General features: G+C 43.8%; 1 protein-coding gene across 1 annotated transcript; it reads right to left on the minus strand.

Annotated features, from left to right (window-relative positions):
• Positions 1-7,809: 7,809 nt before the first annotated feature.
• LOC133378790 (uncharacterized) lies at positions 7,810-150,372 on the minus strand. The gene is made up of 6 exons (XM_061613413.1): positions 149,769-150,372; positions 82,647-82,934; positions 82,235-82,497; positions 13,657-13,782; positions 9,126-11,057; positions 7,810-7,983 (listed from the first exon to the last, which is right to left on the minus strand). Exons 1-6 carry the CDS (start codon positions 150,370-150,372, stop codon positions 7,810-7,812), a joined length of 3,387 nt encoding a protein of 1,128 aa, XP_061469397.1.
• Between the last annotated feature and the right edge of the window lie 65,323 nt (positions 150,373-215,695).

Raw genomic sequence — 215,695 nt, forward strand, 5'->3', positions numbered from 1 at the left:
ACAATCCAATCTATATCTACTCAGAAGTATGTCCTGTTGAGTTCTATGGGGCTTAGTCCCTTAGTAAGTGTGTTTAGAATTGCAGCCTTCAGGGGCATCCATCTTTACTCCTGAGTGCTCCTAAGATCTCCACAAGATCTAAGATCTCCACAACACCAGGCTCCATTCTTCCTACAACGGCCTTCTGGTGACTGGCTTGGCCTGAGGGCACTTAAACCCTCTTCCCAAAAGCAAGTAGGCTAGATTAAATGTTCCCTACCCAGGTTGCATCTTTTAGCTAAGATTTCTATCTTAATTTCCATTTAGATAATTTTTTTTAATTGTATCTTCCGAGCAACTGTGATTGATGCTTAATGTATCATGCTTAATGACATCACTCGGGCCCGCCCCATGACATCACTCAGACCCACCCCCTGACATCACTAGGGCCTGCCCCTGAAATCTCAGGTTTTGGGATGCTTCTGACCTGGCAACCCTAACTGGAGATGTAAAAATACATACATCCCATATAATAGTTTATTGTCAAAACCAGTTGGCCATTGCAGAACATATTTTAAAAAAATAAGTATTAGTTTCCTGCCAAATAAAAGCAGTGACATCTAAGTAAGCCCTGCATAACTGGTCAAAAAAAAAAAAAAGGATCAGAGAGGGAGAGAAAGATTTACAACACAATCCTTTTCTTTGTTCGCTCAAAAGTCCCATTGATTTTCAGCACAATCCTAACCATGTCTACTCAAAATTAAGTGCTACAGAATTCAGTGTGGTTAACTCTCAGACATGTAGAATTAGCACTGCAGCTTTACTCCCAGAAAAGCTTCATACTGGGAAAGTTTTCAAAAGCGGTTATGAATAAGACAAATAAACTGCCCTCTTCAACAGTCCAGTAAAATATGAACTTGTTCGACTCCTTAATTAGAAAAGTATAACACTGCAGCATGTACACTTTTTAAAATTTCTGTTCAAAAGTTATTTGAAAGATAAAATGTATAATATGCCATTTTTGCAAGTAATTAAAAAAACCCTGCATGTACACTTTTATCATAATTATAACTAAAATTGTTTACTGTGTATGCCCACCAAGATGCTGCTGTGATCTTGTTGTAGTGCAATCCTATGTGTTTACTCAGAAGCAAATCCCAATCCTGTACAGAGAAAGTACTCTTTATGCTGCTGAACACTACATATTTACTGAACTCCTAATGGGAGACAAGCAGCAAAAGGAAACTGTTCTCTGAACTTGAAATGGGCTTTAGATATTGCCTGGGGGTCAACGAATTTTGTCAATCACAACCCTGACTTCACTTATTGGCTAAAACCCTGAATGGGCAGGGATTAGAGCAGCCAATACTAACAAAGGTTGAGGGGAGGGCAGCTGAGATTTTGGTTTATATCTTTTGAACCAGACCACCTAGAAACGTAAGTTTTTTTTAAAAAAAATGAAAGCAAAGAGTCCGGAGATTAAGGTGATTCAACTGGACCCGGAGAAGACTGCAAAAACCAGTCTCCAGGCAAAAACCGGAAACCTGACAACCCTAAGCAGTGTATACATTTGAAGAAATAATTAAAATTAAAATTAAAATTGTGAGTGCTGACAAGAGAATAGCCAAAACTGGGCCACTGAGAGACAAGTGGTGTTGAAAGTACAACAGCAGGGATCATTCAGTCAGTAATTTTAAGGATTAATTCTGTTATTAGTGTGGCTGACAGTAGACATTGATTGGGTGGAGATTCTAGTCATTTGGGAGTTAGCTATTAAGGAAGAAGACAGTTGAGATTTGACAGTTGGTGTAGTTCGAGAGAAAGTGGTTCTGAAGGAGTTTTTCCTCTGTGTAGGTCTGACCTAAGAAAGATAAACCCTCTCTTTTTATTTCTCCTTATATCATATACTCTGTTCTTGTTCAGTTTACCCTCAGTAAAATATTATCAGTTTCTTTTCTCTTTGGGCTCCATCTGCTTTGTTATAGCCACTCTGCTAAGAAGAGGGGGGGTATCAACATGTTTGTGGGAAACCTGGCATTTGCAGAATTACAAACATCTTTTTTTAAAAAATCTAAAAACTAAGGGAGCAACTCCTTTAAAATAACGCGACTCAGTGAGGACTGAGCATGCTCAGTAGCCACACAATGTAGTGAGAGTTGGAAAACAAAATTGCTGAACACATCCAGTATCTTCCTTAATTGGAAGTCAGTAGCATTAATGTTGGAACTTTTCAGCTATGCAGTTGCCTCATTTCATATGCTACTAGAGCTGTGTGGGTTCAGCCACAGGGAAGCAACACTCCTGCTTCTTAGACAGCACATGAATGGGGCCATGATTTGAATGCCTAGTCCATGCGTTCCCCTGGCATCCTAGGAATTTTGCCATTGCATGAGTGGATTTGTAGGCTGAAGGGCAAAGTCCTAATCCATATATATCTTCTTTGAGTTCCCTGCCATCCAAGGTGAGGTGAGTGGTAACCCCAGAGATAGGGGTTTGTTCATGGTGGACTGCTGGGCACTAAAGATGGAAGGATCTGTCAGTTTCTATTCTCAGATTCTTATTTTTCCAATCTTAAATCCAGTTCTCCGCATCCCTGCAACAATTTGCATTTTTTAAAAGAAAAAATCCTCATGAAAATTCTTTAGCATTTTAGTGCAAATTTCTCCTAATAAACACATTTTTGTATGCAGTTTGACTAATGTACACATTTTTGCAAGCAATTTCTTCTATTTAAATGCATTTTTGTACTGTATGTTATCTTCACCAATACATTAATTTTTATGCACATTTCCTCCTAACATACACTTTGTTGTAAACATTGATTGGCTGGAGAACTGCATCACAAATTCAGAGAAGTGTGAATTTTGGATGGCTGTGATTTGCTTCTCATATCATTTCAGAAAATGAGGATTTGATCGATTCGGCTTCCAATACGAAGCTAATCAAATTTCTCCTCCATTCCTTCTGGGTACCAACTTTGTTCTGTTTTGTAGTACCAGGTGAAGACTCTTAAATCTAGGGAACAATCAAACAAACAAACAAAAAGCAAAGTGGTGCGATAATAAAGCCCACAGAGGGCTAGTGCTGTCTCCTCTCCTCCCACCCCCACCAATCCAAATTATTCAGGAGCTCAGTGACAAAAGAAATGGCTCCTACAGCTGTCCCTAGCCCAATTATGGGATTATGAGAAGGTGGATTGCTGTCCTGCTGGGCAGGAGATATAGGAAAGGGATGCCAAGTGAGCAGGGCAGGAGGACTCAGCAGGGAGGGTGCTGTCTGCAAAGAGAATAGAGGGGAAGACTCTGGTGATGGTGGAGTGACCTGAAGTTTATATGAAAGAAATTGGAGGCATTTGCAGTGTGTGTGTGTACAAAGCAACAGTGGGGGGGGAATATATTTTAGGGGTCTGTCTGTATGCATAGGGCTTAAGGATGAGGACGTGATCTCCCTCCACCCTTCCACCTCCTCTCACACACACAGAGAGAGGCTCAGAGCGCTTCTTCCTGTAGCACTTGGGGAGTTGGGAAAAGGACATGGAGATAAGGTTGGTGAGGAGTCTCCCCCACAAACAAATGTTGGTGCATTTGTGTATGGGAACAACCACTAATTTCTGTCATGCACTTTCTCTGTCCTTGCAAAGATGGCTATCTCTCCATTTGTCTGCCAGGCATATAGCCCTCATTGCAGTAACCTGACCACCCTGTTCCCATTTCTCCAGCAAATAATGCTCAGTACGTAGGTTGTTTGGAGGAAGCCTATGTCATTTAACAATATTTGTAGCGTGACAAACCAACAGCAATATTTGCAATAATCAGTTGGCATCCAGTTAACACACTGACTTGACTCAGACATCTCATGCTCCTGGGCTCTCATGGGAAACTACTATCAAACACCTTGGGGCAGTCTCTCTCTCTCTCCCCAACCCCCAGCTTAACCTACCTCACAGAGTTATTGTTGTAACATTATGTTGTGGTGAGTGGGCAGAAGCTATATACATTGCCTTGAACTCCTTAGAGCAAGTGTGGTATAAAAATGTAATGCGTAAGTTCTAAGTAGCCACCACTTTATGTTTTCTTCTGTCTCTTAACATAATATTTCTCAAAGTTGCTTCGAGCTTTTGCTTTTCTTTGAAGATCTCCAGGAATAAACATGAGCCTCACTTTGAGGCAGAGAAGCCCATCTGATAGTTGAGAAAAGAATTGGCTGTTGACCAACACACCAGAGGCTGATTTCATGACTCTTTACAGTACACAGAAAAAGATACGACAGGCCTTTGAATTCCAGGGCATGGATCCTTCCCCCCGCCCCCAACCTGCCTCCTCCCTACCCTGTCAGTGAACCATAGAAGAATCTCTCCTCCTGTCTCTTCTCTTCCTCCTCCATTATCTCTGTCTTTTCCCTCAGTCACTCACTGAAGGCCAAAGAAGACATAATGTTAAATCCACCTTTGCACTTCATGTGCAGGTTTATGAAAATGCAAGCAGGATCAGCTGTGTGTGTGTGTGTGGTTATTATGGGGGTTGCAGCAGACAATGGGGGGATTTAACCTTTTGATTCCGAGGAAAGTCCCTCCTCTGAAGCTGATACTTGCATTGGGAGGGAATTTCCTGCATTTAAAGAGACCTGCACATTAAATGCAAGGATGCATTGAATGTCATGTCTAGTTTGGCCCTAACCCATCTCTCCTCTCTTTCTCCAGCCCATTCCTGCCTTCTTAGCCATCTCTCTCTGCCCATCTGCATCCTTACACATGCATTCTTTGTGGTGAGGCTTGACCTCCGCAAGTACAATTCCATAGAGCTATAGCTCAGCGGGAGAGCATCTGCTTTGCATGCAGTTGGTCCAGGTTCAGTTCCCAACATCTCCAGATTAAGGCTGGGAAAGACACCCTGTCAGAAACTCTGGAGAGCCACTGCCAGTCAGTGTAGACAATACTGGGCTAGGCAGACCAATGCTTTGACTCAGTGTAAGGCAGCTTCCAGTGTTGTTTCGAACAAGGATGGGGAACCTGTGGCCATCTGGATGTTGCTAGACTCCAACTCCCATCAGCCCCAGCCAGGTAAAGGTTACGGGCGTTTCAGTCCAACAACCTCTGGAGAGCCACAGGGTAGCCACCCCTGCTATAGAAGTTGATGCCTCCAAATACTGAGCCCTCGTTTGCTTAAAGAAGCGGCTGAAGGCTTTTCTGCATAATCCTCCTTGCATTAAAAAATGTGTAAAAGGTGGGAGGGGGTCTCTCTAGAATTCACCCATTTGTTGCTGTTCTGTGCCTTCAAGTCGATTACGACTTATGACAACCCAATGAATCAGCGACCTCCAATAGCATCTGTCATGAACCACCCTGTTCAGATCAGAATTCACTCACAACACTTTTTTGAATGGATATATCATATCCCTAAATTCTTTTATCTCTGAGCAGCAGAATTCAACATATTATCATTGAAAATCTGCCGGCTTGTTTGAATTCTGGTCAGTTCCATTTGCACTGCAACTTTTCAACAACTTGCTTTATGTAAAGGTGCATGAGTATGTTATCCTCCGAAACATTACAGCAACACTTTACACCAAGGAAAGGCTCTGGGGATAAGTCACTCACGCTTGTGCAGCATTTCACCTCTTTTGTTGTGTTATGGTTGTCTTAGTGATAAGGGATGTCCTTGAGAATAAGCATTACTAGATCAAGGTAGGTATAACAAAGTTTTATTGCTGCAGCAAGGCGCTAGGGAGTCAAGCTCAGCCAACAGCGTGCCAAAATGCAAAGAACAGAGAATACTTATACACTTTGCCTGGGCTCTGTCTCTGCATCCCATAATTTCAGTCACAAACTGTTACAAAAGAACATTGCCTTATAAGGCCAAGAATACAGCAAAACAAGTGCATACGTGTCAAGATGGCGGTAATATTTACGTGACTGCAATGAAAGTAACATTTGGAAGGTACAACATACTAAGGGGGTTATTTATCCTTATCATTCCCCCCTTTAATACTTTAACTTCTTATTTTTAATAATTAAAGTATTACACAATACTGTACTACAAATGATTTTTTTCTTCTTCTTCTTGAGGTACTGGCTGATATCGGTTGGCTTGTAACACCATCTGTCGGGCTACCTGGTTTTCCACTGTACCTAAAATTATACTTTTAAAGCGATTTACGATTACTGACAAAACACATGGCAACAACAAACATAATAATAATACAGTGACAATACCTATTAACCCTTTCAATCCTCCAAACCAATTGAACCACGAACTCCAATCACCTAAATCTATTCCCTTCCAGGTTTGTATGGGTACATGGGCGAGTTTCTTCATCTTATTTGTAAGATCTTTTACAGCCTGCCCATTGTTGTCAATCTTTAAGCAACATTCTGTCAGATTTAACAATTTGCAAACTCCACCCTCTTTAGCCAATAAATAATCCAGGGCTAAACGATTCTGCAAAATACCTTCCCTCATTTGAGTGGATTGGTCTGCTAGGAGATCCAGCGCTCCAGCAGTCTGATTTGTGATTATTTCCACTACCGCCTGCAACCCGATGAGACGGTTCAATATATAAATAGGAGTCCTATAGCCCCACATACCATCCTGTGCCCAGGACGCAGGATCATAAGTGGCAATGATTCTTTCGGGTGGCCATTCGTCCTCCCAATCATTTCCCTGACCTTTGGCTATACTTGTATCTATGGTCTGCTTTCTCCGAGCATCTTTGTCATCAGCAAACACTGGAACTAAGGGATTTAGATTTCCCCCTTTTAAGGTGTACATGGGTTGAATGATTCCTACATAACAGGTACCTGTCCAATTTACTGGCAGGATGGCATATCTTTATGACCGCATATCCAGTAGTGTCCTTTTAGGGCATATCGGATTGAGTCAGGTAATTGTGGAGCTCGATGTTCATATGAGAAATATTTTGTATCCTTATTCCCCAATGGCCCTGTCAGCAATGCCGCCTTTGTCCCCTGAAGTGTACATTTCCATATTCCTGTGGAGTTATTAAATTTACAACTTCTACCAGTCCTGGTATCATTTACTATACTCCAGTATTGACTGAACCCCATTACTACGGTTCCATTTGGATGGCGCCATTGCCAGGCCCAATCCTCAAGTATTTGATCTAAGGTACAGTTATGCAACTGACATAACAAAGTGGTGGAATTTGCTGCATCACATACCACATCACAGTTTATAAGTGGATTATCACTACCAGGAGTACAGACACACCAAGTACCATTTTTCAATTGAATATGGGTTTGATTCCACCTATGCACTTCTTTGCTACAATCCGTAATGGGACAGTAGACAATAACACAAAATTGTTCCCATTGCATAGTCCAATTGCAATATGATTTTCCGACCAAGACCCCCTCCGACAAATTCTGTTGTATGCAATAATGACCTCCAGGATTCCAGCGGACTTCCCAATTGTGATTAGTAGTCCAAAGGTCACTTCCATTATGAACATCACTCTTGTTGCTTAACAACCATTTAGGGTTTAAGGGGATTGCCATCCACGGCCATTGAGGAAACCCCTGAGGATTTCCACAAATCCAGCAATTTGACAAATTAAATTCTTTTGCCACTTGATTTACCAATGTTAGAAAGGTATTTTCTTGGCAATTTTGACACATGCCTGGGGGTTCAAATGCTTGACAGTAAGGGGGAAACAATATCAGAATCAAAAGAACTAAGAACTGAAACAAAATGATCACATAAGACAATTTACAACAGGACATAATTGCTATTTCTGGACAGATCTGGATCTTTGGGCGGTGTCCCACTACTTCTTCCGGGTAAGTAGGGGATGCAGCACCCTCTGTGGTTTCGCTCACTCGGTTGCCGGTCCCGAGGAGGCTTCTCCCGTCATGTCCCTGCTTCCAGTAGTGGCACGCTTCCGGATCCTCATCCGCAACGCCCCTGGTGTGTTGGTTACTACTTCCCATTCTGGATTCGCTGCTGATTTCACTCTGGTCCAGTGAATCCATGGAGTCTGCCCTTCAACCTTCAAGGACGTGGGAGTAACCATTATTACTGCAAATGGACCTTTCCACTTAGGCTGCAATGGTTTATCATCCCATACCTTGACCCACACTAAATCCCCTGGCTCAAAGGCGTGCATGTTAGTTGTAACTTGTAATGGACTGGGATCAGTATACTGTTGTAATTGTCCAACAATCCTATTCAGAGCCTGCAGCTGTTTCTGAAGGCGTACTTGTCCATGGTCTTCCAATACCTCAACTCCAGTTGGCAGAGGTGGTGGTCTGCCATACATTAATTCATACGGAGTGTAGCCTGAGCTTCGTGGGGTGCATCTGGCGTGTAATAAGGCTAATGGTAACAGCTGAGGCCATTTTTCTTTAGTCTCTATGCATAACTTAGTGAGATGAGCCTTGATGGTCTGATTTGCCCTCTCAACCATTCCACTACTCTGTGGTCGCCATGCACAGTGTAACTTCCAAGTCAACCCTAATGCCGTTGATAGACTATTCACTAGAGTATTTACAAACGCTGGTCCGTTATCAGAATTGATTTGTATTGGTAGACCATATCGAGGAATAATTTCTTCCAAAATAAATTTTGACACTACAGCTGCTGCCTCTCCTGTTGCTGGTTTAGCCTCTATCCATCCAGTGTAGGTACAAACAGCAACGAGCAATACCTTTAGTCCACAAGCGGCTGGCATATGGCTGTAGTCAACCTGAATCACTTGAAAGGGCCTAGTGCCCTTCAGTATGGCTCCTGGGGTCAGATTTGGTCCGCGGCGAGGATTCACTTGTGCACAGGTAAGGCATTCTTTGGTGATTATATCACACCATTTAGATATATGGTCAATATAATACCATTTCTTTAACAACGTTTCCAGAGCTATCTTTCCCAGGTGGCATTGTTGGTGAACCTTGGAAACTATAGGATGAGCCAAATTTTGAGGTATCCAGACACAACCGTCAGGCAAGACTTTCCATCCACTCACATCCCGGTAACTATAATCTTGAGCTTCTCTTTTTTCCTCTGGAGTGTAGACAGGACTTCCCACATCCGTGGGAACTTCTACATAATACAGGTGAGCAAAACTCCTGGCAACAGGGGGGCTTTAAGAGCTGCAGACTTAGCTGCTTTATCGGCCTGAGCATTTCCTTGATGGACCGGACCATCCTGTCTTTTATGAGCCCTACAATGTACCACAGCCACTTTCCTAGGCTTCCACACTGCATCTAAGAGTGCCCTGATTTCATGTGCGTACGCTATAGGCCTTCCTTCAGAGGTGAGGAATCCTCTTTCCTTATACAGGGCTCCATGCACTTGCAAGGTGAGGAAAGCGTTTTTACTATCTGTATAGATTGTCACTTCCTGTCCTGCTCCTTCACGTAGGGCTTCAGTAAGTGCTATAATTTCAGCTTTATGAGCCGAAGTTCCTGGGGGCAGCTTGCCATGCCGGACTATATGTCCTCCTTGTTCCACTACTGCGTATCCTGCTACTTTAGTCCCTTGCTGTAAGTAACTACTTCCGTCGCAGAATAGGGATCGTCCCTTCCTTAATGGCTGATCTTTTAGGTCCGGTCTACTGGAGAACACTTTAGTCATTATTTCTTCACAATCGTGTACTGGCTCTTGCTCTGGCACTGGCATTAATGTAGCTGGATTCAATGTTGCCCTATCCTGTACAATCACGTTTGGATTTTCACACAACTGGGCAGTATATTTAATTAAACGGGAACTCGTCATCCATTTTGGCCCTTGTTTTTCCAGCAGATTTCGAATGGAGTTTGATGCAGTCACTTGAATGGTTTGCCCGAAGGTGAGTTTCAATGCTTCAGTTAACAACAAGGATGTAGCCGCAATGCTCCTCAAGCAGCTTGGCCAGCCTTGGCTTACGGGGTCCAATTTCTTACTTAGATACGCCACGGGGCGTTCCCAGGAGCCCAAGGCTTGGGTCAGCATTCCCACCGCAACTCCTCTTCTATCATCCACAAATAGTTTGAATGGTCTTGTCGTATCGGGTATCCCTAATGCTGGTGGGTTTAGCAGGGCATTGTTCAGTTTTTCCAGGCTCGCAACGTGGGAGGGCTCCCAATCTAAAGGGGCAGTTTCTGGCCTCCATTCTTGTAACATGGAATATAATGGTTTTGTAATGGTGGCATAGTCCAGAATCCATATCCTGCAATACCCGGCCATTCCTAACAATGTACGGAGCTCTTTCTTAGTTTCAGGTCTCGGTAGTGAACGTATTGCAGCAGTACGAGCTGGACTAAGGTACCTTTGGTCCTTCTGGATTATAAATCCTAAATATTCTACTTCCAGCTGACAGATCTGGGCCTTCTTCTGACTTGCCCGGTAACCCAGGGCCTCCAAGGTTTGCAACAAAGATTTGGAATATTTCCAACAAGTATCAAAGTCTGGACTGGGGAGCAAAATATCATCCACATAAATTAACAAGGGCCCATTTTCCTCCTGCCAGCTGATCAAGTCTTTATTCAACTGCTGGCTAAAAATAGATGGGGAGTGGCAGAACCCTTGGGGCAGCTGGGTCCAAGAGTACTGGCTAGTAACTCCTGTTTGGACATCTTCCCAAGTAAAGGCAAACAAAGGTATTGCTTCTTCAGCCAACGGTATACTGAAGAACGCGTCTTTCAGATCAATTACTGTGTAGATAGTACTCCCTCCAGGTATTCTTCCCAACAAAGTGTAGGGGTTAGGTACTATAGGGGTCATGGATATAACGGATTCATTTACTGCCCTCAAGTCCTGTACTGGACGATAATCGCCTTCTGTCCCTGGCTTCTTAACAGGCAGCAAAGGTGTGTTCCATGCAGAAGTAATACTTGTCAGCACCCCTAACTCCATCAGCCTGTTAAGGTGATGTTGAATTGGTTCTCTGGCCTCACTTGGAATTGGGTACTGCTTAAGTTGTATAGGGCTGGCTTGAGGTTTCAGGGTAATTCGGACTGGTTCTGCACGTACTGCTAAACTTGATGGGTTGTTCTCAGCCCACACCCCAGGTACAGATTGTATCAGTTCCCACTCTTCAGACGTCCTTTCCCTCACGACACACACTGATGTATAACATCTCCAGGCCTCCTGTATTGGACATAACAGTACGGGTAATTCTGTGGCGGGGGTACTCATCTTCACCTGGCCCGAAGGGCTGAATTCCAGGGTAGCTTGCATTTTACACAGAAGATCCCTTCCAATAAGAGGGACAGGACACTCGGGCATATACAAAAATTCATGGAAAAGTACTTGAGATCCAATTGCCACTGGTTGCCCCTTTAAATTAATTGCCAAGACAGACTTCCCTGATGCTCCGATGATGGGAGTTGTATGTTTGCTACAACTCCCAAGGGGTTGATTTAAAACTGACCGTTGGGCCCCTGAATCTACTAGTCCTGCGACTGTTACTCCCCCAATCTCCATTTCCAATACGGGCTCAGGGGGGTTTGCCCGTAGGCCTCCCTAAGGTTGGACAGGGTATAATCCGTCCTCTTCTCCTCTCTGAATTCCTTCGCCTCTGCCTCTCCCTCTGTGTCCTATTCCCTGTTGCCTTCCTTGTTCCCGGAGCATCCCTCTGATCTCCGTCATGGTTCCTTCAGCTTCCATTCGCCGTTGACTATTCTGATTTCTTTCTGGGCATTCATTTTTCCAATGATTAAATCCCTTACAGTATGCACACTGGTTCCGATCCAAAACTGGACGGTCCATGTTCCTCTTTCCTCTTCCTCTATCCATGCCCCTGCCTCTTCCTCTAATTGGCCCAGCTGTCCCTTGCAATGCTGCAGCCAGTAAACATGCTTTGTCCTTCATTCTCCTATCTTTTTCCTTAGCTTCCTCGGCGTCCCGGTTGGTATATACCCTGTCCGCTATAGCCTTTAATTGTGATAGGGTCATTCCCTCAAACCCCTCGGTCTTTTGCAATTTCTTCCGGATATCAGGAGCTGACTGTGCCACAAAACTCATTACTATGATAGACCTATTCCCTTCCTCTTCAGGGTCTAGGGGACTGTATTTTCGGTATGCTTCCTGCAATTTCCAAGAAATCGCCGGGTGTTTCTTCCCTCTTCTGGACCACATCATGAATTTTCTGCATATTCATCAACTTCTTCTTCCCTTTCTTCACTGCTTCTAGGAAGAGCGCTTGATAGTCTGCCTGGGCAGCCTGTCCTGCGGCTGTATTTAGACCCCAATTCGGATTGGTGAGTGGGGCTCTTTCCCTTACCCAGATTGACGGATCAGCTTGATTTGCGGCTGTAGCTGCCTGTCGTACGGCACTCTCCATGTTGTCCTGGATAGTGCGACGCTGCTCACTTGTAAACAAATATGCCTCTAATTGCTGAATATCTGTCCATGTTGGGTTTTGAGCCTGAATTATGCCTTCCAGCATGTCAATGAATTTCTTTGTATCTGCTTCATAAGAGGGACCATGATTTTTCCAGTTTAATAAATCTGCAGTTGAAAAGGGCACGTAAGACCGAGTTTCCACTACTATTCCTTGTACTTGTCCATTGTCATCAGTCTGGGGTACTATTCCCGCCGTAACTCGAACTGGCGCTGTCAGTATTCCTTCTACGGCTTTGGTTTCTAGTCTGCACGGGGGTAAGTCTTTGAACTTCAGGCGGGGCAGATGGCACGATAGGCCGTATGTCAACAGACAGCTGCGAGAGTTCTGGATATAGACAGAGTGGAGAATCACTGGAATTATCATTCGGCTGGGTTGAATCTGGTTCTTGATCTCTGTCAGAATTCTCGGGGGGCTGGGGCCTCGCAGTATTTGCCACATATGGTGGTAGTAATTCAGGGGGCCGGGAATCTTCCAACACCAGTGGTCTTGACTTTCTTTTTTTCTGGTTGGTTTTTACACTGCGCTATCATCAATCTGGCAGGTCCATCACCTTCTTTCTTCTGGATGGCCTTAACTGTTCTGGGCGGGTGTTTACTCAGTTCCAACCAGCCTAGAGCGTAGCCGGCATCATCAGGCAGTATTCCCGGATTTGTATCAACTATCACATAGTTAAACAGTCTTGCGACGGCCAGTACATAAAAGGTTCCTTCCGGTGGCCACCAAATGAAACTAGGGGCCATGTTAGGCCATGTTTCCTCACATTTGGTCTTCATTGTATTCAGGTTACATTTTGTCTGGTCAAAGTAATTTTTAAACTGGGCAGTGGCCACATCTAAGGGAGTACTCTGCCCTTTTCCCATCCTGCCTATTCCTAATATCTATTAGGATAGTAAACACAAAAGCGGGTGTAAGGCGCCGTAGAGTAAGGGGTCTCTACGGGGAGGTCAACAAGAGGCTTTTCTTTTCTCAGTGAATTCCGCTGTATTTGTGGTCGCCACCAGCGCTTACTAGTCCTCGGTGATACTTGGCCTGGAGCCAGAGGCACTAGGAGCGGGAAACACTAGTGCTTAGCCAGGTCCAGAGGTACCTTTACTCCGGACTTTCGTCACTGGGCAACACACTTTCGAACGTTTCACTCCACTCATTCACCATTCATGCCAACAGGAAACCCACCAACCCGTTTCCTATGACTCCAGGTGAGGGACTGGCCTTGTCCCCCCTTCAGTCCTTAAGGACTGGCCAGAACTGTCTAAGGGACCCACTATACTCGCCTGTTCCTGTGTGTTGGTGGATCAGTCCCTTCCCGTGTCGGCCGGTCTTTTACTGGAAAGTTTGTTTTACCCCCTTAGTCTCTAGCGGAGGTGCTGGAGAAGGAGCCAGCCGTTCGTGCCGCAGGGCGAACAGTAAATCTTCGTTCGGCGCGCTCCCGTTGGTGACGTTCGGCTGGGCCCTTGCCCCGCCAGTCCACTTGCAAAGAGAGGTGGAATACCACAATCTACAATAATGCACTATTCTCGTGTCCCATCTGGGGTGCCAAATGATAAGGGATGTCCTTGACAATAAGCATTACTAGATCAAGGTAGGTATAACAAAGTTTTATTGCTGCAGCAAGGCGCTAGGGAGTCAAGCTCAGCCAACAGCGCGCCAAAATGCAAAAAACAGAGAATACTTATACACTTTGCCTGGGCTCTGTCTCTGCATCCCATAATTTCAGTCACAAACTGTTACAAAAGAACATTGCCTTATAAGGCCAAGAATACAGCAAAACAACAAGTGCATATGTGTCAAGATGGCGGTAATATTTACGTGACTGCAATGAAAGTAACATTTGGAAGGTACAACATACTAAGGGGGTTATTTATCCTTATCATTAGCTGACATTTGGCATGGATGGGTTAAAATCTCATGAGGATCAAGACATGAGGATCAAGTGGGAAAGCATCGGTTTTGCATGCAAAAGGTCCTAAATTCAATCCCCACCATCTCCAGGTAGGTCTGGGAATATACCCAATCTGAAACTATGGAGAGTCATGACCAGTCACTATAGATATAATACTGAGCTTGATAACCAATGGCTTGACTTATTATATAGGCTTGACTACGTATGTTCCTATGGGAATGCTTGTTCCTATAACATGGGGGGAGGCAGAGGTCATTGAAGAACCTGGGTAAAGTACAATGGATTTGATGGGAAATTGCAGTGTTCATTATGACCTGGTTTGCACATAACAGTTAGCCAAACTCTGGCTTAGCACGAGCAAGCAAATGTGTGGGTTGCCAGAGCAAAGACTGCAGCCACTGCACTCCTCCCGCAGTCCGTTTGCTGCTGCGCTCCTCAGGACTAAGCCATGGCTTGGCTTAGCATTTTCTCCTAACCTGGGTCATGGTATGTCTCACTCTAGACAAACCATGAGCTGTATGCAGAGTTTGTCCTTGGTTTACCGCTTGGGGTTTCTCTGGAAGGGACAAAGTATGAGCCTGGGTTTGGACCTAACAGTAAGCCAAACCATGACAGCCCTGGGTAGCGCTGCAGCAGCAAGACAAGGGGAGGAGTGCAGCAACCTCAGTCTTCACTCCAGCAACCCACATGTATACATGATTGCACTAATCCATGGTTTGGCTTACCGTGACAGGTGAACCGAACCTATGCCTACCAGCTGTTTTGGAACACTATTTTAGTTTAATAGAATTGCAAAGTTCAAGCCAGATTTTGGTTTACCAGGTGAAAACCCCACTCTGATAATGATACAGATGATAATGACATTGGATTCTGTGACCTATTCAGAGGCCTGGACACAAGTCTAAGGGACAAAACAGTGCAGAAAAAGACTGGATATAATCCAACCTCCATGGAAGCTTTGTGCAAGCAAACCAGGATGAACGTTCAAAGAACAGGTTGTTTGGAGTAGCCCTATTACCGTACAAAATCCTCTGTTGAGAAGTGTTATAATTTATTAATTAAAATCCTTCATTTTCTTGGTGGTTTCTCCTTAGAAAATGTTTGGGAACCTCATAGGGTGAGTCCCTTCCTTGATGTAAAACCCTTTTAGGATCACCCAGTTGGCGTGTGCTTTGAGAAAGCATGATTACAGTTGGTTTAAATGAATTAAGTGACTAGAATGCCAAAGTCAGAGGGTAACAGTGGGATGAGGAGGTACAACATATAGATTGACACACACTTGTGGGATAAAGAAGCACTTTCCTGTAACAATCCTTCAGTACTAAAGAGCAACGAGGTCTCCCTGTGTGAGAGATACCGAGGTGGGTGCTTTTCAAAGGCAGGCAGCTGGCTTTTGTCATTTGTACAGCTCTTTGTGTTATGTCTTGTTCGTGAGCTGTTCCCTTTGTTTGCATGCATGCTGCATGCTGCTGAGAATGCATACGGTATTAATAAGGCACAGAGACAAATGACTTAAGCTGTGATATAATGAAGACCAGAGGATCGGACTCAGCTCTGACATACAGAGCGGGACCGGGATGGAGGCTGTAATCTTGAATTCTTTTGTGAAGAGTGAGGCATTGTGCATATAAATTCATTTGGGATGTTTATCCTGGCTACTTTGGATATCATTTTCAACAATGGGGCTCTGGGGGAGAGAAGGTCTTGGCTCTGTCTCTCCACGCAGAAAGAGAATCCGAGACACATTTATTCAGAATTCCTGTTTGTGGCACAAGAGGGCAGTGTTTGCTCACAGGTAAAGCCCCAAAAAGCAGGGATCTGGCAGGAGATTAATATAAGTGACTTTACATGTCTGTGAGGATGATGCTTCCTCGTGCCCCCTGATGGCTGTAACATTAAAAAATTTCTGATTATGGGAAACTAACAGCCAGCTTCACCCTCTTCAGGAGACGGGGGTGGGGAGTGGATCACAATAGTGGGCCCCACCACTGACCTCCACATGCACACTAGCTTTCTTCATGCAATCAGATCCTACAAAAAGCTGTGAGTTGTATTGAGCGCTGCATGTGCCTAGTTCTACTCACACAACAGGATGTTCCCTTCCTCTCTTCTCCCCATGCACCCCCAAAATCTGCTCCAGAGGATCCACCAGACCTCTAGAGCAGATTTTGAGGATGGGGGGGCTGCAGGGAAGAGGAGGGGGACATTCTGTCACACAAGTGGAAGTCTGTTGTGTGAGTCGAATGGCAGCACTGGAAACAGTGAGGAATGCAAGGAGGCATCGCTTTCCGTTCAGTCCTGTATTGGTCACATGCGGCACTGTTTCTGTTCCATTGCAGTTTGTCTTCCGCTAAGTACTACATTATTCATCTCGCTGTCTGCTGTGGTGAAATTACATAATTTATGTAATTAATTCCATAAATTACGTACGTTATCTTGTCATTACATTTTTCAGTGCAAAGGAAATGCAATGCCAGTGGGGGTGCGGGACGTAATCAATTACATATTATTTGCAGTCTGAAACCAATAGCAACAACAGTGAATACAGATCGCATTTGCTGGATTGATTTCCGTTTTGGACACAGGACAAATAAGCAAACATCAGTAATTTCTGCTCCCATTTCTGTCGGAATTCTCCAACATTCCTTGATACAACCCTGTGAAACCCACTCTACAACCCACTCTTTTCAAGAGTGAAAAGAAAACCTAAGTGCGTATAGCTGATGCATATGTAGTCTCTGTACAGAAGAGCCAACGCATGGGGGGACGTTAGGGGGGCTACTGCCATGGTCTGCTCCACAGAAGGGCCCTGCAATTGCTTTAGATCTGAAATGAATTAGAGGTGCTTCATAGCCATTTTAAAACAACGCAGGAAACATACTCAGCAAAGAGGAGGCATCTGCAACCGAAGTGCTTGCAAAACAAAGCTGTATTTGCCTTTTAGAAGCAATTTCCAATTTCCAGCCAAGTCTAGTACCTTTTTCTTATAAGGAAGTTGCCAGGTAGTTCGGGGTGGGTGGGGCTGAGGCCAAAGGATAATGCCTGACAGTGTTTGCTCCCTTGCCAGGGCTGGCCCAACAAATGTTGCTGCCTGAGTCACAGGGCAAGATGGTGCCCCCTCTCCATCCCACATACAACTGGACCGAGCAGCTCAATTTTACTTCAGCACCAGTGAGGGGATAGCATCCTGAGGCAGAAGGCCAGATTAGGGGCCCCGCAGTGGTTGCACGGCAAGAGAGGGCAATGGCTGGGGGCTCAGGAGGAATACCTGGGGACTGCTGCTGCGGCTGACCCCCATCGGTCTCTACTCTGCCTAATGGTACGACTTATCCTGATGACTGCAGTTCTAGAGTCCTAATTAGTTCACTTCTTCTCATGTCCTCTTCCTCTTTCAAAGAAGTGATTTTGGAGGGGCTTTGAGTGCCCTTTAAGCCTTACGTTCTCAAGAGAGCAGCTCTTCTCTCCCGTCTTAGGAAAGGAAGGGGGTTGTTTTGTCTTGCCTTCTTCTTCTGTGTGAACTCCTGCAGTTTTCAGAATCATTCCCAAAATTTGCAAAGCACTTTCCTATGGTCCATTTGAATCTGCATCCTCTGTGACTTTATGCCAGTTGTGCATAAATATAATTGGTTTGCATCCAGAATTAGTTGTGCTGAGAGTAGATGCATTGAAATCAATGGGATGACTAACCACAGAATTTTTGATGGGTACTGGATAACCCCCCAAACCCTGCACATATTAATATACAATTCTGCAGTGATCTTACCAAAGGATATCTCTACATTCCATGTTAGTTTCATGCAATACTTGGTTCCAAAGCCCAGGTGGAAAGATGTTAGATACTTTTTTAAATGCTCCAAATATAAATGTGCCTAGCTCAGAAAATATTTTCTGTAATTTGGCAGGCTTCAGCCTCTCCTGCAGATTTAATCCAATCCTGTTAGAAAATGTAAACATTATGAGCAGGGCTGGGACCAGGCATTACTGGGCCCTTAGGCACCAGCCTTCCCAGGCGTGCAGTTCCTGCCTGTTCCACCTACCTCTCTCCGGTCTCTTATTGCTATGTGCATTGCACACGCAGGGCTACCATCAACCAAGATGGCGGCAGACTATGGCCTGGGAGACCAGGGTTTGAATCCCCACATAGCCATGAAGCTCACTGGGTGACCTTGGGCCAGTCACTATTCATAGGGTCGCCATAAGTCGGAATCGACATGAAGGCAGTACATTTACAATGCCCCCACCACCATCTTGCTTAATGGCACGCATGCGCTGTACGCTATGTGCGTGCGCACATGTCTGCCACCAAGATGGAGGTAGGGGCATCAGCCCCTTAAAGAAACCTCCACCGTCATCTTGGTTGATGGCAGTCCTGCGCGTGCAGCGCACGCAACAGCAGAAGACAGAAGAGAGAGGTAGGTGGAGCGAGTGAATGGGCGGACAGCCTAGAAGCTCCCTCCCTGCGATCCACGGCAGGGGAGTGCTACTCTTCCACTCTAACAAGGGGCCCTTCAGCAGCCCCTCTGGGTCGCAGGGACCCTCAGCCAGGGCCCTACCTGGTCACCTTTTGGTGCCAGCCCTGATTATGGGCACATTATGTTGTTTCCACTTAAAAACAATGGGAAATGCAAACGAAATGCAAACCCTATGAAGCAGAAATGAAATAAGCAATATATGCCCATGAAGCAACAAAACAATTACTTGCATCCATTCCAATCTGAATTAAGGCCTGGTTATGGGACAGAACCAGCTACAGTCACCCTTGTGGATGATTTATGCTGGAGGATGGAGTGGGGAGTGTTACCCTGTTGGTCCTCCTGGACCTCTCAGCAGCTTCCAGTACCACCCAGCACAGTTTCCTTCTGGGACAACTGTCAGGGTTGGGCTCTGGAGGCACTGTATGATAGTGGTTCAGGGCCATCTTAGAGGGATGCACCCAAAAGGTATTGTGAGGGGACTTTTGCTCCTTCCCATGGCCATTGGATTGTGGCGTTCCACAGGGGTCTATTTTGTTCCCCGTGCTGTTTAACATCTATATGAAATGGGAGAAGTCCCCCAAACGTTTAGGCTGCAGTGTCATATGTATGCTGTATTACATAACTATTTTTTAAGCCCTGGAATTAAAATTTTCACTAGGGGAGTTCCCCCCCATGCATTTAAATAATGTGTAACATGGGGGATTAGTCCTATCTCAACCATTGCCACCATCAGCGGCCATCCAAGCATTTGGCTAGCACACAGAGGGGATCTACATGCATACCGATCTATGCGCAAACATCTTCTCCATGAGAAGGGGGATCCTGACCTAATCAGGGTCCCTTGCCTGGGGGAACTCCTACACGTGTATCAGTATGTGTGTAGAGCCCCTTCACGTGCCAGCCAAGAGTGTGGATGGAACAGGGGTCAGTGATGCATGCATTGGTGGTAGGGGGTGGGGTTAACCCACACAGTCCTATGCAGACCCTCCCACGTTCTTTCAACATGTGTGGGTCAGTTGTCTCAGTTTATATTTGTGTTATTTGTTTTGATTTTAACTGTTTTGTTATTCAGCTTAATGTTGTTGCTTTGTTTATATAAATATGTAAATGTCTTAAGTGAATAAATAAAATTCTTGGCTTCGTTTCCAAGTCAAAGGCAAGGGTACTCTAGCAAGCCCTACTCGGAAGTACAGCTTTCTGCCATGGAAGCCTTTTCCTCTCCTCCTAGATCAGGGATGGGGAACCTATGGCCTCTAGATATTGATGGATCACAACTCCCATCATGTCTGACTATGGCCATGCTGGGACTGAGGGAAGCTGCAGTCAAACAGCATCTAGGTAGGACAGGGATGATATGTCATCAAATCCGACATATTGTACCTGTTTGCATAGATGCATGTGAATTCGTCTGTGGTTACTCCATATTGGGAAAATGCCTTTTGCACATGCTCAGAGGCACTCGTCTTATCACATATTCAGAGGCTGCCCTTCAGCTATCCTAAATAGTTTTGGACCTGGATATCTATAAGACCACCTCAGCCAATATGAACTTGCCTGCTTATTTTGTCTGCAGAGGAAGCCTTGTTCTGTACTCCAGTGCCATTTGAGTTGGGACATGACATTCTGGTAGTGGCACCCAGGCTGTGGAACTCTCTGCCACATGAGATCTAGCTGGCTCCTTTCTTTGTGCCTCTAGGTTTCAGTTAAAAAAAAGCTACTAGGTCTGCCTTTCAGTTGGACACTTTTAAATCATTTAATATCTCTCTTATTTATGATTGTTGTTGTTTTTTCTCTTTTTTGTGGCGGCTGCTGTTGTCCTATTGCTTATTTGTTTTTATTATGATTGCACATAGCTGCTTTAAGGGTTCTAGTCTAGGATGGAAAAGTGGGATATAAATATTTTAATACCTACATACACATGCCTTTCTGATTTTGAGCTCTGGCACTGAAAATGCCAGTCTATCAATCAAGAATCCCAGTGAGCCAAGGGGGCATGGCAAGCCCTGACACATGGATCATTATCTCTGTGAGGTTTTTTAGTATATCGTGTGTGAGCACAGCTGTTTGTGGGAAAATGGCAAATACATTAAAATCTAATCCCATATTGGGCAGGGCCACTACTAGGTCAAAAGTGTAGGGGGAAAGTTTCTTTGAGTTTGACTTTGCAAGACGAAATGTGATGCCAGATGATCACCTTCTTCTGCAAACTGGGTTATTTATTGTTTTCCTTTAAGTATTTTGACCCTGCTTTTCCAGCTAAAAGCTGCTTGATGGGGCTGGCAAAGAGACATCTAGTCACTGTGCCTTTAAACCAGGCATGGGAAACCTTTTTTAGCCTTCTGAACAAATGTCCAAGGCACATTCCCTTCTGAGTAAATGTCCAAGGGCCACATGCCAGTAATGGGCGGGGCCAGAGGCAGAAGTGGGCAGGGCAAGGAATGTGTTTTTTGACCTTTGTACAGTGGGCTACTTTTACATAGACTCACACACCCCTCTCTGTCCTCCAGCCAGGCAAGCAAGAGGCATTCTCAGAGTTCAGGGGCTCATTCCAGCCAGGCAAAAACAGTCAAGGAGGGTTCATAGCAGGGCTGGGGCCCGGGGTGAGTCCCAAGGGCCCGATTAGAGAAGTCTGGGGTCTACGTTTGGCCTCCATGCCGGAGGTTCCCCACAGATTATGGCAAAGCTATTTCACCTTGATCTTCCTGCCAGGAAAAGCTACATATATTGCGGTGTAGTTGTTAGAGGCACAGCCCTGCCAGGAGAGTGGGGCAGGGTGGGAGGCAACCCTAGAAGAACCAGCCCCCAATGACATACAGCATGTCTACAGCCCAGTCTCCTGAGAAGAGATGGGTGAATCCATCCCTTTCAGGTTCTCTCCATTTCACATTTTTCCAGCCTGACCTTCACTTCTCCACATTTCCATTTCAGTTTGTGATTTATTTAGTTTTTAAAAGACCCCATGAAAATTCATCAGCGTTTTAGTACCATTGTCTTCGAAAGCTTGCATGCAATTTTGCCTCATATACATATTTCCCTCCTATAATGCACTTTTGCATCTTGTTTTCATTAATATATACATTTTATGCATACTTTACCCTAGTCCAGGGGTTCCAAACCGAGGTCCAAGGGCCAGCAGTGGTCCATGACCTTCATTCAGGTGGTCTGCGGCAGAGCTTGGAAAAGTTACTTTTTTGAACTACAACTCCCATCAGCCCAATCCAGTGGCCATGCTGGCTGGGGCTGATGGGAGTTGTAGTTCAAAAAAGTAACTTTTCCAAGCTCTGGTCTGCGGCATGTCTATGGATTGGTGGTTAAAGACGGAAGCGGACATATCCATTGCACTGAATCTTCAGACGTATTTTTAATTGTAGTTCTATTGCTTCTTTTATTTCTTATGTTGACTTTATTGTATTAGAGCTTGGATTCTATGGAATTACAATTGCTACAACAGGCAGAAAAACCACCAAGTGGTCCACCAAGACCCTCAGCCATTTTCAAGTGGTCCAGTGGATGGGGTGTGAACCACTGCCCTGTTGTATGCCTTTTTTGTATACGTTGCTTGGCTGGAGAACCTTACAGAAAAATTCAGAGATGTGCAAAAGTCAGTTTCATTTCACATATTGTTTCGGAAAGTGCGAATTAGGTAGGTTCACCCTTACATGCAAACTGAATCAAATTTCACTCCCATTCCACACTCCTGCGTCAAAATTGCCAGCAGGGCTTTTTATTGTTTATGTTCGCTTTGTTATTGTGGATTGTACAAGGGTTTTTTTGAATTTGACTCTTGAATTTTGGAAAGTAATTTTCTTTAAACCCCTACCTGTATGTGACATACTTTATGGGAGCGTTCTGAGATTGTTTGGAATTCCTCTGATTCCGTCATGTATCTTCTTTTGAAAAATAATAATAATAATGATTTACAAATAAAAAATGGCAAGTGGGTCCTTTCTTCTTGATCGCTGTGGTGGATGATTTGAGGAGGGCGTTGGACAGAGGTGAACACACATTCCTCGTCCTCCTGGACCTCTCAGTGGCTTTTGATACCATTGACCACGGTATCCTCCTGGATCGCCTGAGGGGAATGGGAATAGGAGGCACTGTTTTACAGTGGTTCCGTTCCTATCTCTTTGACAGGCACCAGCGGGTGGCATTGGGAGATGAGGCTTCAGACCCTTGGCCTCTCAATTGTGGTGTGCCACAGGGTTCTATCCTCTCTCCCATGCTATTCAACATCTATATAAAGCCGCTGGGGGGCATCATCAGGAGATTTGGGCTGCAGTGCCACCAATATGCAGATGACACTCAGCTCTATCTCTCATTTAAGTCCTCACCAGAGATGGCTGTGGTTACCATTTCCAAGTGCCTGGAGGCCGTAAGTGAATGGATGGGAGGAAACAGGCTGAAGCTGAACCCCGACAAGACCGAGGTACTGCTTGTGGGAGATAGGAGGAAGTTGGGTGATTTTGACCTGGTGTTGAATGGGGTAAGATTGCCCCTGAAGGACCAGGTTCGCAGCCTCGGTGTTGTTCTTGATTCCCAGCTGTCCATGGAGGCTCAGGTTGTGGCGGTGAGCCAGGCAGCTTGGTATCAATTACATTTGATACAAAGGCTGCGACCCTACCTCCCTGTCCATCTGCTCCCACGGGTGGTACATGCCCTGGTCTCCTCTCGCTTAGACTATTGTAATGCGCTCCACGTGGGGCTACCCTTGAAGACGGTCCGGAAATTACAGCTGGTACAGAATGCGGCGGCACGTCTGATCAAGAACAGCCGCCGCCGAGACCTTATCACTCCAGTACTTAAAGATCTGCACTGGCTACCAGTTGTTTACCGGGCCCAATTCAAGGTGTTGGTTTTAACCTTTAAAGCCCTACACGGTTTTGGTCCAGTTTATCTAAAGGAATGCCTTCAGCATCACCAGATAGGCCGCCAAACGAGATCAGCCTCCCAAGACCTTCTCTCGGTCCCACCAGTCAAAACAGCTAAGCTGGTGCGGACCAGAGAGAGGGCATTTTCAATTGTGGCCCCCGCCCTCTGGAACTCTCTGCCTTATGATCTCCGCCATGCCCCCTCCCTGACAGGCTTCTGCCGAGAATTGAAAACATGGTTTTTTAGGCAGGCATTCGAGATCTCTGTCTAATTTAGTTTAAATTTTTGTATGATGGGGGTAGGTTTGGATTGAGTATACTTATTGTTGTTTTGTATTATATGTTATATTTTACTCTATGTTATATTTTAGTCTATGTACGCCGCCTAGAGTGGCCATTAATTCGGCCAGATAGGCGGCCTAGAAATAAAATTTTATTTATTATTATTATTATTATTATTATTCTCTGTATTTTCACAGTGCCCCTTCCATGCTCCCTTTCTGTTTGCTTCTTCTCGACCCTCTACATGCTGCCTCATGATCCATTTTTGGTACCACTTGTAGACTGTTGTTTATCCTGATTAGCTCCACATGACTGCCTGTTTAAAGAGAAAACCCTAATGAGACATTGGCTTCCTTTGCTTTGGAAAACCCAGTTGGTGGGGAAGAGGAAGAAAAGAGCAGTGTTTAGCCCTGAAGTGATGCAAGCCCATCTTGATTTCAAAGCAAAATGGTGAGGAATGCGGCTTTTAATCAGGGCTGTCTTGGTACACAGATGTAGGGATGGCCCCTTTGCCCTGAAGAACTGGGTGCTAGGAAATAATGAACATTAGTCAGACCCCAGTTAGGAAGGGACTCGGGGGCGGGGAGAGGAGATGAGAAGAAAGCTGGACTAGTTTGGACCTTCCTTAGAAAAGCACAGTCAGATCCGTATCTCAAGAGGGCTCCTGTACCTTTAAGAGCAGCATAAGAACCTCTGCCTAGCGGAATAACCCATTCTGTGCAACACTTAAAGGCACAGAAACCTTTTCAGCCTCTGGAACTAGCACCCCTGTTTCAGAAGCCACAGACATTGTTGTAGATGCATTCAGTTATTTTGTCCTAGAACTCTGTCCTATATCTTAAGCACCCTTCATCAAAAGATTCCAGGGTCATGTACAAAAGTGTGCATAAAATTAATTCATACAACATATAAATGCGACTTAAAAACCAGCAGGTCAGTATAACAAATTGCGAGACAAAACAAAATATAACAAAGCTAAAAACAGAATAGATCACAATTTCAAAAGCTATCTACAATCTAAAATGTCTGAGCTTTGTGCACGTTTTTGAACTCTGCAAAACCTGTTTGACTAGAGACAAGAATGGAATGGTGTGTGTATATGAAAACAGAGAAATCAATAAAGTTTTTATTTACTAGGGGTGTGCAGCAACCACAAGATTTGACTTGGATCTGTAGTGTTTGGAAGCAGCCCAGTCTGTTTCAGATCTGCTCTGTATTGTTCCATTTTGATTTGTTATTCAGGTCCGTATCTGATCTGGTAAATTAGAAGTTTTGTTTCACCTCCATTGTCTATAATGGAAGATCTAAAAATGACTATAACATTTTTTTCTTTTCACATAAGTGGTTAAAATTTTCAGGCAAAGAAGATCCTCCATAGTGGATTAAACTTGCCAAATTTCAGGCAGGGTTTTTGCAGGGAACCTTTACATTTGATTTTTTTTTAAAAGAAAATCACTTTTTATTTTCTGCCAGTATGAGATGCAAATTGCAGGCATGGTCACCCTTTCTGAGGGCATGAAGCCTGCTAAATTTCACAAAGACAGGTACAGTGGTTTTCCTGCAAGGGCAGACTCAACCATTTTGTGGAGGGAAAATAGAAATCAAATTCTCTCTCCTTTGTGGGGAGGATCAGTTTGAAAACTGAGGCCATAAATGAGTGAGGTAATAAACCTGCCAAAGTTCAGACAAATAGATTTAGGAGGTAGATGATTTTACTGTTATAAAAAATGGGGAAAGTTGCTGTTTTTTCTAACCACCTCTCCTTACTTGGAAGTACCCTATGTGAAGAAAAAGAGAGAGCATTTTTTTGCAGGGAAAAAGAATGATAGGGAAAGAAGTAGTCAACCCCAGTAGTCTGACCCCACTACTTGCTCTCTGCTTTCACAGCTATAGTTCAGAGGAGAATGAAGAAGAATTCTGTTTACTTCAGCATCCCTCCCCCAAATAAATGTGGCTATCAGGACTAGGATATATGCAGGGCCACCTTCTCCCATATAGGCCACCCAGGTCATTATGGTCTGAGGATGGGGCCCTCCTTACTGCGCCGCAGTTGATAGAAGTTGGATTGGTAGGAATCCAGAGGAAGGCCTTTTCCGTTGTGGCACTCACTATGTAGAATGCTCTCTCTACTGACATTAGGCAGGCACCTAATTTGGGGTGCTTTTATTGACAGTTAAAGACATCTCGGTTTACTCTGGCTTTCCCTGACCACTAATACCAGTCCCGGATGCTTTCATTATTGTGACTTTTTTTTTAGTGATAATTGATTATTGAACTTTATATAGTTTTATATTGTGAACCAATCTATTATGGTTGCAAAAGAACAGCTGCATAGAAATATTTTAAATAAATGAAAAGGAAAACTTTGCTCAAACTTTACTATACTATTTTGAAGTTGGCTTATTTCCCTAAACCAAATTTAAGCTAACCACAGTTTGTCTAGGTTCAGATTCAACAAGCAACCATCAGGCCCAGTGCCAGCAGGCGACCAAGTCAGGCACTTGCCGAGGGTCCCTGCCACTAGTCTAGGGCTCCTGAGGCTGGGAGGGTGAAGTTCCTGTCCTATAATCCCCACCAGCATTGGGCCACGGACTGCTCTGCTCTCCCAGCCAACATGACCCCTGCACACATGTGCAGCTGGCAGGCACTTAAAGTCTTGGGTGATTGCAGGCATGCGTCTTGATGTGCGAGGTAGCACAACCAGGCATATTTAAGTATGGGGGGAGGAAAAGCCCCCCAGCAGGCTCATGCAGGACCTGGCAACGAGTTAAGTCACTTTCACACCATACATTTATTCCACTATTATTCCACTTTAAAGAGTCAACGCTTTCTGCAAAGAATCTTGTGAAGGGTAGTTTGTGAAGGGTGTTGAGAGTTGTTAGGAGACCCCTTATTCCCCTCACAAAGCTACAATTGCCAGAGTGGTTTAACAGTCAATCCCTCTTCCCAGGGAGCTCTGGGAACTGTAGATCTGTGAAGGGAATATGGGTCCCCTAACAGCTCTCAGCACCCTTCACAAACTCCCCTTCCCAAGATTCTTTGGGGGAAGCCATGACTGTTTAAAGTGGAATAAATGTATGGTGTGAATCTGGTCTTAGCTGAAAACAGAAACAAAAGCTTAGGATCTCTTCACAGCTGAACTAGGAGAAGAGAGGGGAGGACAGCACCTCACAAGCCCAAGGCTCATTCACAAAATAATGCTGAAGTATAGCTTAGCTGTGTTCAGATATTAACACTACTCAGAGCACATGCACTGCAACAGAGGAAAGAAAAGAGGTAAGATTATATATAAGGGGCAACAGTAACTTTTTAATAGCACTTTCAACTCTGAAAAAGTATCCTCCATCTTTAGCTCGGCCTCATTTCTATGATGATTCTCCATCTACAACGCCTCTTGCTGCTTTGGAGCTTTTAAAATGACACTCAGGACCTCTAGATTGATAGCTGGCTGAAATCCTTGGGGAGTACTTTACCTTGCTTGATTCTTCCTGGCTCTCCACCTGGGACAAATCCCCCGGTGGTGCCATTTGGCTCATTGTGAGGTGTTTCCTTTGAAGAGCTGGGCAAAGCAAATGCTCCCTGGATGAAACTCAAGGACCATACCATAATGTTTAAAATTTGATTCCAGATCACTTGAATAATAAAGTAATGCCATGTGGAATAATAATTATCTATATCTAGGGTTCTGCTAATACCATTATGGGCACAAACCAGATTCAACACTTGGATGCGTTCCTCGAGCAGATTATTTACCCTTTTGCATACTTTAACTGCCTTTTCAAAGACCAAATCTGGCTGCTAAAAGGGAGGATGTTTCCCCCAAAATTTCTTGGTTTTTTTAAAATGCTCACAATTCTTAGGTCAGCAACCAGCCTTTCAAGCATGAAATTGGGATGTTTCAAAGGGGTATATGATTCCCACATATCTCCAGTGCCTGTTTCTAAGAGTGTTCTTATAATCTTGGGTTGAGCTCTTATTTATTCCAGATTATAATTAAGATGAGAGCCAGTGTGGTGTAGTGGTTAGAGTGTTGGACTACGACCTGGGAGACCAGGGTTCAAATCCCCACACAGCCATGAAACTCACTGGGTGACCTTGGGCCAGTCACTGCCTCTCAGCCTCAGAGAAAGGCAATGGTAAAACCCCCTCTGAATACCACTTACCATGAAAACCCTATTCATAGGGCCCCCATGTCAGAATTGACTTGAAGGCAGTCCATTTCCATTTTTCATAATTAAACTACAGTGTTCACACAATCACAGGCCATTATCATCATTTGTAAATGCAATAAAATTGGAAGTGCAATGAAATAAAATAAAAATCCTTAATCCCACTGATTGGGCAAACAAATGTGCACATAATTACTGATCAGTATTGACACGGTCTTTGAAAATCAAAGAAGGTCCAGGGAGTAAAAACTACATTCCTGAACTCATCCTAGCATATGTGCTGCAGAAAGTGGGGGGTGGGGAGCCAAAGCAGTGGGAGGTGGGAAAGGGACAGTCGTGATTTAAACCTTTTCTTTCCCCTCAAATAAAAGGCAAGTAATCCCTTATTCCTAAGTGGAAGCAGGTGGGCACGGATGCAGCATTCTTTGTAGTTTCTTCCAGATGTTGCAGGGACAAATTCCAGCCAAGGAACCGGGGAAAAGGAAGCCAGGAGGAGCAGCTATAGACAGTGTAAGCTAAGCAGAGGCTCCAAATGTGATTGTTCTTCAGGCCAAATATGGAGATGGAGGGCTGTGATCAATTCACGCAGGAGGTGTCAATTTTCCCTTAATTTCTTTGCACAGTATGAATCTCTTCTTCCCTCGTCGTTGTGCTTCTTGTGCAGACATCATATTTTCACAGTGCTCCAACTGCAATGTTTGTTTGTTTTCCATTTGGGGAAAATGAAAAATTTCCCCAAATAATGCATTCATCACTCTTGTGATTACTATATGGCAAATGTTCCTGGCAACTATTGGATATACACAATTCTTTAGAGGCAGCGCTTTCCACCTTTCCTGCTCTGTAGTGCATATCTGTCCATGGGGTCAATTATCAGGATATGAACAACTTTCAACATTTCAAGTCTTCAGAACATTTTCTCATACATGGTTAACTTCATCTTTAAAACAATCCTGTAAGGTAGGCCTGTACCATTATCCCCATCTTGCAGATGTGGAGCTGAAAGAATGGTGTCCCTAGGGCCACCTATTGGAATCATGGCAGTTGTTATTAGGGATGGAGGAGAAATTTGATTCAGTTCGCATTTAAAGCCAAATTTATCAAGTTAGCACTTTCTGAAATAATATAAGAATCAAAATACAGCCATCCTTCAAAATTCACACTTATCCAAATGTTACGATGCAGTTGTCCAACCAAGCAATGTTTACAAAAATGCAAATATTAGGGGAAAGTGTGCACAAAACGATCAGATTGGTGAAAATAATATACAAAAATGCATTATGGGATAAATTGCTTGCACAAATGTGTGCATTTGTCAAAACTGCATACAAAAATGTGTTTATTAGGAAAAATCTGCACTAAAATACTGCAGAACTTGCAGAAGATTTTTTTAAAAAAACCATAAATTGCTGCAGAAATGTGGAGAACTGAATTTAAGATTAGAAAAATGTGAAACTGAGAGAGATGAAGTTGACAGGACGTTCCATCCCTAGCTGTGATCACTAGAAAATGATTGGTTGCAGTATGAGAGGAGAGCTGAATTGTGACTGGGACTTGCATTTGGCTGATCATGCAGAAAAGCTCTGGGACTGGAAAATGCAAGACAGGAATGCCGCTGGTGCTCACTGCAGTATATGGAAGAAAAGAATTAGCCAGGACAGGTCTTTATCCATCCTACCCCCTCAGCTGCCCAGGTTGATTTTGGCTGGTGTTCATGACCTGTAAATAGCTTTGTGCAGAGAGATGATGTTTTCTTGAGCCATTGGCAGGACTAAGGGCCTGGAACAGAACCTCTCTAAACAGTGGAGAGCTTTAGGTGCAGGGAAGGGCTCTCAGTGGTTTCCATTTGGGGACCCACAGCATCCAAAATGCCACTTTATTTTTATTCTGGCCACTTGCCCTTTGGGAGAAATGTTGGGTCACAGGAAGGACATACTTCTCTCCGCTTGGCAGTATGCCCTTCTACACTGGTCTGTAAACTCTTGCGGGTTCGCGTGATTCCTCCTTCAGGGGAAGAGAAATTCCTGCGGATGGATTGTAACTTCCTCCTGGGGCACACAGCATCATCCAAAAGGCTGGAATGGCCTTTCTCTCATCATGCCTGCAGACCTTTCCCAACAGAGAAGAGGCCTCCAGGGTATGGCAATCCCCCTAAAGATGCAGCCTTTGGAAATCCACCCCTGCTAATCTCTCCGAGGCTGTGTGTTTGGCACCCATCGCCTTAATCCCAGGTGAGATAGTTCAAGTGTGTTCTGGGGAAAGTTTCAAAAAATATTTAGGAACAGAATTTGAACTTCAGGAGCATTGTCTCTGAGAGAGAGGTAAGAATGGGCGATGTGTCAAAACAGAAAGAAACTGTTTGCAAGCAGTTTTTCTATTGAGCTATTAGCCATGGTAACTATCTGAAAACTCCTCATCCTTTCATTTGGCAGTGATTCTTGGTTGCTAGTGAACATTATGGGAACTTAATCCGAACAAGGCAGAATTGCTGCTGTTTGGTGATTTTTCTGCCTTGGAATGAGGTGTGCAGCCTCCTTTGGGGTGGGGTTACACTCTTCCCAGCAGATCGGGTTCATAGCTCCTTGATCTGGTACTGCTTTTAGAGGCTCAGGTGGAACCAGTGACCAAACGGCAGTGCCTTTTGGCTGATACACCAGTGATGCCCTTTGCTGGAAAAGTCAGCTGTTGCTACATCAGGAAAGCCCTTCTGGATGCCAAGGGCCCATCTAGTCCAGCATCCTATTCTCACAACCAGATAGGAAGCAGGATATGAGTGCAACAGTATTCTCCCTACTTTTGATTCCCAGCAGCTGGCATACTGGCTCCAATACTGGAGGTAGTACACAGCCAGCCAGTATGTTTAGTAGCTATTTCATAGCCTTATCCTCCATGCATTTGTCTACTCTTTTAAGGGTATCCAAGTTGCTGGTCATCACTACATCTTGCAGGAGTAAGTTCCACAGTTCAGCTGTGTGTGGTGTGAAGAAGCTTATTTTGTCTGTCCTGAATCTTCCAGCATCCAGTTTCTTTGAATGTCTACACGTCCTAGCATTGAGAGGGAGAAAAACTTCTCCCTATCCCCTTTCTCCAAACCACTGAAAACTGTACATTTATTTCTACTCTCTGCTTCCTGTTCTTTAGCCAGATACTGATCCATAAGAGGAGCTGTCTTTTATCCCATGACATGCTTACTCAGAGAATCAGAGGATCATGGAATCGTAGAGTTGGAAGGGGCCTATAAGGCCATTGAGTCCAACCTACTGCTCAATGCAGGAGTCCAACTCAAAGTACAACCGGCAGGTGACTGTTCTAACAGTTAGGAAGTTTTTCCAGATGTTCAGCTGAAATCTGACTTCCTGTAACTTAAGCCTATGATTCCGTGTCCTGCAGTCTGGGATGATCGAAAAGAGATCCTGGCTCTCCTTTGTGTGACAATCTTTCAAGTTCTTGAAGAGTGCTATCATATCTCCCCTCAGTCTTCTCTTCTCAAGGATAAACATGCCCAGCTCTTTCAGACTCCCCTCACAGGGCTTTATTTCCAGTCCCCTGATCATCCACATTGCCCTCCTTTGGACCTGTTCCAGTTTGTCTGCAACCTTCTTAAAGTGCGGTGTCCAGAACTGGATGCAGAACTCTAATGAGGCCTAACCAGAGCTGAATAGAGGGGAACCAATACTTCATGTGATCTGGAAATTACACTTCTGTTAATGCAGCCTAAAATAATATTTTCCTTTTTTGCAGCCACATGGCATTGTTGGCTCGGATTCAGCTTGTGATCAGCAAGCTCAGTCTTTGCTGAGGGATTAAGAAACTTCCTAAGAAAGTTAGTTCAGACCAATGGAGCTGCCCTACAACTTGCTCAGCGAAAGCAGATGCAATCAATTCATCCAGCTTCTCTAGATATTTCTTTATCCCCCTTGAGCACACCTTTGACTCCCTTGCCACCATCCAAAGGTGGGCCCAACTACCCCCTACCTGGTTTCCTGCTTCTAATGTATTTAAAGAATTTTTAATTCTTGGTCTTAATGTTTTTAGTGATATGTTCCTTGATTTTGATTTTTTTTGCATCCCTTATTGCCTGCTTGCATTTCTTTCTGCCAAAGTATGTGTTCCTTTTTGTTGTCTTCATTTGAGCAAAACTTCCCTTTTCTGAAGGAAGCCTTCTTGCTTCTAATACCTTTCTCAATCCTGCTTGTTAACAAATAATAATAATAATAATAATAATAATAATAATAATAATAATAATAATAATAATAAATTTAATTTTTGTGTCGCCTATCTGGCTGAAGCCACTCTAGGCAACGTACATATTAAAATTCAATAAAATACAATATAATTACAGAATAAAATACAATGCAGTCAACACTAATGCAGGCGTAAAACTATGTAGGGCAATCAGAAACAATAAACAATCACAGAAAAATTAGCCCACCTCGGAGATCCCAAAGGCCTGTCCAAAGAGCCAAGTTTTTAAGGCTCGGCAAAATGTATCCAGGGAAGGGGCATGGCGAAGATCAAACGGGAGGGAGTTCCAGAGAGTGGGGGCCGCCACTGAAAATGCCCTCTCTCTAGTCCCCACCAACCTAGCTGTTTTTGTTGGTGGGACTGAGAGAAGGCCCTGCGTGGCTGATCTAGTCGGGCGGCTTAATTTGTGGTACTGGAGGTGCTCCTTCAGGTAAACTGGGCCGAGACCGTATAGGGATTTAAAGGTTAACACCAACACCTTGAATTGGGCCCGGAAAACAACTGGAAGCCAATGTAGATGAAATAACACTGGTGTGATGTGATCGCGGCGGCGGCTGTTTGTAAGCAACCGAGCCGCCGCATTCTGCACCAGTTGTAGTTTCCGGACCGTTTTCAAGGGTAACCCCACGTAGAGCGCATTGCAGTAGTCTAATCGAGAGGTGACCAGGGCATGTACTACCAGTGGGAGCTGATGAATAGGGAGGTAGGGTTGCAGCCTCCGTATGAGGTGTAGTTGATACCAAGCTGCCCGGCTCACTGCCAAAATCTGCGCCTCCATGGACAGCTTGGAATCAAGAACAACCCCGAGGCTGCGGACCTGATCCTTCAGGGGTAAACTCACCCCATTAAGCCTCAGGTCAACAACACCCAACCTTCCCCTGTCACCCACAAGCAGCATCTCGGTCTTATCAGGATTAAGCTTCAGCCTGTTCCTTCCCATCCACCCACTCACGGATTCCAGGCACTTGGACAAGGTCTCCACAGCCAACTCCGGTGAGGATTTAAAAGAGAGGTAGAGCTGCGTGTCATCAGCATATTGGTGACACCGCAGCCCAAAACTCCTGATGATAGCTCCCAGCGGTTTTATATAGATGTTAAATAGCATGGGAGAGAGGATAGAACCCTGTGGCACTCCACAAGTGAGGGGCCAATGCTGGCATCTTCCTGGCTGTTGTGGTACATTTTCTAATCTGCAGCATTCATTCAAGCTGAGAGTCTATTAATGTACTTTTTAATAACTCCCAAGCATTCTGGAGAAATCTGACCCTCTTGGTTTTCCTTTTCAACTTCCTTCTTTCCAATCCCCTCATTTTTGAGAACATTCTCTACTGAAGTTGCACGTGACTCTGTTGGATTTTCTTGGCAAGTGTCCACTTCCATATGTGTCAAATTTGATAGTGCTGTAGTTACTGTACCCAATCAGTTCAGCAACACTTACATCTTGCACCAGGTCCTGGGTGCCCCTAAGTTTGCCTTCCCTCTGGTCAGTATGATGTTCTAGGGCACCATCACAGAGGTAGGGTTGCCAGGTTCCTGGCCTGAGACTGATCCTGTATCTTTAGGAGAAGAGAAAATCAGCCAAGTGCAGGTGTTCTTGCAACACTGTAATGAGAAAAACCACAAGGCGGGATTCTCCCATCCCCCTGCACAACTTTTAAAGATACAGATGGCCTCTTGGTTGCCAGGCCTGGATCAGTCTCAGGCCAAGAACCTGGCAACCCTACCCTACACAGAGGGTATCTAGAAACTACCTTTTTGTGACTGGAACACACATTTACCATCTACCTGTGTGAGTTTCTGCAAGACCTGCTCCCTGCATTTCTGGCTGATTTCCACCTGGCCTGGAAGGGTGGGGCCCTGTCTCTCTCCAGCTACAAAAGCAGCAACTGCTGAAGGGGCCAGAGACCGTGTGTGTGTATGTGTGCGTGAACCTGCTGCTCGGGATGTCTATAGACTACTGGGGTTAGTTGTTTTTTAGTTGTTTTGGGGGTCAAGATTTAATTTTGGAGATTCATTTTTGCTGTTATTTGGACTATAGCATATTTTTGTTAAACACTGTTGTGAAGTGTGTGGGGATTGTTTAATTGTATATTTATTGAGATGTTCTCATTAGTTTGTTGTTTATTATTATTGTTTGGCTACTTATATACTGTGTATATTTACATGTTAAAATAAAAATGCTACTTATTTGCTGGGAAATTGAAGATTTTTATCTAGGCCTTTTTATAAAGTGTTTGGTTCTCTTATTGTGACACATTTAAATGTTTTTTCTTTTCTTTTAATGTTATTTGTTATTTAATTTTGAGAATTGCATTATTGTATTTATGCTTTATGATGTGTTATATTCGTGTTTTTGTAAGCCGCCTTGAGGGCCTTTTGGCCATAAGGTGGGATATAAATTTAATAAATAATAATAAATAATTTACCCAAACTATGTGGGGGTAATTAGAATCACTTCCAATTACTACCTTTCCTCCTTTATGTCACAGTAATGTTTGCTTCACTGTTCAAACTTATGTCTACTCAGAAGTAAGTGTCTTTATTTTCAGTGGAGCTTGCTTCAGGTAAATGTGTGTAGCAGAGGTGGGGACCTCAGCCCAGGGGCCACATGTGACCCTCAAGACCGCTTTACCTGGCCCTCAGCACTCTCCCCAGGCTCAGACCACACTCATTCCACACTCATTTGTATTCTCTTGTGAGCCAATATCATATGGTAATTTCCCCATCCCTCCATTTTGGAAGCCAGTGAGGTGCACTTAATAGACTGACTTCTGGATGAGAGACCCATGGTGCTGCTTCTAGATGACCTATTTATTGAGCATTCATCCTGATTTGTTTGGAGAGAGGTTAGATGATGTTGCATCAAAGCAAGTGTTACCCTACACTTTCTAGGGCATTTTTCCATCACTTTCCTTACCACAAAAATCCAACCTTTTGCACAAGCTGAAAACAGTGACAGTCTAGAAGTGCCCCCCTCCCAATTCAGATTGCTGCTCTGTTATGAAGTTTACTGGCTGGCCTTGGACAAGTCACTCTTCCCCTGCCTAAATTACCTCACAGGGATTTGTTGTGAGGCTGATTATTGTTGTTTATATATAAACTGGTGTGCTCATAGCCCATGGGCTATGAATTTGGCCTAGCGGGGATTAGACAGTGTGCTTTGATCTCACCGTGGGCCTTGGCAGGCAGAGGTGTCACAACCCCTCTGGCTGCCACTAGCATAGCAGCTCTGATTTGATGTTCATGTGACATTCACTGTTCCCACTGTAAATCACCTTGCGTATGAGATAGTATGTTTATAAGAAAACAAGTTTTCTATTTATATGGGCTGAGTGCTCCCAACATATGAATGGGTGGCAATCTTAGGCCTTTAGCAGAGAGTGAGAAATCAATCTAAGTAATATAATGGATTTCCTTTTTAGAGCAAAAACGGGCACTACGTAGTTTGCCTTCAGATAATTCCCGTCTTCAGAGAAGGTAGAAAGCCATGGGTTTGTGCTGGAGCTTACAAGTAAGCCCAACTTTCTACTTGTATGGCAGGTGGTCAGCCAGGTAGCACCTTTGCAGCTCCACATTCGTGCTGCTCCCGTTGCCCCAAAGGCACAGTCTTGAGAAAAGTCAACAACACCCCACCCCACCCGTGTCAAGGTTCCTTCTGGGATGAAGGACTGCATCTCACGTGCCCCTTTGCAAAATCCAGCTGCAAATACCAAAGTATCTTCTGTTTCTTTTGGCCCTCTAACTTGCACAGGCTTCACACAATGACTCCCGCATCTGGAACTGAATGGCTGCCCCTCTTTCTGGCCTCAAGGAACACTCATGTCAACACGGCTGTTTCTTCATGTTTCATAAACTCCCTCACAGTCTGATATGGTTTCCAATCCAGATTGCTCTCTACTAAGAGTAACAAGAGGAGCCCAAGCCCATGCAGGAACCTAGGAATGTGCTTCACCCAAAATCAGACTGTTGGGCCATCTGGCTCAGTGCTGTCTGTGCTGACGGGCAGCGGCTCTCCAAACTTTCAGGGTAGAAACACACTCACTGTTCTGTCAGTTCCAGTGCCTCTCCACCTTTCTCTTCTGAAAATGGGGGCACACGATGCTAGTCAAATCCCGCCCCTTTTTACGAGAGCAGCTTGGCTGTGGGTTGTTTTTTAAAATTCCACTTCAAAGAGATTTTGCAACTGATCAGCAGATCAGCCCGTTCCTTCTCCAGGTGTGGCTAATGGAAATACGTTGGGGTAGGTGACTAGTGTGTTCACAGCCTCAGACAGGGGTCTTTCCCAGCCCTACCTGAGAAGCCAGGGATTCAGCCTGAGAACTCCTGCATGCAAGGCAGATGCTCTGTCACTGAACAGCAGCTCTTTTCACCACTGTGTGAATTATACTGTTCCCAACATATTCATATGTATGTTTTCCCAATCTTTCAGTCATTCAAAAGAGTCAAAAGGGCCTATAGCATTGGCTTGTGTTGCCCACCGTGTATGGAGAAAGAAGGGTCAGGCTTCCACATGTATTCAGTCTATGGTCTGGGGCCTAGTAAGATTTTCAAGCAATGAACTCTCATTAGATCTATTCGTACATCCCCTTCATGCCCTGCAATAACGAAGACTGAGAGATGAACCAAGAGAGAAAACAGAACACACTCTAGACAAGAAAATATGGGGAAGCCCAGCTGGAAAACGTAGAGTTTTGCTTTGAGGGATCCCGCACCTCTCTTATGCATCTGGCTGGCGCCCAAGAGGCGGGAGCAGTTCTGAACAGAGAGACCACTCTTTGCTGCTGCTCTGTGTGTGGCAGGGATTTCCCTCACATGACAGTCTGGCCTGCATCCCAACCCCAAGAAGCAAGGGGTCAAGCAAACACAAACAGGGTGTGTTTTCTCAAGAGAGGTAGGGGTCCTGCTGCCAAAACTCCTACAGAGCTCCGGCTATGGAGAGGTAGGAGGGAATGGGAAGCTATCCAAGAGGAGATATGCATCCCAGGGAAGCCAAAAGACCTGTCCTCCCTAGACTGGTTCTCTTCCTTCAGATGCTGTAGCCAGTCAGACAAAGGTGCTGGAATTTTCTCTTCTTTACTACTGGCAACATATATCATGTTCCACACAGGGCCGGCTATCCTATTAGGCAAAGGGCACATTTACACCATACATTTAGTCCACTATTAATCCACTTTAAACAGTCATGACTTCCCCCAAAGAATCCTGGGAACAGTAGTTTGTGAAGGGGCACTGAGAGTTGTTAGAAGACCCTTTATTCCCCTCAAAGAGCTAAAATTCCCAGAGTTCTCTGAGAAGAGGGACTGACTTAAGATTTGTAGCTCTGTGAGGGGAATAGGGGTCTCCTAACAACTCTCAGCACCCTTCACAAACTGTGGGAAAATCCTGAAGGGGCAAATATGTCTGTATTTGTACTTTTGATAAACCAGTTGCCCCCACCACCCCAGTCTTACATAGATACAGTAAAACAAATCCATGGGTAACAGAAGAATAAGCCATGCTAATTGGCAACAGTGGGTTCCTCACTGGCCTCTGCTGGATGGAAGTGGACCTGGTCTACTCTGTGTGTCATAGAAGACACATATTGTGTATGGCAGATATTCTCCTTCAGTTCATGAAACAGGAATCTGGGATTCCCCCTCAAGTTCCGTTCCTGACCATGCTGGTTAGATGTGCAGCACAGTGGCACTGAAGTCCACAGAGCAGGCTGGGCTGCCATATGGGAATAGGCATAAACAGCCCAAACAGTATCAAGACCCTTTTTAGCGTTAGTGTGTTAGAATCCTGTTCCCCGCTTGGGTCTCTATACTACTGCCTATAATGCAGAAACAGGGAACCTGTGGCTGTCAGCTCCCATCAGCCCCAGCCAGCATGGCCAGTGGTCAGAGATGTTGTGAAGCAGAGTCCAACAACATCTGAACAGCTACAGCTTCCGTTCCCTGCTGCAGTGGCACAAACCAACAGACCGCATACACACCCAAGCACTGTGATTTGCCCACATGTTCTGCATCTATCAGCACTGGAGGCAGCTTTGAGTGCAGGATCAGTGTAAGCTTCTTACATGCCACAGTGGTTCTGTTTAAACAGGTATAGCTCCTCCTGCTTTAGCTGACATGACTCAGTGACAAATGGCACACTGCTAGCCCGGGGCCATCGGCGTCTTAGCGCTTCTGAGGGAAGCATTTAGTCCTTCAGTGGGGCCAGCCAGGATATGGGCAGGAAATTGCAGAACTTGTCTCCAGTGTGCACAGGCGGAATCCCCAGAGCAGCAATAACTGGCTCATAAATTGCTACTTCACTGGGAAGTTTGCTTTGAACATAACAACGTTTCTGTACTAGAAGCAGAGATTTAAGGGTGACCAGGCTCCTTTCTGACCCTCCTATCATTACAGCACCAAGCACATGGTGCAGGCTTCCCATAGGCATCTGGCTGGCCACTGTGAGAACAGGATGCTGGACTAGGTAGGCCTTTGATCTGGTCCAGCAGGATTCTCCTTAAGTTCCTGTGTTCACAGCCAATTGCCTCCTGGTGTACTTGTTTCCATGCATATAATTGACTGCAATATCTATATTTCCTTAAATTGTAGCACATTATTTTACTAAGGCAGGGAACTAGAATTGCTTGTTGACTGTTGCCATGAAGCCTTAATTGGGACTGTGTGTGGACTAAAAATCACTACTAGAGGGAAAGGTGAAGCTGCAAGTAAGGCAAGAGATCCTTTCACAAACTCTCTCTCTCTGTGTGTGCAATGTAGAAGACAGATCTAAAGCAAAACAGCCCCATGTCCCCTTTCCCCAAATCCTGCTGTCTTAGAGGCTGCCCTTGCAACCACATGTATATATCTGTACCAGTCTTAGATGCCAGCAGAGGGCCCAGTGCAGTGTTTTGGAGGCAGTGATGCTCAGCTGCTGTGCAAGAGCCCATCCTGCTCCCATATACTCAATGACAGCAGGAAGAGTCCCCGATAGACTTCTTCATAGGCAGATCAAACAGATGGAGTGAGCTTCTCAGAGCCTGGGAGCTAGAGCTTCAGCTGATCATTTCTGGCTGCTGGTCCTCCTTTATCTAGATGCCTCTACGAGAGAAAAAGGAGGAAAGAATTTCTCTCAGGCCAGGCCACTGCATTACCCCTTTGGCCCTTCCCAATCCAAAGCAATTCTTTTTCATTGCATCTTTGTAGCTCCCCAATAGGATGTAACTTGTGGCAAGGATTACCATCAAATTGAAGCAGGTGGCTCTGAATGTAGACCAGCATTGCAACCATTGCTGAAATCCTTGCTTTTCACAGCCTCTGCAGCTGCACAGCCCCTGGGGCATACGTCTGGCTGATTGGGACAGCGAGATCCCCTCTGGCACTGTGCACATACAGTTTTACTTGGCTTTCCAACTTGTGGCTTTATGGCACAATAATGATTGTTTATTTATTGCAATTGCCTTTTAATTGTCTTTGCTGGGACCCTACAGGGACACACGATATATCCCACTGCTCTGGCTATTAATATCAGCTATAAATCAAGTTCAAGAATGCAGGCACAGGGCCTTATGAAGCCTCAGTGGTGTTCTGCTGCTCTTTAGGATTTGGGTTTTAGAGGATGGCCACGCTCAGTGTGACCCCATAAGCAAGGCTATATAACTTCATAAGGGAGATACATGTGTTTGTTTTGAGCTAGTCCATTGGCTTTTGATGGGAGAAAAGCAAGGTCGCCATCTCTCAAAACTCTGGTTCTTGTCACTGAACTGAGACTGCACTGGCTTACCTGAAGTTACAGAGGCTGATGTCACAATGGCTGCAATCAGTGGAAGTGAGACAGGATGGAGATGGCAGGGAGGAGAGAGAGATGCAATTCTCACACACTTTTCCTGTAAGCACTGTCTTCTAACCCTCCATGGTTCATTCTCTTCCTCCATAGTTGGAAGCCTATGTAGACTTGATTGTTATTCTGAGTCCACCAGTCTCTTTTTAATTATACAAGGCAAACAGACCTTGAGCCTAGGGCTGCCAGCTTTTCAAAAGGCCGCTGTAACTGTGCTTTTAGACAACACCTTGATGTGGAGGCATTAGCAGGTGAGGAAAAACCCCTTCAGCAGTTATTTCTCCACCACCCTGGCTTGGAGGCTTGCACATTGAGTGGAAGGTCTGAAGGGGAAGCCTACGTGCATTCAGCTAAAGGTGAGAAGGTTCCTCCTTCAGACCTTCTGCCCAACGTGTAAAGGTCAGGGGTGGAGCCAGGCAGGAGGGATAGGGATGTTGGGGGGTGAGGCCAGGACATGTAGCCTCAAGAGCAGGCCAGGTCATTTTCCCAGCCAGTTGGCAGCCCTGCTTGAGCCAGAGTCTCAATATAGGCCGCTCTGAGAGCTTAAAACAAGCTTTGTTGGGGCCTGAAATGCCCCTAACTGTCACCTAGCCCATTCTAAGTTCTCCCTGTCTGGCCCATTTCAGTAAGGCACCTTCTTATAATAAGATGAATTAAACGGCCTCTCATTTGTTTTCTGTGTGCTTTGATGGTGCTGCTTGTGGCTGGAAAATGTACAGGTTCCAATGCCATGCTATAGACCAGGCAGGGATGGTGGAACCTCTGTCCTTCCAGATGTGGCTGAACGACAACTCCCGTTACTTCTGAACATTGTCCATGTTGCCTACTTGAGCTTCCATGTGGGACAGTCCCAATAGTAGCAGACTTCAGACCCGTGTTATCCTCATACAGCACATGGTGGGGCTGAGGCTCAGAGGGTAGTGGCTTACTCAACACCTCCTAGTGAGTTTGTGGCAGAGGTGATTGTTGAATTGGAGGCCTCCTGGCTCACACAGGTCACGCTCTTAGGCTGCGTTCACACCAAACATTGAAAATATTTCTCCCCAAAGATTCCTGGAAACTAGTTTACTCCTAACAGAGCTACAGTTCCCAGCACCCTTAACAAACCATAGTTCCCAGGATTAAGGGGAGGGGTGATTTCAAACATACGGTGTGTATGTAGTCTTACAGCACTCTCCTAGACAATTATATTCAGAAGGAATCTCCACTAAGTTAAATTACACTTAGTAAGTGTGCATAGTTTTTACCAGCCTTAGCCACCATGCTGTGCCAGTTATCACTGACATGCGATTTTATGATTAAAAATAATAACTGTTCCTCCAGATCTTTAGTTCTCTTCCCCCCACCACATACACACACTTGCTGATCCCCACAGCACAGTGATAGAAGGCTGCTGCTGCTGCTTGTGACCTGCAAAATGAAAGGTGAATGCTTCGACTAGGAAGGCAGCAGAGGCAGAAGGCCACCCTGTTTTCACAGAATGCTGATTTACAGGGAAGGATCAAAAAGCTGTTAGAAGAAGTCACCATCCAAGTTTCTGCAGTGACTTAGCTCATTGGCCTCAAGGCAACTTGTCTCAGGAGATTTGGCTTCAGTTGTGCCTTGAACTTTGTTTATTTTACTCCATGCAAAGTTTCCTCCCTACCCACTGGGATGCAATGGCAGAACTGTACATGGCTGTGCATGTGTTTCTGGAGAGAGAGAAACAGTGTGAGAGTATGGATAGAAAATCAGTGCTGAAATAGCAAGAGCACATGATGGAGCTACATCAGTGTAGAAGACAGATCTCACAAGGGGCACAACAGAAAGGGCACGTGATTTTCCTCTTTTTAAGGTGTCCCAGCAGATGTACAACGCATGAGAGTACAGCTGAAGACTTGCTTTTCTGTGGCATCTTCCCTACCCAGTGAGCTCTTTCATGTGTACCAGCTCGCCACATCATTCGGGATCTCACTGCATGATTGGTCTTTACAGGGGCATCACTACTGGGGTGCGGAGGGTGCGGCCCGCACCCGGGTGTCACCATGAGGGGGGTGAGACCCAGAGCCGCCCAGCCCCGCGCCGTTGGCCGGCAAGGCTGCTCCAACTCCTCCTCAGAGGTGGGCGGGCTGGCGAGACCGGGAGCAGCGTCGGTGGGGTGAGGGAGGCGCATCGGCATTCCCAGGCCTTCTCTGGCTGGGTGCCCCTTCGGTGCGCGCCCTCCCAGGGGCATGGACGGGGTGGCTGGCCTCGAGTGTGCACATGCAAGCCCAGCCACCTCGTCCATGCCCCTGGGAGGGCGCGTGCCGGAGGTCCGCACCCCCCCCGCACTCCCGCTAGTGACGCCGCTGGGTCTTTATGCTACCTCCAAATTTGTGGCAATAGTTGACCATGATGTGGAGACAAAACTTGTGGTGAGAAGGTGAAAGCAGAGCAGTATAGTGTGCCAGTATGCAGAAAATGCCTTTCCATGTGGGGCAACTGCCTTGTGGAGGCCTTTTGAAGCTGACCTCCCTATTGCAGCTGTGTAAAACAGCCCTATCTACCATATTTAACTTATTATCCAGCTAGGAAAGATACCTCTGTTCCTATGTCTGGGTGCGTGTGGGCATGTGCAAAGGTTGATGTTACGTGCCAAAAGCTCATAGACTTGGAAATCTGCCATCACTTTTTAGCAGGGAACAAAGGAATCAGATAGAACCTCTCCAGGGGAGAGGTAAGATGATTAAATCCATTCTGTAAGAAACTTAGATTGGGATCCCTCATAACAGAAGCAGATTTTTTCAGATGATATTGACACTATGAAAGAAGCTCCTTTAAGATAAACATCTCTTGGCATACTGAGACAGGAAACATAACTGCAGGATTAAGTCTTCAGTGTAAATTTACTATCGAGACAATTTGGTGTTTTATTTCTGTATGAATCTTTCTCCTCCTCCTTATCATCATCTTTCTTCTTCCAAGGTTATGTTTGTACTGCTGCCACCCTTTCTGAAATGATTTAGAGTTAAGATGTCCTTTGGTTTAAGAGTTCCTAAACTGAGGTGAAGCTTAGCCTGAGCACACTGAATCTACAGAGGTCCCCTCCAGACTGCCACTATTTTGTAGGAGGGATTCAAATGTATAGCAGCAAACTTAGGTCTGCATATGTAAAGTGGGTTAAAGTGTAACAAATGTGCTTTTTTAAAAAAAAAAAAAGGACTTTTCACGGTAAGAAAAGTGACAAGAAAGTGCACTAGGAAGTGTGAGATAATGGGAAATTGATTGATGGGATGGGAAGTTGCATCATCTATGTGCAAACAAATAGGATGAATTCTCGATAAACAGAAAGTATGTATAACTTCCATGTGAGCTTTGTGTAAACAAATAGGGATGAATAGTCAATAAACAGGTTGTCTGGAGGTGCCCAGAGACTATGCATCTGAAATACTTATGTGAGGGCATGGTGGTGACCCTCACAGCTAATAGGCATCCCTAGTGGAAGGAGGCTGGGTAGGGTGTTCTTCCTGACAGTCCCATGCAAATGAGATGGTGGGGGAAAGAGACAGAGAGAGAGACAGAAGACATACTGAGTTGTTGGGTCAGAGTCCTGATCTCGAGTGAACTCTACTACAGCACAGTCCATTCTCTCCTAATGAGCTCCTGTCCTCCTCACATACCCTAAAGCACTTGAGTAAGTGTCAAGCTCTCGCTCTTCAGGTTCTTGTGTTCATCTCCTCAAGAAGCTGTTTTCCTGGATCTCTGAGACAGTGACTTTGAGTGACTCTTCATTAGTAAAGGCAATCTTGATCCCTTCGGGCAAGAGATACCTTATCTGTCTGTGCTGGAGTCAGTCCCTAATTGTTCCCCAAAACAGAGGCCAAAAACCCCTGTTCTTACTGACACTGTAAAAACAATATGACGCTGCTGTTATGTCTCATGTGAGGGGGGTTACACTCATCTATAACACTAGCTTGGAGTTCAGAAGAACAGGCCCCTGTAATCTGAGGGCTAGTCTCAGGGCTCATCCAGATGACTGCAAAATGTGTGACACGCCCACTATGTGTGTTCATTATTTTTCGGTCGTCCAAATGACTAGTCTCGCGCTGTTATGCATTTTCGCGGGTTAAATCCGCTCCTTGCAATACCGGCAAAAATGCGATTTGCTGTTTAAAATCGGGAATCATCCGCTGTGCCTTCAGGAGTTAGGATGCAATACCGCGGACTTTACAGCTGATGGGCAGTTCTTGGGCGTTTCCCCTTGCCCCTTCTCCTCATTCCAGTCAATCACGTATCTGCACTTTTGTGCATGTGCGAGAATAAGCCCGGGAAAATTGAACCAATCATCACAATGGTGGGGTGTTGGGGGGGGGTCTGCAACTACTGTGCAGATGCATTTTATTTTTTGCCCGCCTGCAAACTGGGCGGCTGCTCTGGGTGAGATCTGCAATGCACAGCAAGTGAGAAAGGGGGGGTGGTCGGTTTCAGCCTGCCTCTGAAAGCCTTGTTAATTTCATTCTACTTGCTGGGGTTTTTGCTTCAAATCAGAAAAGCATACATTAGTTTAAGTGTAAATCGCAAATGCAAACAAGAAAAGGGCTTCTGGTCGGTTTCAAGCCTGCTCCCAAAAGCTTTGTCAATTTCATTCTCTGTGGGAAGGAAAGGGAGAAGGAGGGGGGGTGACACTTTCTTGCTTTTTTGGAGAAATAAGTGCATTGCCAGCATGTGTATCTCCTTAAATATCAATAAAGGCAGAAAAGCATACATTCCTTTAAGTGTAATATCGCAAATGCAAACAAGAAAAGGGCTTCTGGTCGGTTTCAAGCCTGCTCCCAAAAGCTTTGTCAATTTCATTCTCTGTGGGAAGGAAAGGGAGAAGGAGGGGGGGTGACACTTTCTTGCTTTTTTGGAGAAATAAGTGCATTGCCAGCATGTGTATCTCCTTAAATATCAATAAAGGCAGAAAAGCATACATTCCTTTAAGTGTAATATCGCAAATGCAAACAAGAAAAGAGCTTCTGGTCGGTTTCAAGCCTGCTCGGAAAGCTTTGTCAATTTCATTTTCCCTGGGAAGGCAGGCTGAAACCCACCAGCAGCCTTTCTTTCCAAGGCGAGAACTCCTTTACAGCCATATTGTGCTTCGTTGCAAAGGGGGAGAGGAGCATACGTAATTTTTTTGCTGACCAATTGGTTGATAGGGGGAGGTTTTAGAGGCGGAGCTTGGAAAAAGCGAAAAGAATGTAGGGGTCTTACCGCTGCGTGTGCAGGTGCAAAAAAGCGGTTTTTTTTAAATTGGAAAAGAGCAAGGCAAAGTGAGGACTATCAGATGACAAACTGAATATGGAAACCATGGATTATCCCACTCCATTTGGATAAGCCCTCAGAGGTCTTGTATTCACATATTGTGGCATGTATGTATTTGTTGAATTAATTTACACCCTCAGCCCAGATTGCTGCCCCCAGCAGCTTCCAATGAAAACTGAGCACAAAGAAGATCCACACCATTGCTCAGCCATGCCTCCTCCCCTCACAGAATGTTCCTTCAAATGGCCCAACCAGCTTTCACCTAATAGCCTCATCTAACCACCACCACCCCACATACTCACTCACTCGAGTTAGCACATATAATCAACTGAAAACCCTGACACGAGACTTCAGAAATACATACTTGAAAAGATCTTGTTCTCTTGGTGTTACCCCATTGGCCCAATGTAAATAGGTCCTGCCCCCAGCCATGGGAAATAATTGCTAAGTGCACAACAATTTTCTCTGCCACCAAGCTGTGGTTCTAATCATGGCCCTGTGCTTATATTGCTGTAGGCCAGAGAAGCCCAGCTCTCCTTTTGTGCTCCCCCCCCCCAGCTACTGCTTTCAGAAGGCTGCAAGGAAGGCAGTGATTTGGTCAAATTTGGTGGAGCTTCTGGATTTCATTGTTAATTGATGCAGTGTTCTTCAGCCTTGGGCCTCCAGATGTTGCTCGACAGCAACTCCCAGAATCCTTGATCATTGACTAAGATGACTGGGGATGATGGGAGGTGGGATCCAAGGCTGAAGAACCCTGCATTTCCCCCTTATAAATTGTGCCTTGTCACTGCTCCGCCTGCTGTCTCTCCCTCCACTGTGGCCTCAAACAGCAGAAAGGCTGAAGGGGCAAGATGGCAACAGTTCTCATCCTGATCCGGGGACCTACCCATATATAAAATGTGCACCCATCATAGTCTGCAGATAGCATCTGAGAGTCAGTGTAGCATAGTGTTATAGTGCTAAAGCTGGTATCACTGTGATTTTCCTATAAATCATTTCCCTATAAATCAGAGTGACTGCATGATGGCTAAGGGGAGGAACCTGTCATTTCCTCCTTAAGCTTCTTGTCACTGTTCCTCGGTTCACATCCTGGATCTATGAGGGTTCATTGTTGATCTGGTATAGTGTATTGGCAAAGAATGAGCAGGGAAATCTCTAAGTAATATTATACCAACATCACCTAATTAAAAAAAAGAGCAACCAAGAGTGCTTTTAATTCTAGCCCGAGTGATGATAGTTTGCCCTCCCACAATCCAAGTTATTCAACTAAAATTGCTGCTAAAAGCTTGACAACACAACCCTATGTATATTTTATCAGAAGTATGTTCAGTGGGGCTTACTGTCAGGTTAAGTGTGCACAGGATTGCATTGCAGCCTGTCAATTAAATCTTGTATCCCCAATTTATAGGCTTACAATCTTGGGAATTAACATAAGTGAAATGGCCAGGATAGTTTTCCTTCCCACATGGAACTATAACAACTCTAGAAAGGTAACTGGAAAGTTACCAGTAGGAAAATGGGGCATCCATTGCCACTTCTGGAGTAATTTTGGCTAACTCTAGAATGGCTGTACACATAAAATCTGTTTTTCTGGCTCTACAGTGTTTAGATTTCTGGGCAATGAAAGGCAGGTACTGAATGTGGTTTTAATTGACAGGAAAAAATGCTATGCGTTTTAAGTTCATTTCCCCAAGACTCTGAATATCCTGTTTATCTTAAAGGCGAAAGAAACTGATCCAATATGTGTCTATTAGGTGGGATGTGATCATCATACACATCTTCCAGGACTGTTTTAGCAGAACAGTGCCATCCTGCCATTCTTTCATTCCCTTTCCACCCCCTTCATGCTCCACCCCCACAAAACTTAAACATTGCATAGCAATTTCTCCTTTTCCTTAAGGCTACTTTGACATGGCCTACTGGGCATTGCTTGCTACTTTGTGTAGAAATCTGGAGCCTCTGAATGTTGGGAAATTATTCTGAGAATATACTTTGATGTTTCCTTTTGGGGCTTGTGTGAACCATGCATTGGGAAGGGCTGAACATAGAAAAAAGAAGTGCTTGGCTCTCTGCCATCTACCTCTGGGGACAGGGAGGGTCCTGGCAGGCTGGAAAGAAAAGGAAAACCCTGGCTCAGGAATTGATCAGGTAGACAAAAATAGAAACTGGCAAGGCTTGTGCTGGGGTGGAGTGTCCAGGTTCTTTGAAAGCTCTAAGTTTCCCATGCACTGAGGATTTGGCTTTCCACAGCCTCTCTACCATAGAGGTTTTAGTTCACAGGCACATTCTTTTTTTGCAACCTTTCAGTCTAGATCTACCCAGAGGGATCTAATAGAGGGTGATCACCAGTTTTTTCTCCCCATTTCCAAGCTGCCATCTCCTTCCCATTGACACTCTCAGTGCCCTTTCTTAGTGCTGCTGGCTCATGCTTGCATTATCCATTGGGGTCACACAAAAGACGTGTCTAGAAGAGAAATTTAAACCAGGCGCAAGACTCTGAAGGGCTGTGATTCCCAAATAAGCCTTGACACATTTGTATGTAATGTGTAGTTTGGGCCACATTCTAACCAAATGATTCTCACAGTTCATGGTGAGAAGCCATTGCATAAGAACATAATATACTTATTATCCTACATATATTTGACTTTTACTTTTACTTTTTATTAACTGTAAGTTGCTTTGAGTGAATATATTTGTGTAGAAAAGTGACTAACAAATTTAATAAAAAAATAAAAAAATAAGAAGAGCCTGCTGCATCAGGCCAGTGGCCCATCTAGTACAGCATGCTGTTCTCACAGTGGCCAACCAATTTACAAGTAAATCACACTCGTTTACCATCTGAGGTGTGGCTGCATCTTAAACAGCTTTGCTGCCTGAGGACTTTATTCTATCAGGATCACAGAATCATAGAATAGCAGAGTTGGAAGGGGCCTATGAGGCCATCAAATCCAGCTCAATGAAGGAATTCAGCTTAAAGTATACCTGACAGGTGGTTGTCCAGCTGCCTCTTGAATGCCTCCAGTGTCGGACAGCCCACCACCTCCCTAGGTAATTGGTTCCATTGTCATACCGCTGTAACAGTTAGGAAGTTTTTCCTGATGTTCAGTCAAAATCTGGCTTCCTGTAACTTGAGCCCATTATTCTGTATCCTGCACTCTGGGATGATCAAGAAGGGATCCTGGCCTCCTCTGTGTGACAACCTTTTGAGTCCTCAGAGAGTGCTATCATATCTCCTCTCAGTCTTCTCTTCTCAAAGTTAAGGTTAAGTTTTTTCAGTCCCTCCTCATAGGGCTTTGTTTCCAGTCCCCTGATCATTCTTGTTGCCCTCCTTTGAACCTGTTCCAGGATTTCCCCACATAGCCAATCTCAACACCACAAAAGCCGGGTTCATAGAAAGCTGGCCTTATACTGAGTCAGGCCAGTGGCCTATTTAGCTCAGTATCATCTTGTCTGTCTAGAAGCAACTCTTCAGGGCTTCAGACATGAGTCTTACCTAGCACTATCTTGAGATTGCCAGACCTTGAACCTGGGACCTTCTGCATGCAAAGCAAATGCTCTACTACTAAGCTCTGGTCCCTCCTAGCATCATGCGGAGGGGATCTCTGATTCTCACTAAGGTACCAAAACAAATGTTATTGTTTTCAGGTATATTGGGTGCACTGCCAACTCTTGTATACATTTAATTAAGTTTTTAGCATGTATTTTTGCTGCACACAAATATTTTCAGCATTGTGAAATGAGATGGAGGAGGCCTATTTCTAGGACTTGAAATGTTGCTTCTCCCTGGAGGTTGCCTGGAGCATATTAGGTTTAGATCTACGTCTGTGTTACAGCTAATAGCTCCTGGCATGCCACTGACACCCTCTCTTTGTGCTATGATATTTCAGGTGTCAGCAGTCAGCTCTCTTGGAAATCTGGACTCAGCTATGGATGAAGAGCTTTTGGAAACTTGAGCTCCTTGGGAAGTTTGCCTGCTTCGATTTGTCTTTGTGTTCCTGAAGAAAAGAACAAGCAGCGAAAGATATGAAGTCTCTTTCAAGCCTTGCTTCATAGCTTGCATCACCCAGCCTTGAAAAAACCCCAATGGATTTTAATTGAATCTTGATGAAAATAAATGTGGGTTTCATTTACCAGGATGGCAGGAGGGCAAACTCTTTTTTTTATTAAACCCAAAACATATGGAAGAAGCCTGAAGAACCTTCAACTCTTCTGATTTATTCCATCTATCCACCATCTGCCAGGGTCTTTCCAGATGACCAAAAAAAAAGGGGGGGGATTTTGCTTTTAAAGGCACTGTGCTATCACAAGCCTTGATCTAACACTAGTAATGCAACATCTTGTCTTCATGCATTGGGTGGTGGCAGTCTCACTGTAAAGGGTGATAGACAGCTGCACTAAAAAAGGTTGGGGGGTAGCCTCTTGCAGCTTGAAAGAAGTTGAAACAGGAGTATGTGTGCGCTCTCTAGATTGGCTGCTGCTGTAAAATACAATTTCCAGAGGGCAATTTGATACGGCACACAGATACGGCACCATTGTCCTACATGTGGCAACGTTATGAGACAGAAGATGTTCCAGGTGAGAAAGAAAGCTATCTTGGCCATTTCACTCATGCTATTCCGCAAATTTATAGGCATACAAATTAGGGTTGCATGCTTTAATTGGTAGATGCAATCCTGGAAATTGATTGTTTACTTCTCTCTGCTCAGAAGAAATTAAGGGTGCTGAGAGTTGTTAGGAGACCCCTCACAGGGTTACAATTCCCAGCACCTTTAAGAAGGATTCTTTTGTGGAAGCGATGACTGGTAAAGTGGCATAAATGTGCTTCAAATGTATGGTGTGGATGTGACCATGGTCCTTGGTGAGCTTCAGAACAGACTTGGAATGTGAGCCTGGCTTTCCCCTATCTAAACCCAACACTCTGGCTACTTCACCATATTGGTACACCTGTGGAATTAGAAAGGTGGTTCTAGACAGATCATTGAATGACACCCTGAGACATTAAGCTGGATAGTTTGTAAACAACATATTAAATGACTTTGGTGCCAGGAAGGTAACAGAGGAGACCTTGGCATGGGTGAAGTGGATTGTACAAAAAGGGTGGCTATTTCTCCATTACTTTGGTGTCATACTTGAGCATGACTCAATGTTAAAGGCTTTGATTATGAGAGATGCCAAGTATTTGTACCTCATGCTCAACCACATGTGATACTCAGTTGTCAACCATATGTGTCATTCAGTTGCGTGATTCTTTCCTCAGCTGGCTGGTTGGTTGTGGGTTTTGTTATTTTAAAACAAGAACACCAGCAGGGGAAAAGGCTGCTTAATTCTTTCTCTTCCTTTCATTTTTGCCTGTTCACATTCTCCCCTCCCCTCGTAAGCTGTGTTCCCACTCACAGGGGAAAATATACTGTGGTCTTGCAAGGATGTTTTGCATTTGCTTCAAAAATTTTAAAATACAAGAAAGCTGGCTAGGATTTCCTTAAATATGAACCTTGAATGATGAGAAATAACATACCAACTGTATTTGTCTATAGAAAGACAGTGAGGGTTGGCAAAAATGAGTATATAAAGGAGACTATAGAAGATTTTCTTGCCATGACCCCACAAAATAGTTCACTTCTTTCTGGTTCTTCATTTGGAGGGTTTCATGTATTTCTTCATTTGGCATTATAGTCCATCATATCATACAACAGCATGGTGGATAGCAACAGGGCATTAAAGAAAGCAGCCAGACTTGTATTAAGGCACAGAGCTTGGGTTGTCATGCCACAGTAGGCCTAGCCAGGCATTCAGATCCCTTCAGTAAGTAATGGAGAGTGAGATGATTACACTAGCTGTGCCCCTTCTGTCACCAGCCCCATCACCCTTCATGAGATGTGCTACATTTGTAGGCTCCCTGCGCACGTTAGAACTGTGGAAGGTCAGGATGCTAAATCACATGGGGAGCCTCCACAAGTAGCAATGATTCCATGCTGCAGAAATCCACCTTCCCAAGACATGGAAAGTGATGTTGTCAGCTACAGGAACAAGAAAGGAGGGGTAGGGTGAATGAGTTCCTCCCTGCTATCCCCCTCCTGCAATGTAATTGCATGTGGGAGAGAATACTCAAATAGGGCTAGTGCCAATCAAGGTTCTCAGACACATGTATATGAGTGTTTTAAAGATGCATGGGCAGTGGGAACACATGTTGTTTGCATTAAAGCCAAATTTAAAACAGCATACAGTACAAAGTTCCTAAAATGCTCATCCAGCAATACAATAAGGACACATCCTCCCCTACCCAACTAAAAGACGAGCACCACAGTAGATGCTAACATAACCACACAAAGTCTGGGTAAATAATAATATCTTAGCCTGGTGCCTAAAAACTAACAAAGAAGGTGCCAGGCATGTTTCCGTAGGGAAAGCATTCCACAGACTGGGAGCCACCACTGTAGAAGGCTGTTCTTGTGTAACTACCCTCAGCACCTCCCTCGGATGAGGCACATGGAGAAGGAACTCTGATGAAGACCATAGGGTCCAAGCTGGTTCATGTGGGGAGAGAGAGTTCTTGAGGTATTGGGGTCCTGAGCACACACACATGTCATTCTCACACATTATGTAAATGCTGCAAAAATAAATAAAAATTCAGGTTTTTCCTGCCCAAATTGTAATGTGTAACACTACCCTTCAACTAGGACATTTGTGTATGGCTCACATTTTCTTCTCCTGCTATCATTGTTTATAGGCCCTTCCTTGGGTTTGAATTTGACCAGCCTACCAGATAGCATTTCTGTTTTATTCACAGTTCCACTGTTTTCACTGAATATTGTGTCACTCTCCAATAATGTCTTATTTTAACTGTCAGTAACCCTGTAATGGTGACTGTTCCTCCTCTGTGTATAGAAATTGCTATATTTTATCATTTTACCCTGCTTCCCCTTTTGATCTCTGGAGCCCAAGAACTGTATAGAACCTCAATAAAACAATTGTTAGCACCTGCAAGGCAGTGACTATCAAGCAGGAGAGTTGCATAAAACCACAGGTATGTGACTGTGTGGTCCTACAGGTGGGGCTTTCTGTATGTACCTGCAGGCAGCAGTTTTTTACGCAAAGAGGCATGTAAAGCACAATTACACAATCCCTGTGTGCTTTAGGCATGGGCTTTACCTCTTACATTTCTTGAAAAGAAAACAGCTAAATGAAATACACAATTAGCTTTGACTGCAAATCTATTTATTATATAAAAAAGAGGGAAGCAAACATCTACATCACTACAACTCCCCCCCCACACAATGAAAAGATTTAATTAAACAGCTGCAAGCATGATCTAAGATTTTGGAACCTACTTCACAGACAAAGACTGTTGATTGAATTTCTCTAGGTTAATTTACAATTTGGTCATGCTCTGATGAATATGGGGGGAGTTTACAGTTTTTTGACTCTACAAAACTATAATCCTAAACACAAAGGAAGAGATCTGGTATATGGAACTAGATTAAAAGGGGCGGATTAGCTATTGGATCCTACCCAGTGGGGTTCAATGAGAAAATGGTTGATTTTTATAACATAAATTTATTATTTTTATTGAGTTGCTGAGGCAATTTGGTACACTATACAAAAGACAGAGGAGGTCTAACCTGTGTTTTTTTTAATATGTCATTGCTATAGACACTCTTGAAGAGAAAGTGGCTGAATATAGTAGCCAAATAATATGGCTATGCTCTACCTCCACTGTTGGAAGCAGGATGCCTTGGAATACCAGTTGGTGGGAATCACGAGTGTGGAGAGTGCCCTTGCACTCAGGCCCTGCTTGTGGGCTTCCTAAGGGCATCTGGTTGGCCACTGTGCGAACAGGTTGCTAGACTAGATGGGCCTCTGGCCTGATCTAGCAGGCTCTTCTTATGTCCTTAAGATCTCATGTCTCCAAGGGCAGCAGGAGAGCATATACTGCTATTACAACACTGTTAAAAACTTAGCTGGTTTCAGTCTGGCCAATGCCTGGATGGGAAAAGGTTTCAAAAATACTTTTATAAAATGGTAGCAGCTGTATTGAATTTCAAGGAAGCGGGGTAAGGTGCCTAGATGTGATGATATTATGAAACTGTAGCTTCCTGGGGCTGCTTGTACAGATGAAGTAAAAATGATAACATATTTGTGTGTGTGTGTGTGTGTGTGTGTGTGTGTGTGTGTACCTGCACATAGAAAACTTCTCTGTAGCTCTGACACAGGGTGGTTTTCCTACTTTGCAGAGGAGAGTCTTCTAGGGCTGTCCAATCTAAGTCCAATTTAAAAATAACATACCTTAAGCTTACAGGCTTCCCATAAACATCTGGGTGGCCACTGTGAGAACAGGATGCTGGACTAGATGGGCCACTGGCCTGATCCAGCAGGCTCTTCTTATATTCTTATGAAGTTGCCCATCAGCAATTACCCACCCATTCACCCACCCAGACCAGATAACTGAGCAGACACACAGGTCACCTGGTTACAGTCGTTCCCACTATGGGGAGATATATATATAATGTACTTCTATTTAAATTATAGTCATTACTTCTGTATTTGCATATATGCATATAAATTAGCATATGTACATTTTATGCAAAACTGAGTTCACTTGCCCTTGTTTTGGCAAGGCATAAGTGGCCAGCTTAGATACAGGTTTCTTATCTCCATGAGAACTAGGCCACTCCAAGCACACATAAATATGTAAACAAACCAGCCCCAGAGAAAAACAGGATGTATATTTGCATGGACTGAGGCATTCTAGAACATGTTTTATGTTAACTAAAGGATTTAACCAAAAGCCTGTTTTCTGACAGATCAAATCCAGCGAGTCCTGCACATACCAGAAGATGTGCATCATTCAGTGGCACAAAAAGCATTTATTCAAATATATAACCCGCTGCATTCCAAAGGTTTGAATGGAATGATATTATGTTCTGTAGAAGCTCACTGGGTCCTGGTGGAAGCAGACTGCTCTTCATGGGCTTAATCCTAGTACAACCATGAGTGAAATATACTTAACCTGAGTGGTTTTTCAGGAGAGGTAATCAGATAGAGAGATAATGTTTAAAAGAGAACTCATGTGAGCAAGTTCCAGGGTAGTAGTCAGTGTTAGTCCTGCTCAGAGTAGACCCATTGAAGTTAATAGACATGACTAACTTAGGTACATTGCTTTCATTGGGTTTACTCTGTGTAGGATTCAGTTGAAGTCAACCCCCAGTCATCAACAGCCTGGTTCTTAGGCCACCATGCCATGCTCAAAGTAGCCATCCATAGTGCTAGGGAAGACATCTATAGTATCTTTAGTGAAGCAGTTCCTCAACCAAAACCAGCAGAACAAGTTTGGAGAAACTCAAAAAGAAATTAAAAACTAGCAACAACCAAAGAAGAGTGTTTTGATTAAAGACTGCTGACTACTAAAGGAAAATATAGGAATGCTCTCCAGTTGAAGCCACACACACAAAGAACACTGCATTAATGTAAACCTGAAGAACAGAGCTTACCGTGACACATGGCATGACTGGAAATCAAAGTGATAAAGTCCTGCAAAAGTGCTATAAAACCAATACCATATTTTCTAAAAAATAATCTGCATTCAAAACACTATTTTAAATTAATAAAGAAAACCTCTCCCAGTCTTTATGACAATTGGGGAGGGGGAAGAGAAGGAGGCTCATGCAATTCAGTACCCAGCTGAGAACATAAGAAAAGTCCTGCTGGAACAGGCCAAGGGGTAACCTAGTCCAGCATCCTATTCTCAGAGTGGCTGTGGTGAGCCCTGCTGGAGGGGGGTGGACTGAGGAGAACAAAGCAGAGGAGGAGGACTACCAAACTCATCTCATTTTTTGATCGGGTAACTTCCCTTGTAGACTGTGGGAATGCTGTGGACATAATATATCTCAACTTCAGCAAAGCTTTTGACAAAGTGCCCCATGATATTCTGATTAGCAAGCTAGCTAAATGTAGGCTGGATGAAACAACTATCAGATGGATCCACAGTTGGCTCCAGAATTGTACTCAAAGAGGGCTTATCAATGGTTCCTTCTCAAACTGGGCAGAAGTAACAAGTGGGGTAACACAGGGATTGGTCTTGGGCCCAGTGCTCTTTAACATTTTTATTAACTACTTGGAGGAGGAGGTACAAAGCATGCTTATCAAATTTGCAGATGATACAAAGTTGGGGGGCATAGCTAATACCATGGAAGACAAAGAAAATTCAAAGGGACCTTCATGGGCTGGAGCATTGGGCTGAATACAACAGAATGACATTCAACAGGGATAAATGCAAAGTTCTACACCTAGGAAAAAGACCCAAATGCACAGTTATAAGATGGGGGATACTTGGGTCAGCAGTACGACATGTGAGAAGGATCTTGGAATTGTTGTTGGTCACAAGCTGTATATGAGCCAACAGTGTGATGTGGCTGCAAAAAAGGCAAATGCTATATTAGGCTGCATTAACAGAAGTATAGTCTCCAAATCGTGTGTACTAGTTCCCCTCTATTCAGCACTGGTTAGGCCTCATCTTGAATACTGCGTCCAGTTCTGGTCTCCGCAGTTCAAGAAGGATGCAGACAAACTGGAACGGGTTCAGAGGAGGGCAACAAAGATGATCAGGGAACTGGAAACAAAGTCCTATGAGGAGACACTGAAAGAACTGGGCATGTTTAGCCTAGAGAAGAGAAGACTAAGGGGAGATATGATAGCACTCTTCAAGTACATGAAAGGTTGTCACATAGAGGAGGGTCGGGATCTCTTCTCTATCGTCCCAGAGTTCAGGACACGGAATAATGGGCTCAAGTTGCAGGAAGCCAGATTTCAGCTGGACATCTGGAAAAACTTCCTAACTGTCAGAGCCATATGACAATGGAACCAATTACCTAGAGAGGTAATGGGCTCTCCAACACTGGAGGCATTCTGGAGGCATTCACTGGAGGCAGCTGGACAGCCATCTGTTGGGAATGCTTTGATTTGGATTCCTGCATTGAGCAGGGGGTTGGACTTGATGGCCTTTTAGGCCCCTTCCAACTAACCTATTCTATGATTCTATGATAGTGGGATGGTTGAGCTGGTGAAGGGCCGAGCAGGGAGTTGGACTCAGAAGGCGCCCCAGTTCTGGACTTCGACAGTTCAACCCCAGCAGCTCTAGACATCTCTGTGGAGAGTCAACCTGACCAGCTGGTTGTTTCCCAACCTGATGCTTCCCCTCTCCCTGTACCCGCATCTCCCGCAGGCAGCCCTCCTTCCTCTGAGGGGGAAGATAGGAAGGTGATGGGGGCTCTGCCATCACCTCACGCCAGGAGGTGAATGCGATGGGAAATTCAACAGACACAGTTGAGGCAGAGTGTTCGCCTGCGCAGGCATTCCCAACAGTGACAGTTAGCTCACGCAAGTAGGGCGCCTGCCCAGCCTCACTTAAGCTGACTGAAGGCGGGAGTAGCTGCTGATGTCTTAGTGCAGTGAAGTTGTGCCTACTTAGACCTAGAGAGATGCTGAGTTCTGAGTAAGCCGTAGGTAGATTCATGGTGCACTGAATTGAAACTTTCTCTGGCTGCAATAAAAAAAAATCCACAGCCGTATCTGAGTCTGAGTTCTTCGAGTTCGGGCAGGATAGTGGCCAGCCAGATGTCTATGGGAAGCCTTCAGGCAGGACATGAATGCAACAGTGCTTTCCCACTTGTGATTCTCAGCAACAGGTATTCAGAGGCATCCTTCAGCACTGTACTATACATAACCATCCACGCTGCTGGCCATTGCTACATCTTGTGGGAGAAAATTCCATAGTTTAACTATGTGCTCTATGAAGAAACATGTCCTTTTGACTGCCCTGAATCCAGCATTAAGCTTTATTGGATGACCCCGGGTTCTAGTATTGCTTTATCTTGGGAGTGAGCCCCATTGAACTCACTGGGACTTACTGCTGAGCAAACATGCATTGAGTTTGCACTTTGAAATCCTAATATGTTAACTACATCCTTGGCTTTGTGTCCAGTTCTTCAGAATGTAGCCCCTTCCCACAGGATTTGCCACACATTCATGGAGGACACATTCTTACCAGAATGGAAGCCAGGTTTCATTTTTCTAGCTTCTTGTGCTGGCAAAAGCCAAATGCCTATTTACCCTGGGCTGGTAAAACCTGTGCAGGCACAGATGGTTGTTGTTTTAAAACCACCCTGTTCAGACAGTGCAGAATTTGCTACTGCATATTTAGCTGCTCATACCTAACCTCAGCAGCATATGTAACTACAGGTGTTGATGCATTAGTATCAATAGTTGCACCAAGCTATTCTACAGACTAAGAATGATGTTGAGTCCTGAGGCACATTCAGCTGCCTTGAAGAATTGTCTCAAGGATATGAAAACAGGGTGATCCAGGTTTAGCCAGAAATTACTCCAGTTTTGTCCAGAACTACCATCGAGGTGGTGGGTGACAACACATGTTTGAAATCTTTTCTCCAGCTAACATGTCATTCTGTCTTCCAATGGTTGGCTAGGAACAGTGAAGTTCCTACCTTCTCAACTGGATGTTAAGGGTGGGTTTTCTGTCAGCAGAGTAGCAAAAATGAGCCATACTTGATCCTAGGTGCTGCTTCCAGATTTCTCTATGGAGACGCACTGCAGTCCATCTTTCAGCCATGTGCTTGCTTACAACAGAGAGGGAAACCTCAGTGGAACCAGACTCTGTACTAAGCACATAATTGTTAAAATCACTTCGTTATGATGTACTTTCAGAATAAACAGAAATAAAAAGGTACTGGTGGGGAGAAGGGGCCACACATAAAGCTTTGGCAAGAAGGCACCTCATGTTTGCCTGCTGCAGATCTCTCGCCGAGCCCTGAAACTTGATTTTCGACCATCTCTGCTCTTTACCAGAAGAAGAAGAAGAAGAATCCAGTACCTGAAAAGCACAATGGTTTCATAATTTATGAAAGCCAAATTGCTTTGTTTCTTGGAACATGAAACCACCCACATATTTTGCACTACAGATGCTCATTAACAAACATGCAGAAAACAAAGGGGAAAATATTTTCCTGCTTCAGAAAAAAACAGAAATCTGACTCCAGCTAGAACCTTGGGCTAAGGCAGGAATTGCTACAAAGCAGAAACAGTAAAAATATATGGCCTCATGGAATTCCTGTGCTTTGGGATGGGATGCAAATAAACACAGGATGGAGATTTTCAATCTAGAAAGAAAGCAAAATTGGACAGCAGCCTCATCCCAGTTCCTTTGATTCAATACATCAATGATTCACTTACTATTTTGTAAATGACCAGGAGTGCAACTAAATGACTGAGCAATTCTTTGCATTTTTGCTGATGACCTGATCACATTATCACCTGCAGAACATCCTTCTCTCTCCTGGGGTTTTGTTTTTTTTAGTAACCTGATTGATGGTTGAGACTGGCAAATAGACTTAAGGTTTCATCCACACTGCTGATTTCCCTCCACATCATCGTGTAGGTGTGCCACATGGAGAAACTGAAAGCTAACATGAACTGAAGTGTACACACAGTGAAGACTATATTTAAAAACATATAGCAATATGAAAATATTTAAATTGGAAACACATACTCCATGCTATCATTATGAATTCATTAAATAATCCTTTGGATGCTACACTGAGGTAGGAAATTTAGGCTGCAGTCCTACAACTACTTACCCGGGAGTAAACCCCAATGAAGTCAATGATACTTACTTCTGAGTAGGTATGCACAGGATTGTGCTGTTAAGCGTTTCCCCAGTATGTGAATATCTTGGTCTACATACTGCACCAAAGCTGTGGTGATGATTTATTTGTAATTCCTCAAATATATATATAGGAGAATGTGGATGCCATTATCTGTGGAGACTCTGAAGAAAAGTGATGGCCCATATTTGCTAAGGATTCTCTGGTTATGGAAATCATTCAAATGTATTCAAGCTACTGAAGATGATTCACAGTGCAATCCTAATCAAGTCTACTCAGAAGTGAGTCCTGTTGAATTTAATGGGGCTTTCTTCAAGGTGAGTGGGGTTAGGATTACAGCCTCAGAGTCAAAAGGCATACAGACACAGATAGTGACTGTACATGTGTGCTTCTTTCTGTGAACAAACTGTGCTGCCAAGTAGCTTTTAAGAAATTCACCATAACATTTGGTATGTTACCAGTTTTTATGATTATCATATTGTTTGTATTAAGAAATTCATATCTTCACATATTATATTATGGAGTTTTAAAAATACATTTATTACATTTTTAATTGTATTTAGATCCTCTCTCTCCTTCTAGGAACTCAAGGTGGCATATACAGTCCTTCCCTCCCCTTTATTTTTAATTCAGCTAATATTCCTGGTGTGCGAGTTTGGGGTCCACAGAGTGAGCCAATAGCTGTCTGCCTGACTGTGGCTCCCTCCATCAGCTGCCATCATGGACACAGCTGTAAAAACGGAGCCACATAAGCTGAGTCCACTCCACAGTTGTGTGCCACCTTAACGTTTAGTTAACTTTTAGGTGTTGCAACTCAAAAGGATATTGCAGGGGTAGAAAAGGTTCAGAAAAAGGCAATCAAAACAATCATGAACAATTCCCCTATGAAGAAAGGTTAAGATGTCTGGGACTTCTTAGTTTAGAAAAAAGGCAAGTAAAGGGAAAGATGACAGAACTATATAAAATTATAAATGGTCTAGAGCAAGTGGACGGAGAGAAGTTTTTCTCCTTCTCTCATAACACTAGAACTTGTGGTCATCCAGTGAAGCTGAATTTTGGAGAATTCAAGACAGGCAAACGGAAGTACTTCTTCAAGCTGCACATAGTTAAAATATAGAATTTCCTACCACAAGATGCACCAATTTGGATGGCTTTAGGATAGGATTAGACAAATTCATGGGGGATAAGGCTATCATTGATTACCAGTTATGATGACTATGCTCTGTCTCTACAGCTGGAGGCAGTATGCTTCTGAATACCTGTTGCTGGGAATCACAAATGGGGAGACTACTGTTGCACGCGGGTATTTCTAGTTGGCTTCCCATCTGGCTAGCCACTGTGGAAACAGGATGCTGGACTAGATGGGCCTTTAGTCTGATCCAGCAGGGTTCTTCTTATGTTCTAACATATTATTCATCATTGTCTCTCTGCAACCTATTTAGTGAGGTTTGCACTCTGTATCCTCTTAGCCATACATACATAATTCCTGCTCCCATGAAAACAGTGCCTTTCTTTGCATATTTCGGATCAATCTTAGTGTTGTTGTTTTGTTTAAAAAATTGCCACAGCTGAACACATGTCCGTTTTGAACATGCTCAACTTTACAAAATTTGAAAATGGGGTGGCGAACCAAGAGAAGATCTCTCTGTTAGAGACTGCAAAATAGATATATATGTTTAAAAGGAGGAAAAAGAAAGGCAAGTTGAACAGAGGTTTTGCATGAGCCTGAACTGGTGAATATATGGGCATATATACAGTCAGATTAAAATATTCAAAAAGGGGAGGGGAGGAACTGATAAAAAACAGAAGGTATTATGGTGTGAAATGCTTCTACAGAAGATAATTGCTAATGCAAAGGGACACAGTGGTAAAATTGGCACCTCTTTTATGAGGCACTAGGATGCTTCCAGTTGGGGAGGCTTATGAATGTGATTTGCAGTAGGGATGCCTGACACCTGCAGTCACAGGGACTGTGCGGATCTCTATGCTAATTGCTGCTACTTCAGACTGATTAGCATGATCATTGCGCCTGTCACTTTGACTACGGTATAATACCAGTGACAGCAACACTATATTCTCATGCTTGCATGGCACACTTCTTCACACAGCACATACTGTAGTTCGCTCCCACAGGAGGCAGTGATGGCCACCAACTTGGACGGCTTTAAAAGAAGATTAGACAACTTCATGGAGGAAAAGGCTCTCAGTGGCTACTAGCCATGATGGCTATGCTCTGCCTCCATAACCAGAGGCAGCATGCTTCTGAAAACCAGTTGCTGGAAGCTGCAGGACAGAAGAGTGCTCTTGCACTCAGGTTTTGCTTATGGGCTTCCCATGGGCATCTGGTTGGCCGCTGTGAGAACAGGATGCTGGACTAGATGGGCCACTGGCCTGATCCAGCAGGTCTTATGTTCTTATGGTACTTGTGATGCGTCCTTCCCTGGCTCTCCCTGTCAGGTTCCTACCTGCTCGTGGTTACTGCCTGTCTCTAGGCACCACCAGGGACTCCACCAGTCCGGACCGCACTCTCTTATGGTTTCTCTCCCCGCTCTAGCACAGATCTCAACAGATCCCCCTGCTAGGCAACCACCAGTAACGTCCCAATACTAGTATTCCCAGAGACTCTGAATACTGGTATTGTTATTCTCTTCACCGCTGCCACCATTTGTTACAGTTCCCCTTCAGCCTTGGTCATTACCTTACCCTCCCTTCTGGTCTGTGAAACCCCAGCCAAGGATCAGGCCTTTGGTAAACCAAATTAAGTATTTATTACAGATAACAAAGCTAACAAGATTAACAAGATTTCTTCTTAAGACACATAAGCATATGGTTTTACTCAATACTACTCCAAACTCCACCTCCCTCCTTCTTCACGCTCTCCTGTCAAACAACTCTCTAAACCCCACCAAGCAATCCACTCTTTCTCTTCTCCCCCCAGATTCCACAATTCACCACCTCACATTCACCCAGATTTACCTGTCATCCTTTCATTTATACTGTCAGCCATTTTAAACATTCAGCCAATCATCAAGCATTCTATTGCCTATTCACTCCCCCTCCTCTTTCACTACTTACCATGTATACTCTAAACAACCAGCACTTACCATATATACACTAATATATAGGAACATCACAATACTCTTTGAGGTATTATTATTATTATTATTATTATATTTTATTTATACCCTGCCGCCAAAGGCCCCCAAGGCGGCTTACAAAGAAAAATAAACACAGGTATAAAATACAATAAAAATACAATAAAACCAATATAATTTACAAAAATTAAATTAAATAACAAATAACATTATCATAATATTGTTAATTAAAAGCAGGGAGAGCGCAGGGTTCCAATCTGAAGAAGTTATTAGGTAGCTCCTGTTTCGCTTCCCATTTTGGCAGTAGTAGCATCACGAATGAAGCTGTCTGCCATTTGACAGTTTGTAGCTTGCAAACCAAGATAGGGTGAAATTATTGTGCAGCTGTGGACTTCACAAACTATTTCTACTCATTCTAGAAGACGTGTTAAGGTGCATCCATGTAGCAGCTGCCCATGCTCTTTTATTCATGGTGCTCTGCACACCCAGGAACACAGCATTTCTATGGCATACACCTGCCAGAAGTCTGGCAGGGCTGGCATAAGCACATCGTATCATTGAACACCTGCTGGGGCCTTGGCAGGGCCCCCCACTAGGGATGGAAAGATCTGTCTGTTTCAGTTCTCTCAGTTTCTCACTTTTCCAATGTTAAATTCAGTTCTCTACATTTCTACAGCAATCTGTGGATTTTTTTAAAAAAAATCCGCATGAAAATTCTCCACCATATAAGTGCGAATTTCTCCAAATAAACACATTTTTGTAGTTTTGACAATGCTACACATTTTTGCAAGTCATTTCTCATCATTTCATGCCTTTTTGCATGTCATTTTCACTCAAGTATTCATTTTTATGCACGCTTTCCCCTAATATATGCATTTTAAAAAATGTTGTTTAGTTGGCAAACTGCATCCCAAAATTCTATTAAATGCGAATTTCGAAGGATCGCTGTGTTTGGGTTCTCATATTGTTTCGGAAATTGCGAATTTGCTAAATTCTGCTTGAAATGTGAACTGAATTGAAATTTTCACCCATCCCTAACCCCACCGATGCCAGCTCTGGGCCCGTGTGTTGTTTTTTTCTGGCCCAGTGCTTTGAACAGAGAGTTGCTTTGGAGCATAGCAAGAAATTTAAGAAGTGCTTAGAACCTGTTCATCATTATATGGAAATGGACTGCCTTCAAGTCGATTCTGACTTATGGTGACCCTATGAATAGGGTTTTCATGGTAAGCGGTATTCAGAGGGGGTTTACCACTGCCTCCCTCTGAGGCTGAGAGGCACTGACTGGACCAAGATCACCCAGTGAGCTTCATGGCTGTGTGGGGATTTGAACTCTGGTCTCCCAGGTCACAGTCCAGCACCTTAACCACTACACCACACTGGCTCTCTTAGCATCACTTTATTTGCATGTCACCTTTCTACACAAACACAAAAATATGCTCATAGCAGATTGCAATAGCAATGAGAACAACAATACTTCACAGAATGAACCATCAGAAGAACACCTTCATGGATAATAACAATAGTAAACCAGCAACATGTACAAGAAAGTTTAAGAGTATACAAAAAAACAACATAAAAGCATTTCAATACCATTAATGCAACTATATTGTATTTTTGGCAATTATGATTATGATGGTTTCTGAGCAGTTTCCCCTTGTTCCTAGATGCAAATTAGCCCAGAATCAACGCAGGTAGATTAAATGTCTGGACCTCAGGTTCCCCAAACGGTTGCTTCCTCTTTGGTACCACCATCCAGACAGCAGCTTCTTATAAAGCTTCCAAAGCATGGGGGGGGGGAACAGCTTGATGTTACCCACAGTCCCTCTCCTGCAGCAATGCTGTTCCAGGAGCAGCTTCTTACTATACAGCTTCCAAAGGCAGGAGAGGGCAGGTGGAAACACTCGTTCCTTGATGTTACCACCAACTGCTGAGAGAGCTGCTGCTGCCTGCCCCTGGAGAAGACTGTCAGGGTCCACTGATGGAAGAGGGGAGCCCCCAGGCACTACTTTTGCCCAGAGCCCCCTCAAACCTGGAGCCAGCCATCTCTGCTGGGCAAACAGTACAGCTACTGCTCGCCCTGGACCTGTCTCCATCAGCCTTATGGACAGGAGGGAACTAGTGCATTGGTCAATGCTTGTGCCCTACGCATGTATCAAATTCCCAAAGTACTGTCCATGCTGATATGCTCTTCTTACTTAAGGACTGCAGCAGCCTAGACCTCCCAGCCTGGAAAAAAAAATCAATGAATAAACCACAGCGTCCATATTCCAGAAAGCACATTTGGATAGGCAGCTCCCCAGCAACAGAGGACTTCAATAAAGAGCCACTCTTTCAGGAACCACCGTTGGTGCTTTTGTGTGGAACGTTTTGGGCCCTGAAAATAATTAATGCATTGACCTAATGGCGTGGCCTCAGATTGTTGTAGACGGCCAGTCTTTGCCATGGTGAAGGAGAGAGACACTTCCAGTGATGAAAACTGCAAGGGTCATTTTGGGTAACAGCAGGTAATGGGGATGACTAATAGGTGGTTTGAGTAAAAGAAAAAACACTGCTGAGAAATTATTAACATGCAATAGAAAAAATGAATTCGGGAAAGTGTCCAGCTCAAACCACGATTGTAGAAATTTCAGGATGCCTCCTCCTCCTCCTCCTCATGCACCTTTCTCCTGCTTTTGCGCCTCTAACAGCATCCCAAATTACAGCAATGAAGCAGGGGAAGCTTTTTTTTTTTTATCTATGTCAAAAGTAATGTCAGTTCCTCATTGCATCCTCATCACTTCAATCTATTCCTGTTTGTGTTTGGAAGGTTATTTCAACTAAGTTTCTGTAGTCTCACCCGCAGGGACTAGATTTCCCTGTAGACCCAAGATAGGAAGGAGTGGGGAAAAGATGGAGGAAGGGGCAGGGTAAGGGCTTGTAGCAGAGACATAACACAATCAACTAAAATGTCTCTGTATATTTCAGCTCTTGCCAAGTGTTTACTCTTTGCCAAGGAGAAGTTACAAAATAAATTGGTGACAAGATTAAAGAACCACAAACATAATGCAGTTTGTTGTTCATGAATACTTAAACATTTGGGCCTTTATAACACTTCTGTCTGGACTTTGCTGATGATGACTCTGAGGAACCTTCAAGCACCTTTTTCCTACTGCCAAATTTCACTGGCTTTCTGCATAAAGCAATTAATCGTACATTGTCTATTTTCCCCTGTACTGCTCAAACTGCAGACACATCCTCAAGGAATTCTGAGTGACTGAAGACATGAGCACTATGTTTTGACAGACCAGCCATTTATTCCTACCCCCAGAAAATTCTACTTTCTGTTCTGCAGCGAAATACTTATTTCTTAAGAGTTTCCAAATTGCTGTCATATGTACAACAATAATACAGATTTGCCTCCTGTCTATGCCATATCTCACATCTACCCCAAGAGACTCTCTACTCCACTGGAAACTACTGAAATCCTCCTGCAATAATTACGTGCTGGCTATAGAAAATACTGACCTGAAGGGAAGAAGGCCATGTTTCTAATTGCCTTGGCCCTGAAGGACAGTAAACATTGAGTATCTTATTTGAGCCAAGACACAACTCCATATGATTCTGCTCTCTGGGATCTAGATGACCCTTTCTAATCTATTGTGTTGGGTCAGAACATCTTAAGTCGTTATTTTTGCACTTGGTTGCCTTACATATCCATGGACAAATGACAGCACAGCATAAATTGAGTGCAACTTTTGAATTTATTAATCTTACCAAATATAGTCAAAGATTAGGTAGTCATGAAGACAGTTCACAAATCCATGAAAAACGTCTAATGACAAAGGGGCTGACTGTGAGACATACAGCGGAAATTGCCCAAAGACTAGAAAGAACTCTCCTCCATGCTAAATAGTTCTGTACTAGATCACCTATCTTGGAACAGTATCTCTGTTGTGCAGGTCATGTAGTACAGCAGGGGTAGCCAACACAGTGCTCTCCAGATGTTGTTCAACTCTCATCAGCCCCAACCAGCGTGGCCAATGATCAGGGATGATGGGAGTTATATTCCATCAGCATCTGGAGAGCACTATGATAGGTACCTCTGTGTAGGAATGTTAGCCTACAATTCCTTTTTCTCTGCAGACTTATTACAGCTACCAGTGGTACTGATGTGGCAACTCTCGATACAAAACAGTTATTGCAAGGGAAAGGGGGTGCAATAAAAAGAACAGTTGTTTTCAATAAATATGTAAGCTTATCATATTTATCAGGTCTTTCATGAGTTGTGTGGATTATTTTACACTTCATTTTATGTATGATATAATTAGCAATGTGGTAGTACATAACAATACAGAATGCCAGCTAAACAAAACTGAACAGATTATTAGCCTTTTTCCTCACTGTCGTTTGTGTTATTGTCTTTATCACCATGGAGGTTTTATCTTCTGCTTCATCATCTTCATGAGGTGGCACTGAAGTCTTATCATCTGCAGATATTATGGCATCAAGAGATGGGAGACTTGATTCCCATAAAACCATATGGGTGTGCACTTCTGGTTTCCAATATTAAATTCACTATTTTGTGGATTACACAGCAGACTCACTTTGTGTAGCTTGGTTCCAGATTCCCCAAAATGAATTCATCCATAGTATTTTCTGCTGGATAACAGACTTACATGGTGGTGTAGTACTTCCATATGTTCATTTGATCTTGTTCAGGGGTGATCCAGCGTTTGGTTTATACACATCCTTGAACTTCTGCAAACTTGCTTTATTTAGAGTTTTCAAATTTTAAACCCATACATCTGGCAAACAAATATCTCATTGCTCAATATGGTCGCTTTGTTTACTAGCTCTGAATAGCCTTGGGATGAAAATACAGCTTGGGCCTTTCCAGAATCTTCAAAGGGTGGTCCTTCCCACCAGTGACATCTGGTGAAGCAACTGAGGTAAGAATTATGTACAGTGATGATCTAGCTTTGTCACATCAGTGTACTTCAGATTGTAGCTGACCAACTTCTATCCAAATATTTACTTCTTCTTGTAAATGTGAAACATTTCCCAGAAGAATGACTAGTGCATCTGTGTCACTGGTTCTCCTGACAATGTTACTTGGTGAGGTACATGACAGTGCAAAGAAGGCAATGAATGAGTCAGCAATCTACCTTTTCATAAGTTCATATCGAGCAACTTTCTTTGCTGCATTATCCTAAACCATTTGAAAAAATCTATCACTCTTCATTCAGGATTGCATTCAGCAGACTAAGAAAATGGACACCTCAATCAGACATCTATACTTCTACTAGAAATCTTTTTGAAGCTGTTGTTGCACAGCACTGCCGTGACATTGGAAGGTTGAACTACTTCAGCTCCTGAAATAGCACACTGCTATTCGCAGAAGCTAAGGCTGCCCTGTCTGTCTTGTTCAGGGGTCTGCCTTGCTTATTGATGAAGTAACTGTCCTGTTGAAAGCAATGTCTACATCACTGCCACTCATCTTGCTAAGCTTTTTACAAGAACACATCTGGCAGTATTTCCAAATGCTGGGGAGAGGTCTCCAACAATTCCATCAACTACAGTTTGTGGCAGCTGTTTCCTGGCTATCAATTCATTTTCCAAGTGGCTCTGAGTTTAGGGAGCATGTGACAAAATCTGCTGAAATCTATAGAAATGATTACATCGTTTTTTCCTCATTTTAGCATCAACAACTTTTCCATCATCTTGTCTTCTTCTGAAGTTCTTAATGTTGCTCCTCTTTCATTACATATAATATTTAACATTTATGTGGTGCTTTCACCATTTATATGGGCTCCTACTGGGAGGACGGGATATAAATCTAATAAATAAATAAAATAATAAGTGTTCTATAGTTGGGCTCTCTCGAGAATAGAATTCCCAAAATGAGAAAAGAAAGAAAATAAGACAGAAAAGGACAAAATAATAAACTAAATGTGTGAGTGTTTCAAATACTGCTCATTGTGCTCCTTATAGGTCTCCTTATAGCATTCTTGTCTACTTGTGGCCTCTGGACCCCTGCCCTTCCTGGTTGGTGAAAGATAGCCAGAGTGGGGTGGCCAGTTGAGTCCAGGGTGTTGTGAATGCATCACTGTGTGTTGGGGTGCTGTCTGCTGCCCTTAAAAGTTTATCTGCTCCGTAAAAAACTCACCTGGGCCCAATGGTGCATAATGATTACCAGCCAGGCAGCCACCAAACCCCCCTTTTTGGGAAAAGTGGTAGTGAGGGCTATGGTGGACCAACTGCAAGTGTTTCTGGATGCAACTGATTATCTGGATCCACTTCAGTCTGGGTTCAGGTTGTGCTTTGGGACTGAATCAGTCTTTGTCCCACTGATGGATGATCTTTATATCAAGAGAGGGAAAGGGGGAGTGTGACCCTGTTGCTCTTATATGTTGCTCTCAGCAACATTTGATACCATTAACCATGGTGTCCTCTTGGACCTACTGCTCAGGAAAGGGTATTACAGTGGTTTCACTTCTACCTCTGAAGCTGAGTCCAGAAAGTAGCACTGGAGGAGTGCTCTTGGCCCCTGGCACTTGTGCTATGGGTTCCACAGGGTACTGTTTTGTCCCCAGTGCTGTTTAACATCTACATTAAGCTATTGGAAATGGTCATTAGGTGTTTTGGAGCACAGTGTCATCAGTATGCTGATGATACTCAGTTCTATTTCTATCTAACATCTGAATCAGGAGTCACTATGTAAGCCTTGGACCAGTACCTGAATGCAGTGATGGACTGGATGAAGGCCAATGAGTTTGAATCCTAGGAAGATGGAGGCTCTGTGGGTAGGTGTTTCTGGCCAATAGGCCAATTGCATGTTCTAAACGGTGCTGCATTCCCTCTGAAGGAGCAGGTATGCAGCTTGGAGGTACTCCTGGATATATCTTTGTCATTATAAGCCCAAGTGACTTCTGTGGCTGGGAGTGCCTTTTACTAGCTTTGTTCAATACACCAGCTACAGGTGTATCTGGAGTAGGATCGCTTGGCCACTGTAGTCCATACACTGGTAACCCTGAGAATGGGTTGTTGCAATGCGTCCTCTGTGGAGCTGCCTTTGGGCTTGGTCTGGAAGCTTCAGCTGGTGCAGAATGCAGCGGCAAGACTGCTGATAGGGGCAGACAGACAGCAGCATGTGACACCGCTGTTAAAACATCCGCACTGACCACCAATATCCTTCTGGGCCTGGTTCAAGGCTCTTGTGTGGATATACACAGCCCTGGCCAACTTGGGTCCAGCATACCTTCAGAACACACACATATATTACACTCCCTGCCAGGGACAAGTCACAAAACTCTTTTAAGTTTAGTAACTTAAGCTGCTGTTACAGTGGCACAGGAACAGGGAACTAATACAAGGCAGCCTTGGCCAATCTGGTGCCCTCCAGATGTTTTGGACTATAACTGCCACCAATCATTGGCCATGCTGGTTGGCAGAGGCTGACAGGAGTTGGAATCCAACAACTTCTGGAGAACCAGACGGGTTCTCCTCTCTGGCCTACTAGAGGACCTGGTTCAACCTTCACCAACCTCTTCCTCTTCAGATATTGTTGGACTCCAACTCCCATCAGCCTCAGCCAGTATGGCTAATGGTCAAGGATTACTTTTTAAAAATACAAATATTTCATTTTATAAAGGTATTTATACACCACTCCCTCATAAGATCCTCCGTGGCGCAGAGTGGTAAGCGGCGGTAATGCAGCCGAAGCTCTGCTCACGGCCGGAGTTCGATTCCAACGGAGGGAGGAAGTCGAATCTCCAGTAAAAGGGGTCGAGGTCCACTCAGCCTTCCATCCATCCGTGGTCGGTAAAATGAGTACCCGGCAAACACTGGGGGGTAAAGAAAGACCGGGGAAGGAACTGGCAATCCCACCCCATATATACGGTCTGCCTAGTAAACGTCGCAAGACGTCACCCTAAGAGTCGGAAATGACTCGCACTACAATTGCAGGGACACCTTTACCTTTTACCCTCATATGAAATATCAAGGCAGTGCACAACTGTATGTACAAATACAGTAAAACGTTGTTGTTGTTGTTATGATCTTTCAAGTCGATTACGACTTATGGCGACCCTATGAATCAGCGACCTCCAATAGCATCTGTCATGAACCACCCTGTTCAGATCTTGTAAGTTCAGATCTGTGGCTTCCTTTATGGAATCAACCCTGACGACATTGCTCTCAGCTTCTTCAACACTCTCAAACCCCCTCACCACGTTAAGGTGTGCATCCTAGAGGGGGACAGTACACAGAAAGTAATACAAACATCATAAATATGATAAGTACTGTAGTCCAAAACATCTAGAGGACACCAGGTTGATGCTAAAGGGAACCAGCTTGCTCCCATAGGGTGCTGGACAGTCATGGAGTCTGACCAGGAATAAGAAGGTGATAGCCTGCAATATATTTCATCTTTGGGATAGTGTTACCCAAGGATTTTGAGGCTCAGTCTATCTTTTGACTGCCCTTGACCGATGCAGCTGGGAGGTGTCGCTTTCTCCTCTGGTTCCTCAATACAAGAGCTCCAGAGCCCAGCCTCTCACACAAGACAGACACTCCTGCTGGCTCTTCTCATTATTAGCTTTCAAAGAAACAAGTCCCGACAGTCTCCCCCTTCTCTCCCTGGAGCTGCCATTCACCTGTCAAGGAGAGTTGGTTGCTGTGCTCCACACTCACGCTTTCTGGGAAAGGAATGCTTAATTCAGTCAGCCCCCAGGCGGGCTGCAGAGTAAAAATCACAGGAGCATGTGTGTGGGCATGAGCATGTCTGCGTGTGTGTAGGTGATATACATGTTGATGCAGGGGGAAATAATTCTTTATTTAGAAAGGTATGTGGTGAGGAATCTGTGGCCCAGTCTGCAGATATGCAATTGCTATATAACCAGTTTGATAAACGATCTGTTTGCCACTCAGCCGTAAGGGGAAAAGGAGGGGGCAGTCAATAGAAGACTTCACTAGAGTAGGCAAGTACAGTGGCACATCCTTCTCAGTGTAACGGCAATCCCAAAGTACAATCTTGCTTTGTAGCATCCCAATCCCACACAGTTTTACATAAAGGCCATCCCAAAACTGAAAACAAATGGGATAGCCGTGATGCCTTTACTTCTTAAGATCACTTATATCCCACTGTTCTGATTCAAAGTGGAAAAAAGTAAGGGCAAGGTGTCTAACATAACAATTAAAATCTCTATCACAGCAAATTAGAGACTCAATCACAAAACAGAGCAGCAGAAACAAACGCTAGGGTCAAAACCACAAAGAGTGCCAGGTAAATCAAACAGTGATCAGGCCAAAGGTCTGCTGAAACCAAAATGCTTCCACTTGGTGATGGAATGCCATTATGCGGGGAGGGGCAAATGAATCTCCCAGGGCAGGTCATTCCAAAAGGAAGCTGCCAAACTAGGAAGGCATGTTCTTGTTCTCTGGCCAACCATGTAACCTGAAAAAGGGCCTCCCCTATTAACTTTAGTGGACTGGCAGAACCATATGAAAGCAGAAGAGAGGTCTTTACGATGAAGGACTCTTCAGAGGAATGGCTGCTGGTACCTCTTCACGAAAAGGAAGCCTAGTTCAGTTATCCCAGAGCAATTTAGCTCACACGGTGGGAAAGCAAATGGATGATTTTCACATCTGGCAGCTAGATTGACAACGTTGTTTATTACATTATATTCCAGGGCTTTTGAAAATGTATTGGTTTTGCCACAGCAAAAATAGAAATGCAATTAAGAAATTAACAACCATGTGAGGTAGGTTAGACAAAGAGAGAGTGGCTGGTCCAATTCTACCCAGTTATCTTAATGGCTGGGTGGGGATTTGAACCTGAGTGTCCCACTCACAACAGGAGAGGGGAGAATTGTGTGAACTGGGCAATCACATGCATGGGTCTCTGTGTGGACCCCCCCCTGCTGCATTGTACTTTAAATGGGTGACACAAAGGGATGGGGAAGAATATTTGAAAAAAATGAACCTGGTACTGGATCCTGACAGAATTCTCTAGTTCGCTATTCCTTCAGAGCGGCACCAATCTGTTGCAGTGGGTTGTGGCTGCAATCGGCACAGATTTTGCCACCACAACTGCAATCAGCAAGACTTTTTTAAAAAATTCTCCCCCGAGTTTACGTAATTTTTTTCATAATTAAGATGGTGTCAACCACAGGATTTCCATTTGTCCATTATATATTATGAAAAAAATCATTATTATTGCATTATCATTATTATCTCTTCTTCCAAAGGGTTCTTCAGGGGGGGGCTTTCTTTTGTAAAAAAAAAAAGATTATTATGAACAACACACGTATACACTGTGCTGCCCACCAACCACTCCGGTGCAAGTAGCAATCAATCATTCACCCCAGGAAAGGGGTAGGTGTACTGTCCTCTATGATATATCAATGCTTCCAAACTGGCACAGACCATATCCAAAAGAGAGTAAGCCTGAGGCAAGACAGATTCAAAGGCGATTATCTGCCTCACTGATATGTAAAAATAGGGGGAAAACCACCACATGGAACACTGTGATCAATTCATTCATGTAAGCAACCTAAAAATTATGCAATGTTTTATCCTGCCACCAGAAAACTACGTGGAATGCTGTCATTTACATACGTATCTACGAAAATAATTACGTAATTTTCACTACGCCCAGAAGAAAAAAACACCTGTGGATTGAATTGCTGGAAAACATGAGCAGTAGATCGAATCGGCAAGCATCAGAGAAAGTGGGGAGAGATAAGGACGGACCGATAAAGAAACGACTGACTATCGAACTGCATGCGGATTGGCACCATGCAGAGAACCCCATTCCTGGTGACACAACAGGGTTGCTAGCTTCTCTTCCACCGTGCAAGTTAGAACACTGAGCTAGGCTTAAGACTTCACGGTGTAGCCTGGTCTGCTTGAGGTCTCAGTTCTCTCCTCTGTAAAATGAGTACAAGCACCTCAGTTGTCTTCCCTTAAACAGTAGTAAATATTTGTGTTTGTTATTTGAGTCAATGGATCCTCAGTGTTGATGCTCTGCAGTTTAAGATAATTGACTACATTTGTTGTTTTAGCTGCTCTATTAATTTATTGTTCCATTGATGTGTTTTATATTGGATTTTACTGTACTCTGAGACTATTACGATGAATGTTGGGTTAGAAGTATTTTAACAAATAAATAAATTAACAAAAAAATAAATGTTACTTCTATGGAGACTGCAATAAAAAAATCACTACTTTTATTAGAGCAGTGCAAAAGACACTGTGTTTTGAAGTGCTAAAACATTTGTTGCTTGATTGTAGGCCATGTAGTCAATGGTTCATTATGTTGCATTATAACCGAGCATACACATTGGCTGTAAATGTGCTGTACTGCAAAATGAGTCTTGATTTATGGATGCCCTTTGTTTGCGAGTGCCTGCTTCAAGCCACTGGAATGTCTGTCACACCTCATCTGCCTTCTTGAATTTGGCTAGAGAGAAATACTTTTTTAGTTTGGAGCTGGTTGGTTGAGGTTGCTAAGAGTAAATGGAAAATGCATCTGAGTGTTAGTGACAAAGCGAGGTCTGGTATCTCCTCACAATCCCAGCCAAAGGGTTGTGACAGTTGGGGGTCCCCCCTACAAAACAAATATTTTTGTTGTATCCCCTGAGGGTTTATGACACAAACCAGCACAAAACTAATCCTTAGCTGAGTTTTGAAGGGATGTGACAATGGACCTCCAACTATGTCAAGGACACATTAGTAAGAGGCAGCACAAAACTCAGGCTTTGAGGCACAAACTAGAACAAAACTTTGCAGTTTTGAAGGGATATAAAAATGTTGCTTTTGGAGCTTTAATAAAAGGCCTGACTAGATATGTCAGTTACACTCCTGTAGGTGGTGATACAAAACTCAGGATTTGTGGCACAAAGCAGAAAAAAACTGGCTGAGATTTTGAGGAGATCCTAGACTTCAGGGTTTGTAGTTTACACTCCTCAAAAACATCTTCTAGGATATTTGGATGCTGGACCTATGTGGCTTTTTGGAATTAGTACAGTGTCTATGCTTGCTTCCCATTGCTAAATTTGTATACGCACAAATAAACACATGCTACAACACAAAACCACACACACACACACACACACACACAAAACCCCCTCCTGTTCTTTCTTTTCACAAGAAAACTGACTCTAAAAAGCTGCCCATGAAACTTTCTACTGCTCAGGAAAGCTTGAAAACAATATTATGGATAAGAGAGTGATTTTATTGCCACATTTTGCATGTGATATATGCAAAAAAGTACATTTTCTACCTTCCCCAGACAATTTTACATTATGCATTGAACAGACACTTAAAGGCAATTATCCACGAAGCCAGTGAATGTGCTTTGTATAGCAAACTTCACACCACCTTTCAAACTCCATTACTAGTAATACCACAAGTTTATAATGGAGGTGATCGCCTCAATGAAGCAGTTGGGTCAGATATGTTACAAAGCATGTGTTTCTGTATATTTTCTTAGTGTGACATATTTTTACAAAATAGGGATGCTACAGAAATCTGGCATATTTATTATGGGTTTGAATTAAGCCATTGGGCTCTTCTGACTTAAGGGACATTCATGATGTTCTCTTGAACAGGGAATATACAGAATAGACAATCTCTTGAAACAAGTGAGGTCTGGTAACAATCATGACAGTACTGTGATGGATATGTATGGCCATGGGCAGGACCTGCAGTAATAGCATGAAAAACCTTGCTCCTGTTGGAACCAGCTGTTTCACCTATGGTAAACCTGTGCTTCCTGGCATAACACAGAAAGGACAAGGGTAGGAAATTCTGCCTAAGCAATCCAATGGTGACGTAGACAAGGTGCTTGCGATGATGCAGCCAGCAATGTCTCCTCTCAACCGTTGCCCTTCTTGGCATATTAAAGTTTGCCAAGGGGGTTTGACGGAGTGGATTCAGGGTCAACACATCATTGCAGGAGGGAGTCACTGGCTGGGGCTGATGGGAGTTGTAGTTCAAAAAAGTAACTTTTCCAAGCTCTGAGGGAGTGGTTCCAGCCGCCTTGAAAGAGGTGGTGCTCTGACCACTCCCCAAAAAGCCCACTCTGGACCCATTGGTTTGCGACAACTACCGCCCAGTTGCAAACACCCACTTCTTAGGGAAGGTGATTGAGAGGGTTGTGGTGCAGCAATTGCAAATACTCTTGGATGAAACAGATTAACTTGACCAATTCCATTCTGGGTTCAGGCCTGATTATGGGACCGAATTGGCCTTGGTCGTCCTGATGGATGACCTTTATTGGGAGAAGGACAGGGGGAGTGCGACCCTGTTACTCTTAGTTGATCTCTCAGTGGCTTTTGATACCATTGACCATGGTATCCTTCTGGGCTCACTTGGTGAGATGGGTATCGGAGGCACTGTTTTATAGTGGTTCTTGTCCTATCTCCAAGGTTATTTTCAGAGAATAGCATTGGGTGATTATCTTTCGGCCCCCTGGCAGTTGTGCTGCGGGGTGCCACAGGGTACCATCTTGTCCTCCATGCGGGAGCAGTCATCAGGTGATTTGGGATGAGGTGTTAGCAGTATGCTGACAATACCCATCTGAATCGGAAGAGGCTGTGCAAGCCCTGGACTGGTGCCTGGACTCGGTGGTGGGCTGGATGTGGGCAAATAAACTGAGTCTAAATCTTGGCAAGATGGAGATGCTGTGGGTTGGTGGTTCCCGAGTTCAAATAATTGGTCAGTTGCCTGCTTCGGAGGGGCTCGTACTCCCTCTGAAATAGCAGGTCCGTAGTCTGGGGGTGCTCCTGGATCCATCTTTGTTGCTAGAGGCCCAGGTGACCTCAGTGGCTAGGAGTTCCTTTTACCAGCTGCGGCCATTTCTGGACCGGGATAGTCTGACCACTGTTGTCCATGCACTGGTAACCTCCAGGCTGGGTTATTGTAATGAGCTCTATGTGGTTGGTCCGGAAGCTGCAGCTGGTGCAAACTGTGGCTGCGAGACTGCTCACTGGGACAGGGTGTCACCAACATATCACACTGCTGCTGAAAGAATTGTACTGGCTGCCCATTTACTGCCGGGCCAAGTTCAAGGTTCTAGTTTTGGTATGCAAAGCCCTATACAGCTTCGGACCAGGATACCTGAAAGACCATCTTATCCCTTATATACCCAGTCAATCACTGCGCTCTGCAGGTGAGGGCCTCCTGCATATACCATCTCATCAGGAGGTCCGTTCTGCACAACATAGGAAATGGACCTTTAGCGTGGTGGCACCTACCCTGTGGAATTCCCTCCACTTAAATATTAGACAGGGGCCATCTCTGTTATCTTTTCAGCGCCTACTGAAGACCTTCCTCTTTCAACAAGCCTTTTAAGTAAAGATCTTATTCCAGTCTGCATCTGTGTTGGAATTGCTTTTTAATATGTTTTTAAACCTTCTTTTTAAAAAAAGATGTTTTTAAACCTTTTTTAAAAAAAAGATGTTTTAAAACCTTTTTTAAAATGTTTTTAAAGATGTTTTGTTTTAATATATTTTAAAGTGTGTTTTTATGATGTTTTAAAGTGCTTTTAGTGCTTTTGTTTGCCACTCTGGGCTCCTACTGGGAGGATGGGCAGGATATAAATCAAATAATAAATAAATAAATATAAATAAATCCTAGTTCCGTCCATATGGACAGCATGGGTTCGTCCACAAGACCCGCTTATTAAGCATTCATTTTGATTTGCTTGTACAAAGCTTATATGGAGGTTCAACAGTGTCTGGTCTTTAGGAAGCCTGTGTGGTGTAGTGGTTAGAGTGTTGGACAATGACATGGGAGACCAGGGTTCAAATCCCAACTCATCCATAATGCTCACTGGGTGACCTTAGGCTGGTCACTGTTGTTGTGAGGATAAAATGGAGGGGGGAGGATCCTGTACACCACCTGGAGCTCCTTGGAGAAAAAGTAGTATATAAATTAATTAAATAAATAAAGTTCTGATTTGCTAGTAGGGAGTTATACAACAGTTAACATTCATTCTGATTTGCTTGAACAGTGTTATCCATCTTCCTATTAATCAATTGTTTGTTCTACCTCAAAAAGTCAGTTTTTTTAAAAGGGGATTTGTTATGCCAGAGTGTTTGAATTCACTTTAATTGCACAAATCTAAATTCCTGGTATGCGAGTGAATCCCTCCTGCAAAATAGTGACAGTCTGGAGGTGATCCAGGTAAGTTCTGTTATTGTACTAGATTTGAGTGTGATTTTATTTTGAGAATCTTTCGTAAGCAGTTTTAAAAGTCCCTCAGGGCTATAAAGCAGGATATTAAAATTCTAAATAATAATTAAGAAAATAAAAAAAAATAAAACAATCATGCTTATCTGTTCCCATGCCCAAAGTTTGGCATTTGACATATCACTGCACATGTTCAAAAAGTTATGCTTATTGCGGCATGCTAAAAGCCATGAGAATAGGCCCTGAGCTTATACCACTATGTACAAAGTCACCTTGTAAGTGCTGATGCTCCTGGAAGAAGGTGACAGTTAACACACACACACCCCAGCAATATAAATATACAGGTATAAATGTAGCTATGGTTCTGTCATTCCTTTCTGATGGGAAAATGTACATGACCAAGCAGGAGTGCAGTTGTTGATGATGACATTAAATGCTGTGATGTAGAGGGTCTCTGCCCCCCCGCCCCCCCGCACACACACACACATAATAATCAAGGTTCACATCCATGACCACTTACCACAGGTGGTAAAGGAATACCGCTAGTGGTAAACATTTACACAACCATCATGAGCCAACCACCACATAGGGTGTTGCATAGTGGTGAGCTGCTGTAACATCTCACCACTAGACACAGATAATAAATACTTTATGTTTACATAATCAACAAGAAAAAACCAGCAGTGTTGTTTACTCACCATTGCATAGGAAATGGGATTTGCTTTAGCACGTGTTGCAGAGATAGATATAAAACTGAGCTGAAAAGATGAGGCTTTGAATCTAGTTCTGGATATGTACTGTGTCTAAGTTAGAGTTTCACCAGATTTTTTCTCACTTTGATTTTCAGATCAAGAGTAATGTTTTAACTAGGGACAGAGAGAAACATTTCCCAGAAGAATATTTAATTGTGAAAATACTCAACTTTTTTTTAGATTCTGTTCATTGCCATTATTTCTTCTATCTCTGCTTCCCCATTGCCATCACAGAGCTACTGCTTCTTTTTCATCCTGCAACAGACACATCAGCAATCCGAGTCAGTCAGAGATCACTTAATAAATGGGATGGTGTCATAATTTAGCTAAGTGACAATGCTACTAATGGCAAATCAACTCAACTGAAAGTAAAGATAATGTTGTAACATGGGCAAGCCCAGTCAAAAGATGATCATATAGTGAATGGGTTGTCAGTAGTACATAACCAATCAGATTTGGTTATGTGACTATAATGTCACTGAGGGCATTCAGTTGAAAATAGCACTGATAATAAACCAGTCATGTTTGGATTTTCTGGGTGTTGTATGTTATTATTTTTTTCACTCCCCTGCCCCAGGGCTGATAAATCTATAATAAAATATAAAGAAATACAAACATTTATTCCTGAAACCAAAAAATATTTTTTCTTTTTTATTGATAAGGTAGTTCATAAATTCAGAACTGATGTGCTTAGTTCCAGTTTAGTACAATGGAAATGTTATGGCTTGGACCATATTAAATAACCTGATTTAGGATTGAAGCCGTATAAAACAGCCAGACTGGATATTTTACAATGGAGAGCAGTGGTTTCTTCCTAGTGATACCAATTTCAATCATGTACCTTATGAAGCAATGAATGATCCCCATTGCTCCTTTTCAGAAGCGTCAGAAAGACAGTAAACCCCAGTAAATCTGTCGCCCAGCGGAGCTCTTCAGAATTGTCCAGGGACTATTTCACGCTGGCCCCAAGGACATGGTAGATCCATCTGAGGCCTGCTGTAATGAATTTGCTAGGCACTTCCAGGATAAAATCTTTAGCATTCGCCAGGACTTAGACTCCAATATTATAGCAGGTGAATCAAGCGAGGTATCCAGAGCACAGCCTTGTCCCGATTTCTTGGATGAGTTTCAGTTGGTGCAGCTTGAGGACGTTGACAAGGTGCTTGGACAGGTTCCTGCAACCACTTCTGTGCTGGATCCTTGCCCTTCTTGGCTAATAAAAGCTAGCAGGGATGGAACAGCTGGCTGGGCCAGGGAAGTGATTAATGACTCTCTGCAGGAGGGGGTGGTCCCTGGCGGCCTGAAAGAGGCAGAAGTGAGACCACTCCTGAAGAGACCCTCCCTGGACCCAGAAATTCTTAATAACTATAGGCCAGTGGCAAATGTTCCATTCCTGGGCAAGGTCCATGAATGAGTGGTGGCAAGCCAGCTCCAGACACTCTTGGATGAGACCGATTATCTGGATCCATTTCAGTCGGGTATATGGTGAGTGGTGTTATTTGGGCTGATTGCAGGTATTGCCACCACTTCTTCCAAGCTACACAGGAAGTGGATTGGACCGTGAAAGACCAACCCAAATTGTGTTGGCATTTTGACAGCTTTGTAGGGCAGTCCAATATCTCAGAGAGGAGTTCAGGTCTCCTGCTCCCCAGGTGCATTCACTATGGCTGCCCAATTTCCCTGCTTTTTAAAGTTTGATAGAAATATTTGTGGGCTATAGCTACGTTTTTAAACCGCAAGGTTTTTTGCCTATTAATGAATTTCCCTGCTTTTTAATCCGAGAGGTAAGAAATGGGATCCTGTGCAAGTTTGCTGAGACTGGATTGATCATTTGCATGCTTATTGAGTTCAGTGGGATTTACTCCCCTGCAATCATGCTTAGGATAGGTGAAACTGACCACAGAGGATGGGAAGGGGAGGAGGAGGAGGAGGGAGGGGAGGAAACACAGAAGGGAGGGCTGGGATGGGAGCAGGTTAGGGTTGCCAGGTCGGAACCATTCAAAAACTTGAGAAAATGGGGGCGGGCCCTTGTGACGTCATGGGGCGGGCCCTTGTGACGTCATGGGGCGGGCCCTTGTGACATCATGGGGTGGGTCCTAGTGATGTCACGGGGCGGGTCTTAGAGATGTCATGGGGCGGGCCCTAGTGATGTCACTGGGTGGGTCCTAGTGACATCATGAAGCATGATACATTGTATCAACCACACTTGTGTGCAGCATACCAGTCAAAAAAAATTTTTGGAAATTAAAATAGAAATCTTACCTAAAAGAGGTCCAGCTGAAGTGACAAATTCATTCTTTCTCAACATCTTAGTGAGTATGGATGGAAAATGGAAATGGAATGCCTTCAAGTCGATCCCGACTTATGGTGACCCTATGAATAGGGTTTTCATGGTAAGAGGTATTCAGAGGTGGTTTACCATTGCCTTCCTCTGACTTTGGACACATATACTTTGGACACATAATGAGAAGACATGATTCATTAGAAAAGACAATAATACTGGGAAAAACAGAAGGGAGTAGAAAAAGAGGAAGACCAAACAAGAGATGGATTGATGCCATAAAGGAAGCCACAGACCTGAAGTTAAAAGATCTGAACAGGGTGGTTTATAATAGATGCTATTGTGGTCACTGATTCATAGGGTCACCATAAGTTGAAATTGACTTGAAGGCACATTAACAACAACAACTGAATTAAAGATACAAAAGGGGAAAGTGGAAGGTGTTTTATTTTATTTTTTACAGCCTGGAGAATTGGTAAGAGGTAAAGTCAGGAATGAATGCATTTTTTTAATGAACAAGATAGCATGTTGAACTATCTTGTAAAAATGAACTAAGAGTGCTTGCAGCAGCTATGCTAATGCAGAATGAGCCAGTTGCTATCTGCATGGTGCTATGAAGTCAGTTGTATATTAACTGTATGCTCATGCAACAGATGGTATAGCACATTGGGGAGGAGAGCCTGGCTGGGAGTCCAGAGTCTATGAGTTCAAATCCCCGCTCGTGTCTCCTGGATGTCAAGGGCCAGCTAAAGATCATCCCCACAGTGAGTGGCTCAGGGGTTATGTGCCCTGCCACCTGTGGGCAAGGTGCATAGTCGCAAGGAGCCCAGTTTCCCCCAGCTGGCAGTTGCGGACAAGGAAGGGACTGGCTTGTGCAGCTGTGGCAAGCTGAGCAGGCCCTAGCCAGGTGGGGAGTACTAGCCTTAGATGGTAAACCCCCTCTGAATACCGCTTACCATGAAATCCCTATTCATAGGGTAGCCATAATTCGGGATCGACTTGAAGGCAGTCCATTTCCATTTTCATGCATATAATTAAACAGATGCAGTCAAGTTTTTGGACTACAGTTCTCATTATTATGATTGCTGACCAAGCAGGATAGGGCTCATGGGAGTTTTAGTACAATATCTGGAGGATGCTACTTTGGCTGCCTTTGGGATAATAGATGGCAGCCTTAAGTCTGAAATGGTGTTTGGAATTCTGTAGAATTCTGTAAAAAAAAGCTCCCCAGGAAATAGGGGGTAAACATGAGAAAAAATGTTGAGTGCACATTCCGAGAGGAATGCAAGGTTCTCTCTGTCATTTCAGTTGGATCCCCCTTCAGTCTGGAGCATCCAGACTGACAAGACAGACAAGACAGCAACCATGATGGCATCTATCCCATTTATTTTGAACAATTATGCCAAATAAACAAAACAAGTAAACATGGCACAAAGAGCCAATTCAAATGACTCTCCTGAATTAGAATTAATGCACCAATTTATTCAGGATATAGCATTATTAAAGGAAATGTTTGGTGTTTCTTATTGGTAGAAGACCTTTCAACATTTGCTTGGGGCCTGCAGAGATCATAACTCCAAATGCCTCTTACTGTGTGCACCAGTTCTCTATTTATAGATCACTGTGGTCTAAATTGCATACACTGAATTCTGAGGAATAGTTTATTGTTTTATTTGTATGTATGATGATACTACTGTAACCCACCTTGGGGACTAATGGTTGAGGGTGTGTAAGGAACGTAGAAATATAGATATACATTAAAAACCAGCACTCTTTGTATCAGGGGCACTACCAGAGTGAGCTGGTGGGTGGCTGGGTGGGGAGAAGACAATATTTTAAGACCAGACATGATTGCTCTCCAGGGACACCTATATCTCTGGTAATTCTGGAGGTAAAAAGAAGTTGCCACAATAAATATTCTTATGAAATACCGGTTTTGCTGATCTTCGGGTGCAAGTGGAGAAGAGTGGGCGGATCCAACCCGGTGGCAGGCCGGTGAGTGAGGCTTGCCGAAGCCCTGGGAAGAGAGGAGAGGTGCTGCTTGGGCGAGGGACCTGGAGGAAGACCCTGCGCGGGGACTGCCGCGGGGGAGCCACACCAAGGGCCCAGCGGTCTCTGCCCGGCCCCTTCCGCCACTCCACCGCTTCCTGCAGAGCGCTCCGTCCGCCCCCGCCCGGATCCCCGCCAGACGTGGCTGGCAGGCGAGACTCCCAGCCCAGACTCGGAGAGAGGCAGCCAGCAGACCATTCTCCGGGGGGGGAGCCTTTGCCTTTGCCTTTGGGTGATTGGCCCGACAAGGGGGAGAAGCCAGGATGGGACGAACGGGTGGGGGGGATCGCCCACCTGGCAGGGAGCGGCCAGGCGGGCAGCAGGAGTGCGACTGCCAGCCTTGCAGGCAGGCAAGGCGGACCCGGGCGCCAGCGAGGCCCGCGGGACTGAGGCGGGCCGGACCTGCCCCCGCCGCCCCCTTGTGTACGGCATCTCCTGGCAAGCGGCCCCGCGGCGCCTCCTCTTCCCCGTCCCAGGGCGGCTCTGGCCGGCGCGCCCTCACCCGCGCTTCTGGCCGGCCTGCCCAAGGCTGCAATGGTTTCAAAAGAGCTGGCGGGGCAGGGGACGGTCCAGGCTCGGCTCCTGGAAGTGGATAGGTGCAGGCTGGGTGCGGGAAGGCGGCCAGCCACAGCCGTCATGCATGCGTGTGTCAGTCATGCATGCGTGGCTGAGGGGGCCAATCAAAAGCCGGAGATCCGCCTGTTTAAATAAATTATAGCCGGAGGCCAGAGACGGCCCCCTTTTCCCTGAAACTCCGGGAGAAAACCGGAGACCTGGCAACCCTAGAGCAGGTAGGAGGGGGAGGGGTGGAGAAGGACAGGTTTGTTCATTTGCATGTTTATTGAATTCAGTGCAATTTACTTCCGTGCAATCATGCTTAGGATAGGTAAAACTGACCGGGGGGAGGAAGGGGGGAGGGCTGGAATGGGCAAGGGAGGAGGAAGAAAGAAGAGGGGAGGGGAGGAGGGGAAAAGTAGGTCTGATCATTTGCATGCTTATTGAGTTCAATGGGATTTACTCCTATGCAATCTTGGTTAGGATAGAAAAAACTGACCATGGGGGAGGAGGAGTGGGAGTGGGAAGGGGAAGGAGCATATTGGAGGGGGACAAAGTAAGAGGGAGGGGAGGGCAGGTTTGATCATTTGCATGCTTATAGAGTTCAACAGTATTTACTTCCGTGCAATCATGCTTAAGATAGGTAAAACTGACCATGGGGAGGAGGAAGGGGAGGGGGAGGAGGGGAAAGGGGAAGGGGAAGGAAGGGATTGGAAGGGGATGGGGATGGGTAGGGAGGGGCAAAGAAAGGGGGAGGGAAGGGGCAAGAGGGAGGGGATAGGAAGAAGGAGAAGGGAGGGAGGGTTTGATCATTTGCATACTTTTTGAGTTCAATGGGATTTATTTCTATGCAATGATGTTTGAAAATGGAAATGGACTGCCTTCAAGTCGATCCCCACCTATGGCAACCCTTTGAATAGGGTTTTCATGGTAAACGTTATTCAGAGGTGGTTTCACCATTGCCTTCCTCGGAGCCTGACAGGCAGTGACTGGCACAAGGTCACCCAGTCAGCTCCATGGCTGTGTGGGGATTTGAACCCTGGTCTCCCAGGTCATAGTCCAACACTGACCTGGGAGAGGGGCAGGGAGGGGAGGGGAAGGAGATTGGGTAGTTGGGCACTGGGCAGAAGGGAAGCCCCTTTCCTTTCCAAAAGCACAACATTGTGAACAGTATCACTGCTTTTCAGCCTTTCCCCCACCTTTTTATTCTACAGCAGGCACATGTAGCCTGCCATCCAAATTTAAACTAAAGCTGTCCCTGGCCATATCCACACCAGGCCTTTATTTCACTTTGGACAGTCACAGCTTCTCTCAATGAATCCTGGGAAGTGTAGTTAGTGAAGGGTGCTGAGAGTTGCTAGGAAATGCCCTGTTCCCCTCACAGACCTTCAAACAGAGTGGCTTGGCTGACTGTTAAACCAGTCTGGCCACTGGAGCTCTGTCAGTTGAATAGGAATCGCCTCCCAGCACCCTTCACAAACTACACTTCCCAGGATTCTTGGGGGGAAGCCATGACTGTCTCAAGTGAAATAAATGTCAGATCTGGGTGTGGCCCCCTGATTAGCCAAGCCCAGCAGCTGTGAGGCTTTTAGAACACTGACAGTTGGTTCGTACTGAGCATGCCCCGCGTTATGATTGACTTCCAGACAAATTTTATTAAATTAATTAAAAATCAGCCAGGCATTTTTTTTTACTTCTAGACTGCAGAAAATGAAGGTCAGAGTATGGGGCAAAGTCAGTGTTAGGATTACAGGTACTCTGTGAATATGACTGATTTTTAATGAATTTCAACAGATTATGAGAACTCAGAGAAAAAAGTCCAAAAGGGCTCTGGGTTTTTTCTCTCTCTTTTTAGACTTTGAACTCTAGATTCTCTCTGACTGTTTTGTGTATCGCCATGAAAATTGACAGGGTTGTTAAGCAAGCGTTTCTGAGTTCAGAACTATAAGTTTTGTAAGGTTTTGTTTTGAAATGAGCTTATGGGAAGCATCAGAATGGCATGGGGGGTATTTTCAATTTAACTTGCGGAATGTGAAAAATCCACGCTAACTATAGTATACAGCCACTCTTGTGGCTGTATAATCAGAATTCGAGGACATTCTCCAGCCATTCAAAAACAGTCAAGGAGGTTCAGAAGCAGGGCCAGCGGTGAGAGGTGTGGCCTGAGAACAGGGGGCGTGGCTGAGGAGAGGGTATGGCAGGGGGAGAGTCCTAAAGACTAGAACAACGGTTCCCGAACCTTTTCCCCCATGGACAATTTGAAAATTGCTGAGGGTCTTGGCAGACCACTCAATAATTTTTCTGCCTGTTGTAGCAATCATAATTCCACAGAATTCAAATGGTAATACAAGAAAATGCAATGCAAAAAATAAAAAGCAATAAAAATAAAATTTAAAAGCAATATGAATAGTCAATGGGATGTTTGTCCAGTCTCTCACCTTCAATCACATATCCACGGACACTCCCCAGACATCTTGAATAATGTTTGTGGACCACTGGAGGTTCATTGACCACAGTATGGGAACCCCTGGACTAGATAGAGAGGATAGGGGGACTGCATTTGCCCCCCCAAGCCTGAGTTTCCCCACCCCTGCACCATGGAATAAGCCCCACTGAACACAGTGGGATTTACCTCAAAGTAAACATAACTGTAGATCTGTATTGTTATATTGCAATATATTGGCCTCAGTTCACAGGTCATAGACACAATATTCTGTCTGTATAATGGAAGGGGGCAGCGGGAGTCAGGCGTGCTACTCTACACATAGTGGTGGTGGAGGAGGTTTTGCTTCTTTTGTTGACTTTGCAGTTGGAAAACATATATCCAGTAAGGATTTTTTTAACAATCTAATAAAGATTCTTGAGCTAACAGGGCAATGTAGAGAAGAAGAGTGGGGGTAGCCTTGCTGCTTTTGTGATGTTTTTGTTTTTGCGACAAGAACTAGATGAGCACTCCAGTGTTTTGACAGCTTAACAAAGGAGCATACATCCACAGAAGGGTTGTTTTTTAAATGCGCAAGAAAATTTTCAAAAGTTCTCAAAATAGTAATTGGGCGAGGGACTTATTGCTCATCGCTAGTGACGTAGTGATGTCACTGACATGATCCATGTGTTGCCAATGATAGTTATGGAAGTACATCTTGCACAGCATTTGCAATAGGAATGGATGAGCTAGCTGGGGGGGAAATAACATTTCTCCAGTGACCAAATATTCTGGTTTGAGTGTTGGAAAAAATGTGATATTCCCACAACAGAAACACATCTTTGAGGAAAGACATCTGGATTCTATGCAACAAATTATTAACAACTGTGCATTTATCGTCCCATAAACTGATCATCCAGAAAGCTGCTTTGAGACTCTTGGGTAGAAGAGCAGAGCAATCCAATCGGTCAATCAATCAAATCAGTGACAGTTTTCAACATACCTGCAGATCTTTCACTCTTCCCTGCTGTGTTTGACCCCCAGCAGTGATGACAGTGCACCTCGTCATGGGGGCAGATAAGTCTACCCCACTCCATCCGAGAGGAGTCTCTTCTTCCCCCTACTGGACCCAGTTTGAAACATGGAGAAAGGAGTACTGTAGATTGAACAGGCTGTAAAGTGAGTTATGATGCTGCTGCTGCAAAGAAAGAGGAGTGATATGCATGACTGTGTGGGGAGGATGGAGGAGTTTCCCACTCCTGTCACAAGAGGGGTAGTGGGAAATGCATCTACAAACACAACTGCCACAATTTGTTATGCCCCATCATTATGGCCTAAACCACGCTTGTCCGCCCACATGGCACTTCTTCCAAAGAAATGGGGGAGGAATACTGTGCGTTCACAGAATGCAAAATGGCACCTGCTGATCACAGCAGGGGATGTTGCAGAGGCAAGACATCCAGCATGTGATGGATATTCTCATTTGTGATCCACATCTCCTTCTTCCCAATAGGTTTTCTATGCACAGCATGAGCAAGTGACAGCAACAATGAAGGCCGCATATCCTGTGAAGAACATATCTTTGTATCTAATTGGGGGGGCAGGATATCCCAGGTGCTGTGGGTGGGGAGGACAATAGAAGCATCATTTCCAGTTTAGGACAAATGATCAAAGCCCAGGCAATAAATGAGTAGCCAGCCTTCCTTGTTAGGTGGGGCAGCCACATTTCTAGGTGGGGCATGGAGGGGAGGTGCATAATGCCAGGCAATCCCTCACTCTGTCCCTGGAAGAGAAGACATGAGGGCTAGGCCAGGGAAAAGGAAAGGCAGTGACCTTTCCCCTCACTCTTCCTCCATCCAGAGAGTGGCTTAACTTACATGAATGAAGTTTAATCTGTTGAATTGTCTCACTCTTTTTTGAGAGAACTCCAGGAATACCAGACTCAAAATTCGACTTCATCTATAGCAATCATAATGCCAAAATACAATTTAAATAACATCCCAGAAGAATATAAAGATCAAATAAGGAACAGATTTGAGGCTTTAAACTTAGTTGACAGAGAACCAGAAGAACTATGGAATGAAGTCAGAGACATTATCAGGGAAAAATGCAAAAAGACAATACCTCTAGTTAAAAAGAGAGAAAGACCTCAATGGATGACTGACAAAACTCTTAAAATGATTAGAGAGAGAAGGAAAGCAAAAGCAAAAGGAGAAAGAAACAGTGAGAATTCAAAATGCAACTATACAGCGACTAGTATGTAGGGACAAAGAGAACTATTACAATAGTTATTGTATAAAAAGAGAAGAGGACAACAAAAAGGGTAGAACAACAGCCCTATTCCAAAAGATTAGAGAAATTAAACGGAACTTTAAACCAAGGATAGGGATGTTGAACAATCAACAGGGGAACACACTGACTGACAGAGATGAAATAAAAGGAAGATGGAAGCAATATACTGAAGAACTCTATAAAAGAGATGCCAGGATGACAGATTCATTCACGGAGGAACCGTATGATGAAGAACCAGAAAATTTAGAATGTGACATGAAAACTGCCCTTAAAATATTTGGAAGAAACAAAGCACCAGGAACAGATGGCATACCAATAGAGTTGATGCAAGCTACTGAGACTGAATCTGTCCAAATTTTGACAAAAATTTGTCAACAAATATGGAAAAGAAAACCATGGCCCACAGACTGGAAGCATTCCATATACATTCCAATTCCAAAGAAAGGGGATCCCAGGGAATGCAGTAATTGTTGAACAATTGCCTTAATATCCCATGCTAGTAAAGTAATGCTCAAGATTCTACAACAAAGGCTCTTACCATATATGGAGCAAGAAGTGCCAGACGTCCAAGCTGGATTTAGGAAGGGAAGAGGCACCAGAGATCATATCGCAAATAAATATTGGATAATGGAACGGACCAAGGAATTTCAGAAGAAAATCACCCTGTGCTTTATAGATTACAGCAAAGCCTTTGACTGTGTAGATCATGAAAAACTATGGAATGCTTTAAAAGAAATGGGGGTTCTAATGTGCAACCTATACTCTGGACAAGAGGCTACTGTAAGGACATAATATGGAGAAACCAATTGGTTTCCAATTGGAAAGGGTGTAAAACAGGGATATCCCCCAATTTGTTTAATCTATACACAGAACATATCATACGGAAAGCGGGATTGGACCAAGATGAAGGTGTGGAAATTGGAGGGAGAAATATCAATAATTTAAGATATGCAGATGATACCATACTACTAGCAGGTCAGAACATCCCAAACCCTGAGATTTCAGGGGCGAATCCTAGTGAAGTCATTAGGGTGGGCACAAATGATGGGGTGGGATCCAGTGATGTCATGGGGACAGGCCCGAGTGATGTCATTAAGCATGACACATTAAGCATCAACCACAGTTGCTTGGAACATACAATTCAAACAAAAACATTTCTCATTGGAAATTAAAAATCTTAGCTAAAAGATAGAGCCTGGGTAGGGAACATTTAATCTAGCCTACTTGTTTCTACCAAGAAGGGTTTAAGTGCCCTCAGGTCAGACCACTCACCAGAAGGCCATTGTAGGAAGAAAGGATCCTAGTGTTGTGGAGTATCTGCAAATATATCCATATCAAAGCAGGGTTGGCAACCCCCTGCCTGGAATGCCCTGCCCCTGCCTTTTAACATGGCTGCTCCAAACCTCTTTACAGATTTGACCTTTCACTTCATATATAGGTCTGAGAAATGAGTAAGAAGATTCTCTATCCTTTTCTGTCTACCCTGTGAGCTGCTGTAAACACACATGGTTTGGTCTACCTTCACAGTCAACAGCTTGGGAACAACAACAATTGCAGCCACACTTCCCAGTATGTGAATTCTTTTTTACCACTATTGGGCAAGAAACAAACTGCCACGCAACCAATAAGGTACATCATCGGTGGGTTTAAGGGGTGGAGTTGGGCACATAGAGTGCATAGTTTGAATGGGTATGACTGTTCCCAATTCTCGCTGAGGCCTTCTGGGATAATTGGCTCCAGAAGGCTTTGTTGGTGGGCTTGTGTTGGGTCCATATCAGGTGTTTAGGAGGAGTCTTAGTATGGGGGAACATGGGTGATGCTACCCAAATTTCAGTGATCACGGGTAGAGGGAAATATAGCCATGGGGATGTGGTGAAGTACCGTAGAAGATGAGGGCAAGGCTATCTGTGCCTTGTTCCATGCTGCCACTCCTCTCATGGACGGGTTCCTCGTTGTTCATCTGCTGTGCCCACTGGCCTGTGTGTGTTGTTGTTTAATGCCAGATCAGTACACAATAAGACCACTCTCATCCATGATTTGATTGTGGATGAAGGTGCTGATTTGGTGTGCATTACTGAGACCTGGGTGGGTGAGCTGGGAGGAGTTGATGTGACCCAACTTTGTCCACCTGGATACTTGGTGCAACACCAGCACAGGCTGCAGGGACGGGGGGGGGAGGAGTTGCTGTGGTCTACAGAACTTCCATCTCTGTCACCAGGAAACCACTCTGTCTTGGAGCTGGCTGTGACAGCCTGCACCTGGTGTTGGGCCAAGGAGACAGTAAACTAGGGTTGCTGGTGGTGTACCATCCACCCTGCTGCCCAACAGCTTCTTTGACTGAGCTGGCAGAGGCCATCTCGGCTGTGGTGTTGGAGGAGCCCAGAACAATAGTGCTGGGTGATTACAATGTCCATGCTGAGGCTGCCTCTAGTGTTCTGGCTCAGGACTTCATGGCCTCCATGACAACCCTGGGGTTGTCTCAAGTCGTCACAGGCCTGATGCATAGGGCAGGGTACACCCTCGACTTGGTTTTTGCTCCAGATGGAGGAAGGGGTGGTCTGGAGATAGGGTGGTGGTGGATGTCACCACATTGTCATGATCAGACCACTTCCTGGTGAAGTTTAGACTTATGGCTCTGATCCTTCCCTGCAGGGGTGGTGGACAGATTAAGATGGCCTGTCCCCAAAGACTAATGGAATCCACTGGATTCCTGAATGCCCTGGGGGAGTTCCCAGTAGATAGAGCAGGTGACCCTGTTGAAGCCCTTGTCACGCTGTGGAACAGTGAGGCGCATCGGGAACTTGACACGGTTGCCCCCGAGCGCCCTCTCAGCATTGTGGAGCCCGGTCTGCACCTTGGTACACCAGTGAGCTAAGGGCAATGAAACAGGCTGGACAACGGCTAGAGCACAAGTGGTGAAAGATGTGCTGTGAGGCTAATCGGGTACAAGTAAAACATCATAACCGTGCTACTGTGTGGTGTTGAGGGTGGTGAAGAAGGCCCACTTCTCTGCCTCCATCGCATCCTCAAGTAGCCGTCAGATGCAGCATTTCCATATTGTCAGGAATCTGTTGACATCAACTCCAGGAAATGGAGTTTTAGACCCTTCGGAGGCCCACTGTGAATTGTTTGCAAGGAACTTTGAGGGTAAAGTTTTTCACCTCCGTAGCAGTCTTGATGACCCCTCTACATCTACTGTAGTCCCCAATGAGGTGTCCAGTGCAACGTCTGCTGCAACTTCTTGGGAACAGTTTCAGTTGATGCGGCCTGATGACGTACGCAAGTTGCTTGCGATGATGCAGCCAGCAATGTGTCCTCTCGACCCGTGCCCTTCTTGGGTTATCAAAGCTTGCCAAGGGGGGTTGACCAAGTGGATCCAGAGTGTGGTCAATACATCATTGTGGGAGGGAGTGGTTCCAGGCACCTTGAAAGAGGCGGTGATCCGACTACTCTTCAAAAAGCCCACCCTGGACCCATTGGTTTGTGACAACTACCCACTGGTTGCAAATACCCCCTTTTTAAGGAAGGTGATTGAGAGGGTTGTGGTGCAGCAATTGCAACTACTCTTGGATGAAACAGATTATCTTGACCCATCCCAGTCTGGGTTCAGGCCTGGTTATGGGACTGAATCGGCCTTGGTTGCCCTGATGGATGACCTTTATCGGGAGAAGGATGGGGGGGTGCGACCCTGTTATTCTTACTTAATCGCTCAGCGGCTTTTGATACCATTGACGGTGGTATCCTTCTGAGCCAACTTGGTGAGATGGGTATTGGAGGCACTGTTTTACAGTGGTTCCGATCCTATCTCCAGGGTCGCTCTCAGAGAATAGCATTGGGTGACTGTCTTTCAGCCCCTTGGCAGCCGTGCTGTGGGGTGCCGCAGGTACCATCTTTTCCCCCATGCTGTTTAACATCTATATGAAGCCCTTGGCAGCAGTCATCAGAAGCTTTGGGGCGAGGTGTCAGCAGTATGCCGACAATACCCAACACTATTTCTCCATAACATCTGAATTGGGAGAGGCCGTGCAAGCCCTGGACCGCTGCCTGGACTCTGTGGTGGGCTGGATGAGGGCCAATAAACTGAGTCTGAATCCTAGCAAGATGGAGATGCTGTGGGTTGGTGGTTCCCGAGTTCGGATAATTGGTCAGTTGCCTGCTTTGGATGAGGTTGTACTCCCTCTGAAATAGCAGGTCCATAGTCTGGGGGTGCTCCTGGATCTATCTTTGTTGGTGACCTCTGTGGCTAGGAGTGCCTTTTACCAGCCTCACCTGGTAAGACAGCTGCGGCCGTTTCAGGCATTTTTTAAACTTTTAAACTGCAGAAGATGAAGGTCAGAGTATGAGGCAAGATTAGTAACAGGATTACAGGTCCTCTGTGAACATGGCTGATTTTTAATGAATTTCAACAGATTATGAGAACTCTCAGAGAAAAAAGTCCAAAAGGGGTCTGGGTTTTTCTCTCCCTCTCTTTAGGCTTTGAACTCTCAATTCTTTCTGACTGTTTTGTTTATCACTATGAAAATTGAGAGGGTTGTTAAGCAAGTGTTTCTGAATTCAGGACTATAAGTTTTGTAAGGTTTTGTTTTGAAATGAGCTTATGGGAAGCATCAGCATGGCATTGAGGTATTTTCAATTTAACATTGCAGAATGTGAAAAATCCACACTGGCTATAGTATACAGCCACTCTTATGGCTGTATAATATTCCATAGCTGAAATTGCCACATTATGGGATTACTTTGTTGGCATATCCAGAGATCCAGTATGGGGAACCTTTGGCCCTCCAGAGGTTGCTGAACTACAACCCCCATCAGCCCTAGCAAGCATGGCCAATGACAATGGATGATGGGAGTTGTAGTTCGGTAACCTCTGAAGGGCCAAAATTCCCCACCTCCAGGATATTGGTTCAGCATAGACATGTTTTGTTATTGTCTGACCCTGGCGGTGAAAGGGCCAATTGGACTCCTATTCATAGCTAAGGAAGAAAACATTAGCCCTATAAGAACTTCTGGCAGAGTGGCTGATCAGGGAGGCTGTGATCGTTCAGTGATGGGTAATTAACACACGAAGCCTTCCTGCCAATCCCAACTTCTGCTTTTCAATAGTTAAACAAGGCTCAACTTGAATGTACATTTCCATGTGCTGAGTCAGAGTATGGAGAGGCCCTTCAACCTAGAGGGCTTCTCTCTCCACTTCACAAACAGATGTGGGGAATGAATGACAAGTATGTGTCAAGAGAGCTGATGAGTGTTTGCAGTTATTAGCAATAAATATTACTGGCATCATAGCTAATGCATCTGTGGCCAAAGCACAGAGAAGATGGGCAGATCTGGTCTGGTCTGGAATGGAATAGAGCGACACATGATCTAGATGGATGGCCCTTTCTGATCTGGGAGTGGTTGCCTATGTATAAAGCACAAGGTTAGATCAGCCAACTTTCTCTTCTCTGCCTGAATTATTAAACATTGATTGATTGATTTTTATTTCATGGCATAATTGTCACAATAAATGTGTAGTCTTTAAGGTGCATCAAGACTCTTTGCTGTAACAGACTAACATGGCTACCACTCTGGAAAACATAATTGTGACATTTCAGCTGAGCACTGTGGGCAAGAATGTACTTTTGCTGCTAATCACTTGTCATCACCACCTGCCCAAAGAATGTTTCCAGCAGTCTCAAGCTGTTGGAAAAAGTGATGAGGCAATACCATGCTGTGGGGGGGGGGGGAGAAACCAATAGGTGACTGGCGTGTGCGGTTATTGGATTCAGGGGTTCTGGCCTGTGCCCCACTGTTTTGCTGGAAGCCTTATTGCTTTCCTCCCTCTGACCATTTTACTTTTCCATTTGAGGGGTGGGAAGGAGAAACCCCAGTCCTCTGCCAAATCAGGCCCCATGTTACCTTCTGCTCAGGTCCTCCCATTGTGGCCGCTCTTTGTTAAGGAAGCTCTGATTATTGATTCCACTCCGTTTCCTTCATTAACCTGGATGGCTGTGATATACAGAGGCATACAGTGCTTGCTTTACTGTGAGAGACCTGCTAAAATGCAGAGCCATTTGGCTGAATTCCTTGCACTCTTTTTAAATCCATGGCCAGCAGTGGTTTGGGGATGTGTGGGGAAAGTGAGGGAACACTCCAGAAAACTGTGAAAAAAAGAATGAACAATGGGATCCTTTTGGTTGGTCTCTGTGAAGAGGCGGAGCTGAGTGTTATGTTATGTTATGTTAATGTTTATTTATACCCCACCTTTCGGCCAAAAAGCCCTCAAGATGGCTTACAGAAAAAGTAAACACAAATATAAAAATACATCAACAAGGCAATACATCAACAAGGCAATACATCAATAAGTAATACATTGTACAAAAAATTAAACTAAATAGCAAATAACATTATATTAAAAAACAATATCCAGGAAAGGCATTCTGTCTTGTCTGAACTTACAACTATTCTGGTGTCCTTTCATTCTTTGTCCTGTAAGCTAGTTTCTACACACACTGAACAAACCCCTCTCTGTCCCCTCTCTGGAGAAGAGAGAGGGATTCTCCATGCTGAAGGACACATTTCAGCCAGGCAAAAACACTCAAAGGCAAAGCCAGCCAGCCAGCCGTGCCTTCTCTTTCAAGATACTCCATTTCGTCTCCCTCCCGCTGCAGCAAGCCACTTAGCATTTTTTGACAATGCCATCCACAAATATATGTATTCCACAACAATGTGTTCAAGAGGAAATGTGCAATCACAAACACACAGCAGCGCCATCTGGGTGTACCTGCTATGTAAGCGCCCAAGATGCCCGTCACCACCATCAGCTGAACGCATGAACCAAGCATCCCTCAAACTTTGGAATGGGTTCTTTAGGAAATATAAACCAGGACCACCAAGGACGTGACCCCGCTAGCCAAGCCATTCAGCAGCCGGCCTACATAAAGCATCCAGACATTCTGAGCTGAAATGATGGCTGTGAAGCCAAAAACATATGGGATGGCACAGAGCATCAGGCTGAGCTTCGGGCCCAGTTTATCCACGACATAGCCGCCCAGAATCCCACCAGCTGCAGCGTCCAGCGTTACGACAGACCCAAACCAAGAGGCTTGACTGGCTCACCATATGGGACTGGCACAGGATGGTCTTCAGCAGGTCACTTCTGGTTAAGGAACCTGTAAAGGGGAAATTCTGAGTAGATAGTCTATGGATGCTTCCAGACGACCTGTTTATTCAGCATTCATTCTGATTTGTTTGATTATAGGACGTTGTGTCAAGCATCCCACACCTTCTGATGCATTTCCCCACCACTTTCCTTACAGCAAAAAATCTAATAGGGGAGGGGGTGCAGGGTTTTCTTCTGCAAGAATGCCAAAACCCACTTTAATCCCATGATCTGAATTTGTAGGCATGTGGATGAATCCTACCTACAATATAGCAAGAGTCTGGAAGCAGCCCGTGAATGTGGTAAGAAGGAAGCCACAGACTGAGGAGTAAGAGCAGGTGGGCATCAGGGCCAATGCAGTGAAGTCGGGGCTGTAGGACACCCAACCCTGTTCCTAACAGAGTGCACATAGTCCTTTCCTATAATCCGCATCCAACTGCACCCAAACTGAATACTTCATCTCTGCATCGCCTTCTCTCTGTGTAAACTGAGCTTGTGGGCTCTTTCATTTCACTGAGCAGGCTGTCGCCCAGCTGCCCAAGGCCCTGCACAGGCCCACAATAGCACAAAGGAATGGGGAAAGAGAGATGCCACTGCTTTCCTTGTGTTTAATATGCTGCTCAACGTCTCCCTTTGGGCTCTGCCACTGATTCCATTTTAATTGCCCAGCCTTGACATCCCAATAATAATATGCATCCCCGGAGCGGGGAGGGGAGGCAGTGCTCTTTGTCTGAAAGAGCAATGGCTCCTACAAGCACACACTGGGCCTTTCTCTCTTGCCCATATCGTACTGACAGCAATGGAATTGCATTTCTTCCAACATCCCTCCCCACAACATAACAGCCTGCAAAGCCCACTCGAAGCACATTGGCTGCCATCTTCATCAGACTCAGTTACAACAGGAGAAGACACTGGCTATGGGCACAAGGGTGCCTCTCCTCCTCCCCTCTTCCTTCAGAGGTTGAGGCATTTCTGCATTTCCTTTCTTGATGTTGGCCTGCCTCTGTCCTAGGGTTGCCAGGTGTCCTGTTTTCACCCAGAGACTCCAGTTTTTGGGGGACCTCTCTGGATCTCTGGGTGAGTTACTTTAATCTCCAGACTCTTAGCTTTCATTTAAAAACAAATTAAGTTTCTAGGTGGTCTGGTTCAAAAGATATAAACCAAAATGTCAGCCTCCCCAACTTCTGTTACTACCCGCTGCTCTAATCCCTGCCCTGTCAGGTTTTTAGCCAATAAATGAAGGCAGGGTTGTGATTGACAAGATTTGTTGACCCCAGGCAATAGCAAAACTCACAGTTTCTTTTTCCTGCTTGTCTCATATCAGGAATTCAGTAAATATATAGCTTTCAGCAGCATAAAGAACAGTGTGATGCTGCAGCAAAAAAGGCAAACACGGTTTTGGGCTGCATAAACAGAGCTATAGTTTCCAGGTTTAGGGAAGTAGTAGTCCCACTATATTCTGCATTGGTCAGGCCTCATCTGGAATACTGCGTTCAGTTCTGGGCGCCTCATTTTAAGAAAGATATAGACAAGTTAGAGCGGGTTCAGAAGAGGGAGACAAGGATGATAGCCGGTATGGAGAGCAAGTCTTATGAGGAAAGGTTGAAGGAACTTGGCATGTTCAGTCTAGTGAAGAGAAGGCTGAGGGGTGACATGATTGCACTCTTTAAGTACCTGAAGGGCTGTCACATAGAGGAGGGTACAGATTTGTTCTCTGCTGCCCCAGAGGGTAGGACTAGGTCTAATGGTTTTAAGTTGCAGGAGCATAGATTCAGATTGGACATTAGAAGGAACTTCTTGACAGTAAGGGCAGTTCGGCAATGGAACCGACTGCCTAGGGAGGTGGTGGGATCCCCTTCGCTGGATGTCTTCAAGCAGAGGCTGGACAGCTATCTGCGGGAGATGTTCTAGCTGTGGATTTCCTGCTGTGAGCAGGGGGTTGGACTCGATGGCCTACAAGGCCCCTTTCAACTCTATGATTCTATGATTCTATGATTCTACTTTCTTTGTACAGGATTGGGACTTGCTTCTGAGTAAACATGACAGGATTGCACTACAACAGAAGATCACAGTAGGATCTTGGTATGCATAGAAGTGTACATGCAGGGTTTTTTTAATTACTTGCAAAAATGGCATATTATACATTTTATCGTTCAAATAATTTTTGACCAGAAGTTTTAAAAGTGTACATGTTACAGTGTTATACTTATCTCATTAAGGAGTCAAACAAGTTAAATTTTACTGGAAGAGGGCAGTTTATTTGTCTTATTCATAATCTGTTTTGAAAACCTTCCGAATATAAAGCCTTTCTGGGAGTAAAGCTGCAATGCTAATCCCACATACCCGGGAGCTAACCCCATTGAATTCAGTAGGACTTACTTTTGAGTAGACTTGGCTAGGATTATGCTGAAAATCAATGGGGCTTTTGAGTGAACATAGAAAAGGATTATGTTGTAAATCTTTCTCTCCCTCTCTGATCTTTTTTTTTTTTAGCAGTTAGGCGGGGCTTACTTAGATGTCACTGCTTTTATCGGGCAGGGAACTAATACTTATTTTTTAAAAAAATATGTTCTGCAATGGCCAACTGGTTTTGACAATAGACTATTATATGGGGTGTATGTGTTTTAACATCTCCAGTGTGTGTGTGTGTGTGTGTGTGTGTGTGGAGTCTTTCCAACAACCCTGTGAGGTAGAGGTGGAACCAAGGCAGCTCACAACCAGAAATAAAGCCATTTAAAATCCAATAACCATAAAACAAGTATAAAACAGTTGAAAAACAGATTAATGTGGCATGATTCTGAATTTTGGATTGGGTGAGTGAAGTCCCTTATCAGTTGAGGTTGCAGTTCTGTGCATGTTTCCCTGTCTGAGTAAGCCCCATTGAATACACTGTGACTTGCTTCTGAGTAAACATGCATAGGATTGCACCTTGGGGTGGTCATGGTCCCCCTCTGTTGTTTTCACCCTGAGGGGCAGATTAGGCTGAGAGATGGTGCATAGCCCATGGTACCCAGTAAACACTGTATCTTATTTCCATTTTAAAATTTAATTAAAATTATTTGTATGCAGGCAAAGTTTATGAAGTAATACAGATCCACATAATACATTTAAAGCACATCCAACCCACATATAAAATGCATGACTTCCCCCAAAGAATCCTGGGAAGTGTAGTTTCCCCCTTACAGTTATAGTTCCCACCACCCTTAACAGACTACAATTCCCAGGATTCTGTGGTGGGATTCACATGCTTTAAATGTATTATGTGGATCTGTCCTAGTATGCTGTGCATTCATTAGTGAAATGAAAAGAACCATTTTAAAAGATACTTTTTTAAACAGGGCTGTAGCTCATTGGTAGGGCACATGCTTTGCATGCAAAGGTCCAAAATTCAATCTCTGGAAGAGAATATTGCCTGGAATCCTGGAGACCCAATGCTAATCTATGTCAGCAGTACTGAGCTAGATGGTACCAAATGGCCTGACTCAGTATAAAAGAGGAAAGAGACCCAAGGGCCACAGTGACTCAGAAAATTATTTATATATTTTATTTACAACGTTTATATACTGCTTTATTGTTTTAAAAAAACCTCAAAACGGTTTATAGAAGGAATCAAAACAATAAAATTATTGGCAAAAGCAATTAAGGACAGGTATTTAAAAACCATCCAAGATAATAAAATCAACAATGAGTTAAAAACAGACAAAGCATAATAGCTTCTACATGCTTAAACAAACCTGTTTTTAGCAGATGCCAAAATGAGTACAATGAAGATGTCTGCCTAATTTCAATAGGCAGGGAGTTCCAAAGCGTAGGTGCTGCCACACTAAAGGATTGATGGAAAGAACACCTTGAACTTGGCCTCATAGCAAATCAGCAACCAGTGCAGATTTCAGAGCAGAGATATTATGTGCTGATTGGGTATCACTCATGTCAGCAATTGTGCCGCAGCATTCTGCACTAACTGCAGCTGCAGGGTCAGGTTGTGCTGCATGGGGATTTATGTGACCTTGGCTGACTGGCTGCCAGGATTTTTTTTTAGTTTTGTGTTGAATCCTGACTGGTTGTGAGGTGCTGAGTTTTCTGCCTTACTCATAGGAATCTTGTTGTGGTTGGTATGGTATTGCATTTAGGAAATCATCACTGTCTTTTATTTTTCTATTTGCATTTCATTAACCTCTGACCTTACTCCCTTACATCCATAGAAGCAACAACAATGATTCCATGTGGTCAGCTCAACCCCTTAAACCCATGATGATGCACCTGGTTATTTGCATGATGGTTTGTTTCTCGCCCAATAGTGGTAAAGATAATTCACATACTGGGAAGTGTGGCTTCAATTGCTATAGTTCCCACTCTAATGCCTGTGAAGGTAGACCAAACCATGTGTGTTTTCTCTCTGTCAATTATTACTCACTGGAATTGGGTTGGCTGTCAAAGTGGGAGTAGGCAGGAAAGAGTAGAGAATCTTCTTAACTTACTCATTTCTCAAACTTCTCTCTGCAGTGAATGGTCAAGTCTGTAAAGAAGTTTGGAGCAGCCACGTTAAAGGCAGGCAGGGCATTCTATGCAGAGGGTTGCCAACACTGCTTTGATATGGATATTGTTGCAGAGAATTCCTAGTCTAGCCTTACCAACAGCACAATATCTACACAGAAGCAATATCTACACAGAAGTAAGTCCTGTTGAGTTCTATGGGGCTTAGCCCATTAGTAAGTGTGTTTAGAATTGCAGCCTTCAGGGGCATCCATCTTTACTCCTGAGTGCTCCCATCTAACATCTCCACAACACTAGACTTTCTTCCTACAATGGACTTCTGGTGATTGACCTGGCCTGAGGGCACTTAAACCCTTCTTGCCAGAAGCAAGTAGGCTAGATTAAATATTCCTTATCCAATATCTCTAAGCAGGTGAGAAGGAATGATCCTGTCACTTCAGCTGGACCTAGAAACACTAATTTTGCTTAGATATCTATCTTAATTTCCATTTTTTTTGTTTGAGTTGTATGCTCCAAGCAAGTGTGGTTGATGCTTAATGTATCATGCTTAATGACATCACTAGGGCCTGTCCCTAGGACATCAGTAGGGCATGCCTCCTATGACATCACTACGATCCACCCCTGAAACCCCAGGGTTTGGGATGCGTCTGACCTGGCAACCCTACTGTATTGGAAAGGGCTGCAGTTCAGCAAACGAGAGAAGCACCAGAATGGAAGGGCGCTAGAGAAATGTTTCTAGTTATATTATAAGCATCACACACCTGTATTTCTCTAGGTGGCACTGGCCTGGTGTGGATCCTCCATTTCAGGAAAATGCAAACATATATCATAAAGCATAAATCTTTCTCAAAGGAGAGGGGAAGGGCCGTTGCTCTATGGTGGTAGAGCGCATGCTTTGCATGCAGAATGTAGGGCTGGGAAAGATTCCTGTCAGAAGCCCTAGAGAGCTGCTGTCAATCAATGTAGACTAGATGGATCAGTAGTAGCTTCCTATATTTGTTTGTTGCTTTTACCACAGGATTGACGGGTGAGAGACAATGCTTCTGTAAAGAAAGACTGTGATAGCCCTAAGTGAGATGCCAAAGCAGGGGCTCCCAAAGTGAGACTCCTAAGACTGGCTCCACACTTTATGCAGCAATTACAGTTGCTGCAAGTACCCTGGTTTAACCAGAGCTTGGAAAAGTTACTTTTTTGAATTACAACTCCCATCAACCCCAGCCAGCATGGCCACTGTAAGTGGGGACATGAAGGCAAACTTGCTCTCATTGCATTTAAAGCAACCACTCTTGTCACCGCTTATTTATGGGAATGAGTCTTCATAATTCGGTTATGACCTGTATGGGGTGCACACTGCACTTTCAAACTGCCACCGCCACCACCGCCATATGGCAGCTGAAGTGAGGAAGGAGCACTGGCACAGATGGCTTTTTAAAAAGGTATTAGTCAAATGAAAGGAGGGTAGATCTATCAATGCCTATTAACTATGAAGCTAGATGGAGGCAGCTCTCCTCTGAGTATCTTTATATTCATTGACGATATACCTCCTTGGACTACCAGAGATGCAGATGATAAATGGCAGGGGTGACTACCTCAATCAAGCCCTAGTTGTGGAATTCCTTGGGGCATCCGTCTGGTCAGTGAATCAAAGTCTGCATCTTGATGGACCTTTGGTTTGATCCACCATTGCAAATCTGCTCTTATTGCCCAGTATTTTTTTCTTAATCTGTTAAAATGTTCATGGAAACCTCTTCTTTTCCTTCATTCCCAAATAGTATTGATATACCTTATTAGGTTACAGAGGCATTGCAAGTTAGCATGATGTGTCTTTCCCTGACACTGCACTTACCAAGCCTCAAGTCAAGGACCTGCTGATAGGACAAATGAAGATCTCCCTGGAGTCCTCTAACAGGATACCAAGTTTTTCTTGTGTTTTTGGATAGAGGCCACAATCCAATTTCTAGCATAGACTTTAGCACGTGCGCTGATGAATATTTCAGTCAATGGGTTTATATGTGTTTAAGTCTGTGTCAGGCTGTGTCCAGATTCAAGGTTGCTCATGTAGAGAATATGATGGATTAGTTGATCTCTGACTATACAGCTCTGATATATGATGTCAACATTATATATTACAAATGCGGCACAGAACTAATAAGAAAAATGTTCCTAAAATGTGAGATGATTTATTTTAACTGGATCGATATTTACAGTTTTCATTGTACTTAAAACACTTATTGACTTCCCCTTGCTTGTAAAAATTGATTGCGGAAGATATAGATAGACTTGTATACTTAGACCTTAATGATGTGTGTGTATGAAACTGAATAAAGCTACAAATGATAGGCTACATTTTTACAACCATCACAGCTATCTTTTCAAATAATTTTATTGAATCAAAGGAGGATGGCCTTTGCATTTGTGCAAATAAAACTCACAATGTACTGTTTCCCATATTATGTCCAACATTATAAAGTGGAAAAGGTGCCTACTCTTGAGTCAGGCATGGTAATGGTAAAACTCAATTGGCATATCCGTGCCTGACTTGTCGCAGCATATGACGATCCCTTCCCAAATAATTGCTGCTGTCGAAAGAGCAACTTGTGTGAGTATTCTGTTTGCGTAAATTGTAACATTTGATGTGATCCTGCTGTAGGCTGCAGAATTAGGAGCTAATTGAGCTGCTGTGGCACAAAGAAAGATTTCATCACAGCTACAGCTAAGCAAGGAAGGAAAGAGGGACTGAGCTGTCCAGATCTGTCCCACTTGTCATGAAAAGCTCTTTCTGTCAGAAAATGAGGCTGTGCCCACTAGGGACGGGTGAGAATTTTTATTCAGTTCACATTTCAAGCAGAATTTATCAAATTCGCAATTTCCGAAACAATATGAGAACCCAAACACAACGATCCTTCGAAATTTGTATTTATTAGAATCTTGGGATGCAGTTCACCAACTAAACATCATTTACAAAAATACATATATTAGGGGAAAGTGTGCATAAAAATGAATATATGTGTGAAAATATCATGCAAAAAGATATGAAATGATGAGAAATGGCTTGCAAAAATGTGTTTATTTGGAGAAATTTGCACTAAAATAGTAGAGAATTTTCATGAACATTTTTTAAAAAAGAATTCGCAGGTCACTGTAGAAATGTAGAGAACTGCATTTAACATTGGGAAAATAAGAAACCAAGAGAACCAAAACTGACAGCTCTTTCCATCCCTAGTTCCCACACACTCCCATTTGCTCTGCATCCGGTACATTTCCACCACTGGTTTGGGAAGCCCCAATCCATTTCTATCCTGCATCCATCCTATCATTTCTTAAGAAATACTGTGTTTTGATGCATTTTTCCTGAAACCAGCTTCACACCGAATTGAGAAAAGGAATGGCCAACCTGCGTTTTAAGCTGGTAATTTGTGTACCACAAGCTAGTGTTAACTGTGGGACCTGTCTCTGGCAATTGGTTTAGAAGAACTTCCTGTTGGTTTCAGAAATGTCTGAAGGGTTTGGGTTGTCTTCATTTTCTTTGGGCCTTGCTCATGTGACTTTAACAGCAGCCTGGCAGTCATAAATTTAGCAGCTGAAGCTTTTCCTGGGTTGGAGATAGCTATAGAAAAACTTCATTTCCTTAATTTTTTACATGTCAGGTTGCTATAAAAGACACAGGAGTGGAGCTTGTAAAAATCAGTAGCCATCCGAGCCATCTAGTGTCTACTGGAACTGAACTCCATAGGTTCCATTAGCCTTGCAGGGGCTGCTGTTGATCACTGTTTGCTGAAGGTAGCACCAAATTACTCTGCTGCAAGGGCTTTTAAATGTTCCTTCAGTTCTGTTTGTTGCCAAACATTGACTCCAGGACCTTGAAGCTGTTTCCTGTCATTGATCTGTCAGCTAATCTCCTGGTTTTAGCAAATAGCCCAAAGGAAGGGTGGGAGACTTCCCTGTGGAGGGATTTATACAAGCTTTTCAATGTCTAATTCATAGGATTACTTGGGGCAGCAAGGAAGATTTTTTTTGTCAGGCTAGTTCAAGGGCAAAGAGGCTGTAGATTAGTTCCAGACACCAATGGAGCCATGCATGCAGTCCTCCATCTGTGTTACTTATCCCATTGACTTAGTTTGCACTGAGGCCAGAAGACACAAAGAGATTCAGGTGTGTGTGTGTGTGTATTTGTAGCAGGTATGTGCTGCCATTTTATCAAGAATGTCCTTATTGAACATTTGTAGGATGCAGTGATGTTCCCCCAGAGCAAACATATCTCTGAGCGGCCCAGGATCCCCCTCCTCACATGGAGAAGCTCTACATTGGGATGTGTGTAGGACGTGTCTCATGCATCCCAAACAGTGGATGGCATTGTTTGACAGCCAGGCACAGGGAGGGAGGGCCATCCCACATAGCTCTACAACCCCATGATGAATCCTGCCCCTCCGTGTGATCAAGAACCCTGAAAAACAAGGGTCTTGATCATTGGGACAACTCTACATGTGCACAGCTGTATACACATAGCTTCTTTGCAAACATTTAACTAAATGTGTGAATGTGGAGAGTTGGGACAGTGTGAAAGGGGAGATGGAAGTGTAGGCCATAAAAGCTTCAGCCTAATTAGGGCATATGTACATTACAGGGATGGGGAACCTCAGGCCCGGGGACTAAATGCTGCCCTCCAGAACTCTCTATCTGGCCCCCAAGACTATCTGCAGGCCACGCCCTCTCCCCATGCCACACCTCTTTCCCACAGGCTCCATGCTGTCCTCAGATGTTGTTGCTTGGCTAGAATGTGTCTTCTTGAAATGTGATAATGTTTCTTGCTTGCCTGGATGGGGAGATGTGTGTGTAGAAATCTCTGACTTATGCATGAATGGAATGTAGCCAATTGTATAAAGGTAGGGGTCACCTCTGTTATTCCACCCACTTTTGACTCGGGCCCCAGCCCCACCCACCACTGGCATACACCCCCCCCCAAAGGCTGCCTATAAGGCAATGCGGTCCTTGGGCTGGCCCCAGGTTTCTGGGGGCCCTTGGGCACAGGCTGTCTGGAGGGCCCTTGTCCCCTTGCTTTCCTCTTCAAACCATACTTCTCCTCCCTCTTGGCCCCACTCCTTTAAAGTAAAACAGAAATTGACCAATATGGCAACTCCCAGTTGTCAAAGAAAAACGATACAGCTTTTTGAGCTTTGGAAATGATCAAGTGCCATTTCTTCATGACTGAATGGATACACCATTCCCATACATTTAAAATTAACCCTTGGGTCTCTCTACTCTAATCTCATTTCACTCTTCCTGTTTTGGAGATTAAAAATATAACAGAGTATGTGCATAAATAAAATTTGATCTGACTGCAGCATCCATAAGCTGGATTGGTTGGCAGGGTTGGGCTGGGTCCAGTGAGGGGCCCCTCTGAGCTGTTGGGTCCTTGGCCAATGCCCCACCTGGCCCGCTGATGGAGCCGGGCCTAAAAAGGTCCCACCCACTGCTAAACTGCATATTTAAATTTGTTGTACATTTAATTGCCATGGCTCTCAACCAAGAAGTTCTGGGAGCTATAACCAAAGGGACTAGGAACTCTTTTTTCTGTGTTCTGAGCTATATAGCCTTCACTCAGCATCATCAGTTCAAGGAATGAAAGCAACCTGGTAGGGAATTGAAAGAGAAGCTTCCAGTCACCTCATAGCCACACTGAAAAGGGGAGGTATGTATAACCCTCAGGCCCTATCCCATGGACCACCTATTGCAGAAAAGTCCACGGCATTGCATCCAAGCGCACGGATGTTAATGCAATTGATATCAATACAGGAAAGCATATCGGTTTTTCAGTGGTATTTCCAATATAGATTTGTGAATGCAAAAATCCATACTAGCTTCCAGTGTCATATGGACGATGCTGAATTAATGAGGACACAAAGCAATAACGTTGCAGATTATACAGTCATATGGACGGGCCCTGAGGCTCATGCATGTAATTCAAAACCATAGTTTAGTGGTAAATGGGTCATGGAGTCTGGCATATTGGTACTGATATCCCTTGGGAAACACTTGGATCTGCAGAATGTAAAAATCTTCCTAGATTGCATTGGATTTAGCAGACTGCATTACTTGGATCACTAGGAATGCATGGAGTGAGTTTATTCAATACCGCCCTGGTCATTAGTTAGTACCACATGAAGGAAAGATGACGTCCTACTCTTTGAGTTAGGAATCACAGAGAAGCAAACATCTCTGACACGTCTCAACTTTGCTGTTGCTTGCACTCTGTTTATTAGAGCAAAAGCCAGGAATGTGTCAGCCACAGTTATGATTTTTAAGGAACCATGGAGGTAGGGGTGAGTTTAGCCCTGTCATTTCAGAAATCCAGCAGCGTGCAGGTCAATAATTACAGAAGCAGCAAAACTCTTAGCTGAGCTTGGAATGTAGACACTAAGAGTGGAGGAGGAGGAGGGATTGGGTACAGATACTATGGTCTGAAAATAATTGTTTAGTACACACATGTGCACGCGTGCACGCACACACACACACACACACACACACATACACACACACTATAACCCACTTTTTTCCCTAGATACCTGGCCTTCAAAGAAAGTTAGGTGATGAAACTTAGATCAAAAATAGAATTTGCAAAATATCAAGGCTCCAAAGATGAGAATTTCCAATGTACACATAAGATGCTTTTTGGTTTCTTTTGTGGTTTTGCAGGAGTTGTTTATGCTGACACTCACTAAACCAGGGATGGCTAACATTTGGTTTTCCAGATATTGCTGGACCAAAAATCCAGAAGATCCAAGGCTTCCTTGGTCCTCCAAAAACACCATAGCTTTTGAGACCCTTATTTGCTGGAGTGGCATCATGGGCCACAGGTACATTCTCCACCATTTAGAAAAACAAAAATGTGTCTGGAACCAGAGATTGCTAGAAACAAAATGACTGGTCTCCTCAAGTGACAACAAAATGGAAGTGGTGTATGTGTATGTAGTGAAGGGGAACACCCACCAAGAACTGCCCACCAGACCTTGACATCATAATGAGCTCTAGTGTGGCCACCTTTGCTATGTGTGTGGTTTGATATTGGATTTATTATTCTTATTGCATTGTACACATTTTGGCTTACAGAGGGGAGAGGAAATTTTGGCTGGCAGTTTGGTGTGGAAACTGTGAAAAACATGCACATATGAGTAGCAGTGAATCCACAATATATTCCTGTATGGACAAGCCTCACATCTTCCCATCATTCCTGACCATTGGCCATGCTGGCTGGGGTTGATGGGAGTTGGAGTCCAACATCATCTGGAGAGCTACAAGTTAGCTTCTCCTGCTCTAAAATGTCCTGAACCTGCAGAAATCAAGATTTCCAAACAATGATTGCTCCATAATCTGAAGATGTGTTGCACTACACAGAAGGCCAGGATGCATAAGGCTAAGTCATCACATGCTGACTTTAAAAAAAGTGGAAAGTATGATTCTGCTCTGAGAGAAAGGGGAATTTTTTGTGATTTTCTAAAAGGAAGAAGACAGTTAAGAACAAATACTTGGTTAATAATTGAACTGGAGTTTACAGCCTAGATCTGGACCTTGATTTGTTTTGAGCTTTCTTCTTTGACTATTTCCTTTTATGTGGTGTCAGTCCAGAATTGGCTGGTTGGTTGGTTATGAACATGGTGGCAACTATCATTTCATGGTGATAATTAGCAAAAGCCTTTGCTTTTGACAGTTGATGTCTCCTTGATACAGCCATCTGCTACCCTATGATGAATGGAATGATGGCAGAGCCCTGACAATTATAGGACTACTTATGATCAGCAGCCTAGACCCTGTAGACCAGCTTGCAGAGCAATTGAAATCCCCCTCAGGAGGGATTTGGTTTACAGCAATGCCTGGTGGGAATTGTTGAGCATTCTGGAAGCTAAAGAGGTTCCATATGTCAATATCACAAGAATAATACTAGTCTGATCTAAGGATGCCTTCCAAAATGCCAATTCCAGTATGTGTGTGTGTGTGTATCCCCAAGGGAGTCTTCCTTGTTTAGATCCTTTTTAGCTATGGTCACCAACTGAGTCAATTGTGAAATCATTTCTGAGAGGTGCGAGGATGTGTTGGGGCTGGGGAGGCGACTCAAAGTAGAAAGGAGTCAGGAATAAGTGAGAGATTTCTGATTTTACAGGGATACCCTCCTCCCATTCCTGGTCAAAGATAAAGGTTTTATCAAAAACATGGTTTCTTCTCCTTAAATCTAAAACTAATGAAAATGTAAGTATCTTCATTTAGTAGTTTCCCCATTTAAGTCAGCAAATGATAGTGCCTCCTCTGAGGATCTATTTCATAAAGTACAAGAGTTCCTACATGGAAGCCATGTCTGGTGGAGGTAGTCACACAAATACCAAGTGTCATTCTTCATGTATGAAACTCCATAGCCCATGTAAATCACACACCAACACTGAATTCATGCCATTTCTTGGAAGGAAAGTGCAGGAAGTTTACCTTGTGTGGAAGCAGCCCCAGAGCAGAGCCTGCAGTATTTCATCATTTTTTTTACCCTGAAAGCACCAATTTGAACTAATTTGAAATACACTTAAAAGAAAAGAATTTGATGGGATAAATGTGAGGACTTTTGTTTTATCCTCCACATAAAGATTCCCCTGGTGGAATCACGTTGATAATGAAATGCGGCCATTTTTTATTTTCCTTTATTTTGGTGACGGACTACTTTTTCCCAGAGATGGTGGAAGAACATCAAAGCAGCACTTTGAAATCTGTCTCGGAGTATAAATAGCTCTGCTGAGAGAGGCTCCTTGTGCCTTCTGCTTGGCAGAGCTAGACAAAGAGTTTGTTGGAAGAGATGGTTATAAAAAAGAATTATTCATTTCCCTCTTCTAATTAACTAGGTATTGGGAGGGGAAAGGCCTGGGAGAATTGGATTAGGCAAAGAACAGTGGCTTTCCAGTGTCCCTTGTGTGTGCACCAGAAAAAAACGACACTGCTTGTCAAAATCCTCCCTTCCCCCTTTCAAGAATAAAGAATGTAAGATATTTCCATCCTGACACATTCTTGACTGAGACTGATGGGAAAGAAATGGAATTTGCAGAGCGGTGACCTAATGCAGATTGCACTCGGCTTGGGGATAGAAGCATTGAGGCGCTGTAAGCAAAAGTTGTTATTAGGGAGCCGGCATCTATGGAGAACTGCTATCTCTGGAAAACACCTGATCTGACTGAAGTGTTGAAAATGTCTCCATACAAACTTATCCTCGCTACGGCTGATCACTGCGTGATACTGAAGGAGCTAAACTGCTCTTGTTATTGGGGAGATGGTGTTCTGCTGTGGAAACCGGCTCCGCGCAGCCTTTGAAGGGAGTTCTATTTGGACAGGTGTAGCTGAGCTTGAATAATTTACCTAAGCACAGGGTTAGTCAGTCGTAGATGCCGAGGGAGATTAATTACAGAGCCTGGGAAAACTGCAGTGGAGGGTGTTTTTGTGAAAAAAAGTTTTCAAATTAATAGTTTTTGGGCTGCTAAAATCTTCCCCAGACTGACAACCCCTGGAAGCTCATGGCCTTATTCTATAAGTGCAGCATATAGAGGATAGTGCCATTCCCTGCTTGCAAGCCTCACCTTCCTTGCCTTTGTGGCAATTGGTTCTTGCAGATTTACTATAAGGGACAACTGACCACTAAACCACACACAAAAGAGAGCAACTGGTATAGATGACCTGTCCTTGGGAGAGGCCTCCAAACTGGGAATGGATGGTATCTGAAGAGTGCTAAGCCGGCCTGCTTCTGTCACATTTGAATCCCTATTTGAACAAAAGAAGCCAACTAGCTTGTATTGTCTACACTGGGGTGGGGAGCAAAAGGTAGATCTGGATCTACTGGAAGATCCTTGTGTGATCTGCAGTAGCTCAGGAAGGATTCTGATGTCCAATTGTTTAGCAATAGCAACAACAAAATGACCCCCACCCTACAGTTTTATTGCTGGAATATTATTTATGTATTTTATTTATTATTTGATTTATATCCCTCCCTTCCTCCCAGCAGCAGCCCAGGGCAGCAAACAGAAATGCTAAAAACACTTTAAAACATCATAAAAACAGACCTTAAAATACATTAAAACAAAACATTAAAAACATTTTTAAAAAGCTTTAAAAACATCTTTTAAAAAGGGTTAAAACATATTATTAAAAAAAACCACATATTAACAGCAATTCCAACACAGACACAGACTGAGATAGGTCTCAACTTAAAAGGCTTGTTGAAAGAGGAAAGTCTTCAAAAGGCGCCGAAAAGATAGCAGAGATGGCACCTGCCTAATATTCAAGGGGAGGGAATTCCACAGGGTAGGTGCCGCCACACTAAAGGTCCGTCTCCTATATTGTGCAGAATGGACCTCCTGATAAGATGGTATCTGCAGGAGCCCCTCACCTGCAGAGCGCAGTGATTGACTGGGTATATAAGGAGTAAGACGGTCTTTCAGGTATCCTCGTCCTGAGCTGTATAGGGCTTTGTACACCAAGACTAGAACCCTGAACTTGGCCTGGTAGCAAATGGGCAGTCAGTGCAATTCTTTCAGCAGCGGGTGAATTCTTGAATTCTTGATTTTAACAGAAGCAAAAGCTGAGAGTAGCCATATGTGCACCCTGGACTTCAGGAAAGCTGATTTTAATAAACTCAGAACAATTGTAAGTACGGTTCCATGGCAAGCCACCCTAATGAGAAAAGGAGTCCAAGATGGGTGGGAGTTTCTAAAAAAGGAAATTCTAAAAGCGCAATGGCAAGCAATTCCAACAAGGAAAAAAGGGGGGAAACAGCTGAAGAAGCCAACGTGGCTTCACAAAAAGCTTAGAGTTGACCTGAAAACAAAAAAGGACACATACAGGAAGTGGAAAGCAGGCCAGGCCACAAAGGAAGAGTACAGGCAAGTATCACAGAATTGCCGGGATGGTGTCAGGAAGGCTAAAGCTGAGAATGAGCTGAGACTAGCGAGGGATGCTAAAAGCAACAAAAAACCTTTCTTCAGGTATGTCCATAGTAAAAGACAGAGAAAAGAAATGGTGGCACAGCTACTCTATGAGGATGGCAAAATGATAACAGAGGACAAATAAAAGGCAGAAGTGCTCAATTCCTACTTTGGGTCAGTCTTCTCCCAAAAAAGGGTCTATGACCCTCCTGGGAAACACAAAGTAGAAGGGGCAGGATTGGAGCTTGAGACTGATAGACAAATGGTCAAGGAATACCTAATCACTTTGAACGAGTTCAAATCTCCAGGGCCCGATAAACTGCATCCTAGGGTATTGAAGGAACTGGCTGAAGAACTCTCAGAACCGCTGTCTATTATCTTTGCGAAATCATGGAGGACTGGTGAAGTGCCGGATGACTGGAGGAGAGCTAATGTTGTCACTATCTTCAAAATGGGCAAGGAGTAGGAACCGGGGAACTACAGACCAGTCAGCCTAACATCAATCCCTTGAAAAATTCTGGAGCAGATTATAAAGCAGTCAATCTGTAAGCACCTTGAAAGCAATGCAGTGATTACTAGGAGCCAACACGGATTTATGAAGAACAAATCCTGCCAAACTAATCGCATCTCATTTTTTTATCAGGTAACCTCCCTTGTAGACTGTGGGAATGCTGTGGACATAATATACCTCGACTTCAGCAAAGCTTTTGACAAAGTGCCCCATGATATTCTGATTAGCAGGCAAGCTAAATGTGGGCTGGATGAAACAACTATCAGATGGATCCACAGTTGGCTCCAGAATCGTACTCAAAGCGTTTTATCAATGTTTCCTTCTCAAACTGGGCGGAAGTAACGAGTGGGGTGCCACAGGGATCGGTCCTGCGCCCAGTGCTCTTTAACATTTTTATTAACTACTTGGAGGAGGAGATACAAAGCATGCTTATCAAATTTGCAGATGATACAATGTTGGGGGGCATAGCTAATACCGTGGAAGACAGAAAGAAAATTCAAAGGGACCTTGATAGGCTGGAGCATTGGGCTGAAAACAACAGAATGACATTCAACAGGGATAAATGCAAAGTTCTACACTTAGGAAAAAGAAACCAAATGCACAGTTATAAGATGGGGGATACTTGGCTCAGCAGTATGACATGTGAGAAGGATCTTGGAATTGTCATTGATCACAAGCTGAATATGAGCCAACAGTGTGATGTGGCTGCAAAAAAGGCAAATGCTATATTAGGCTGCATGAACAGAAGTATAGTTTCCAAATCGCATGAAGTACTAGTTCCCCTCTGTTCAGCACTGGTTAGGCCTCATCTAAACACTGCATCCAGTTCTGGTCTCCGCACTTCAAGAAGGATGCAGACAAACTGGAACGGGTTCAGAGGAGGGCAACAAAGATGATCAGTGAACTGGAAACAAAGCCTTATGAGGAGAGACTGGAAGAAATGGGCATGTTTAGCCTGGAGAAGAGAAGACTGAGGGGAGATATGATAGCACTCTTCAAGTACATGAAAGGTTGTCACATAGAGGAGGGTCGGGATCTCTTCTCTGTCGTCCCAGAGTGCAGGACACGGAATAATGGGCTCAAGTTGCAGGAAGCCAGATTTCGACTGGACATCAGGAAAAACTTCCTAACTGTTAGAGCCATACGACAATGGAACCAATTACCTAGAGAAGTAGCGGGCTCTCCGACACTGGAGGCATTCAAGAGGCAGCTGGACAGCCATCTGTTGGGAATGCTTTGATTTGGATTCCTGCATTGAGCAGGGGGTTGGACTCGATGGCCTTATAGGCCCCTTCCAACTCTACTATTCTATGATTCTATGATTCTTTGTGACATGTTGGCAATACCCTGCCCAGTGAGCAGTTTCACCGCCACAATTTGGACTAACTGCAGCTTCCGGACCAACCTCAAGGGCAGCCCCACATAGAGCGCATTACAGTAATCCAGCTTGGAGGTTACCAGTGCATGGACAACAGTGGTCAGGCTAACCCAGTTCAGAAACGGCCGCAGCTGTCTTACCAGCCAAAGCTGGTAAAAGGCACTCCTAGCCACGGAGGTCACCTGGGCCTGTAGCGACAAAGATGGATCCAGGAGCACTCCCAGACTACAGACCTGCTATTTCAGAGGGAGTACGACCCTATCCAAAGCAGGCAACTGACCAATTATCCGAAATCGGGAACCACCAGCCCACAGCTTCTCCATCTTGCTAGGATTCAGACTCAGTTTATTGGCCCTCATCCAGCCCACCACTGAGTCCAGGCAGTGGTCCAGGGCTTGCACGGCCTCTCCTGATTCAGATGTTATGGAGAAATAGAGCTGGGTATCATCAGCATACTGCTGATACCTCGCCCCAAAGCTCCTGATGACTGCTTCCAAGGGCTTCATATAGATGTTAAACAGCATGGGGGAAAAGATGGTACCCTGCGGCACCGCACAGCACAACTGCCAGGGGCCGAAAGACAGTCACCCAATGCTATTCTCTGAGAGTGACCTTGGAGATAGGATTGAAACCACTGTAAAACAGTGCCTCCAATGCCCATCTTACCAAGTTGGCCCAGAAGGATACCATGGTCAATGGTATCAAAAGCTGCAGGGTACCATCTTAAAGCCACAGGGTACCAGCTGAAATGAAGAGCAGATTTTTATATGGAAGGACCAGCCTGCCTTGTTGTGGGATAGACACATTTCTAAGTGAGGCATTTGGGAGGGGAGGCACATCACCCCCTCACTGGTAGAGAGGATGTGAGGGCCAGACTAGGGGAAGGAAGTGACCTTACCCCTCACTCCTCCTCCACGCAGAGGGTATATAATGGGCTATGTAAAGATCAAGTTAACAAAATGTTTAGTATGAACACCAGGAATTAAATGACTGGCATATTTTTTGTTTCATAAGAAAAAGGGATGATAAGAATACAGTGAACAAGGGGATACCAAATGATGTTAACTCTTTTTGAGGGTCCCTCCTAGTCTTGTACTTGATCTTTAGATTTTCCTTCCTGTTGAAGAGTTGAGATAAACCTTTTAACTGGTTGCTATATTTATTTATTTATTTATTTATTTATTTATTTATTTCATTTTTAAACCGCCCATAGCGAATAGCTCTCTGGGCGGTGAACAAAACAAGATTAAAATACAATATTACAATAAAATTACAATAAAATCAGCAACAAGTTAAACGAAAAACATTAAATGAAACACATTGAACATTAAAATGCCTGGGAGTATAGCCAGGTCTTAACCTGGCGCCTAAAAGAAAGTACCGAAGGCGCCAGGCGTATCTCCTCAGGTAGGCTGTTCCACAGTTCGGGGGCCACCACAGAAAAGGCCCTAGATCTAATAACAATCCTCTGGGCATCCTGATGAGTTGGTACCCGGAGGAAGGCCTTGGATACTGAACGAAATGAACGGGTAGGTTCATATCGGGAGAGGCGTTCCACAAGGTATTGTGGTCCCACACCGTATAAGGCTTTATAGGTCAAAACCAGCACCTTGAATCTGGCTCAGAAACAAATAGGCAGCCAGTGCAGGCGGGCCAGGACAGGTGTTATATGCGCAGACCAGCAGGTCCTCGTCAACAACCTGGCTGCCGCATTTTGCACTAGCTGAAGTTTCCGAATGGTCTTCAAGGGCAGCCCTACGTAGAGCGCATTACAGTAGTCCAGTCTAGAGGTTACCAGAGCGTGAACAACTGAGGAGAGATCGTCACTGTCCAGATAGGGGCGTAGTTGGGCTACTAAGCGAAGATGGTAAAACGCATTCCATGCCACCGAGGCCACTTGAGCCTCAAGCGACAAGGAAGGGTCAAAAAGGACCCCCAAACTACGAACCTGTTCCTTCAAGGGGAGTGTAACCCCATCTAGAACAGGATGAACATCCACCATCTGGGCAGGTAAAGAGCTCACCAACAGTGTCTCAGTCTTGTCTGGATTAAGTTTCAGTTTATTAGCTCTCATCCAGTCCATTATTGCAGTCAGGCAACGGTTCAGCACATCAACAGCCTCACATGAAGAAGGTGAAAAGGAGAAGTAGAGTTGCGTGTCATCAGCGTACTGATGGCAACGCACTCCAAAACTCCTGATGACCGCACCCAGAGGCTGCATGTAGATGTTAAATAGCATGGGGGACAAGACCGACCCCTGAGGGACTCCACAATGGAGAGTCCAGGGTGTCGAGCGATGTTCCCCAAGCACTACCTTCTGGCGACGATCCGCTAAGTAGGAGCAGAGCCACTGCCAAGCAGTGCCCCCAACTCCCAACTCCGCGAGCCTCCCCAGAAGGATACCATGGTCGATGGTATCAAACGCCGCTGAGAGATCAAGGAGAATCAACAGAGTCACACTCCCCCTGTCCCTCTCCCGACAAAGGTCATCATACAGGGCCAACTAAGCAATTGGAAACTAACTGTCCCCCATGCTGTTCAACATCTACATGAAACCGTTGGGTGCCGTCATCCGGAGCTCTGGAGTGTGTTGCCATCAGTATGCTGATGACATGCAGCTCTTTCTCCTTTTCATCTTCTTCAGGTGAGGCTGTCAATGTGCTGAACCAGTGCCTGGCTGTGACAATGGACTGCATGAGGGCTAATAAACTGAGGCTCAATCCAGACAAGACTGAGATGCTGCTAGTGGGTGGTTCTTCTGACTGGATGGTGGATGTCCAACCTGTCCTGGATGGGGTTGCACTTCCCCTGAAGGAGCAGGTTCATAGCTTGGGGGTTCTCCTAGAACCATCTCTGTCACTTGAGGCTTAGGTAGCCTCGGTGGCATGGAGTGCCTTCTACCAACTTCAGTTGGTGGCCCAGCTACGCCCCTATCTGGACAGGGATGACCTGGCGTCAGTTGTCCATGCTCTGGTAACCTCCAAGCTAGATTACTGCAATGCGCTCTACGTGGGACTGCCTTTGAAGACGGTTCAGAAGCTGCAGTTTGTGCAAAATGCAGCGGCCAGATTGGTACCAGGGACCAGATTGTTCGAACACATAAAACCAATTCTGGCCTGCTTGCATTGGCTGCCTGTATGTTTCTGAGCTCGATTCAAGGTGCTGGTTTTAACCTATAAACCCTTACACGGCTTAGGACCACAATACCTGATGGACCGCCTCTTGCGACATGAACCCACCCATACACTATGCTCAACATCAAAGGCCCTCCTCCAGGTGCCTAATCCGAGGGAACCTGGGAGTCTGGCAACAAGGGAGAGGGCCTTCTCAGTGTTGGCCCCCAAATTATGGAATGATTTTCCTGACAAGGTGTGCCTCGCGCCAACACTGTTAACTTTTCAGCACCAGGTCAAAACTTCCCTTTTCTCCCAGGCATTTTAGCATGTGTTTTTAAATTGTTTTTAATTTTTTTTAATTGTGTTTTTAAATTGTTTTTTGTGTTTTATCATTTGTATATTTGTTTTTATTGTTTTTAATTGCTGTAAACTGCCCCGAGAGCTTCAGCTATGGGGCGGTATATAAATGTAATAAATAAATAAATAAATAACTGTGGAAAGCAATTGGATTTTTTTATGGTAGCTGAATTTCTTTTTCTGTCCAGAAACTCTGAAAAGCCCTCATGCTGAATCTTGGGAAAATCAGAAATTAGGCCTTAGTTATAGCCTAGGTGGCCAGCTAGCTAGCTGTAGTATGCACAGTAGTGTTTCTATTCCTCTAGGGCAGGGATTCCCAAACAGTGGTCCATGAATCACAGTGGTCTGTGAGTTTCACTCAGGTGGCCCGCAGCATGTCCCTATGAAAAATCAATATGAATATTTAATAGGCATAGCTGTGGTAGTCTTTTGCAGCACAAACAAAGTCTTTACAATAATCCTGTAAGGCAGGTTGAACTGACAGATGATGAGTTGGCCACCTCACAGGTCCATCCAGTGATCTTCACAACTGAATCTCAGTTTCTTGTGTTCACGTACAACAGCCTAGAACAACACTATAGCCATACCAGGTTGGATTACTGTAATGCGCTCTATGTGGGCCTGCCCTTGAGGTTGGTGTGGAAGCTGCAACTGCTGCAAAATGCAGTGGCGAGACTGCTCACTGGGGCAGGGTATCGCCAACATGTTGCCCTACTACTGAAATAATTGCACTGGCTGCCCATTTGCTACCAGGCCAAGTTCAAGGTTCTAGTTTTGGCGTACAAAGCCCTGTACAGCTTGGGGTCAGGATACCTGAAAGACCGTCTTACACCTTATATACCTAGTCGATCACTGAGCTGTGCAGGTGAGGGGCTCCTGCAGATACCATCTTATCAGGAGGTTCATTCTGCACAACATAGGAGACGGACCTTTAGTGTGGTGGCACCTACCCTGTGGAATTCCCTCCCCTTGAATATTAGGCAGCCGCCATCTCTGCTATCTTTTCAGCGCCTTTTGAAGACTTTCTTCTTTCAACAAGCCTTTTAAGTTGAGACCTATCCCAGTCTGCGTCTGTGTTGAAATTGCTTTTTAATATATATATTTTAAAAACAATATGTTTTTTAACCCCCCTTTTAAAGATGTTTTAAAAGCTTTTTTTAAGAAAATGTTTTTAAAGTTGTTTTGTTTTGGTGTATTTTAGGGTCTGTTTTTATGATGTTTTGCTGTGCTTTTAGCATTTCTGTTTGCTGCCCTGGGCTCTTGCTGGGAGGAAGGGAGGGATATAAATCAAATAATAAATCAATAAATACCACACCAGATTGGCTTTCACTTCCATTAATCTTTGATCAAACCCATGCAGAAAACAGTATGCACTAGTCATGTTGCAGTTGCTCTCTTTGGAGATGAACTCCAGTCTTACCATCTTATATTTTGGCCAATATGAACAACAGTTCTAAATATTTTTATCTCTACAGGCATATTTTAATTGGGGCTGAATTTCTTGTTCCAGGCAGGACCTGTTCTAGTGAGTTCCACGAACTGTTTTCATAATATGTGGTAAAATATTGATTTTTTTTCTCGATTATGTACTGTGAGGCAGATACTAGCAATTCTCAATATGCTTTCTTTATCCACTCTAGGACATGCATATTTATATCTATAGCACTGTATGCATCCTTGTTTCTTTCCTCTAAAATAAACACATTTTATTTATTTATTACATTTATTCACCGCCTTTCTTTTTTCATGAAACCCAAGGCGGCTTACATATGGTTCCCAGGCGGTCTCCCATCCAGACACTGAACAGACTTGACCCTGCTGGCTTCATGTGCTTTCAGACTATAGCCTGGGACCATTTTGATGGGACAAATTCAATTTGTCATTGGCTCAGTTTTCCCAAGTTTTTTCACCCATCCTAGCCTGCAGCCTGTCACTTGCCCCATGATATGGCACCTCCTCTTCCTTTTCCTCCACCATGGTCTGGCCCTGCTCGGAGGGGTTGTTGCCACGGCCTCTGCTCTATCATTCAGTGGGAGGACTCCTTCCCTGCCCCCTCCTTCGTGGTGGCAGAGGTGGATGGGCATGGAGTGGATCAGCAGCAAATCAGCAGTGACTGGAGATTCCACCCCTAATGTCCAAGACAGCAGGCAAGACCAGTACAAGTGAACTGCAAGTTCTGAGTCATTACAAGCCAAATCAAAAGGAGTTGGGCTTGGCTCATCATGGCACAGGGATTTATGAACTAAGGAGTTTGTACCGCAAACCTCTCCTTTTTTTGAAGTGCCATTCTTACTATGAAGAACTCCATGTTTTTAATTCCCTCTATATGTAGGTGTGTTTTGCTACTCAGATCATTTCCATTGCCCTTCTGCGGACAGATCCACATTCACCTGTCCTAATTCCTTCAAAGAATCTCCTGGAATCTGTATGTTCCTACGGTTCGTAGAAAGATTAGTTTTTCCTTTTGTTTCTTGTACTTATCATGTGTTGAATCCAGAATCAAGAACAGCTGGAGAGAAAATTACAGGATTCTTTCTCTTAATATAACTACATTTATCTATTGAAATAGTATGGAAAAATATCCCATGCTCTGAGTTGACCTCCATATGAACTTCACCCTCTGGAGAAAAATCTTTCCATGGACCGCCCCACCATAAAATAGTGCCTTCTTTTAGTTTTCCGCTCTTCCATTCATGTTTCCATGTAATCATGTCAACTGTACATACCTAGCAAAAGCACTAGATAATAAGGAATTTTGAATCAAAATACCTTCTTGCAGTCATTTCTGCAGTTAGAACTAGTTATCAAGGTTCATCCATTCTCAGAGGTGTGAGAATAGATCCCTCACATTCGATAGTCATCTTCATATATTAATCATGAGGGAGCGCACATCTGCATGTTGAGTGCAGGCATTTGAAGTGAAAAGCCTTACACGTGAGCTGTTTACACTAGGGAAGGGGGGGAATTAAATCCATTCGCATTTAAATCTGAATTTATCACATTTTCACTTTTCAAAACAATATGCAAAACAACACACAGTCATCCACAGAAATTTGCACTTATCTAAATTTTGTGATGCAGTTCTCCAATCAAACAATGTATATAAAAATGCATTGTATTAGGATTTGCAAAAATGCATACATTAGTCAAAACTGCATATAAAGGTATGTTTATTGGGAGAAATTTGCACTAAAATGCTGGAAAATGTTCACAGGGATTTTTTTGAAGAAAAAGTGAAATGATGCAGAAATGTGAAGAACTAAATTTAAGACTGGAAAAATGAGAAACCAAGACAACTAAAATTGACAGATCCTCCCATCTCTAGCTCACATGCAGGCTTTTCATTTCAGATGCTTGCACTTAATGAGAGTGAGGCTTGCCCAGGGCTGTGGCATCAGGGGCAGGGTCCTTGGAAAGGCCCACTCCCTCTTCCATGTGTGAGAACCCTCCACCTGGTAACACATGGAGATTAATAATATGACAGCTGAATCCTAGACTATTGGCTGACATTCCACAACCAAACAACAGAATTGAGGGGGAAGTAATCTGACTCTGTGGTAAAGATCCAGGAAGCCATAATTTTCACCAAGTTGGAGTGACTAGTGTTGCTCTACACTAACCAGTGCTGACAAACTAATCAGAAGCAAATTTTAGAGATGGCTAATTTTAAGTAATGACCATTGGGTATATTTTGAAACTTTCCCCATAAATTGTCTGCTATGTCTCTTCATATTCCTTTGATGAGAAAGTCATTTCCAAGGCTGCCAATTTATAGACCTCATTCCAGTACAAAATTGCTTAGAGATGAAATATACTTCTTTCTAATTGCAGGCTGTTACGCAGCGGCTGCCAGATATCAAAGGGTTTCCACCATGTTTCAAGAGAACCCCTCTCATGAGTTGTGCAGACAGTCCGAATCAGCACAGACTCTCAATTTGTTGGGCTTGCCTGAGTAGGGATGACTGTGCCACCACCAAAGCCTTCCTTCACACCCAGGAATCTCTAGAGACCTTATGAAATATGCAGTGGGAGGGATTAATTGAGCCTCTGAATAAACCAATGACCTTTTCAGGCCAGAGCTGATTAGACACCCAATAATCTCACCCAAAGGTAAGGCTGAAACTCCTTTTAAAGTATGAACTAAGTATCTTAAAATGGATGTGGAGTTTCTTGAATCTCAAGTCAAATCATATTTAGATTCAAAACAGAAGCAGCTTTTACTTAGAAAGAAACAAAATAGTGTTAGCAGATAAAATAAAGGAAATAGCAAATATGAGCACTTATCATTAACCATGCTGATGGATTGCCATATGTTGAAATAGTACATACACCTGAAGAGCAACATTACAAGAGTACTTTGCACTTGTGGGGTTTTTGTTGTTCTGCTTTTAAATAAGACTTAATAACACTGTAGTACTTCTTAAGCTACTTGGATTCTTATATTTTAAAAATGGTAATAATGACATTGTTTTGGCATGGGCTATCATGTGTATGGCTCTTTCTTTTTTTGATTTTAAAGCCTTTTTTGCAGTAGAAATGGCACTCACCCATTTGGGTGAGGCTATTCAGAGCCTTAGAATGGCAGGCGTTCCTTAGGGGTTTTAGATAGGTTGGAAATAGGCTTGAACAGGTTATTCTTGGCTTCCCTGGCCATCACAGAGAGGTTGACCTATCTCCGTGTAATGCAGAGAGATTTGGGAGGTCCGTCAGCTGGTCTGGGAAGGGAATTCCAGCAGCTACCAATGGGACAGAGATGTTTCAGGGGACTTAGCTGAAAGCTATTTGTGTAATATATCAGCTAGCATTCCAGGGGCTCTTACTCACTTTTCAAAAATTGGCTAAGGTGCTAAAAAAGAGAGTTGTTGCCTGAATACTTACCGATCCTGCAAAGCACACCCCAACCACATTATTTCCTTTACACAATCATCCCGTCAACCCTTGACAGCGCTCAATCCCGTCACCACAGGAAAGGGTAAAGAATAGAAATGACTTTTTGCAAGGAGGCAGTCTCATCTTTGCAGGATACTTATGCTGTTGTGTATCTGTTAAAAAATAGACTAGAAGTATGTTTTAATACTGGAGAAAGGGAGGCATCTCTATTAACTCAGGGGACTCTTTGTCAATTTCACTTCCATTGTGAAATCAGAAAAGCGATATTGGCAAGGCTCTTTTCCTCTTCCTCCTGCCCTGCTAAAGCCCAAAGCCATAGACTGGAGAAGATCTTCAGCTGGATTCAACTTCCAAGGTGAAACTGCCAACCATTTCTTTATATATTCACTCTATAGACACACATTCTGTTTCCAATTAGCCCTGGGGAAGTTCTGTTTGAAACCAGGCTCAAGGCAATTCCCTGCAGGGTGTCACAGCAATATAGCAGTTACAGAATGGGTGGGCAGCGAGGTTTATGTTCTGGATTTTTATGGGTTCATTTATTTATTTAATTTATTTATTGAATTTCTTAGTTGCCCATCTGGCTGGCTATCCAGCCACTCTGGGCGACATACAAAATAAGCATACAAATATAATAGACATTAAAAATCTGAAAACAATAATGATAAAATCTAGCCCACCCCAAAAGCCTGCCTGGAGAGCCAGGTCTTCATGCCCTTCCTCCCAGTAGGAGCCCAGGGCGGCAAACAAAAGCACTAAAAACACTTTAAAAATCATAAAAACAGACTTTAAAATATATTAAAACAATACATCTTTAAAAACATTTTTAAAAGCTTTAAAAACTTTTTTTTAAGAAAAGGTTTAAAAACATATTAAAAAGCAATTCCAACACAGACACAGACTGGGATAAAGTCTCAACTTAAGGTCTCAACATCCCCTTCTTCTGCTCCAGGCTGAGGGAAAGTATCCAGATAAATCCAGTCCAGTTCAAATCTATGTCAGTAATTCTTAGAGCTCAACCAAAATTCTCAGAAAACATCTTATTACCACCTCCATAGAAAAAGAAAGCTTCCTTTTCTCCACCAATTTTTTTTGGTACTGGCCACCACCATTTTGCCCCCCCCACCCCCGTGTCCCAAAATGATCTTTTGTGGAGGATACAGAATGGTGGCCAGTTTGCCAACACTGTTGCTGCTGCCGCCAGTTGTGGTGCTGAAGGTGAGCCTTGTCTCCAGGAAACGTCTAGAATTTCTTCTCTCCAAACAAAAATTATATGAAATGATATCCCCAACTAGGGATGGAGGAGAAATTGATTCAGTTCACATTTAAAGCTGTATCTATCAAATTCGTACTTTCTGAAACAATATGAGCGTGTATTAGGGGAAAGGGAGCATAAAAATACGTTAGTGAAAATAACATTCAAAATGCATTATATTAGGAGAAATTGCTTGATAAAATGTATTCATTCGTCAAAACTGCATATAAAATAGTGTTTCTTGGGAGAAATTTGCACTAAAATGGTGAAGAATTTTCATGAGGATTTTCCCCCTCAAATTGCTGCAGAACTGAATTTTAAAATTGGAAAAATTGAACTGAAATTGATAGATCCTTCCATTTCTACCCCCAATTTTGCTGGCCACAAATAGGGTAGAAAATTTAGAATGGCCAGTAATTCTTGAGATGTTTTATAACACAGTGTGGGAAATTTATTGGAAAGGAAGGAAACACTGTTTAGAGATTGGGGTGGGAGTTACTTTTTCTGTCTATGGAATCCTAATTTCTGAATAGTATTCCTTACTCTACAGACCCACCTATCGGTTTTCTCCTCTGGCATCTTTGTTTAGGAAGTGCGCTGGTTCAATATACCCCTGATGTGTTTGATGCTAATCAGACCTAAAGGATGTGCCTTTGCCCCATACGTTATGCCAATGTCTTTGAACTGCTTACATTCTTGGATGCAGGTTAAACACAGCAGGAGCATTTTGATGCGATGGTCTAGGCAGGATCATCTTGTGCCAATGCATGCAAACACAGGGGCATTTGGTGATATTGGAGAACCAATTGCAGGCATGGCTTTATTTAGTACATAGTCACAAAGTGCCAAATGCTAGCATTTACTTATCATCTATATTTAAAGATATGCCCTGCATTCTCTTTGCAAGAAATCAAAGCAACTAACAGTAACATCAACCATTAAAATATGAATAATCAGCTAGGGATGGAAAGATCTGTCAATTTTGGTTCTCTTAGTTTCACATTTTTCCAATCTCAAATTCAGTTCTCCACATTTCTGCAGCAATCTGTGGTGGGTTTTTTTTAAAAAAAAATCCTTATGTCAATTCTCCAGCATTTTAGTGTGAATTTCTCCTAATAAACACATTTTTGTAGCCACTTTTGACTAATGTACACATTTTTGCAAGCTGTTTCTCATCATAAAATGTATTTTGGCATGTTATTTTCACTCATATATTCATTTTTATGCACACCTTCCCCTAACATATACATTTTTGTAAACATTGTTTGGTTGGCGAGCTGCATTGCAAAATTCGAATAAATATGAATATCAAAGGATGACTGTGTTTTGGTTCTCGTATTGTTTTGGAAGGTGCAAATTTGATCAGCTTGAAACGTGAACGGAATCAAAATTCTCGCCCATCCCTATAATCAGCTGCAGTTAACAGGTGGTGGCACATGATCCCTAGATAGGCATCCTTTTCATGGTCAGCTTGTCCAGCAGCCCTACACTTGCATTAGGGGATGGATGAGTGGGGGAATTTGGTAGGAGACTGTCGTCTGGATAGTTGCCTAGCCTGCTCCCTTGCCCCATCCTAGACCTCTGCCCCATTGCTATCTGCTTGCCCATTACCCTAGCTGCCTAGTCTCAAAAAGGAGCCAAGTGGGGAGATTGGCCTCGGGGATGATAGGTGGTGGCAACAGCAATTTGGAGATCACTTGCCTGGGGGGGCAGCGGCAGCAGCAGCAGCAGCAGCAGCTTGTCTTCAGAGAGAAATGGGGAGAGAAGAGAAATGCTGGACAGAGTGGATGAGGAGGTCACAAAGTATGCAGCTAGCTACAGTTTCCTTCAACGTGAAGAAAAACACCCCCCAGGGTGGTTTCTGTCAACCCCAAATCAGAGTTTCTCCCCATTGCTCTGCATCTATTCATTTGCAGTCCGCAAGGCTCAGCAAGGCAACTGAGGAGGTTTCCTAGTTGCCACGGCAACATGATACACCTTTCAGTTGCTACAGCAACCTGGGGTGGTTTTTTAAATTCAGGAAAGGTAATTTCCCCCCTCCCTTTCTTTACTCTGATTTCTTTCTTATCACTTTCCCCAGGGGACAGGCCTCCCTCTTACTCTGCTCCAGGCAAGGTGGGATGGTGGAGATAACAAGTCTCTGCCGTGTCACCACGGCGATTGGCTCAGCTGAGAGAGGCTGGAGCTGATACCATGGCATGGAGTGGAGAGGGAAGGCTCTTGCCCTGCAAGAGAAAGAGACCTGCTGAAACGCCAAGAGCCAAGCAAGAAAGGGAAAGGAAACAGAAATGCTAGAATGCCAAATCAACACCCAGAATCAGAGTTACCATTGGACAAACTCCTTGTCCTTAGGCAATGGGTGCCAGCCCCTCCATCGCCATCGCTACTGCCACCTGTCATCTGCACTCAGACTCTGCTATGCACCCAGGGTCAACTCTAGGTTTTGGAGCACAGGAACATACATAAGAACATCGGAAGCTACCTTGTACTGCGTCAGACCAGTGGCCCATCTGGCGCTCAGCACTGTCTCCATTGACTAGCAGCAGCTTTCCAGGATTTCAAATTGAACACAGGACCTTCTGCCTGCAAAGCAGATTCTCTGCGACTGAGCTCCTGAGGTTTGGGGAAAAGCATTGGGTTGCTGGGCAATATCCATCGGCTCCTTGCCACTCTAGTCCCTGTCCCTTCCCTTGCCCACTTCCTCTGGAACCAAACCATGTGACTGCGCAGAGGGAGAGGGCAAGATGAGCTGGAGCTGCTGTTCCTGCTCCTGGCACCTGCCTCTTGCTTGCTGGTTCAGATTGTCCGGGCCGACAGGCAGAGGGCTGGCAAGAGGTCCCCCAGCTGCGGGACACTAGTGCCCTATGAGATGATGCCAACTCCTGAGGCTGGCCCAGTTCACTTCATGGTGAGCTGAAGTGGCAGACAATAGGGCAGAAGTGGGGGGGGGTTCAGCCTGAGGGCCGTGTCCCCGTCTGGGCAACCTGCCAGGGGCCACATGCCAGTAAGCAGAGCAACGAACATAAATTCTGTCTTTGTAGAGAAGGCAAGTATCTACTCACAGTCACACACCCCTCTCCATCCAGGCAAGAAAGAGGCAATGTCAAAGGTCACGGACATATTCCAGCCGGGCAAAAACACTAAGGAGGGAAGCAGGGTGTGAGGCAGGGCTGGTGAAGGGTGTGGCCTATGGAGAAGGGGTGTAGCTGGGGAGGGGGTGTGGCCTGGGGAGAATCCTGTGGACCAGATAGGCCTGGAAGGCTGCATTTGTCCTCCAGGCCTGAGGTTCCCCATCCCTGCAGTAGGGCAATAACAGTTCCACAAGATAGCTTCGGCTTTCCTTTGCCATAGTGCTGTTATTTTAAAAGACATGTGCGCACACTCACACACATGCACTTCTGCTTTTATAGCAAATGCATGTCTTTTTATAGCTGTTAGGCCAGTGTGGACTTGTGGCTAAAAAGCTGAGAGAACTTGCAGTCTTAGTCCCACCTGTGTGGTTTTTTGGGCAAGTCACTATCTATCAGTGTCTTCCCCACCACCACCAACTGTACAATGGGAATAATAGTGATACTACCTCACAGGGCTGCAGTGAGGAAAACATAATAAAAATAGTAATGTGCTATTGTAAAGTAAAACAAATACAAATGATCATGATAAATGATAGCTACAGCCAGTGGCGGCTGGTACTCACTAGACCTGATAGGGCTGCTGGGAGGTCATGGAGGTTTGGCTACTGGCAGTCATAGGGATGTGGCCAAGTTGTTCTGGTTTTCTCCCCTTCCTCTTCCCTTGCAAAGCTACCGGGGACACTTAATCATTACAATTTTACTTTGTTTCAGAAAGGGTCCCTGCTCTCCCAGTTGCTTCTCTGCTGGGAGAAAGGTGGTGTGGCCTCCACCTGTTCTGGTTGTCTCCCTACCATCCTCCTTTGCAAAGAAAGAGTGAACACTTAGGCTGTAAACACACTAGTCGTGTATAGCAAAGTGTTTCCTTTAGCCACATCTGGAGAGGGAACAGGTTGATCTGCTGATCAGTTGCTAAATTTCTTTGAAGCTGAATTAAAAAAAAACATGTACTCAGGGGGCTCCCACCAGGTTTACAATACGACCCCACTCAAATGGCAGGTTCCGTTCCAGGCCCCCGCCGAAAAGTGAAAACCGCTGGAAAGTGGGGCCCTACTCAGCTCTTGTGTGGGAGCTCCCCTGTGCTCCAGCTGACAGCGATCAGCTGGAGCATGCGAGCTCCCTGCCCTACAGCTGATCGCGCAATCAGCTGTAGCGCGGGGAGCTCCAATGGCCGCACTCCAGCTGATAGCAATCAGCTGGAGTGCGCGAGCTCCCTGCCCTACAGCTGATCAGCTGCAGTGCGGGGAGCTCCAATGGCCGTGCTCCACCAGCTGACAGCGATCAGCTGGAGCGTGCAAGCTCCCTGCCCTACAGCTGATCACACAATCAGCTGTAGTGTGGAGAGTCTAACCGTTGTGCTCCAGCTGACAAGAATCAGCTGTAGTGCAAGAGCTCCCCATGCTACAGCTGGAGCACACGATGAGCTGTAGCACAGGGAGCTTGCGCACTACAGCTGATCCCTGTCAGCTGGAGTGCGCGATCAGATGGAGCTTGGGGAGCTTGCTTGCTCCAGCTGATCGCTGTCAGCTGGAGCACGGTGGCTGGAGTTCCCCGAGCTACAGCTGATCGCCTGCTGGCGCCGCCATATTAGCAGAACGCCGAAAAGCAGGGTGCTGACAAGCAGAGCTCTACTGTATAGTAAAAAGGGGCAGGGTTTGACTAGCATTGTGTGTCCCCATTTTCAGAGGAGAGAGGTGAAAACACACTGGAACCAGCAGAACAGTGAGTGTGTTTCTACCCTTCAGCACTGCAGTTTTAGTCATACTTAGCACGTAAGTGTCTTACCTTGGTTCAGAAGGGGTTCTTGTTGTTGTAATTTCTAGTGTGGGGATTCATGTCAAAGAAACTATACATTAGTCAGAAGTAAGCCCTACTGAATTCCATGGGGATTGCTCCCTGATAACTATGTACAGAATTGCAGCCTGAATTGGTTAATCTTAAAAGTGCCCCACAGGACTGTTAACAAGGGCCCCCACACATTTCCAGGTCTATGGGAAAAGATTACTCCTGTCCCCCAGCTTATTAACTTCTATATCTTTTTACATTCTCCTTGGGAGGACTGTACCCCAGTGGGCCATCCTCCACTGAATACAACACACTAGGCTACCTTTGCTTCATGGTATTGGCGAGGGGGGGGGAAACTAAACCTCAAATTAATATGACTGCCTTGAAATGGGATCAATCCAATCATGATATGGAATGGGCCTGAAATAGAGTAAAAGCCCATTAAAAAGGCTGTCAGTGTGTTAATTCAGGAGCTAGTGTTGACAGCGTTAAGGAATCCAGAAACCTAGGATTAGGTCAAGAGGGGAAAGCAAGGCTAATGTTAAAGTTTGGAGAGCCGAGTTCCTGTTGGGGTTAGGAAAACAGCCTCAGCAACAGGATTAAAAGTTCTGGAAGCATGAAAGGGTTAGTGTTGGAAATATAAAGCCTTTTGTTCTGTGAAGTGATCCACTCTGGTCTCTGCCCAAGGGTCATTAGTTAAGACTACAGTGTACTTTAATACGGGGGGGGGGAGGGAGGGAAGGGCAGTCAGAAGGTTAGAGGCCAGTGGTAGACTGGATGTGCAGACAGACGGTGGAATCAGGAGCAAGGCAAATGTGCAGAGAGAGAGAGAGAGAGAGAGAGAGACTTCAATGTACATATGCAAACAAGAGGGGCAGGATGCAGATGTGCAGACAATGCTGACAGGCAGAGTCACAACTCAACCTGTAGGTCACAACAGGCTTCTTAATGGGTTGTCAGAAAATAGGCACTTGGAGCACAAATGCTGGTCAAAGAGGGTTTCACTTCCAGATCAAAGACAGAATTTCATTGATGGGTTCTTCTAGTCAAAGATTTTGAAACCGCTATATTAATAATTAAGTTTGTGAAATGGTTTGCTACTAAAAGGAGTGCTTTTGAAATAGGACAGATCTGGGCCAGATTATATTTTCAGAGTGGGGGATCAATCAGTGCTTCTTCATTTCAGGTAACCTGCTACCTGCAAGTATCTCGTAAACACTGATCCAGTTGGCAATAACAACTCTTCAGACTATGTCTAAATGCAGGCCTCACTGCTTCATCATCCAGTCTAATTCCCCCCCCCCCCCAACACACCACATCTAGCCTGAGGAATTCTTGAGAACCTGAAAGCTTACACACTATTTTGCAACATTTTAGTTGGTCCTAATAAATATATTGTGGATTTTGGAGGAGGGCGTTTTCTTATGGATGGACATGGCTGCCTTTGTTTTTTCTTTTGAAATTAGACATTTAAAAAAGGGAGAGCACTGGTGCCTTTTGATCTTCCTGCATCTTAATTCTTAAATGATCCACTTTTAATTAGACTCAGAATGCTATCCTATTTTCCTATCCCAGCATTTAGTATATTAATAAGGGGAGTCAAGTCAGCCATCAAGCTAGCAAATCTAAGACAAGAGCAATTCATAGCAATGGTGGTAAATTTCCCTCTCTTTATGTGATAGAACAGTCTGTGAGAATCTCCTTCCACTGAATCCAGGTTTAAGAGGAGAATGAGTTTTCTCCAGGTACAGCAACCCTGGCATGTACTATAAACTGGGCATCTTCCAGTGATGGGTCATCAGTGATAGGTCATCATCACACAAGGCATATTATTTCATTGCTTTTCTTTGGTATTGTACCAGGGTCAAAGAGAGGGTGGTATAGATTAACTTGTTGTGCATGGTGGGGAGAAATGCTCAAAGGGGTTCTCTTGTGGCCAGAGATCATACTCTCAGAGGAGGCATCACCATGAAACTAAATAGCACACGGTGCCCAGTAGATCCTCCCAGCAGCTCTTTAGTGCCTACCAGTTTCCTCCATCCTTGTAACATACAGTGAAGATGGGCACTTTCAGCTCTTCTCTGTCACTCTGTTATCTTACCCAGAATGGCTTTCCCCTTATGTATGCCGTGTCTTGCAGACGAGAAGATGTGACAGGAGTTTCGTGATGCCTAGTGCAGACCTGCAAAGGGGGCCTGCGTTCCTCAGACATAAGGGGCAAAGGGATGTGCAAATGTGTTCATTTCAGTTTCTCCCAATTTCTCATTTTTCCAATCTTAAATTCAGTTCCCCACATTTCCACATCAGTTTGTGACTTTAAAAAATAGTCCTCATGAAAATTCATCAGCATTTTAATGCAAATTTCTCCTAATGTACACATTTGTGTATGCAGTTTTCCCTAATATACACATTTTGCAAGCAATTATCCCTGATATAATGCATTTTGTATTTTATTTTCATCAACATGGGCAATTTTATGTACGCTGTACCCTAGTTACTTGGCTGGAGAACTATGCTGCAACATTCAGAGAAGTGCATTCTGGTTCACATATTGTTTCAGGAAGTGCAATTATGGAAGTTTGCCTTTAAATGCAAACTGAACCAAATTTCTCATGGGTGTTGGACTATGACCTGGGAGACCAGGGTTCGAATCCTCACATAGCCATGAAGCTCACTGGGTGACCTTGGGCCAGTCACTGCCTCTCAGCCTCAGAGGAAGGCAATATGGTAAACCACCTCTGAATACCGCTTACCATGAAAACCCTATTCATAGGGCCCCCATAAGCCGGGTTTAACTTGAAGGCAATCTGTTTCATTTTCAGTGGGGCCAGGGTTCACACGGTTGCTCAAAGCAAGTAGTTTTGCTCCTATTTGATGTGGGGTTGGGGCCCCAGCAGGATGGATACCTGATCTTAGTGTGGCACAACTGTGCAATGAGTGCAGAAGGAGCTACTGGGGGCCTGGAAGCTGCTTTCTGTTTCCCCATCATTATGCAACTACTGCAGAAGGAGGATCAATGCAAGACATTTCCAGATATTTCTTGATCTCAAGACCTATTTTCTGGCCTATTCCTAGCAAAGCAATTTTGCAGTAATTGAACTGAATGTGGTTGCAGGGAATTGATGCCATAGTTTGTCTCTGAAGGTGGATTCCACCCCATTAAACTTTCCCATGGAGCTGGCTGAAACTGTCTCGGCCTGCACAACATAATGACCATAGTACCAGTGGCCCCTTAGCCCCAAATCATTAATTGAACATTCACATACAATAATGAATACAGAGGAGATGGACCAGAAATGGCAACACATAATTACACAGCAAAGTTCAGAGGCAGGGCTGCAGCAGGCTGGCTTTCCAGAGTCCCAGATTCTGCACTAACAAGCCCTTCCTGCTCGCGCTAAGGTGCTTTGTCATTGCACAAGAGGGAGGAGGGCTGGTAAGGATGGAGCCATGTCTGGTTGCATTAGTGGGCTAGCATCCAAGTCTTAATTGGTTCATTGTCAGTCTAAGGAGGGAACTTGAAAGGGGGTGGGTTGAATGCACAGGTCAGTTATTGGGGCCATCGGAACTAGAATAAGAATAATGAATCACATTAATGCTAAAGATAAGCAAGTGGCAGGAAGCAACTTTGTATGAGAGTTGTCTGGGGAGGTTGCTATGTGCACAAAGAAATACCTATTAAAAGACTATGTTGCCTTCCAATAAACCGTTTGCTAAAGCACCAGCTAAACACTATGCTTTCCCGATTATCCCGATAGCTATTGCTATTGCCATATACTCGATTCCATGGCTATGGTGTTTTTCTGAACGGTTTTAGTTGTTAGCTTTTTGCATGAGGGCACTGCAATGTGCCACAGTAAGGGAGATTTGTCATGCATTGTCATTCTTAAAACTTGTGCTAAAGAGAAAGAGAAGTGTTTAAAAGAGGGGCAAAGGGGTGATACGTTATGTGATGCAGTGGCTAAGAGAACAAATTGTGGACCAGGAAGTTGCTGGTTCAAATCCAGGTTTAGCCATAGATAGATTAGGTGGCCTTAGGCAACTCCTGGCAACAATCCTCAACATGCCTATTCAAAAGTAAATCCCAGTTAATTCAGTGGGGTTACTGATAAGTGTAATAAGATACACTAGATAAGTGAGGTTAGGGTTGCTGCAGGCTCAGTCTATTCACTTCCATCTCCCTTCTGCAGTATAAAGATAAGAATACTAGCCTGTCTTGCAGGACTGTTTTAAGACTTGCCAAGATAATGTATGTGAAGTGCTTTGAATGCATGAAATGTTTTATAAAAATGCTGTTATTTTTTTAAAAAAAAAATATGAGGCATATTTTGGATGGGTGGGTGTGAATGGATGTGTGGTAGATATCCCCTGTAAACAAGTTCTGTTTCTGGCTTCCAAACCATGCAGAATGTATTCACATGATCACTCCTTAAGGTGTAAGAAAACTTAAGAGGAGGAATTTTTTAAAATCCTGTGCATGCCATCTCCCAGTCGGGGCCAACTGGAGTCATTATGTGAGTCAGCCACCATACTCAAAGAAGGAGACTTGTTTGTAGCATACAAAAACTGGGAGACTTGTTTGTAGCATACACAATGGGCATGACCTTGGAGCTAGCACATGCAAGGTTTCTCAATAGTTATCGTGTGCTGAAATGGTTAGGTCCTCATTTAGACTTTGGAGATACCACAATGGGGGTGGGTGGGCGATATTAGGCATTTGTAACCTAATACCAGTGTGGAATGTGTATCAGAGTCTGGAGCTAAGGTATATATAAATAAATCCCAACAAATTAGTAGTAGGCACTTTGTGGGGGAGGCAAGACAAAGGTTAGACAAAGACTGTCCTCAGTCCCTCTGCTCTGCTCCATCCATCCACTACAATTTTTTGCAAGTTTCCAGTTGTGCTTTGCATTAGCTACACAACACTGAATTCTGCAGTGTGCAGCTTTTCTCTTCTGCATATTCCAAGCTTACTGATAAATCTTTGATTCCTTTGAGACTCTGACCTCTCCACAGTGTCACATCAAGAGGTTTATTCTAATTTGGAAATCTTTTATTATCTTCTCCAGGCAATTTGGAAATGTACATGGACATTCTGTGCTCATTAGCTACAATTTAAAACAATGGGGAAGAATTAGCATATGTCACTTGACATCCCGTAACATCCTGTAACATGGTGGAGCACCATCAAATCACAGTAGTTAATCCTGGGCCTGTTCTCTTTGTGTATGTGTGTATGTGACCATGTCCAGAGATGTCATGAATAAACTTGGTGAAAGATGAATCTGCAGAGAGATAATGAACTGCAGAGTAGAAGACATACCTGTTTGGTGTCTGGCTATGGCCGTGAGCAAAGTTAAACATAATTATTTTGTCATTGTTCCCAAGTTATGTCAAAATTGGCAAGTGTGGTTTTATGAAAGGTAAGTCAGCATTATTACCCCTGATATTGCAGTTGGGAGAACTTAGGTCAGAGACAGTGGTTTGCCCCAGAGCTTTATAGCTTTATGAGGGCACTTAACTGAAGCTGAATATGGTTTGGGTCCGGCCAAGCCTAAATGGGAGACCACCTGGGAGCCCCATGTTTGCTGCCTTGAGTTCCAGGATGGAAGAAAGGTGGGATATAAATGTTCTTCACCAACCAACCAACCAACCAACCATGAGTTCATATAAAGGGCAAGATTTGGTCTAGGACCCTTCTGATTCATAGCTCAGTCTCAAGTAGACCAATCCACCAACCCCAATCCATCATGCTGGAAAGAATCTGGATGCGGCTAAGTTATCCCTCCACCTAGTACTGCTGCGTTCTGCTGGTGGAGGGCCTCTGCCAGCATGGAGGTTCCCACTGCATCTGCTGAAAGTGCAGGCAGTGGACACTACCTCTGATGATATTCCATTGGTGGTAGCCGGTGGGACTCTCTAAACAGGGCGCTTCTGGGGCAGGAAGGGGTGGAGCTGGGCCAGCCAAAGATCCACTACATCCTAAACCAGTCCAGCTACTGTGGCAATGCACCTACTCTAGGCCTCACTACTGCACCAGCCTGGAACGGACAGAGCAAAAATTAGACAAACTTACCTCCTCCTTCCGCTCCGGCCAGCATGAGCAATGGAGCTTCAGATATGGCATTGGCTCTACCCTCTATTCAGCCCTGCTGCTCCAAGATGGGAATTAGGATTCCTTAGCCTGTTTCCATACTGTTTCTGACCCTCCCGATAGTGCATCACATGACAATTAACTGCACACTGTACCGTAAGTTATAACAACATGAACAAAACTAAAGGAGAAAGTTTCAATTTTGTCTGTGTGTTTCTGTGAAGTGGGGGTAGAGAAAGAACTCAAATGAAATGACAATTTCACAAAGCACCTTTTCTCCTGATCTCATTTTTTGACCTCTAAATTGTTCATGAATGTGTTCCGGCTAATGATTGAATAATTAAACCCTTCTTGGATGTGCCCCATTTAAGCGGCAGAGAGTTGTTCAGAAAATGTGTTTTTCATTCAGTTGAAAATGTGGACATGCTGAAAATCTTGTCTGTGCTAGATTACCAGAGAACATGTCCATGTATGTGCGTGTATGTGTAATATTTAACATTTCATGTGGAGGAACAAACTCCGCCAAAATGTTTCTAATTTAGAAGCCAGCATGGGAAAACTGATATTTGAAATACAGATCAATCCAAGAACAATTTCTAATTCTAGATTGCAAAATATTATTTGAGATGGGAATGTTAGTTTAGAAGAGGGGAGGGCATCCTTCCCCCCTCCAACTTGGCTATGAGAAAGAAGAGTGGGAGTGAGTTTGAGGGGATAGTTGATGGGGTGGAGATGAGTGCCTCTCATTAGAGGGGAGGAAGAGGAGGAGTGGAACAATGTGCAGAAATTCCAAGCACTTATCTAGAGGGCTATCTAGATTTTAGCTGACTGATGCAAAAGGCAAGATGGTACCTTCCCCCATTCCATGTACAACAGCCACCCAGGCTGGCAGTTGAACCTTGCCTTGACACTGGTGACGGGACAGCATCGTAGGAGGCACAGGACAGCCCCACGTGGCACACATGGCTTTGTTAACTCCCCTTCCTTTAGCATCTGCAACTTGAAGCATCTGCTTCACTCTGTCTCATAGTAGGGCTGGCTCTTCCTATCTAGGTATTCTGTTAGCCAAAGTCATCAGAGTTAGGCTCAACCTCTTACGGCCCTTGTTGCATCTTGATATTTTGTAGGCTGAATGGGATTGTTGGGAGCTGCATGGGATGAGGGATGGAGTGGAAAGCTGAATGGCTTCATGATCTATAATAGGAGGTATGGGAGGGAACAGAACCAAATCCATCAAGACTACAATGAAGCTAGTGGTACCTGTTCCATTGTTGCACCTCCTCCTGTCCCAGGATGTTTCAGGGCTGATCTCATTGGCGCTGCCAAACATTTGCTGCTGTTGTCTAATGAAAAGGGACTTGTAAAGACATATTACTGGGTAGAAGCTACCCAGAGCCTCACACACCATCCACCACGGTCATGGTTTTAGCAGACTGGGGTTGTCTGTTACCTTTGTGACCACCTTGCTGCATTTGGGCAAAGTGGCCAAATTATTGCCAGAGGTGGTGTTGCAATCCCCTAGTCATGTGCTGAAGCTGGCACCTTCAGAAGTAGACATCCACAACACCACAGCTCTCCCAAATAATAATTGTTGCCAGATGTGTAGAAAGGTACACTCTGCAATTATGATTTTCCACTAGCCTAGAAATGGATGATTGAGTTATTGGAGGTGTGAAAACCACACTATTGTCAGGGTGCAATCACTACCTTCTGAAGGCACAGACCCCTGCCATGCCACACACCCTTGCCATTGGCAGGAGCCATTACATTCCCACAGTTTAGAGCTGAAATAAATCTGCCCAACAAAAGTCTCCTCAAAAGTATCTGCATATAGAAGTATCTGGATGTGCAAATATTTCGCAACATATTTTGTATTCACTCAGCAGCAGTTACCAACAGACTAGACTTTACATGTTGCAGTTAATACCTGACTGTATTGGTGGCTGATATGTGACAGAAGGTCAACATTTGTGGCTCATTTAATCAGTTAGGAAGCATCTCCTTGATTAGGTGAGCATTGAGGTACTTATATCATGTGAAATAGGCGTGTCACAGGGGAGGATTGCTGAGAGACTAATGTTTATTGCCCAGTCTAAGTTAATTGACAGGGGCTGGGGTTACAAAAGGTCGGTGGCTGATCATATGACAGCACTGAGAGATGGTACTCTGGGGTGTCTGGTGATGTTTATGAGATAAGGGAGGGTGCTACAGTGATATTCCCCATGTCTCACATGGGTCTTTGAGTCCAGGCCTCCTGTCTGCTCTGTATCTGAGAGATCTTGCTCCATTCTCTTGGGGCCAAGAAGATCCATTCATTCCTCAAGAGCACTTGTGGACAAGAAGAGACCAGGAAGATTAACACAGCCAGGCATTTGCCTTTGGTAATAAGAAGCTTAAATAAAAATCTACACACTGCTGCTGACCTTTGACTGCCAAGAGTGCTTTGTAGAAACTTTATTGCCTTCTTATGAAATGAACACAAATGTGTCTTTAATTCCTTCCTGGAGCCCCTGTGAACTGTACAGCTCAGGCAAAGGTAGCCTGGGACTTGTTAAGGAAGAATTTATGTGACATCACATGGAGTTGCAGGGGGAGGATGGTTTAATCATTTTTAATTACATCCCATTGGAGCTTCGCTGGGGCTTTTGAACAAGATCACTCCTTAGGCCTCTCACTGTCACTCATGCTTCTTCACTGGGGGCTAGGCTTGTGTTTGCTGTGCAATGGTGTCCAGAAGGAAATTCATTACTGTCTTCTCTGTGCTAACGAGCTGTGGCGCAGGGGCTGCAAGGGAGAACTACACAGATTTCTCTTTATGGGCCTACAATGACTTGGGTCACTTAGTGAAGGGCTTATGAAGCTTTAATTGACATATTTTTCTCCTTGCCCAATTCCTTATGAATCAGCGATGGAGTTGGAGGTAGCCAATATTTTCATGAGGCAACAGTGCCACTGCTATGGACTCCACCAGTGGATGACACCCTCACTGCCTGCATGAGGGCCTATTGGAACTGTAGAGCTAGAAGGCTCCCTATAGACCAGACTTTCTGAAACTGGTGCCCTTCAGATGTTTTGGACCCCAACTCCCATCAGTGTCGACCAGTTTGGCCAATGGTCAGGAATAATGGGTGCTGCAGTCGAACAACATCTGGTGGACACCAGGCTGGGGAAGGCTGGTCTAGACAAACATGATTAAGCTGTTTCTGGATTAGCCCCCTTCAGGTTGCTGGTGAAGAATCCTATGATTAAAATTTCTACATGTAAAAAAGCTTTCTGCACATAGAAAACTGAATGTCAGGCAAGTGTGTAGTCTTCAGATTTCCATAGTAGTAGCACTATAACTGTGGTTTAGAGTCATGTCCAAATCAACCTACGTCTCCCTCTTGGTAGTGCCATTTTGATGTTTTGAAAGCTAGAAACTGCTTGTGATTTGGTCTTGTCCATTCCATTGGCATGTATGGGATTAAGGAAGCATCTTCAGGAAACTTAAAAAAGGAGTGAACTTTCCTTCAGTGAGTTGGTACCATTACCAGTTTCCCAGTGCTAGATCAGGGCTACTGCTAGGTTAACACTAAGGGGAATGTTACCCCATTGGTCTAATTGAAATAATAATCTGTGCAGAGTCTGTGTGATCCCTGGATTACTCTGAGTAAGTCATTCAATATTGTGCCTTAGTTCCTGTTTGCAAAAAGGGGCTAACAGCACTGCAAGATTTATGAGGGTGGTTATTATAAACTGGCAGGTGCTGTTTTACTGCAAGAGGATGAAATCAGTAGAATGTTAAGAAATGTACAGGATGCTTTAGGTTTTTTATGGTTGTCAACCTCTTACCTAAAGAGATTCCTTTTTTAATGAAATATTTCAGTTAAAAATAAAACATGGAAAGCCCACTTGCTCAGATCTTTAATACACTGTTTATTCAGCCCTCTTAAAAATAATTCCAGCAATGTGATTTTCATTCGCTTAATGCTTATGATTTAAAGTGTGTTCATTTTGGTTTCTCCATAAAAGTCCCATAAAATCATTCACTGAGGAGAAAGGATTTCATTTGCCCATAAACATGAGGTTTATATTTTCTGGTAGTAAGAGAATGTCTATTATCTTTTCAAAGATCTCTGCACTTGAGAAAACTCTTTCTCATGCATAGAAGAATCAAATGTATTGTGATTATTTCAATTTTAAGACACCTTCTAAAAGGTAAATCTAGTAATTTCCACTTATTGTTTTCAGAACTCGCATGCATGAGCTGACTGTAACCCTTTTGTTAGATCCCCACAACTTGGGTATGGGTCCAACCCTTCTAGGGATATATCATTCAGGGTTGCTAACATCCTTAAGTTCTTTGATGTCCTTCAAATAAAAACTCTTTCCAAATGGATATGCTCATCGTTCATACTGTGACTGCAGTACAAATGTTAACATATTTGTGTAACTGGTTGAAACATATTCATCTGACTCAACCTCTTAAAACACCAGCCTCGCATCAAGTTTAACTGTGTTTTTATTTATGCATTCTGTCAGAAAATCTATGCAACGTTCCCCTTGGGCTTCAACAATGGAAAAGATATACGCACAGTGGCGGCAGCAGCCCACAGACAGGGCATTCTGGGTGGTCCTACATCAGGGTCTTTTAGGAGGCAGGATGACCAACCAGTTTGGTGACACAACCTTGCCTGAGAACTACCATGATGCTGTGCTATAGCTGTGTTCTGCTCTAACTGCACGAGGAGAACACAGCATTGAGCAACAATATTGGCTGGGAAACAAAGAGAAGATAATATTGAGTAGTGATAGGCAGATCTCCTCCAGTCTGCACTGAAAATGATTTCCAGGAAATAGATTGCGCTGCCAAATGTCCTCCAGATGTTCTCAAAGTATCTGGATGCTGCCATGGGAATGTGCAGCAGTGTCTAAGTCACTAGGAGCCATGTCATAGGGCTGAAACAATGACATTTGGGGCCAGCTCAGATACCTGTGCATTCCCAGCACAGGTGCCTGGAAAGGGCAAGATGATGGAGTGGGGTGCAGGCCACAAGCCTGAATAGTAAGACGACTCCAGAATTGGAAGCAGCCAGTGGTATCCTGGCTGGAGATGAAAAGCTGTGATGCAGAAGAGTCATTCCAAGCTCAAGGACCTTAAATATAGGTCCTTGTTGGGGAGACTCTCTGCTCCTCTAAACTCCCAGAAGCTGGCTAATGCCCTTCAGAATGCTGAATCTCTGGTGGACTAAAGCCACTAGAACAGGAGTCATCAAGGCAGTAGGTGTGTGTTTGGTTGGGTGGGGGAAGTGCCCACAACAGTTTCTCTGGTTTGCAAATGTATCCATGGGACCAAAAAGGTAGATGACCCCTGCACTAGAAGCTGTGGCTGCTGTAAGAGAGGTCTGTTCATCTGAGGTTTTCTCCTCAGTGGTGCCTCTGGAGCTCCTCTCCAAACACTCCCCATGATTTTCCATCCATTTCAACTTGTTCTTACTTCTGACATAAAATTCAGAGTGAATGGCTGTGAACCTTATGAAAAATAACTCTCTGAAGGCAGCAGTTGCAGCAGAGATCGCTTCCTTAGTGAAACTGCAGTTGTTCACAATGCAAAACCTGTAAGAGGGTGGACAAATTTCATCAACTATACCTGAGCCGGATTTTGGTTTTGTAGTCCATTAGAAAGACAGCAGCACCTTTTGCAGCACTCTGCCCCCTTGTACTGCACTGAGGTAGGAAGATCAGGACATGCTCAGAGAAAAAAGTTCTACTTACTGAACCTCATACCAAACTCCTTACAATACATTGCACCTCAGCAGTGCACTACGGCTCTCTCTCCTCTTATCAGTTGTGGGTCAGAAGAGAGAGCAATCCCACTGATCCACTTGTCTGGCTCCTATCCCCCAACACCTTCTACGACACAGGTGGAATATACAAACTCAGGAAAACCAGACACCAGCAACGGTTCCTGGAAACAGTGTGGTCTTTCTCTGAATGTCACTACTCACATATACAAGGGATTGTTCGGCATAATGGTAGTCACCAATTTCAACAATGTGGGGTGGGGGTGGAAAGGGCCATAGCTTGGTGGCAGAGGATCTGCCTTGCATGCACCAGGTCCCAGGTTCAATCCCTGGTGTATCCAAGTAGGATTGGGAAGGTCCCCTGTCTGAAATCCTGGAGAGTCCTTGCCAGTCAGTGTCAATAATACTGAGTTGGATGGATGGATGGATGGAATGACTTGGTATAAGGCAGCTTCCTCTGTTCCTAGATTTGTTTATGTGTGTGCATGCAGGTCAAATCTATGAGCACGATGAGTACAAAAAAAAAAAATCCCAACGCAAAGGGGACAATCCCAGACAGAGTCAGTCCCCCACAGTTGTTTTCTTTTGACTTCTTATTAAATAGGCATGGCATCCCAAAGTGTAAGACTCACACTCAGAAGTGCAGCAACACAGGCAGGACCGCATTTGCACCAAAAATGAGAGGGAGGAAGAAAGGAAACAAGCCTGCCAGAGATAAAGCATCTGTTCTGCATTAGCAGAACAGGCTGTGTTCTTTGTTCCAAATGATCATGCTGATACACCATGCTTTGTGGTACTACAGAGAAACCCATTGTGTCACTCTCACTGGAATCATTTTGACAACTACTAGCAAAGTGTGTCCAAACCCAGACCAGAATGTTTGTTATATTTCATCTCATTACAGCTTTGTCCCGTACTTTTCCAGTACTTATCTTCATAACTTCATATATAAGTCTTTCTTCCAAAATTTCAGATTTGGTTTTAGCTTTTTTAAAATGAAGGTGATGATGTTGAATTTGTGCAGTTGCACCTGCCATGTACCTATATTTTTAATAAATAAGACACAGTATTCTGAAACATTGACCAAAGAAAGGAGCTATAAGAATTCAGAATCATGACATACATGGTAAAATGTATGAAAAGATCTTGGCAAGATGCTTACAGCAAATGGGTGGATTTGTGCAAATTCAGCAAAACACAAAAAAGAGAAGAGCTCACATAATGGAAGGGAGAGATCATGGAGGAGGAGAGAACAGACAACAGCTCCAAACAGGGATCTTTGCCCAGCAAATGTCTTCACTTTTTGATGAGAAACATCTCTCACCTCCAGTAAATGGGGGTGCTAAACAGGAAGGTACCATCTTACTGTGAGGTCATCAGTCATGAATTGCACATAACGTTCCCAGTCTCAAAGAATGAAGGAGGAGAAAGCTATATGCATTTCCCACCAGAAAAGAGCAGAAGTCTAGAATTAGTTCTTCAGCTGTGGGAATTCTAAGAACATCTTCCAATTAAAAAAAACAGTCCAAAATGCACTAATACAATCACTAAAGTCTAAGGAGTGAGAAAACTCCATTTCTGAGTGCCATATGGATTGAATTATAATTCTATTAGGCAAACAAACTGGGGCAGGGGCTAGATGGGTTCACACCATTTTAGACCTTTCCCTCCTTCCCCTTTTTTTGTCATTGTAAAGTGTTGTGAGGACCCTGAATACTGAGCACAAAAAGGGGTTTGCTAAATGAAGAGGCTAAAGAAGCCGTTACCGTACAATAGATTTCTAGCAAAAGTGAGAGAAAAATATCCTACACTTTCATCTTTTAGGATGACTAAGCTTTTTCTTTTACTGTGAGGGGCCATAATGTTACAGTGATTAATTGCTTCCAAGGCTCACCTTCTATGACCATATTAATCTGAAAGCAGGCCTAGAGAGAGGGCCCAGACTGGGTGGCAAGTTCCTTTCCTGCCTCAGCAGGAGCAGTAAAGCCCTTTATGTGGCAAAGGCACCTGGGACAAAGAGTGAGCTACGCCTCACTTAGCCAACCACATGGCCTTTGTGCGGGACATAATGGGACTTCCTGGATGGATAAACTCAGGGGTTGAGAACAGAATCTGCTGCCAAAGATGGTAAATTGGAGGGGATGAGGTGGTGCATTCTTTTGGAAGAGTGGTTTTTACCTTAAGAAGAACAGTGACAGTATTGCATTGTACATATGACACACCCCTGGACTGCTCTCCTTAACTTCCCACCAGTCAGAGAAGCAGGAACAGTATAGATGGAACAGCGCACCAAAATGTGGAAAGCGCAGTTATTTGCTGGTTGAAAAAAGAAAGAAAACAGTTGATTTGTAAGAGTTATAAGAAGAAGAGCCCTGCTGGATCAGACTAGAGGCCAATCTAGTCTCCCATTCTGCTCGTTCCCCACAGTGGCCAGTCTAAATGCCTCTCAGAAGCCCACAAGCAGGACCAGAGGGCAATGGCCCTCTTCCACTATTGTTCTTCAGCAAATGGTATTCAGAGGCATGCTGCTCCTCATCTTGGAGACAGCATATTGTCACTGCTAACCGCAGATGACCTTATCCTCCATGTATCTGTCTAGTCTCCTTTTAAAGCCATCTAAGTTGGTGGCTGACACTGAGGAGCATAGAAAGAAAGAAAGAAAGAAAGAAAGAAAGAAAGAAAGAAAGCTCATTACTCTCCCACATCTTCCCCACATATTTATTGTAATGTTGTCTACATTGAGGCAACAGAATAGTAAAAACAAACAAACAAACAAATGCTCCTCAACTCATTCTCACACTGCCATTTGCAGTGGAAAAAGGCTGTGGCATGGAGAGGACACCAAGCAGTAAAAATAAAGAAGATAAAACATGTTTGTTTCCAAACCTAGAAATTATAACTTATGAATTATTAGAAATTTCAACTTGAACTTTTTGGTCACACTGCCAAGCTTTGTTCACTGAGTAGCTTGGGTGGTCCACGCTGAATGGAAGAAAGCATGAAGAGAGCCAAGCCTAAGGAGACTGGCTTTGCCCTTTATTCCTATTGTGATTTTACACTATTTTAGTGTCTTTCCATGGTCAGCAGGCCCACCCATCATCAGCATAGCCATCTTGTCTGGGCTAGTTTTAATGTATTCTCTCATCCAGTGCATTACTAGCCTCTGGCAGTCATTCAGCAGACCTATCTCCACTGATACTGAGGAAAAAGAGAATAAGAGTTGGGTGTTGGGATGGGGAAGAAATTTGATGTAGTTCACCTTTAAAGGCAAGCCTACCTAATTTGCATTTTCCGAAACAATATGTGAACTAAATCACAGCCATCCTTTGAAATTCACACTTCTTTCAAATTGAGAAAAACTGAAATTGAAAGATTCGCCCAACCCTAGTTGGGGGCCAGCAATCATACATGATGACTGGGCTCCAAACCCTTGAACAATGTCACCCACATTAAGGCATGCAAGGAAAGATAGGGCTCTGTGGAATCCACAGGACAATTTCTATGAAAAAGAGCAGTAATCTCCTAACCCCATCTCCTGGAACGATCCTAGAAGGGTTGGCATTATTGGGTACCTGACAAGACCAATACACACTCTGCAGGGGATCCTGCATTGCAGATTCCACACTGACCAGTGGGTTGGATGGTGTCCTCTGAGATCCCTTCCCATTCTAAATAAGTATTCAGTACTTACATGCAGAGAGCCAGTGTGGCGCAGTGGTTAGAGTGTTGGACTATGACCTGGGAGACCAGGGTTTGAATCCCCACATAGCCATGAAGCTCACTGGGTGACCTTGGGCCAGTCATTGCCTCTCAGCCTCAGAAGAAGGCAATGGTAAACCACCTTTGAATACCACTTACCATGAAAACCCTATTCATAGGGTTGCCATAAGTCGGGATCGACTTGAAGGCAGTCCATTTCCATTTCACTTACGTGCATTGCTTGAAGAATTATTGCTTACGGTTTTTAAAATGTGTAATTTAATTATTAGGAGATGTATTCAATGAGGAATTTGCATTTTTATATAATATATATTGAATTTTATTGAGAGGTAAACTACTTTGAGATTTCTTGAAATATCAAGTGGTATACAAATTATATAAATAAATAAACAAATAATTGTTCTTTCCTTGTTTATCCCTGTCTCCATCTCCTTCCTTTCCCTATTCTGTCTTCTGAACTGTGTTGGCTTTTAGGATGTAAGTTCCTCAGACAGACACTTGTCTCCTTGTACTTTGCAAAGCACCAGGCACATACATAAAAAATGTAATAAAAAATGGCTGTATTTGACTCATGATAAACCATACTTAAGAGTAGCCCCATTTACTAACTTGTCCATTAATTTCAATAGGTCTATCCTGAGTATGATTTTGTTGGCTATATAACCCAATGAAATAATAATAAGAGAATCAATAGAGTCACACTCCCCGACTCTCTCTTGATTTAGATCATCATTCAGGGAGGCCTAAGCATTTTCATCCTGGACTCTGGCTGGAAGCCAGATTGAAATGGAACCTCTGGATGTGAATGTTCAATTTAGTTATCATGGTTAATAACCATTTGTAGACTGATCTTCCATGAACCAAGTAGCTTTCTGTTACATACACTTGGGAATGTAACAGAGGCTACACAAGTGTAAAATCAGGCTCAAGGAAAGAAGACCTGAGATCTAATTGCACTTAGTCCGGAAAGTCCTCTTGAGTTCTGCTAGGCATTGCTTTTATCATCTGCAACAACAAAGTGAACTGCTAGTTAAGAATGCTTCTTTGCCATGTGGCATGTTCCATAGCTGGTTTGGATATACTGAAAAGGCACATGGTACATCCCTTCCAGGATTGTGATATTTCAGATGGCAGGTGGAGAATTGCATGTTTGACTGTTTCCCATGTCAGGGTTTTGCCTGCCTGTCCTGTATGCCTTGCCCTTCAGCTGGAGGTTGCAACTGAAAATACTGCTGTGTGCCTACTTCTGTAAGAGGGGGGATTAGTTTATCCTGATCCAATTGTTCAGCCTTTTTGCTTTCCCACTGCTTAGAGGAAGAGAGGCAGGCACCATCCCACGTACTCCTTCCTTTATCCTTATTTCCTGTTGTCAGCTAAGCAGTGATTCGGTTTTGTGGGTTAGTTGCACTAGTTGGGTGGCTTGATCAAGTGATCAGAGGAACTCTTTCTCTGTTTGGGTGTAGAAGCGAGAGAACAAAGCCATCCCAGGGTCCCTTGTTTTGGCAGCAGCACAACTGGGACTTACATGGTTTTGACAATGCAACGAGGCAGGGAAAAGTTGCAGCTTCGATTTACCAACACAGGGGGATCCAGCCCGTGCGTGCAAGCACACACACATTCACCAGCTGCACAAGCACCAGCAGGGCTTGTTCAGGCATTCTGCTCTTGCAAGGAAAGAGGCAGCTTTTTGGCATCCTGTGGAAGCATGCAGAGTAAAGCTGGAATCGGGAGCCAACAGTAGCCTGGATTCAATGGGATATGTGAGATCTGATAATGTAATCCCAGGATGGTTGAACTGGCTGCTTGCAGTTTTCAGTCGTATACCTGAAAGATGAATCTGGCCCTTATAGAACACTTTTTGTTCCAAAATAACAATAATTGAAGGTGGAAGGGGGAGTGAAGCAATTTCAAGTTCATTACTATTGCTGTTTCTGTCGTTATCGTTTGTGTTGCTTTATCAGGACTTATCAGAGGCAAGGCCAAACCTAATCTAAATCGGTCCCCTATGCAGTACCCTACTCTAAACTGGTACCCTACTGTAGTACATATTGGTCCTTATTAATACTGATCCAAAAAAGGGGGTGTTTCATAAACATTTTCATGTGCCATGAAGTGTGTCCCCCCCCTTTTTGGACAGGTTTTTCCCCACATCACTTTGAAAAAGTGGACAAAAGTGTTTTTGAAATATGGAGAATTGACTGCTAAGGGAGAATGTAGACAAGGATGTGCATGCATATGTGCATGAATGCAACATAATGTGGATGGATGATGTGCACATTAGGAAGTGCACATGGAAATGACTCATATCTTTCAGTGAAATGTACATTCCGATGGTCATCCCCATTCTGGCCCAATTGTGTGTAACTATGTGCAAGTACAGGATTAGGGCAAAAGTCTTGCATACAGTACTAGTAGGCAAGGGAGCCAGCCAGAGCAGCATAGCAAGTCTGAGATCATCAGCCTGGTTGCTTGGGTAATGGTGGTGTGTTCCCTGTCTCCTCCCCCTATGCAGAAGCTGATGAGGGGAGATGATAGCTTTCCACAAGGGCAGCACGTGTGCAATGAAGTGAAAGATGGGGATGCCTTCCAAAATAGTAAAATTGCCGCAAAAAAATAACCTTGTGAAAATTTGCAGGACATTAATGCATATACAAATACAGATTTACATATACACAAAGATACACAAATGCACATGAACCCATAGATATACCTATGTTTACACAAATACATTCACAGGTGCATGCAGAGACATGGAGCATATTTATATTATATTGTAGTTGACCTTCAGCTTGTTCTCAAGACGGAGTTCAACAAGTTTTCACATGTGCACATGCAAATGGTCCAGACATGAGAATACTTGTGGTGTGCCTGAATAGTAGCAGGTGAGCCTCATTTTTCAATTGCCAAGGTTGAATATCCTAACTGATGTGCTGGCTGTTTCCCTTAATCCACTTTGTTGTTTTTTGTTTTTACAGATCTGGCTCATGTTGCCAGAAATGGGCGCCAGCATCTGAACAAACACATCTGATCAAAAGCATCTCCTATATAGCTGATCCAGAGGCTATGCTCTCTCCCTCTGAATGCAACTTGATTCACAGAGCAAGAAGCACTCTATTTACTATTTGAACTCTCTTTTGAGAGGGTCTTTTGTCCTACTAGCCTCTGCAGTTTCTTGTTATTCAATCCCATTGATGATGAACGTTAATAATACACTCAGAGGGTGCTTCCAGACTGTCACTATTTTCGGGTGGGATTCAATCACATACCAGCAAATTCAGGTTGCTTAATTAAAGTTGATTTAGAGGTCTTGCACAACAAAACCACTGCCCCCCCACCAAACCAGAATTTATAAAAGTAACAGGAAAATGCACCGGAAAGTGTGGGTAACATTTGCTTGACACATTTTCTAACATCCAGCAAAGAAATCAGAACGAATGCTCAATAAATAGCCGATGTCATCTAATCTCCCTGCAAACAAATCAGGATAAATGCTCAATAAACAGATCAACTTGAAATGACCAGAGCCACAACTTTCAGCTTTTCTTGCTCCTATGAAGGGCTAACTAGGTCTAGATTTGCTGCCGATGGAAATAAATGGGATTATGTTGTGTGGACTCCTGTAACATGGCCAGATCCCAGGCTGCATGAGGAGGTAAGTCCTGTTCAGAGCAGAAGAAAGACAGGCTTGATCTCCTTAAGATTTTCCTGGGAAGGAAGCCAAAAGTACTATAGTCCCATATGATTTTTGCAGAGGAAGTTAGTACAAAAGAGCACAGTGGACTGTCTGAAATAATCATATTACACTTTTTTAATGTATAAAACTTCTCCTAAGATGTCAGAAGACATTATTTTTCATCACACCTATCATCAATCTACCCAAACCAGTAGAAACTAGGCTATTTTTTAAAGGTCCACTTCACAGATTATCATTTTCCTACATTCCTCTGTATAGGAAACTAGTAGTTAAAGTAATGTCTAAATTGTTCCTCCCCTCCCTCACTGTAAATACACTATTTAGGTTGCCTGATCTACGTACTCACTGTATGGAAAACACCGATGCTGCACTTCATCCACTGCAATATTTTCTGGTACAGTCCCACTCCAATCCAAATATCCTCCATGGGCCCCTCTAGATGTTCTTTTTATTGAGTATTCACTGTGATTTGTGCTCATGAGGGCACAAATCAGGGTGGTTATACGTGATTGTGCTTTCAATACCATTTGTGTTTGCAAAAGTTTCAAAGCAGTCATACTGCTTTGTTTGCAATAGGTCCATGTCCCTGAGTTTCCTGCTGAAATCCTGTAGTTTTTCTTACCACAAATGTTCTGATTCTTCACAAACACACATGCTCTTTTCTTGCACTGTAGAGCAAGAGTGCACCTCTAGACAGCAATAATGCGGTAACATTGGGGAAGCACCACAGAGCAGCTAACAAAGCAGAATGGCGTGTGGATTACCTGGTATGAATCCATGACTAATGCATTATTGCATTAATGTGGTGCGAAGGTGGTCCATGTCTCACCTTCTGTCCTGCCCAGAGCACGAGACACAAGACGGAGGCGAGGCTGGAATTAATTCTTGCTTTATTAGAGTAATGGTTACATCAAAAGCAGTGTGCTTCATAGACCTGTCTATGCTAACTCTCTACTGACTCTACCTGAGCTACCTAGGCATGCTCTGCAGCATGTGGAGTAAGTTGACTCAGTCTTGCGCGGGGCGAAGCAGGACGATCCTCCAGCTGTACATCTGACAGCACAGGCTCGCTAAGTGACTCGATCTCAGGGGGCAGGGAGCAGGTTGGGAGGGTAGCATTTCAAGTGCCAGGTGGGGAATCCCGGGGTGGTGGTGGTGGTGGACTTGGCAGGCGCGAGAGGTCACTTCCCAATGGCTCTGTTGGAGTGCTTGTAGACAGAGCAGGATCCGCGTCGACGGGAGGGCTGTCCGTGGGAACTGGGGGGCTGTCAGCATCTCCCCCCTCAATACCCTCATCCTCCTCCAACACCTCTCCCTGGTCTACCTGGGGGAGCTGGGGCTCAACATCATCCCCCACTCCATGCACTATTCCCCTCCACCCCCTGGGCTTAGGCTTGTTCGGGTAGGCATCGTGGAAATCTTTCACCAAGTCTGGTGCATGGACGTCCTTGACTGCTTCCCAGGAATGCTCTGACAGATCATACCCCTTCCAGTGAATTAAATATTGAAGCCGTCCCCTGTGTTTCCGCAAGTCCAATACCTGCCACCCCACCCCCATTCTCTTGCCTGTGCTCTCTCAGCCACCCCTCTTGCTTACCCTCTTTCTCATCCTAACATCACCACCCCCATTCTCTTGGCCAGGCTCTCTCAGCCACCCCTCTTGCATACTCCCTTTCTCATCCTAACACCCCCACCCCATTCTTTTGCCCATGCTCTCTCATCCACCCCTCTTGCATACCCTCTTGCTCATCCTAACACCCCCACCCCCATTCTCTTGGCCAGGCTCTCTCAGCCACCCCTCTTGCATACTCCCTTTCTCGTCCTAACACCCCCACCCCATTCTTTTGCCTGCACTCTCTCATCCACCCCTCTTGCATACCCCCTTTCTCATACTAACACCCCCACCCCCATTCTCTTGGCCAGGCTCTCTCAGCCACCCCTCTTGCATACTCCCTTTCTCGTCCTAACACCCCCACCCCATTCTTTTGCCTGCACTCTCTCATCCACCCCTCTTGCATACCCCCTTTCTCATACTAACACCCCCACCCCCATTCTCTTGGCCAGGCTCTCTAAGCCACCCCTCTTGCACACCCCCTTTCTCATCCTTACACCCCCACCCCCATTCTCTTGCCCGCGCTCTCTCAGCCACCCCTCTTGCATACTCCCTTTCTCATCCTAACACCCCCACCCCATTGTTCTGCCCGCGCTCTCTAAGCCACCCCACTTGCATACCCCCTTTCTCATACTAACACCCCCACCCCCATTCTCTTGGCCAGGCTCTCTCAGCCACCCCTCTTGCATACTCCCTTTCTCATCCTAACACCCCCACCCCATTGTTCTGCCCGCGCTCTCTAAGCCACCCCACTTGCATACCCCCTTTCTCATACTAACACCCCCACCCCCATTCTCTTGTCCGTGCTCTCTCAGCCACCCCTCTTGCATACTCCCTTTCTCATACTAACACCCCCACCCCATTCTCTTGCCCGCACTCTCTCAGCCACCCCTCTTGCATACCCCCTTTCTCATCCTAACACCCCCACCCCCATTCTTTTCGCCGTGCTCTCTCAGCCACCCCTCTTGCATACTCCCTTTCTCATCCTAAGACCCCCACCCCATTATTTTGCCCACGCCCTCTCAGCCACCCCTCTTGCACACTCCCTTTCTCATCCTAACACCCCCACCCCATTCTTTTGCTCGCGCTCTCTCAGCCACCCCTCTTGCATACTCCCTTTCTCATCCTAACACCCCCACCCCCATTCTCTTGCCCGCGCAAAAGGTTACCGGGCTGTTTCTAAGCAAGGACAGGTGTAGCACCCAGGGCCTGCGGGAGGGGTGTATTGTTGTCCAGAATAGGCTGTAAATCATTGATGATATGTAGAAGTGGTTTTACGGTCATTCTGACTTCTAGCTGCCTGTAGTAAGAGGGGAACATTACTGTGAAGTGCTGAAGGGATCACATTCACTACTCTTTTAATTTTCTGACTGATGAGCTGTATATAAAAGCAATTATAATGAAAATAATGTTCTGAAAGTAAATATTTGTGTTTTGTTTTTTCTTGTGTTTAAAGAGGTTTGATCCTAACTAAAGTTGTGTGTGCCTCCACATTCTTTGTAACATTTTGAATTAATTGTAAGAGCACACTGAGCAATGCAAATTCATATGTGTATAGTATAGAGCTCTGAAGTTAAGTCAGGAATGAATTCCATAGCTGAGATTAATTGGCTATTTTTTGCTTAGCATCTTAGTTATTATTCCTGAACTACCGATAAGTTAATATAGGACACTGTCAGAATTAATAGGCTTTGTTCTGTGTTTGGGCAGTAAAGACATAGTAGCTACCTAAAAACTTTAAATAAGAGTTTAAAGAGTCATCTTCTTTCTGAATATAACCTTTGCACAAGGACATACAGTACAGTTCTGTTAGACTGTGAAAAAGTTACCTTCATTAATTGTCAGCTTAAGCTCAGACTTGCCAGCACTAATACTTTGGGCCTGGTTTAGAATAAAATGGGAGCTGCAAATGTTCTAGGATACCATGAAATTGAGTTTTGAAGAATTTATTTTTAATGTTGTTTTAGGCTACTTAGATGTGCAGCAGCCAAGGCCAGCACCTTGTAGGCATTTTTTTTCAAGTAACTGAAATGTAACTGTAGTGATTACTTTTGAGAAAAAGTAAAGTAATCAGTTACTTTCAGAGTAATTGGAATTGTAACGTAATTACTACTTTTTTGGGCCATGCAACTGTAACTGTAATTTATTACTTTTTAAAAGTAATCTTCCAAGCTCTGGAGAGCATCCCTGCGTTGGCAAGTAACATGTAGACAGCCACACTCTGTCCCCCACAAAGATCGGGGGACCTTCCTGCTGATGCTGATCCGCAGCCTTCTTATAATCCTCCTTGGTCCACTCTAACTGTTCTCTCAACAGATGCTGTATAGCCTGAAGCTCTTGTACAAAATCCTCCGCCGCCAGGACGAATGGGCTGGCTCGAGGGGCGGCAAAAGCCTGAGGGTGATATCCCAGATTGGCAAAAAATGGGGTCTGTTGTGTAGTTGAGTGTACGGCATTGTTGTAAATAAACTCCACTAGGGGCAAGAAGGATACCCAGTTATCCTGCTGATAGTTGACATAGCAATGCAGGTACTCTTCTAGCATGGCATTAACCCTTTCTGTTTGCCCATCCATCTGTGGGTGATGGGACGATGAAAGTCTCAGCTCACTCTGCAGGATTTGCCACATTGCTTGCCAGAAACGTGCCATGAACTGTGCCCCTCGATCAAAGACCAATACATCCTGGAGACCATGCAACTGGTACACATGCTGCACATACAAACAGGCCGTATCTTGAGCATTTGGGAGTCCCGTGCACGGAATGAAGTGCACCATTTTTGTGAATGTATCCACTACTACCAGCACTGTAATTTTCCCTTGCGAGGAAGGGAGGTCAGTGACGAAGTTCATGGTGACCATCTGCCAGGGTCCTTGGGGGGTCGGGAGTGATTCTAAAAGCCCTGCAGGTCGTACAGTGGCTTGTTTGGCCCGAGCACAGGTGGGACAGGACCAGACGTAATGTTCCACTTCTCACTTCATCCTAGGCCACCAGAACTCCCTGGCGACTGCTTGTAAAGTTTTGTAGACTCCAAAATGTCCCACGGCAGGGGAGTTGTGACACTGACACAGCACCTTGGCTCTCATCTCTCCAGGAGGCACATACATGCTGTCATGGTGATAGAGCACCCATTCCTTCAGCGCAAAATCCTCGTTATCCTTGAATGGTGGCGTTGCCACCTCGGAGCACTTTTCTTTGGCGAATGGGTCCTGCTCTTGCACTGCCTGCAGATCAGTCACCCAGGATTCTTGGCACTCTCCTGCTACTATCTTCTTTGGGGGTATAATCAGTTGTGGCAGTCTCAGAATTGGGTCTTCTAGGTATTCCAACTTGCGGGACAATGCTTCTGCTTGCTTGTTCTGCATTTGAGGGATGTCGTGAATTTTGAAATGAAAACGAGCAAAGAACTGGGCCCAGCACACCTGTCTTTGGTTCAGCTTGTGGGAGGTGTGAAGGCTCTCCAGATTCCAGTGATCAGTGCGCACCTTGATCTCATGCTGTACTCCTTCCAGGTGATGTCACCAAGTCTCAAAGGCATCCTGGATGGCCAGCAACTCCTTTTCCCACATGGTGTAGTTTTGCTCTGAACTTGTCAACTTCTGCGAGAAGTAGGCACAGGGTCTTAGACCCCCCTTTCAGTGCTGGCTGTAAAAGCACCGCTCCGATGGCTAAGTCCAACGCATCTGTCTCGACCACAAAGGGGCGTGTGGGATCTGCGTGTTGTAGTATGGGCTCCAAGGTGAACCACCCTTTCAACTCTTCAAAGGTTCTTTGTGCGGCTTCCATCCAGCAAAAGGGCCCTGGCCCCTTCAAACAGTCCATGAGGGGGTGTCGTCTTGTCAGAGTAATTCACGATGAACCGGTGGTAGTAGTTGGCAAACCCCAGGAAACGCTTTAGATCCTTCTTGGTTCTGGGAGGTTGCCACGTGAGAACACAGTGGACCTTGCCCGGATCCATTTCGACTCCGGCTGGCGAAATGTGATATCCCAAAAAGTCCAGTATGGTCAAGTCGAACCCGCACTTTTCCAACTTGGCATAGAGGCAATGTTCCCGGACATGCCACAACACTGCCTGCACATATTCTTTGTGATCCTCTGGGGAGTCTGAGTATATCAGAATATCGTCCAAATACACGATCATGAATTGACCCAAGTAATCCCTAAAGGTGTTGTTCATGAAGTTTTGGAAGACCCCTGGAGAATTGGATAACCCAAAGGGCATAACCAAGTACTCGAACTGTCCATAGCGTGTCTTGAATGCAGTCTTCCACACATCCCCCTCCTTTATTCGCACCAGGTTGTAAGCCCCCCTCAAGTCCAGCTTGGTATAGATCTTGGCTGACTGCAATTGCTCCAACATTTTTGTGATGAGCAGTAGGGGGTAACTGTTGGGGATGGTGATTTGATTCAGCGCTCGGTAACCATTACACAGATGTAATTCCCCATTTTTTTTCTTAGCGAGCAGCAAGGGTGCTCCTGCCAGGGACTGAGATGGTCGAATGAACCCTCTCTTCAGGTTTGCATCTAGAAATTCCCTCAGCGCTGCCAGTCCGGCTCTGACAAATAGATCCTCCTGGATGGGATGTGCACCTCTGGCATCCGGTTAATGGCGCAGTCATATGGGCAGGGGGGGCAATTGGTCAGCTTCCTTTTTGTCAAACATATCCCGGTACTCCTCATATTTCTTGGGCAAAGGAGCCCCCTCCTGCAGAACTGCTCCAGCCATGACATCAGGGTCAGGCTTCTTCCTAGGCTGGCAATGCTGATGACAATATTTCAAGGTGAACACCACCACTGCTTCATCCCAGAAAATTGTCGGGTTCTGCTGGATCAGACATGGCATCCTTCACACCACGGGAAAATGGGGCAAGGATGCCACATAGAATGACAGTTCCTCCACATGCCTCAGGATTTCATCCCTAGAGCCTCCATCGCCCTGGCCACAGTTCTTGACTTTAGGGCCCCCCATCAATGCTCTTGATGGACAAGGGTTGTGCAAGCATGTGAAAGGGTATGCCATGCTCGAGGGCAAAGTCATAATCCATGAAACTCGACGAAGCTCCACTGTCAATCATGGAGTTGGCTTGGAAACTCTGTCCCATGGGCAGAGTCAGTTGAACCAGCATGAGTAGGGCGGCTTGAGATGGAAGGGGCTGCTGATGAGGCTGCTTCATTGACTTGGCTCCCAACTCTTTGGCCTCTACAAGAGCTGGGATCTGGAGTTTTCTGGCACCGGGGCCTTTTCAGTTTTGGAAGAGCATCCTTGGGCCAGTTGCCCCCTCTTTTCCACAGTATAGACATAGCCCCTCCCTCCTGCATTTCTCTTTCTCCTCCTCCTGACAAATGTGGTCGGGCTCCGCTGATTTGCAGGGGCTCCACCCCTGACGAGATCGAGGTTCCCACGCTAGAGGATGGCAGATGCAGGGGAGAGGTAGAGGTGCCTGGGAACAGATCGGCTCTGCTCTGTGCTCTAAACGGCAACCCTCAAGATGACTGTCAATCTGCAAACACAACTGGATCAACTTTGATAAAGTACCGGGGGGGCGCCAACTCATCCAGCACCTCCAGACTCAGACCATTCCGATAAAAGTACATCAATGCCGGGTTGTTGTATTCAGTCTCTTGGCCTAAGACACGGAAAGTATTAGTGTAGACCCCCACGGATCCCTTTCCTGGTTTCAGAGTTCCTAGCTGGCGGGCGACTGTCTCCTTCCATTGAGGATCATGGAACATTTTGTTCATGGCGGTGACAAAGGCAGTATATTGACCCAGGACAGGGTCATTTCTGATTAAGTACAGCGTGGCCCATTTGGTGGCCTCCCCTTCCAGAAGACTGATGATGAACACCACCTTTGAGTCGTCGGTCATAAACTCGGCTTGACATACGCATATGTATAGTTCACACTGGGCAAGGAACGTGGCAAACTGGTCACTCTGGCCACCATAACAGGAGGGTAGCCCCATGGGAGACTTGTTTCTGACAGGTGGCACGGCTGCCGGTGCCATGCCTTCCTGGGCAATCAGGGCTCGAAGGTTCTGGTTCTAGAGTTGTAAGTTCTGAGTCATGGCTTGGAGGTTCTGGAGCTTGGCATACAAGGCTTCAATGGTCACTGGGAGTTCCCCTTCGGCGGCTGTGCTAGTCTCCATGTTGTCAGTTATGGGAGCGTCGGGGAAGAGAGATGGTAGCTGAGTCAAGCTGTTCTGCCCAGAGCACAAGACACGAGATGGAGGCAAGTCTGGAATTAATTCTTGCTTTATTAGAGTAACGGTTACGTCAAAAGCAGTGTGCTTCATAGACCTGTCTATGCTAACTCTCTACTGACTCTACCTGAGCTACCTAGGCATGCTCTGCTGTGTGTGGAGTAAGTTGACTCAGCACCCCAATCAGGGGGGCGCTGCCTTAAATAGGAAAGGTCTTCACTTGTAATCTCTGACTCCTCCGAAGTACTATCTTCTGAGCATCCCGCTTCTCGCATTGTCTCGGTCGAGGTGAGGGGGAACAATACTCCGGCTGTGTCTGACAGCACAGGCTCGCTAAGTGCTGACTTGATCTCAGGGGGCGAGGAGCAGGTTGTCAGGGAAGCGTTTGAAGTGCCAGGTGGGGAATCCTGAGAGGGGGTGGAGTTGGCGTGCGAGAGGTCGCTTCCCAACGGCTCTGTTGGAGCGCTTGCAGACGGAGCGGGATCCGTGTTGACAGGAGAGCTGTCAGTGGGAACTTGCAGACTGTTGGCATCTCCCCCTCCCTCAACGCCCTAGAAAGCCTCCTCCTCCTCCGACAACTCTCCCTGGTCTACCTGGGGGAGCTGGGGCTCAGCACCTTCCTGGGCACCAAATAGCCACTTTGTCCTGTGGGCCTTCTGTCCATATGGCTCAGTGAAAGCAGCCCATCAAACTCCCTCTCCCTGTGTCCTTATTAACAGGCATCTGGTCAACAATTCCACTCATTTGATTCCTTTTAGTCCTGTTTATTTCTGATTTTAAGAGAGCACAGGAAGCTGAGTCAGACCACTGATCCATCTAGCAATGGCTCACTACAGGGGACATTCACAGTGCTACCTGAAGATATCAGATATTGAACCTGGACCTTCTGCAAACCGGAGGCTCGACCACTGAGCTATGACCCTTTCCTAGTACATTTCCAGGTGCATATTTTCATTTGCTAGTAGCATCTTCCAGATGCACTTCAAAGCAGAGGCCTTCTTATAAACCATAGGTCAGGCTTATTGGACTCCAATCCCCATTAGTCCCACCCAGCATTGCCAATGGTTAGGGATAAGGAAAGTTGGAGTCCAGAAACACCTGGGGGCCCAATGTTGGGGAAGGAAGGCTGCCACAGGCAATGTGAGTTCCACAAAGATTGCCAGCTTTGCTTGTGGTCCTCTTGGCTTCTAGAGCAAACGGGAGGCCTGGAAATAAGTAGGCCTCTCTTGTTTGGCGTCATATGTATACACCCATTTCTACAAATATCCAGATATACCTACAGTGATCTTTGAGGGAGTGTTGTGTAACATTTCCTGAAAGAAATCTGGGGATATCTAAAAGAAAAAAAGAGTTAAGAGACAAGTCTCACTATCATTTGAAATAAATGGGAATTAAAACATAGCCTGCATGCAAGATGAACGTTCCTAATCAGAAGACAACCATGGCTTCCTAAATGCCTATGGGGCTTAGGAATCAGGGCAGTGAGTGTCTCTTGGTTGTTTCTGTACTGATATCTCATTCAGTCTGCACAGGCTGTGATCTGTTTGGGACACAGAGATTTATTCATCTGGGCAAGCAGGGGTACACTTTGGAGTGATTCATGTTCCCGGATGAACTCACTAATGAGTCCAGAGCTCAGCAGTATCTGGTGGCAGGCAGCATAGTGTGTGTCAGGCAAGCTTGTAAAGGTTATTTCTCCATGGCCTTCTTCAGAAAGGAGTCAAATGGTCCCAATTTCCTTAATGGGACATTAGCATCCATCACAGAGACGTTGGGGTGGGGGAATGGAGCTTGTATGTCTTTTCCTCTTGTGGTAGCAACTCTCCATTTCTTGCCTCTCCTCCATTACCCTCTTACCCATTACACCATTTTTTTGTTTTGCTGCATACATAGAAAGATGCACACTCCAGAATCCGTGTAAAGAGAGCACCTACCAAACATGCATTCAGAACTAGGAGAAGACAGGGAAGCAGCACAGTTGTTCTGTGCCAGTGCTCATCGCTTTGGTTTGGGCACACTACATTGATATTTTCCATGATGATTTTTCCCATTAAAAAAACAACAACAGCAGTGGGTAGGGTGTTTCAAGGAAAGGAGTGGAGTTAAAACTTGTTTTTTTCCACAGGCATTTCCAAACTGTTGATGCCAACTTTTAAGTGACTTCCATGTAGAATGTAGATGGTTTACGATGTTTTTTGTATTGTTTTATTCTTGCTGGAAACCTTTTCTGAATGAATAGTGGTCTAGAAATGCTTCAAATAAATAAAAACAATAATAAATATAAAAACCAAGCTCTTGGTTTTTATTAAATCTTCGAATCCAATGGCTTAACAAACTGACTCTTCAGACATTCACATCATCTTATTTATGCAGGCCAGAATTTTTCAATCTTCAGATAAACCTTTTCACACTGACTTTTCTCCTGAGCATCCGCTGCATATTGCATAGGATTCTGTAGAGTGTCCTAAGAAACACACACAGTTGGTGCAAAGTACTGATGAGTGCAACTTTTAAGTTCCACTGTAAACTGAAAAGGTCCCTTAGACTGAACACATCCAGTACACTGCCCTGCCTCTGTATGTTGCAGAGAAGGTTGAAAGTAGCAGACAAGTTGTCTTTTGAGGAAGGTCATCTGCCCTGACTGATTTTTTTATTGGGGAACTCATGAATAAGTGTCTGAAGAACACCAGAGTCTCTGGAACATAATTTGAAAACTATTGATTTCAACTAATCATTGGGACCTAGGTCTGTATAAAGACAACAGATGGTCTGTGTTTTAGAACATGAGTGGTGTCCAGCAGGTATAAAACAGTGCAGGAAAGGGTAGGCTGTTTTAAAGCAGTGAAGTGGAAAATAGGATAGGGGTGTTCAAACTTTCCCACAGTAGCACTCTCCCTCCGCCCAAAAAAATCCCTCTATCTCCTCCCTGCTGCTTTTCTCCTAGTGGGGCTTTGGGGAGAGGGAAATGTCTTCTCTGTATGACATTACCTTACCCACTCCTTTGTATCTATTTGGCAGCAACCCATCTTCTAAAACATTGGCTTTCACATTTATTTGGATCCTCCATGAACTTCTTGCCTATGGATTAGCCCTGTCTTCCTCCAGTTAAGATGATCTGGAGGCACCCTGATCACAGCCTCTGTGAAGGCAATGGTTAGAGTGGGTGGGGGTGCAGGATTTGCAGAGTGGGGCTTTCTGTGTGCCTAAAGCCTTTTGAACTTCCTTGCTGCTGCTGTTTACTGTATATGTGCTCATCCTTGTTAACTTTTAGGGAAAAGGGCAAGGCCTTCAGGTTTCATCAGGTTTAGCTGGAAGGCTCAGTTGGATTTTTATTGCTGTGGTTTACTGTTTTAATTTGCCCTCAGATCTTTATATCTCTGGGGTTGTTTTTTTACATCTGATATATAATTGCATTTTAATGTTTTGTAACCTGCCTTGAGCTTCGAAAAAGGTCTAGTCATATATGAATGAATTGAAGAGTTAATTCTGATATTGTCTGATCATTGTGTTCTACAAGCAGGAATACTAGTTGCCATGTACCAAACCAATAAGGTGCTTATTGAACAGGTAGCTCTTCTAGGACAGGAAAAGGCTAAATCCTTCCAGGAAAACTAGCCTGTAAGGTTGCTAACCTTTTACCTGACAGCGCTCTTAAACTTTAGCAGCTGCATAATAGTCAGAAGTCAACAGGTGAAGGTTTTCCTATCACTAAATCTGTACAATAAAAATGTCATTTGCTGTTTTCTGCCAGCTGTTAAACCTTGCCAGAAAACAAGTTACCAACCCTCGTCAGGAACATAGGAAGCTGCCACCTACCATTTAGCTGATCAGCAGAGGCTCTCAAGGGTTTTAGCCATGAATCTCTCCCAACTCCACCTGGAGATTGAACCTGGGGCCTATTCTTTCTTTCTTTACATTTTGCAAAAGCAAAGCGTGTGCTCTATCACTGAGGTACAGCTCTTCTCTGCAAGAAGAGATATGAAGGAAGGCCATTCTAAATGGGGGTAGATGGGGGATTCTTTCCTGATCAGTTAAACCCTGAGCTTACAGCAGCAACAGCAGCAGCAGCAACAAAACCAAACATCAAATCTTTCCAAAGCAGTGTTGGAGCACCTGTGGCCCTCCAGATGTTGTTGGACTCCAGCTCTCATCAGCCCCAGCCAGCATGGCCAATTGTCAGGGCTAATGGGAGTTGTAATTCAACAACATCTGTAAGGCCACATGTTCTCCATCCCTTCTCTGAGGGAGCATGGTATCCAAACCCAAGGCCATCCCAGTTAACAACCTGCCTCCTGCGATGGAATTCCCCCTTTTGCTCCAGGGACTTCATTTAAATCAAAAAAGTGCTTCTAGCTTTCATGAGTGACAAGGATCTTCAAAATATGAGTATGATGAAAAGCAAAGTCAAAAATACAAAATCTAAACCTGACCCTGGCTACTGAAAATGACTCATGTTAAATGTAATGAATATAAAAATGTCAGCATGAGTTTGCAGACAGTCTAGAGCCAGAGCTCAGAGAATTCCAATGACTGCAATGCTCAGTCTAAATATGATCTGGAATCAATGGAATACCAAGAAGTCTGGCCCAGCTAATCTCAGCTTGCTAAACCTTCAGGCTAAGCAGACAACATACTTTGCATCATTAAAGGGTCTTTTCTTCAACTTTCTGGGTCTGCATTTGTCCTGGTCCAAAATTAAACCTGAGGGAGAGATACGCAAGGGATGAAAAAACAGAATGGGGATGAAAGGAGCAGCTAAATTGCCTGCATTACAGATTCAGGTCTATCTTTCAAGTGTTTGTGCTGCTCCTGAGGGACAGAAAGGTGAAATGAAAGTGAAACTCTGTCTGGCTGTGGATGAAAAGGAATGTCTGGTTTCAAGGCATCTCAATCCACCTGCTCTGCCCTTTAAGCTGCTAGGTCAGAGGGGTACTGTGTGGAGGTGAAAGTGATAAACCTACAGCTAGTTCTGAGTGTGGGTGGTGGGTGGGATGCACTGCTCTGGTTAGCAGTACATAATAAGCTATTGATTATTAGCCAGTGCAATTCATGCATTGGCAAGGAGCAGACAAAGTCACTCTACAAGTTGTTATACAGAATGAGGTGGTTGAAAGAGAGTCAATACACTTTATGAAGGATGAGGAAAGAGACTTCTGGACTATACCACTCCATAAGGCAGATGTCAGATGGAGTACAGAGCATTTAAAGGTTACTACTTCTTCCTCATGCAGTACCACTACCACAAGAAAAGGCCCTGTGATGGTTTGCTTTCAGGAATGGGTGGCTCTAATCTACAGATAGGTGAGAAATTCATTTCAGTTTACATTTCAAGCCAAATCTATCAAATTTGCACTTTCTGAAACATTAAAGTTAAAGGTGTCCCTGCACTTATAGTGCGAGTCATTTCCGACTCTTAGGGTGACGTCTTGCGACGTTTACTAGGCAGACCGTATATATGGGTGCAATTGCCAGTTCCTTCCCCGGCCTTTCTTTACCCCCCAGCATATACCAGGTACTCATTTTACCGACCACGGATGGATGGAAGTGTTAGTGGACCTCGACCCCTTTTACTGGAGATTCGACTTCCTCCTTCCGTTGGAATCGAACTCCGGCCGTGAGCAGAGCTTCGGCTGCGTTACCGCCGCTTACCACTCTGCGCCACAGAGGTTTACGAGAACCAAAACACAACCATCCTTTGAAAGTCACACTTATTTGAATTTTGCAATGCAGTTTGCCAACCAATGTTCATAAAAATGCATATGTTAGGGGAAAATGTGCATAAAAAGAATATATGAGTGAAAATTGCCTACAAAAATGCATGATATGATGAAAAATTGCCTGCAAAAATTTGTACATTATTGAAAATTGCCTACAAAAATGTGTTTATTAGGAGAAATTTGCACTAAAATACTGGAAAATTTTCATGATAATTCTTTTTTAAAAAAAACTCCACAAATTACTGTAGAAATGTGAAGAACTACATTTAAGACTGGAAAGATAAGAAACTGAAACTGACAGATCTTTCCATCCCTGCTGTCATCCAAGTATGGGGAACTTTTTTCAGCCCAAGAGCTGCACTCTCTTCTAGGCAATCTTATGGGGACTACATGCCAGTTGTGAGCAGGACTAGAGGCAAAGTGGGCAGAGCAATGAATGTGAATTTTACCCTTGTACAGTAGACTAGTTTCAACGAACATTCACACCCCCCTCTCTATACTCTAGCCAGGAAAGCAAGAAGCATGATCAGAGTTCAAGGACACATTCCAGCCAGGCAACACTTGAGGGAAGGAGGGTGCAAAGCAGGGCCAGTAATGGATAGGGGGTGTGACCTAGGGAGACTCTCAAGGGTCAGAAAGAGAGGGCCAAAGAGCCACATTTTGCTCCTGGGCCTGAGATTCCCCATCCTTGATTTAATCCATGGGACATCCAAAAAGGTGGAAAGTAAGGGTTGTAGCTGACAGTGCCCAACTGAGAGTGCAAGCGGTACTCTGAGTAAAGACAGGTACCTTCCCCTGGATAAACACTGTTTTCACTGAGAGAATGAGACTGAAGCCCCTTGCTAGTTCTTTAATGAGCTGCACTGAGTCATCCTCTCACAAGTCTAATTTGCAGGAATTGGAAGGGCTGAAATAGCCACTCATCTGAGAGCATCAAGACAAGTGGGAATGTTCACACTGGGATTTTGTTCAGTAGAACTATGTAGAGGACATGGTGAATTCTGCAGTTTAGAGAAAGGCCTGGGCATTCTACTGTATTCATTAAATTTGATATGCATTCTCATGTTTTAAATACGAGTTTTGAAATCTAATTTTTAAAATAGAGTAATGAAACTGTTAACTCTTGATTACTATTTTGAAGGATGTCACATGGCACAGACACTTTGAAAATTAAGATTTAAAAACAACAACAGAGGAGGTAGCAATTACTTGGTGTGGTGTATGTCTCTTTATGTTCAAGACAGGGAGCAATCTCTGCCCATGATTGTGATCCTGAGATTCCTCATTCATGTACCGAAACAGGGCCTTGCTCTAATGAGGAGCATTGCCCCTAGTTATGAAACTACTTTTGAACACCGCCCTGCACACTTCGGAGCAGAAAAGGCAGTTTGTTGCTTGGTTTCCGTGAGCAAGGCAATTGGGAGCTGCAGCTAGAGGGGAAAAAACTGTCAAGGGTGCAGGTGGATATCCTGTTCAATATTAGATCAGAAGAAGGTTTGAAATCTTTGAACTAACCAGCAGTCTCAATTAAACTAATATAGGAGTGGAGTCCTCAGAAACAAACTCTCAGTGAACAGCTCTGTCCAGAGTTGCCAACACAAAAAGATGTAGCCTGTTTCCATGCCTTTAACAGAATTTAATATAGAGAAATCAACAGGTAAGACATTTCATGAGACGGACATTAGCATTATCACCTGTCTGAAGTTCAACCTGCTATAAAGGTGAGGAAATAGTAGATGATTAAAAATTTGGCAACTGTCATTCTGTCACTTGCAGACCTGAATGTGGTGTTCATTGCCAAACATCTCTAATGTCTGCATGTGTGGCCAACTACGTAAACCTGACCCAGTTATGACTACCAAAGACTATTATTCATTAGCAAAAGCTGCAGATGCTGGTGGCTGTTGGAGCTGGAAGACCAGAGTCCATTTGCTCATCTGAGTGATGATGATTGATATCACAGCTGGGTCAGTCTGTTTGCAGCTCAAAGGACAGAGTCTTGGTTGCATAGCCCTGATGCCAAGTCAAGGAGTGCTAATGTGGCATGCTACATCTCCAAATCTTAGAAGAAAAAGGCAGACTATTAAAGGGAACTACACAACTTATAGGCCTTTTCATTAACAGGCTGATGAGATTTTCCATAGCCCTAAATACGAACAGCTGACACTTATGCTTCTGGATCCTGATAGAAGCTGGATCTTAGCAACAAATCATACTTCATCCTTCACATGCCCCAGGATTAGCTGAGTGAAAGGAACTAGTCTTGTAAAGCTGTCATTTAGAAGGTTACTGTTGATTTAGGGCCACTGAGTCTTGAACCCTTGACCTTGTCTAAGCCCATCCATAACAGTTCCACAGCTCCCTCTTGACATAGGAAGGGGGATGCACGCCTATCCCTGGCAGCTTAAGCACATACACATGTTGTTGAAAGTCAGGAGATTCACACTCTATTCTTGGCTCAAGCTAACTGCATGACCTTGGCACTTTTTCACAAATGATTTTATGTGAGTCACTTCTAAACTGCAGGCATTTGTAAAATAGATTTAATAAAACTTGGAGTGGGGCAGGGAAAGGGAAGGTAGTTAGGATGGCTTCCTGAACAAGCGGTGATTGGACAGGTTTATTTTTTGCAAAATACCCCACCACCACCAAACAAAAACAGTGGTGGGGATGGAAATAGATGCTTAAAATCAGGACATCTCAGTACTGAAACTTATTTTAAAAAATTATTAAGGAAATATAGAGATTTTAAAAATGAGAAAAGTTTGAGGGGATGTCTTTGTTTCTACTCAAGTATTTTGGGTTTTGATATCATCTGGTTCCTCACCAAAACCAAAACCAAGACCCCCCACAGTTCTCTCATATGTGCGTGTGCATTTATTTATTCTATATTTGCATAAGAATACCATTGCAGTGAAAGGGCAGGTCTCATTTCTATGGAAACATGGAGAGGGAGGAGCAAAGAGGGGATGTGGCCTATGTCTGTGCATATTCTAACAATACTGAGATCCTCTCCTGCCCTGGCAAAGCAGTGAGGACAGAGAGGGACACAAGGGGGAAAATGGCAATTCAAATCAACAGGAGAGGTCTGAATAGATTGGGAAGAAAGGAGCACTGAGGGCTGGGTTTTTAAAAAAATGTTTAACAAGGAGAAATAGTGGAGTTGGGTACAACACAGAAGCTAACACAGGTACAACAGAGCCATTTCTAACTCTTGTCTTGCTGTATTCAAACGTCTCCTATTTTTTAAAAACCAACAGTTTTTCCTCTCATGTCTCTCCACCCCTGCTTCACTCAAAGCTCCTCCAATGTTTAAAACCAACTCCCTTCAGCGTTGCTCTGTCCCTGCTTTACTCAACCTGCTCTGCAGCACCCACTGAAAGCATGGCAGAGGGACACTACCACCAGTAGTGTTTATGCCAGCATTAGCCATTATAAGGTCCCATAACAGGGCATTACGGGGGGGGGGCAAGGAGCGCTGGCAATTGATCTGCTCTAGTGAAAGAGGGGTCATTTCTTGGTGATGTTAAGAACAACTGCTCCCCTTCCTTCTGCTCTGGCCAGCCCCAAGTGCAATGCTTCAGATGCAGTGATGGATCCACCATTGCATTTTGCCCCACTTCTCCCAGCCAGACATTAGAATTGTTCTGCCACTCCCCAAAGTAGATAAATAAAGCAGAAAACTTTGTGTTGTGTATGTGTGCTGGGGGGGAGATATAAGCAACTTTTTAAATGTCAGTCGAAATTGACATTTTTATTACAAATTTGGAAATTTTCTCAGCCAACCCTATTTCCAAATGGAAAATTCCAGAATACTCTCCTTGATTCATTTATTAATAACATTTACAGTAATATTTCAGTTAACAAATCCTTCAGAAAGGAAGCTCCTTTTAACAGTCATTTTTGTGTGTCAGTATGTGGCTCCTTGTCTACTGGTCTGCAGCTGCTGCAGGCAGCTTTCTCACACATGGCTTGAATAGCTCTCCTTGCCAGGTGGCGCAGCAGCCTCCACAATGAACAGTGCTTTGGGTGCCCTGGAAGCACTGTTTACTGCAGACACGTCTGCTTGAGTGTAGGGGGAGATGGCAAAGAGAGAGAGAGAGAGAGAGAAAGAGAGAGAGAGAGGGAGAGAGAGAGACCGACCAAGGACAGAGTGGTGGTGGTGGCGGCTGGCCCTTGCCTGCATGCTCAAGTGTATGGAGAGGAGAACTGGGCTCAAGCTGTGCTTTAGATTGCTATAGCAAGATGCTACATGATAAAAGAAGAAAGGCAAGGCAGGCATCCATGTTATTCCTATCTCTAGTACCAAAGTTTCTGTTAAAGTAACATCTGGGAACACATATATCTCATTAACGGAGGCATTACTATATATCCAGTCCTTCCTCCAAAGAGCTCAGACTGGTGAACACAGTTCCTAACCCACATTTTATCCTCACAACAACCCTGTGATGTAGATTACACTGAGAGAAAATGACTGATCCAAGGCCACCCAGTGCCCCTGAGTCTCCCTATTCTGTGTCAATCTGGCAGTCTGGTTCTTGATTGCACTTTATAAGTGAAAGCAATGGGTAGTTTTTTTATCATGTATCCATTATTACTGAAACTTAAAAACACCACAGTTCAAGTTTGAAGTCCAGGTTTTGTACACGGAAGGTCTCAGATTCAGTCTCTGGCATCTCCACTTGAAAGGAACAGGTGATGAGAGGAACAGATGATGGCAATGATCTCTGCCTCGGTATATCATGCTGGGTTAGATGGACAGTCTGACCTGGCATAAAGCAGTTTCCTATATTAAGTGGTTAATAGGTAAGATAGATATGTATGATAGCTATCCACACACGGGTATATAAAAAAAGTATTGCATACTACGCCCAGGCCTGCAGCATGGGGGTGGGGTGGGGTGGGCCCCCACCCAGAACAGTGCTTTCCCCCCCTCCTAGAGTTTTGGGGAAAATTGTCTTTTTAATTGTGACATGACAATGACAACCTTCGTTTAAAGAATGATAACTTGTTTTAAAACCAGGAGTGATTTAAGAATAGCACCCTCTGAAATATTCAGTGAATGAGACAGGGCAAATGCACAACAAGAGCCTTATCTGGAAGAGCCCCCAAAAGTCTGCTCACTCAAGACTTTCCCTTGAGGGTGGATTATTCATTATCACAATCACTACTTAAGTGATCCAGAAAAACAACAACAGCCAGTATTGTAACATGACCCTTGAAGAGTTAAATAACAGAACTTTGTATAATGGGCTAGAGTTAGACTCCACCTGTTGGACATTCCTTTCCTTTGCTCTGCTTTTATTAATTTATTTAATTAATTTATCTCCTGCCCTTCCTCCCCATATCAGCCCAGGGCAACAAACAAAAACACTAAAAACACTCTAAAACATCATAAAAATAGACTTTAAAATATAATTTTAAAAAATCTTTTAAAACATATTAAAACAAAACATATTTAAAAACATATTTTCATTTTCATTTTCAGTTGTGTTCTCTGCCCAGCCAGCAATAAAGAAGCATGTTTATTTGCCTGCAGTAAGAAGGAAGGGTTTGTTTGTTCTGCAGTTAATATCATGAGTGGAGCAGGATGGGATGCTTATTGCTAAAGGGTGAAATAAAGAAATAGTGTGATCTGAAAAAATGGCCACCCTTTACTCTTTTAAAGCACTCGCTATTCTCACAATCATAGTGGCTATTTTTTTCTTCTTTTTCTTGATTACTTAATGGCAAAGGATGAAAACAGCCCTAGAGGAATAGAAATACTGCTGTGTACACTACAGTTAGTTAGCTGGCAGGCTGGACACCTAGGCTGTAACTCAGGCCTAATTTCTGATTTTCCCAATGTGTGCAGCTCAGCATAAGGCCTTTTCAGGGCTTCTGGACAGAAAAAACAACCCAGCAAACAGTAAAAAAAGTCCAATTGATTTCCACAATTAGTTTCCAATTGCTTAGTTTGTCCTTTACATAGCAGCCAGTTAAACAGTTTTCCCTTGATTGACCAACAGGAAGAAAAATCTAAAGGCCAGGAACAAGACTAAAAGGAGGGACTCTCAAGGAGGAATTATCAGGCACACCCTATAGTACTTATTCTCTCTCTGCCCTTCCCTAAACTTGTAGTATGGACAAGTTTGTTTTTCAGGTGGAATTTAAAATTGAGATAGCTAATGCAGCATCAAAGCCAAGCTCAGGAGCTCACTGTCTTTAATAAAGTAATTCAATTCATGAAGAATCAGAACACAGGGACAGCCCACAGGTGAAAGGGGATTGTAGTTGTAAGCAAACTCAAGCTTTTGAGTCTGGTATTCCTGGAGATCTCTCAAAAAAGGTTGAGACAATTCAACAGGATAAACTTCATTGTATTTATTTATTGCATTTGTATACCGCCCCATAGCTGAAGCTCTCTGGGCAGTTTACAACAATTAAAACATTAAAAACAAATATACAAATTTAAAAACACATTTTTAAAAAGCACTTTAAAAACTCATGCTAAAATGCCTGGGAGAAGAGGAAAGTCTTGACCTGGCACTGAAAATATAACAGTGTTGGCACCAGGCACACCTCATCAGGGAGATCATTCCATAATTTGGGGGCCACCACTAAGAAGGCCCTCTTCCTTGTTGCCAGACTCCCAGCTTCCCTTCGAGTAGGCACCTGGAGGAGGGCCTTTGATGTTGACCATAGTGTACGGGTGGGTTCGTGTTGGGAGAGGCGTTCCATCAGGTATTGTGGTCCTAAGCCGTGTAAGGCTTTATAGGTTAAAACCAGCACCTTGAATCGAGTTCAGAAACATACAGGCAGCCAATGCAAGTGGGCCAGAATCAGTTTTATATGTTCGAACTGTCTGGTCCCTGTTACCAATCTGGCCGCTGCATTTTGCACAAGCTGCACTTTCCGAACCGTCTTCAAAGGCAGCCCCACGTAGAGCGCATTGCAGTAATCTAGCTTGGAGATTACCAGAGCATGGACATCTGAAGCCAGGTTATCCCTGTCCAGATAGGTGCATAGCTGGGCCACCAACCGAAGTTGGTAGAAGGCACTTTGTGCCACCGAGGCTACCTGAGCCTCAAGTGACAGAGATGGTTCTAGGAGAACCCCCAAGCTACGAACCTGCTCCTTCAGGGGGAGTGCAACCCCATCCAGGATAGGTTGGACATCCACCATCCAGTCACAAGAACCACCCACTAGCAGCATCTCAGTCTTGTCTGGATTGAGCCTCAGTTTATTAGCCCTCATCCAGTCCATTGTCGCAGCCAGGCACTGGTTCAACACATTGACAGCCTCACCTGGAGAAGATGAAAAGGAGAAATAGAGCTGCGTGTCAGAAGCATACTGATGGCAACATACTGCAAAGCTCCGGATGACCGCACCCAATGGTTTCATGTAGATGTTAAACAGCATGGGGGGCAGAACTGACCCCTGCGGAACCCCATACTGGAGAGTCCAGGGTGCCAAGCAATCTTCCCCAAGCATTACCTTCTGGAGCCGACCTGCCAAGTAGGAGCGGAACCACTACCATGCAATCCCTCCCACTCCCAACTCAGCCAGTCTCCCCAGAAGGATACCATGGTCGATGGTATCAAAAACTGCAGAGAGATTAAAGAGAATCAACAGAGTCACACTGCCCCTGTCAGAGCTTGGAAAAGTTACTTTTTTGAACTACAACTCCCATCAGCCCAATCCACTGGCCATGCTGGCTGGGGCTGCTGGGAGTTGTAGTTCAAAAAAGTAACTTTTCCAAGCTCTGCCCCTGTTCTCTCCCAACAGACAAAGGTCATCATACAGGGCGACCAAGGCTGTTTCCGTGCCAAAACCAGGCCTGAAACCCAACTGAAATGGATCCAGATAATCAGTCTCATCTAAGAGTGTCTGGCTGCCACCACTCGTTCAAGGACCTTGCCCAGGAATGGAACATTTGCCACTGGCCTATAGTTATTAAAGTTTTCTGGGCAGGAGTGGTCTCACTACCGCCTCTTTTGGGCAGCCAGGGACCACCCCCTCTCACAGAGAGGCATTAATCACTTCCCTGGCCCAGCCAGCTGTTCCATCCCTGCTAGCTTTTATGAACCAAGAAGGGCAAGGATCCAGCACAGAAGTGGTTGCATAAACCTGTCCAAGCACCTTGTCAACATCCTCAAGCTGTACCATCCAAGAAATCGGGACAAGGCTGGTTCTGGATACCCCGCTTGATTCACCTGCTATAACACTGGAGTCTAAGTCCTGGTGGATGCTAAAGATTTTATCCTGGAAGTGCCTAGCAAATTCATTACAGCAGGACTCAGATGGATCTACCATGTCCTTGGGACCAGCGTGTAATAGCCCCCGGACAATTCTGAAGAGCTCCACTGGGCAGCAGATTGATGATTTGATAGTGGCAGCAAAATATTGTATTTTTTGCTGCCCTCACTGCCCCTGAATACAGCTTACCATAGGCACTTACCAGTGTGTAATTGCATCCACCAGGAGTTTGTCTCCATCTGCACTCAAGCCGTCTCCTCTATTGTCTCATTGCTCTCAGCTCTGGGGTATACCATGGAGCTGTATGAGCTCTACACAGGAGAGGTCGCTCAGGAGCAATCATGTCAACTGCTCGGGTCATTTCTGTATTCCAAAGTTCAACCATGGTTTCTACAGGAGCAACCAGCCCTATCAGCCGGAAAACTCCCCGGATCCATTAGTCTCTGGGGGCGGACCAACTTAATAGGTCCCCCACCCTTGCAGAGGGGAAAAGCCGCTGTAGGTCTAAACTTCAGCAAGCAGTGATCTGTCCATGACAGAGGGACTGATGGAAGGCCCCCCACATTCAGATCACCATTGCCATGTCCAGTTGCAAAAACCAAGTCTAGAGTATGCCCTGTGTCATGGCCCCGTCAGAGGACTCCTCAGATGAGGACGACTCAGGAGTAACAGCAGCAGGCCCAGGAGCAGCAGACCCAGAAGGAGACACGGAGGAGACTCCTGAGAATCCAGCTCCTTCTCCCCCTCAGCTGCAGAGCACCCCAGATACAGCGGAGGCCCTGCAGCCAGACACAGACAGTGAACAGGATACTCCCCCCTCACCTGCAGAACGTAGACAGCAGAAGGTCAGGCAGAAGAGAGGCAGGCCTGTCCCCTTAAGGCCAAAACGCTGAGGGCTCACACCTGCTGTCAAACCTGCTCCTTATAAGGCACGCCTTGGCTGGTTCTTGTTGCTGACTGCAACGTCAGGCGTGGTCGTGTATTCCCAGTTTCCCTGCAGCATCTCTTGGACTGACCCCTTGGCAATTGATCCCGGACCTCTACTGACCTCGCTTCTGGACTTCTGACTTGGCAAGTAAGCTTCAGACAGGCCTGGCCCTTATCATATTCCCTCCTCGTTGGCCTGGCAAATTTACAACCAGTCTGCCGGCTAAGGACTTTCCTTCCCTGCTAACGACCCAGGAATTTCCAGCCCCCACCGGCACTGCTGACTCAGTGCAGAGCTGACACCCTGCTACATGTGTTGGGCCATTAGCATATTGGGACAATCCCATGGTTGTCATGGAGACCATGAAATCCTGAGCTGCCCCGGATAAGGTGGCCTTGGCATGGATGTTGACATCCCCCAGAACCAACAGTCAGGGGGATCTCAACAGTACACCCAAGACCACCTCCGTCAGCTCAGCTAGGGAGTCTGTTGGGCAGCGGGGTGGGACGGAAGCCCCAGTCTGTCCCGCTGACCCAACACAAGGTGCAAACACTCCAGACCAGTAGTCACATGAACAGGGTACTTGCAGAGGGAGATGGAGCTCCTACAGACCACAGCAACCACCCCTCCCCGACCCTCAGGTCTACCCTGATGCTGAACCAGGTACCCTGGCAGACATAGCTGGGAGAGACTGACTCCTCCCTGCTCACCCACCCAGGTCTCAGTTATACATGCCAGATCGGCTGACTCATCCACAATTAAATCATGAATGAGGGAGATCTTATTATGCACCGATCTGGCATTTAGGAGCAGCATCCGGAGGTCTGAGAGCTGGCTGACAGGGCTACCAACAAACCTGCAGGTGTGGGGAGGACCTAGGGTTGCCATATTGCCCGGTTAGCCGGGTTTTACCCGGATTCTTTGCATGCCACCTGGTGCCCGTTTACCCTTTTAGGTGGCCTGGATTCTCAGTTTTAATTAAAAAAAAAGTTTCTAGGTGGTTCGGTTGTCGAGATATACATAAGAACGTCAGCCGCCCCCCGACTGTTAAATCTTTTTTTAAACAATACTGTATAGCACTTCGTAGCTTTAACCCCACCCATTCAGGATTGCAGCCAATCAGTGAAGCCAGGGTTGTGTTTCAGTTTGATTGACCTGAGGCAGTGTCTAGAAAACCTCATTGCAGTGCCAGAAAATTGTGATTTCCCCCCGTTTATCTGAAAATCTCATAAATTGGGTAAGTATATACATTTCTTTTTTTGCCCTCTTGTGTGCAGGAGTCAGATCCTTGGCAGTGTTTTGAAAACCTTCCCAATACTTGCTTTTGTAAAAGCAATGCTAATCCCATATGCCCAGAGTAAATCCCATTGAATTCAATAGGACTTACTTTTGAGTAGACATGGTTATGAATGTGCTGAAAATCAATGGGACTTTGGAGTGAATGTAAAAAAGAATTATGTTTGTGTTCTAACTCTTTCTGTCTTCCCCCCCTCCAGTCCTATTTTAAAGCAAGTAGGCAGGGCTTACTTAGGTATTACAGTTTTTATTCTGTAGGAAACTAATACTGATTTCTTTAAAACTAATACTGATTTTTCTGCAAGGACCAACTGGTTTGACAATAAACTTATATGGGCTGTATGTATTTATACATCTGCAGTGTGTGCGTGTATGGAGTCTTATGATTCAGAATTTTGGGTTGTGTGAATGAAGCTGCTTATCACTTGAGGTTGCATTTCTGTCCCTGTTTGAGTAAGCCCCACGGAATACACTGGGACTTGCTTCTGAATAAATAAACCTAGGATTGCACTATTAATATCTTTACAGTTTGTGTAAATAATAAATATATTTGATAGTCATGCTTATATAAATATTTCTTCATTTATCGTATTTTTGGTTTTTGGTTAGGAATCCTGACTGGTTGTGAGATGCTGAGTTTTCTGCCTTACTCATAGGAATCTTGTTGTGGTTGGTATGGTATTACATTTAGGAAAGTGATACTGCCTTTTGTGTTGTTTTTTCCTATTTGCATTTCACTTATCTTTAACCTCACTCCATTACAGCCATAGAAGCAACAGCAGCATATGCAAGGTAATTAACTCCCATTAGTGATAAGAGCAAGAATTTATAATTACTATTTTAATTAAAACAAGAGGCTTATCAGTACTTTGAAGAAGACCAGACATTCATTTTCTTTCTGAGCCCAGGACTGGGTCTTTCATGATGCCCAGTGGGGGGGGGAGCAGGAGAGTAGTCGATAAGACAGACATCCTGGCATTGGTAATCTAATTAGCAAGGTATGTGTGGGGTTGTTGCACACTTCCAGGCCCAGTTTCATTTTGAGTATGGAGGTGGAAGCTGTGTAGATGCGGTTGATCAAAGGGAGAAGAAATTTTGAGTTAAGCAAAGCTCTGCTTTTATAAAACCTAAGAAACATACAGATACTTTGAATGTCTGAGTGCCTGCACCAGTGGAATACTGGAGGAACTTGTAAAACTTGCTGGAACAGTATTTAGAACTGAGCATGTGGCGTGAAAGACTCCTTTTCCTAACATTTTGGCTTCTTGTTTTTCTCCACCCACCACATCTCTGAAATATATCATATATGTAATGGTTAACCGTACTGCTGCCCTGACTTACTTTATGTTTGTTGCTATTTTGTGTTTTTATCATGTTTTTATATTGATTGTGCATTTTTATTGTTTTTATAATATTTGTATGCTGTGCTGAGCTCTGTTTTTAACAGCAGAAGGGCAGGATATAAATCCTCTTAATCAATCAATATTCCAAAGTGTTGGAAACTAGAGTCTAGGCATTTAAGGCTGAAAATGTTCCTTTTTAAAAAAAGATTTCTCACATCTTTCCCCAGTTTTTGGTGGTAATTCCTAGGTGCAAAAACAAAACAACTGGACAATCCAAATATTAATATGCAAATGATTTGCATAACATGCAAATAATATGCAAATACTTTGCATAATATGCATGCTATGCAAATTAGCCTGCCTGGATTTGTGGAACTGGAATATGGCAACCCTAGGAGGACCAGAACAAGGCACAATCGTTAACTGCTTGGGCAGCGTTCCCCTTACCTGGCAAGTCCTCCTCACAACGCCATATCTCCCTCTACCCATCACTACAATAATTGGGGCCTCCCTCAGGTCTCCCCACTTGGCTCAGAGTCCTCTCTCCCAGGCTCATGACTCAAGACCCAGAAAAAGCCAGGCAATCTGCAAGCAGGAGCCACCTCAGCCAGCCAGCTTATGTATCCTCTTCAGGGAAGGGACAGGTGGACGATATCAGCAACAGCTGGTTGAGTACCTGGGGGCCTGGTCCTGCAAGGTGTGACACTTGCAGAGCAGAAGTCCAACAGGGAGAGGGCGGTGGTGGTAGCCGAGCAGGCAGACAGCAGCAGCAAACTGCTCTCCTTCTTCCCTGGGCAATGGTGATCCCTTTCCTCCTGCAGGCACTGGGTCTCCCATTCTTGAGGGGGAGAGTCCCCAGATTACAGCAATATATGATATGGGGTACCCCAACATATATTTTGGGGTTCAGAGACATGTTAACCTTCCTATGGAGTTGTTGTAGCTGTGAACTTTTCTTGTTTTTTAGTGTTTTGAACTTTCAAGCAAATAAGAAACTGGGAACTAGGAATGAGCTTCAGCATCATGACAACATAACCAATTATCAGGGATGATGGAAACTGTAGTCCTACAACATCTGGAGGGCACCACATTGGCTATCCCTCATCTGTGAGGCCCCACAAGTAACTTTCATTATTTGTTGCAATACATAGAAGAACATAAGAAGAACCTGATGGATCCAACCAGTGGCCCATCTAGCCTAGCATCCTGTTCTCACAGTGGCCAATCAGATGCCCTAAAGGGAAGCCCATAAGCAGGACCTGAATGCACAAGCAGCACTCTCCTCACTTGTATTTCCAGCAACTGATATTCAGAAGCATACTGTCTTTGACAGTGGAAGTAGAACATAGCCATCATTGCTAGGTGCCGCTGATAGCTTTGTAACCCATGAATTTGTCTAATCCTCTTTTAAAGCCATCCAAATTGGTGCCTTCACAGCTTCTTGCAGTAGTAAATTCCATAGTTTCACTATATGCTGGGCAAGACCACATTTTTAATTGCAGGAGAAGGGATAACATTTATGCTGGTGGATTACTTTTGATATGTGCATTTTCTTTTTACCTATGTTATGTCTCTTAAGTTCTGCTTCTGACAGTTCAGTAGTTGTGCATACATGTCTACCCAGTGAGTTCAGTGGGACTTACTTCCTGGTAAGTACGTACAGTTATACTGTTGACAAAAAAAATTACAAAGGCAACTAGTAAAGTACTAAAGTTTGCATTTTTCTTTGATGATAGGGGATTGCCATATTGATCAAAATGTGTTTTAGTTGAAAGGGGTGCTGCGTTGTTTTTTGCAGCACAACACAGGCATGCCTTCAAGCACCGCAGAAGAACACCTGTTCAGTATTGGTGGCAACATAATCTGTAAAAAGACATTCCTTGTCTGACATGCTCTTTGAGCTTCCAGTTCTTTTGAGACATAACAGAAATGTATTGTAAAAGCAGCATTTCAAGTGTAAAATTTGATTTCAAGTAAATTATATGTGTGTTGGGGTATCATCATGGCTGGGGGCAGGGTGGGGTGGGGGGATGTGAGATTCTGTTATGCCATTCTGTTAATCTTACAGATAAAAAAAAATCTACTACCCTCCGTGTGTGTGTGCTTATTTTTAATGTTGATTTAGGCTACTTAGATGTGCAGCAGCCAAGGCCAGCACCCTGTAGGCAATTTTTTTTTAAAGTAACTGAAATGTAATTGTAGTGATTACTTCTGAGTGAAAGTAAAGTAATCTGTTACTTTCAGAGCAATTGTAATTGTAACGGTAATTACTACTTTTTGGGGCCATGTAACTGTAATTGTAATTTATTACTTTTTAAAAGTAATCTTCCAAGTTCTGATTCAGATATAACACTAGCCATAAAACAGGAAAATTAGCTTGTGCACCTTGGCTTCCCAATCATGGTTTGTTAGGGAGAATCAAATGATGAGTGCTGGTTTGGATGTAACCCTAAACCAACATCATGGTGGTTGGTTTCCCTGCTCCAGGAAAGAAAGGGCAACGTGGGGAACACTCATGTTGTACACACCAGCACACTGCTTGTGTTTAAGCTAATTTCCCTTAGCTATGTTTTATGGCCAAAGTTACATCTAAACATGGCCAGCGTAGAATAAGGTCTGAGTATGTTACCTGAAGGGAAAGTTTTGAAATTCAGCAAGAGAAGAATTCCTATCCCACATATGTTTTCAGGCTGCCTGGGAGAACAAGAGGGTGATATTCATCACTGGAGTCTAGTTACTGGGCCTTGAATTTTGTTTTATTGGCTTTTTCTCCAGACAGCAAAAGCATCTTGGAGCCAAACCCAGCTCTCTCGTCTACCAAGGGAACTGTGAAGCATAAAGCCTTTATTGCAATTTGAGTCCCAAAGTGTGTGTAAAAATAGCGCTCTGTGCACACACATGCACACACACACACATAAAAATGGTTGTTATTATTTGGAAGGTGAAAACTTGAAACTGCACGTGTTCTCTCTGGGTCCCTGGCCTTGTGTAATCAATCACAGCTTGGCCCAGTCTCTTCCACCTGTTTCCTCTCCCCAGTTTGCAGTGCAGGAAAAGTGTCATCGGCAGAGGGTCTCTCCTGAAGTCAGATCAGATCCAGAGGGTAATGGGGTGGGGGGGTGGAGGAAAACAGCCTAACAAGACACCACATTAGTTAGCCTGTTTGGCTCATCAAGACAGTTTCTGAGCCCACCACAGTTTCTCTTAACCTGTTTCTACAGCTGTTCTAAAAACTGAATTTATATCCAGTGGGAAATTCCTAGACTTAGGTAGTGTTTCTTCCTCCCAACACGGAAGGAAAAGTGAAATCTCAAAATGTTCTCTAGGAAAGAAAATGTCTTGTTATTACTACTTTCTTTTTAATGGTCACCAAAAACAAAGTTTGGGGTTGCTTGCCAGAGGGAACATAAATGCATCCACATACCAAATGAGGGGAGAATAGATCTATGGGGGTTGTGTTGGCCTGGGCTATCGATACGAGGCTTGTAGAGTAGAACGTGGAATGGATGTCATGCGAATGTTCTCTGGGGACTCATAACTGGCATCTGCTAGTCTAACTGCCTGTTCCTAGAGCGGAATAATAAGTATTAAAAGGCTTTTAATCCATCTTATTTGGCTATTATGAGAAAGCAGAAGCTCAGTCTTTGCCAATCCCATCCATCCACCTCCACAGCTTTTTTCTCTGACAAAGGAAGCTCATTAGCAGTGGCCCCAATCCTCGGGTAATGTTAAACCTTTTCTATTTGAATAGTTAAAAAAAAGTTTTAAAAAATCACAAAGGTAGAAAAACACAGCAACAACAACTTCCCAAATATTTTGAGTTAGGAAGATTCCACCAGACTCCTGAAGAATGGAAGGAAGGTGAAATGGAATGGACTGCCTTCAAGTCGATCCCGACTAATGGCGACCCTATGAATAGGGTTTTCATGGTAAACAGTATTCAGAGGTGGTTTTCCATTGCCTTCCTCTGAGGCTAAGAGGCAGTGACTGGCCCAAGGTCACCCAGTGAGCTTCATGGCTGTGTGGGGATTTGAACCCTGGTCTCCCAGGTTGTAGTCCAACACTCAAACCACTATGCCACACTGGCTCTCGAAAGGAAGGTACAGGAGTCTAAATACCACTGCAAAAATGGCATTTCAGTGTAGATTTGATGATAAAAATAACAGCTCAATTGACATTTTACATGCAAATCAAATTCAAATGGTGATGGCATTAAGTTTTGGCTCAAGCAGATGCCTTTGAGGTAGATCTTTTCCATGGGAACACTGAAAGCCTCTCATTCTGAAGTGGCCCTCCCCATGAAGAATGGGTTGGGACCAAACTGGGCTTGTCAGTACAAAATTTTCTGCATGAAAATGCTCTGACGTCCACATTTCCTTTCTCAGTCAGTGCTTTCTTCCTTTGCTGGCATCCATCCCAAGCAGCACATGGCATGACAGGAGTGCCCTGGAGCTCTTGTCTGTGTTAGTGACCTGTCCCACCAGCTTGCTAGCCTTCCCCAGGCTCAATATCATTCTGTCCATTACTGTCAGTAAGAATGATGATAATTGACTTATCTAACAGGTAAGGAGATAACCGCCATTCTCTGTTCCCAACGAGCCCTTTATTATGTTTTAACACTTAATCTATGGGTAAGTCCAATTTAAGACAGTGGTCTTTCCTCTCTCTGGAGCTCTGTCTTACTTTGCATGGTCTTGGAGCCTTATTACGTCTGACCAGAACCTTAGCTCACAGGTAAGAGTGCATGTTTTGTATGCAGATAGTTCCAGGTTCAGTCCCCAATAGCTTAGACAGCCACTACCACTTGGAGTACTGAGCTAGGTGATAGGCCAGTGGTCTGACTCATGAAAAGCCACATTCATTTGTTCATGGTCCGTTGACTTCAGTTCCTGGGTCTGGCAGAAAATGATTCCAAATGTTTTAGGCTGGAGTCAGGAAAGTGGGAGAACCCGTGGACAAGGAGAGCAAGCAGGACAATGAGGAACAGGAAGCAGAACTCAGAGGCAGGACTGGGATGGAAGTAGCCTCCAGTGGAGGCTGGTGGTACCTAGACCTGGTGGGGCACCTATGAGATCACACAGGCAGAGCCTGTGCAGTCATCCTCCTCCTCCACTGCAAAACAAACAACAACAACAACCCCCAAATAGTAAATACCTAAGCAGTATAGTTGTGCAAATACATAGTACAAAAAAGTGTCTTACCTTGATACATTCACTCATTCACTAAGCATACATCATTCATCAAGATAAAATTACAGAAGTTGCCCAGAGTTTAACAATGAGCTTCATGGCTGAGTGGGGATTTGAACCCTGGTCTCTCGTATCCTATGTACATATATATTAATAATGATAATAATGATCACTGTTATTATTATGTGCACAGGTCCTGTGGCAGTGATAGGCCTGGTTGTAGGGGAACTATTTCTGGGGTTGCCAGAGCACAGCATCCCCCTACTGCTGTGCTGGATGAAGCCAAAGGTCAATCGAGTCCAGCATTTTGCTTCCCACAGTGGAAACTGAAGCCCACAATCCGGGTCTGATGTCAATAATGCTTTTCTGTTGTTTGCCTCTGTCAGCATATTCAGAGGTAGATTGCCTCTAACCTGGAGAAGGAAAGGTATTTGTCAATTTATTGCTATATGGAACCTCTAGCTTTAGAGGCAGTCTGCCTCTGAATATGCTGAAGTTAGGAAGAATATGCTGAAATTTGGTGAGTGGAGGGCTAATTGAAGGAAGGTGTGTGGGGGGCGCAAAAGCATTTTCTGCTGTTAAACACTCCAGCAACACCAAGCAATGAATACACACAAACATACAATCCTCTCTTTAAGCAGCCTCCCCGCTTGCATTTCAGTACATTAACCTCCAGATGCTCTCTTCTTCCCACCCAACAAAGCAATACTACACACAAATATGTAAAAGCCTACTCTTTACTGCAAAATGGTGCCTGAGGGTGGGAGTGCTTAATCTTTCCTCATACACAACTTTTCTCTTGAAACTCTCCAGCTGATTCAGAGAGAGAGAGAGAGAGAGAGAGAGAGAAAGTTCTACACTTCTGTTTGCACAGCAGAACACAGATCTGGAATCCCACAGGGGCAAAAGCATGGGGGGGTGTAGAATGGAGAGTGGTAGGGGGTGGATTAAGCAACCTTCCCCCATTGCTTCTAATTTCCAGATCACCTCTCTTACTGATATTACTTTGCAGTGAAGAAACAGATAATTGTTGCTTCTTACATTCATTCAGAAGTAGTGCAACTGAGCCTTCAGTTTTTACCTACATGGGGTTTTCTCACTGGAAGTACAAAGCATCAACAACTGCAATTTGCCATGGCTATCGTGGGCACCCTGCTTCAGAGGATGGTGCAATGATAATGAAGTTATCCTGTCAAGAGTTAATAGATCCATTCCACCCTTATACAGCACTTAAATTATCGAAATCTTTCAAAAATTATTGAATTCAAATTCCTGTTGTCACTTGCAGCATCATAAACACTGCAAACATCTGTAAATCTTTTAATTTTGGGCTCCAATGCAGTCCTTCACCAAAGGGTTCTGCCCCATGTTTCTGTTTGCTACTCTTAATTTTTGAGTGATTAATATGAAAGTGGGGGGGGGAGATGTCATATAATTATAGTCCATAGGACGCTATCCTATGTTATTAGACCCCTCTATCTCTCTGTCTATCTATCCATCCGAGCCTGATAATATCCCAGCAAGTTTTAGAAGGCAGTTTTAATATCTATCTATCTATCTATCTATCTATCTATCTATCTATCTATCTATCTATCTATCTATCTATCTATCTATCTATCTATCTATCTATCTATCTGTCTGTCTGTCTGTCTGTCTGTCTGTCTGTCTGTCTGTCTGTCTGTATAAAATGTGTGCATATATTTATAACTATTCCTATACCACCCTCCATTAGAACTTCCCAGGTCAGTTTACATAAAAGGAAATTTTAAAAACAGTTATGACACAGGTAAAACAATAATAAACCAACTAAAAGGCAATGAGATCTTAAGAACCAGATAAAAAGAATCAGCAAGGAAAAGCTAAAATCAAGCTGAGTATTAAGTTATATATATTTATAACTGTCTACTTCTAAAACCTACAGGAATGCCACAGAACTGTTTAGAAAGGGGAAATTCCAAAGATTACCTCAGTGCAATACCACACAACACAATGCATTAGTAACAACAGAGAATATTACACAGGCTAATGTGTTTAGGATTGGGGAAGCAATTTCCATTTGTTCATGTGTCCTAATAAAGCAGACATCAAGCAATTCCACCCCAGTTTTCAGTTTTATTTTTATTGTTGCATAGGCAAAGCAAACCTAGAAAGTCCTGTGAGTTCTTTCAGCTGGGAAATATGACAGTCACTCCCATCCCCTTATTTTCTCCACTCTTTCCTTGGGTCTTGCTCTCTGTCCCTCTCTTGGGAGGGTCTGGTATGCTGTGTCCATCAACACAGGCCCCCAAGTGTCTTTTCTCTATCCTCTAAACAATTTATGTATTATTCCCAAGTAGAGCTCCTAATCCTTCCTTAATAAATCACTTGCCAACACTTAGATCCACTTAGGAAGGCAATGTTAGTCTACATGGGAAAGGATTTCTTTAAATTCCCATAAGCCAACCTCAAGGGATGCCTGAAGAGGATGATGGCAATGTTACTATACTAAAGGATGTCTCTCTTTAGCATCCCACTTCCTTGAAATTCTGTGATCCCAGCATAGTCACACTGCTCTTCAAGGATTTTGAAAGTCCCCCCCCAAATAATCCCTAGGCTCCAAAACGAACCCCCCCTGCATCAGATGATCTGTCTATGTATGCTTCAGCTGCATTTTATCCTTAGCACAACCCTTCCACACGCCCTCCATGTAGAATTATTTATTTATTTAGACCATTTATATACCGCTTATATTGAAATAAAACTCTAAGCGGTATACAACATAACTCAAAACATCTTAAAACACAATCAGTAAAATTCAATTAACTAAACAAAACATCCTCTTTAGTATCAACATATTAGTATAAACATAGCATATAAAATTAGAATATCCAGCCCATACATTGTCCGGAAAGGCAAATAGCCTACCAGCAAGGAGTTTTTTGTTTTTAAAAATTAGGGATCTGTGATTCTGCACAAGAGCAGAGGGACCATACAATTATGAGACAAAACTCATAATTGAGAGACAGTATATACCTGGATCTCTGTTTTTATTTTGAATGTTGTATATTCCATTTGTCATACAGAATCATTAATAACAGCTAACATATACACATATAGATCTACCACCTATATACAACTGTATCACATCTTAAGAAGTAGAAGATAAAATCACAGTTAAGAACATCATATTTCATATGTCTAAAGAAGCAGCAACAACAAAACTTTTATTTTAATTATTTTTATTTTTAGTATACTGATTCTAAATATATCTTTTATGAAGGAGGAAAAGACCAAGCTAGCTATGTCACAAGCATTTTCCTCCAAATGTATTTCTTTTCCTCTTCTTATATGCTTTTTATGTATGTTTTTTATGTATTCTAGCCCCTAATTCTGTTTCACCTAGCAAATCCTTTTGGGACATTTCAAAATTCTCCATTGCCTTAAAGAAGCAAAAGCATTATGTGTATCATCAACAAATGTCATCACATTTCTGTCTTTTCCCTCAGCTTGAACATAAACATACACTGCTTATGTTCTTTGGATAATCTTTGTTACTGTCTTTGGGTAATCATTACCACTATCCACGCTGGACACATTTCTACGTTATCCTTTGGAAGGGTTTTATAGACCTGCTTGTTTCAGGTGACCTATCTTTTAGCTCAGAATATAAAAACAGATGAAGAGCCCTGCTGGATCAGGCCAAAGGCCCATCTAGTCCAGCATTCTATTCTCTCAGTGGCCAAAAGAAGCCCACAAGCAGGACCTGAGCGCATCCCTTTGCATTCCCCAACAACTGGTATTCAAAGGCATACTGACACTATTTTTCTATTGTTGTGCTGTTCTTTGTAATGGACCAATTTGTGAAATTGTGTTTTATAGGATTGGAGAGTTGGTCTGGATGAGGTCTGTGGGTTCCCTTCCAGCCTGTGAATTTGAATCTGTAGAGATGCAGTTTATGTCAGAGACACCTGCTAAACTGGTCAAACCAGTTCCTTTTATAAGTTAGTAGTTCTGGTCAAACCAGTTTCTTTGTGCGGTTGATAGACCTGATTTACATGTCTAAATATTTGGTCCAGGAAAGTCCTGTTGCAATAGGAACTCTTGCAGGAGAGTGATTCCTCACACACAAACAAGGAGGTAGTTTTTAGTGTGTGTGTTAGTGTGGTGTGGAGCTGGGAACTGGGAGCTAGAAAGACACAGAGAGGCTTGCTCTGTGTGCAGAACCCCAAGCTATGGCTTTGGGGACTCCCCAAGAAACCTTATGGGAAAGCAACATCTGTTGGAGTGTTAATGCTGTGAGCCCCTGCCGCTTACACTCAGGTTGTATATATGTGTAAATAAAACCATATATCCTATAAGACACCACAATCTCTGCTGACCTTCATTCCAAGGAAACCGAAGCCTGAGTAAGCGCTGGAACCCCTGGAAGTCTCTCACTGCTCAGAGATTAGGATGCGTACAACCAGGGCTGGTTCTAAAGGGTGGCCAGGTGGGGCATTGGCCGAGGGCCCCTGGGGCTACAGGGGTCCCTGCACTCCCCTTCCGCAATCTGCAGCACTGCTGCCACAGATAGCAGGGCAGGAGCTTCAGAGCCGCCCGCCATTCCCCCGCTTCACCTACCTTTCTCTCTGCTGTTTTTGTGGCTATGTGCACTGCGCACGCAGGTTTGCCATCAATTAAGATGGTGGCCGAGGTTTCCCTAAGGGGCTGAAGGGGCACGTGTAGCACGTGTGTGTGCCATCAACCAAGATGGCGGCAGAGGTTTCAGCCCCTTAGGGAAACCTCAGCCACCATCTTGATTGATGGCAAACCTGCGCATGCAAATGCGCCGCTGAAAAAACAGCACAGAGAAAGGTAAGTAGAGTGGGGGAATGGGGGGCAGCAATCCGCGGTACCAATCCTGCTGTGAATCACAGAAGGGGAGTGCCGGGGCCCAGGGCGGCTGGTGCCCGGGGCGGGCTGGTGCCCAAGGGCCCCGGCATGCCTGGGGCCGGCCCTGCATGCAACAATATTATGAGGTGGATGTTTTGTTATTGCTGCTTCATTTAATGGTGGGAGTGCTTTGCAGTCTTGGGCCATATTCAACCAAGCCATGGTGCTAGTGGAAGGTTTCCCTCTAGCACAATGGGACATTCCCCCTCTCCTCCCCCCTGCATGTCCCCTGTGCCCTCCCCAAATTTTCTCCAGAGGGTTGGGAGAACCCCCAGAACAGTGTGCAGGAGGAAGAAAGGGAGATTGTTCCACTGGGCAAGCAGAAATGCTTGGACTGGCGGAATGTTCTCCTTAGTGCTATGCTGAATACAACCCATTACACTTTTACATTTTTTAAAATTGCCGATAGTGTATTTCTGAATTGTTACCATGTAAGCTGCCTTAGGAAAGTTTACACAGAATGGAGGCCTACAAATACTGTATTAAACAATAAAAGGTAAAGGTGTCCCCGCACTTGTCCCCCAGCAAATGCCAGGTGCTCATTTTACCGACCACGGATGGATGGAAGGCTGAGTGGACCTCGACCCCTTTTACCGGAGATTCAACATCTTCCTTCCGTTGGAATCAAACTCCGGCCGTGAGCAGAGCTTTCAGCTGCATTACCGCTGCTTACCACTCTGCGCCACGGAGGATACATGTATTAAACATAGCTATATTTTAATCCATGATAAGCATCACTTAAAACCCTTTTTCTGAGGGATCTTTTGGTTGTTAAGATTTATCCAGTTCTGAAGAAATAACATTATTAAAATCTTCTCCAGTTATCATTTCCTTATCTAAATTGGCTTCTATACTCTCCTTTATTCTCTCAAAAAGTTTCTGTTTGTTGTCATTAGGTGCATAGATATTGTCAAGCATAAATGATTTATCTGCAGGCATACCAATCCCTTATCCATTCTGTAAATCTTATTTGGGGAAGATTTTTAACAAAAATTGCCCTTTTTTTTCTTACAGCAAGAAGAAAATACTTCCCCAGCTTTTAATGCTTTAAAATATTTCTCTTGTCCTTTCTTAATGTGCATTCCTTGAAGAAGGATTATTGAAGCTTTTTCTTTTTTTAAACAACTGTACAAACTTAGTACTTTTTTTGGCAAGTTCAAACCCCTAACGTTTTCTGAAATTATCTTTGTTTTATCCATTTTGTTAGGAGATTATAATAACAGATTCTACAGAGAAGGTGAGGAGAAGGAGAAATAAAAACAAATCACAAACCACAAACTTTTCCCTTTCCGCTTTTCTCCCAGTCCTTCTTCCCTTTTCTTTCCAATAATATATTTATTTGGTTTCACCAAATTGTGTTAAGTTTGAAATAATTTCCAACAATTGTTGACCTTCCCACTCCTTTCCTAACCACACGTTAAGACAGAATGGGATCCCGCATATATATTTTATTTTCCTCTTATACAAATTGTCAAAAACCTAAGAGCATGTCTTCTTTTTAAAATTTCTGGATATAAACGGGCTACTATCTCATTTTCTGTATTTCCAATCTTTAATGGATATCCTGCCTGTGACTTTTTTGTGGGAAGGGATTGCATCTTTTACCCTATAAATAATAAACATCATAAAAAATATATCTTGATAATTTCTGTCTTTTAGCAAATCTTGAATTAATCTTCTGTGCCTACTGCAGTTTTGATGCCATCACAGATTCATATTTATTGCTTCAGTTCTTTTCCCTCAACACTATTCTCTAACCTGTCATTTTTATCTTCTTCCATATTGCTTCTATGCAGCCTACAAGACAGTTCCCACTAATAGGTAGCGCAGTACTGGAAATTAGGGTTTATGTGACAAAGTCACAGGATAAGCTTGAGGTGATAGTTCTCCTGAGCCAGCGCAATTTGCATGTGTTGGGAAAGAACACATTGCTTAGCAGCAGAATTTCCAAACAAACTCTGCTCCCATTTACCAGTTCCATTGAGTATTTCTAACCATCTGGGAATCTGGGAATCAGGAACCACCTGAAAGATCCTAGTTCATAGAGCAGTCCAGAAAATAACTGCCTACCCTCCTTTGTCAAGCAGGACAGGTGGCTCACACCACATGGCTTCTGTTTGGATATAATCTTCCTCTCCTGCTAATCCTTCTGTCTGATCCCCTAGAATTGTTGGGCCTACTGGGCTTTCAGACCACCTGTTCTGTGCTTAAGCCTGTCTAGCCTGCCTCCCTACCTTTTGTGTATCTTAATTGGTCTTGGACTTTCCTATTTCTGCCTGCCCATGCCTTACTATAGGCGGAGCTTTGCTTCATGTTCCACTGCTAGAGGCTTGTTTGATGGTGATGCGGAAAAGAACCTTCTCCATGGTGGTGCCCCATATGTGGAATTCCATCCTATTACAGGTGCATCAGGCACCGACATTGCTGTCATTTTGGTGCCAAGTGAAGATGCACCTGTTTACTCAGGCATCTTAGGTTTTCGAATGGGTCCCTGTTTTAGCTTACTCCTCTGTGTTTGCTGTTTTTAGCTCCCTTTGTTTGTTGGGTTTTTTTATTAATGTGTTTACTGTTCTGTTGATTTGACCATTTATAATTTATTTTGTGTTGTATCCTGCCTTGGCATCAGTATTGATGAGTGTCTGTGTGCTGTAAAATAAGTAGTTCCCAACCTTTATGAGTATGGGACGCCCTTCATAAGCTCAACAAATGTCACGGCACCCCTCCCATGCTAATTGTAATTTTAGTCTCTGTTAATTGAAAAAATGGTGCATGGCAAAATCACATCTCCAAATGTCCCTTTCCACAAAAAGCTCCTGCAGACCAGGAGATGTTCCTTTCTTTTCTTAATGCAAACGTCCAATCAAATTAGGATCCCCCTTCCCACTCCCACAGTCTGAAGATGTAGTCCTGTCTCCTAATACCAGTGGGTTACACTGTTAGATTAAGATCCAGGTTCAAATTCCCACTCAGCCATGAAGCCCATTGGGTGACCTTGGGCCAGACACAGTCTCTCAGCCTGACCTTTCTCACAGGGTTGGTGTAAGGATAAAATGGAAAGGGCGGGAATCATGTACACCACCTTGAGTAACTTCATCACAAGCACACACACACACAAACACACCTGCTCCTCCTGCAAGCATCTGCAGGCGTGCATGCATTTGGGCATGTGGGAGAGGGGAAACCTTCAACTGCTGCAGCATCTTGGAGAGAGAGGTTGGTGGGGTGGAATGTAAGTGGAAGAAAGGGGGGACACTGGCACACACGTTTAGCCTCAGAGATGGGGAGCACGCAAGTCCTGAGCTTCCTCACTGCTCCTTGGCTCCGTCTGGGCCGAAGATGAGATCTGGGTGGCCTCGCAAATAAGAATATTTATAAGGAGGTAGCAGTGAATCAGGAAGCAAGAAAGGCAGGCAGGCTGGCTGCCAGGAAAGGGGGAAAGCAGCCTTTCCTTTCAGTCTTGCTTCTTTTTGCTTCACGAAAGCCTTCACCTCTTATTCTGAGGAAGGGCAGCAGCGGCAGTACGAGGAGATGGGAGTTGGGATAGTAATCTCCTCTTCTTGGTAGCTCTGCCCTCAGCCTCCTTTGGCATCTGCCATATGTGGTATAGGCAGATGCCTGCCCTCGGCGCGCCTGAAAGACGCTCTGGTGTTTCAGCAAAAATCCTCCCCTCATTTGGAGAAAGGAGGAAATGTTGTCTGCAGCGGCAGTGAGGAGAAGACAGCATCCAGGGAGCGAAGACTTTTTAAAATAATAATAGTAATAATAATAATAATAATAATAATAATAATAATAATAATAATAATAATAATAATAATAATAATAATAATTCATTTCTTTACTGTTCACGGCTCCCTCTGGATTACTTCATGACCCCCAGGTTGGGAACCATTGCTGTAAATCTGTTAAATAAATATATATATAAATGTATAACCTCTCCTTTGACTCATCTCTTGGCTTTTCACCCCTTGAGTGAACTTCACTTACAATTTCTTCTCCTTCTGCCTCCCCCCATATTCTGTCATATTTATGTAATCACCACTCTAAATACTCCATCATTACCATTGTTATTTGGTTTTCTGACTTTCATCATGTCCCACATGAAGCTGAATTTGGATTGCTGGCCCATTCTCCATCTAGTAATGGTTTGCACAGTACATCTTACTTACATTCTTCTTTGAGTGCTCTCACTATCTACTATCCATCAATGATGCTGATTTTTTTCCTATCCTGTAACGTGTTGTATGTTATTTTTACACTAGCCATTAATATACTGTGGTCACTGCCATTTCCTTCTGTTCCCTGCTGTTCCATTCTGAACAACAACATTCACTCACCATTGGATCATAGAACAACACCCATGTTAAATGGACCTACTCAGAGGTGATGCATGCACCTCTCAGCTCCAAAGTAGGTTATGAGTGGAGAGGCATACTCTGTGTATCTTGCCACAAAGCCTATTTCATGCATTTTATGTATGCCCCGGTGCTACAGAACATTGCATAGTAATTGCTCTAGGTGATAATCTTGCTATAAATGCTTTGAGAGACATTTTCATTCATCTTCCTATCTTGGCACTGGTTCCCTCCACACCACTTCCCCCTTCAAAGACATCTTTGACAGGTTCCTTCTAAACTTCAAAACCAACTGAAGGGCACTTAGCTTGTCCCCTTTGTTCTTAGCTTTGAAGACCCCTTTGGTTCCCACTTTTTTGCAGCATCATTTACATTCCAAAACACACACAAAAAGAGGATTTATCTCTTTGTTTCCTTCTTTTTTCCCATTTCTCAACTAAAAATATCTAACCAGTGGCAGCAGCATTGGGAGGGAGAAAGGCAGAGGAGACTAGGAACTGTTTGCATTAAAGCAAAAACTAATCTGTATACAGGGTTGAAGTCAAATATGGATGACATTAGGCAAAGTGCCAGGGGAGGGGGGGGAATGTTATTTGAAAGACATGGAAATGCCCAGCAATTCAAGGAGAGTAATATTGGTAAGAATCTATAGGTAAGGGGGCACAATGGATCTTTAACCTTCTGAGAGGAAGTTCATAGATGGCTGAGTTGAAGGGCATAGGTAGGGTTACCAACCGTACTCTTTCAAGAGTACATGTACTCTTTTTGAGATGGTGCAACAGCATACTTTTACTTTTCACTTATCGAAGCCAAATGTACTCTCTTTGAAATGACAAAATGATGGTAACCCTAGGCATAGGTTATCCACACAGCAAGCGGCAGCAATGAACCTTGAGCTAACATACTCCTTCAAGCATTGGGAATGCCTGGGCTGTTGAGTCAAATTATATTTAGCGCCATAAAAACAAAACAAAACATTGTATTTGTGACTGTGGCCTCTCTCTGCACATGGGAGCATCCTGCATTCCTACTTCAGCTTGTAGAACAAATAAGTTCTACATCACAGCTCATTACCTACACCAGGACCTCCATGTGGATGTACCATAAATGCAGACTGGCTTTAATTTTGTACTAGCCGTACATTCATCACTAGCAAAGTTGCACTTTTCCCCTACACAAGAAAAGACTGGCAGGACTGAAATTACAGTGGGGTGAGTGGGCCCTTACTCTGGGCTCCTGGTTCAAGGGGGCACCAAAACCATTATTATTGTTACATGTATATATAATAATAATACACATATAAACATTGTTTACAAAAATAAAAATTATTTTAACAGTGTGTTACATGAGATTACAGGGAAGGGGTACTCCTGAATATTATTGGGGTGGGAGCAAGACACAGTTGCAACAAAAATAATTTGTAAAGTCAGGTTGGTAGCAACTGAGCAAACGTTTCAAGAGCTGAGTAGGAAGCGCAAGGTACAGTTGCAGGTACCCTGCTAATTTTCAAAAACCTGGGGTATGTGGGGAAAAAATCTAAGGCATTGTTTTGCTTCCTGTATTGTATTGTATACAATATCTTGGTGTGGTATATCATTTGCAACAAACAGCGCTTTTCTTACACACTGAAAGTGTGTTACCAGCAACAAAAAAACCTTTGTCATATAATTATTTTATTTATTATGGGATACCTGATAGCATAGCCAGCTTAAAGCGCCATCATGTTTGATCATGACTTGTAAGTAGAAGCCATCATTGTGGAGAAAATATCCTTTGAAAGCTAAACCTGGAATATTAGGAGGTTTTCTGCTGCCTCTACCCTTTGATCAGGCAATTCTGAGTTAAGGCATTCAGGGCCAGCCCTACCCCAGTAGGCAGACTGAGAGGACTGCCTCAGGTGGAAGATGCTGGGAGACAGCAAGGGTAGCCCCTGGCTGTTCCTTCTCAGCTACTTGGCTGTACCCTTCTGTTGGACATACAGTTCCATGTGGCCATCCTAAGCCCCATAATTAACCTGCTGCCCTTGGGGACAGTGGAGGACACTATTCCATTGTCAGTATTGAAAAAAATAGTAAACTGCTACTCCAATTGACTTCTTATGTGAAATGAGGTTAGTGGACTGCCATCTTGTCCTCTCTGCATCAGAACCAATCTAATCACCTCCCTCCCCTCAGCTACTTTTTTCCCAGAAGGAAAAAGATATTGGGACCTCATATATTTTCCCCTGCAGAACAAAAAGCAGTTGGAGGGAGCTGAAAAAACTTTTGGCAAAAAATATTAAATAGCCCCTTCACTGTGCAAGCCCTTCCACCTATGACCACTTCAAGATTTTTTTTAAGGCCCATTGGGAGTTAAAACAGTTGTACAGTTTGGCACTTAGAACTTGAACACATAGAAAATTGATCTGTTGTGTCTCCCTAAAAAACAATTAATTTGTATTAAATTTATTTCAATTAATATCCCATGTCTATTAGGGCAATCCCTAATAACCCACAGATATAATAGGTAGAAGATCTGAAGCAGTAAAAAATTAATAAATCCTGACCTTAGTGCGTCACATCTGCAACACCAAAATAAAATAACAAAAACCCTCTTCATATCATATATGAATGACAACTAGTTTAACTGCTTCATAGTAAAACAAATATAAGATGAATATCATTTCAGTTTGCCTTTACAAAACCAGGGCTAATTTCACTTTCTACAGAAATTATACAATTTTAACCAATAATTAAGGTAACCACTTTTTGTTGAGAAAGGCCCTGTACTTTGAGTAGCTGCATGATATGCAGAAAATCAACATATGCAGCTTTTCTTGGCATGGCCATGGATATAGTTTATACATCTGTTGAACTTCTGCCTGTTGTGCAGCTCTTGAAAGACACAGAATGTCCATCAAGGGGTTGGTGTTGGGCTGTGTGTGTTCTTTGGCTGAAGCACATATTTGAGCTGAAGTGACCCACTTCTGAGATATTTGCACCACTTTGGAATCTGAGGTCCCTTGGTCTGAAGTGGTCCAAGTCAAAAGTGGGGATATCACTATGAACCTCTAAACTGAGGTGACCTGCATTCCAAAACAACACAGTGAGTTTGAAGCCTTTAAAAAATTACACAAATCCCTTGTAGCAACCCTACCAGGAACTGAATTCTTGTTTCTCTGGACGAATCTCTAGTAATACTGTAGGGCCCCACTCATACGGCGGGTTACATTCTGGACCCCCACTGAAAAGCGAAAACTGCTGAAATGCGGAACTCGTTGAATAGAATGGCATGCGATGCCCGAAAACTGCTGTAAAAGCGGAACAAGTGCCGTATGAGTGGGGCTTTAGTCTAATTGTATCCAATTGAGAACGCCGCATTAGCAAAGCGCTGTAAAGCGGGGCCCTGCCCTACTGTACGGCAATATGGGATTCTGATGACTTCACAGTCAAGGGTATTCTTACTAAACGTATTCCAGTCAATGAAAGGCTGTCAGCTTGTGAGGAGAAAACTGGTGATTTATTTGCATCAGTTTCCATACAGAAATATCTACCCTGGGGCTACTCTTGATTGTGAGAGTTCTTGGGGAGTGAATGAAATAAAACAGTGCTGGATCAACATGAGAAATTAAAGTATCATCAATCATTGGAAAACAACAGTGTTCAGCTTGTAGCTGTGACTATGGGAGCTGACAGACATGTCATAGATCACGAGAGATGGCTGCTACATAGGAAAGCTTTAAGGAGAAAGAAGAAGCTTCAGGTGATTTCAAAGATCAGAATCTATCAAAGCTGTAAAATGTTAGTAGAAAGTACATTGACAACAAGAATGAGAAAATGTGTCAATATTGTTTGAAAAATTACTTAACTCTAATGAAAACATGCAATGTATTCAGGGGATCCCACATAACAATGTCCTTCCCTTCCCTCTGCTGCCTTTCCCCACAGATGAAATTAACATTGCAAGGAAGAAGTGTGACATCATGCCCCTATTGCTCTTTATGGGCTAAAGGGGGAATAGAAAGGAGAAGTGGAGCTCTCTAAAGAAGGGGCAAACTCCTATGGGAGGCAGACCCAGCACCAGCAAGTGGCCAGGTTGGGCCCTGGACGTGGGGTCCCTGCTTAGGGTGGGAGGGTGAAGCTTCCACTCAGTGATCTGCAACAGAGTTGGGTTGCGGGACTCAGTGACCTGACACTGCCACAGATCACAAAGCAGGAGCATTCAGGAACTCACAGGCACCCCCACCCCCCTGATACAGGTGGCACAGGGCTAATTAAGCCCTCCTTCAATGTCCATGCCCCATGCGTGTCTGTCATCATCCAAGAGGTTGATGCCCCCACTGTCATCTTGGGTAATGGCAGGCGTGCATGTGCAGTACATGGTGCATCCACCCTGATGCGATAGGTAGGTGGGTGGGCATTTTATTTAAACTTTGTGCCACCTGTATCGGGATGGTGGTGTTCGGCTTTATGGTGCTGTGGGTCCAGGGCAGGCTGGTGTCCAAGAGCTCAGTCATGCCTGGCAGCCTTGATGGGAGGGGCACTTCAGTTTTCTACTTTAGCATGGCTGTTGATCTTTCTTTTATACACACTACAAGAGTTGTTCAGTGAGAAGATCAGTAATGCTTTCTAAAAAGACAGTTTATCATTACCAATCCACCGCTGCAGGGCACAGGCTAAGGAGAGTGTTGAGTGCATTATAAGTGAACCCTCAGTTTGGGGTGGTGGTGCTATTGTAAGGCCGAGCTGCTGTTCTTTAACCTTAGGTCCCCAGATGTTGTCAGACTACAACTCCTACCAACCTCAACCAGTTTTGCTAGTGGCCAAGGATAATGGGAGTTGAAGTCAAACAACATCTGGGGACTCAAGGTTGAAGAACAATGGCTAGCAGATGTGTATTACACCCAACATTCACTGAGAATGTATCCTAGCCACATCCAGACGTTCCTCAGCAGATATACAGATTTTTTTGACAAATAGCTCCTTGACTGACCAAATAAGGCCTTCAAAATCCCTTCTCTGTTCGACATTCTGTTTGTTTGTTGGCAATATATCTCACGCAAACATTGAGATATTGGAAATAAATTGAGATATTGGAAACCAGATCTGGATCTAACAGCCCTTCAAACAGAGGACTGTAAAGTAGAACAGATGACCACTCTTTGAAGAGTAAGATACCAGAATGAAATGCATAGTGTATGTTCAAGACAGCATTCTCTCTTTCAAGTTCAAACATCAGCTCAATGGGGCCAGGAAAGATATAAGACACACTGTAGTGCAATATTGTCCCTGAGCACTGAGAGATCACAGTGAAATTTGGTTTGTGCTAGCCCCCTAAAGGGGCTATCACATGATTACCATGGGGGCAGTCATCTGATCTTAACCCTGGCATCAGGCACTCTACAGGCCTTGTCCCTGGACATCCATGTGTTGGTATGGATGCCTGAACTGATGAAGCATACATAAGAAAAGCTGCTTGAATGTAGACTTCCACATGATAGGGACCCCTGTGTGATCAGGATTCTGATAACGTGAAAGTCTATGTGTGAACAACTGTGCAGGCTTTGTCAGTGCAGATGTCCATGCTAATGTGTGGAGCTCTGACGGTGGGACCAACAGTGTGCCTGATGTTGGGAGCAGGGACAGCAGTATCACCCTACTCCATATTAATCATGTGATGCTCCCTTCACATGATTTATACATGAATGGGGGCTACGGTATTCGGTACAACTGTTGATTGTCAGAAACTCATTTCTTTAGATTGCTTCTGGCCCTTGTTTGTTTGAAAGGTTTGTTGTCCTGCCTTTCTGTATTCTATCACACTGACAGTCCACAATCCAAAACTGAAAAACAATTAAACATATATAACCAATTTTTTAAAAATACTAAAAACAGCAGACAGAAGAAAACATGTAAGAGTGACAGCAATTAAAATCAAACTAGGTAACTGTAAAATACTAGGTGAATGTTAAAAAAAACCCTCTGGTGACAAAATGATAGTGCTGCCAGGTAAGCCTGCTTGGGGAGAATGTTCAATAGCCGGTGTTCTACCCCAAAAGGGCCAGAAAGCAGTGACATCCAGAGAAGAGCCTCAGGACCTTATCTGAAGTCAGAATTGGGCAAAGATGTAAAGCCAAGGATAGCCAATGTGGTACCCTCCAGATATTTGTTAAATCCTAACTACCATCAGCCCCAGCTGGCATGACCAATGGTCAGGAATTATGAGAGTTATAGTCCAGTAACATCTGGAGTGCTATCCCTGATGTAAGCCATAGACAGAGATTATCATAGGTGGTTAGCCTGGACATGTATATTCATAATCAAATCCTAATGAATGATACAACTCCAACGCAAACCAAAGTGCAAGCTTTTTAATCCTTCCCATGACAATTACATTCTTATTGCTCGTCTCCTTACACTTTCTTCCCCTTTTGTCTTTGGCCTCAGAATTCCTGATGATATATTAAACATCTGGCTGGAACAACAAAGCCTAAATGTGTCATATTGGCAAGAGAATGTGGATGAGTATGGTACTAGAACTAGGTCTCTGGACAAACCATACCTGGCAGAAGCTTTCCTTGAGTGCATTAGATAAGCCCAGCCAACCTTTTAAAAAACAAAACAAAACAGAACACAAAACACAAACAGTAACAGCAGACAACCCAGCTCAGTTACAGTTAATGGAGTTGGCTCCCTGTGGCTTAAACAGGTGTAACGTAAAGATATAGCACAGCAACAGTTTACCTCCCTCCCTCCCTGACCTATCCTAATAATGGATGAGCTGAGAAAGGATGAGTTTGATGACTGACCCAGTGGAACAGCACCGAGGCACAGCGCAATAACACGGCCCAGGTATGGAGTGATTCCTGTCAGCCTTGAGGGGGCCAGTCAGCAGGGATAGGGAGGCACACTCATCAGGAAACACTGTTCAGGAAATGAAGAATGAGTAAAACTAAATCAAATTGTCATGCTTAAACTGTTTAATGAGTCACTTTGGGAAGAAAATCCTTTAAACTTCAGGAGAAAACATATGATAGAATCTAGGCAGACCAAAAAGAAATTCAGCACCAAATGTGACAAATATTTGACAAGGGCAGTTGCTCCACCATCCCTCTCTCTTCCTAGCTTTCTTTTCTTCTTTTCCTGCTTTTCTGTTGAAAAATGGGTTAGAAAGCTGAATAGAAATGAGTCATATGATTCCCCAAAACTGTGGAGACTGGAGAGTCATATATGTTACTTTAAAACTGCTCCTGTTACACTTCCTGTCCTGCTATAATCCACCCACAGTGGGGCCTAGCTAGGATTACCCGCCTAAAGTTACACTAATGGATGTGAATTCATTGACATTTGTCCCTTGGCCATAAGCATTCCCCTTCTTGATACCGCTGTTGCTGACCACAGTTGCTACAGTGACACACTTCTTTCTGGAGTGTAATTTAGACTTCTGTCAGTTAAACAGGTAAAGCCGAGCCAAAACCAGAGAACCTGGGAGGTGGGGGTCAGGACTGGGGTGAACTGAAGGTGCAGAAAAAATTACCCTGATCTTATGTCTCAGTATAAATCAACACACGACAGCCAAGTCTTGCAATCAAAAACTCTACTAACTGGATGGGGCCCTCAGGGCAGAGCCCAAAGTGGAGCTACAGGTGGAGCTAGGAGGCAGAGCCAGCCTTGCCTGTTCTGGGGGCAGAATACAGCAAAAAAGAGGGGTGTTCCCCAAAGAGGTACTGGGGGGGACGCACTGGCTGAGGGCAAATAAAACTGTGCTTGCCCCTGAACCTAAGGCAAAAAAATCAAACCAATCCCCCACACAAAACAAGCAAACAAAATCTCTGGCTAGGATAGCAGTTATTTATTTACTTTTAGTAAGCTGGACAGCCTCTCAACAACTACAGAGTTTATTATGACAACTCTATGCCAAAGTTGCAAAATCTTTAACTCTTGTCCTTCATGCAGTGGCTTTCTCTCCTAACTTAAAACTTTTGATTATTTATTTGTTACTAGATCAAATCAGTATCATCATGAGAACTTGTGATTTTAAGAGGCTACATTCATATCTGCTCCCAAAATCACATTACTGCCCCTCTGACACATCAAAGGGTTTTCTGTAATATCTGTGGCTCATTAATGAATGGTCTCTATGTTTATGACTTTCTATGAAGCCAAATGTGACTGTTCAAATGACTGTTCAAATTAACAGCCAAGGAACACTCACAATCTGGTATTTGCAGTTCCTGATGAGTAGGGAAGATTTCCATTTCCAGTACTCCAACCGGCAGAAGTGGGGAGGATAGGAAGATCCTTAATGAAATCCACAAGCCGGATCCCTGACTCCCCCAATTTTAGCCAAATCATGGTCCTCTCCAAAATGTAGCATTATAGAGACAGTAACTAAGGGGGTATAACAAAAGGTAAGGAGGTTGGGCTCTATCTGGTCCCCTAAACTTCAAGCACAGTCCATTTCCCCACACTAGTAAGTCCTCTGAAGACCAGAGAAGTCCTTACCGTTCCTAAATGATTATGGCATATCCTATAAGCCACAGTGAGATGAGCACTCGAGAAAAATCTTCTGTGTGGTAAAAATATTGTGTGCCTTCATTTCCCAGCTATTTAAATAATTCTGAGATCTTCATTTGAAGCTGGATACTACTCAATTCTACTCTTGTAGGGTGTTAGGAACCTTTGGAAGCTAGCATGAACACACTGCAAGCACAAAGTTTACAATATTGTTCTTTTTTTTTTTTTTACTGTTTGCTGAAGATTTTCTCTAAACTTTTAACATTTGCCTCTGTCTCAGTTCTGGCCCAGTCCTTGACACTGGAATTGGTTTTTTTAAAAATAAATAAATAAAATAAAAAAGGTTTTCATCCTAGTGCCAGCACCTGGGGAAGAAGTGGAAGTTTGATGTGAGGAAGCACCATCACTGCCTGGCCACTAATCTGCAATACCATAAACTTAGTAAAAAGGAAATATACGGTGCATATGAGAAAAGGAAAATCATGTTGTGACACTGAATTTTGTTTATTTAAGTTAAACATAAAAAATTGCTCATTTTGGGAATTGAACACAGTTAATTTACTTGTGTGTGTGTTAAAAGACATGCTAATTTGCTGACTGCCCTTGCTTGTTTAAAGCTGTGCTTGCAGAATGAGATATTAGATTTTGTTGCAATATGCAGCTGTGTTTGTAGACAAAGGTATCAGACTTGGGTGAAACATCCAAGGTTGAAATGAGAAAAACAAGTGTGAATAACAACTTCCAAATATGGAGCTAGGAAGAGAAGGGAAGTTACCAGAGGAAAAGGGGCATGGATTAAAGTGATGTAAGGAAAATGAAAGTGATGTAGTCATGATGATAATGATGTGTGCATAATTAACATATCAAAGTTAATAAGAAGGCTGGCTGTGTTCAGCTTAGTCAGAACTAGCTCTGGCTGTTTCTCCACGTGCACGTGTTAGTAATAAATATACTCTTCCTCCATCTTGTTTCGTCGTTTCTGAACTCTATTGGGGTGAGTATTGGGAGCGAACTCAAGCCACCAGGACCCCTCAAAGGGACTGGGGCATTTTGTTTGTAACAATGTGGTTAAAGCAATTACTCCCTTTCGCAAAACCCACCCTTTTTTTCTTGTCACTACCTAGACTCTTTGCCAGAAATAGAGCCTTGAGCATTTCCCAGTTTATGTGTTTGCTGTAATTTGTGCTTAAACCAGCCTTCCCCAACCTGGTGCCGTCCTGGTGGACTGCAACTCCCGTCAGCCCCAGCCAGCATGGCCAATGATCAGGGCTTGAGCAGACAATCTGCAGGGTGTTGGTGCAATACAAAACCACAATCAAAAGTTTTATGTTTCACATTGCCTTACAGAGTACTGGTAAATATTAGAACGGATTGATTATAAACTGGAATAAACTAACATACCAAGAGAACAGAGACTAGCATAGTTATATTCATTTATATCTGCTGAGACTCCAGTTTTGTGAGTCTAAGGTAAGCATGTGATCTTTTTTAAAAAAACATGCTTAAACTGGCCACTTCTATTGTGAAGAAAAAACCATAAACAGCACCTTCAAGTGCAAAAAGGATCTAAAGCAGGGATTTTTAGCAAATAATTACTGTCAAGTCTCAGTCTAGAATCGGGAGCATATTCCAAATTTGGGGCCTGAGGCTCCCCCACGCCCTAAAAAAGCAGCCAGTTGAAGCATGCTTTTTTGTAAAGGAGTGTTTATCATAACATTTAGTTTGGCCCAAAGACTACGGGTAAGCATATTTACCCATGAGGCTTACTGAACAGGGTAAACCTAGGATATTTTGCTGCCTGAGGCAAAAATGTTGGCCCCCACCCCTTCCACATACAGAAGCCAACTAGATGGGCAAATGAATATTGCTTCCACATTGGCAATGGGGTAGAGTTCTCCACCACACCTAAGGGAAGCAGACTAGTTTAGGGGGTGCAGGACAGGCCACGTGGCACAAACAGTTTTGTCCTCCAACAGAAAGGAACAGCTGATGGGAGCTAGTGTTTACTGCCTAAGGCAGTAACCTCACTGTGGCTGGCCATACCATTGGATATAGCGGGCCTTACCTCTGAGCAAGCACGCATGGAATTAAGCTGTAATTTAACATTATGTACACACTACTTTGTTGAAATCATTCTGGTCTTCTTCGCAAGTTATGTTAGTCTGGATTTATTTATATCTAGAGGAAAATTATCCCTCACATAGCCCCAAATAATGCAGAGATTAAAGGCACTAAATGTGTAGCTGAGCCTGATTCGGTCACAGATCCATTGAAATCAGAGGGAAAGGGAAGTTACTTCTTAAGGTTATGGGACCTGGAGTTCCCATCAAGCTTAGGAAAACCCAGCTACAATAATGCAAGTTTTAAACTCACCAGGTTGTATGTATATAATTTAATTTATTTAAACAATAACCATATTTCTAACATTGTTTTTTAAAAAACAACAAAGTTTTAAAATGTTAAAATATACTAAAATAAGGATATATTTATTTCCACCTATAACCAATTATAATGTGGGATTGCCAGTACAAAAGAAAATACCTTGTACAGCTTCTGGAAGATCATTAGTGCCCTGCTTCGCTTGAACAGATAAAGGTATTTCATATTGGGCCATCTTTTACTTGGTTGGTTTTGTAACAGACAAATACTAGTCTCCTGGCAGCCAACCAAGGGCCCGTCCATACGACTGTATAATCTGCAATGTTATTGCTTTGTCTCCTCATTAATTCACCATCATCCATATGATGTTGAAAACTAGTACAGATTTTCGCATTCACAAATCCGCATTAGAAATACCACCAAAAACCCAATATGCTTTTCTGTGTCAATAATCAATCGCACTCGGATGCAATGCTGCAGACTTTCCTGCAATAGGCAGTCCATGGGCGTTCCTCCGTCATATGCCTACCCCTCTGTCTCCTTCCCACCCAATAGCACATAGACAAACCTGCAATTGCATAGGAATGTACATTTCTGCGCTCTTCCAAAAAAGTGTGCGAAAAGCAAACAACCATTATGGACCAATCACTGAAAAGGGGTGGACTTAGAGGAGTGACCAATGGTAAAGCAATTTAGACCAAAAAAAGTCCACATATATGGATTCTTGATAATTGAGTTTTCACAATAATCAGGACATGTATGGATATTGAGGCTGCCAACCGAATATGGAAAACATGGATTTTGTGGTTAGGTATGGATGGGCCCCTAGTTCTTGCTAATATAGTACCTCTTCTAGCTCTGCTGACTCACAATGGCTGGTTATGTGTTAACACTAGCATTGTACAAACATTGCATTGTAGGCACATTCACGCTGTGTCTTGGCACATATCATAAAAATGAGTGAGCATATGTTCATGCCCAAAGTATACACATGTAAGATAACCTGATTAAATCTTGAGTGAGGATCTCACCTTCATTGTGTGTGCATATTGTTATGTGAAGTACTGAATGTGTGATAACATCTTGGAAGCCACAGAGCAGCCTTCCCCAACCTGGTGCCCTCTAGATGTTTTCTGCAACTACTATCAGCCCCAGCCAGCATGGGCAATGGTAAAGGATGGTGGGAGTTGTAACCAAAACAATTTGACTAATCAGCATGTTGACTGGCTACTTATGCATCACCAAAAAAGTGGTCAAAAGAGAAGACACCAATCTATATAAAATATACATATGCTAATGTATATGTCTAAATGCAGATTTAGAAATATTTCCTATAATTTAATAGAAATACATCTCATCATAGTGGGGAATGATTGTGATCAGGTGATCTTTGTGGCTGCTCTGTGTGTGGTCCAGGTACTAATGATTTGGACCAGATAGCCCTACAGATAGAGGACTTCCTGTCCTCTGTAAAGAAGGACATATGGCCAACCTATTAACATTTTATAGTTTCCTCAGTGCTAATTTCCTATCTCATCCCTGCTGTGACACTGATCAGGATACAATCAGTATGTATAATTAGGTGAACTAAAGACACAAACACAGAAAATTAGAATAGCTCAACAAACACACAATGGTAGGTTGGAACCAATTGTTTTTGTTAACACTGGCCCTTTACAGATATTACATTGGAAATGCATTCATTCTGTGTATATGTGCATATGGGCAGTTGTAACAGTGAATACTCTAAGAACTGAAGCCCTCTTCAAATGTGCAACAGATCATTCATATAATATAAGTAATACTATATATGTTATGCATAGTCCCTGCTTGTGTACAACCTATATACATGTGCACTCTATATGTGTACAGAAATCTTTCAAAAACCACAGTCCCTGATTGTGCTAGAAAAGGAGCCTGCCACTGGAATGTTCCTCACTCTCCAAGGAGTTTAATGCAACCCTGAACAGAGGACTGCCTCTTAAAAGAGAAGAATGTACCCCAATAACAACCTTAAGGTATATTAGTTATACAAATATTTATTCTATGTCAAGTCAGTATTTCTTGTGTCTTAAGAAATTACATATTACATGAGCCCAGAAAGCCTGTAGCTGAGATAATTTGCATTTCAAAATTAACCTTACACTCCATAGAAGTATTTGTTCTTTTAGAAGGGCCCCTGGGAAATCCCACCTTCCAAGGCAAATTATCAATGAGGTAACACATTTCTTCCTGAAACTGGAAGCAAATTACTTGTTTAATTACCCTTCAGCTGTTACTTGCAACCCACTGTACCTAGTTCGAAAATACATTGATTAACTTCTTTCCTCTCAATTCTAAGAGTATTAAACATAATTAAGTGCCTCTATGATTACAAAGGAGAGGGAATTCTGATTTGCTATGACTAACTCTGTACAATTAGATTGCTGAGTTGTTTAAACATAGGAAAAAACTTCCAGAAGGGTAGCCATGTCAGTCTATTGCAGCAGAAAGAAGAAGCGTCATGCTACATTACTTTTGTTAAATATAGAAACATTTTCCTGAGACATTTGGTGCTGGGATAAACTTTGTCACCTGCCATTCTGTGTTTTAACTAATGCTGCTGGTAATGGAACTCTGTTCCACTCTATATTGTAATGGAAACCTATATTCCAGGCCAACATGTTGCACATGATTAAAACTGGAGAAGTGGTCTAGGTTCGTGATTTGGCTCAGTTTGTAAGGGAATACAGGCAATTCTTAGCATCATGTGCAAGTATTCCTTTATCCTCGTCTAAGCCAACCAGGTTACGTTTTTGCGTAAAAACAGACCAGGAAATAAAATATTGGTTCACCATTAGGCTTTCCTTGGAAAATTATTCATATATTATCTTGGTTTGAACTAATTAGCTAGTACACTAACAAACCATTGCTTTCAAACAGGAAACTCTTGAGCAAATATTTTATAAGTCTCCACGGTCCTTCAGTGCAGGCCAAATGTTGTGCAGGTGGAAGAACCCTTTACAAGCCTCTGATCTTCAGTCTCACTCTTGCCCTGTTTTTAGACAGTAAAGTAATACTCATTAACAATTTGGCAGAACAAAAGACTCATGGATCAACTTGCACACAGCAAGATGTGACAGAACTAAACCTACAGGGACCAGACCCAAACCATGAGAAGCTTGTAAACAGATTATAATCTGAACAGGTCAATAATTTTCAGCCCTTTAGGATTTGAGGTTGTTACTACTTTGAGATGCGGGAAGCTCCATCATGTCTGTCAGTTTGTCTCTGATGGGACCAAGAGAACAGTAATCCCAAGTCTGGTTTTCGTTATCACTACTATTGCATGGTTACTATAGCAACACAGTAGGCCGCACTGCAGAGTTTGTTTCATTATGGTATGGTATGTATACGATTGCCTGTATCTGTGAGGAACAGAGGCACAAATCCAAACTGAAATTGGGAATATGGACTTCCCTTCCTGCCCCATGCTTTTCATTCTGGATTAGTTTCCAAATGTACAGAAACCAGAACGCTACCTAGAGATCTCTTGAGTCTCTATTTTTACTTGGAATTCAGAGAACAGAGGTACATTTTTATTCCTTAAAAAATATAATTCATATCCGAGAATCCTGTGATCTCATGCCAGCAACTAGTGCTGGATATTTGAAATTCAGACCCACAGAGGAGATCCTGAGAGTCTCTTGCAGCTTGCAATAGCCACAGACGTTTGAAATGAAGAGTGCCTGAGTTAATGCCAATATGAATACATTTTTATGAGTCTCAGGGTAGAAACAAGCTCACTGTTCTGCCAGTTCCAATGGCCCTGTTCACACATAACATTCAATGAGTGTACAGTCTATGCACCTGGGTACACAAGTAGTTGAGCTGTACACTCGTATAGTTATTCACGTGTAATATTCAATGAGTGTTCAATCTCCTTTATATACACATTTGCTGCCAGGAAAAGAAAATTGCTTCAATTACACTTATTAAATGTGCCATTGAAACAATCCCCTTTTACTGACAACAAGGCAAGGCACGCTGGGTCTGTTATACTTCCTGAAACAGTTTCCTGTCAAGGCTTAAATTCAATAGAAAGTTTGGCAGAAAGGGGAATGTAGTTTTACTCTTTTCATTTTTCCTGCAGATTCTTAAGTTTTAAAATTAAAACACCAATTTTAAAAAGAAAATACCAATTTCTGTAACTATCACAATTACAGCTGTAGTGAAATGTGTCTTTAGGTTAGATGCACAGCAAAGAAAGAGTTAACTTTCTCTAGAGGGTATTACACACCGTAGGGGGAGCTAGACTGATTTAGTTACTGAAGTTAGTTAGTGGTGTGTGTGCTGGGTGAGGCCTAGCACAGAACAAGCTCAGATGTTTTACTGTTTCAGAATTATTAAATAAAGAAGCTCTATTTTATCCTTGGTCTCATCCTGATCAATATTACATGGTGTCAGAAGTTAAGGAATCCTCATAGTGTTTCCAGAGTAGCACAGCTCCTGGGACAACTGGGGAAAAAAACAAGGCAGTAGGGCCCCGCTTATACGGCGGGTTAGGGACCAGGCCCCCGCCGTTAAGCGGAACCCCATTGATTATAACGGGATGCATTGTGCAAAAATGACACCAAAATGCCACAAAATGCTGCAAAAACAGCTTTAAAATGGGGAATTTGCCGCCGCCGCATTAGCAGAACGCCTGAATGCAAAGCGCTGGTAAGCGGGGCCCTACTGTAGAAGCCTTTGATTTCACCAGGCCTGCAGCATGGCCAGATTGGAAGCAGAGGTTTTCCAGCTACCACGTTGCTACAAAACTGAATGAAGAGAAGGAACAAATTCAGGTATGCTCCTTGATTTATGCAATGGGCTAGCATGCAGAGCAGATATTTAAATCATTTGAGTTTGCTGCCGCAGAGGAACAGGATGACTATCTCCTAGTCCTGGGGAAATCTGATGAATATTTTGTGCCAAAGAAAAATTAATTCATGAGAGGGCATGCTTTCACCAGAGACATCAGAAACCAGGGGGATCTGCAGAGGCCTACATAAGATGGCTGCATGAGAAGCTGATGAATGTGCTTTTGGGGACACCAGGAGTGAAATGCTCAGAGACCGATTGGTAGTGGGAATTTTGGATAAAGACCTTTCCCAGAAGCTGCAGATGGAATCAAGTCTCACTTTGGAGAGGGCTGTGGAGATGATAAGAAACTCAGAGCTTATCAAAAGCCAGGTCCAGGACCAGGATGCTTTAAAAGGGCTGCAAGAAATAGCCAAGAAACCCCTTCAGAAATGGAAACCCCAAACTCCAAAATATCACAAACAAATACATAGCCAAACATCTAATGCTCAAATAAAAGCCCCTAGATGCACAAGATGTGGGAAAGGGCATACACAAAGAGCAGTCTGTCCTGCAAAGGCTGCAGAATGCCACAAATGTAAGAAGATAGGTCATTTTGCTGCTGTGTGCCACACAAGAATGATGAGTGAACTGTGGAGCAGCAGAAAAGTCAAGAACAGTTTTTTCTAACCCACCTAGTCTCCAGCAAACAGCAGCAGTTTTAACTGGTCCTGGAGGACAGAATCTAAATTGCATGGGATGCTTCATAGCAAGAACCTGCTATAGAGACAATGGCTATGACTTTAAGGTCTATGTGATCTGTGCAAACACTAATAACCTCCTAAGCTGAGCTGTTGCAACTATGATGGGGTTGGTGCAACGTTTAGATGAGCTTTCTACAGAAATTCCCAACACAGATGGAACTTTGAAGACACCACCAGTACAGATAAGGCTCAAAGAAGGGGCTGTACCTTATGCTATTCACACTACCAGAACAGTTTCAGTTCCACTGCTACCCAAAATAAAGGCAGAACATAATGAAAGATTGGCCAAAGTCTTAGCAACAGTAAAAGTAGCAGGGTTAAGACTCAACAACAGCAAATGCACCTTACGCCAGAAAGACCTTACATACCTTGGACACTGCATAAATGAGCATGATGTGAGTCAGATCCTAAGAAAGTAGAAGCCATTTCCTCAATCAAACCTCCAGACTCCATCACAGGACTGAAAAGATTTTTGGGCATGGTACATTATTTAGGACACTTCTTGCCAAATTTGGTAGAGAAACTACACCCATTAAATACACTTTTGAAAGCAGACAGCACATGGTGCTGGGGTCCAAGCCAAGAAAAGGCCTTCTTAACAGTGAAAAAACCTCTTAACGGAGGCTCCACAGTACTTGCTTACTATGAAGTTAACCGGCAGACCGTAGTTGAGTACTGATACCAGCAGTTATGGCCTGGGATGAGTACTACTCCATAATCATGATGGAGAGTTGAAACCAGTAGCCTATTGCTCAAGAACGCTAACAGAAGCTGAGACCCAATATGCTCAGATAGAAAAGGAATGTCTAGCTGCTGTTTGGGCTTGTGAAAAATTCTCAAAATGTCTCTATGGGCTAGATTAATTTACACTCTATACAGACCATAAACCCTTGGTACCGCTGATAAATTGCAAAGACCTGGATTGAGTACCAATACGATGTCAGCTACTCCTTTTACGCATGATGACGTACAATCCTCAAGCAGAATACAGACAAGGCAAAACTCTTGTTGTAGCAGACACATTGTCAAGAAATTAACTGGAAACTCCAGACCTTGAAACAACCCAGTTAGCTGAGGAAATCAAAGTCTATGTAAACCTTCTACAAGCTTCTAAACCAATATCTACCACACTCCTTCAACACATTCAAGAAGCTACCAGCACTAACCCAGACCTTTCAACGGTGCTGAAATTTGTCAAAACTGGTTGGCCATTGTACATGTCTGAAGTAACAACTAACCTTAAACCTTTCTTTGTAGAAAAGGGAAGCCTTACAGAGTTGGAACGAACAGTCCTATTTGGTGATAGAATTGTCATTCCTGCTACAATGCGACAGGAAATATTGGGAAAACTCCATGAAGGTCACCAAGGAATCACGAAGTGCAGACAACGTGCAAGAATGACTGTATGGTGGCCACGAATAGGGCAAGACCTCAAGGCAATAATAGCAAACTGTGAGTTTTGCCAGACAAATAAACCTTCACAACGGAAAGAACCACTCATTACCACTCCATTGCCAGACAGACCATGGAAGGCAGTGGGAGCAGACATCTGTGAGTTATGAGGACAAAAGTACATAGTCACAATAGACTATTTCTCCAGATACATAGCGATTGCATACATGCCTGAGTCAACAAGCTCTACTGTTATCAGTTGTCTGAAGAATATATTTGCCAGATGGGGATGCCCAAATGAACTAGTAACAGATAAAGGAACACAATTTGCAGGGAAAGAGTTTACTTTGTTCGCAAAGAAATATGACTTTTGTCGCATAACAGCCAGTCCCCATTACCCACAAGTGAATGGGAAAGCAGAGAGAGCAGTACAAACAGCAAAGTGAATATTATGTTAGGAAGATCCCTTCCTAGCACTGCTAAGCTACAGACACCTATCAATGCGACGAAGTGTAGTCCTGCATAACTGATAATGGGAAGACAATTAAGAACACCAATTCCAACCTTAGAAGCAAATTTGTATCCTAAGTGGCCTGATTTGGGAAAAGTCCATGTCACAGACAACACGGCTAAAAGAAACTACAAATAATACTACGACAGACGTTATAGAGTGAAGACACTTCCAAAATTACAATCTGGTTCACAAGTAAGACTGAAACTGGACGACCAGAAAGGATGGTCTGAACCAGCAACAGTCCACAGCCAAAGTCAAACTCCAAGATCTTGTTGTCACTACCAACAATGGAACATTCCGAAGGAACAGGAGACATCTACAGTTAGTTCCCAAACCACAACCAATTTCACAACAAAATGAGAATTCAGAGGCAGAAATACCAGAAGAGCAGAATTTATTGCCAGAACAATCTCAAAAGACTGAGAACAAAGAACTGACAAATTATTGTGAGCAAGCATCACCTGCCAAACACAGCCTATCTCTTGAGAGTCCGAAGAGAGTGACATCCAGAAGAAGAGTAATTCGAAAACCAGAATGTTATATAGACTAAATGTTATTCTACACAATGTTTGCTGATAGGGAAAAAAACACACAAAATAAGTTAGAACTCAGAGAAAGGGAAATGTAGTGAAATCTGTCTTTAGGTTAGATGCACAGCAAAGAAAGAGTTAACTATCTCTAGAGAATATTACACACCCTAAGGGGAGCTAGACTGATTTAGTTGCTGTAGTTAGTTAGTGTTGTGTGTGCTGGGTGAGGCCCAGATATTTTACTGTTTGAGAATTATTAAATTGTTGTTGTTTTGTGCCTTCAGGTCGATTACGACTTATGGCGACCCTATGAATCAGCGACCTCCAAGAGCATCTGTCATGAACCACCCTGTTCAGATCTTGTAAGTTCAGGTCTGTGGCTTCCTTTTTGGAATCAATCCATCTCTTGTTTGGTCTTCCTCTTTTTCTACTCCCTTCTGTTTTTCCCAGCATTATTGTATTTTCTAATGAATCATGTCTTCTCATGTGTCCAAAGTATGATAACCTCAGTTTCATCATTTTAGCTTCTAGGGATAATTCTGACTTAATTTGTTCTAACACCCAATTATTTGTCTTTTTTGCAGGCCATGGTATGCAGAAAGCTCTCCTCCAACACCACATTTCAAAGGAGTTGATTTTTCTCTTCTTCACTTTTTTCACTGTCCAACTTTCACTGTCCAATACATAGAGATCAGGAATACCATTGTCTGAATGATCCTGACTTTAGTGTTCAGTGTAACATCTTTGCATTTGAGGACCTTTTCTAGTTCTCTCATAGCTGCCCTCCTCAGTCCTAGCTGTCTTCTGACTTCTCGACTATTGTCTCCATTTTGGTTAATGACTGTGCCGAGGTATTGATAATCCTTGACAAGTCCAACGTCCTCATTGTCAACTGTAAAGTTACATAAATCTTCTGTTGTCATTACTATAGTCTTTTTGATGTTCAGCTGCAGTCCTGCTTTTGTGCTTTCCTCTTTAACTTTCATCAGCATTCATTTCAAATCATTACTGGTTTCTGCTAGTAGTATGGTATCGTCTGCATATCTGAAATTATTGATATTTCTCCCTCTAATTTTCACACCTCCTTCATCCTGGTCCAATCCCGCTTTCCATATATGTTCTGCGTATAGATTAAATAAATAGGGTGATAAAATGCACCCATCTCACACCCTTTCCGATTGGAAACTAATTGGTTTCTCCATATTCTGACCTTACAGTAGCCTCTTCTCCAGAGTATAGGTTGCGCATCAGGACAATCAGATGCTGTGGCACCCCCATTTCTTTTAATAATAATAATAATAATAAAATTTTATTTGTTAGTCGCCCATCTGTCCGAATTAACGGACACTCTGGGCGACGTACAACAATACAAAATACAATATAAAACAATATACAGTCAACAAATCACAACATCAACATCAATTCATCTAAAACCATCTTTCAATTAATACACTATAAAAACTAGTCCACCCCAGAAATCCCATAGGCCTGCCTGAATAGCCAGGTCTTTAAGGCTTGGCGAAAACCATCAGGGAGGAGGCATGTCGGAGGTCAAAAGGAAGCAAGTTCCAGAGGGTGGGGGCCACGATCGAAAATGCCCTCTCTCTGGTCCGCACCAGCCTAGCTGTTTTCACCAGTGGGACCGAGAGAAGGTCTTGTGAGGCTGATCTTGTTTGGCGGCATAATTGGTGATACTGGAGGCGTTCCTTCAGATAAACTGGGCCGAAAACGTATAGGGTTTTAAAGGTCAGTACCAACACCTTGAATTGGGCCCGGTAAACAACTGGTAACCAGTGTAGATCTACCAACACTGGGGTGATATGATCCCGGCGACGGCTCTGCTTTATCAAGCGTGCCGCCGCATTCTGTACCAGCTACAATTTCCGGACCATTTTCGAGGGTAACCCCACGTAGAGCGCATTACAGCATTACAGCGAGAGGAGACCAGGGCATGTATCACTCGTGGGAGCAGATGTACAGGAAGGTAGGGTCACAGCCTCTGTACCAGATGTAATTGATACCAAGCTGCCCGGCTCACTGCCGAAACCTGAGCCTCCATGGACAGCTGGGAGTCAAGAATGACCCCTAGGCTGCGGACCTGGTCCTTCAGGGGTAATCTCACCCCATTAAGCACCAAGTCTAAATTTCCCAACCTTCTCTTATCACCCACGAGCAACACCTTGGTCTTGTCAGGGTTTAGCTTCAGCCTGTTCTCTCCCATCCATCCACTTACGGACTCCAGGCATTTGGACAAGGTATTCACAGCCAACTCTGGTGAGGACTTAAATGAGAGATAGAGCTGAGTGTCATCCGCATATTGGTGACACTGCAACCCAAAACTCCTGATGATGGCTCCCAGCCGTTTCACATAGATGTTGAATATAGCATGGGGGAGAGGATAGAACCCTGTGGCATTAAAGCATTCCATAGTTTTTCCTGATCTTCACAGTCAAAGGCTTTGCTGTAATCTATAAAACACAGGGTGATTTCCTTCTGAAATTCCTTGGTCCGTTCCATTATCCAACGTATGTTTGCTATATGATCTCTGGTGCTTCTTCCCTTTCTGAATCTAGCTTGGACGTCTGGCATTTCCTGCTCCATATATGGCAAGAGCCTTTGTTGTAGAATCTTGAGCATTACTTTACTTGCATGGGATATTAAGGCAATAGTTCGATAATTACTGCATTCCCTGGGATCCCCTTTCTTTGGTATTGGCATGTATATTAAACGCTTCCAGTCTGTGGGCCATTGTTTAGTTTTCCATATTTGTTGACAAATTTTTGTCAAAATGTGGACAGATTCAGTCTCAGTAGTTGTAGCAACTCTATTGGTATGCCATCTGTTCCTGGTGATTTGTTTCGTTCAAGTATTTTAAGAGCAGCTTTCACCTCACATTCTAAAATGTCTGGTTCTTCATCATACAGTTCCTCCATGAATGAATCTGTCATCCTGGCATCTCTTTTATAGAGTTCGTCAGTGTATTGCTTCCATCTTCCTTTTATTTCATCTCAGTCAGTCAGTGTGTTCCCCTGTTGATTATTCAACATCCCTACTCCTGGTTTAAGTTTCCCTTTCATTTCTCTAATCTTTTGGAATAGGGCTCTTGTTCTTCCCTTTTTGTTGTCCTTTTCTATTTCTTTACAATAACTATTGTAATTGTTCTCTTTGTCCCTACGTACCAGTTGCTGTATTGTTGCATTTAGAGTTCTGACCGTGTTTCTATCTTCTTTTGCTTTTGCTTTCCTCCTCTCTTTAACCATTTTAAGAGTTTCTTCAATCATCCATTGAGGTCTTTCTCTCTTTTTAACTAGAGGTATTGACTTTTTGCATTCTTCCCTGATAATGTCTCTGACTTCACTCCATAGTTCTTCTGGTTCTCTGTCAGCTAAGTTTAAAGCCTCAAATCTGTTTCTTATTTGATCTTTATATTCTTCTGGGATGTTATTTAAATTGTATTTTGGCATTATGATTGCTTTGTTGTTCTTTAGCTTTACTCTGATTTTCGATATTACCAGTTCATGATCTGTACTGCAGTCTGCTCCTGGTCTTGTTTTCGCAGAAAGTATGGAACTTCTCCATCTTCTGCTACCAATTATAATCAATTTGATTCTTATATTGACCATTTGGTGATGTCCATGTGTTTCAGTTGCTGAGAAAATGTGTTTGCAAGAAACAAATTATTGGCTTCACAGAATTCAATCAGTCTTTCTCCTGCTTCATTTCTGCCTCCCAAGCCCCATTGCCCCACAGTTCCTAGTTCTTGTTCCCTACTTTTGCATTCCAGTCCCCCATGATTATCAGCACATCTTGTTTTGGGTTGTGATCAATTTTCTCCTGTGTTTCTGCGTAAAATCTCTCCAATTCCTCTTCTACTACGTTTGCTGTTGGAGCATAGACTTGGATGATGGTTATGTTAATAGGTTTCCCGTTTAATCTCATTGATATCACTCGCTCAGACCTTGCGTTGTAACTCCTAATTGCTTTTGCTTCATCACTTCTCACTATTAAAGCAACCCCGTTTCTTCTTAATTTCTCATTTCCTGGATACAATATTTTGTAGTTGCCCGATTGAAAATATCCTATTCCTTTCCATTTTAATTCACTCACGCCAAGTATTGTAATGTTGATACGTTCCATTTCTTGCTTGACAATTTCTATTCAATTATTAAATAAATAAGCTCTATTTTATCCTCAGGCTCATCCTGATCAATATAACAATGGCTATTTAAATATTGCATTTTCATTGCCTATAAAACAAATCCCTCGGCTAAGAATTATTTAATTCTAAGTGTATATATTTTGTGGCTTGCTCTGGTTGGTCACAGATCTTGGGTTTTTGTAATAATAATAATAAATAGCAAAAACCTGAAGTCTAACCATCCTGATCAAGAGTATTACAACCCTACAAGGCAGGTTTATGTTACCATAAAACCATGTGATGCAGCTGCTTCTAGTAGCAGTTTCTAGTGGAGGCAGCCATTGTCATGTTTGACCATCAGGTATGTCTAATTTTGATGCAAACACTTGATGCAGAAGGTGAGAGGTACACAGAGATGAGCAAATCCACAATTGTTTTCTTCTCCGTTTCTGGGTACACAGTAGAAAGGTGACATTGATTTTTTGAGAATGCCTTCTTTGACAATGTTTTGAAGAGTCTTACCTCTGCCATTGTAATTTCATTCTTGCAAGCACTCCTTTGAACCACACTACAAAAACCCTGTAAGGTAGGCCTGTGTCCATACAAATGATTTAGTGCAAGGGTGGCCAGAAAGTAGATTGTAATCTGTTGGTAGATCTCTGGGGAATTTGTAGTCAATTGGCAAGAGCTTCTGGCTGCCAGTTGTTCAACAGTAGCAACAAAAGGACACACACCTGTCTGGAAACTTGACAACTGAAATTAAGAGTGCTTGTGGAAACTAGGAATAGATCTATGTGTGGAAAGACTGTGAGCTTATCTCTGTTCTGATAACCCTATGCTCATAACTTTGCAGAGACACCATGTTCTTTCATACTAGTCATATGTCTTTTGCAGCTGGCTGTAGTTAGTGGTTCTTGGGGTTCTAGTAAAACACAGGGAGATCCCAGACTCTGCAACAGCAGCCTGCAGGTGTGTGCCCAGGTGCTGCAGGATGGCAGCAGTGCCACTCACTCAATGGGGTGGGGATGGGGCAAGGTGCCTGCAAGTTCAGGATTGGTGGCACCGCTATCCTGCAGCACCTGGGCACACACCTGCAGGCTGCTGCTGCCTTCCACCAACCTTTCAGTCTCAGTGTCACTGTCATTCTGCCGCCCCATGTGTCACTACTGACCTATGCCATCAAATTATTGGAAGACTACTGGGTATATTTCTCTCTCTTGACACACAACAGAATTTACATTACTATTGATTTCAATAGGTTCTAAAAGGGCAAGGAAGAAAAGTATAGTGGGGTAATTTATATTGTGATTTATAGAGGTACTGTAGTGTGCAGGTTCTGCAAAAGCCAGTGCAGTGCAGTGATAAGACTGTTGGGCTAGGGTCTGGGAGATGTGGGTTCAAACCCTCATTCAGCCATGAAACTCACTGGGTAACGTTTGGGCAAGTCACCATCTCAGCCTAAACTACTTCACAGGGTTATTCTGAGGTAGGGTTGCCAGGCTCAGGGCCTGAAAATGATTCTGTATCTTTAAAAGAAGAGAAAATTCATCCAAGTGCAGGTTTTCTTGCAACACCATAATGGGAAGAACCACAAGGTGAAATTCTCCCTTCCCCCTGCACAATTTTTAAATATACAGAAGACCTCTTGCTTGCCAGGCCCAAAAACTAACAATTTAGACAGTCCATGAGTAACTCTAGCATCCCTAACAGGGATTGCTCTAATTTTAGGCAATCCTAACTCCCCTTACCTGTGAGTAAGCTCCACTGAAGGAAGTGGGACTTACTTCTGAGTAGACATTTTTAGAATTACAGTATGGGCCCTCAGAAGCTGTCCCCCCTCCCATCTTCTCTCCCTAGGTTTCTGTTTCGCTGCCTCCTTTTGCCTTCTCTCAGGACAGCAATTTTCTCTTGTTCTGAGATCACAAGAGGCTTGAACTCCATTTAAGTTTGTAAAACAAACTTTTCCTTTTTCAGAATTAACAATTTAGACAATCCATTCCTAGCTCTAGTTTCCCTCACAGAGTCTCTCATGTTTTTAGGCACTCCTAACTCTACTTGCCTGGGAGTAAGCCCCACTGAACTCAATTGAACTTCTGAGTAGTCTTTTTAAAAAAATTGCAGTGTGAGTCCTCCAAAGCTCCCCCCCCACCTCATTTTTTATCTCCTTTCCCTCAAGTTCATTTATTGCCAGCACACAGGAGCTCTGATTCAGGCTGGTCTCCTTTCCCTCTTTCTTGCCCTGGTCTCCACTTTAGGCTTATTCCTGTTTCCCTGTCCTTGGTTCCAGCAATTGAAGTTTCCTTGAGCTCATTCTGATTGGCAACAGCTGCTGCTGCTGCTAGAATGAAGCCTCAGGCTCTTGCTGGAGAGGAAAACTAATTGCTTAGGATCAACTCCATGTGGACAGCATGCAGGGAGAGTTAACATGTGAACAATAGCTCTCTTTCTTCAAGGGACCAGTCCATGTGGTGATTTCTCAAATCACCAAGTGCAGGCTCTTTCTCAAGAGCAGCTGAAACCAGGTAGAGGGAGCTTGCACCGAGGTACAGAGTAACATGTGAATACCCCCAAGGTATCTCAACCACTCTGTTCTGAAAACTAGGGCACAGGATGTTAGTCAAACCCCACCCCTTTTAACTGTAAAATCTGGTGGGAGCAGTAAAGTACTGTTTTTTTAATTCAGCTTCAAAGAGATTTCCTAACTGATTGACAGATCAATCATTCCCCCTCTAGGTGTGGCTAATGGAAATGTTTTGCTGTTTGTTGTTAAATGCCTTCAAGTTGATTCCAACTTATGGCGACCCTATGAATCAGTGACCTCATGAATCAGCGACCTCCAATAGCATCTGTTATAAACCACTCTGTTCAGATCTTGTAAGTTCAGGTCTGTGGCTTCCTTTATGGAATTAATCTATCTCTTGTTTGGTCTTCTTCTTTTTCCACTCTCTTTTGTTTTCCCCAGCATTATTGTCTTTTTTAGTGAATCATGCCTTCTCATTATGATAACCTCAGTTTCATCATTTTAGCTTCTAGTGATAGTTCTGGTTTAATTTGTTCTAACACCCAATTATTTGTCTTTTTCGCAGTCCATGGTATGCGCAAAGCTCTCCTCCAACACCACATTTCAAATCAGTTGATTTTTCTCTTATCTGCTTTTTTCACTGTCCAACTTTCACATCTATACATGATTAAGGCAGCTATCCTACATGCACTTACTTGGGAGTAAGTCTCATTGAAATAATTGGGTATTAGAACAAATTAAACCAGAACTATCACTAGAAGCTAAAATAATGAAACTGAGGTTATCCTACTTTGGACACATCATGAGAAGACATGATTCACTAGAAAATACAATAATGCTGGGGAAAACAGAAGGTGGTAGAAAACGAGGAAGGCCAAACAAGAGATGGATTGATTCCATAAAGCAAGCCACAGACCTGAACTTACAAGATCTGAACAGGGTGGTTCACAACAGATGCTATTGGAGGTAGAGGTACCAGGTCTCGGTTTGCGGCCGGAGTCTCCAGTTTTTTGGGGGGCCCTCCGGCTCTCCAACTAGCACCCTTTAATCTCCAGACTCTCAGCTTCAATTAAAAAAAAAGTTTCTAGGTGGTCTGGTTCCCGAGATATACACCAAAACGTCAGCCCCCCCGCGACTGTTTAATCTATTTAACTGATACGATGCTGAAGTTGGTTCCTAGTTCCCAGTTCCTTATTTGCTTGAAAGTTCAAAACACTAAAAAAGAAGAGTAGACAACTACAGCAACTTCAAACCAAACTTAACATGTCTCTGAACCCCAAAATATATGTTGGGGTACCCTGTATGATATATCATTGTGATCGGGGGACTCTCCCTGTCAAGAATAACAATACATTTATGCAACCAAAATCAGGCTTCTGATATTATCATATATACATATTGATGTCATAAAATCATAAAAAATAAGTAACTGGGGGTGCCCACCCCAAACTCTGCTCTGGGACAGGACAAATCATATACCCCAGGACAAATCATATACCCCAGGAAAGGGGACGGTGTCCTCTATGAGATGCCACTGCGTCCTGCCTGGCCCAGAGCTTCTGCTGGGTGCAGGGCTGTGATGTTCCTATATTAATGTATATATGGTAAGTGTTGTTGTTTTAGAAGATACATGGTAAGTGGAGTGAAAGAGGGGGAGTGAATGGGCAGTAGAATGCGAGATGATTGGAGGAGTGTTTAAAATGGCTGAATGTATAAAAGGAAGAGTGAGAGTGGAATAGGGGGAGAAGAGAAAGAGTGGATTGCTTGGTGGGGTTTAGAGAGTTGTTTACCAGGAGGGAGGTGGAGTTCGGATTAGTATTGAGTAAAACCATATGCTTATGTGCCTTAAGAAGAATTCTTGTTAATCTTGTTAGCTTTGTTATCTTTAATAAATACTTAATTTGGTTTACCAAAGGCCTGATCCTTGGCTGGAGTTTCACAGACCAGAAGGGAGGGTAAGGTAATGACCAAGGCTGAAGGGGAACTGTAACAAATGGTGGCAGCGGTGAAGAGAATAACAATACCAGTATTCAGAGTCTCTGGGAATACTAGTATTGGGACGTTACTGGTGGTTGCCTAGCAGGGGGATCTGTTGAGATCGGAGCTAGAGCGGATAGGTAAACCATAAGAGAGTGCGGTCCGGACTGGTGGAGTCCCTGGTGGTGCCTAGAGACAGGCAGTAACCATGAGCAGGTAGGAACCTGACAGGGAGAGCCAGGGAAGGACGCATCACATGTGGTGTTAGCAGTGGGATACGAACAACAGAGAATCCAGATACGAATACTAGAGATTCCAGAACAGTGGTGTGGCAAACAGAAATAACAAAACAAGATTTCTTGTGAGAGTGACTGGCAAAGAGTGTGTGGCAAAGAGTGAGTGAACTCAAACACCATGGCTGAATACATAAAAATGAAAAGAGAGGAGCTGGTGGAGAAGTGCATAACATTCAATTTACCTCACGAGGGTAAAGGGGTAGATGAATTGAGGGTAGCACTTATAGGATTTGCTACTGCCCAGCAAAAACAACCTGTCAGGGAAGAGACCCCAGAAGGATATTTAAGCAATCCTGCTTATATAGAGTACTTGAGAGAGAAGTTAAGATGGGAGGCTGAGGAAAAAGACAAGCAGAGGGAGTTGGAAGCTGAGAGATTGAAGATGGAAACTGAGAGATTGAAGATGGAAGCTGAGAGATTGAGGATGGAAGGTGCAGAGAAGGAAAAACAGGGAGTTGGAAATTGAGAGAATGAGATTGGGGTTTGAGGAGAGGGAGAAGCAACGAGCATTGGATGCTGAATTACAAGTAGAAAAGTTAAAATTTGATAGAGAGAAATTTCACTCTGAGGAGACAAGGAAAGACAGAGATGGAGCAAAAATAAAAATTACTCCAAAGGACTTTGCTGTCTATGAGCCTGGTCAAGATCCTCAAATTTACCTCAGCACCTTTGAAAAAGCAGCTCAGTTGTGGGGGCTACCTGAAGATAAATACATGCAGTATTTATCAAACCTGATTAAAGGGGAATTGGCTGAGGTATACCAATATTTCCCCTCAGACAGGCCCGTCACCTATGCTGAATTCAAAGAAGCAGTGTTTAAAAGATTCAGACTGGGGCCTGATTATTTTAGAAAGCTTTTCAGAAACTGCCAGATACAGACAGGGAGGTCTTTTGTGGAACTGGGAGCAAAGTTGATGGATATATTTGGAAAGTGGATGAGTAGTGCCAAAGCTCAGTCAGTGGAAGAGGTGAAAAGCCTCATGATACTGGATCAATTATACCATCAGTTACCACCAGAAATAAGGCTCCTGGTCAAAGACCGTTCCCCTACATCTGTGCAGGAGGCCGCAGAGATGGCGGATCACTTTGCCTCCAATAGAACTGGCTGGGTGGGGAAAACATCAAGAGAGTTTAAACCCATACCATATAGTGCTGGCAGAAGGGATGTGGTACCACAGAGATTGAGTCCTCCAGTAAAATCTGAAGGGCACAGGACACCCCAGAGTGGATCTGTGTACCCTAAAAGTGAGGAGAAATTATGCTACAAATGTGGTAGACCGGGGCACCTACGTTTTCAATGTGAGGTTGCCAACCCCAGTAGTAATCCTGCTCAGACAAGGGCAGTGAAAACAGAGCCCAAGGCTTTAGAAGCAGCGAAAAAGGTTCAGTTTTGCCAGATAAACTGGACAGAAGTAACAGACCTTGATTCAAGTCTGAGAGAGGAAGTGAGTGTACAAGGGGCAACTTATTGGGCACTGCTTGACACTGGTGCCGCTCAGACGTTACTGAGGCCAGATTTAATAAAATCTGAAGAAATATTACCTCAGGAAACAGTGACTATCCAAGGAGTGAGGGGTCAACCAGAGAGTTTGCCTGTGGCCCTAGTGAAAATGGAATGGAGAGGCCGAAAGGGCCAATATAAAGTTGGTATTAATGCCCAGCAACAAGAACCAGTAATACTGGGAAGAGATGTTATGGGGGCACAGGGGAAAATATATGTAGTGACCAGACAGCAAATTGGCAGAGAAAAAGAAGCCATATTAAGGGGGGCTGAAACAAACAGGGTGGAATCTGTTAACCAGCCTCAGGTCACCATAGCAACCACTAGCAGGCCTGCTGAAGAAGACAAACTGTATCAAGTGGTCTCTGGGGAAGAAGCAGAGCAATTCAGGGAAGAGCTGCATCAAGATATAAGTCTGAAGCAGATAAAGGAACAAGCGCTGACCCAACAGATTCCTTTCACTGACAAACTGAGGAATCAAGTTGTGTGTGAGAATGGGATTTTATATAGACTGTGGATGCCTGCTGAGAGAAAGGATGAATGTGAACCAGTGAAGCAATTGATAGTACCTAGCAAATACAGAACCAGATTGCTAGAGGTAGCCCACGATGTCCCATGTGCAGGACATCTGGGAATAAAAAAGACCAAGAGGAGATTGGCTGCACATTATTA

This window comes from Rhineura floridana, chromosome 3 (genome assembly GCF_030035675.1).
Source record: "Rhineura floridana isolate rRhiFlo1 chromosome 3, rRhiFlo1.hap2, whole genome shotgun sequence".
NCBI classification, from domain to species: domain Eukaryota; kingdom Metazoa; phylum Chordata; class Lepidosauria; order Squamata; family Rhineuridae; genus Rhineura; species Rhineura floridana.

Coding starts and splice junctions, on each gene's coding strand:
- LOC133378790 (XM_061613413.1), bottom strand. CDS start 150,372: ATGAACTTCGTCACTGACCTCCCTTCCTCGCAAGGGAAAATTACAGTG. Junction 13,783..82,234: donor CCCGAAGATCAGCAAAACCG/GTATTTCATAAG, acceptor TCTCTTTGCAAG/TGGACTGGCGGGGCAAGGGC. Junction 11,058..13,656: donor CTCCGCTAGAGACTAAGGGG/GTAAAACAAACT, acceptor TGTCCAATACAG/GAGGCCTGGAGATGTTATAC.